This window comes from Cheilinus undulatus, linkage group 22 (assembly GCF_018320785.1).
Source record: "Cheilinus undulatus linkage group 22, ASM1832078v1, whole genome shotgun sequence".
NCBI classification, from domain to species: Eukaryota; Metazoa; Chordata; class Actinopteri; order Labriformes; family Labridae; genus Cheilinus; species Cheilinus undulatus.
This window is the reverse complement of record NC_054886.1, coordinates 35,889,020-36,101,519: the sequence shown is the minus strand read 5'-3', so window position 1 is coordinate 36,101,519 and position 212,500 is coordinate 35,889,020. Positions and strand designations below refer to the sequence as shown.

The window sequence follows — 212,500 nt, the reverse complement described above, 5'->3', positions numbered from 1 at the left end:
CCATCGGGACATGTTCAACCAAGGTGTGTCCTCTAATTAGCATCACAGGTGTCTACAAACTTGTAATCAGTCAGTTGGCCTATTTAACGGGTGACAAGTAGTCACTGTGCTGTTTTGTGACATGGTGTGTACCACACTAAACATGGACCAGAGGAAGCGATGGAGAGAGTTGTCTCAGGAGATTAGAAAGAAAATGATAGACAAGCATGTTAAAGGTAAAGGCTATAAGACCATCTCCAAGCAGCTTGATGTTCCTGGGACTACAGTTCAGTGTTTCCGCTAGACTTTTTTGTCCCCGGTCAAAATGACCGACAGTCCTCAAGAATTCCGGCCATTTAGAACAACTACGGGACATTTGCTTTAACATTATGTTGCTGCATTAACAGCAGCAAAACGCATAAATCTGATATTCTGTGATACATTGATACACAAGTCTGCGCTAAACGGGAGAGAGGACACATTTTTATTTCCAGACCTGATCCAAAACCGAGACAGTAGAAACCAAGCCGACAGTAAACCTGACTAATTATTATCCCGTTATTAAAAACTGGTAGACACAAGATTAGACACTAAAAATGGCTGCACAAAGACTTTCTCTTATTTTTCTTTGTGTAAGTGGTTTAAAGTATCAAAATGAAGGCTGCGCGCTTTTCCTTACACACGCAGTCAGTCACACAATATACACCCACGTTAAACTCATAAACAACAGTTAGCGTCACATTAGCACCGTTAGCCTGTTAGCTCATTGGCCACTAAGTTTTTTGTAGCTTACATCAGAAAAATACCATCCTCTACCAACAACAACAACGAGGCATCCAAACACTCAACAACAGTGCTCTCTTAACTGGACACTGCGTTACAACTCTACATTTCAAATGAAAAATGAGTCTTACCGTCAGCTGCTAATATCAGTCCCCATGATGATATCACTGTAACCTCCAATAAAGCAGTAAATCCAACCATTCTGGTTTATTTGGACTAGTCCTGAAAAGACAAAAGCTCCACAGCAGATAGTCCAGTCCTTCTCTCATTGACGGCTTATCCAAGACTACTTCTGCTAATTAGCCGGCGTAGGCCTCTCTCTCTCTGCTGCTGCATCGGTGTTTCAGAGGCTCAGTTGTACCGTTCCCTTTGATTCAGCCTCTTCATTACTCACAGTGATGACTAACTACAAATCCCCCCATACCGCTGATGATATTAAGCCTTTGGTTAACCAGGAAAACCTCACTGAGATTAAAATTCTGCTTTATGCGAAGCTCTGGTCAAACTTTCCCTGCATAGTCTCCAGTACTACTGAGCATGCGCAGAGAGATAGATTTGCTTTGATGTCATTGTGCATACATAATTAGCTATGTGCTTGCCGTCTGAGGAGATAAACAACCCCAGCACCACAGGACAGTAGATGTAGTTAGATTAGGCAACTTTTAGTTTATATTAACGCATTCTCGCAACATATCTCCTAGGTTACACAAAATATAATATGCAACTATTCATTGTTTACATATCTGGTCATTTGCATGTTTTCTGCCGGACATTTTGACCAGTTATATTTTTATCTGTCGGACTTCCGCCCTTTTTACCGGCCAATGACCGGCAATTACCAAGCTAATGGAAACTCAGCTACAGTTGACCATATTATTCAGAAATGTAAGATCCACGGGACTGTAGCCAACCTCCCTGGACGTGGCCGCAGGAGGAAAACTGATGACAAATGGAAGAGACGGATAATACAAATGGTAACAAAAGAGCCCAGAACAACCTCCAAAGACATTAAAGGTGAACTCCAAGGTCAAGGTTCATCAGTGTCAGATCGCACCATCTGTCATTGTTTGAGCCAAAGTGGATGTCATGGAGACGACCAAGGAGGACACCACTGTTGAAAACAAATCATAAAAAAGCCAGACTGGAATTTGCCAAACTGCATGTTGACAAGCCACAAAGCTTCTGGGAGAATGTCCTATGGACAGACCAGACAAAACTGGAACTTTTTGGACAGGGAAACATCAGCTCTATGTTCACAGATGCAGAAATGAAGCATACTAAGAAAAGAAGACTGTCCCTACTGTGAAACATGGAGGAGGCTCTGTTATGTTCTGGGGCTGCTTTGCTGCATCTGGCACAGGGTGTCCTGAATCTGTGCAGGGTACAATGAAATCTCAAGACTACCAAGGTATTCTAGAGAGAAATGTGCTGCCCAGTGTCAGAAAGCTTGGTCTCAGTCGCAGGTCATGGGTCTTGCAACAGGATAATGACCCAAAACACACAGCTAAAAACAGCCAAGAATGGCTAAGAGCAAAACACTGGACTATTCTGAAGTGGCCTTCTATGAGCCCTGATCTAAATCCTACTGAACACCTGTGGAAGGAGCTGAAACATGGCGTCTGGAGAAGAAACCCTTCAAACCTGAGACAACTGGAGCAGTTTGCTCATGAGGAGTGGGCCAAAATACCTGCTGAGAGGAGCAGAAGTCTCACTGAGAGTTACAGAAACCGTTTGATTGCAGTGATTGCCTCAAAAGGTTGTGCAACAAGATATTAAGTTAAGGGTACCATCATTTTTGTCCAGGCCTGTTTCATGAGTTTGTTTTTTAAATAATTCTGTTGAACCACAGTTCAAAAGCAATGTCTGATTTTCATTGGTTAATGTGCATTGAATTTTTATTTGTTACTACTTTTGTCAGATTCCAGTTATTTCTGTGACCATTGTGGGTTTTTCTTGCATTAACAGAGGGGTACCAACTATTTTGTCCACGTGTGTATCTGAACCTTCATGTCAGAGCTCTAGTCCACAGTTAGAGATGGCTGATTGATCTCTGATCGTTAGTCATTGATCACATTTACTGTTCAGTCATTCTCCTCTCAGTCAGGTGGACTCTGATGGTCAAACTATCAGACTTTGAGATGGACAAAACACTTATGGACCAGCCAATAGGAAACAGGAAGAGGATGAACCAGCCAATAGGAAACAGGAAGAGGATGAACCAGCCAATAGGAAACAGGAAGAGGATGAACCAGCCAATAGGAAACAGGATGAGGATGGACCAGCCAATAGGAAACAGGAAGAGGATGAACCAGCCAATAGGAAACAGGTAGAGGATGAACCAGCCAATAGGAAACAGGTAGAGGATGGCTCAGCCAATAGGAAACAGGTAGCGGACAGGATCTAACCTCTGACCCTCTGACTCTCAGAACCACTGATCCACCTGACCACTAACCAAAGACCATCATCAAAGACCGGCCCACTGACTGGTCCAGGTTCAGCAGCGTACCAGGAGATGAAGACCAGGTCCTCCTTCTTGCACTCCTTGGTCTCGTACCAGGCATCATAAAGGGCATATCTGCATTCTTCGGGGGGGAAGAGCTTGACGAAGGAGGTGTAAGGGTCTTCCACCTTCCCACCGATGTCTTCCACCAGGATGTGCTTCCCATCATCCACGATGATCTGTGTTTGGTCATCGTTGATACGGAACAGGACCGCCTTCTTCACCTGGTCCTTCCCCTGCTTCCTCACCTTCATGTTGTTGTACAACTGGACGACCTCATCGGCCACTGTCACACCTGATGCCTGCAGACGACACGAAGGGAAAAGTCAGCACATGGCAATGGCATCACACCCATCTCCTGTTGGTTAAATCATTTCAATCAAACCTCTGGGAACATGGCTGTAGATCCACAACCACAGAGGACTGTTCTATTTCTGCATCTATTCATGTTATTAGCCCATACTAATCAGCTTTTATAGTAACAACACTCAGAGAGGCTGAGCCAATCAGAGCTGAGAGAGGAAGGAGGCAGTCTGGTAGTCAGTTTATGTTTGGGACTCACAGCTGGGCCTCACCTATACCTGATGGTACAGCAGCATTAGACTGATGGATGGTTTATCCCCCTCATATTTACAGCCAAAATACCGACTATAAACATCAGCTGAACCTTCATCTGGACTCAGAACATTCCCTCACCAAGGTAGGATCAACTGATACTGATATCATATCTGCAATCAGACGTCCCCAATTTGGACAATGTCTCAGCCCTGTGTGGGCGTGCTTCAGTCATGTGTGGGCGTGTCTCAGCCCTGTGGGCGTGTCTCAGCCCTGTGTGGGTGTGTCTCAGCCATATGTGGGTGTGTCTCAGCCCTGTGTGGGCGTGCTTCAGTCATGTGTGGGCGTGTCTCAGTCATATGTGGGTGTGCCTCAGCCCTGTGGGCGTGTCTCAGCCCTGTGTGGGTGTGTCTCAGCCCTGTGTTGTCATGTCTCAGCCCTGTGTGGGCGTGTTTCAGGCCTGTGTGGGCGTGTCATGTTAATGAGAGATGGTCATCGCAAACATAACGATCCACCCGTAGTTTTAGAGGAATGAGCCGCTGCTCAGACAGGGGTTGTCTGGTCCCAGAGAGTCGGTTCAAGAACGTTACTGCGATTCTCCTGGACTTCATCATGAGCTGAAGAACCCAGGCTGTGCAGAAATGACGATGAATAATATTCTCTATGGTGTTGATGACAAAGGAAACAGAAGAAACAGTCAAACCCTCCTTCGTCCTCGTACTCATCTTCAAATGTCTGCTTCATCAGACCGTCCCTCTGATTTCTATCTAAACTTTAAAATATGTCTGAGGTAGAATAAACCCTCTGGTCTGTTTCTATTTTTACACAGTATATCTTCTCTATTCTCCTCTACATGAACATGGAGGAACCGTAGGAACAGCTGAAGCTTTTCTGTAAAGGCTCTAGAGCTCATGTGTGAAAGAGGAACCATGTTAGGGATGATGTCAGAGGGAGGCGTCCCAGCTTTTCTGTAAAGGCTCTAGAGCTCATGTGTGAAAGAGGAACCATGTTAGGGATGATGTCAGAGGGAGGCGTCCCAGCTTTTCTGTAATCCACTATGTCCACATATCCTTGTTTGTCCCTCAGCAGCTAACCAGTACTAGGTCTACCTTCAACGACTCTGACATCATGGCTAATCTGATCTAGAGGAAACAAAGCCTGAATGACACTGTGGCTGATGAGGGACATTAGGAAGAAGGGGGTGGGCATGTCTAATCACTCCTCCCTCCTGTCAAAAAGAAGTGATGTCATAACAGCATTTTACCTACATTCCAGAGTACATTAGCCTCGGCTGAACTCTAAACTACAAACATCTGAATTATGCTCTAACAGCTGATGAAATGTTCTCAATGGCATTTGCATAATAATGTGGAAGGTGGTGTAAAGTCAGAGTTTGATTTATAGAGTAACTAAAGCCAGAGTTTAATTAATAGAGTAACTAAAGCCAGAGTTTAATTAATAGAGTAACTAAAGCCAGAGTTTAATTTATAGAGTAACTAAAGCCAGAGTTTAATTTATAGAGTAACTAAAGCCAGAGTTTAATTTATAGAGTAACTAAAGCCAGAGTTTGATTTATAGAGTAACAAAAGCCAGAGTTTGATTTAATAGATTAACTAAAGTCAGAGTTTAATTTATAGAGTAACTAAAGCCAGAGTTTAATTTATAGAGTAACTAAAGCCAGAGTTGATTTAATAGAGTAACTAAAGCCAGAGTTTGATTTATAGAGTAACTAAAGCCAGAGTTTAATTAATAGAGTAACTAAAGCCAGAGTTTAATTAATAGAGTAACTAAAGCCAGAGTTTAATTTATAGAGTAACTAAAGCCAGAGTTTAATTTATAGAGTAACTAAAGCCAGAGTTTGATTTATAGAGTAACAAAAGCCAGAGTTTGATTTAATAGATTAACTAAAGTCAGAGTTTAATTTATAGAGTAACTAAAGCCAGAGTTTAATTTATAGAGTAACTAAAGCCAGAGTTTAATTTATAGAGTTACTAAAGCCAGAGTTTAATTTATAGAGTAACAAAAGCCAGAGTTTGATTTATAGAGTAACTAAAGCCAGAGTTGATTTAATAGATTAACTAAAGTCAGAGTTTAATTTATAGAGTAACAAAAGCCAGAGTTTAATTTATAGAGTAACAAAAGCCAGAGTTTAATTTATAGAGTAACTAAAGCCAGAGTTGATTTAATAGAGTAACTAAAGTCAGAGTTTAATTTATAGAGTAACTAAAGCCAGAGTTTAATTTATAGAGTAACTAAAGCCAGAGTTGATTTAATAGAGTAACTAATGTCAGAGTTTTATTTCTACAGTAACTAAAGCCAGAGTTTGATTTATAGAGTAACTAAAGCCAGAGTTTGATTTCTAGAGTAACTAAAGCCAGAGTTTGATTTATAGAGTAACTAAAGCCAGAGTTTGATTTATAGAGTAACTAAAGCCAGAGTTTGATTTCTAGAGTAACTAAAGCTAGAGTTTGATTTCTAGAGTAACTAAAGCCAGAGTTTGATTTCTAGAGTAACTAAAGCCAGAGTTTGATTTCTAGAGTAACTAAAGCCAGAGTTTGATTTCTAGAGTAACTAAAGCCAGAGTTGATTTAATAGAGTAACTAATGTCAGAGTTGTATTTCTACAGTAACTAAAGCCAGAGTTTGATTTCTAGAGTAACTAAAGCCAGAGTTTGATTTATAGAGTAACAATAGCCAGAGTTTGATTTCTAGAGTAACTAAAGCCAGAGTTTGATTTCTAGAGTAACTAAAGCCAGAGTTTGGTTTACAGAGTAACTAAAGCCAGAGTTTGATTTATAGAGTAACTAAAGCCAGAGTTTGATTTATAGAGTAACTAATGTCAGAGTTTGATTTCTAGAGTAACGAAAGCCAGAGTTTGATTTCTAGAGTAACTAAAGCCAGAGTTTGATTTCTAGAGTACCTTTAGTCCTGTCTGTAGTCCTGACTGTAGTCCTGTCTGTAGTCCTGTTTGTAGTCCTGTCTGTAGTCCTGTCTGTAGTCCTGTTTGTAGTCCTGTCTGTAGTCCTGTTTGTAGTCCTGTCTGTAGTCCTGTCTGTAGTCCTGTTTGTAGTCCTGTCTGTAGTCCTGTCTGTAGTCCTGTCTGTAGTCCTGTCTGTGGTCCTGTCTGTGGTCCTGTCTGTAGTCCTGACTGTGGTCCTGTCTGTGGTCCTGTCTGTAGTCCTGTCTGTAGTCCTGTCTGTGGTCCTGTCTGTAGTCCTGACTATAGTCCTGACTATAGTCCTGTTTGTAGTCCTGTCTGTAGTCCTGTCTGTAGTCCTGTTTGTAGTCCTGTCTGTGGTCCTGTCTGTGGTCCTGTCTGTAGTCCTGACTATAGTCCTGACTATAGTCCTGTCTGTAGTCCTGTCTGTAGTCCTGTCTGTAGTCCTGTCTGTAGTCCTGACTATAGTCCTGTTTGTAGTCCTGTCTGTAGTCCTGTCTGTAGTCCTGTTTGTAGTCCTGTCTGTAGTCCTGTTTGTAGTCCTGTCTGTGGTCCTGTCTGTAGTCCTGACTATAGTCCTGACTATAGTCCTGTTTGTAGTCCTGTCTGTAGTCCTGTCTGTAGTCCTGTTTGTAGTCCTGTCTGTGGTCCTGTTTGTAGTCCTGTCTGTGGTCCTGTCTGTAGTCCTGACTATAGTCCTGACTATAGTCCTGTTTGTAGTCCTGTCTGTAGTCCTGTCTGTAGTCCTGTTTGTAGTCCTGTCTGTGGTCCTGTCTGTGGTCCTGTCTGTAGTCCTGACTATAGTCCTGTCTGTAGTCCTGTCTGTAGTCCTGTTTGTAGTCCTGTCTGTAGTCCTGTTTGTTGTCCTGTCTGTGGTCCTGTCTGTCGTCCTGACTATAGTCCTGACTATAGTCCTGTCTGTAGTCCTGTCTGTAGTCCTGTCTGTAGTCCTGTCTGTAGTCCTGACTATAGTCCTGTTTGTAGTCCTGTCTGTAGTCCTGTCTGTAGTCCTGTTTGTAGTCCTGTCTGTAGTCCTGTTTGTAGTCCTGTCTGTGGTCCTGTCTGTAGTCCTGTTTGTAGTCCTGTCTGTGGTCCTGTCTGTAGTCCTGACTATAGTCCTGACTATAGTCCTGTTTGTAGTCCTGTCTGTAGTCCTGACTATAGTCCTGTTTGTAGTCCTGTCTGTAGTCCTGTCTGTAGTCCTGTCTGTAGTCCTGTTTGTAGTCCTGTCTGTGGTCCTGTCTGTAGTCCTGACTATAGTCCTGACTATAGTCCTGTTTGTAGTCCTGTCTGTAGTCCTGTCTGTAGTCCTGTTTGTAGTCCTGTCTGTGGTCCTGTCTATAGTCCTGACTATAGTCCTGTTTGTAGTCCTGTCTGTAGTCCTGTCTGTAGTCCTGTTTGTAGTCCTGTCTGTAGTCCTGTTTGTAGTCCTGTCTGTGGTCCTGTCTGTAGTCCTGTTTGTAGTCCTGTCTGTGGTCCTGTCTGTAGTCCTGACTATAGTCCTGTCTGTAGTCCTGTCTGTAGTCCTGTCTGTAGTCCTGTCTGTAGTCCTGACTATAGTCCTGTTTGTAGTCCTGTCTGTAGTCCTGTCTGTAGTCCTGTTTGTAGTCCTGTCTGTAGTCCTGTTTGTAGTCCTGTCTGTGGTCCTGTCTGTAGTCCTGACTATAGTCCTGACTATAGTCCTGTTTGTAGTCCTGTCTGTAGTCCTGTCTGTAGTCCTGTCTGTAGTCCTGTTTGTAGTCCTGTCTGTGGTCCTGTCTGTAGTCCTGACTATAGTCCTGACTATAGTCCTGTTTGTAGTCCTGTCTGTAGTCCTGTCTGTAGTCCTGTTTGTAGTCCTGTCTGTGGTCCTGTCTATAGTCCTGACTATAGTCCTGTTTGTAGTCCTGTCTGTAGTCCTGTCTGTAGTCCTGTTTGTAGTCCTGTCTGTAGTCCTGTTTGTAGTCCTGTCTGTGGTCCTGTCTGTAGTCCTGTTTGTAGTCCTGTCTGTGGTCCTGTCTGTAGTCCTGACTATAGTCCTGTCTGTAGTCCTGTCTGTAGTCCTGTCTAGGTCCGGCTCAGTAACCAATGGGTTTGTTTCTTCAGTAGGAGGTAACTGAGGACAGATACCAGAGGGATGCCCTTATATGGAGATATTTCAGATTGATCTGTGCTGACTCACCATGGTGTTCTCTGTTCAAACAGGTTTTGGTCGTCAACAACGTCAGGGAGTGGCTAACAGGTTCAGGCGCGTCGAGCAGGTCTGATAGTCCGTCAGTTTATCACCCAGGTCTGTGTGATGAAACAAGAATCATAATCATACTCATGAGTTTAAACCAAACTGAGCAGGGTCAAAACAGTAATCAGTATTGTTTCAAAGTAAAATGTGCAAAATTTCCCGGTAAATGTCTCTCCCTATAGAAAAGTGCCCCGACCACTCCAGGTCCTTGTATAAAGGTGAACCAGGACACACCCATCAGGTAAGCAGCCTGCTCCCAGCCCTAACGTTAACATCCAGACTCATTTCTCACCTTTAAAGTGTTCGTGGAGTTTTCAGACGGCTGCAGTGATAGAAAGTTCTCCTATCAGTCTGAGATCGTCGATCTGTCTGGAGGACCAAAAGTCTGTTCTTCCTGTTTCACAGCAGAGGAAATTCAGCTTCAGATTAAACTTTCTGAGGATGAGTATCAGACTTTCTCAGGTAAAATGCTGTAAATAATACTCTGAATAGTCATTAAGTCAGCGTCTTACCTGGAGCGTCTCTGATAGAGGAAGTGTCTGTCTGATCGATGTGTCACATATAAATATGCTGATGGGCGTGCCATTGTGTTGTTAACCCCTCATATTCCCCGATGCGCTAGGACCAGGGCTATTCAGTGACAAAGTCAACCATTCAACGGGCCAAATCTTAAAATCTTAAAACCAACATGAACATAGCCTGAGGTAGTAGAAATGCTTTTTTCTCCTGAATGAAAATAAAGTTAGACAAAAGTAAGGCAATTTGTGTTTGGTCCATTATTTCTTTGTTGTAACAATGCTTCCTGGTAATAAATCTTACACCGTTAGAAAGCCTGATTATTACCCTTTTAAATGATGCCACATTTGTAAGGATCATGCATTTGTGGGATGAGCAGCAGAGCTGAGTATGTGGGTTGCGCCCATGAAAAATGTGCCAAATCTTCTCTGCCAATGCCTCTTTCATTGACTCTTGTTTGGTGTTTGGTGGATTGGATGGTTGAAGTTTGAACAAACAAGACATACTGGCAATTTAACAATTTATTCATTTAACAAACAGGAGCCTCAGTAGCGTGTGGAAGAACCATACACAGCCACAACAGCCTGGCTCCTCCTCCTCATGCTGGTCACCAGCCTGGCTCCTCCTCCTCATGCTGGTCACCAGCCTGGCTCCTCCTCCTCATGCTGGTCACCAGCCTGGCTCCTCCTCCTCATGCTGGTCACCAGCCTGGTCACACACTGCTGTGGGATGGCATCCCATTCTTCAACCAGCATTTGTCTCCAGTCAGCCAGCGTGGTTGTGTTGGTCACTCTGGCACCAACAGCACGCCCAAGCTGATCCCACAAGTGTTCAGTGGGGTTAAAGGTCAGGACTGCTGGCAGGCCATTCCATCCTCTCCACTCCCATATTCTGGAGGTAGTCTCTGATAAACCCGCTCTGTGGGGGCGAGTGTTGTCATCTTGGAGGATAGAGTTCTGCTGACAGGGTGAGAGAACAGGATTCTTGGTGTGTTGTCTTATTGGGACGCCCGCCTAGCGGCCTGTCTCTGACATTCCCCGTTACATGGACCTTGGCCTTCAGTTTGGAGATGGCACTAGAGCAGTGGTTTTCAAACTTTTTTCACCCAAGACACACCTAAGGTTAAGCCAAAATCTCAAGGCACACCAGATTTAAATGGATACAAAATAGACTTTTAAAATAATGTTTCAGTCAAGGTGGCCTATAAGGGGAGAAAGGGGAGATCGCACTGGGGCCCAGACAACTGGGGGATCATGGAGACGGCAAAAGTGGGCAAAAAATGGGTTAAATGTGGTAAAAAATGTTTTTAAAAGGCAGCAGAAATGAGTTAAATGTGGCAAAAAGTTCAAAAAAGGTAGCAATAACAGGTTGAATGTGGTAAAAAGTTCCAAAAAAGGCAACAAAAATGGGTAAAATGTGGCAAAAGTTTAAAAAAAGGTAGCAATTATGGGTCAAATGTGGCAAAAAGTTCAAAAAAGGTAGCAATAATAGGTTGAATGTGGTAAAAAGTTCCAAAACTGGTAACAAAAATGGGTTAAATGTGGCAAAAACATCCAAAAAAGGTAGGAAAAATGGGTTCAATGTGGTACAAAATTTTTAAAAAGGTAGCAGAACTCCAAACAATGCCACAACTTGGTTTTGCGGCGCACCAGCCCAGCCGACGGCCCTGTCCAGATCAGTCAAATGACAAATGGCACAAGAGGAGATTCCACCTGGATATTTTTACTAAAACCTCCTGTTTTGTCCTGATAACCCTCTAGTGGCATGAAAGTTGAAAGTCGGTTTCAGTCGTTCAGTCTGAAACCAAAGCTCCCCCTACTACAAGGGCGACCACACAGACACCTTCTCCATTCATGAATGGGAGGACACCATGAAGTGTTACTTATCAAGGATGACACATGTCCAGGCTTTCAGGCAAAGCTAGGGGTGTGGTCAAAGTGTCACTTGACTGCCACCCTGAGATGAGCGGCGAGGAAAAGATTGCTGCTGTGTCTGACATCTTCAAGTGAACCTTCAGCCAGCGGACGTATTCAAGCATGCCCAGGAAAGACTTTCACAGCACCGTTCCACCACCAGGTGAGGATGCCATAGATAATTGGATCCGTCTGAACAAGTCTACTGATGCTGCCGATGAGTGCCTTCACAGGCGGGGCAGGCTGGTAGAAAGCCCCCGAGATATAGTTCTGGCTCCGTATACATCAAAAAAAGGGCCCAAGATAGGAGTCACTGCAACAGGGATGGCACTGCCAACCAGGAGGGCACTTTAGCACGTATTTACCAGCCAAGAGGCCCGTTTATCACGTATTTACCAGCCAAGAGGCCCGTTTATCACGTATTTACCAGCCAAGAGGCCCGTTTATCACGTTTAAACCAGCCAAGAGGCCAGTTTATCACGTAATTACCAGCCGAGAGGCCAGTTTATCACGTTTTCACCAGCCAAGAGGCCAGTTTATCACGTTTAAACCAGCCAAGAGGCCAGTTTATCACGTTTAAACCAGCCAAGAGGCCAGTTTATCACGTTTAAACCAGCCAAGAGGCCAGTTTATCACGTTTAAACCTGCCAAGAGGCCAGTTTATCACGTTTAAACCAGCCAAGAGGCCAGTTTATCATGTTTTCACCAGCCAAGAGGCCAGTTTATCATGTTTTCACCAGCCGAGAGGCCAGTTTATCACGTTTAAACCAGCCAAGAGGCCAGTTTATCACGTTTAAACCAGCCAAGAGGCCAGTTTATCACGTTTAAACCAGCCAAGAGGCCAGTTTATCACGTTTTCACCAGCCAAGAGGCCAGTTTATCACGTTTTCACCAGCCAAGAGGCCAGTTTATCACGTTTAAACCAGCCAAGAGGCCAGTTTATCACGTTTAAACCAGCCAAGAGGCCAGTTTATCACCAGCCGAGAGGCCAGTTTATCACGTTTAAACCAGCCAAGAGGCCAGTTTATCACGTTTAAACCAGCCAAGAGGCCAGTTTATCACGTTTAAACCAGCCAAGAGGCCAGTTTATCATGTTTTCACCAGCCAAGAGGCCAGTTTATCATGTTTTCACCAGCCAAGAGGCCAGTTTATCACGTTTAAACCAGCCAAGAGGCCAGTTTATCACGTTTAAACCTGCCAAGAGGCCAGTTTATCACGTTTAAACCAGCCAAGAGGCCAGTTTATCATGTTTTCACCAGCCAAGAGGCCAGTTTATCATGTTTTCACCAGCCGAGAGGCCAGTTTATCACGTTTAAACCAGCCAAGAGGCCAGTTTATCACGTTTTCACCAGCCAAGAGGCCAGTTTATCATGTTTTCACCAGCCGAGAGGCCAGTTTATCACGTTTAAACCAGCCAAGAGGCCAGTTTATCACGTTTAAACCAGCCAAGAGGCCAGTTTATCACGTTTTCACCAGCCAAGAGGCCAGTTTATCACGTTTAAACCAGCCAAGAGGCCAGTTTATCACGTTTTCACCAGCCAAGAGGCCAGTTTATCACGTTTAAACCAGCCAAGAGGCCAGTTTATCACGTTTTCACCAGCCAAGAGGCCAGTTTATCATGTTTTCACCAGCCAAGAGGCCAGTTTATCACGTTTAAACCAGCCAAGAGGCCAGTTTATCACGTTTAAACCAGCCAAGAGGCCAGTTTATCACGTTTTCTCCAGCCAAGAGGCCAGTTTATCACGTTTTCACCAGCCAAGAGGCCACTTTATCACGATTTAACCAGCAAAGAGGCCACTTTATCATGTTTTCACCAGCCAAGAGGCCAGTTTATCACGTTTTCACCAGCCAAGAGGCCAGTTTATCACGTTTAAACCAGCCAAGAGGCCAGTTTATCACGTTTTCACCAGCCAAGAGGCCAGTTTATCATGTTTTCACCAGCCAAGAGGCCAGTTTATCACGTTTAAACCAGCCAAGAGGCCAGTTTATCACGTTTAAACCAGCCAAGAGGCCAGTTTATCACGTTTAAACCAGCCAAGAGGCCAGTTTATCACGTTTTCACCAGCCAAGAGGCCAGTTTATCACGTTTTCACCAGCCAAGAGGCCAGTTTATCACGTTTAAACCAGCCAAGAGGCCAGTTTATCACGTTTTCACCAGCCAAGAGGCCAGTTTATCACGTTTAAACCAGCCAAGAGGCCAGTTTATCACGTTTAAACCAGCCAAGAGGCCAGTTTATCACGTTTAAACCAGCCAAGAGGCCAGTTTATCATGTTTTCACCAGCCAAGAGGCCAGTTTATCATGTTTTCACCAGCCGAGAGGCCAGTTTATCACGTTTAAACCAGCCAAGAGGCCAGTTTATCATGTTTTCACCAGCCGAGAGGCCAGTTTATCACGTTTAAACCAGCCAAGAGGCCAGTTTATCACGTTTAAACCAGCCAAGAGGCCAGTTTATCACGTTTAAACCAGCCAAGAGGCCAGTTTATCACGTTTTCACCAGCCAAGAGGCCAGTTTATCACGTTTTCACCAGCCGAGAGGCCAGTTTATCACGTTTAAACCAGCCAAGAGGCCAGTTTATCACGTTTAAACCAGCCAAGAGGCCAGTTTATCACGTTTTCACCAGCCAAGAGGCCAGTTTATCACGTTTAAACCAGCCAAGAGGCCAGTTTATCACGTTTAAACCAGCCAAGAGGCCAGTTTATCACGTTTTCACCAGCCGAGAGGCCAGTTTATCACGTTTAAACCAGCCGAGAGGCCAGTTTATCACGTTTAAACCAGCCAAGAGGCCAGTTTATCACGTTTTCACCAGCCAAGAGGCCAGTTTATCATGTTTTCACCAGCCAAGAGGCCAGTTTATCACGTTTAAACCAGCCAAGAGGCCAGTTTATCACGCGTTTTCACCAGCCGAGGCCAGTTTATCACGCGTTTAAACCAGCCAAGAGGCCAGTTTATCACGTTTAAACCAGCCAAGAGGCCAGTTTATCACGTTTAAACCAGCCAAGAGGCCAGTTTATCACGTTTTCACCAGCCAAGAGGCCAGTTTATCACGTTTAAACCAGCCAAGAGGCCAGTTTATCACGTTTAAACCAGCCAAGAGGCCAGTTTATCACGTTTAAACCAGCCAAGAGGCCAGTTTATCACGTTTAAACCAGCCAAGAGGCCAGTTTATCACGTTTAAACCAGCCAAGAGGCCAGTTTATCACGTTTAAACCAGCCAAGAGGCCAGTTTATCACGTTTAAACCAGCCAAGAGGCCAGTTTATCACGTTTAAACCAGCCAAGAGGCCAGTTTATCACGTTTTCACCAGCCGAGAGGCCAGTTTATCACGTTTTCACCAGCCAAGAGGCCAGTTTATCACGTTTAAACCAGCCAAGAGGCCAGTTTATCACGTTTAAACCAGCCAAGAGGCCAGTTTATCACGTTTAAACCAGCCAAGAGGCCAGTTTATCACGTTTTCACCAGCCAAGAGGCCAGTTTATCACGTTTAAACCAGCCAAGAGGCCAGTTTATCACGTTTAAACCAGCCAAGAGGCCAGTTTATCACGTTTAAACCAGCCAAGAGGCCAGTTTATCACGTTTAAACCAGCCAAGAGGCCAGTTTATCACGCCACCAGCCGAGAGGCCAGTTTATCACGTTTAAACCAGCCAAGAGGCCAGTTTATCACGTTTAAACCAGCCAAGAGGCCAGTTTATCACGTTTAAACCAGCCAAGAGGCCAGTTTATCACGTTTAAACCTGCCAAGAGGCCAGTTTATCACGTTTAAACCAGCCAAGAGGCCAGTTTATCACGTTTAAACCAGCCAAGAGGCCAGTTTATCACGTTTTCACCAGCCAAGAGGCCAGTTTATCACGTTTAAACCAGCCAAGAGGCCAGTTTATCACGTTTTCACCAGCCGAGAGGCCAGTTTATCACGTTTTCACCAGCCAAGAGGCCAGTTTATCACGTTTAAACCAGCCAAGAGGCCAGTTTATCACGTTTAAACCAGCCAAGAGGCCAGTTTATCACGTTTAAACCAGCCAAGAGGCCAGTTTATCACGTTTTCACCAGCCGAGAGGCCAGTTTATCACGTTTAAACCAGCCAAGAGGCCAGTTTATCACGTTTTCACCAGCCAAGAGGCCAGTTTATCACGTTTAAACCAGCCAAGAGGCCCGTTTATCACGTTTTTACCAGCCAAGAGGCCAGTTTATCACGTTTAAACCAGCCAAGAGGCCAGTTTATCACGTTTAAACCAGCCAAGAGGCCCGTTTATCACGTTTTTACCAGCCAAGAGGCCAGTTTATCACGTTTAAACCAGCCAAGAGGCCAGTTTATCACGTTTAAACCAGCCAAGAGGCCAGTTTATCACGTTTTCACCAGCCAAGAGGCCAGTTTATCACGCGAAACCAGCCAAGAGGCCAGTTTATCACGTTTTCACCAGCCAAGAGGCCAGTTTATCACGTTTAAACCAGCCAAGAGGCCCGTTTATCACGTTTTCACCAGCCAAGAGGCCAGTTTATCACGTTTAAACCAGCCAAGAGGCCCGTTTATCACGTTTTCACCAGCCAAGAGGCCAGTTTATCACGTTTAAACCAGCCAAGAGGCCAGTTTATCACGTTTTCACCAGCCAAGAGGCCAGTTTATCACGTTTTCACCAGCCAAGAGGCCAGTTTATCACGTTTTTACCAGCCAAGAGGCCAGTTTATCACGTTTAAACCAGCCAAGAGGCCAGTTTATCACGTATTTACCAGCCAAGAGGCCAGTTTATCACGTTTAAACCAGCCAAGAGGCCCGTTTATCACGTTTTTACCAGCCAAGAGGCCAGTTTATCACGTTTAAACCAGCCAAGAGGCCCGTTTATCACGTTTTAACCAGCCAAGAGGCCAGTTTATCACGTTTAAACCAGCCAAGAGGCCAGTTTATCACGTTTTCACCAGCCAAGAGGCCAGTTTATCACGTTTAAACCAGCCAAGAGGCCAGTTTATCATGTTTTCACCAGCCGAGAGGCCAGTTTATCACATTTTCACCAGCCAAGAGGCCAGTTTATCACGTATTTACCAGCCGAGAGGCCCGTTTATCACGTTTAAACCAGCCAAGAGGCCAGTTTATCACGTATTTACCAGCCAAGAGGCCCGTTTATCACGTATTTACCAGCCAAGAGGCCCGTTTATCACGTATTTACCAGCCAAGAGGCCCGTTTATCACGTTTAAACCAGCCAAGAGGCCAGTTTATCACGTAATTACCAGCCGAGAGGCCAGTTTATCACGTTTTCACCAGCCAAGAGGCCAGTTTATCACGTTTAAACCAGCCAAGAGGCCAGTTTATCACGTTTAAACCAGCCAAGAGGCCAGTTTATCACGTTTAAACCAGCCAAGAGGCCAGTTTATCACGTTTAAACCAGCCAAGAGGCCAGTTTATCATGTTTTCACCAGCCAAGAGGCCAGTTTATCACGTTTTCACCAGCCCAGAGGCCAGTTTATCACGTTTACACCAGCCAAGAGGCCAGTTTATCACGTTTTCACCAGCCAAGAGGCCAGTTTATCACGTTTAAACCAGCCAAGAGGCCAGTTTATCACGTTTAAACCAGCCAAGAGGCCAGTTTATCACGTTTAAACCAGCCAAGAGGCCAGTTTATCACGTTTAAACCAGCCAAGAGGCCAGTTTATCACGTTTAAACCAGCCAAGAGGCCAGTTTATCACGTTTTCACCAGCCAAGAGGCCAGTTTATCACGTTTAAACCAGCCAAGAGGCCAGTTTATCACGTTTAAACCAGCCAAGAGGCCAGTTTATCATGTTTTCACCAGCCAAGAGGCCAGTTTATCACGTTTTCACCAGCCAAGAGGCCAGTTTATCATGTTTTCACCAGCCGAGAGGCCAGTTTATCACGTTTAAACCAGCCAAGAGGCCAGTTTATCACGTTTAAACCAGCCAAGAGGCCAGTTTATCACGTTTAAACCAGCCAAGAGGCCAGTTTATCACGTTTTCACCAGCCAAGAGGCCAGTTTATCACGTTTTCACCAGCCGAGAGGCCAGTTTATCACGTTTAAACCAGCCAAGAGGCCAGTTTATCACGTTTTAACCAGCCAAGAGGCCAGTTTATCACGTTTAAACCAGCCAAGAGGCCAGTTTATCACGTTTAAACCAGCCAAGAGGCCAGTTTATCACGTTTTCACCAGCCGAGAGGCCAGTTTATCACGTTTAAACCAGCCGAGAGGCCAGTTTATCATGTTTTCACCAGCCAAGAGGCCAGTTTATCATGTTTTCACCAGCCAAGAGGCCAGTTTATCATGTTTTCACCAGCCAAGAGGCCAGTTTATCACGTTTTCACCAGCCAAGAGGCCAGTTTATCACGTTTTCACCAGCCAAGAGGCCAGTTTATCACGTTTAAACCAGCCAAGAGGCCAGTTTATCACGTTTTCACCAGCCAAGAGGCCAGTTTATCACGTTTAAACCAGCCAAGAGGCCAGTTTATCACGTTTAAACCAGCCAAGAGGCCAGTTTATCACGTTTTCACCAGCCGAGAGGCCAGTTTATCAGGTTTACTCCAGCCGAGAGGCCAGTTTATCACGTTTAAACCAGCCAAGAGGCCAGTTTATCACGTTTTCACCAGCCGAGAGGCCAGTTTATCACGTTTAAACCAGCCAAGAGGCCAGTTTATCACGTTTTCACCAGCCGAGAGGCCAGTTTATCACGTTTTCACCAGCCAAGAGGCCAGTTTATCATGTTTTCACCAGCCAAGAGGCCAGTTTATCATGTTTTCACCAGCCAAGAGGCCAGTTTATCACGTTTAAACCAGCCAAGAGGCCAGTTTATCACGTTTTCACCAGCCAAGAGGCCAGTTTATCATGTTTTCACCAGCCAAGAGGCCAGTTTATCATGTTTTCACCAGCCAAGAGGCCAGTTTATCACGTTTAAACCAGCCAAGAGGCCAGTTTATCACGTTTTCACCAGCCGAGAGGCCAGTTTATCACGTTTAAACCAGCCAAGAGGCCAGTTTATCACGTTTTCACCAGCCGAGAGGCCAGTTTATCACGTTTTCACCAGCCAAGAGGCCAGTTTATCATGTTTTCACCAGCCAAGAGGCCAGTTTATCACGTTTTCACCAGCCAAGAGGCCAGTTTATCACGTTTTCACCAGCCAAGAGGCCAGTTTATCACGTTTTCACCAGCCGAGAGGCCAGTTTATCACGTTTAAACCAGCCAAGAGGCCAGTTTATCACGTTTAAACCAGCCAAGAGGCCAGTTTATCACGTTTAAACCAGCCAAGAGGCCAGTTTATCACGTTTTCACCAGCCAAGAGGCCAGTTTATCACGTTTAAACCAGCCAAGAGGCCAGTTTATCACGTTTTCACCAGCCAAGAGGCCAGTTTATCACGTTTAAACCAGCCAAGAGGCCAGTTTATCACGTTTAAACCAGCCAAGAGGCCAGTTTATCACGTTTAAACCAGCCAAGAGGCCAGTTTATCACGTTTTCACCAGCCAAGAGGCCAGTTTATCACGTTTAAACCAGCCAAGAGGCCAGTTTATCACGTTTAAACCAGCCAAGAGGCCAGTTTATCACGTTTAAACCAGCCAAGAGGCCAGTTTATCACGTTTTCACCAGCCAAGAGGCCAGTTTATCACGTTTAAACCAGCCAAGAGGCCAGTTTATCACGTTTAAACCAGCCAAGAGGCCAGTTTATCACGTTTTCACCAGCCAAGAGGCCAGTTTATCACGTTTAAACCAGCCAAGAGGCCAGTTTATCACGTTTAAACCAGCCAAGAGGCCAGTTTATCACGTTTTCACCAGCCAAGAGGCCAGTTTATCACGTTTAAACCAGCCAAGAGGCCAGTTTATCACGTTTAAACCAGCCAAGAGGCCAGTTTATCACGTTTAAACCAGCCAAGAGGCCCGTTTATCACGTTTTTACCAGCCAAGAGGCCAGTTTATCACGTTTAAACCAGCCAAGAGGCCAGTTTATCACGTTTTTACCAGCCAAGAGGCCAGTTTATCACGTTTAAACCAGCCAAGAGGCCAGTTTATCACGTTTTCACCAGCCAAGAGGCCAGTTTATCACGTTTAAACCAGCCAAGAGGCCAGTTTATCACGTTTTCACCAGCCAAGAGGCCAGTTTATCACGTTTAAACCAGCCAAGAGGCCAGTTTATCATGTTTTCACCAGCCGAGAGGCCAGTTTATCACATTTTCACCAGCCAAGAGGCCAGTTTATCACGTTTAAACCAGCCAAGATGCCAGTTTATCATGTTTTCACCAGCCAAGAGGCCAGTTTAAGATGTTTTAACCAGCCAAGGGAGCAGTTAAGTGTGTTTTGACAACCAGGAGGGCACTTTAGTATGCCTTTTGGCTCTTGAGGGCACTTCAGCTCATGTTTTGGTTCCCAAGGGGGCACTTTAGCTCCCAATTTGGCTCTTAAGAGGGCACTTAAGCGTGCATTTTGGCTCCAAAGAGGGCACTTTAGATCACGTTTTGGCTCTCCTGCTCTCCTGGTTAAAAGATGACTTTAAATTAAAAATTGGGAATCTAAAAGATAAAAATGTGACATATAAAGTGCAAATTTTTATCTTTTAGAGCCACGATTTTAAATTTTAAGTCATCTTTTGATCTTTCTAACTCCGTACTTTGGCTTTTTAGTCCAATATTTTGACTTTTAAACTTACGATTTTAATTTTTCATATTTTGATATTTTGAATAATTTTTACTTTTTATATCATATTTTGATCTTTTACACTCCCAATTCTGAATTTAAATAATAGTTTTTACTCCTTAAGTCATCTTTTTGAAGATGATTATTTCAGATTTCAGCCTTTTAACTTATCATTTTCACTGTTTTGATTTTCCAAATGATTTATCATGACCCTGTTAGGCCCTCAGGTTAGACCTGAAACCAGAATCTGGCCCCTGCTGTGACTGAGTTTGACACCCCTGGCTTAAGACATGTCTCATGAAAGATGTAGCGGCAGGAACAGCCCTCACGCACACAAAAAACACACACACAGCTGTTAGACACGTGTTAAACCAGCTCTCTCTAACTTCTACTGACAGGCTAAACACACAAGAAAAGGTCATTCATTCCATCTTCTGTACAGATATTTATATCAACCAAACTGTTGTGAACAGGCGACTCAGTAACAGCACATACATACCTGTGCAGTCAAGCTCTAAACAGACTGCCGAGAGGGCGGAGATGATGCAGTACATCCTCTTACTGCCAGCAGAGGGCAGCGTAACGCTGCTATTACAACACCTGAAAATAAAGACTTAAAAATGCGTGGAAAAAACAAAAGACTCTGGTGAAACTACACCTCAATACACCAACGAAACATACTAAATACACCCCAGTATTCTTATGCATTATATATTTTTATATCTGTTACTCTAGCAGACTTGCTGTTATCATCTGTATTGTATATTTTTATATCTGTTGGACTAGCAGGCTTGCTGTTTACATCTGTATTGTATATTTTTATATCTGTTACTCTAGCAGGCTTGCTGTTATCATCTGTATTGTATATTTTTATATCTGTTGGACTAGCAGGCTTGCTGTTTACATCTGTATTGTATATTTTTATATCTGTTACTCTAGCAGGCTTGCTGTTATCATCTGTATTGTATATTTTTATATCTGTTACACTAGCAGGCTTGCTGTTATCATCTGTATTGTATATTTTTATATCTGTTGGACTAGCAGGCTTGCTGTTATCATCTGTATTGTATATTTTTATATCTGTTACTCTAGCAGGCTTGCTGTTATCATCTGTATTGTATATTTTTATACCTGTTACTCTAGCAGGCTTGCTGTTATCATCTGTATTGTATATTTTTATACCTGTTACTCTAGCAGGCTTGCTGTTATCATCTGTATTGTATATTTTTATATCTGTTGGACTAGCAGGCTTGCTGTTATCATCTGTATTGTATATTTTTATATCTGTTGGACTAGCAGGCTTGCTGTTATCATCTGTATTGTATATTTTTATATCTGTTGGACTAGCAGGCTTGCTGTTATCATCTGTATTGTATATTTTTATATCTGTTACTCTAGCAGGCTTGTTGTTATCATCTGTATTGTATATTTTTATATCTGTTACTCTAGCAGGCTTGCTGTTATCATCTGTATTGTATATTTTTATATCTGTTACACTAGCAGGCTTGTTGTTATCATCTGTATTGTATATTTTTATATCTGTTACTCTAGCAGGCTTGTTGTTATCATCTGTATTGTATATTTTTATATCTGTTACTCTAGCAGGCTTGCTGTTATCATCTGTATTGTATATTTTTATATCTGTTGGACTAGCAGGCTTGCTGTTATCATCTGTATTGTATATTTTTATATCTGTTACTCTAGCAGGCTTGTTGTTATCATCTGTATTGTATATTTTTATATCTGTTACTCTAGCAGGCTTGTTGTTATCGTCTGTATTGTATATTTTGACATCTTGCTGCCCAGGGACCAAAGATGTAAATTAGCTTCATAGCTAACTCTGGCCTAACAGTTTTTGTGTTGCATGGCTCCTGTCAAATAAACTAATAAATTGATAATAATAAAATATATTTAACATTGTAATGTTATTAGTCCAATGAATGGATCAACAGTTTCTGAGCATAAGGGAAATTATCATTTATAACTTTCAGCTAATATAACTTTTCTGATTTCACAAAGCAGTATTTATTACAGGAAATATTCATTTACTTCAGAACAACCACTGTTGACTCAAAATCAATCTATTAATGGAAGAATCTTTTTTGTTATTACTGTGTCTGTACCGGAACCTCAACCCACATCGATGGGTAGAGAAGACTTTTAGCCTCTATTGTTAGCCTCTAGCATTAGCCCCTTTTGTTAGCCTCTTTCGTTAGCCTCTCTTGTTAGCCTCTTTCGTTAACCTCTATCATTTGCCACTATCGTTAGCCTCTTTCGTCAGCCTCTATTGTTAGCCTCTAGCATTAGCCCCTTTTGTTAGCCTCTTTCGTTAGCCCCTCTTGTTAGCCTCTTTCGTTAACCTCTATCATTTGCCACTATCGTTAGCCTCTTTCGTTAGCCTCTATTGTTAGCCTCTAGCATTAGCCCCTTTTGTTAGCCTCTTTCGTTAGCCTCTCTTGTTAGCCTCTTTCGTTAACCTCTATCATTTGCCACTATCGTTAGCCTCTTTCGTTAGCCTCTATTGTTAGCCTCTATCATTATCCTCTATCATTAGCCTCTTCCCTTAGCCTCTGTTGTTTGCCTCTATCATTAGCCCCTTTCGTTAGCCTCTATCGTTAGCGTCTATCATTAGTCACTTTCCTTAGCCTCTTTCAGGAGCGTCTATTGTTAGCCCCTATCATTAGCCCCTTTTGTTAGCCTCTATCGTGAGCCTCTTTCGTTAGCCTCTCTTGTTAGCCTCTATCATTAGCCTCTTTTGTTAATCTCTATCAGTAGCCTCTATTGTTAGCCCCTATCATTAGCCCCTTTGTTAGCCTCTATCGTGAGCCTCTTTCGTTAGCCTCTCTTGTTAGCCTCTTTTGTTAGCCTCTATCATTAGCCTCTTTTGTTAATCTCTATCAGTAGCCTCTATTGTTAGCCCCTATCATTAACCCCTTTTGTTAGCCTCTATCATTAGCCTCTTTTGTCAATCTCTATCAGGAGCGTCTATTGTTAGCCCCTATCATTAGCCCCTTTTGTTAGCCTCTATCGTGAGCCTCTTTCGTTAGCCTCTCTTGTTAGCGTCTATTGTTAGCCCCTATCATTAGCCCCTTTTGTTAGCCTCTATCGTGAGCCTCTTTCGTTAGCCTCTCTTGTTAGCCTCTATTGTTAGCCCCTATCATTAGCCCCTTTTGTTAGCCTCTATCGTGAGCCTCTATCGTGAGCCTCTTTCGTTAGCCTCTCTTGTTAGCCTCTATTGTTAGCCCCTATCATTAACCCCTTTTGTTAGCCTCTATCGTGAGCCTCTTTCGTTAGCCTCTTTTGTTTGCCTCTATCATAAGCCACTATCGTTAGCCTCAATTGTTAGCCTCTTTCGTTAGCCTCTATTGTTAGCCTCTATTGTTAGCCTCTATCATTAACCTCTATCATTAGCCTCTATTTTTAGCCTCTTTCGGTAGCCTCTATTATTAGCCTTTATCTGTTATCTCTATGGTTAGCCTCTATCCTTAGCTCTTCCATTCAAAAATGAAAGACAGAGGCCACTCGTCCCCAAAAATGGCTGAGTTCTTACCCTCAGCACGGACACACGACAGTGTTCAAGTCATTGGTAAACTAAGGATTCTCATAGAAAGTTTCAGAAATAATTATGCAAACTTCCATGACAACACGAAAAACTCTGAGAACCTCTGATGGTGGCAAAATGAGTCAGCACAGATAGGAAGATGAGAGACACCAGACCCAACAATGCCGATGACCTGAAGGCCGCTATCAAAGCAACCTGGGCTTCCACTACACCTTAGCAGTGCAACAGGCTGATGGCCTCCATGCCACGCTGTATTGATGCACTAATTCATGCAAAAGGAGGCCAAACCAAGTATTGATGCATAGAAATGAACATACGTCTCAGAAGCCTTACATTTCTGTTTAAAATATCCTTTTTTAATTGATCTTATGTAATATTCTAATTTTTTGAGTCAATGAATTTGGGATTTTCTTATCTGTAAGCCATAATCATCAACATTTCAAGAAATAAAGGCTGAAATATTTAACTCTATGTGTATCATGTCTATATAATATATAAGTTTCACTTTCAGAAATGAGTGAAAAAAAAAATTATCTTTTTTCATGATGTTCGAAGTTTTTTGAGATGCATCTGTAGACTGATATTTACAGCTGATATAGACTGATATTTACAGCTGATATAGACTGATATTTACAGCTGATATAGACTGATATTTACAGCTGATATAGACTGATATTTACAGCTGATATAGACTGATATTTACAGCTGATATAGACTGATCCAAAGAAATAGGGATAAAAACCAAGTCCTCACTTGATACAGGTCACAACTCATATCAGGTCATGACTAGAGGATAGCCTCCTGTAACTCTGTTGATTTTTAGCAGCTCAGCCTTTCCTGACACTAAAACCTCATTTGTTTTTGCATATTATCCCCTTTGTTTTACTAATTCTGAAGCTCTTCTGTCAAATTTTGATTCTTTTTTTGTAACTTTTACCTGTTGTTGCCGTTTCAAACTCGTCCATGCAGCATAAATAAATATTTTATTGTTGTTTCTCTGACCAGAGCGGTTATTATCAGGTCAAAATCAAAGATGTTGATCACAGTTGAACTTTAACTGGACCATGGTTCTGCTGACCTCGGCGAGCCCCAGAGAGCGCCGTTACCCCCCCTCATGGTCGGCCTTGGTACCCTAACAGAGGGGGGGGCAGTGCAGACCTAACTCTGATCTGCGTACTGATCTGAACCAAAGTGAGCCGGCCTGCCTGGAGGAAACCGGTCCTGGGGCCCTGCTGATGTGTGTGTGAGTGTGGTGCACTGTGATTGGTGGGTTGAAGGAAGAGGCGGGAGGCGTCAGATCTGCCACAAGCTTTTATTGCAAAGTGTGATCTCAGAAACAACGTTCCACTTTAAGGCTCCAGATGTCGTCTGCTCTTGTTCTTGTTGGTGGTGGGGCCGTCTCTCACTGAGAGGGCGGAGCTAATCTGCTTCCTGTTGTGTTTCTTTACAAAATAAAAGTGCATTCTAACTAGGTGGTGTGACGGTTACATTCGAACTGAAAGTAAGGCGACGACCAAACAGCTAGAATGAGGTGAGTCCGACAGGAATGAGGTGGAGGTAAACAAACGTTGGCTGTAGTGTTGAACAAAAAGTGTCTGTTAAACTCCTCTTCCTCTCCTCTTCCTCTTCCTCTCTATGCATAGTCTAACATACATCTGCCTGGTTTGGTAGTGTGCCAGCTGAAGAGAAGTCATGTGGCAACAAAGTGGGAGGTGTTTGCATATCGTTATGTTAAAGAGATCTACTTCATTTGGAAAAAAGAAAGAAGAAGAAAACAAAGAAACAAAGGGACCTAAAGAGGCTAACTCCTTCAGGACGTGGATACAGACAGAGCAAGCTGCTGAGTGAAGCGGCGGTGTTCAGGTGGGGTCGGGTGCTTCGGTCCGGATGGCACAGCAGTTGGCTTGGCACTGCTCGGCTCGCCGCCGTGACATCACAGCGGCTTGCCCTCCAGAGACACCACGTCATTGCCCAGAATCTGCGCCAGCATCCTGCGGTCCTGGAGTTTTTCCAGCTCTGTCACCAGCCACTCGTATTTGACACCTGGGGAGAAAGGGAGGAGAGAGAGGAGAGGTCACGGAGGGGTCAGATACGATGATGGTTGAACACAGAACGCCACGGAGGGACAAAGGGAACGCCACACACACAGTGTTAACGCCACACACACACAGGGAGAATGCCACACACACACACACACAGGGAGAACGCCACACACATACACACCCACACACACACACACACACACAGAACGCCACACGGCTGTGGTAATGGTACAGGTATAACTGGGTGACTCCACTGCTTCCTGGCTATTCTATCTGAATGTTTCAGTAACAGCAGCCTTCATGACCAGACTGGTCCCTTAGATCTGAGAGTTTCTTTGGTTTAAAGTGTTAAAAATGTGCTAAACTAAAATCTATCAACAGAGAAATCCTGTCTAAATGTTTAATCGATGGTTTCAAACAGCGACTGTTCAGACCAGAGCTCTAGAATCAGGTCTGTGACCTGAGGAGCAGAACTGCGGTTCAGGACTCTGGTGGTTGTCCAGGTTTTGTTGCTGCTTGGAAGGTTATGATGGTTTGAACCAATCAAGGACTTCAGTAAGTCTAGCTCCACCCTTTAGACAGTGAGGGTCATTATTCTGGATCCTCTCCAAACTCTGGACAGGGGGAACACCAGAACTGGACCAGACTGTCCAGGACCAGGAGGAGGAACTACAGCTTCAGATAAACCAGAACCACAGGAATGATCCAACAGGTAGACTCACCTTTAAAAATCCTTTCGATGGCGTATTTAGAGCTGGCGTAGAGCATCTTACTCCTTATTGAAGCCTCTTCTGGAGACCTGAAAACAGACAATCACAGACCAATGACTGATCACAGATCAATAACTGATCACAGATCAATAACTGATCACAGACCAATGACTGATCACAGATCAATAACTGATCACAGATCAATAACTGATCACAGACCAATGACTGATCAAAGACCAATGACTGATCACAGACCAATAACTGATCACAGATCAATGACTGATCAAAGATCAATAACTGATCACAGATCAATGACTGATCACAGACCAATGACTGATCACAGATCAATGAATGATCACAGACCAATGACTGATCACAGATCAATAACTGATCACAGACCAATGACTGATCACAGATCAATGACTGATCACAGACCAATGACTGATCACAGACCAATAACTGATCACAGATCAATGACTGATCAAAGACCAATGACTGATCACAGACCAATAACTGATCACAGATCAATGACTGATCAAAGACCAATGACTGATCACAGACCAATAACTGATCACAGATCAATGACTGATCAAAGATCAATAACTGATCACAGATCAATGACTGATCACAGACCAATGACTGATCACAGATCAATGACTGATCACAGACCAATGACTGATCACAGATCAATGACTGATGGACCAGCCAATAGGAAACAGGTAGCGGACAGGATCTAACCTCTGACCCTCTGACTCCCAGAACCACTGATCCACATGACCCCTAACCAAAGACCATCATCAAGGACCGGCCCACTGACTGGTCCAGGTTCAGCAGCGTACCAGAAGATGAAGACCAGGTCCTGCCTCCTGGTCTCCTTGGTCTCGTAGCTGGCGTCATAAAGGGCAAATCTGCAGTCGTCAGGGGGGAAGAGCTTGATGAAGCAGGCGTAAGGGTCGTCCACCGTCTTGCCAATGTCACTCACCAGGATTTGGTTCCCCTCCTCCACCATGATGATCTTGTCTGCGCTCAGATAGAACAGGACCGCCTTCTTCACCCCCAACTTCATGTCCTTGAACACCGCGATGACCTCATCGTCCACTTTCACACCTGATGTCTGCAGACAACACAGAGGGAAAAGTCAGCACATGGCTATGACATCACACCCATCTCTTATTGGTTAAATCATTTCAATCAAACCTCTGGGAACATGGCTGTAGATCCACAAACACAGAGGACTGTTCTATTTCTGCATCTATTCATATTTCTAACTTATATTAGCCCAGACTGAGAGAGTAACAACACTCAGAGAGGCTGAGCCAATCAGAGCTGAGAGAGGAAGGAGGCAGTCTGGTAGGCAGTTTATGTTTGGGACTCACAGCTGGGCCTCACCTATACCTGATGGTACAGCAGCATTAGACTGATGGATGGTTTATCCCGCTCATATTTACAGCCAAAATACCGACTGTAACCTTCAGCTGAACCTTCATCTGCACTCAGGGAATGATCTGTCATGCCCTCATCAAGGTAGACTCAACTGATCCTGATATCATATCTACAATCAGACATCCCTGCTTTGGAAAGTGTCTCAGTCCTATATGGGTGTCTCTCGGCCCTGTGTGGGCTGTGGGAGTAACTAAAGGCAGAGTTTGATTAATAGAGTAACTAAAGCCAGAGGATGATTTATAGAGTAACTAAAGCCAGAGGTTGATTTATAGAATAATTAAAGCCAGAGTTTGATTGATAGAGTAACTTAAGTCAGGGTTTGATTTATAGAGTAACTAAAACCAGAGTTTGATTTATATAGTAACTAAAGCCAGAGTTTGATTTATAGAGTAACTAAAACCAGAGTTTGATTTATAGAGTAACTAAAGTCAGAGTTTGATTTATAGAGTAACTAAAACCAGAGTTTGATTTATAGAGTAACTAAAGTCAGAGTTTGATTTATAGAGTAACTAAAACCAGAGTTTGATTTATAGAGTAACTAAAGTCAGAGTTTGATTTATAGAGTAACTAAAACCAGAGTTTGATTTATAGAGTAACTAAAGTCAGAGTTTGATTTATAGAGTAACTAAAACCAGAGTTTGATTTATAGAGTAACTAAAGTCAGAGTTTGATTTATAGAGTAACTAAAACCAGAGTTTGATTTATATAGTAACTAAAGTCAGGGTTTGATTTATAGAGTAACTAAAACCAGAGTTTAATTAATAGAGTAACTAAAGTCAGAGTTTGATTTATAGAGTAACTAAAACCAGAGTTTGATTTATATAGTAACTAAAGTCAGAGTTTGATTTATAGAGTAACTAAAACCAGAGTTTGATTTATATAGTAACTAAAGTCAGAGTTTGATTTATAGAGTAACTAAAACCAGAGTTTGATTTATAGAGTAACTAAAACCAGAGTTTGATTTATATAGTAACTAAAGTCAGAGTTTGATTTATAGAGTAACTAAAACCAGAGTTTGATTTATAGAGTAACTAAAGTCAGAGTTTGATTTATAGAGTAACTAAAACCAGAGTTTGATTTATAGAGTAACTAAAACCAGAGTTTGATTTATATAGTAACTAAAGTCAGAGTTTGATTTATAGAGTAACTAAAGCCAGAGGATGATTTATAGAGTAACTAAAGTCAGAGGTTGATTTATAGAATAATTAAAGCCAGAGTTTGATTGATAGAGTAACTTAAGTCAGGGTTTGATTTATAGAGTAACTAAAACCAGAGTTTGATTTATATAGTAACTAAAGTCAGAGTTTGATTTATAGAGAAACTAAAACCAGAGTTTGATTTATATAGTAACTAAAGTCAGAGTTTGATTTATAGAGTAACTAAAACCAGAGTTTGATTTATATAGTAACTAAAGTCAGGGTTTGATTTATAGAGTAACTAAAACCAGAGTTTAATTAATAGAGTAACTAAAGTCAGAGTTTGATTTATAGAGTAACTAAAACCAGAGTTTGATTTATAGAGTAACTAAAGTCAGAGTTTGATTTACAGAGTAACTAAAACCAGAGTTTGATTTATAGAGTAACTAAAGTCAGAGTTTGATTTATAGAGTAACTAAAACCAGAGTTTGATTTATATAGTAACTAAAGTCAGAGTTTGATTTATAGAGTAACTAAAACCAGAGTTTGATTTATATAGTAACTAAAGTCAGGGTTTGATTTATAGAGTAACTAAAACCAGAGTTTAATTAATAGAGTAACTAAAGTCAGAGTTTGATTTATAGAGTAACTAAAACCAGAGTTTGATTTATATAGTAACTAAAGTCAGAGTTTGATTTATAGAGTAACTAAAACCAGAGTTTGATTTATAGAGTAACTAAAGCCAGAGTTTGATTTATAGAGTAACTAAAGTCAGAGTTTGATTTATAGAGTAACTAAAGCCAGAGTTTGATTTATAGAGTAACTAAAGTCAGAGTTTGATTTATAGAGTAACTAAAACCAGAGTTTGATTTATAGAGTAACTAAAGCCAGAGTTTGATTTATAGAGTAACTAAAGTCAGAGTTTGATTTATAGAGTAACTAAAGCCAGAGTTTGATTGAAAGACTAACTAAAGCCAGAGGTTGATTTATAGAATAATTAAAGCCAGAGTTTGATTGATAGAGTAACTTAAGTCAGGGTTTGATTTCTAGAGGAACTATAGTCAGAGTTTGATTTATAGAGTAACTATAGCCAGAGTTTGATTGATATAGTAACTTAAGCCAGAGTTTGATTTATAGAGTAACTAAAGCCAGAGTATGATTTATATAGTAACTAAAGTCAGAGTTTGATTTATAGAGTAACTAAAGCCAGAGTTTGATTTATAGAGTAACTAAAGCCAGAGTTTGATTTATAGAGTAACTAAAGTCAGAGTTTGATTTATAGAGTAACTAAAACCAGAGTTTGATTTATAGAGTAACTAAAACCAGAGTTTGATTTATAGAGTAACTAAAGTCAGAGTTTGATTTATAGAGTAACTAAAGCCAGAGTTTGATTTATAGAGTAACTAAAGTCAGAGTTTGATTTATAGAGTAACTAAAACCAGAGTTTGATTTATATAGTAACTAAAGTCAGAGTTTGATTTATAGAGTAACTAAAACCAGAGTTTGATTTATATAGTAACTAAAGTCAGAGTTTGATTTATAGAGTAACTAAAACCAGAGTTTGATTTATAGAGTAACTAAAACCAGAGTTTGATTGAAAGACTAACTAAAGCCAGAGGTTGATTTATAGAATAATTAAAGCCAGAGTTTGATTGATAGAGTAACTTAAGTCAGGGTTTGATTTCTAGAGGAACTAAAGTCAGAGTTTGATTTATAGAGTAACTATAGCCAGAGTTTTATTGATATAGTACCTTAAGCCAGAGTTTGATTTATAGAGTAACTAAAACCAGAGTTTGATTTATATAGTAACTAAAGTCAGAGTTTGATTTATAGAGTAACTAAAACCAGAGTTTGATTTAAAGAGTAACTAAAACCAGAGTTTGATTTATAGAGTAACTAAAGCCAGAGTTTGATTTCAGGAGGAACTAAAGTCAGGGTTTGATTTCTAGAGGAACTAAAGTCAGAGTTTGATTTATAGAGTAACTAAAGCCAGAGTTTGATTTATAGAGTAACTAAAGCCAGAGTTTGATTTATAGAGTAACTAAAGCCAGAGTTTGATTTATAGAGTAACTAAAGCCAGAGGATGATTTCAGGAGGAACTAAAGTCAGGGTTTGATTTCTAGAATGACTAAAGCCAGAGTTTGATTATAGAGTAACTAAAGCCAGAGTTTGATTATAGAGTAATTAAAGGAAGAGTTTCATATATAGAGTAACTAAAGCCAGAGTTTGATTTCTAGAATGACTAAAGCCAGAGTTTGATTAAAGAGTAACTAAAGCCAGAGATTGATTTCAAGAGGAACTAAAGTCAGGGTTTGATTTCTAGAGTAACTAAAGTCAGAGTTTGATTGATAGAGTGACTAAAGCCAGAGTTTGATTATAGAGTAACTAAAGCCAGAGATTGATTTCAAGAGGAACTAAAGTCAGGGTTTGATTTCTAGAGTAACTAAAACCAGAGTTTGATTTATATAGTAACTAAAGTCAGAGTTTGATTTATAGAGTAACTAAAACCAGAGTTTGATTTATAGAGTAACTAAAGCCAGAGTTTGATTTATATAGTAACTAAAGTCAGAGTTTGATTTATAGAGTAACTAAAACCAGAGTTTGATTTATATAGTAACTAAAGTCAGAGTTTGATTTATAGAGTAACTAAAACCAGAGTTTGATTTATAGAGTAACTAAAACCAGAGTTTGATTTATATAGTAACTAAAGTCAGAGTTTGATTTATAGAGTAACTAAAACCAGAGTTTGATTGAAAGACTAACTAAAGCCAGAGGTTGATTTATAGAATAATTAAAGCCAGAGTTTGATTGATAGAGTAACTTAAGTCAGGGTTTGATTTCTAGAGGAACTATAGTCAGAGTTTGATTTATAGAGTAACTATAGCCAGAGTTTGATTGATATAGTAACTTAAGCCAGAGTTTGATTTATAGAGTAACTAAAGCCAGAGGATGATTTATATAGTAACTAAAGTCAGAGTTTGATTGATAGAGTAACTTAAGTCAGGGTTTGATTTATAGAGTAACTAAAACCAGAGTTTGATTTATATAGTAACTAAAGTCAGAGTTTGATTTATAGAGTAACTAAAACCAGAGTTTGATTTATAGAGTAACTAAAACCAGAGTTTGATTTATATAGTAACTAAAGTCAGAGTTTGATTTATAGAGTAACTAAAACCAGAGTTTGATTTATAGAGTAACTAAAGTCAGAGTTTGATTTATAGAGTAACTAAAACCAGAGTTTGATTTATATAGTAACTAAAGTCAGAGTTTGATTTATAGAGTAACTAAAACCAGAGTTTGATTTATATAGTAACTAAAGTCAGAGTTTGATTTATAGAGTAACTAAAACCAGAGTTTGATTTATAGAGTAACTAAAACCAGAGTTTGATTTATATAGTAACTAAAGTCAGAGTTTGATTTATAGAGTAACTAAAACCAGAGTTTGATTTATATAGTAACTAAAGTCAGAGTTTGATTTATAGAGTAACTAAAACCAGAGTTTGATTTATAGAGTAACTAAAACCAGAGTTTGATTTATATAGTAACTAAAGTCAGAGTTTGATTTATAGAGTAACTAAAACCAGAGTTTGATTGAAAGACTAACTAAAGCCAGAGGTTGATATATAGAATAATTAAAGCCAGAGTTTGATTGATAGAGTAACTTAAGTCAGGGTTTGATTTCTAGAGGAACTATAGTCAGAGTTTGATTTATAGAGTAACTATAGCCAGAGTTTGATTGATATAGTAACTTAAGCCAGAGTTTGATTTATAGAGTAACTAAAGCCAGAGGATGATTTATATAGTAACTAAAGTCAGAGTTTGATTGATAGAGTAACTTAAGTCAGGGTTTGATTTATAGAGTAACTAAAACCAGAGTTTGATTTATATAGTAACTAAAGTCAGAGTTTGATTTATAGAGTAACTAAAACCAGAGTTTGATTTATAGAGTAACTAAAACCAGAGTTTGATTTATATAGTAACTAAAGTCAGAGTTTGATTTATAGAGTAACTAAAACCAGAGTTTGATTTATAGAGTAACTAAAGTCAGAGTTTGATTTATAGAGTAACTAAAACCAGAGTTTGATTTATATAGTAACTAAAGTCAGAGTTTGATTTATAGAGTAACTAAAACCAGAGTTTGATTTATATAGTAACTAAAGTCAGAGTTTGATTTATAGAGTAACTAAAACCAGAGTTTGATTTATAGAGTAACTAAAACCAGAGTTTGATTGAAAGACTAACTAAAGCCAGAGGTTGATTTATAGAATAATTAAAGCCAGAGTTTGATTGATAGAGTAACTTAAGTCAGGGTTTGATTTCTAGAGGAACTAAAGTCAGAGTTTGATTTATAGAGTAACTATAGCCAGAGTTTTATTGATATAGTAAAGCCAGAGTTTGATTTATAGAGTAACTAAAGTCAGAGTTTGATTTATAGAGTAACTAAAGTCAGAGTTTGATTTATAGAGTAACTAAAACCAGAGTTTGATTTAAAGAGTAACTAAAACCAGAGTTTGATTTATAGAGTAACTAAAGCCAGAGTTTGATTTCAGGAGGAACTAAAGTCAGGGTTTGATTTCTAGAGGAACTAAAGTCAGAGTTTGATTTATAGAGTAACTAAAGCCAGAGTTTGATTTATAGAGTAACTAAAGCCAGAGTTTGATTTATAGAGTAACTAAAGCCAGAGTTTGATTTATAGAGTAACTAAAGCCAGAGGATGATTTCAGGAGGAACTAAAGTCAGGGTTTGATTTCTAGAATGACTAAAGCCAGAGTTTGATTATAGAGTAACTAAAGCCAGAGTTTGATTATAGAGTAATTAAAGGAAGAGTTTCATATATAGAGTAACTAAAGCCAGAGTTTGATTTCTAGAATGACTAAAGCCAGAGTTTGATTAAAGAGTAACTAAAGCCAGAGATTGATTTCAAGAGGAACTAAAGTCAGGGTTTGATTTCTAGAGTAACTAAAGTCAGAGTTTGATTGATAGAGTGACTAAAGCCAGAGTTTGATTATAGAGTAACTAAAGCCAGAGATTGATTTCAAGAGGAACTAAAGTCAGGGTTTGATTTCTAGAGTAACTAAAGTCAGAGTTTGATTTATAGAGTAACTAAAGCCAGAGTTTGATTTATAGAGTAACTAAAGTCAGAGTTTGATTTATAGAGTAACTAAAAGCAGAGTTTGATTGATAGAGTAACTAAAGCCAGAGTTTGATTTCAGGAGGAACTAAAGTCAGGGTTTGATTTCTAGAATGACTAAAGCCAGAGTTTGATTTATAAGGTAACTAAAACCAGAGTTTGATTTATAGAGTAACTAAAGTCAGAGTTTGATTTATAGAGTAACTAAAACCAGAGTTTGATTTATAGAGTAACTTAAGCCAGAGTCTGATTTATAGAGTAACTAAAGCCAGAGTTTGATTTATAGAGTAACTTAAGCCAGAGTCTGATTTATAGAGTAACTAAAGCCAGAGTTTGACTTATAGAGTAACTAAGGCTAGAATTTGCTTGATAGAGTAACTAAAGCCAGAGTTTGATTTCAAGAGGAACTAAAGTCAGAGTTTGATTTATAGAGTAACTAAAGCCAGAGTTTGATTTATAAGGTAACTAAAACCAGAGTTTGATTTATAGAGTAACTAAAGTCAGAGTTTGATTTATAGAGTAACTAAAGCCAGAGTTTGATTTATAGAGTAACTAAAGCCAGAGTTTGATTTATAGAGTAACTAAAGTCAGAGTTTGATTTATAGAGTAACTAAAGTCAGAGTTTGATTGATAGAGTAACTAAAGCCAGAGTTTGATTTACAGAGTAACTAAAGTCAGAGTTTGATTTATAGAGTAACTAAAGCCAGAGTTTGATTTATAGAGTAACTAAAGCCAGAGTTTGATTTATAGAGTAACTCAAACCAGAGTTTGATTCATATAGTAAATAAAGCCAAGGTTTGATTCATAGAGTAACTAAAGCCAGAGTTTGAATTATACAATAACTAAAGCCAGAGTTTGATTTCTAGAGTAACTAAAGTCAGAGTTTGAGTGATAGAGTAACTAAAACCAGAGTTTGATTTATAGAGTAACTAAAGCCAGAGTTTGATTTCTAGAGTAACTAAAGCCAGAGTTTGCATGATATAGTAACTAAAGCCAGAGTTTGATTTCAAGAGGAACTAAAGTCAGAGTTTGATTTATAGAGTAACTAAAGCCAGAGTTTGATTTATAGAGTAACTAAAGCCAGAGTTTGATTGATAGAGTAACTAAAGCCAGAGTTTGATTTATAGAGTAACTAAAGCCAGAGTTTGATTTATAGAGTAACTAAAGCCAGAGTTTGATTTATAGAGTAACTAAAGCCAGAGTTTGATTGATAGAGTAACTAAAGCCAGAGTTTGATTTATAGAGTAACTAAAGCCAGAGTTTGATTTATAGAGTAACTAAAGCCAGAGTTTGATTGATAGAGTAACTAAAGTCAGAGTTTGATTTATAGAGTAACTAAAGTCAGAGTTTGATTGATAGAGTAACTAAAGCCAGAGTTTGATTTATAGAGTAACTAAAGCCAGAGTTTGATTTATAGAGTAACTAAAGCCAGAGTTTGATTGATAGAGTAACTAAAGTCAGAGTTTGATTGATAGAGTAACTAAAGTCAGAGTTTGATTTATAGAGTAACTAAAGCCAGAGTTTGATTGATAGAGTAACTAAAGCCAGAGTTTGATTGATAGAGTAACTAAAGCCAGAGTTTGATTTATAGAGTAACTAAAGCCAGAGTTTGATTTATAGAGTAACTAAAGCCAGAGTTTGATTGATAGAGTAACTAAAGTCAGAGTTTGATTGATAGAGTAACTAAAGTCAGAGTTTGATTCATAGAGTAACTAAAGCCAGAGTTTGATTCATAGAGTAACTAAAGTCAGAGTTTGATTCATAGAATAACTGAACTCAGAGTTTTATTTAAACCTTTTAGGAGACGAGAAACAAGAGAAAAATGAAAAATGTCATTTTGGTAATAATGTTTGTTTCTTCAGTAGGAGGTAACTGAGGACAGATACCAGAGGGATGCCCTTATATGGAGATATTTCAGATTGATCTGAGTGACTCACCATGGTGTTTTCTGTTCGAACAGGTTTTGGTCGTCAACAACGTCAGGGAGTGGCTAACAGGTTCAGCTGCGTCGAGCAGGTATGATGGTCCGTCAGTTGATCACCCAGGTCTGTGTGATGAAACAAGAATCATAATCATACTCATGAGTTTAAACCAAACTGAGCAGGGTCAAAGAATGGATCGGTGTTGTTTCAAAGTAAAATGTGCAAAATTTCCCGGTAAATATCTGTCCCTATAGAAGAGTTCATCGGCCACTCCGGCTCCTACACTGTAAAAACTGGAGTGTTAATTTGTCAGTTGATTTAACTCCCTAAGTGTAATTGTAACTCCACCCTGAGTTCAGTGGTCTTCAGTGTTGGAGTTGTTTGACAGTGCTGAGCCCATCAACAGTGCAGAGAGTCAATTGATGTAAGCTCCGCCTACTTTCATTTCAAAATTTGAATAATTTTCCCATGATGCCCTCATGCAGAGTGTTCATATGTGTTTTAGATGTGTTGAATTGTGTTTGGATCTGACTAGATGATGCCTGTTGGACAGTAATCATTGCTTGGAGTCCTTTGTTCATGTTTCTGGTGGATTGTTCACCATTTTTACGTTTTTAAACTTTCCACCATGAGTGAAATTGTTTCCTGAGTAAGTGACTTCCTGCCTGTGGCAGCAGTGTAGTGTATGTGAATTGAGGTTTACATGGAAGACATGTTTAATCGCCCTTATTTAATTCCACTTAAGGTCTGGTGGTTGGGAAGGGTTCTGATTGGACAGGGGGTGGACGTGATGTATTTACGTCTACTGGGAGAAAACAAACTCCTCCTGCTTCTGTCCATCTTTTCATTATATCCATACCTTCTAAGGCTCTTATTAAATAAATAGTCTCGGCTCGAGTCCGACACTTGCTTCGGGCGGACATCCTGGAAAATGTGCCGGCTAGCGCCGAATATGTGCGTCATCGCGACAGACAAGGGAACGAGTGTGTGCAGAATGAACGGAATTAATTTAAAGTGGAATGAACCTGTACGAGGAATTATTCAATTCGGATTTAAAATCAGAATAAACCAGCCACTTACTTTGGATTTAAGTTTAATTCGGAATGGTCATTTTCATTCGGGATTGGGTGTTTACAAGGTGATTTTAAAGAGGATTTGATTTTTATTCTGAATTAAAGGGGGATTAAAGCTCTCATGTAAACGTAGCCAATATTACAATCATGCCAAACTAATATCAACTCATTTTATTTACATACAGGTTCATTTTATCAACAAGAAGAGAAATTGTGGTCTTGTTCCCTTTAGTTTAAACGGGACATGGTTTATAAATCCTGTGGCGTATTTAACACCAGGTCTTGTCAAAGGTCTGGTAAAAATTCCCCTCACAACGATAAAAACAATCCTTTCTAACTGAACAGTCCGTCTTTCTCTCGCTTTCTCCTCTCTGGACTCTGTGCACTGACCCCAGGTCAGCTGAAACAGGGCTCGGATCAGCTTTTGTGAACAGGTTGCTGTTTTAAAGCTACGAACAGTCATGTTGAATGTATATTTAGAATGAATATTCCAGTCTTGTAAATTCATCATCAGTGGATTCTAAAAATGTTAAAATCATACGTTAAAAGTCAGCACATTTTTGCCTGACCTGTTTAGATTATCTGCAGGTAAATCCTCCTTCTAAAGTAGCTAATTAACCCTTTAGTGTGCAAACATGCAGCACTCATTAAATGGTACCTGCATCTAATATTGGATCATTTCTCTTTATAAATATTACAGCAGCCAATATATCAGTCGTTGGTCGTAGTGATATTGCTAAAAAAAACTTGTGCGGCCCCCAGGACATCTTATTGGAACCTAATGAGTTATAATACTCCTAATAGTCAGAATAGTCATAAAGTCAGCGTCTTACCTGGAGCGTCTCTGATGGAGGAAGTGTCTCTCTGATCGATGAGTCACATATAAATGTGTTCTCCTCTGACAGGCGTGTCATTGTGTTTTTAACCCCTCATATTCCCTGATGCACTTAGACCAGGGCAATTCTATGACAAATTCAACCATTCAACGGGCCAAATCTTAAAATCAAGAAATGTAGGGACTTCTGCTGAGGCACGAGGCAAGATGGCTGCACAGCACTGAGCTCTGACCCAAACACCTCTCTATCTTAGTCTTTAAGGCTCACGGACAATCCTAATAGAGATTTAAATCAAAGAAAAATGTGTTTGAAGTAACTATGGCTGCAAGAAAAGATACAAACTCGACCATGTATCGGCATTTTACTCCAAGAAGAAACCAGGCTAACGAGCCAGCTGGGAGTTAGCTATGCTAATCAAACAAACAATGGCTACAGGGATGGAGACTACAAGACTCTACAATGAGCTGGTTTGTTCATGCAGGTTGTTGACAAGAATTTAAATGAAAAGGCTCCGTTAAAGCAGCAGAGAAGCAAAGAATACAATACAGGTTAGCTCAAAAACTAAATTCACAAGAGATATGTGTATCTCTTCACAAAGCAGCATTTAAATTTTTCTTTTTTTTTTTGTTTTCCTTTTCTGTTTAAAATGATGCTGGAAGGCAGGTCTTTTTTTTGTTCACTTTAAAGAGGTTCATACTCAGCGTTAGAGCTGACATCACAGTTACATTATGTTCAGTTGAATTTGATAGTTTTCCTCAAAACAGTGCAAAATTAATGCATGACATTCCCTTGGGAGATAGAGTTGCTTGTTTTGTATGCAAGAGATTAAGGGTTTCATCCTTTTGGTCTTTATTACTTTATTTTTTATTTATTATTATTATTTTTATTATTTTTATTATATATTTAATATTTATAATATATTATTATTATAATATTTTATTTCTTATTTATTTTTTTTATTATTTATTATTTTTTATTATATATATTATATATTATATATAATTCTTATATTATTTTATTATTTTTATTATAATTATTATTTATTTATTTTCATTGTGTATTATTATTATTATATTATTTATCATTATTATTATTATATATTATATATTATATATTATTATTATATTATTTTTATTATTTTTATTTTATTTTATTTTTATTATATTATTTATTCTTTTATATTGTATTATTATTGTATTGTATTATTATTTTATTATTATTTATTATTATTATGATTATTATTGTTGTTATTATATTTAATATATTATTATCATATTATTTTATTTTTATTATTTTTTAAATTTATTACTTTATTATTATTTTTATTTTTATTTATTATTTATTTATTATTCATTTATTTATTATTATTCATTTCTTAATGCAAATACGCTATATGTCTGTTGTTGTTGTTTTTCTCATACTCCCCACAGGGATTGTCTGTGAACCCGTTATTTTTCTATTTTTCTTGTTGACATGGAGGGGGAGAGTGAGGTGTTCAGTGTTAGACATTGCCAAGTGACACTCACAGATGTTACTAAGTAAGTCGGGGGGGGGGGGGGGGGGTAACTCAGGGCTCCACCACTGACTTTAATCAACAGAGGGAGGAAAATCACATCAGCACAGATAAAGCTGAAAGTTTTACTGTTGTTTCCTTTAATGTTAGAGGACTTCATTCTCCATATAAGCGTTCAAAAGTTCTTGACTTCCTAAAAAGAAAGAAAATAGATCCTGCACTGTCGCAGGAAACGCATCTAAAACCAAATGATGCAAAACCGCTACTATAAACCTTTTGTGGCATCAGGTGATGGGACTCGCACGAAAGGTGTTGTGATTTTAATGAGACGTTAATTTATCATTTGAAAAAATCGACTCTGATAATACAGGACGTCTGGCTTTTTGCTGTACATCAACACAAGGCAACAAAGTAGCATTTGTTAGTCTTTATGCCCCTACTGTATTTGATGAGGACGTTTTTTTCCTCAGTCACATCAGTTACTGAAGTTAAATGACTACAGTTTATATGCTAGCTCAGACATGAATGCTGATCTTGATAAATTCAGCTCAACCCTATCAAGTTGTCAAGAATCTGCCTCAGTCTTTTCATTAAAGATTTAAATTTCACTGGTACATGGAGAGTACATAATCCACCTGCCAAGGACTATACTTTCTTCTCCTCAAGACATCAAACCTTCTCTGGCATAGATTACTTCCTTCTATCTCACAATTCAGTGCCGTTGGTAAACTCAATAGAAATCTTGGCCAGGCATCTGTCCGACCACAATCCAATCATTTCTGCTTTCCACTACAGGAGCATTAAGAACCGAGCTACAAGGTGGAAGGTTAACACTTCACTATTGAAGAGTGATGAACTTCTAAAACAGCCGAGACCAAAACTGACTGAATTTATCAGCCTGAACAGAAACAGCGTTTCAGATACAACAGTGGTTTGGGCTTCTATCAAAGGCTTTATTAGAAATAATGCTGTTTGGTTTAGTTCTTACCAACATAAAAAACGCCATCAAGCCATCCTGACTTTAGAAAGAGAATGCCATAATTTGGAGAAGGATCTTAGAAAGTCTACTCATTCAACAGAAAACCATCTTTGAACAGAACAAGCTGGATTAGTAGGGCAGAATACATGATCCATGTAACCAAAGGTAAATATTATGCAGAAGGCAGCAGGTCAAGTCTTGGTTTGGCGTTGGCTCTGAAGCAACAGGAGGCTGAGAGATCCTACCAGCTATTAAACGCAGTAAACTGGAGTGGTGTCTTCAACAGAAGAAATTAACCACACTTTTAAACTTCTTTGAACACTCGTAGACAAATTGCACGGCTCCCTCTGATGATGGGCCCTCCTACTCTTACTGTAGAGGAAACTAAGGATTCAGATGCAGCTTTTACAATGGATGAGTTATTAAAAGCTGTCAAAGCTACAAATAAAGGACGTACTCCAGGTATAGGTGGCTCTACTTAGCAATGTGGGATACTCTGGGACCGGTTTGGTTAGAAACATTACATTTTACTATTGAAAGAGGTAGTTTCCACAGAGATGTAAACACAGCCCTGATCACGCTAATACCAAAACCAGACATCAGCCAATCTCACTGATCAATGCGGACCTCAAGATATTTCCCAAGGTCTTGTCCAATAGACTTGGGGCAGTGATTGAGAGAATAACAGGCTTTCTTAAGGGTCGTCTAGCCTCAGACAATATTCCACGACTTTTACATATAAGCTACTTAACGCAACACAAAAAACCCTACCTGTGGCCTGTTATTTGTAGATGCTGAAAAAGCATCTGACCGTCTTGAATGGCCCTATCTGTGGAGAGTATTAAGAGAATTCAAGTTTGGAGATAAATTCATCATTATGATTAAAATACTGCGTGCTAATCCGACAGCTAGGGTTTGTGTGGGAGGAGGCCTCTCTGAACTGTTTAATATAAAGAGGGGCCCACGGCAAAGGGACCCTTCGTCTCTTTTGGTTTTTAATTCATCCATTGAACTTCTTGCTCAACTTATTGGGAAATGTCCTGAAATTTACCCTATATATCACTCTGTGCTGATGACACGTTGATCTTCATGGCTGATGTTCAGCAAACTCTCCCTGCTGTCTGAGCAATTCAGGCACCTGTCTGGATATAAGGTTAACACGTCAAAATCAACTCTGGTGCCACTCAGTGTGGACCAAAGTAAAGCTGTACTCCCTCCCCAGATTACAGTTACAAAGGAGGTGCTCTACTTAGGTATCATCGTTAATAAATCCCTGTCTGCCATCACTAAAACACATCACAATCTAATACTGAGGAAGACAGAAGCTGATATAAACACATGGAGAAATCGACCAGCGTCAGTCCCAAACTGGATAGCAGTAATTATAATGAACGTACTACCACATACGATCCCTGTCGCTCCACCAGTAGGATACTGGGAGAAGCTCGACTCCTTACTAAGGAATCATGTTTGGAGTGGTAAACGAGCCGATATAAAGCGGTCAGCTCCTCCAGTTAAAAAGACAGACGGAGGTTGGTCTTGTCCTAATTTTAAACTTTATCGCTGGGCTTATGTCTTGAGAAGTGTTAGCTATTGGTTTGATGAAGATAAAGTGTCTCCATGGAAACGTAGAGAACAAGATTTAACAGCACCAATGAGACTAAAGCACTTTCCTCTCTTTGGTAAATGGGTCAAAAAGAGTGGTTGATATTATGGTCCAGTCCTAGCTGGTATAGCTCATCTCCATTATGGAATAATAATCACCTGTTACCAGAGGGAAAACCATTCAGAAACATAAACTGGGAGGATAGAGGTATTGTAACTCTTAAAGACATGAGTGGAGCAAAAAGAGCTGGTCAGTAGGTTTAGAACTGAAAACATTCCCTTTTTATCACCTCAGAGTAAGGCTAGCTTGTAAAGCTAACAAGGTTCCCTGGGGATCAAATTTAACAGAACACCAAAATCCAAAATACTCGGAGTAATAGTGACATATATCTACGATAAATCAAACTCCCAGAAATGTATTCCTGCGCCAGGAATGAAGGCTTGGGATAGGGATGTCTGAAATGGGACACAATCTAGAGAATATTTGGAGAGATGTCAATCGTGCCTCAAAAAACCCAAATCACCAGTACATACATCTGAAATTCAGTCACAGAGCATCAATAACTCCAAGAATCAGACACCAGACAGGTCTGGCACCTGACCCACCTGTTCATTTTGTCACCCAGGAACAACGGGTTCTTTTACACATACTGTACGGGACGTCCAGGTGTGTTTGATTTTTGGAAAAATGCTATTCACACCATCTCATTACTATCTGGAGCACAGTTCACCTTTGACCCCCACGTCCATCTTTTAAATGATGATTCTCAACCGACGCTTACGGACGATGCACACAAAATCTGGCCGGCCGGCCTTATGGCGACCAAGATTATAGCCCAGCGGTGGAAACGTCCTCATGATTTCTCTAAAACTCACTGGCTTCAGAGCTTTTTGGACATTTCTTATCTGGAGTCAACAGCAAGAGTCAGTGGTGCTTAGCAGAGCAGCACCCTCAGATGGACCGGCTGATATCTAACTTAAAGCATGTACTATCTGAGTAACTATATTTGGACTGTGCAGTGGTTGATGTCCTGTTGACTGGTGGTGTTGGGAAGAGGTGGGGGGCGGGGGTTGGTCTAAAACTGTTAAAAATACTGTTGTATAAATGTTCATGTAGTTCAATTTGTTCTTATTACATCAATAAAAAATAAACTGCAAAAAAAAAAAAAAAAAATCAAGAAATGTAGCCGGCCCAGACCTGGTCAGCGCCCAGTAAGCAGCTGCTAATGTCAAATTTGGAACCTATGCAGACCAATTTGATGAAAAACATGCACTTTTTATTCATAGCCTCCCTGTTTAATTTGGCAACATGACAAAAACACACAAAAAAGTGCATGAAAACAACAACAGAGCTAGATGTGAACACAACCCGAGGTAGTAGAAATGCTTTTTTCACTGAATAAAAATAAAGGAAATAAACTTAAAACAAAAAGTAAGGCAATTTGTGTTTGGTAGATTATTTCTTTGTTGTAACAACGCTTCCTGGTAATAAATGTTCTACCGTAGTAAAGCCTGTTTATTACACTTTAAATGACGCCACATCTGTAAGGATTGGCTAATGCCAAACAGCTGATTCTGCCGCTGACTCTTGTTTGGTGTTTGGATTGGATGATTGAAGTTTGAAGAAACAAGACATTTTGGCAATTTAACAATTTATTCATTTAACAAACAGGAAGAACCATACACAGCCACAACAGCCTGGCTCCTCCTCCTCATGCTGGTCACCAGCCTGGCTCCTCCTCCTCATGCTGGTCACCAGCCTGGCTCCTCCTCCTCATGCTGGTCACCAGCCTGGCTCCTCCTCCTCATGCTGGTCACCAGCCTGGCTCCTCCTCCTCATGCTGGTCACCAGCCTGGCTCCTCCTCCTCATGCTGGTCACCAGCCTGGCTCCTCCTCCTCATGCTGGTCACCAGCCTGGCTCCTCCTCCTCATGCTGGTCACCAGCCTGGCTCCTCCTCCTCATGCTGGTCACCAGCCTGGCTCCTCCTCCTCATGCTGGTCACCAGCCTGGTCACACACTGCTGTGGGATGGCATCCCATTCTTCAACCAGCATTTGTCTCCAGTCAGCCAGCGTGGTTGTGTTGGTCACTCTGGCACCAACAGCACACCCAAGCTGATCCCACAAGTGTTCAGTGGGGTTAAAGGTCAGGACTGCTGGCAGGCCATTCCATCCTCTCCACTCCCATATTCTGGAGGTAGTCTCTGATAAACCCGCTCTGTGGGGGCGAGTGTTGTCATCTTGGAGGATAGAGTTCTGCTGACAGGGTGAGAGAACAGGATTCTTGGTGTGTTGTCTTATTGGGACGCCCGCCTAGCGGCCTGTCTCTGACATTCCCCGTTACATGGACCTTGGCCTTCAGTTTGGAGATGGCACTAGAGCAGTGGTTTTCAAACTTTTTTCACCCAAGACACACCTAAGGTTAAGCCAAAATCTCAAGGCACACCAGATTTAAATGGATACAAAATAGACTTTTAAATAATGTTTCAGTCAAGGTGGCCTATAAGGGGAGAAAGGGGAGAGCGTACTGGGGCCCAGACAACTGGGGGATCATGGAGATGGCAGAAGTGGGCAAAAAATGGCTAAACAAAGTCAGAAATGGGTGAAAATTGGTTAAAAAAAAAAAAATGGCCAACCAATGGGTTAAAATTGGCCAAAACTTGTTGAAAGTGGAAAAAATCGTGGCAAAAATGGGTTATAATTGGCCTAAAAGGATTAACTGTGTAAGAAGGTGGTAAAAATGGGATAAAAATGATAAGAAAAAAGGGCAAAAGTGGCAAAAAGGGTTGAAGTTACTACAAGGTAGTGAAAAGGGGTTAAAAGTGATGGGAGAAAATGGCAAAAAATGGCCAAACAATAGCAAAATTGTGCGAAAAGTGGCACCAAAACATTTTTGCTACCAAAGAAGGTAGCAAAAATGGGTCAAATGTGGTAAAAAAGCTTCAGAAAAGGTAGCAAAAATTCTTGTGTTAGGAAAAATACGACCATCCTGTAATCAAACTGGCATTTAAAGGATTAAAATCCTCAAAATTATTCAGTATTTGATTGTTTTGATCAAAACTGAAGTTGATCAAAAGATTTGACCAAAAAAGCAGAAAAAAATATGAATGTTGACTATTTTTATTGTCGTTTTCGAAGTGGCCGTTTTTGTCCTTAATGGCTTTAAAGGGTAGTTAACTTGTGTCACAGTTCTCCTGACCTATTAGAGCAATTGAAATTTGAACTCATAAATTTGCCTAGAAAGAAACTTTATTACAAAAATAGACCATATGCACTAACACAGCCAACATGGTGAGCAGAGAAAGAGGAAAGATTTACCCAAATGGACAAAAATGTCCCTAGAGATGCCTGAGGGTTAACTGAAACGTACGTGCAGATTAGGGATGCACCAATCACGAATGTCGTCAGCAGTGGAGATGGATTGAGTTGTTGCTGACTGGTTTTTTCATGCTGACAGAGTAGATTGCTGTTTACTTCTAGTTTTGAACTGAACCTTGGGAAACATTTTAGATAAAGCAGGGCTTAGGAACGGTCCCTTTCTAAGTTAATTGATCACAACAGTGTTATGTCCATTCATGACTCCTCTGTTGGGCTTCCTGTCGTCCTGAGAGTTCAGAAGCATGTCCTTCTTGGTGTGAGAGAGCAGGTGAGCTTTAAGCTCATGCTGCTGTGCAAAGTTCTCCCCGCAGTGGCAGTAGTACGGTTTCGGTTCATGACGGCTCTGGTGGTTCTTCAGATCATCCAGAGACGTAAAAACCGCCTCACATTTCCCATCGTAACACCTGTATGTTTTCTGTTTGGTGTGTGTGACCAGGTGAGAGACCAGTTGGCTGGATGACTTAAAGGATTTTCCACACTTGTCACAGCTGTAGGGCCTCTCCCCTGTGTGAGAACGCCGATGGATTTTAAGGTATGATCGACTGATGAAGGATTTACCACAGTGGTCACAGCTGTACGGTCTCTCCCCTGTGTGGGTGCGAAGATGGCACTGTAGGTTCTGTTGCAGTGCAAAGGCTTTATTACAGTGGTCACAGGTGTACGGTTTCTCCCCAGTGTGGCTACGGTGATGGAGTGTAAGACTAACAGGAGATGAAAACGTTCTGCTACAGAACTCACAGCTGTACGGTTTCTCTCCGGTGTGGCTACGTATGTGAACTTGAAGGTGACAGCGGTAAGTGAAGGTTCTCTCACACATGCTGCAGCTGTATGGTTTCTCCCCTGTGTGAGAGTGCATGTGCACTTTCAAGGAAGAAATATGCGCGAACGTTGCCCCGCACTGATCACATCTGTACGGTCTCTCCCCTGTGTGGACCCGCATGTGAGTTTTGAGAGATCCTGATGTCGTGAAAGCCGCCCCGCACTGATCGCAGCTGTACGGTTTCTCTCCAGTGTGGATTCGTTGGTGGATTTGTAGGCCGCTGCGACTGGTGAAATATTTCCCACACTGATCGCAGCTGTGTTGTCTGTTTCCAGTGTGAGCTTTCTGACGACCCTTAGAAGACAGGACGAGGTCCTTTCCTCCTTCTGGCTGCTGCGAAAACATGCAAAGAGAGACAGTGTCAGGCTGGTTTCACATCAGGGACCTGGGCCCAGGTTAGACTTAACTAGACTCTAAAAAAAAGCACCAGCCTGGCTCATGTTAGGTCACAAAATCTCAAAAAGTAAGGAGTAAAAATATTTAGATAATTTCACATTTTCATTTTAGCACCTCACAATTAGGACTCAAACGTAGGATTCTGACTTTCACTTCATACTTTGAGCATTTCAACCCATGATTTGGACTTCTCGTATGCTATTTTGAGCTTTGAGCATTCTGTGAATAAACTGGCATTTATAGGGTTAAAATTATGAAAATTAATTCACATTTACTACACATGACTAGGACTGGAGTTAAGGACCTAAATTTTAAACAATAAGTTTTTATTTCATGTTTAATATGTTTAGATATATCCAATGTCCTAAAAGGGCTTTAAGAGGGAAAGTGTGATTTTTTAGATATTTTTGTAATTAAACAAAACTTAATAGTACGTCAAAATCAGTGTTGCTGCTAATCACTGACATATCCCAGACTGATAATCCCTGCACAAAAACATCTGTGATGCATTTATCAAAATGAAAATAATTCATTATTTGTGTAACAAAAGTGTCATTGTGTAAATAAACTGGCATTTATAGGGTTAAAATTATGAAAATTAATTCACATTTGATATACCCGACGAGGACTGGAGTGAAGGGCCAAAAAGTAAAAAATAAGTTTATTCATTTATATATATATATATATATATATATATATATATATATATATATATATAGGAGTGACAAGAAGTGAGTTACAGGTGGCAAAAATGGTCCAGAAGTGGCAAAAAAGTGATGGGAATTGGCTAATATGGTCAAAAAGCAGCAAAATGTGTAAATATGGGTGGGAATGGGGAGGAAAATGTGGAAAAATTGGTGAAAAAGTGACAAAAACAGCTTAAGTAGCATTAAAGTAAATTAAAGATGGCTAAATTGGTCAAAAAGCAGCAAATATGTGTGAAAAAGGGGCAAAATGAGGAGGAAGAGGTGGAAAAATGGTCAAAAGTAGCAAAAATGGTTGATATTTGACAAAAAATGAGTGAAAGGTGAAAAAATTGTCCAAAAGTGTCAAAAAATGGGTGGAAATCTGCTAAAATGGTCAAAAAGCAGCAGAAATGTGTGAAAAGGGGCAAAAATGGGGAGGAAAATGTGGGAAAATGGTCAGAAAGTAGCAAAAATGAGAAGTGACAAATTTGGTTGAAAATTGACTAAAAATGGGCAAAAAGCAGAAAAGAATGGCAAAAATGGGCAAACAATAGGAAACAAGTGGAATTTGGTGGCAAAGGAAACTAAAAGGGGCAAAAAATGGGCAGGAAAATGTGGAAAAATGGTCAGGGAGTAGCAAAAATGGGTGAGAAGTGACAAAAAATGGTCCAAAAGTGGCAAAAAATGGGTGGAAATTGACTGAAATGGGCAAAAATCAGCAGAAATGTGTGAAATGGGGCAAAAGTGGGGAGGAAAGGGTGGTAGATGGTCAGAAAGTGGCAAAAATGGGTGACAAGTGACAAAAAATGAGTGAACGGTGAAAAAATTGTCCAAAAGTGGCAAAAAATGGGTGGAAATCTGCTACAATGGTCAAAAAGCAGCAGAAATGTGTTAAAAGGGGCAAAAATGGGGAGGAAAATGTGGAAAAATGGTCAGGGAGTAGCAAAAATGGGTGAGAAGTGACAAAAAATGGTCCAAAAGTGGCAAAAAATGGGTGGAAATTGACTGAAATGGGCAAAAATCAGCAGAAATGTGTGAAATGGGGCAAAAGTGGGGAGGAAAGGGTGGTAGATGGTCAGAAAGTGGCAAACATGGGTGACAAGTGACAAAAAAAGAGTGAACGGTGAAAAAATTGTCCAAAAGTGGCAAAAAATGGGTGGAAATCTGCTACAATGGTCAAAAAGCAGCAGAAATGTGTTAAAAGGGGCAAAAATGGGGAGGAAAATGTGGAAAAATGGTCAGAAAGTAGCAAAAATGGGTGAGAAGTGACAAATTTGGTTGAAAACTGACTAAAAATGGGCAAAAAGCAGAAATGATTAGAAATGGCAAAAATTGGCAAACAAGAGGAAACAAGTGGTATTTAGTGGCAAAAGGAAGCTAAAAAGGGAAAAAAATGGGCTAAAAGTGGCATCATCCATTTTTCAGAAATCCACCTGGAAGCCATCATTAGTAAATAAATGTTGAACACATATTTATCAGCATTCTTGATAAAAACTGTCGCTTTCTGTGGAAACTTCTGGAAACAACGCAGCATTGAAAACAACCACAGAAATCTCCTGCTTAAATATCTCAGTCGCCCCCTGGTGGCTGGCTGAGGTATGGGGACTGTTCTCACTGTTGAGCCTAAAAACTGAAATAAAATTCAAATATTTGCACTAAAATATGATAATGAGACCATTTTAAAGATTCTTTAGTTTATTTGATGACTGAGAGAGAAAAACAGGAACTGTAAACACAAAGACAGATGTTAATTCAAAGACTAATATTTGGTTGACATTTTAAATTTGTTCTCTTGATGTGAACGTTTTTCTTCTCAAATGTTTATTTTTGTTTGATTCTAAAAAATGTTTTGTTTGAAACGTTTCGACACAAATCTCATCCTATACTTTCTTCATGTAGAACAAAGGGTTAAAGAGGCGTTTAATCTCACAGACATGCGCATTTGTCTGGAAGTCACCAGGTTACACGGCTACCAGTTGAACTAAAACACCTAGCTTAATGGATGCTGAGTTCAGTTAGCCTGGGTTATCCCGGGTTAAATTAAGCCAGGTTCAAACATCAGGATTAAATCTAACTCTGATTATCTTCCTGATGGGGGCTCTTTGTTCGTCCTGAGATCTCCCGCCTTAAAACGGCGTACCGCGCATGCGCCAGACTGAGCGCCACAGCCAGGCGGCGTCCTCTTAGAGATAAAGTAACAAAGATGGCGGCCAGTAGTGAACGTGACTGGTCCTGGTTTATGTTCGTGGAGGAATGAAGAAGCCTCGCAGACTCACCTGAACATCCGGGTTATTTTCTGTCAGTCCTCCCTGTCCCTCCATCACCACCGCTCGGTCCTCAGCCCCTCAAACACACTGGACCTCTGAGCACACACCTCTACCTTCCCGCGGCTAAGCCCCGCCCACAGCCAGTACGTCAGCAGTGCTGCGTTTAGGGGAAAATGGAACAAAAGGAGTCAAACATGATTTATTACCAACGGAGGGTAAAAAAATAAGGTTTTAATAACAAAAGTCTCCTTTAAGGTAAGATAAGAGGGCCGTTCAACGACTGGAGGACGATTGACAAACTTCAGAAAAGTCACTTTTTAACATTTACTACCTTTTAGAGCCATTAAGGACCAAAACCTCCACTTTCATTAATAAATAAAATACTATACATTCAAATTTTTTTCTGCTTTTTTTCATAAATCTCTTCAACAACTTCAGCTGAGCTCAAAACTACCAAACATTCAATCATTTTGAGGATTTTAACCCTTTAAATGCCAGTTTGATTACTTAAAGATCTAAAAATGTGGTTTGAATGGGAGTCAATGGGACGTTTCTGTGACTCTAAAGGGTCGTAAATGTTAAATCAGATGCTACACTAAACTAAAAATGCATCAAAGCCGGTATTTTGGCTAATGATTGATAAACCCAGGACTGATTTAAAAAAAACACCCCCACCCCCCAACATTAGTTATCTGGAAAATAATGACTGTTTGTGTGTGGTTTTTATATTTTTAAAATGTGAACATCCAGTAATCAAACTGGCATTTAAAGGGTTAAAATCCTCAAAATGCTTGAATGTTTGGTAGTTTTGAGCAGGTCTGAAGTTGTTAAAGAGATTTATGAAAAAAAAAGTATAAAAAATACTGATGTATGCTGATGTAATGACAGTTTTTGGTACGTGTACATTTTTGCCTCGAAGGTGTCCAGAGGGTAGTAAATGTGAGGAGGGCACAAAGGGTTAATAATGTCTAAATGGTTTAGTCCAGCTCTGAGAAAGAACAGTCAATGTAATTTAAGCAGAGAGAAAATGTGGCTCATCAACGATGGCTCAGAAATACGGTAAAATGGGCAGCTAGTTAAAATCCTAAATCCTTAGCTACACCCCTGGACCCTGGTGTGGGTCTTTACTTAAAGGGCCACACAGGGGCCAGTGATCATCCCGACCATCCCCCTGGTCGTTCAAGACCTGATGTCTGTATGTAGATGGACTATGGTTCAGGTAGACCCTGATGTCTGTATGTGGATGGACTATGGTTCAGGTAGACCCTGATGTCTGTATGTAGATGGACTATGGTTCAGGTAGACCCTGATGTCTGTATGTGGATGGACTATGGTTCAGGTAGACCCTGATGTCTGTATGTGGATGGACTATGGTTCAGGTAGACCCTGATGTCTGTATGTGGATGGACTATGGTTCAGGTAGACCCTGATGTCTGTATGTAGATGGACTATGGTTCAGGTAGACCCTGATGTCTGTATGTAGATGGACTATGGTTCAGGTAGACCCTGATGTCTGTATGTGGATGGACTATGGTTCAGGTAGACCCTGATGTCTGTATGTGGATGGACTATGGTTCAGGTAGACCCTGATGTCTGTATGTGGATGGACTATGGTTCAGGTAGACCCTGATGTCTGTATGTAGATGGACTATGGTTCAGGTAGACCCTGATGTCTGTATGTAGATGGACTATGGTTCAGGTAGACCCTATCCTGATAGAGAACCCTCTAAAACCCTATCCTGATAGAGAACCCTCTAAAACCCTGTCCTGATAGAGAACCCTCTAAAACCCTGTCCTGATAGAGAACCCTCTAAAACCCTGCCCTGATAGAGAACCCTCTAAAACCCTGCCCTGATAGAGAACCCTCTAAAACCCTGTCCTGATAGAGAACCCTCTAAAAACCTGTCCTGATAGAGAACCCTCTAAAACCCTATCCTGATAGAGAACCCTCTAAAACCCTGTCCTGATAGAGAACCCTCTAAAACCCTGTCCTGATAGAGAACCCTCTAAAACCCTGTCCTGATAGAGAACCCTCTAAAACCCTGTCCTGATAGAGAACCCTCTAAAACCCTGTCCTGATAGAGAACCCTCTAAAACCCTGTCCTGATAGAGAACCCTCTAAAACCCTGTCCTGATAGAGAACCCTCTAAAAACCTGTCCTGATAGAGAACCCTCTAAAACCCTGTCCTGATAGAGAACCCTCTAAAACCCTATCCTGATAGAGAACCCTCTAAAAACCTGTCCTGATAGAGAACCCTCTAAAACCCTGTCCTGATAGAGAACCCTCTAAAAACCTGTCCTGATAGAGAACCCTCTAAAACCCTATCCTGATAGAGAACCCTCTAAAACCCTGTCCTGATAGAGAACCCTCTAAAACCCTGTCCTGATAGAGAACCCTCTAAAACCCTGTCCTGATAGAGAACCCTCTAAAACCCTGTCCTGATAGAGAACCCTCTAAAAACCTGTCCTGATAGAGAACCCTCTAAAACCCTGTCCTGATAGAGAACCCTCTAAAACCCTGTCCTGATAGAGAACCCTCTAAAAACCTGTTCTGATAGAGAACCCTCTAAAACCCTGTTCTGATAGAGAACCCTCTAAAAACCTGTCCTGATAGAGAACCCTCTAAAACCCTGTCCTGATAGAGAACCCTCTAAAAACCTGTCCTGATAGAGAACCCTCTAAAACCCTATCCTGATAGAGAACCCTCTAAAAACCTGTCCTGATAGAGAACCCTCTAAAAACCTGTCCTGATAGAGAACCCTCTAAAACCCTGTCCTGATAGAGAACCCTCTAAAAACCTGTCCTGATAGAGAACCCTCTAAAAACCTGTCCTGATAGAGAACCCTCTAAAACCCGGTCCTGATAGAGAACCCTCTAAAACCCTGTCCTGATAGAGAACCCTCTAAAAACCTGTCCTGATAGAGAACCCTCTAAAACCCGGTCCTGATAGAGAACCCTCTAAAACCCTGTCCTGATAGAGAACCCTCTAAAACCCGGTCCTGATAGAGAACCCTCTAAAAACCTGTCCTGATAGAGAACCCTCTAAAACCCGGTCCTGATAGAGAACCCTGTCATGGAGGTCCAGATTTAAAAACCCACTGATAGAAACCTTTTAAACTTTTATTGGCTCATTGGTAAAAGTTTCTTCAGCATAAACAGAATCAAAGATTCCTCCTGGCATTAAGGTGACAGCGCTCTGATAAAAGAAACTCTACTACTGGTCTTAAATCAAACATCTACAACATCAGGGGACAGAGGGCTCAACAGAACAACACTACATAGACAATGACCAAGTCTCCACTAAACAGGAAGTGGTGCTAGCAGCTATGAGTGTTTAGATCAGGGGTGTCAGACTCAGTCCCAGCAGGGGCCGGGCTCTGGATTCAGGACTAACCTGAGGGTCTAATAGGGTCAACATTTAGCCGTGAACTGTCAACCTTATTTTCACCAGAATGATCTATGGAGGCAAAAACCTGCACTGATGATAAATGATTCAGCGATTAAAAGGTTAAAAACTCAAAATCTGACGTAGAAATTCAAACGTAGAAGTTTGAAAGGTAAAAACACGACATTTAAAGTAAAAATATATGACAAAATATCAGAACTGAAATAAAATTCAAAATCATGATTGTAAACAGCCAAAATAGGAGGTCAACATCCAAATCATAAGTTTCAAATGCCAAAAACATGAGATAAAACTCAAAATCGTGATTTTTAACATTTAAATATATGAGGTAAACATCAAAATCATAGGTTTCAAATGTCAAAATATAAAAATAAAATTAATAATCATGATTTTTAACAGTCAAAATATGAGGTAAACATCAAAATCATGAGTTTCAAATGTCAAAATATAAAAATAAAATGAATAATCATGATTTTTAACAGTCAAAATATGAGGTAAACATCAAAATCATGAGTTTCAAATATCAAAATATAAAAATAAAATGAATAATCATGATTTTTAACAGTCAAAATATGAGGTCAACATTGAAATCATGAGTTTCAAATGTCAAAATATAAAAATAAAATGAATAATCATGATTTTTAACAGTCAAAATATGAGGTTAACATTGAAATCATGAGTTTCAAATGTCAAAATATAAAATAAAATGAATAATCATGATTTTTAACAGTCAAAATATGAGGTTAACATTGAAATCATGAGTTTCAAATGTCAAAATATAAAGTAAAATTAATAATCATAATGTTTTTTTTAATTTATGTGTGACTAAACCAGCTATAGAATAGTTTATAAAATTCTTAATAAGATTTTTAATTTACTTTATATTTTGATATTTGAAACTCATGATTTCAATGTTGACCTCATATTTTGACTGTTAAAAATCATGATTATCAATTTTAATTTTATATTTTTACATTTAAAACTCATGATTTCAATGTTTACCTCATATTTTGACTGTTAAAAATCATGATTATTAATTTTATTTTTATATTTTGACATTTTAAACACATCATTTTGACGTTTACCTCATGTTTTGACTGTTAAAAATCCTGATTTTTAATTTTAATTTTATATTTCACATTTAAAACTCATGATTCCAATGTTTACCTCAGATTTTGACTATGAAGTAAAATTTAAAATTTAATAAAGAATTTTAAAAACTGTCCTACAGCTGGTTCAGTCACACATGAATGTTTCCAGCTCTGTGTGAGAGAGCGTGAGTCGTCCGCTCATGTTGTGCCATTAAAAGTTTCCTTCTTCTTCTATGGCTGAATATGATCTCTCCACAGTGTGGCTGTGCTTGTACTGTGGAAGGACAGCAGGTGAGGAAATGAAGCGTTAAACAGTTATATATAACTAACATTTCTACAGCTGTGTCTCACTATGACTGCTCTGGTGCTTCTCCAGATCACCCTGACAGCTGAGAACAGCTTCACAGCCAGACTGCTTACACTGGTGTGTTTCCTGCTTGGGGTGTGAGAGCTGGTGAGCTTTCAGCTTGTTTGTCTGCTGCCTGGTATGTGTCAGCATGTGAGAGTTTAGAGAAGATGGAGACCTAAAGGATTTACCACACTGGTCACAGCAGTAGGGCGTCTCCCCTGTGTGAATATATCGGTGGATTTTTAGCCGTTTTTTCTCCCTGAAAGCTTTCTGACAGTAGTCACAACTGTATGGTTTCTCTCCAGTGTGCAAACGTTCATGATGTTTTAGGGCCTCCTGACTTGTGAAACCTTTGCTACAGCTGCCACAGATGTACGGTTTCTCCCCTGTGTGAGTAAAGTGATGGGTCTTCTGTTGAAAAGCATACGTAAACACTTTGTCACAGAACTCACAGCTGTATGGTTTCTCTCCAGTGTGGCTACGTATGTGTAATCTAAGGGCACTGTAACTGCTGAAAGCGCTCTCACACATGCTGCAGCTGTATGGTTTCTCCCCTGTGTGAGTGCGCAGGTGTGTTTTGAAGGTTGCCAGCTGCTTGTATGATGCGTTGCACTGGTCACATCTGTACGGTCTCTCTCCAGTGTGGACTTGCATGTGGACTTTGAGAACACTTGATGTCCTGAAAGCCGCCCCGCACTGATCGCAGCTGTACGGTTTCTCTCCAGTGTGGATTCGGTGGTGGATTTGTAGGCCGCTAAGACTTCTGAAGGCGTTCCCGCACTGATCGCAGCTGTACAGTTTCTCTCCAGTGTGGGTTCGGTGGTGGATTTGTAGGCCGCTGTGACTGGTGAAAGATTTCCTGCACTGATCACAGCTGTGTGGTTTCTTTCTAGTAAGAACTTTCTGATGACCATGTGAAGACACTGATGCTGGGGAGGATTCCTCACAAACACCACCATCAAGTTCCCCTCCTCCTCCTGATAGCTGCAAAGACAGACAAAGACAGACTCATTAAATTGAGACCCAAGTCTGGATCCCAGTATTTGAAACCCCCCAAATTAGTCTCATTTGATGCCTGAGGTCTTGAAGCAGCGGTCTTAAGCAGGGGTTCTCAATGTTGGGGTTTCGAGTCACTGAGAGGGGGACTCCAGGTGCTTTAAAAAACTAAGAACATTTTTGAATCACACTGTAGACACTTTTCACCAATTTTGCCTAATTATAACCCATTTTTATCACTTGTTCACCGCAATTTTAACACATTTTTGCAACTTAAAACTCATTTTTGTCCATTAACCCTTTCCACCAATTTTTTTCTGCATATTTTTGCAACTTCTAAACCAAATCTACTCTCTATTGTTGGCATATTATTGCCACTATTAACCCCTTTTACTCCTCTTAAAACCACATTTCACAATTTTACATGCCCATTTTTGCCAGTTTCTGCCTCAGCTATCCCTTTTTTTTGCCAGTTTATATCAATTTTCATCCCATTTCACCAAATTTCCACCTATTTTTGCCACTTTAACGCCATTTCAGCCACTTTTGAAATCCATTTTAACACTTAATATGCACATTTTTGCCATTTCAACCCATTTTTGCCTTTTATTTTGGTTATTTTTTGCCACTTCTATGTATTTTTTTGGCATTTCTAACCCATTTCTGCTACTTTTAAAATCTAATTTCACCACCTTTTGCCATTATTAACCCATTTTTAGTTATTTTAACATATTTTAATTCTGTTTTAACAAGAGGATTTACATTTTTAAGAGGGCTACTTACTACACAAATGAATTAAAATGCGTTCTTTGATCAGAGTGGTTATTATTGAGGTTAAATACAAAATACCACAGCTTAGCTTTACAATAGACCAGGATTTTGCTGGCCCCCAGTCTGGCTGGGTTCCAGAGAGGTCTCCCTTTTCCCCCCTCATGGACGGCCTTGTCTCCACATGACTATCCTAGCATGTTCATGGCTGTTCAGCCACCTTCAGGTCCAGTGGAGGTCCCCGGTCTCTGGGACCTTTATTCTGGGGGTCTGAAAAGGTTGAGAACCCCTGGTTTAATGTATGATTCATGTGAACTCCAGCCCGGTTCAGGGGAACACAACCATGCTCCAGTTCTGGGAACTCATTAGTCAGTCCAGCTATAAAAGCGACCTCCCTCCTTCTACAACCATCCCACGAGTGCAGAATGCTGCTTTTTACCCATTTTTACCCATTCCTGCTATCATCCTTTCTCCAGGGCCAAACTGAGACAAAAATTCTGGCATATTTCAGACTATTTAGAAGATTAACCCTTTGTGCCCTCCTCACATTTACTACCCTCTGGACACCTTCGAGGCGAGAACGTACACATGCAAAAAAACTGCCATTAAATCAGCATACATCAAAAATTTTATACCTTTTTTTCATAAATATCTTTAACAACTTCAGACCTGCTCAAATCTACCAAACATTCAATCATTTTCAAGATTTTAACCCTTTAAATGCCAGTTTGATTATTTGAAGTATTTTATTTCATTTTTATTCAAGTGAATTATTTTCCATATAATAAATAGTAGAAAGATGGGGCTTTGGTGCTGATGAGAGTCTTGGATGGGTCAAAGATTATCAACTAAACTGATGTGATTGCATTAATATTTTTTAGGTAATGTCAGAAATACTCTCTGGACACCTTTGAGGCAAAAATGCCCCCATTGACTTCCATTAAAACCAGGTTTTTTAATCTCACTGTCACTGCAGTATAAAATCATGCATTCTTTAATGTCAGCATTTCAATGTGAAGAAGTCTAGAGAGATTTGACATTTTTACCGTATTCCACCAGATTCAACCATTTACTCATTATAGGACCATGCACCACATTCTTCTATTTCTGCCTGTTATCTTATGGAGAGTTTTGTGTGAGTTTAAAGGGTTAAAATTCTGAGAATTACTGAATGTTTGGTAGTTTTGAGCAGGTCTGAAGTTGTTGAAGAGATTTATGATCAAAAAAATAGATAAAAATGTTGATGTATGCTGATTTAATGGTGTTTCTTGTACGTGTACATTTTTGGCCTCAAAGGTGTCCAGAGGGTAGAAAATTCACTGAGAGAGTCTGAATGACATTTAAGAGTTAAACATGTTGGATTTCAAACATTTAACTAGAAAGAAAAGTTCCTGTAAAATTCATGAAACAAGCTGGAAAACTGAGAAAATGATCAGAAATTTAAAAAAAAAGTGGAGAAAAATGGCCAAAAATGGCCGAAGAGGTCATAAAGGGTTAAACACACCTCTCAGTTCCTGAAATTTGAGTGTTCTGGCTATTATTAAAGATTTCAGGCTTTAAGTCACAGGTGTCAAACTCATGGCCCGGGGGCCAAATCCGGCCCATGGAACAGTTAAATCCAGTCCCAAAGATGACCTGATATTTCTGTTCCAACTGTCCATCAGTCTGAGGTCTGCAGATTTACTCAAGTATAATAATGTGAACTTATCCTGATGATTTAAGATTTCCTTGTTAAGTCACATTTTTTTACTTTATCACCACTTTTTGCCCATTTTCTTATTTTCTTTTTTTACCACTTTTTGCCCATTTTCTCTTTTTTTTACCACTTTTTGCCCATTGTTTACTTTTTTTAACCTTTTTACCCCTTTTTTACTTTGTTTATTTACTGCTATTTCCCTTTTTTTTACTTTGTTATTTTACACTTTTTGCCCATTTTCTTATTTTCTTTTTTACCACTTTTTGCCCATTTTCTCTTTTTTTTACCACTTTTTGCCCATTGTTTACTTTTTTTTAACCTTTTTACCCCTTTTTTACTTTGTTTATTTACTGCTTTTTGTCCTTTTTTGGGGCCATTTTTTACTTTGTTTTCTCCATTTTTTTTCTCAGCCCTTTTTGCCCATTTCGTCTGTCATCCTTTCTCCGGGGCCAAACTGAGACCAAAATTCTTCTGTGGGATATTTCAGACTACTTCAGTAGAAGGTCAAACACACATCTCAGTGAACGTATCCTGATGATTTCAGATTTCCTTGTGAAGTCAGAAAATCTGAAACAGTAAGGAGTAAAAACATTTAGATAAGAAGTCAGGAATGTGGGAAAAGAAATTTATTTCTGTTTTAATTTCACATTTTCATTTTAGCATCTCACAGTCAGGACTCAAACTGGAGATTTAACTTTTAATTTCATACTTTGAGCATTTCCACTCATAACTTTGACTTCTTATGTCATATTTGAGCTTTAAGATTCATAATTCTAATTTTTCAGTGATATTTTGACCTTTTTAACCAGTTATTTTGTTTTTTATCTCATATTTCCAAACTTCATAATCCCAGTTTGACCTCTTAGACTCATGATTTAAAAATCTGAATCATATTTTGACTTTAAGCTCATGATTTTGACTTTCTTATGAATATTTTTGCCTTTAAAAACACATTTTCTATTTCAGTTTCATGTTTTGACCTGTTTGAACTAAAACATTTACTTTTCTCAGATTTAAACCTTTTAACTTCTTAAATGTCAGAATCATTTATCACCGTTTTTCTGTTCATGTTTTATTTCTGGTGAAATGAGGCTGACAGGTTCTGGTTTTAAAGGTGACCCTGTTAGACCCTCAGGTTAGACCTGAATCCAGAATCTGGACCCTGCTGTGACTGAGTCTGACCCCCCTGATCTAGACTAAAAACGGAAAGCAGAGAAAAAGAGTCTGCTGACTGACTCTGAGCTCTCCACTGCCCCCTGCTGGTCTGATTCACGTTAAACTCCATTAAAAACCTTTAGAATCTCGATTCCAGACTTTAGACGGACTCCGGTCAGACCATGACCCCGTGACCTCTGTTATCAGGAGCATTACATCCTCAGAGCTCCGTGGAGAGTTCCTCTGTGTCAGTCTGAAGGTCTCAGGAGTTTTATCCGGACATAAACAGTAAAAACAGCTCGCAGCGTCTCTGTGAGCTGAAAGGGTCAAAGACTGAGAGGGATCAGTCCCAGACTAAGGTTAAAACCTGAAGACTCACCGGGACTTCCGGGTTCTCCTCCGTTCTCCCTCCGTGCTGCTCCATGCTCCTCTCTGCTCCAGACCAGAACCACCGCTGAACCGGACTGCTTTTAAACCAGCACACGTTACCGGAGTGACGTAGGTCACTGTGGGCGGGGCGGACTACATTTCACAGCTGATGGACTACAACACGTGAGTCTAACTTCCGGTGTCTGTGTGTGACTGACTGGCTGTAGTCCAGTTCTACAGAGTCCTGCTACTGTTGGCCTCTGATGTTGAAACCGTGCTATCTTTAACCCGTTTCACCGCCGTCCGTCCATTGCTGACACTCTAGCCCAGACTGACTCCCTTTTTGAAATCTCAGGCCACTTCTGTTCCTTTTTCACTCCTTTTTGCTACTTTTTTTGCCCAAACCCACTATTTTATTTTATTTTATTTTATTTTATTTTATTTTATTTTATTTTATTATTTTTTTTTTATTTTATTTTATTTTATTTTATTTTATTTTATTTTTTTATTTTTTTTTATTTTATTTTATTTTATTTATTTTTTTTTGCATGTTTTTTTAAATCATGCTTTCCCCTTTAGGTGGCTTTTTAACCGTTTTTACATCATCTTTTGGCCAGTGTTTAAAAAACAAACTTAACTTCCCTTTAGTGTTAATTTCTTCGACTAAAAAAACTATAAAAATGTTCGTCAACAGACTTTTTTCCATGACAAAAACTAGAAAAGCACTCAGACCTCCATCAGCTCTGTCTCCCAGTAGTGAGGAATCCTTTAAAACATTCCTGGATCCAGACGCTGATCCGGATCACTCCCAGCTTTCCGTTGAGTCAATGGCTACAGACCTCCAAACCTCATGTGGCCTTCAGATTAGCTCAAGAACAGTGGTAGAGAGCTTCATGGATGGGTTTCCATGGCAACAGCTGCATCCAAGCCGTACATCACCAAGGTCAAAGCAAAGCGTGGATGCAGTGGTGTAAAGCACGCCGCCACTGGACTCTAGAGCAGTGGAGACGCTGGAGTGACCAATCACACGTCTCCATCTGGCGATCTGATGGACCAGTCTGGGTTTGGTGGTTGCCAGGTTGTTTAAATTTTTTCTTTTTTTTTTTTTTACCACTTTTTGCCCATTTTTACTTTTTTTTTTTAAAACTACTTTTTGCCTGTTTTTTTTAACTCTGTGGTTTTGGAGTGAATGGAGTGAGAGGGTGTGAGTCTGAAGGTGTGACCTGGTGTAAAAACACTTGGAGTAGTCCGATGACTGGAACAGCGCTGTACAGGATCAAGTCCTCTCATTCATCAAACAGACTGATGTGTTTATCAGATCTGTTGTGATCCTGACTTTTTTGGACTTTTATTTTTCACTTGCATTAAATTATAAAAGCTTGATTGTTGTTTTTATTTACATTTTAAACAGCGTCCTGACTTTTTTGGACTTTTATTTTTCACTTGCATTAAATTATAAAAGCTTGATTGTTGTTTTTATTTACCTTTTAAACAGCGTCCTGACTTTTTTGGACTTTTATTTTTCACGGGTATTAAATTATAAAAGCTTGATTGTTGTTTTTATTTACCTTTTAAACAGCGTCCTGACTTTTTTGGACTTTTATTTTTCACTTGCATTAAATTATAAAAGCTTGATTGTTGTTTTTATTTACCTTTTAAACAGCGTCCTGACTTTTTTGGACTTTTATTTTTCACGGGTATTAAATTATAAAAGCTTGATTGTTGTTTTTATTTACCTTTTAAACAGCGTCCTGACTTTTTTGGACTTTTATTTTTCACGGGTATTAAATTATAAAAGCTTGATTGTTGTTTTTATTTACCTTTTAAACAGCGTCCTGACTTTTTTGGGCTTTTATTTTTCACGGGTATTAAATTATAAAAGCTTGATTGTTGTTTTTATTTACCTTTTAAACAGCGTCCTGACTTTTTTGGACTTTTATTTTTCACGTGTATTAAATTATAAAAGCTTGATTGTTGTTTTTATTTACATTTTAAACAGCGTCCTGACTTTTTTGGACTTTTATTTTTCACGGGTATTAAATTATAAAAGCTTGATTGTTGTTTTTATTTACATTTTAAACAGCGTCCTGACTTTTTTGGACTTTTATTTTTCACGGGTATTAAATTATAAAAGCTTGATTGTTGTTTTTATTTACATTTTAAACAGCGTCCTGACTTTTTTGGACTTTTATTTTTCACGGGTATTAAATTATAAAAGCTTGATTGTTGTTTTTCTTTACATTTTAAACAGCGTCCTGACTTTTTTGGGCTTTTATTTTTCACTTGCATTAAATTATAAAAGCTTGATTGTTGTTTTTATTTACATTTTAAACAGCGTCCTGACTTTTTTGGGCTTTTATTTTTCACGGGTATTAAATTATAAAAGCTTGATTGTTGTTTTTATTTACATTTTAAACAGCGTCCTGACTTTTTTGGGCTTTTATTTTTCACGTGTATTAAATTATAAAAGCTTGATTGTTGTTTTTATTTACATTTTAAACAGCGTCCTGACTTTTTTGGGCTTTTATTTTTCATGGGTATTAAATTATAAAAGCTTGATTGTTGTTTTTATTTACCTTTTAAACAGCGTCCTGACTTTTTTGGACTTTTATTTTTCACTTGCATTAAATTATAAAAGCTTGATTGTTGTTTTTATTTACCTTTTAAACAGCGTCCTGACTTTTTTGGACTTTTATTTTTCACTTGCATTAAATTATAAAAGCTTGATTGTTGTTTTTATTTACCTTTTAAACAGCGTCCTGACTTTTTTGGGCTTTTATTTTTCACGGGTATTAAATTATAAAAGCTTGATTGTTGTTTTTCTTTACATTTTAAACAGCGTCCTGACTTTTTTGGGCTTTTATTTTTCACGGGTATTAAATTATAAAAGCTTGATTGTTGTTTTTATTTACATTTTAAACAGCGTCCTGACTTTTTTGGACTTTTATTTTTCACTTGCATTAAATTATAAAAGCTTGATTGTTGTTTTTATTTACATTTTAAACAGCGTCCTGACTTTTTTGGACTTTTATTTTTCACTTGCATTAAATTATAAAAGCTTGATTGTTGTTTTTATTTACATTTTAAACAGCGTCCTGACTTTTTTGGGCTTTTATTTTTCACGGGTATTAAATTATAAAAGCTTGATTGTTGTTTTTATTTACATTTTAAACAGCGTCCTGACTTTTTTGGGCTTTTATTTTTCACTTGCATTAAATTATAAAAGCTTGATTGTTGTTTTTATTTACCTTTTAAACAGCGTCCTGACTTTTTTGGGCTTTTATTTTTCACGGGTATTAAATTATAAAAGCTTGATTGTTGTTTTTATTTACCTTTTAAACAGCGTCCTGACTTTTTTGGACTTTTATTTTTCACGGGTATTAAATTATAAAAGCTTGATTGTTGTTTTTATTTACATTTTAAACAGCGTCCTGACTTTTTTGGACTTTTATTTTTCACGTGTATTAAATTATAAAAGCTTGATTGTTGTTTTTATTTACCATTTTAAACAGCGTCCTGACTTTTTGGGCTTTTATTTTTCACGGGTATTAAATTATAAAAGCTTGATTGTTGTTTTTATTTACATTTTAAACAGCGTCCTGACTTTTTTGGGCTTTTATTTTTCACGGGTATTAAATTATAAAAGCTTGATTGTTGTTTTTATTTACATTTTAAACAGCGTCCTGACTTTTTTGGGCTTTTATTTTTCACGGGTATTAAATTATAAAAGCTTGATTGTTGTTTTTCTTTACATTTTAAACAGCGTCCTGACTTTTTTGGGCTTTTATTTTTCACGGGTATTAAATTATAAAAGCTTGATTGTTGTTTTTATTTACATTTTAAACAGCGTCCTGACTTTTTTGGGCTTTTATTTTTCACGGGTATTAAATTATAAAAGCTTGTTGTTTTTATTTACATTTTAAACAGCGTCCTGACTTTTTTGGGCTTTTATTTTTCACGGGTATTAAATTATAAAAGCTTGATTGTTGTTTTTATTTACATTTTAAACAGCGTCCTGACTTTTTTGGGCTTTTATTTTTCATGGGTATTAAATTATAAAAGCTTGATTGTTGTTTTTATTTACCTTTTAAACAGCGTCCTGACTTTTTTGGACTTTTATTTTTCACTTGCATTAAATTATAAAAGCTTGATTGTTGTTTTTATTTACCTTTTAAACAGCGTCCTGACTTTTTTGGACTTTTATTTTTCATTTGCATTAAATTATAAAAGCTTGATTGTTGTTTTTATTTACCTTTTAAACAGCGTCCTGACTTTTTTGGACTTTTATTTTTCACGGGTATTAAATTATAAAAGCTTGATTGTTGTTTTTCTTTACATTTTAAACAGCGTCCTGACTTTTTTGGGCTTTTATTTTTCACGGGTATTAAATTATAAAAGCTTGATTGTTGTTTTTATTTACCTTTTAAACAGCGTCCTGACTTTTTTGGACTTTTATTTTTCACGTGTATTAAATTATAAAAGCTTGATTGTTGTTTTTATTTACATTTTAAACAGCGTCCTGACTTTTTTGGACTTTTATTTTTCACGGGTATTAAATTATAAAAGCTTGATTGTTGTTTTTATTTACATTTTAAACAGCGTCCTGACTTTTTTGGACTTTTATTTTTCACGGGTATTAAATTATAAAAGCTTGATTGTTGTTTTTATTTACCTTTTAAACAGCGTCCTGACTTTTTTAGGCTTTTATTTTTCACTTGCATTAAATTATAAAAGCTTGATTGTTGTTTTTATTTACCTTTTAAACAGCGTCCTGACTTTTTTGGACTTTTATTTTTCACGGGTATTAAATTATAAAAGCTTGATTGTTGTTTTTATTTACCTTTTAAACAGCGTCCTGACTTTTTTGGACTTTTATTTTTCACGGGTATTAAATTATAAAAGCTTGATTGTTGTTTTTATTTACATTTTAAACAGCGTCCTGACTTTTTTGGACTTTTATTTTTCACGTGTATTAAATTATAAAAGCTTGATTGTTGTTTTTATTTACATTTTAAACAGCGTCCTGACTTTTTTGGACTTTTATTTTTCACGGGTATTAAATTATAAAAGCTTGATTGTTGTTTTTATTTACATTTTAAACAGCGTCCTGACTTTTTTGGACTTTTATTTTTCACGTGTATTAAATTATAAAAGCTTGATTGTTGTTTTTATTTACATTTTAAACAGCGTCCTGACTTTTTTGGACTTTTATTTTTCACGGGTATTAAATTATAAAAGCTTGATTGTTGTTTATTTGTGCATCCCCCTTATTCAAAGGTGGTCCAGCCAAGCTGTCATCCCTCTCCTGACCACCAGGGTTCGCCTCGCTCTCTTGTTCCGCTACAAACTCTGACCGGAAGTGGAGCCAGCGGAGGTCTCGTTGTTTCCGGTGATCTCGGGCTGTCGGCGGGACGGTGGAGCTTTAGCGTTAGCAGAGGAGCTAGCGTGTTTATTAGCGGCGTATCTTCAGGTAAATCTCTTTAAAACGCATCTTTACTGTTTATTCCTCACGTTCAGGACGGCAGACAGGGATTGATGCTGATATTTGACTCTCTAGAGCAGACAGGTACAGGGGGGTTAGCTCTGGATGCTAACTAGCCTGTTAGCCGCTGTTAGCTTCAGATAGCTCTGTTGTGTATAAATGCTAGCATTAGCATTAGCATTAGCTTCAGTTGAACTTAAATGTTTGTTTTCTCCCGGAAAAACAAACTTTTGTGAATATTTCTGAGTTTTAAAGTCAGACAGCGTTATTACCGGATAATATTATAAAAGCTAAAGCTAACGGCTCTGTTAGCAGATAATTATTAACCTCAGATGTTTTCAGCTTTCTTTAGCTTAACTTTAGCTTCATTTAGACTTTATTCATGAAAAATCCACAAACACAAGGATAAAACTGTAGATTTATTTATTCATGAAAAATCCACAAACACAAGGATAAAACTGTAGATTTATTTATTTATGAAAAATCCACAAACACAAGGATAAAACTGTAGATTTATTTATTCATGAAAAATCCACAAACACAAGGATAAAACTGTAGATTTATTTATTTATGAAAAATCCACAAACACAAGGATAAAACTGTAGATTTATTTATTTATGAAAAATCCACAAACACAAGGATAAAACTGTAGATTTATTTATTTATGAAAAATCCACAAACACAAGGATAAAACTGTAGATTTATTTATTCATGAAAAATCCACAAACACAAGGATAAAACTGTAGATTTATTTATTCATGAAAAATCCACAAACACAATGATAAAACTGTAGATTTATTTATTCATGAAAAATCCACAAACACAAGGATAAAACTGTAGATTTATTTATTTATGAAAAATCCACAAACACAATGATAAAACTGTAGATTTATTTATTTATGAAAAATCCACAAACACAAGGATAAAACTGTAGATTTATTTATTTATGAAAAATCCACAAACACAAGGATAAAACTGTAGATTTATTTATTCATGAAAAATCCACAAACACAATGATAAAACTGTAGATTTATTTATTCATGAAAAATCCACAAACACAAGGATAAAACTGTAGATTTATTTATTCATGAAAAATCCACAAACACAATGATAAAACTGTAGATTTATTTATTTATGAAAAATCCACAAACACAAGGATAAAACTGTAGATTTATTTATTTATGAAAAATCCACAAACACAAGGATAAAACTGTAGATTTATTTATTTATGAAAAATCCACAAACACAAGGATAAAACTGTAGATTTATTTATTTATGAAAAATCCACCAACACAAGGATAAAACTGTAGATTTATTTATTTATGAAAAATCCACAAACACAAGGATAAAACTGTAGATTTATTTATTTATGAAAAATCCACAAACACAAGGATAAAACTGTAGATTTATTTATTTATGAAAAATCCACAAACACAAGGATAAAACTGTAGATTTATTTATTCATGAAAAATCCACAAACACAAGGATAAAACTGTAGATTTATTTATTCATGAAAAATCCACAAACACAAGGATAAAACTGTAGATTTATTTATTCATGAAAAATCCACAAACACAATGATAAAACTGTAGATTTATTTATTCATGAAAAATCCACAAACACAAGGATAAAACTGTAGATTTATTTATTCATGAAAAATCCACAAACACAAGGATAAAACTGTAGATTTATTTATTTATGAAAAATCCACAAACACAAGGATAAAACTGTAGATTTATTTATTTATGGAAAATCCACAAACACAAGGATAAAACTGTAGATTTATTTATTCATGAAAATCCACAAACACAAGGATAAAACTGTAGATTTATTTATTTATGAAAAATCCACAAACACAAGGATAAAACTGTAGATTTATTTATTTATGGAAAATCCACAAACACAAGGATAAAACTGTAGATTTATTTATTCATGAAAAATCCACAAACACAAGGATAAAACTGTAGATTTATTTATTTATGAAAAATCCACAAACACAAGGATAAAACTGTAGATTTATTTATTTATGAAAAATCCACAAACACAAGGATAAAACTGTAGATTTATTTATGGAAAATCCACAAACACAAGGATAAAACTGTAGATTTATTTATTTATGAAAAATCCACAAACACAAGGATAAAACTGTAGATTTATTTAAAAAAGGACAACTTAGTTTAACAGTGGCTTTAATTTACAGTTAAATAATCTGATTTTAGTGCCTTTCTCACTAATAAATAGTTTATTTTAGGGACGATATTAGATTTTAGCGGTATCTACAGATTTATTTTAGATACAGATATTTAACCTGAGCTTTTATTTAGAAAACATTTTCAGTTTCCCGGTTATTTGGGTCTGATCGTTTAAAACATCAGGCTGGAATTTTGTAGGAAAAAATCCTTTCTAAAATCCAAACATTCCCATAAAAAGTGGGTTAAAATTATTTTGAATAATCCTCAAATCTTTCAGTGAAGCCTTAAAATAAAGCTTTACATTCTGATAAAAGAAAGTGAGCCTTCAGGATCTGGTTTATGCTCTTAAACCAGGTCTGTGTGACGTCAGGAGACCGGATTTATGACCACATATTAAGTCCACGGTCCGGGACACCCTGTGGATCTCTATCGAGTTCACACATCCCTGATTTAAACAGATACTTAAAAAGTCAAAATGATGGGTTAACAGGTCAAAATCTGAGATAAAAAGTCAAACTTAATTTTTTAAAAGGTCAAAACACAAAATCAGATGTTAGAATAATGCTTTTAGAAGGCAAATATATTAAACAGAAAGTCACAATCATGTTTTTAAGGCAAAAATATGACTTAAAATTGAAGATGGTGCATTCAATAGGTGAAAATATGATATAACGTTCAAAATATTGAATTCAAAAGTTAAAAATATAGGATAAAAATTCAAACTAGTCAATTGAAAATGTTGAAATTTGAAATAAAAGGGAGAATGATAAACTGACAAGCCAACATATGAGATAAAAAGTCAAACTTTTTTGTTCAAAAGGTCAAAACACAAGATCAGATGGTAAAATGATGCTTTTAAAAGGCAAATATATGATAAAGATAGTCACAATCCTGTTTTTAAGGCAAAAATATGACTTAAAATTGAAAATGGTGCATTTAATAGGTCAAAATATGAGATAACGTTTGAAATATTAAATCAAAAGGTCAAAATAATCAATTGAAAATGTCAAAATTTGAAATAAAAAGGAAAATAGTAAACTGACAAAGCCTAAATATGAGATAAAAAGTCAAAATATAAGTTGAAAAGGTCAAAATATGAAATAAAAGTCTAAATAATGCAATTTAAAATTGAAAATATGAAATGAAAACATTTGTCTTTGTATGTTATTATTTGAACTCTTTATTTTTCCACATTTTGATGACTAAAGGAGATTTGATATCAAGGTTAAGTTGACATTTTTATGCAGGATTAAATCTGCACACCTCATATTTAAGGGCCGTTATAATAAGAAGAGGATCTGGTCTTGCGGGCCAGATTTGGCCCCCGGGCCTTGGGTTTAGCACCCCTGATCTAAACCCTCTGTTGTGTGTTTGGCTCCTCCTTTCTGGGGCGGATATGAACGCTTGATGCCTGCATGGGCGGGGCCAGGAAAGCGGGGTCACAGGGGTCAGATAGTTTGACCTTTTGATGACTGAAATGTAAATAAATTTAAACCGTGCTGTACCACACTGAGTGGACCGCTCAGTGGATCCGGCCTTATTCAGTCCTGGGTCTTAGAAAACCCAGAACCAGATCTTTATGCCCCGTGTTTCAATCTCCGTCCCTGACCAGTGATCCAGTCCATCACCGGTGATGGTTAACGCTGAAAGGTTTTTTCTCGTCTTTGTTTTTAGTCCAATGGGAGACAGCGATGACGAATTCGACAGGAGGAGGCGGGACAAGTTCAGGAGGGAGAGGAGTGACATGGAGCGGTCGAGAGAGAGAGAGGAGAGGAGGAGGGACGACTGGCCCGACAGGTTTGAAGACCCCTATAACAGGATTTCTCTGTTTATGTTCTGATCCAGAGTGGTGGTCTGTGGATCAGCTCAGTGTGGACAGGAAGTGGTCTGGGATCTGATCCCACTGGTCTGGTAAAGCTCCCTCTGTGGTGTGATCTGAGCTGCCTACAGAAACAGTGATTCATTCATGTCACTCTGGAACCCATTTCACCGTTTCTGCTGCTGATTCTTTTTTTTTTTTTACTCTTTTTTGCTACTTTAAATTTTCCAACTTCTTTGCTTCTTTAACCCGTTTTTTAAAATATCTTCTACCAATTTTAACCCATTCTTTAAAACACTTTTCCCCTTTTTGACCAATTTTATGCCACTTTTAACCCCTTTTTCCATCGTTTCACCCATTTTTGCCCCCTGTAACTCATCTTTTTTGTCACTTCTCACCCATTCTTGCACTTTTTATCAATTTTTGCAGCTTTGAGCCCATTTTCACCTCTTCTTTTTGCCACTTTTCAACCATTAATGCTGCTTTTTGCCATGAAATGTGATTTCCCTCCCTATTTTTGCCACTCTTTGCAGCTTTGTGTCCATTTTTCCACCTCTGACTCATTGTTTCTGTCATCTCTCACCCATTTTTGCCACTTATATCCTGCTTTTTGCTCCTCCCTTGCCATTTTTTGCTGCTTTTCGCCCATTCAGACTGCCTTTTGCCATTAAATGTGATTTTTCCCCCGATTTTATGACCACTTTAAATCCATTTTGTCCTATACATGCAGCCCTTTTGCCTCTTTAAACCCATTTTTGCTGCTTGTTTACCATTTGAATTTGGATAAGTTTCTGCCTTTATCGCCAGTTCTTATTTCTCCTTTATTTTAGGAAATTTTAAGCCCTTTGCAGCTTTTATGCCCAATTCAGCCACTGACTGTGGTTTAAATCCACTTTTGCCCCTTTTTTCCCTTATTTTCAACCTTGTTGCTGCTTTGAACCCATTTTAGCAGTCTGCTTTGACACTTGCGTTTGACTTTTGTTTGGTGTCTGTTCAGGGACTGGGAGCGTGGCAGAGAGAGGAGGCGGGACTACGACCGCGGCCGCAGAGAGAGATTTTCCCCCCCACGACACATCAGCCCACAGCACAAACGCATGAGGAGAGACTGGTGAGTTTGTTTTATCCACCGGTGTGTCTCATCAGGGCGCTCCTCTCATACTAACGTTTCAAATGTTCCAGGGACGACCACCGGGGGGAGCCGTTCCGCTATGACCTGCCATACGGAGGAGGCGGGGGTCCGTTTCCAGGAGCGGGGCCTCAGGGGTGGCACCCTGACCTCCCCCACCTCCACCCGCACCCCGGAGGTCACCCGCTGCAGGGCAGGTGAGCCAATCAGTGAGTGTGTGTGTGTTGAACGGCGCTCTGAACTCAGACTGGCGTGTGATTGTCTCTGTGTGTGTGCGTGCTGAACGGCGCTCTGAACTCAGATGTGTGATTGTCTCGATGTTTGACAGGTTAGGGATGGTGGACCCAGACCTCCCTCCTCCTGGTCCCCCCGTCATGAGGAGCTTTAAGGTGAGCTTGCTGTGCGTCTTTAGGACGACAGGTGATGTTATGGCGACCTCTGACCTCTGCGTCTGTCTGCAGGAGTTTCTGCTGAGCATGGAGGACAGCGTGGATGAGACAGAGTCCGTCAAACGTTACAACCAGTACAAACTGGACTTCAGGCGGCAGCAGCTGCAGGACTTCTTCCTCCAACACAAAGACCAGGAGTGGTTCCGCTCCAAGTACCACCCTGACGACATCGCCGCCAAGAAGGCGGAGTCTCTGGCTGCACTTAAGACCCGCCTGGGGGTCTTTCTCTTCCTGCTAGACAACAGCTGGCTGGACAACATGTCGCTAGACATGGAGCACGCCCCCGCCATCATCAAACTGCTGGACGCAGGTACAGAGAGAGAAGGAACCACGGCTAGTTTAGCCACATGTTGACCTGAGTGTGTCGCTGCTGAGGAACGCCATGGCAGAGTTTTCTACCGTCTTCTGTCTGGTTTGGTTCCTGGTGTTAAATATGAGCGTCCTGAACAGAGATAGTCTCCTCCCTGATTAAAACCAGCAGACAGAGAGAGAGAGAGGACTGGTGGCTCTGGTCCTGAACAGAGATAGTCTCCTCCCTGATTAAAACCAGCAGACCATTTATGCTGCCTCTTGCCATGAAGTGTGACCCCCCCCCATTTTTTGCCACTTCTAGCCCCTTTTTGCTGCTTTAAGCCCAGTTTCACCACTCCATTTTTTGCTACTCTTTGCCCATTAGACCGTCTTTTGCCACTAAATTTGACTTTTCTTCCATTTTTGCCTCTCTTTGCTGCTTTTTCCTAATTTTTCTACCTTTTTGCTGCTTTTTCCCCTGTTTTAGTCACTTTCACTAATTTTTTTTGCCATTTTCTTGACGCTTTTTTACCATTTTTGCCACCTTTAATCTATTTTTATTGCCACTCTAACCCTTTTTTGCCACTTTGACCATTTAGACTGTGGCTCTTGCAAAGGTATTTTTCAACAGTTTGCCTCTTTGCTTGAGTAAACTGCCTTAAGCTCAGTCCCATGTCGAAGTCTTGCCCTACCTCTGGTTTCCCATGCCTCCTGGCTCCTTGTAGAGGAGTTTAGTGGTTCGGTGCTGGGATCAGACAATCAGGCTCCTGATTCACCATTGGTGGTCCTCCACAGTTTAAATAACAGCCCTAAACGTGGCATAGAGGGGTTAGAGGTGCATGATGGGATGATCTTAGGCTGCGTTCACTCTGCTGGCTTTAACATTAGAGCATTTTGGTTCCTCGTCTGTGCTCTGTATCTCACAGCAGTTTTTCAGACTTCTCTTCTTGTTGGTCTGAGCTGTTGGAGCCGTCTGGCTCACTGTTGTTTCCTGTAGCTTGGTGTTTTGAGTCTTTGTTGTGTTTGAGGCTCAACCTCTCTCCTCTCTGCAGCGGTGATAAAGATGGAGGGAGGGACAGACCTGGACCTGCAGGTCCTGGAGGTTCCGTCGGCCCCTGCGGCGCCCAGCGGGGAGGTGAAGAGTCAGCAGGGAGAGTCCAGCGGAGGAAGCGTGAGCGCACCGGCAGTCTCAGAGTCGACGGCGGGTCAGACGGACGAGGCGAAGGGTGAAGAAACAGGAGAGACGAAAGACTCTGAGAAGGTCAGGACGATTTTATGAACATGATTTCTCCTCTTGTTTCTAAGACGGATGATAAATGTAGAAACCAGAGAATGTTCTAGTGACAACGCTGGACACCCGAAGAGTTCAGAAGCTCTGAGATCAAACTCCTCTGATGTTCTCCGTCTCAGGAACGTGAAGAAGAAGCCAAGCAGAACGGAGACAAGGAGAAAGAGGAGGAAGGAGAGGAGGAGGAGAAGAAGGAGGAGGAAGAAGAGGAGGAAGAGGAGGAGAAGACCACAAAGAAAGTGAGTTTCTCCTCTTTCATTGGTCTAAATGCTGACATTCTGGTGTTAACCACGCCCACTTCCTCTCAGGGCAGGAAAAGGAAACGCAGCGTGTCGGCAGACAGCGGCGAGGGCAGCGCCTCCGACTCAGACTCCTCCCACTCTGACGCAGAGAAGGACGACGAAGAAGAGAAGGAGGAAGAGGAGGAGGACGGGGAGAACGGTAAGAACAGCGAGCGTCATTTCATCAGAGAGAAACGGCGAGGAGACGTTGTCACGCTTTTGTGTTTGTGCGTCAGAGCGGCGGAAGAGAAAGGAGCAAGGGAAGGAGAGAGAGAAGGAGGCTCCAGCCAGGCCCCGCCCCCTCCACCTGACCACGTCGTTGTTCATCAGGAGCATCCCCCCGGAGGTGTCGAAGGAGGAGATCACTGCGGTAAGAGCAGACACACCTGGACTCTGACACACCTGGACTCTGACACGGGTTTGTTCTAACGCCATGGGTCTGTTCAGTTGTGTCGCAGGTACCCCGGCTTCCTGCGGGTGGCGCTGTCTGACCCTCAGCCAGAGAGGAGGTGAGAACTTTTACAGTACAGCCCCTTTAGACCAGGGCTTCTCAACTGGTGTGGCAAGGCAAACTAGTTTTCTTTGGGGGTCAGAGTGTGGGTGTCAGGGTGTGGGTCAGAGTGTGGGTGTCAGGTTGTGTGTGTCAGGGTCTGGGGGTCAGGGTGTGGGTCAGAGTGTGGGTGTCAGGTTGTGTGTGTCAGGTTGTGTGGGTCAGGGTGTGGGGGTCAGGGTGTGTGGGTCAGAGTGTGGGTGTCAGGTTGTGTGGGTCAGGGTCTGGGGGTCAGGGTGTGGGTCAGAGTGTGGGTGTCAGGTTGTGTGTGTCAGGTTGTGTGTGTCAGGTTGTGTGTGTCAGGTTGTGTGGGTCAGGTTGTGTGGGTCAGGGTGTGGGGGTCAGGGTGTGGGGGTCAGGTTGTGTGGGTCAGGGTCTGGGGGTCAGGGTGTGGGGGTCAGGTTGTGTGTGTCAGGTTGTGTGTGTCAGGTTGTGTGGGTCAGGTTGTGTGGGTCAGCGTGTGGGAGTCAGAGTGTGGGGGTCAGAGTGTGGCCCCTCCCCAGGTGGGACTTATTGATGATGTCAGTGTCTGAGTGTTGGGTCAGTAGCATTGTTGCTAGCATCCTGGCTAACAGTTAGCTCATTTGGCTAGCTATTATTGAGTTGAAATTCATGTTGCAATGATTAATTCATGCTTCTTTTAACCAAATTAACCGTTTTTCTCCATTCTGCCACTGATTTTGACAACTTAAACCATTTTTGCTGCTTATATGCAATGTTGCAGCTTTTTTAAATACTTTTGACCCATTTTTGCAACATTTTTTTGCCAGTTTTTGCCTACTTTTGCTGTAATTTGGACATTTTTTGCCACTTTTTTCATCACTTTTAACCCCTTTTTTCCCCCATTTAGCAACTTTAACCCTTTGGGTGACTTTTCTGCCACTTGTAACCGATTTTACCGCTATTTTGACACTATTTTGACACTTTCAACCCATTTTTTCCACCATTCTGCCAATTTCCGCTCGCTTTGCCTTTGTTTGGCCACTTGTTTGCCCATTATTTAAATCCCCTTTAAACCCATTTTACCACCTTTTTACAACATTTAACCCTTTTTGCTCACTTGTAACCCATTGTTTGGTTCATTATGTCAATTCTTACCCAGTTTTGACTTTGTCTTGCCACTTTTTCCCAATTTTGCCATGTTTTTTTCATCACTTTTAACCTCTTTTTCCCCCATTTAGCAACTTTAACCCTTCGGGACACTTTTCTGCCACTTGTAACCTATTTTGCCATCTTATTGACACGTTCAACCCATTTTTTTCCACCCTTTTTGCCAATTTTTGTTGACTTTGCCTTGTTTGGCCACTTTTTGCCAATTTTGCCCCTTTTTTTTAATCCCCTTTAAACCCATTTTACCACCTTTTTACAACATTTAACCCATTTTTGGCCACTTGTAACCCATTTTTTTGGTTCCTTATGTCAATTCTTACCCATTTTTGACGTTGTCTTGCCACTTTTTTCCAACTTTGCCATGTTTTTTCATCACTTTCAACCACTTTTTCCACCTTTCAGACATCTCTTGTCCACTTTTGTCACCCACAGTTGGCTGGGTCCCAGGAACCTCTCCCTTATGGGCCACCTTGTCTGTTATATTAGTCTATTTTGTATTGATATAAATATGGTGTGAAAATATCAGCTCAGACTTATTCTGTTGGTGTTTCAGGTTCTTCAGGCGCTGCTGGGTGACCTTTGACCGCAGTGTGAACATAAAGGAGACGTGCTGGAACCTGCAGAACATCAGGGTATCAAACTCGGTTCCTCAGATTCAAACTGAGACATTCTTTTAAATGAAGAAATAAATAAATCTCCTGTGGTGTCTCTCTGACAGCTCAGGGACTGCGAGCTCGCCCCGGTGGTCAACAGAGATCTGTGTCGGCGCGTTCGGGCCGTTAACGGTCTGACTCACCACAAACCGGTGGTCAGGAACGACATCAGACTATCGGCCCGACTCATCCACAGTCTGGACCAGAAGGGGGCGCTGTGGGCCGGAGAGGTACGCTGAGCTCCCGTCATGGCTGTAGTCATGGTGAAAATAAAGGTAGTGACCATGCGTCTGTGTTGGACCTGCAGATGGAGACCAACCCGGTCCTGAAGAACATCACGGACTACTTGATCGAGGAGGTGAGCGCCGAGGAGGAGGAGCTGACGGGAGCCTCGGGGACCGCAGACGAGGGGGCGGACGGAAAAGACCCCGCCTCCTCTGAGGTGACGGTGGAGACAGACGATAAGCTGCTGGAGGTGGGCGGAGCTCTGCTTGAGTGTGCTGGTTCCTGTCTGTGTGGTAATTGACTAAGGTGTGTGGTTTTCTGTGCAGGTCCTGGACCGGCTGCTGCTCTACCTGCGTCTGGTCCACTCTGTAGATTATTATAACTTCTGTGAGTACCCTGCCGAGGACGAGATGCCTCATCGCTGCGGCCTGATCCACGTACGAGGACCCCTACCTGTGGGCAAGATCACTGCAGCTGAAGGTACGGAGGCGGGTTCTCTTTTAAAGCTGGGGGACATTTACAACAGGGGTGTCAAACTCAAGGCCCGGGGGCCAAATCCAGCCCGTGGTACAGTTAAAACTGGCCCTCAAGTATCCTATTCTTATTATAACTGGCCCTAAAATATGAGGCCTGCAGATTTAAACTTAACCTTGATGATATCACATGTCCTTAAGTCATATTAGACTTTTATTTCACATTTTCACCATTTAAAATGTTTTATTTTCACTTTTTAATCTCATATTTTGATCTTTTCAGTTTATAATTTTGACTAATAATCTCATATTTGAAACTTTTCATTTATAATTTTCACTTTTTGTCTCATATTTTAAACTTTCCATTTATAATTTTCACTTTTTGTCTCAAATTTTGACCTTTTCATCTATAATTTTGACTATTAATCTCATATTTTAAACTTTCCATTTATAATTTTCACTTTTTGCCTCATTTTTTGACCTTTTCATTTATTATTTTTACTTTTTGTCTCATATTTTAAACTTTCCATTTATAATTTTCACTTTTTGTCTCATATTTTAAACTCCCCATTTATAATTTTCACTTTTTGTCTCATATTTTGAACTTTCCATTTATAATTTTCACTTTTTGTCTCATATTTTGAACTTTCCATTTATAATTTTCACTTTTTGTCTCATATTTTAAACTCTCCATTTATAATTTTCACTTTTTGTCTCATATTTTGACCTTTTCAATTTATATTTTGACTTTTAATATCATATTTTAAACTTTCTCTATTTTATTTTCACTTTTTGTCTCAAATTTTTCCCTTTTGACTTTAAATCTCACATTTTAAACTATCAATTTATTATTTTCACTTTTTGTCTCATATTTTGACCTTTTCATTTATTATTTTCACTTTTTGTCTTATATTTTGACCTTTTCAAGCTATAGTTTTGACTATTAGTCTCATATTTTAAACTTTCAATTTACAATTTCACTTTTTGTCTCAAATTTTTACCTCTTCAACTTATAATTTTGACTTTTATTATCATATTTAAAGTTCTGAATTTATTCTTTGCACTTTTATCTTATATTTTGACCTTTTCAATTTATATTTTGACTTTAAATCTCATATTTTACACTTTGAATTTATAATTTTCACTTTTTGTCTCATATTTTGAACTTTTTAATTTATAATTTTGACTTTTATTATCATATTTAAAGTTTTGAATTTATTTATTTTTTTAGTTTTGTCTCATATTTTGATCTTTTAGGTGCACCATTTTCAATATTAGGTCATACTATTGCCTTATAACATGATTGTGACTTTCTTTTTTATATATTTGCCTTTTAAAATCATTATTTTAACATCTAACTTTGTGTTTTGACATTTTGAACTCATAAGTTTGACTTTTTCTCTCATATTTTGCGCCTTTATAAAAACATTTTGACTTTTTAAATCCCAGAATCCTTCATCATCATTGCTAACTTTTTCCCTGTAAAGTATTAGTGGTGAAAATGAGGTTGACGGGTAAATGTGGACCCTGTTAGGCCCTCAGGTCAGTGAGTTTGACCCCCCTGTTTAATGACAGGGGCGGACACATGGAGCGGAGAGGTGATGTCATGTACATGCCAGGCCAGCAGATGGCGGTGTGGCTTTATGAATAAACATGGATGCTGATGAAGAGCTGTTTTTAATAAAAACAGTCTCAGTCATGACGTCAGGCTGTTTGCTCACATAGTCGTATAAAAGCCTGCAGTTATTTTTGTAGTAAGCTGCTCTGAATACCAGACTTAACACTGACGTGCTGCTGTGCTGTGATTGGACAGTGAGCGAACATCAGAGGATGTGTGAGGAGCGCCTGGCTCCGCTGCTCTCCCTCTCAGAGACTCTGAGCGACGAAGACGCCGCCAGGCTGGGAAAGAAGGAGCCGGAGCAGGAGGTGAGAGAGACGCTGGTCTTTTAATCGTGGCTCTGATTTAAACTCTGGATCTAAACCTGCGTCCTCTCTCTGCAGGTGGAGAAGTTCCTGTCGGCCAACACTCAGGAGCTCAGTAAAGACAAGTGGCTCTGTCCTCTGAGCGGGAAGAAGTTCAAGGTGAGTCCTGGTATCAGGATCAGGAATGATGCATGCTGGGTTTAACTGTAGGAGAGGAACAAACCCAGAAACAGCTGCTCCACCTCTGACAGCTGGACAGGTGAATACCTGAGGGGGGAAATCAGGTGCTGGTGTGATGTCGTTCTAGTTCTCTAGGTCAGGGGTTCTCAACCTTTTCAGGCCGCGACCCCCAAAATACCAGAGACCAGGGACCCCCAAAATACCAGAGACCAGGGACCCCCAAAATAAAGGTGTCAGAGACCAGGGACCCCCAAAATAAAGGTGCCAGAGACCAGGGACCCCCAAAATGGAGGTACCAGAGACCAGGGACCCCCAAAATAAAGGTGTCAGAGACCAGGGACCCAAAATAAAGGTGTCAGAGACCAGGGACCCCCAAAATAAAGGTGCCAGAGACCAGGGACCCCCAAAATAAAGGTGTCAGAGACCAGGGACCCCCAAAATAGAGGTACCAGAGACCAGGGACCCCCAAAATAAAGGTGTCAGAGACCAGGGACCCAAAATAAAGGTGTCAGAGACCAGGGACCCCCAAAATACCAGAGACCAGGGACCCCCAAAATAAAGGTGTCAGATACTGTCAAAAATTGGCTTATGAAATTGTGAAAGTGGCAAATAGTGGTTAATGGTGGCTAAAATGTGTCAACAGAGCCAACAATAGACAGAGAGTGGCAAGATTTGGTTTAGAAGTGACAAAACCATGCAGAAAAAATTGATGGAAAGGGTTTAAACCGACCAAAAATGGGTTTTAAGTTGTGAAAATGGGTAAAAATTGACAAAATGGGTGAAAAGTGATAAAAAATGGGTAAAAGTTAGAAAATTGGTGTTAAAAAGTGACAAAAATGGGTTAAAAATTGATAAAGTAGTTTGGATAGAGTGATTAAAAATGGTATAAATTTTAAAATTGTGCGAAGAAGTAAATTTGTTAAAATGTATGAAATGGTGTGAAAAGTGATAGAAACTGGTTAAAATGTATAAAATTGGTGTGAAAAGTGATAAAAACGGGTTAAAATGTATAAAATTGGTGTGAAAAGTGATAAAAACGGGTTAAAATGTATAAAATTGGTGTGAAAAGTGATGAAAATGGGTTAAAATGGATAAAATTGGTGTGAAAAGTGATTAAAAAGGGTTTAAATGTATAAAATTGGTGTGAAAAGTGATAAAAAAGGGTTAAAATGGATAAAATTGGTGTGAAAAGTGATTAAAAAGGGTTTAAATGTATAAAATTGGTGTGAAAAGTGATAAAAACGGGTTAAAATGTATAAAATTGGTGTGAAAAGTGATAAAAACGGGCTAAAATTAGGCAAAGTTGGTGTAAAGTGGCAACAGTTTCATTCAAAAATGTTCTTAGTTTTTAAGGAATCTGGAGACCCCCTCTCAGTGTCTCGCGACCCCCAATGGGATCCCGACCCCAGGGTCGAGAACCCCTGCTCTAGTTAACCAGTGATATGGTTTCTCTTTTATCATGAGGCTTCACGCCGTAGGAAAGTTTGTTAAAACTTTCATACCTACCTGTCCGTGTGTGTTTTTACAAAGTGGTTGCCATGGTAACACTCTCCATCGCTCCCCCAGGCCCCGGAGTTCGTCCGCAAACACATCCTGAACAAACACGGCGAGAAGGTGGCTGCCGTCAGACAGGAAGTGACCTTCTTCAACAACTACCTGCTGGACGCCAAGAGGCCCGCTCTACCCGAGAACAAGCCCCTCCCACCACCAGCACAAGGTGGCTGACATGTCTGCAGCTGAAAAGCCTCATGGGAAATGTAGGAGAGCGGTGAAAACTGACCTGGTCTTTCTGTTTCAGCTGCTCCTCAGAGTCTGCCTGGATTTCCCGGTCAGTCGCCACAGCAGCAAAGCCTTCTGGGATATCCACCTGGAGTCAGACCGCCGATGCCTGGCTTCCCCGGTAAAACATTTACACATTAAAGCTCCAACATGACCACAGGACAGACCGACCCTCAAACATGGACTCAGTGAGAAGCTCCTCCAAACCTTTGTTTGTGTTTTGCAGGCGTAGGACCGCCCTACCTCCCCAACCAGTTCGGGGCGGGGCGGGGCAACTTTGACAACTTCAGAGGTCCCATGGGAGGAGGAGGGTTTCCAGGGAAACAGAGGAACAGGTAGAGAGAGTGGAGTCATGGTGGAGTATGATTTATAAACGTGTAGTGATTGGATGTAACTCTCTCTCCCTCTCTTTGTGCAGGGGCGTGCGAGGGGACCCCCGCTCCATCATCGAGTACAGAGACCTGGACGCCCCCGACGACCTCGACTTCTTTTAAACCCAGACCGTGAAACCACAGGATGTTTTTTTAGACCTTTTTTATTCCTACATGTCCCATGATTCCTTTGATTGCCCCCATGTTTGTTTTTGTCTTTTTTTGTTGTTTTTTTAGCGTTAGGTGTTTGTGTCCGCCAGCAGGACCAACGTTTCTGTCATTAGTACAAATGATCTGAATCAAATTTCCAATAAAGACACAGACACTGAAGACCAGCGCTGTGGTGGTGACGGATTATTTACAGCAGAAGTGTGAGGTGGCCTCCCCTGGGGGGCGCCGCAGAGCTTCAGGGGAGGCGTGGAACCATAAACCAGAAAGAAAAGTGATTTTCTTTGCTAACCTCTGCTGGTCATGGAGCAAAATGAATAGACTAATAGTTATTTTAAGGCAGTGATACTCAACGTGTGATTATTAGTGGCTCTATGATGTCTTCATTTTAGATATTATTCTCCCAGAAAACCTTAAAAAAGGGAAACTTTTATTCCCCTGTATACCATTTTTTGATCATTTTCATCCATTTAAGCATCCTTTTGTCATCAAATACCACTTTTTTCTTACTTTTTGACCATTTTTGCCCTTTTTCACTGTGTTTTTAGACATTTTTCATCCATTTAATCATCATTTTTTCACTAAATAACACTTTTTTACTACCTTTTGCCCATTTTTGCCATTCTTGACTGCTTTTTTTACTCATTTTTTTACCTTGTTTTTGCCACTCTCCACCTCTTACACTGTGGCTCTCTCAGAGGTATTTTTCAACAGTTTGACTCTTTGGTTGAGGAACGCTGCTTTAAGGATTATCAGAGCAGAATAATCAGGTAGTATTGGTAATAAATTCATGACTGAAACCAAATAGCTGATTACCTGGTAAAGACAGATGTTTAAAAACAGTTGCAGACCAAAATATCAAAGATGTTAAAAATATTTAAAATTAGACATAAATGTTTGAAAATATGTTGTTTTTTTAAATGTGAATCTTTATGTGGGTGGGAGTCCACCAAATGAATAATTTTCTCTCAGGGGAGGCTCACTCTCACACGCTTTGAACACCCCTGATTTACAGGAATTAGAAGCTACCGTCCTGTCCTGTCCTTCTACCCGTTTATGAACAGACTCAGAGTCAGAGTGAAGTATGGTTGCAGCTGTTTGTTAAAGGTATCTGTATTTTAACTACCTCATAGGTGCTTCTTGAGATGACCTCCAGCTGAGAAAGCTTTCCCACACTGGTCACAGCTAAATAGTTTTTCCCCAGTGTGGGGGCAGCCTTGTCAAACGAAGGCCTTTCTCATCCGTATGGTTTCTCTCTGGTGTGGGTCTGCCTGTGAAGGTCCTTGTGATTTAAACATCATGAACTTTGAGCGCATGCTGGTTAGTTAAGACTTTCCCACAGTACTGGCAAGAAAAGGTTAATTATGAGGTCATTACTCAGCTGACAGAAAATGCTCCTCACATCTGTACGTTCTCCTCCGTTATGGGTCTGTTCCTGAATCCTACCTTCTAATCAGGTTTCTCTCCAGAGTAAAAATGCTGATGAGTTTGCAGCTGGGAACTGTGAGCAAATGTTTTCTTCAGGAGTCACACTGGTATGGTTTCCCTTTAGTGTGAACGAGCTGATGGAGTTTAGGTAAAGATTCATTCTGTCTTTTGTTTATACTGTACTGTAACAATTTCTTTTAGTTAGACAGGAGCATTTGTTAACCTGCTTTACATGTTTCAGCTACTTCCTGTAGCTTTCCTCAGAGGTGTCACGAGGAAGGCTGAAACATGTAAAGCAGTTAAACAAACGCTCCTGTCTGACTAAAAGAAACTGTTACAGTACTGATGGAGTTTACAAGAACTGAACAGTTTCTCTCTGGTGTGACTGCGTAGTTGGATTCTTAGAGCACCATTTATGGTCACAGCTGTGTGGTTTCTTCCCTGTGTGGATCTGAGGATGGATTCTTAAAGAAAACTTTCAGTTAATATTTTCCCACATTGACCAAAGCTGTGATGTTTTTCTCAGGTGTGAATCTGTCCATGGGCCTCTAATTGTCTTTTTTAAACAAAGGTTTTTCCACACCATCACAGCCGTACGGTTTCTCTACAGTGTGAACCTGGCGATGGGCCTCGAGCTGTCCTTTTTGAACTAAAGTATTTTCACACTGATAATAGCCGTATGGTTTCTCTCAGTGAGCTTCTAAATTTCCTTTTTGAACAATCGTCTCCCACACTGATCCCAGCTGTACGGTTTCTCTCAGTGAGCTTCTAAGTTTCCTTTTTGAACAATCGTCTTCCCACACTGATCCCAGCTGTACGGTTTCTCTCCAGTGTAAATCCGATGATGGATCCTTAGATGGTCTTGTGGACTGAATCTCTTCCCACACTGATCCCAGCTGAATGGTTTCTCTCTAGTATGAACTCTTCTATGCCTCCTTAATGCTGATGAAGAAGGGAACTCTTCCATACTATGCCGACAGCAATGACTCTTTCTAGGCGTGTTTTTCTTTATCTAGAACAACAAGAAGCAGGAAGAATAATAAAAAGAAAATGAGTCGTCATGAGGTTGCATTCCTGTGGAGTAGAAACTACCAGAATTTTGAATTTCAATCCAGTAGGAGCTCAAACAAAATTATACCGATACCACTGCAACCAAAAGGACCTTCTGGACCCCCAAACTGGTGAATTTTGTTAATATTTATAAATACAACCGATACAAAACACTGATCACTGAAAAATAAAAGCATTCACGGATCAGGAGAAAGAAGAACTTTCATCCAGGACCTCCTGGATGAGCCGTCCATACGCTCATAGAGTCATGGTAGGCCAGCCACCTTTGGGAAGGTCCCTCACTGTTCACAGTTTTCCCCATTTGTGGGTAATGTCTATGTAACCCTTTCCAGACTGATAGATGTAATCATGGTAACTAAAAACAGATGCTGTTAAAGAGTAAACATTATGAACCTGGCTTGATCTGAAGTAAAGAGAGTAAATAAAGTCCAACCTGGTGTGGAGGAGTCATCCTTCTTCTCAGACAGCTGCGCTGAAGTCAGACCAATGTCTGGTCTCAACACTGAGCTGAGGACAGAGACAAACAAACACATTTCTAAACAAATTCCCTTAAATTCATGTGAAAATTTCTCAGAAAATTTTCCAAACAAATTCCCCAGAAGTTTTCATAAATATTTCCAAACAAATTTTTAAACGAATTCCCTTAATTTCATGTGAAAATGTCAAAGAAAATTTCCAAACTAGTTCACAAAAGTTTTCATAAATATTTCCAAATTTCCAAATTCCTGAAAATTTAAGGCAGATTCTCCATCTTCATTTCCAGTAATTTTCTCCATGGACATTCATACTGGTGTTTATGTCGGGTTTAGTTGTTTGTGAGCCTTGCCGGTCAAGATTAGCCAGATCTGATGAGTATGACAGATCTGAGAGGTCTTTTATTTTGAAGGTCCTCTTCTATAGGTGAGGGGGGCTTGGCTGTTACTTCAGGAGAAAGGTCTCACAGGCTGGATGAGCCATGTGACCCCCTGAAATACAACATGAATGTTAATCCTTCAGGTGTCAGTCCTCTGTGTGTTTTGTGCCCCTGCTGGAGAAAATGACATTCTGTTTAGTTTGTCAGAATAAAACTGACTAAATAGATGTGTTCTCCACAGAGAACACATCGCTAGCACAACCTGAAGGATGAAGGCAAAAAGAAGAAGAGGAGAGGAGAGCCAGTCTGAACCACAGTTAGATTATGAGTTAGAATATCACAGAACATTCTGGTAAGCTCAGTTATTCTTCAGCCCTCAGGTCAGCCCCCCTGCACCTACGCAGGTATAATTCCAGATAATCCAATCAGAGCTGTCCGTGTCTGTGCTGCTGACTCAGGAGGACCGCCACATTCCCTGCTAATCCCTCCTCCTCCTCACTCTTCATCCTCTCCTCCTATCCTCAGAGCTGACATACAATCATGCTGCAGGGAGTTTCTGTTTCAGTATCTGGGAAGATAGTCTGTCCCAAAGTCTGTGGCTGATTTAACCCCACATCAATGCAGCAAACTTTATTCTTGACGTCAGGCGTCCGTACCAGAGAGGGAGAAATTAGTAAAGGTCTGGGGGCAACCAGCTCTGTACCGCTCTGAACTTCCCAACAGCAGGAAAACATGTGACAGTATTCCAGAATCCCAGCAGTGAGGATAAGAAGGTAGACACTGAAGTAACTCTGAACTCTGAACTCTGCTAGGCTAGGTTAGGTTAGGTTAGGTTAGGTTAGGTTAGGTAGTTTAGTTTAGTTTAGTTTAAGTTAGGTTAGGTTAGTTTAGTTTAGTTTAGTTTAGTTTAGTTTAGTTTAGTTTAGTTTAGTTTAGTTTAGTTTAGGTTAGGTTAGGTTAGGTTAGGTTAGGTAGTTTAGTTTAGTTTAGTTTAAGTTAGTTTAGTTTAGTTTAGTTTAGTTTAGTTTAGTTTAGTTTAGGTTAGGTTAGGTTAGGTAGTTTAGTTTAGTTTAGTTTAGTTTAAGTTAGGTTAGTTTAGTTTAGTTTAGTTTAGTTTAGTTTAGTTTAGTTTAGTTTAGGTTAGGTTAGGTTAGGTTAGGATAGGTTAGTTAGGTTAAGTTAGGCTAGGTTAGGTTAGGTTAGGTTAGGTTAGGTAGTTTAGTTTAGTTTAGTTTAGTTTAGTTTAGTTTAGTTTAGTTTAGGTTAGGTTAGGTTAGGTTAGGTTAGGTTAGGTTAGGTAAGGTTAGGTTAGGTTAGGATAGGTTAGTTAGGTTAAGTTAGGCTAGGTTAGGTTAGGTAGGTTAGTTTAGTTTAGTTTAGGTGAAATTAGGTTAGGTAGGTTAGGTTAGTTTAGTTTAGGTTAGGTTTGGTTAGGTTAGATAGGTTAGTTTAGGTTAGGTTAGGTTAGGTTAGGATAGGTTAGTTAGGTTAAGTTAGGCTAGGTTAGGTTAGGTTAGGTTAGGTTAGGTAGTTTAGTTTAGTTTAGTTTAGTTTAGTTTAGTTTAGTTTAGTTTAGTTTAAGTTAGGTTAGTTTAGTTTAGTTTAGTTTAAGTTAGGTTAGTTTAGTTTAGTTTAGTTTAGTTTAGTTTAGGTTAGGTTAGGTTAGGTTAGGTTAGGTTAGGTTAGTTAGGTTAAGTTAGGCTAGGTTAGGTTAGGTAGGTTAGTTTAGTTTAGTTTAGGTGAAATTAGGTTAGGTAGGTTAGGTTAGTTTAGTTTAGGTTAGGTTTGGTTAGGTTAGATAGGTTAGTTAAGGTAAGGTTAGGTTAGGTTAGCTTAGGTTAGGATAGGTTAGTTAGGTTAAATTAGGCTAGGTTAGGTTAGGTTAGGTAGGTTAGGTTAGGTAGTTTAGTTTAGTTTAGGTAAGGTTAGGTTAGGTTAGGTTATGTAGTTTAGTTTAGTTTAGTTTAGTTTAGGTTAGGTTAGGTAGTTTAGTTTAGTTTAGGTTAGGTTAGGTTAGGTAGTTTAGTTTAGGTTAGGTTAGGTTAGGTTAGGTTAGGTTAGGTAGTTTAGTTTAGTTTAGGTTAGGTTAGGTTAGGTTAGGTTAGGTAGTTTAGTTTAGTTTAGTTTAGTTTAGGTTAGGTTAGGTTAGGTTAGGTAGTTTAGTTTAGTTTAGGTTAGGTTAGGTTAGGTTAGGTTAGGTAGTTTAGTTTAGTTTAGTTTAGTTTAGTTTAGGTTAGGTTAGGTTAGGTTAGGTTAGGTAGTTTAGTTTAGTTTAGGTTAGGTTAGGTTAGGTTAGGTAGTTTAGTTTAGTTTAGTTTAGTTTAGGTTAGGTTAGGTTAGGTTAGGTAGTTTAGTTTAGTTTAGTTTAGTTTAGTTTAGTTTGGGTTGGGTTGGGTTAGGTTAGGTTAGGTTAGGTAGTTTAGTTTAGTTTAGTTTAGTTTAGTTTAGTTTAGTTTAGTTTAGTTTAGTTTAGTTAAGGTTAAGGTTAGGTTAGGTTAGGTTAGGTTAGGTAGGTTAGTTTAGTTTAGTTTAGGTGAAATTAGGTTAGGTAGGTTAGTTTAGTTTAGTTTAGGTTAGGTTTGGTTAGGTTAGATAGGTTAGTTAAGGTAAGGTTAGGTTAGGTTAGCTTAGGTTAGGATAGGTTAGTTAGGTTAAGTTAGGCTAGGTTAGGTTAGGTTAGGTAGGTTAGGTTAGGTTAGGTTAGGTAGGTTAGGTTAGGTTATGTAGTTTAGTTTAGTTTAGTTTAGTTTAGTTTAGTTTAGTTTAGTTTAGTTTAGTTTAGTTTAGTTTAGGTTAGGTTAGGTAGTTTAGTTTAGTTTAGGTTAGGTTAGGTTAGGTAGTTTAGTTTAGGTTAGGTTAGGTTAGGTTAGGTTAGGTAGTTTAGTTTAGTTTAGTTTAGGTTAGGTTAGGTTAGGTTAGGTTAGGTAATTTAGTTTAGTTTAGTTTAGTTTAGTTTAGTTTAGTTTAGTTTAGTTTAGTTTGGGTTGGGTTGGGTTGGGTTAGGTTAGGTTAGGTTAGGTTAGGTTAGGTAGTTTAGTTTAGTTTAGTTTAGTTTAGTTTAGTTTAGTTTAGTTTAGTTAAGGTTAGGTTAGGTTAGGTAGTTTAGTTTAGGTTAGGTTAGGTTAGGTTAGGTTAGGTTAGGTTAGGTAAGGTTAGGTTAGCTTAGGTTAGCTTAGGTTAGGATAGGTTAGTTAGATTAAGTGGGGTTAGGGAGGTTAGTTTAGGTTAGGTTAGGTTAGGTTAGTTTAGGTTAGGTTAGGTTAGGATAGGTTAGTTAGATTAAGTTAGGTTAGGTTAAATTAGGTTAGGTAGGTTAGTTTAGGTTAGGTTAGGTTAAGTGAGCTTATTTTATGTTTTGTTATGTTATGTTAGGTTAGGTAGGTTAGGTTAGGATAGGTTAGTTAGATTAAGTTAGGTTAGGTTAGGTTAAGTTAGGTTAGGTAGGTTAGTTTAGGTTAGGTAGGTTAGGTTAGGTTAGGTAGTTTAGTTTAGTTTAGGTTAGGTTAGGTTAGGTTAGGTTAGGTTAGGATAGGTTAGTTAGATTAAGTTAGGTTAGGTAGGTTAGTTTAGGTTAGGTTAGGTTAAGTGAGCTTATGTTATGTTTTGTTATGTTATGTTAGGTTAGGTTAGTTTAGGTTATGTTATGTTACGTCATGTTAGGTTAAGTGAGGTTATGTTAAGTTAGGTTAGATTAGGTTAGGTTATGTTAGGTTAGGTTAGGTTAGGTTAGGTTAGGTTAGGTTAGGTTAGGATAGGTTAGTTAGATTAAGTTAGGTTAGGTAGGTTAGTTTAGGTTAGGTTAGGTTAAGTGAGCTTATGTTATGTTTTGTTATGTTATGTTAGGTTAGGTTAGGTTAGTTTAGGTTATGTTATGTTACGTCATGTTAGGTTAAGTTAGGTTATGTTAAGTTAGGTTAGATTAGGTTAGGTTATGTTAGGTGTGTTGTTGATGACTGTTGTCAGCCTGTTTCTGCAGGTTTGTTGATGATGACTGGTGTCAGCCTGTTTCTACAGGTGTGTTGATGACTGTTGTCAGCCTGTTTCTACAGGTGTGTTGATGACTGTTGTCAGCCTGTTTCTACAGGTGTGTTGATGACTGTTGTCAGCTTGTTTCTACAGGTGTGTTGTTGATGACTGGTGTCAGCCTGTTTCTACAGGTGTGTTGATGACTGTTGTCAGCTTGTTTCTACAGGTGTGTTGTTGATGACTGTTGTCAGCTTGTTTCTACAGGTGTGTTGATGACTGTTGTCAGCTTGTTTCTACAGGTGTGTTGATGACTGTTGTCAGCCTGTTTCTACAGGTGTGTTGATGACTGGTGTCAGCCTGTTTCTACAGGTGTGTTGATGACTGTTGTCAGCCTGTTTCTACAGGTGTGTTGTTGATGACTGTTGTCAGCTTGTTTCTACAGGTGTATTGTTGATGACTGTTGTCAGCCTGTTTCTACAGGTGTGTTGATGACTGGTGTCAGCCTGTTTCTACAGGTGTGTTGATGACTGTTGTCAGCCTGTTTCTACAGGTGTGTTGTTGATGACTGTTGTCAGCTTGTTTCTACAGGTGTGTTGATGACTGTTGTCAGCCTGTTTCTACAGGTGTGTTGTTGATGACTGTTGTCAGCTTGTTTCTACAGGTGTGTTGTTGATGACTGTTGTCAGCTTGTTTCTACAGGTGTGTTGATGACTGTTGTCAGCCTGTTTCTACAGGTGTGTTGTTGATGACTGTTGTCAGCTTGTTTCTACAGGTGTGTTGTTGATGACTGTTGTCAGCTTGTTTCTACAGGTGTGTTGATGACTGTTGTCAGCCTGTTTCTACAGGTGTGTTGATGACTGTTGTCAGCTTGTTTCTACAGGTGTGTTGATGACTGTTGTCAGCTTGTTTCTACAGGTGTGTTGATGACTGTTGTCAGCCTGTTTCTACAGGTGTGTTGATGACTGTTGTCAGCCTGTTTCTACAGGTGTGTTGATGACTGTTGTCAGCCTGTTTCTACAGGTTTGTTGATGATGACTGGTGTCAGCGTGTTTCTACAGGTGTGTTGATGACTGTTGTCAGCCTGTTTCTACAGGTGTGTTGATGACTGTTGTCAGCCTGTTTCTACAGGTGTGTTGATGACTGTTGTCAGCTTGTTTCTACAGGTGTGTTGTTGATGACTGGTGTCAGCCTGTTTCTACAGGTGTGTTGATGACTGTTGTCAGCCTGTTTCTACAGGTGTGTTGATGACTGTTGTCAGCTTGTTTCTACAGGTGTGTTGTTGATGACTGTTGTCAGCTTGTTTCTACAGGTGTGTTGATGACTGTTGTCAGCTTGTTTCTACAGGTGTGTTGATGACTGTTGTCAGCCTGTTTCTACAGGTGTGTTGATGACTGGTGTCAGCCTGTTTCTACAGGTGTGTTGATGACTGTTGTCAGCCTGTTTCTACAGGTGTGTTGTTGATGACTGTTGTCAGCTTGTTTCTACAGGTGTGTTGTTGATGACTGTTGTCAGCCTGTTTCTACAGGTGTGTTGTTGATGACTGTTGTCAGCTTGTTTCTACAGGTGTGTTGTTGATGACTGTTGTCAGCTTGTTTCTACAGGTGTGTTGATGACTGTTGTCAGCCTGTTTCTACAGGTGTGTTGTTGATGACTGTTGTCAGCTTGTTTCTACAGGTGTGTTGTTGATGACTGTTGTCAGCTTGTTTCTACAGGTGTGATGATGACTGTTGTCAGCCTGTTTCTACAGGTGTGTTGTTGATGACTGTTGTCAGCTTGTTTCTACAGGTGTGTTGATGACTGTTGTCAGCTTGTTTCTACAGGTGTGTTGATGACTGTTGTCAGCCTGTTTCTACAGGTGTGTTGATGACTGTTGTCAGCCTGTTTCTACAGGTGTGTTGATGACTGTTGTCAGCCTGTTTCTACAGGTTTGTTGATGATGACTGGTGTCAGCCTGTTTCTACAGGTGTGTTGATGACTGTTGTCAGCCTGTTTCTACAGGTGTGTTGATGACTGTTGTCAGCCTGTTTCTACAGGTGTGTTGATGACTGTTGTCAGCTTGTTTCTACAGGTGTGTTGTTGATGACTGGTGTCAGCCTGTTTCTACAGGTGTGTTGATGACTGTTGTCAGCCTGTTTCTACAGGTGTGTTGATGACTGTTGTCAGCTTGTTTCTACAGGTGTGTTGTTGATGACTGTTGTCAGCTTGTTTCTACAGGTGTGTTGATGACTGTTGTCAGCTTGTTTCTACAGGTGTGTTGATGACTGTTGTCAGCTTGTTTCTACAGGTGTGTTGATGACTGGTGTCAGCCTGTTTCTACAGGTGTGTTGATGACTGTTGTCAGCCTGTTTCTACAGGTGTGTTGATGACTGTTGTCAGCCTGTTTCTACAGGTGTGTTGATGACTGGTGTCAGCCTGTTTCTACAGGTGTGTTGATGACTGTTGTCAGCCTGTTTCTACAGGTGTGTTGTTGATGACTGTTGTCAGCTTGTTTCTACAGGTGTGTTGATGACTGTTGTCAGCCTGTTTCTACAGGTGTGTTGATGACTGGTGTCAGCCTGTTTCTACAGGTGTGTTGATGACTGTTGTCAGCCTGTTTCTACAGGTGTGTTGTTGATGACTGTTGTCAGCCTGTTTCTACAGGTGTGTTGATGACTGTTGTCAGCCTGTTTCTACAGGTGTGTTGTTGATGACTGTTGTCAGCTTGTTTCTACAGGTGTGTTGATGACTGTTGTCAGCCTGTTTCTACAGGTGTGTTGATGACTGTTGTCAGCTTGTTTCTACAGGTGTGTTGATGACTGTTGTCAGCCTGTTTCTACAGGTGTGTTGATGACTGTTGTCAGCCTGTTTCTACAGGTGTGTTGATGACTGTTGTCAGCCTGTTTCTACAGGTGTGTTGATGACTGGTGTCAGCCTGTTTCTACAGGTGTGTTGATGACTGTTGTCAGCCTGTTTCTACAGGTGTGTTGTTGATGACTGTTGTCAGCTTGTTTCTACAGGTGTATTGTTGATGACTGTTGTCAGCCTGTTTCTACAGGTGTGTTGATGACTGGTGTCAGCCTGTTTCTACAGGTGTGTTGATGACTGTTGTCAGCCTGTTTCTACAGGTGTGTTGTTGATGACTGTTGTCAGCTTGTTTCTACAGGTGTGTTGATGACTGTTGTCAGCCTGTTTCTACAGGTGTGTTGTTGATGACTGTTGTCAGCTTGTTTCTACAGGTGTGTTGTTGATGACTGTTGTCAGCTTGTTTCTACAGGTGTGTTGATGACTGTTGTCAGCCTGTTTCTACAGGTGTGTCTGTGATGACTGCTGTCAGCCTGTTTCTACAGGTGTGTTGATGACTGCTTGTCAGCCTGTTTCATCAGGGCGTGCAGAGGAGACTGGGTTCAGCCTGTTTCTACAGGTGTGTTTCCATCCAGTCCTCTTGTCAGCATGTTTCCAGACTTAACAAGGTGTGTTGATGACTGTTTGTGTACAGGCAGCCTGTTTCTACAGGTGTGTTGATGACTGTTGTCAGCCTGTTTCTACAGGTGTTGTTGATGACTGTTGTCAGCTTGTTTCTACAGGTGCTGTTGATGACTGTTGTCAGCCTGATTTCTACATTATGTGTTGATGACTGGGTTGTCAGTTCTCTGGTTTTTTCTACAGGTGCTGTTGATGACTGTTGTCAGCTTGTTTCTACAGGTGTGTTGATGACTGTTGTCAGCCGAATAAACCCAGGCCTGTTTGTCATTAACATGCATCCAGATGAAGACCAGACCACCTCTGTGTCAGTCTCAGATCAGACATCAGATGGTTCTCAGTACACACTGAGGTGTGAAGGATCAAGGATCAACACCTGTATCTGACAGCTCTACAACAGAACCAGATCCATGTTTTGGTCCTTCTTTTCTCTCCCTTCTTACATCTCCTCTTCTTCTGTGTCTCAAACGTGCTGGCTCTGGAAGGCAGGAGGTTGGAGGTCAGATACTGCCATGGCTAAAGTAGTTCCAGTAGTTCCAGTAGTCACCTCCACCAACTCCAGGTTAACTCTGCCCCAAATTATTCTACAAGACATGGAGGAGGAGCCAGGCCAAGACAGCAACGAGGACGGGTAAGTCCTCACTAAAGAGACTCAGACTGGAGTTTGATTCAGTTAAAAATGGACAAGATCTCACAGGATATTTGTATGATTGATATGAGATCATCATCTAAGGGCCAGATGACCCTAAACCAGACCTAGAGCTTAACCTAACCCAACCTAGCCTTATCTAACCCAGCCTAACCCAACCTAACCATACCTAACCTAACACAACCTTACCTAACCCAACCTAACCTAACCCAACCTTACCTGGCCCAGCCTAACCTAACCCAACCTAACCTAACCCAGCCTAACCTAACCTAGCCTAACCTAACCTAACCTAACCTAACCTAACCTAACCTAACCTAACCCAACCTAACCTAACCCAACCTAACCTAACCCAACCTTACCTGGCCCAGCCTAACCTAACCCAACATAACCTAACCCAGCCTAACCTAACCTAACCTAACCTAACCTAACCCAACCTAACCTAACCCAACCTAACCTAACCCAACCTTACCTGGCCCAGCCTAACCTAACCCAACATAACCTAACCTAGCCTAACCTAACCTAACCTAACCTAACCTAACCTAACCCAGCCTAACCAAACCTAGCCTAACCTAACCCAACCCAACCCAACCTAACCTAACCTAACCTAACCTAACCTAACCTAACCCAACCTTACCTGGCCCAGCCTAACCTAACCCAACCTAACCTAACCCAGCCTAACCTAACCTAACCTAGCCTAACCTAACCTAACCTAACCCAACCTAACCCAGCCTAACCTAACCCAACCCAACCTAACCTAACCTTACCTGGCCCAGCCTAACCCAACCCAACCCTTACCTAACCTAACCCAACCTAACCTAACCTAACCTAACCTAACCCAACCCAACCCAACCCAACCCAACCCAACCCAACCTAACCTAACCTGACCCAACCTTACCTGGCCCAGCCTAACCTAACCCAACCTAACTCAACCTAACCTAACCTAACCTAACCAAACCTAACCTAACCCAACCTTACCTGGCCCAGCCTAACCCAACCCAACCTAACCTAACCCAACCTAACCTAACCCAACCTTACCTGGCCCAGCCTAACCCAACCCAACCTAACCTAACCCAACCTTACCTGGCCCAGCCTAACCCAACCCAACCTAACCTAACCCACCCTTACCTGGCCCAGCCTAACCTAACCAAACCTAACCTAACCTAACCTAACCTAACCTGGCCCAACCTAGCCTAATTAAACCCAACCTAACCCAACCTTACCTGGCTCAACGTAGCCTAATCTAACCCAACCTAACCCAATTTTACCTGGCCCAACCTTGCTTAATCAAACCCCACCTATCCTAACCCAATCTTACCTGGCCCAACCTAGCCTTATCTAACCCAACCAAACCCAACCTTACCTGGCCCAACCTTGCCTAGTCAAACCCAACCCAACCCGACCCGACCCGACCCGACCTAACCTAACCTAACCTAACCTAACCTAACCCAACCTAACCTACTCCAACCTTACTTGGCCCAGCCTAACCTAACCCAGCCTTACCTGGCCCAACCTAGCCTTATCTAACCCAACCTAACCCAACCTTACCTTGCCCAACCTAGCCTAATTAAACCCAACCTTACCTGGCCCAGCCTAACCTAACCTTACCTGGCCCAACCTAGCCTAATTAAACCCAACCTTACCTGGCCCAGCCTAACCTAACCTTACCTGGCCCAACCTCACCTAACCCAACCTAACCTAACCCAACCTTACTTGGCCAAACCTAACCTAACCTAACTTAACCTGGCCAAACCTATCCTAACCCATCCTTACCTGATCCCAGCCTAACCTAACCAAACCTAACCTAACCTAACCTAACCTAACCTGGCCCAACCTAGCCTAATTAAACCCAACCTAACCCAACCTTACCTGGCTCAACGTAGCCTAATCTAACCCTAACCTAACCTAACCTAACCTAACCTAACCTAACCTAACCTAACCCAACCTAACCTACTCCAACCTTACTTGGCCCAGCCTAACCTAACCCAGCCTAACCTAACCCAGCCTAACCTAACCCAACCCAACCCAACCCAACCTAACCTAACCTAACCTAACCCAACCTTACCTGGCCCAGCCTAACCTAACCCAACCTAACCTAACCCAGCCTAACCCAGCCCAGCCTAACCTAACCCATCCTTACCTGGCCCAGCCTAACCTAACCAAACCTAACCTAACCTAACCAAACCTAACCTAACCTAACCTAACCTAACCTATCCTAACCCAGCCTTACCTGGCCCAACCTAGCCTTATCTAACCCAACCTAACCCAACCTTACCTTGCCCAATCTAGCCTAATTAAACCCAACCTTACCTGGCCCAGCCTAATCTAACCTTACCTGGCCCAACCCAACCTAACCCAACCTAACCTACCACAACCAAACCCAACCTAGCCAAACCCGACCTAATCTGGCCCAACCTTAACAAGCCCAACCTTACCTGGCCTAACCAGACCAGACCAGACCTCACCTCACCAGACTGGTCTCTGGGTGATCCACATTCTAGTGAGATTCTTAGCTAGCCAAGGTTGGCTGTATTTAGGGGTCTTGGTCCAGGTTTTTGGCCCCTCAGAGATGTCTGAATCCTGGGGGCGGAGCAATGGTCACTGAGATCTCTAAAGGTTCCCAGAGAAGGGAGGAGGGTCTGGACTGGTCTGTTAACCTCATTAATGATTTAAAGTCAGCACTGACGGTCTACTCGGCCTGTTTTCCTTCCTCTGTTTCAGAGTCCCTCAGAGAGACGAGGCGGGAGTTCTGTTCAACATCAATAACAGCAACAACAACGAAGAAGAGTAAGGCGGAGACACACAGACACAAACGCCATCAACGGTTAACGTGAAGTCAGAGTTGATGTGAATGTGTTAGTGGGACTGAAACCTTTGAAATAAACATTAGTCTCAGTGAAATCCTAGATAAAATGTGTCAGCATTGGACCAACTCTCCTGGACCATGATGTAGGCTCCAGCCCAACATCCTCCTTCACCTCTAGTGGCAGGATGTCCCAACTCTGGACTGGAAGGGTGGGGGGGAACAAAGAGAATCAAAATCATCAACAAGATTTAAAAAACCCAACAACAATGTAATTTTATATTGTATATCGTACTCTTTTTACAGTGCTAGTCTGTTTTATCTGTTTCCTGTCATCCAGGGAGGAGAAGAAGAAAAAGAGGAAAGAAAAGAAAGAAAGAAAAGAGATGAAAGAGTAAGTCTCCTCAGTCACTTTTAGTGAGCTGATAAAACTCCTGAAGTGTACAAACCCGATTCCAAAAAAGTTGGGATGCTGTGTAAAAAATAAAAACAAAAATCAATGAGTGTCAAATCTAATAAAGCCAAATTCATTCACAATAGAACAGAAACAAAAAAATCAGATTTTTAAACTGAAACTGTATCACAAAAAACATGAGCTTATTTTAAGTTTGATGGCAGCAACACAAGCATTTGTGTTTGTTACAGTCTTTATTTTATTTTCGTTGCCTCGGTCCAGTTTAAATGCATTTGATTCATCTGACCACAGAACAGTTTTCCATGTAGCCTCAGTCAATTTGAACCTCCTGAGAGGTTGGAGAGTATTTGTATTTTCTCCCACCTATTTGGGATAAGTAGGGTCTGATAAGTTAAAACATCAGCCTTGTTGTTGAACAGGAATTTCTTGGAAATTTTCCTCTCTAAAAACCCAAACAAATTCCATAAAATTAAAAAAAAATATCAAAAATTTATTGGAAAATCTTAAACACATTTTCCCATGAAAAGTGCCCACATATTTCTTTAGAGAGTCTTTAAATCCTTCAGTGAAACTTCCTCATAAATCCTTAAAATTCCAATAAATATTTCCCCTAAAATTATATGCAAATTACCTAAATATAAAAGTGAATTTCCCCCTGAAATTTTTTTCCAGGAAGAAGAAGCAGGAGAAGAAGGAGAGAAAGGAGAAGAAACAGAAGGAGAAAGAAGAGAAAGAGAAGGAGAAGAAGGCAGCAGAGGAGGTGTACGTTTGGTCTAAAAGGAATCAAATATTCAGGCCTTTGTTTTCATATATAGCCGTTTCATATGATCATTATTTAAATCTGCTCCTCCCACGTGTCCAGGCCTAAGGAGATCACTGTGATCGACCCGGCTGGTAACACCTACTACCATTGGCTGTTCGTCATCACCATCCCTGTCATGTACAACTGGACCCTCATAATAGCCAGGTAACTCCCACACATAGGTGCTCTCTTAGAAGTGTGGGGCGGTAGTGAAGCCTGTTTATTTCCTTTGACATGGTTCCACTTCTGTAAGGACATGCATTTGTTGGAAGAGAAACACTTGACATAGAAAAAGGGAGAGCTTTTACCTTACAAGCCACATAAAAACAGAATGAATCAAGTCAAAACTGTCCTTAATAAACGGCTAGAAATTAGGCAAAAACAATTTAGAGGCTCTAACTCCCATTATACTTAAGAGGCTAAAAGAACCACAAACAGGCCTGAAAACTGTAGGCTCTACCTCCCATACTACTTTGAAATACTAAAGGTACTATAACAGATCTGATAACTGAGGGCTCTACCTCCCATACTACTTTGAAATACTAAAGGTACTATAAAAGATCTGATAACTGAGGGCTCTACCTCCGATACTACTTTGAAATACTAAAGGTACTATAAAAGATCTGATAACTGAGGGCTCTACCTCCCATACTACTTTAGTAGAGTGAAGGTTCTATAACAGATCTGATAACTGAGGGCTCTACCTCCCATACTACTTTAGTAGAGTGAAGGTTCTATAACAGATCTGATAACTGAGGGCTCTACCTCCCACACTACTTTAGTAGAGTGAAGGTACTTTAACAGATCTGATAACTGAGGACTCTACCTCCCATACTACTTTCAAAGACTGGGGGTACTGTAACAGCTCCTATTCTGTTTTTAGAGACTGACAGATCTAATGTCAGACCTGTAGTCTGGTAGTAAAATGTTCTAAGGGGCTGATACAGCACTACAAGCCCTTTATGTGTCCGTGTGTTACAGGGCCTGTTTCGAGGAGCTACAGACAGACTATTTGGTACTCTGGTTCATCGTGGATTTTGTCTCTGACCTCATCTACATTGCTGACATGATCTTCAGAACGAGGACCGGTCTGACAACACACACGTGAAGATTTCACTGAGGCATTAGATCAAAACAATGATCAACGGTTAAAGTTTTCTGTTTGTCTGTACAGGCTACCTGGAGCAGGGCCTGCTGGTGAAGGATGAGCTGAAGCTGCGTGAGCGATACATGCAAAGTTTCCAGTTCAAACTTGACCTGGTTTCCATGATCCCTACAGACATGCTGTACCTGTTCCTGGGCCTCACGTACCCTGAGATCCGGCTCAACAAGCTCCTTCGGTTTAACAGGCAAGGCCGCTCATAAGGGGGGATAAGAGAGAGGGATTCTGGACCCCAGCCAAACTGGGGGCCCATGGAAGTTAAAATCATGGTCTGTAACACAGTTAAACTGTGATAATGATATAAATAAGAACAAATGCTTTTTATTTATTTATGCTGTAGAACAATACAATAGAGGTCCATTCTCTGGGTTTATCAGGGTCCATTCTCTGGGTTTATCAGGGTCCGTTCTCTGGTTTATCAGGGTCCAATCTCTGGGTTCATCAGGGTCCAATCTCTGGGTTTATCAGGGTCCAATCTCTGGGTTTATCAGGGTCCATTCTCTGGGTTTATCAGGGTCCGTTCTTTGGTTTATCAGGGTCCAATCTCTGGGTTTATCAGGGTCCAATCTCTGGGTTCATCAGGGTCCAATCTCTGGGTTTATCAGGATCCAATCTCTGGGTTTATCAGGGTCCAATCTCTGGGTTTATCAGGGTCCATTCTCTGGGTTTATCAGGGTCCATTCTCTGGTTTATCAGGGTCCATTCTCTGGGTTTATCAGGGTCCATTCTCTGGGTTTATCAGGGTCCAATCTCTGGGTTTATCAGGGTCCATTCTCTGGGTTTATCAGGGTCCAATCTCTGGGTTTATCAGGGTCCATTCTCTGGGTTTATCAGGGTCCATTCTCTGGGTTTATCAGGGTCCATTCTCTGGTTTATCAGGGTCCAATCTCTGGGTTTATCAGGGTCCATTCTCTGGGTTTATCAGGGTCCATTCTCTGGGTTTATCAGGGTCCATTCTCTGGGTTTATCAGGGTCCATTCTCTGGGTTTATCAGGGTCCATTCTCTGGTTTATCAGGGTCCATTCTCTGGGTTTATCAGGGTCCATTCTCTGGTTTATCAGGGTCCGTTCTCTGGGTTCATCAGGGTCCAATCTCTGGGTTTATCAGGGTCCAATCTCTGGGTTTATCAGGGTCCAATCTCTGGGTTCATCAGGGTCCAATCTCTGGGTTTATCAGGGTCCAATCTCTGGGTTTATCAGGGTCCAATCTCTGGGTTTATCAGGGTCCGTTCTCTGGGTTTATCAGGGTCCAATCTCTGGGTTCATCAGGGTCCAATCTCTGGGTTTATCAGGGTCCAATCTCTGGGTTTATCAGGGTCCAATCTCTGGGTTTATCAGGGTCCATTCTCTGGGTTTATCAGGGTCCGTTCTCTGGTTTATCAGGGTCCATTCTCTGGGTTTATCAGGGTCCATTCTCTGGTTTATCAGGTCCATTCTCTGGGTTTCTCAGGGTCCATTCTCTGGTTTATCAGGTCCATTCTCTGGGTTTCTCAGGGTCCATTCTCTGGTTTATCAGGTCCATTCTCTGGTTTATCAGGTCCATTCTCTGGGTTTATCAGGTCCATTCTCCGGTTTCTCAGGTCCATTCTCTGGGTTTATCAGGGTCCATTCTCTGGGTTTCTCAGGGTCCATTCTCTGGTTTATCAGGTCCATTCTCTGGGTTTATCAGGGTCCATTCTCTGGTTTATCAGGTCCATTCTCTGGGTTTATCAGGGTCCATTCTCTGGGTTTATCAGGGTCCATTCTCTGGTTTATCAGGGTCCATTCTCTGGGTTTCTCAGGGTCCATTCTCCGGTTTCTCAGGTCCATTCTCTGGTTTATCAGGGTCCATTCTCTGGGTTTATCAGGGTCCATTCTCTGGTTTATCAGGTCCATTCTCCGGTTTCTCAGGTCCATTCTCTGGTTTATCAGGTCCATTCTCTGGTTTATCAGGGTCCATTCTCTGGGTTTATCAGGGTCCATTCTCTGGTTTATCAGGGTCCATTCTCTGGGTTTATCAGGGTCCATTCTCTGGTTTATCAGGTCCATTCTCTGGGTTTAACATGGGTTTATTCCTGGGTTTATCAGGATTCATTCTGAGGAGTCAGATTTGTTTCACATTATTATAATTAGAGATTTTAGAGTTTGGGCCAAGGATAACACCAACGTTCATCGCTGTCTACAGATTTACCAGCATTGAGAAAACAACAGTTTTGACCGTTTCATCCCTAGATTTTCCTGCTTGTGTTTGTTTCAGGATGCAGGAGTTTTTCCAGAGGACTGAGACCAGGACCAACTACCCCAATGCCCTCCGTATCTCCAACCTGGTCATGTACATTGTCATCATCATCCACTGGAACGCCTGCCTCTACTATTCCTTCTCTAAAGCCATCGGTGGGCCTGTGGTTTGATGCTGATGCTGCTCGTTTGAGTAGTTTCTCTATCTGAACCTGTATTTTCCGGTCCCTCCAGGTTTTGGCGCAGACAGGTTCGTTTATCCTGACCCTGCAGATCCAGAGTTTGGTCGTCTGGTGAGGAAGTATGCCTACAGCATGTACTGGTCCACACTGACACTCACCACCATCGGAGAAACTCCACCGCCAGTGGAGAACTCCGAGTACTTCTTTGTGGTCACTGACTTCCTGGTGAGTACGCTGGGAATGAACTTTAACTGGTGCGTTAACATTCTGTCTCACTTGACACTTCTCCTCTGCAGGTGGGCGTGTTGATCTTCGCCACCATCGTTGGTAACGTGGGTTCAATGATCACCAACATGAACGCCGCCAGGGCCGACTTCCAGGCTCGCATTGATGCCATCAAACAGTACATGAGCTTCAGAAAGGTTGGTGTTTTAAAGGTTGAAGGGATGATAGCTTTTTTCTGGATTTCAGCCTAAAAAAGTGGCCAAAAACAATTAGCAAAAAAGCACTGAGAAAGATAAAATGGGTTAAAAGTGGAAAAGAATTGGCATAAATGGGTTTAAAGTGGCAGGAAATTGAACAAAACTGGATTTCAAGTGGCAAACTGGGTTAAATAGGGCAAACATAGTGGAAAAAATGTGTAAAACTTGACAAAATGGGTAAAAAGTGAAAAAATTGGAAAAGTGTGACCAAAATTGCTTGAAGTAGCAAACAAAGGGGGTAAAATGAGGTAAATCGGGATGAAAGAAGCTAAACGTAATGGTCATAACACAGAAATGTTTCCACATGAAAATCAGATTATTATTTTTTTTTAACCAAAGACCTATATGTCATGAATATTTATGCTGCTCACATGCAAAAAATATTTAAGCATTTATTTTGCTACCATTGAAGGCTCATTCCACTGTAAATATCAATGTTTACAGAAAACTAAAAATAGAAGGACATTTAAAAAGAAAGGTTCAGATGAATATCACCATATTAATGTTTAAATGAATGAAAAGGAAAAATGTATATCTGCCCCTCCAGGTGACAAAGGACCTGGAGAAGCGAGTGATCAAGTGGTTTGACTTTCTATGGACCAATAAGAAGGCTGTGGATGAAAGGGAGGTGCTAAAGTACCTGCCTGACAAGCTGAGGGCCGAGATCGCCATCAACGTTCACCTGGACACGCTAAAGAAGGTCGGCACATACGCGGAGATCCTCCGGCTCCAAATACTGATATTAGAGGGAAATATTTACACCAGATATATATGTTTACAGCTGATATAGACTGATATTTACAGCTGATGTAGACTGATATTTACAGCTGATACAGACTGATATTTACAGCTGATACAGACTGATATTTACAGCTGATATAGACTGATATTTACAGCTGATACAGACTGATATTTACAGCTGATACAGACTGATATTTACAGCTGATATAGACTGATATTTACAGCTGATACAGACTGATATTTACAGCTGATACAGACTGATATTTACAGCTGATATAGACTGATATTTACAGCTGATATAGACTGATATTTACAGCTGATACAGACTGATATTTACAGCTGATATAGACTGATATTTACAGCTGATACAGACTGATATTTACAGCTGATACAGACTGATATTTACAGCTGATATAGACTGATATTTACAGCTGATGTAGACTGATATTTACAGCTGATACAGACTGATATTTACAGCTGATACAGACTGATATTTACAGCTGATATAGACTGATATTTACAGCTGATATAGACTGATATTTACAGCTGATATAGACTGATATTTACAGCTGATATAGACTGATATTTACAGCTGATATAGACTGATATTTACAGCTGATGTAGACTGATATTTACAGCTGATATAGACTGATATTTACAGCTGATACAGACTGATATTTACAGCTGATATAGACTGATATTTACAGCTGATATAGACTGATATTTACAGCTGATATAGACTGATATTTACAGCTGATATAGACTGATATTTACAGCTGATGTAGACTGATATTTACAGCTGATATAGACTGATATTTACAGCTGATATAGACTGATATTTACAGCTGATATAGACTGATATTTACAGCTGATATAGACTGATATTTACAGCTGATGTAGACTGATATTTACAGCTGATATAGACTGATATTTACAGCTGATATAGACTGATATTTACAGCTGATATAGACTGATATTTACAGCTGATATAGACTGATATTTACAGCTGATATAGACTGATATTTACAGCTGATATAGACTGATATTTACAGCTGATATAGACTGATATTTACAGCTGATGTAGACTGATATTTACAGCTGATATAGACTGATATTTACAGCTGATATAGACTGATATTTACAGCTGATATAGACTGATATTTACAGCTGATACAGACTGATATTTACAGCTGATATAGACTGATATTTACAGCTGATGTAGACTGATATTTACAGCTGATATAGACTGATATTTACAGCTGATATAGACTGATATTTACAGCTGATGTAGACTGATATTTACAGCTGATATAGACTGATATTTACAGCTGATATAGACTGATATTTACAGCTGATATAGACTGATATTTACAGCTGATATAGACTGATATTTACAGCTGATGTAGACTGATATTTACAGCTGATGTAGACTGATATTTACAGCTGATATAGACTGATATTTACAGCTGATGTAGACTGATATTTACAGCTGATATAGACTGATATTTACAGCTGATATAGACTGATATTTACAGCTGATATAGACTGATATTTACAGCTGATATAGACTGATATTTACAGCTGATACAGACTGATATTTACAGCTGATATAGACTGATATTTACAGCTGATATAGACTGATATTTACAGCTGATATAGACTGATATTTACAGCTGATATAGACTGATATTTACAGCTGATGTAGACTGATATTTACAGCTGATATAGACTGATATTTACAATTGATATAGACTGATATTTACAGCTGATGTAGACTGATATTTACAGCTGATATAGACTGATATTTACAGCTGATATAGACTGATATTTACAGCTGATATAGACTGATATTTACAGCTGATATAGACTGATATTTACAGCTGATGTAGACTGATATTTACAGCTGATATAGACTGATATTTACAGCTGATATAGACTGATATTTACAGCTGATATAGACTAATATTTACAGCTGATATAGACTGATATTTACAGCTGATATAGACTGATATTTACAGCTGATATAGACTGATATTTACAGCTGATGTAGACTGATATTTACAGCTGATATAGACTGATATTTACAGCTGATACAGACTGATATTTACAGCTGATAAAGTCTGTTATCTACTGCTGACCTTCCCCTGATTTCTGCTGGTTTTACCTCCTGCTTCTCCTCGTTCTGGTCCTGTAGGTTCGTATCTTTGCTGACTGCGAGGCCGGCCTGCTGGTGGAGCTGGTGCTGAAGCTGCAGCCTCAGGTGTACAGTCCAGGTGACTACATCTGTAAGAAGGGTGACATCGGCAGAGAGATGTACATCATCAAGGAGGGGAAACTGGCTGTGGTTGCTGACGATGGAATCAAGCAGTTTGTCGTTCTGAGTGATGGGAGTTACTTTGGAGAAATTAGCATCCTGGCTATCAAAGGTAGGCTAAATATAGTGCTGGAAAACATAATAACATGGATCACTACAGTTTACAGCTGTATTCATCTTTTTTCTAACAGGCAGTAAGGCAGGAAACAGGAGGACGGCCAACATCAGGAGCATCGGCTACTCTGACCTCTTCTGTCTCTCCAAAGACGACCTGATGGAGGCGCTAACAGAGTACCCTGATGCTAAAGCTTTGCTGGAGGAGAAAGGGAGGCAGATTCTGATGAAGGACGGTCTTCTGGACCTGGAGGTACAGTCACATGGTGGGAAAACAAATACAAAGGGTTGTTTAGGTTATGGACTATCACAGATATTCCTTTGTGGAGCTGGAAGACTTGTTCTTATTACTGAACTGTCACAAATAATCAAGATCTCTAAAAAGAGCCAAATTTCTCTGAGCGGGCATGGACAGATTTGAATTAAGCTACCAGGCCTGCCGAGAGCCAGAGAACAGACCCTGATAGACCCAGAGACTGACCCCTGATAGACTCAGAGACTGACCCCTGATAGACTCAGAGACTGACCCCTGATAGACTCAGAGACTGACCCCTGATAGACTCAGAGACTGACCCCTGATAGACCCAGAGACTGACCCCTGATAGACCCAGAGACTGACCCCTGATAGACTCAGAGAATGACCCCTGATAGACTCAGAGACTGACCCCTGATAGACCCAGAGACTGACCCCTGATAGACTCAGAGACTGACCCCTGATAGACTCCGAGACTGACCCTGATAGACTCAGAGACTGACCCTGATCGAACCACAGACTGACCCCTGATAGACTCAGAGACTGACCCCTGATAGACCCAGAGACTGACCCCTGATAGACCCAGAGACTGACCCCTGATAGACCCAGAGACTGACCCCTGATAGACTCAGAGAATGACCCCTGATAGACTCAGAGACTGACCCCTGATAGACCCAGAGACTGACCCCTGATAGACCCAGAGACTGACCCCTGATAGACTCAGAGACTGACCCCTGATAGACTCAGAGACTGACCCCTGATAGACTCAGAGAATGACCCCTGAAAACTCAGAGACTGACCCCTGATAGACCCAGAGACTGACCCCTGATAGACCCAGAGACTGACCCCTGATAGACCCAGAGACTGACCCCTGATAGACTCAGAGAATGACCCCTGATAGACTCAGAGACTGACCCCTGATAGACCCAGAGACTGACCCCTGATAGACCCAGAGACTGACCCCTGATAGACCCAGAGACTGACCCCTGATAGACCCAGAGACTGACCCCTGATAGACCCAGAGACTGACCCCTGATAGACCCAGAGACTGACCCCTGATAGACCCAGAGACTGACCCCTGATAGACCCAAAGACTGACCCTGATAGACCCAGAGACTGACCCCTGATAGACCCAGAGAATGGACCCCAGAAAGCTGTCCCATCTCTAGTCCAGATGAAGCTCTACCAGACTCTCTCTGACTGTAGTCAGTTTTTCAGTTTACATTGATCTTTGCCACAACAATCATTCAGGACTCCCATTTGTTTTCTGATTGTCCAGTGGGATATAAATTCATTTTAATGCATTGTATAAACAGGATCAAAGGGGCTGATTTAAGGATTTAAGCTCATTACTGCTCTCTTCCTCTAGGTGGCAGCACAGGGCCCCGACCCCAAAGAGATGGAGGAGAAAGTGGAGCGGATGACCAGCACGCTGGACGCCCTGCAGACCCGTTACGCCCGGCTGCTGGCTGAACACGAGGCCACTCACAGCAAATTAAAACACAGAGTGGTCCGGCTGGAGAAGAAGCTGGTACCGTAGAGTGAAGCTCCGCCCCCCTCTCAGTCCTGAGAGGCCGCCAGCTAAAGAGGAGGAGAGGAAGTAGGAGGGCGGAGGGTGGAAGTTTGACTTTAGAGTGCAGACAGGTTGGAGGACCTTCCTGTTGACAGTCTGAGTTTTAAATGATGACAGTGTTGAGTTCATAAATGTCAGTCTCATTCATGTTTATCTGTAGATCTAGCTCCTCAGTCTGACTTCTGGATGAAAACCATTTTTAGGAATGCACCATTTTAAATTGCTGCTGATAAGTAATCGACCAATATTGGTTATGAATACAAGCAGAAATTGTTACATTTGCTACAACTAATTCTTAACTATTGAGGCAAACATTTGCCAATGCAGATTTCATGCAGATAATATGGTGCATTCCTAAAAAATATTGCTCTTCCAGATTACATTTTATCATTTTCTGGCAATGTGTAAATATTGTAAAAGCTTCCAAGCAAAAAGCAATGACCAGAGATAAATATAGAAATAATGGCGAGCATCCTTTCTGTACAGTCATTAAATGGTTAAATGTCTCAGTTCCACCATCTGATCTGTTGTTTATGATTTATTGTGAATGAAATATGGGTTTATAAGATTTAACAATCACTGACTCCTGTTTTTATTTACATTTTACACAGCCACCAACTTTTATGAGTGATTTCAGTTCAAGAATTTATTTTGTGGATCTCTGAGAGTCGTTTTTATTTTCATTCACTGGGTGAGAGAATGAGTCTGTTTTTGTTTTATTGCCTTATTCAGCCTCATGTCTCATATATATGTGTGCATGTGTGTGTGTGTATATATATATATACGTATATATACAGAACTGTTACAAATACCACTGAAACTTCATGAACACTGATGATTTTGAAAAAAAAAAAAAAAACTCATAAGTAATTTTTTTTAAATGTTCATGAGTACAGAAAAAAAATTCCTGATATTTTATTCGTTATTGTTTGATTCACAGAGATGTATACGCGGACGCCTCATTGACTGTGTCTGCCCGCTGCTGCTATACGTCACCGTGTCCGCCATATTGCCAGAGGAAAGGCCGTTCCATAAACAAACACAACTAGGGATGAAGGTACGACGGAGTATTAGGGCCACACAAAGAGAAAAAAAATTTAAAATACATATTTTTTTTATATTACGACAATAAAGTCATAATATTACAAGGATAAATTCGGAATATTATGAGAAAAAAGTTTTAATACAATGAGAAAAAAGTCGTAATATTATGACAGTAAAGTTGTAATATTACAACAATAAAGTCGTAATATTACGAGAAAAAAAGTCGTAAAATTACGACAGTAAAGTCATAGTATTATGACAATAAAGTCAGAATATTATGAAAAAAACTCGTAATATTACAAGAAAAAAGTTGTAATATTATGAGAAAAAAGTCGTAAAATTACGAGAAAAAGTCATAATATTACTAGAATAAAATATTACAAGAAAGACAGTCTGCCGCGGCGCTGCAGATCTACAACAGAGTATTGTCCTGATTCTGATAATAGTTTGATGCTGATGTGCATAAAGAGGAAGTATTTCCTTATTTGTCAAACCGATACTAAAGTATAGCTTCACAACATGCTCAACATTGATCATTTTAACGGAGGTGGCGCACCGGTAGACTTTCTTTCTTATAATATTTTATTCTCATAATATTACAACTTTTTTCTCATAATATTATGACTGTATTCTCGTAAATCACTATTTTCTTTCTTATAATATTACAACTTTATTCTGATAATATTGCTAATTTTTTTCTTATAATATTATGACTTTATTCTCGTAATATTATGAATTTTTTTCTCATTATATTACAAATATTTTCTCATAATATTAAAACTCTATTCTCGTAATATTACATGTTTTTTCTTGTGATATTATGACTTTATTGTTGTAAAATTACAAGTTTTTTCTCATTTAGACTTTATTCTTTATTAAGATTTTTTTTCTCGTAGTTTTATGACTTTATTCTCGTAATAATACAAATTTTCTCGTAATATTATGACTTTATTATCATAATATTACGACTTTATTGTCGTAATATTATTTTTTTTCTCATAATATTAAGACTTTATTCTCGTAAATTACGATTTTATTTCTCATAATTTTATGACTTTATTCTCGTCATAATACAATTTTTTCTCGTAATGTTACGACTTTATTTTATTATTTTATGATTTTATTCTTGTATCGTCAGAAAAAAATCTTTAATCTTTTTTTCTCTTCGTGTGGCCCTAGTACTCCGTCGTATGAAGGGTTTTGTGATTGTTTGAAATGTTTTTCCTCTTGTCAGCCTCACGCAGCACAGGAGTAAAGCATCGTAACCAGAATACCTCTGGCAAGATGGCGGCGGAGTTGACGTACGGCCCACCGGTCACTGAGGCGTCTACGTAGTAATGTCTAAGGTTTGATTATTCACTGGTCAGATTTTGAATGAAACGTCCAGCTGTTGCTCCTGACACGTAGATCCGCCAGTGCGTGTTAAAGCTCTATGGGATTTGTAGTTCTGTAGACACGGGTAAAGCCATACTGCTGTGCCTGCTCTTCGGTTCCCGCGACGACTGCTTAAACTACTAGTACCGGCATCCCCCGCGCGGCTGTGCGCATGACAAGCAGGCGACGGACTCCACTGCTGCAGACTGCTGAGGTATGGTTTACAAAAAAGAGCTTGAATTACTTTTCTCCTCGTCTTTAGAGGTTTAACTTTAATTCGCAGTAGCTCGGGTTGTTGTTTACATTCTTATGACTCTATTTGACCGGATGTGACGTTTGTTTGTTTTTTGTTTTGCTGCTTATTTTAAAGACAGTAGTTAGCTAGTAGCTAGTTAGCCGGTTAGAACAGTATGAAGTGAACTTGGCCGTTCACTGGAGCCAGCTCGGTTTTAACGGCTGTCTGGATTTTCTAGAAGATTCTGTTTGGTTTTATTTGTCATGTAGCATCGCTACGGATTAATGCAGTGTTTGTGTTTGACGTGTAGCTACTGTAGCAGCATACTGAGCTACAACAGCGAGATAAAGAGCTGTTTAAAAAAGTGTGATTTAACACGCTGTAAAGGCTGTCTTCATTGATAAAACCTTCATTCAACCTTCACTTTTACTCAGAGATCACTGAAGAGCAGCTCTCAGAACCATGGACCTTTACAGAGTCGACTGAAAACAGGGGAATCATCCAGACTCTTGGTTCTCAGCTGGTGGGTCAGCACATGGAAAAGTTCATTTCCCTGTGATTTATTTCAAGAAGCTGAGGCCAAACCTCTCCTCATGGTCCTGCTGGGGGGTCATGAAGCCCAGGATCTCTGTAGCAGCCTTCAGCTGGTCTGGATTGTTGAGTCTGGTGTCTCTCTGTCTACTGAAGCAGAGAAATAACTGAAGAGAAATCAGACTTTTCCACAGCGTTCTAACATTTCCAGACCGTGGATTTTAAGTTTTCAGGTGCTGTTGTCTGTAAACGTTAAGATGGAAACGAAAGGAGGCTGAAGACAGATGAACTGTGAATGTTGAGCTCATGTTGTCTGGACTAACGGCCTGTCTCATCGCTCACTTTTACAGTCTGTGGAAGCGGTTACCATGGAGCCGGCCTGGCGACAGGCGGGCAGGGGGCGTGGCCGGAGTCAGGAGGGTCAGGGTGAGCGATCGCGCCCCCCGCAGAAGGAGAGAGAGAAGCCAGGGGGCGCTGGAGGAGCGTGGGGAGGAGGAAGAGGAGGGAGGATGAAGACTGCAGAAACACCCGAGCCTCCTCAAGGTGAGGACGGACTTATCGTAACCATGGAAACCACACAAAGGTGACGTATTCCTATTTATTTGCCCTCCTCTCTTCCTGTGATTGACAGCAGCGTCTGTCCAGTCAAAGTTTGAGGAGATAAGGAAGTCCAACCAGGCTGCTGCTCAGCGATTGGTGGAGAGCCACTTCAGCTCCTCCTCCGATGAAGACGACGACGATGAAGATGTAGCTGCTGGCCATCAGGACGGGAAGAGAGGGAAGATCCTGGAGTCGACCTTTACAACCTACGCCAACCAGACTGGTGAGCCTGGTGTTACCATGGTAACAGCTAGTAACCTAGTCTCTGCATTGGTCTGGGCTTCTAGGGATGTGCAGATATTTTTAAAAATCATGATTAAAAACATCAAATACAGCAGAATAGGGGCACTCTAAGAGTTAAACAATAAAGGGGACCTGTTATTAAAAAAACTAAGATTACAGAGTTTTATATTTACAAGAAATCAAACTCAGATTTTACAAAGTGAAAATAAAATGAAAAAAAAAACCCAAAACAAAACAAGTTTTTACAGTCGAAACTTTACGAGGAGGCAAACTGAGAACAGTGGATGATAGACTCAGTTTACAGAGAAGTTCAGATGATGGTGATGATGAAGATGATGATGATGATTCTGGGCTCGCTGTAAGTTTCATTTGATTAGATCTTAACTGCTAGGACAAAGAAAACGGCTGTATCTGATCTAAATTTTCCTCCATGAATCCAGCTTTTTTGGACTCCAGAAACACAGAAATTTACAACTTTAAAGTTTAGATTTTTTGATTTTCCCTTAAATTTACAACTTAAAAGTTTATATATTTTGGCACGCCGGTGGTCGAGTGGTTGGGGCGTGCACCATGTGCGCGGGCCACCCGGGTTCAAATCCGGCCCGTGGCACTATTTCCTGCATGTCTCTCCCTGCTCGCTTCCCTGTTTCCAACTCTATCCACTGTCCAATGGAATAAAGGACAAAAGCCAAAAATATATCTTTAAAAAAAAAAAAAATAAAAAGTTATATATTTTTTGATTTTTCCCATAAATTTACAACTTTAAAGTTTAGATTTTTTTATTTTCCCCCTCAAATTTACAACTTTAAATTTAGATTTTTTATTTTTCCCTTAAACTTACAACTTTAAAGTTTAGATTTTTTATTTTTCCCTTAAATTTACAACTTTAAAGTTTAGATTTTTTTATTTTCCCCCTCAAATTTACAACTTCAAATTTAGATTTTTTATTTTTCCGATTAGAAGATTATAAAGATTAGATTTTTTTTCCCTCAATTTACAGCTTTTAAAGTGAAAAGATTGTAATTATTTTTTTGTCTTTAATTATAATGTTTATTCCCGAAAATGTTTGATTTTTTTTCCTCTCAGATGTGCAACGTTTAAAGCCCCTTTCCCCCTAAAATTACAAACTTTAAAGTTTACATTTTTTTTTTCTTTTCAAAATGATAACTTTTATCGTTAAAAATTTGGATTTTTTTCCCCCTAAAATTAAAAACTTTAAAATTTAGAATTTAGTTTTTTTTCTCATCAAATTTATAGCTTTTTAAGTTTGAAGATTTAGAGTTTTTTCTTGAAAATTAACAGATCCTCCTCCTTTGTTAAATTTTTTAAGTGGCCCTAAAACGCCGTTGTAATAATGAATAGTTTGTACATAGATGTTTTGGAAAGTTTAAGTGCCTTTAGGCCTGTGTTGTTGGGATTTTTTGGGGGGCTTAGCTTTTCTTAGACATGAGGAGAGGTTGGGCCTTGAGGAACCACTGGCCCAGAGACAGAGTAGAAAAGAAATAAAGAGGATTTAATACTTTGCTCAACTCTTCCCCCCTCTTCTGGTCTGTGCCTACAGGTGGCGATGTGACCGGTCTGGCGAGGACGGGTCAATACGTCAGTGACCTCTTTCAGTCCGGAGCGCTCACCTGTCTGATCTGTATCGCTTCAGTCAAGAGGACTCAGGAGGTGAGACACCGGTCACGTTCTGGGGTTTTAAACCAAAGCTGTAAACGTTTCTGGGTCTAAATGACGAATGTGGTCAGGACTTTAGATGAACAGGACATCCAAACCTTCCTGGCCCTGTGTGAAAAAGTCAGTCCCCCTTAGCCTAATAACTGGTTGTTCAAGCGTTTAGCACATTTGTCACATTCTGGTGTAAAAATAAGGTGAAGGAAGGTAAATAGTTTTAATGACACCATACATCAGCATCAGCCCACCTCTGTCATCGGTGTTCTCCAATAAAAATGTAAACATTTCACACCACAAATGACCAGCGTTCCCTTCTATTAAAGAAAACAAACATCCATGTCTGCAGGGATTCGTCCTGTAATGTCAGACACGTACAGTGTCAGTATTAAGCCCCGCCCCCTCACCTTCTCTCTCAGGTGTGGAGCTGCTCCAGCTGCTTCTCTCTCTTCCACCTGCCCTGCATTCAGAAATGGGCCAAGGACTCGGCCTTCCTCGTCTCCTCCGTCACCGATGAAGACTTCGGTCAGAAGCAGCATCCCTGGCCTTGGTGAGGAGCGACACACAAAATTTAGATTCATAAATGAAAACGTCAGAGCGGATCCAATCCTGGAATATCAGGAGTCAGACTTTGGCTTGAAGACAAGATAACGGGGATTTAAAGATGTCTGAGCTGCAGGTGTATATGGATGTTCAGAGAGAGATGTTAAAAGACACAAAGATGGCAGAAGTTTTTAATTTATTGTGGTGTTTAGAGGACAAAAAACCCAACATTAATATTTCTTTTTTCCTCTTTAGTCCCAAGTGTCGAGCAGAATATCCGCCCAGTGCTACGCCCAACAGGTACGTTTGATTTACTGCATCAGGAAGCACTCAGGTTTTTCTGTGGGATTACTGCTGTCCTCCAGCAGGGGGCTCCACACAGCCCCAGCAGAGCTGCTGCTGATCTGTGAACATGCTCCACTGGAGCCTCTCTCCATTTAGCTTTAATCGACCAGGAGCAGCTCATTCAGGTACCAGAGAACCCACACGGTAAATCTAGATCCCCAAATATCCAACAGTCCGTCATCAGCTCTGAGAAGAGGACCAGGACTCAGACCCTCCTAATCATTCAGAACTGGTACCCCCCTTTAAACAGACAAGCTCCACCCACTTTGCTTTTATCCCGTGTCCCCTAGCCAATCAAGGCTCAGGTATTTGACCACCTTTTCTGAGGGCAGTGTGCATAAAACGTAGTAACTCTGATGTGTTCAGGTACATGTGCTACTGTGGGAAAGTGCAGGATCCTCCGGCTGACCCCTGGTTGGCTCCTCACTCCTGTGGCTCGGTCTGTCAGAAGGAGCTCAAACCCACCTGTGGACACACCTGCCTGCTGCTCTGTCACCCCGGTAACCACACACACTTTTATTCTGAAGTTTAGAGCCTGCTCCTTTATTTTTTGCATCTCTGATCCTGATGTGTGCTCGGGTTTTTCCAGGTCCCTGCCCTCCGTGTCCAAAGATGGTTTCAGTTTCCTGTCTGTGTGGCAAAGCTAAGCCCCTCCCCCGTCGCTGCAGCAACAAGGTAAACCCTAACCTCGGACTTACACTGGGTCTGTTGTGGTTTGACTGCGTGCCCCGCCCATGATGGAGTGGAGACAGACTGAACACAAACGGGGTCAGCCCGTTTCCGCGTCTCACTCCTGATACGTGGGCTCAGGTGCAGCCCGAGACCCCCAAAATCCAGAGGCCAGAGGCCAGAGTCAAAAATGGGATTAAAGTGTCAAAAATGGTGGGAGAAAATTATACAGATGAAAACTGCTGAAAATGTGACAATATTGGTTTAAAAAAAAAAAAGATGAAAAACTAGAAAATGGGTCATCACACGTCATTGGTTTCCTGATGACCCAGATCACTGTTTGTTCATGTTTCAGCTGGCCTCGCTGTTTGTTCACATTTCAGCTGGCCTCACTGTTCATTCACAGTTCAGTCAGCCTCACTGTTTATCATGGTTCAGTCAGCCTCACTGTTTATTCACAGTTCGGCCAGCCTCACTGTTTATTATGGTTCATCTGGCCTCACTGTATATTTGTGTTTCAGCCGGCCTCTCTTTTTATTTATGTTTCAGCTGGCCTCACTGTTTATTTATGTTTCAGCCGGCCTCTCTGTTTATTTATGTATCAGATGGCCTCACTGTTTATTTATGTTTCAGATGGCCTCACTGTTTATTTATGTATCAGCCGGCCTCTCTGTTTATTTATGTATCAGATGGCCTCACTGTTTATTTATGTTTCAGCCGGCCTCTCTGTTTATTTATGTATCAGCCGGCCTCTCTGTTTATTTATGTTTCAGATGGCCTCACTGTTTATTTATGTTTCAGCCGGCCTCTCTGTTTATTTATGTTTCAGATGGCCTCACTGTTTATTTATGTTTCAGCCGGCCTCACTGTTTATTTGTGTTTCAGCCGGCCTCTCTGTTTATTTATGTTTCAGCTGGCCTCACTGTTTATTTATGTTTCAGCCGGCCTCTCTGTTTATTTATGTATCAGATGGCCTCACTGTTTATTTATGTTTCAGCCGGCCTCACTGTTTCTTTATGTTTCAGCCGGCCTCACTGTTTATATTATTATTAGGGATAGACACTGGAGATAAACTCTCCTCTGACTGCTCAGCAGACTTGGAGATCTCTGAAGGTCTGAAACTTCCAGCAGCCAATCAGACTGCTGAGCTCCACTGAAGCACTTCCTGTTTGTGTTCTGTCTCCAGGCCTGGTCCTGTCAGCAGCAGTGTGGAAGGTTGTTACCCTGTAAGCAGCACACCTGTACCCAGACCTGTCACACAGGTACCTAGAGCCCCTGCACACCTGCTCAGATTCACCTGTAACACTTTAGATGAAGCTATAACTCCTCTGTGTCTGTGTCAGAGTGCTCCCCCTGTCCCAGAGTCAGCGTTCAGAGGTGTGTGTGTGGTCGAGAGCAGGCAGAGAGACCCTGTGCTGCCCCCCGGTGGAACTGTCAGCAGGTACAACCAGCTGTTAAACATCTCTGATTCTGCTGTGAAGATTCTGGTTTTGGTTTTACTGCGTGGTAAACTTCCTCCTCCTCCTCCTCCTCTGTAGATGTGCGGCGCCCCTCTCTGCTGTGGGAATCACGTCTGTGAGGTGTTGTGTCATGATGGAGCTTGTCCTCCGTGCCCTCGCTCCGTCAGCAGATCCTGTCCCTGTGGAAAATCCAGTGAGAATCTTGGCGTGTCTCTGACTTAGAGCTGTCAAACTCTCTGATATTAAGGACAGAAACACATGAAGATCTCTGAATTCTCCTCCGTGTGCTCACACATGAATCCGTCACACCTGACGCTCTCTCTGCTGTTCCCTAAATGTCACCCTGTCCCTAGAGTCGGCTCTGCCCTGCACAGAGGAAGTGATGCCGTGTGGCGACACGTGCGACCGCCGCCTGTCGTGTGGAAAACACACCTGCTCGATGAGGTGCCACCGAGGGAGCTGTGAGACGTGCAGACAGGTGGGTCACACACTAACACACTAACACACACACGCAGAGACACACACTGACGCTGTGTCTGCTGTTCAGGAGGTGGAGAAGGAGTGTCGCTGTGGCAAGTACAGGAAGCTGATGCCCTGCCATAGAGAATACCTGTGTGACTCCAAGTGTCCCAAAACCAGGAGCTGCCAGAGACACCAGTGCAGGAGGAAGGTCAGTGCACAGAGAGCATCATCTTCATCACCTTCTTCATCCTAACAGGCTTTCTCTTAAGCTTAAACTCTTCTTCAAAGTCTGAATAGTCTTAAATATTTTGCTGTTTTCAGTCTGTCAAAGAGACTCTCAGCCCTTTAAGCACAATCCAGATACAGACATCTATTTTTTTAGGACGTCCTGGACGAGGATGTGATATGAGTGTGTTCGGATCTGATGATGTTAAGCCCTCTAAAAAGGCTCACCAGGAAGCACACAAAGTTGTGACTCGTGTTTGTCTTTGTTTTGTGTTTATTAAACTAAATGACCACAGGTCATAACCCTGAAATACAACAAAAAAGATAAAGATTACGATATTGTCTTTGAACAGGCAGTGCTAAACAATGAAAATCCAAGCCTTTAATGCCGTAGATGTTATTACCTTTGACATTATCTCAGTAGTAACAAAGCTGACTCAAAATAATCACATTTGACTACATTACCCAGAATGCTTAGTGTTAAGAGACCATGCGAGAAACGGCTCTCTGCCGTCTGTCACCGGGAGTTGTTACGGACGCAGAGCCTGCGCTCATTTACCACACGTGTTGCTTACAAGATTCATAACACACCAACGTCACACGACGCGACACTCTCCAATGGATTACAGGAACAAAATCACTCTTTACTGGACAACACTACACAACACAACCGGCATTATGCTAACGGCTAACGTCAACAACCCGAAACTTACAAACTGTCCCCGGCTAATAACCCTTAGCTGTGGCTAACACAACACACAGTGATTGACGTTAACGTGTACAAACGCTATACATGTTATAAACAGTGTTAGCAAGCTGAGTTAGCAGTTAGCTACATACCAACGGGCTGTGTGCTCCTGACGATGGTCCGAGTGAAAATAACAGATAACAGCCCACTGCTAAACGTAATGTTTACCTGACGCAGCTGCGCATACGCGTTACATTCACAGAGCCAGAAAAAACAGGAAACATCTGAACACCTATAAAACTAAAAGATGGGCGCGCCGGTTCGCCAGTGGTTAAGGGGCGCACCGTGTACGCGGGCGGCCCGGGTTCAAGTCCGGCCTGTGGCCCTTTACCCCATGTCTCTCCCCGCTCTCTTCCCTGTTTCTGAGTCTATCCACTGTCCTCCTCTATCTGATAAAGGCACGAAAAAGCCCAAAAATAAATCTTAAAAAAACAAACTAAAAGATACCACTTGTTCTCATCTTAACTCAACTTAGATTATTTGGTCCATTAACTCAACAGTTATAACAGAGTGCATGAAACATCAGATGACTAGACGATGGACACTGACTCTCGCAGAAACCAGACCATACAGGTCGTGTTTATCAGGAGAAGAAATAACAACGTCTAATAGGGCTGTCAAGATTAATTGAGTCAGTGCAGGAGTGTCAAACTCAAGGCCTGGGGGCCAAATCTGGCCCACAAGATGATCTCATATTTCCGTTCTAACCGGCCCATCAGTCCGAGGTCTGCAGATCTCCCCAAGAATAAAAATGTGAACTTATCCTGACCAGTGAAGGTCTGATTGAGGTTTTAGAGTACCGTTAGAGCAGGAATGATTTGGACAGTGACACAGGTTTTACCATTTTGCTTCTCTTAACCGTTAGAATGAGTTGAAAATAAAAAATGTAAGGGTTTCACAAAGTTGTTCCATTTACCTTTAAGAATTACAGCGTTTTATTCCTCTGTTAGCAGCAGCTCAGACTAGCAGAATTAAAATACAACCGCAGTTTTTAATGTAAATCCTGAATGTTGGTCTCATAATGAGATCCTGGTGTATTGTTGTGTGCTGCTGTGTGTCTCTGTGGTGTAAATGTCAGAGCTAATCTGAGTTTAATCTGGGCGTTAAAGGTTGACTGACGGGACGGGCTTCAGCTCCCCGTCTGCTCAGACGCCCTGAGCTGATAGCATCATTTCTGTGTTTATCTGTCAGGTTTGAATGTTTTCTGCTGATTTATTGTCACTGCTGAGTTTCTACCCGATAAACATTCAAGGGAAGCAACATGAGAGAAACTAAACAACTGAAACATCCAGAGAAGCTCATGTGTCAGAGGGATTTATCTTAAAGTCTTTAACTGTTTAGTCTCCTCTTGTAAAACCACATTTCCCATGATTCCTTGTGTTTCAGTGTTGCCCAGGTAACTGCCCTCCATGTGATCAGAGCTGTGGTCGGACTCTCGGCTGCCGCAACCACAAGTGTCCCTCTGGCTGTCACCAAGGTAATGCTAACAGAGGCTAACAGAGGACAACAGAGGCTAGCGAGGCTAATGGAGGCTAACAGAAGATAATAGAGGATAACAAAAGCTAATGAGGCTAACAGAGGCTAACGAGGCTAACAGAGGACAACAGAGGCTAGCGAGGCTAACGGAGGCTAACAGGAGATAATAGAGGATAACAAAAGCTAATGAGGCTAACAGAGGCTAACGAGGCTAACAGAGGACAACAGAGGCTAGCGAGGCTAACGGAGGCTAACAGAAGATAATAGAGGATAACAAAAGCTAATGAGGCTAACAGAGGCTAACAGAGGACAACAGAGGCTAGCGAGGCTAACGGAGGCTAACAGAAGATAATAGAGGATAACAAAAGCTAATGAGGCTAACAGAGGCTAACGAGGCTAACAGAGGACAACAGAGGCTAGCGAGGCTAACGGAGGCTAACAGAAGATAATAGAGGATAACAAAAGCTAATGAGGCTAACAGAGGCTAACGAGGCTAACAGAGGCTAACAGAGGACAACAGAGGCTAGCGAGGCTAACGGAGGCTAACAGAAGATAATAGAGGATAACAAAAGCTAATGAGGCTAACAGAGGCTAACAGAGGACAACAGAGGCTAGCGAGGCTAACGGAGGCTAACAGAAGATAATAGAGGATAACAAAAGCTAATGAGGCTAACAGAGGCTAACGAGGCTAACAGAGGCTAACAGAGGACAACAGAGGCTAGCAAGGCTAACGGAGGCTAACAGGAGATAATAGAGGATAACAAAAGCTAATGAGGCTAACAGAGGCTAACGAGGCTAACAGAGGACAACAGAGGCTAGCGAGGCTAACAGAAGCTAACAGAGGACAACAGAGGCTAGCGAGGCTAACAGAGGCAAACAGAAGATAATAGAGGATAACAGAAGCTAACGAGGCTAACAGAGGCTAGCGAGGCTAACAGAGGCTAGCGAGGCTAACAGAGGCTAACGAGGCTAACAGAGGCTAACGAGGCCAAGAGAGGATAACAGAGGCTAACAAGGCTAACGGAGGCTAACAAGGCTAACGGAGGCTAAGGAGGCCAAGAGAGGATAACAGAGGCTAACGAGGCTAACGGAGGCTAACAAGGCTAACGGAGGCTAACGAGGCTAATGGAGGCTAATAGAAGATAATAGAGGATAACAGAAGCTAATGAAGCTTACAGAGGCTAACGAGGCTAACGGAGGCTAACGAGGCCAAGAGAGGATAACAGAGGCTAACGAGGCTAACGGAGGCTAACGAGGCCAAGAGAGGATAACAGAGGCTAACGAGGCTAACAAGGCTAACGGAGGCTAACGGAGGCTAACAAGGCTAATGGAGGCTAATAGAAGATAATAGAGGATAACAGAAGCTAATGAGGCTAACAGAGGCTAACGAGGCTAACAGAGGACAACAGAGGCTAGCGAGGCTAACGGAGGCTAACAGAAGATAATAGAGGATAACAAAAGCTAATGAGGCTAACAGAGGCTAACGAGGCTAACAGAGGCTAACAGAGGACAACAGAGGCTAGCGAGGCTAACGGAGGCTAACAGAAGATAATAGAGGATAACAAAAGCTAATGAGGCTAACAGAGGCTAACAGAGGACAACAGAGGCTAGCGAGGCTAACGGAGGCTAACAGAAGATAATAGAGGATAACAAAAGCTAATGAGGCTAACAGAGGCTAACGAGGCTAACAGAGGACAACAGAGGCTAGCAAGGCTAACGGAGGCTAACAGGAGATAATAGAGGATAACAAAAGCTAATGAGGCTAACAGAGGCTAACGAGGCTAACAGAGGACAACAGAGGCTAGCGAGGCTAACAGAAGCTAACAGAGGACAACAGAGGCTAGCGAGGCTAACAGAGGCAAACAGAAGATAATAGAGGATAACAGAAGCTAACGAGGCTAACAGTGGCTAGCGAGGCTAACAGAGGCTAGCGAGGCTAACAGAGGCTAACGAGGCCAAGAGAGGATAACAGAGGCTAACAAGGCTAACGGAGGCTAACAAGGCTAAAGGAGGCTAAGGAGGCCAAGAGAGGATAACAGAGGCTAACGAGGCTAACGTAGGCTAACAAGGCTAACGGAGGCTAACGAGGCTAATGGAGGCTAATAGAAGATAATAGAGGATAACAGAAGCTAATGAGGCTAACAGAGGCTAACGAGGCTAACGGAGGCTAACGAGGCCAAGAGAGGATAACAGAGGCTAACGAGGCTAACGGAGGCTAACGAGGCTAATGGAGGCTAATAGAAGATAATAGAGGATAACAGAAGCTAATGAGGCTAACAGAGGACAACAGAGGATAACGGAGGCTAACATGTTTTTATGGGAGGGTTACAGCCTTGCTGCTGCAGATTATCATCACTTTAACTCCTGAATAAGTGCAACAGTGGCAGCAGAATGTATGAATCCTTCCGCCCCGTCCAGATGGAATATTCCACAGCTGAAAGAACGGCAGAAAAACAGTCACAGCGGGGAGAACTCAGGCTTTCAGAAGTTGCCCAGCAGCCTGAAGCAAGTTTCAGCTCCCTTTGTTGTGAACATTTGGTCTGATGTGTGTACGCTCCAGCTGCTGCTCTTACCCATAAGGCCTGAGTTCTACTCCAGCATGGAATCTACAGTGTAGCTGAACCCTGACCTTAGCCTTAGCCTTAACTACAGATGATTTAGAAATCCAACAACAATCCGACCTGTTATGATACATGAGCACAAAGAGGCGCAGGGAAGCTGAGGAGTCGACACTGTTCTTTCAGGTTATTTTATTTTTGATGTACAAGACACAACAAGTGTATTTATATTCATATTTAGAGTTTCTAAGTGCCCTTAAAACTACATGACCTCTTTGCTGCCATTCTCTACAGTCGACAACAGCTGCTGTAGTGAGTTCTGTTCAGACATATCGGTTATATGGTGAGGCTAAGGGAAATACCGGCTCTACTCTGCTGTGAGATAAATGAGATAAATCAACCAGTCAGATCTGAAATATCAGTCATCTCCTCATCCACGGCTCTCTATAAAGCTGGCATCACATCCCTCTGTTAGGTGGAGTTTTGGTGAAATACTGCAGAGCGATGCAGACACAGTAACACACAGAGGCCATGATGGCGTAGGCTTGGTGCAGAAGTAGGTCTAATCCTGCTCAGTCCTGTTGAAGAACCTGGGTTTCAAGGCCTCTGTTATAAAACACAAGTCACATCACATCACCGTCGCTCAGATCAGTTGTGATTTGTGGAGGGAGTCTCAGCTGGCGGAGGGTCGGAGGACAAATTCAAGAAAATTCTGACCCGTAACACCTCCTGAAGAGTGAGAGCGCTGACATTTGTTCCTTCTAACCACAGACTGATGAAAATGTGTGGGAATATGCCGACCTCTGCTTCCTGTCAGACATCATTACCATGAATCCTTTCATCAAAGACCGGCTCGTGTTTGCACAATAACTGATAGCTTCTTTTGTTCCCTGATTGGACGATAAAGGATAATTTATGTGTCCGTCTGCGTCCTGATTGGCTGAATAGATTAGACCTAATTTATTTGTTCCGCTGCGTGCTGATTGGCTGCTCTGACCTTTCAGGAATAGAAGGTCGCAGCGCCGGAACCGCATCAGCCGGCAGATAAGAGACGTCACCGAGGCCTCAGTTTAAATACGCGGCTGTTCAACAGAGAGAACTTTAATAGTTAAACTTATCAGTTAGTTTATGAATGGCTTTGTTTCTAATGTAGAGGTTACATGAGATTCAGGCACTTTTCAAACCTTTAAGACCCTGATGGATTTTATGCCCCTGTATGAACCCCGATTGTTGCCGTAGAGATGTGGTGTGTTGCCTGTTTGAGCAGCTCTTAGATTAGAGCAGTGGTGTGGCTCTTTTATGTCTTAAGTTTAAATATTATTCCCCAGAAAACCTTAAAAGAGGGAAACTTTTTCACCCTTTTTTACAATTTTGTTGCCATTTTCACCCATCAAAGCTACATTTTGTCATTAAATACCACATTTTTCCTACTTTTTTACCCATTTTGACAAGTTTTTGCTACTTTTTACCCATTTTTTGCAACTTTTATCCCATTTTTGCCATTTTGTTGCCATTGTCAACCGTTTACTACCATATGCCATTAAATACCACCTTTTTCCTACATTTTTTACCCATTTTGACAAGTTTTTGCAACTTTATACCCATTTTTTGCCATTTTTAGCCCATTTTTGCCCCCTTTAGCCATTTTTGTTGCCATTTTTCACCCATTTAAACTACCTTTTGCCATTAAATACCACTTTTTTCCAACTTTTTTTTACCCATTTTGACAATTTTTTGCAACTTTTTACCCATTTTTGCCATTTTTATCCTATTTTTGCGACTTTTCACCATTTTTTCTCCCAATTTTTACCAATTTAAGCTACCTTTTGTCATTAGATAGCAATTTTTCTCCTAGTTTTTCCCTTTTAGACACTTCTTGTTGCCACTATATCCCATTTTTGCCCCTTTTTACCATTTTGTTGCCATTTTCACCTATTTAAGCTACCTGTTGCCATTAAATACCCTGTTCCCGACATTTTTACCCATTTTGACAATTTTTGCTACTTTTAACCCATTTTTGCCCCTTTTCACCATTTTTTCTCCCAGTTTTCACCCTTTAAAGCCACCTTTTGCTACTAAATACCCCTTGTTTCTTATTCTTTTACCCATTTTGAGAATGTTTTGCAACTTTTTACCCATTTTTTGCTACTTTTATCCCATTTTTCTCCCTTTTCACTATTTTTTCTCCCAATTTTTACCAATGAAAGCTACCTTTTGTCATTAAGTACCACTTGTTTCCTATGTTTCTCCCATTTTTGCCACTCTTGACTGTTTTTTGCCCATTTTTGTCAGTTTTCACTCATTTTTTGGCACATTTGGATCATTTTATGTCACTATAACTCTTTCTTTTTGTCACTTCTCACCCATTCCTGCTACTCTCTGTCCACTTTTCCTCCCCATTCTCATCCATTTTTGTTGTTTTTCACCACTTTTGCCACCTATAAATTGTTGTTATTTTGCTTTAAGCTGTTTTTGCTTCACCTCTTAGATTGTGGCTTTTACACAGGTATTTTTCAACAGTTTGTCTCTTTGGTTAAGCAGGTTGAGTAACACTGGATGAGAGTGTCTGTAGTTCATCAGCCAACACTCTCTCTGCTGGGCCGTCCTCTCAGAGCCTTATCAACACAACAAACCAGCAGACGGTGCAGAGTGTGAGCGTTTATGTCCATCAGGCTCCATCTTGGATTGAAAAGTCCTTTCTGAACCGGTCAACATCTCTGAAGTGTTGATTCTATCAAACACTGAAACAACAGCCTGTACTGTTTGTAATCCTGTGGTATCACACGCTCTGATGGTCTCACCTGTGCTGCAGGTAGCTGCTACCCGTGTCCAGAGTCGGTGGAGGTCAGATGTCCGTGCGGTTCCACGGTGTTGTCAGTACCATGTGGGCGAGAGAGGAGCACCAAACCTCCCCGCTGCAAAGAGCCCTGCAGGTAAAAGCACAACCGCCACACCTGTCCGCCCCCCTCTCTGTCTCTCTCCCTAACGATCCGTCTCCCCCAGGTGTCCCCCGTCCTGCCACCACCCGACCAGAGAGAGCCATAAGTGCCACCCCGGACCGTGTCCCTCCTGCAAACAGACCTGCCTGCTGCAGCTGCCCGGCTGCTCTCACACCTGCCCACAGCCGTGCCACGACCTGGTGCTCGTCAAGTCCCAGCAGGTAGGCTTAAGGGGACGGTGGTTAGCTTAGCATAAAGACCGGAAACAGAGGAACCAGTTAGCGTGGCTCTGTCTGAGGTCAGAGCGCCGTCTGTTATCTCAGAGACGTTTCCTGTTTCTGTCAGAGTAAATCTGATATTATAACAGGATGTTTGGAGGACCTCTGACGCTTCTCTTCAGCTTGTTTTCTCCTCTTTTTAGGTGCAGTTGGCCGGGCCGTGGGAGCAGCCGTCCGGACCAGCGTTTGTGAAGAAAGCTCTGCCGTGTCCGCCGTGTGAGGTTCCCATACCAACGTAAGAAAAACACAAGTTAAAACAAAAATGACTCACAGACTGTTGGACATACACCTCTGTAGAAAGCCTCACCCCTGTGATGACCCCAGAGCTAAAACCAGGCCATGAGGTCAAAGGAGGGTCAGAGACAGGAACATTTCTGCTGCTCTGAAGGTTCTCAAAGAGCTCAGAGACAGGAACATTTCTGCTGCTCTGAAGGTTCTCAAAGAGCTCAGACAGGAACATTTCTGCTGCTCTGAAGGTTCTCAAAGAGCTCAGACAGGAACATTTCTGCTGCTCTGAAGGTTCTCAAAGAGCTCAGACAGGAACATTTCTGCTGCTCTGAAGGTTCTCAAAGAGCTCAGAGACAGGAACATTTCTGCTGCTCTGAAGGTTCTCAAAGAGCTCAGCGGCCAACAGCATCAACGGCCATACACACTTATCATTTCAGTAGCAAGGCACCCTCGCACAAAACGGTGAACATTTTAGGCTTTTCAGCCCGCCGTGAATGGGAAAAGGTAGCGCCACCTGGTGGACAAATATAAAAAATTAAAACAATGAAAGCTAGTGGTCCAAAATGAAATCTTCACCTAAAGCCGGGGTCATCAAGTACTTTAGCACAAGGGCCAGCTTTAGCCATGACAGAGATCCTGGGGGCCAATCCTTCAATAAACAAAACTCAAATCCATATTTTGGCCTGATTAACATTTTTTTGTATTTTCTATCAAATCCCAGAGAATGGGGCCCTCATTTTTGCCACTCTTTAACCTCCTTTTGCAACTTTCCTGTCAATTATTTCCCTTGTGTACCACTCTTGAACCCCTTTTCACTAATTTGCCAGGCTATTTTTGCAACTTTTAACCAATTTTTGATAGTTTTTGCCCCTTTTTGCTTCCTTAACCAACTTTTTGCCATTCTTTAACCCATTTCAACCATTTTTCCTGCATATTTTATCTGCTTTGAGCCACTCTTTTATCCATTTTTGCCACTTTTAACACATTTTTTAACTATTTTTGTAATTTGTAACCATTTTATGACACTTTTTGCCCATTTTTCCCTCTTTTACCAATTTCTGCCACATTTGAACCTGTTTTCACCTCTTTACCTGGTCATTGTTGCAGCACTTCTGCCAACCTTAACCCTAATTTTGAATATCTACCAATTATGACAGTAAATTTTAGTAAAAACAGATCAAATTTTAAGTAATTCTCAAACTACTTAAATATTCATTGTTTGTGGGATGGATTTAACAGCTGCAGACATTTAAAGCCAAAGGATATTCTTAAAACCACAACATCTCTTCTGAATTTCATGATCTTCTGGGGGCCGGACAGGAAGCTTTGGGGGGCCTGATGTGGCCCTCCAGCCACAGGTTGATGATCAGTGACCTAAAGGAATGCATTTGTTTGTGAAGATAAATGGCATAAAATGGCATTTTAATGGTTTTCAATGGGACATTTTTTGTCTTTAGGAACAAATGTGTCAGTTTTTGTGTAGCTGAGCCATTTTAGACAAATTTAAGGAATTGAGACGACACTTCTAACAGACTAGTTTAAGAATGACTGTCCTCTGGCAAATTTGAGCTACATTCATTCAACAGAAAGTCTCTAGGATCTCTTTAGGGTTGACCAGTTTCTGGGGCTGGATGGGAAGCTGAATACTGGAGGTGAAGCAAATATATAAGGTGATCTTACATGTCTTTCTCTGTGTAGGACCGCTATCCTATGCTGGATTGGCCTTTTAAATGTTGGTCTTAGATTCAGCGTTATGCCCACTTCTGCGGGAGCTGCTTCCCCACAGTATCAGACAGTGCTCAGACGTCGGTTACAGAACAATGTGACTGGTGTGAGAGCAGACCAGTCTGATGTGAAAACTCCCTCAGAGCTGTTACACAAATCCAGATCCAGGCTGCCGTGGTCCTGACAGGGATCATTAGGCCTCAGATTACTAAAGTGTTTGGTGTTTGTGCCGGCTCCCTGCAGCTCTGTGACGCAGTTAAACACCGACCATGTGTGTGTGTGTATGTGTGTGTGTGACTGTCCTTTTACAGACCAGTAAAATAAGAGATTTTACTTTTAACAGATGAAGGCGACCAAATATGCCACTTTCTACCAGTTAAAGGTAGAGGACGCCAGTGAAGACAGAAGAAGTGTTTTTGATGGTTTAGAGGTGTTTGGAGTGGATGGAAGATCATCTCAGTTTCAGTGAATCTCTCAGTTTTATGAGTGAGAGTTTAAGGTGCTGAAATGAAAACAAACTTGAGAACATGTGATGTTTAAATGTTGGAGAATAAATGAAACAACACCTGGATAAGTGCATGGTGGAGGTGAGAGGTAGTCTGAGGCTCATATTTAATGTTACAGAACGATATTTGAAAAATAAGAATATTAAATAACAGTGAAGTGAACTGAATGAATGCAAATAGACTGATGGAGGTGACTGTTTTTATCTTTCAGAGCCTGTTTTGGAGAACATGAGGTAAGAACCCTTTCTCTGCTGTCTTAATATTTCCTCTAAAGTCATGTTTGTCTTCTTTTAAATGTTGGGTATGGACATAGTTTGCACTGAAATGTTGAGATTGATCAAAAACAGTTCGCTAATGTCTTATATTACTCAGACAGCTCAGTGGACCGTCAGAAGTCATCTCAGCCTTTTTAATGTTCTCTGCTTTTCTGTCCATTACAAGCTCCTTTTTTTGTGTTACAGTTCATGTTGTAATCTTCACTCTACGTCTAAAAGCAGCTCTTTACCAAACAGGAAGTCAGCTACCCTTAGAGCAGAGGTTTTCAGACTTTTTTTGCCCAAGGCTCACCAAGGGTTAAGCCTAAAGCTCAAGGTGCACCATATTCATATTGTTAAAAGTGATGCAAAAACATGGCAAAACTGGGCAAGAAGTGGTGAAACAGAATAAAAAATGGGCAAAAATTGGCAAAAAGTATCCAAAAGGTGGGTTAACAGTGGCAAAAATGTGTTAAAAGTGTCAATAAGGTATAAAAAATTAGCAAAGGTAGTAAAAATGGCTTAACAGGGATGAAAAAATGTGGCAAAAATGGGAAAAAATGTGTCAGAACAAAGGTGAAAAAAGGAGAAATCTGTGTAATGATTTAATAATTGGTTTAAAGTTGCACAAATGTGGTTATAAGGGATAAAATGTGATGAAAAAATTGTTAAAAAATGGCCCTACTATGGTGAAATTGGTAAAAAAAAAAAAAAAGCCCAGACAATGGGTTAAAAGTGACAAAAACTAGTGAAAATGTCAAAAAGGTTGCAATAATGGCACACCAGTGGCAAGAAGTGAGAAGAATTAGGTTTAAAGTGAAGAAAAAATGGGCAAAAACTGGTTAAAAGTAGCAAAACAGTGGTAAAAACTGATTAAAAGTTACAATCAGTAAAAAGAAGATAAAAGTGATGGAAAAAATGGGCAAAAAATGGGTTAAAAGTAGCAAAACAGTGGTAAAAACTGATTAAAATTTACAAACAATTGGTTAAATGAAGTTAAAAGTGTTGAAAAAATGGACAAAAATGCTGCTGATCCGACACACATGCACTGATATGGATAAATCAAGCCTGGGGAGGCCCATTCTCTGGTGTTTTTTGTTGTTCAGGGACCCAGCCAGATCTGTGAGCAGGCCTGGTCACAGTACTTGCCATAAAGTCGTACTAATAGCGTACGGCTGTACACTAGTGAGCCTCGCCACGCCATTTGAGAACCACTGCCTTAGAGAAATCCAAAATGACACTAAAACGGTTTAAAATTGGAAATAATGGAATTTTAAAATGCGATTAAAAGGGTGCGATTAATGAGGATTAACTACGTAGATATTATTTTGACTGAGAGCCCCCTGGTGGTAGGATTTAAATACTATATAGTGTATAGTATAGTGTATTTAATGAGTCAGTCCTGTTTACAGTCTCTGTTCCACTATCTCTCGTTCTGCTGTCATTTGTAGATTTATGACCTCCACTCCTCTTCCCATCCGTCCACCTCCTCTCCTCTCCTCTCTAGTCTCATATTGCTCTCCCGTCCCAAACATTGTCCGTTATTTGTCCGTCCTTCTCCGTTCTCTCCTGCTCACGCTCCATCCGTCTGCTCCGTCCTTCTCTGTCTCGCTCTCCTTTCATTCCTCGCTGCGTTTCATCTCATTTAGACGCTTTGTATTCCACACACTCACCTACACAGAAGCGCCCAGACTGTCTGTGCTCATCGTCTCCGTGTCTGTTGGCCAGGTGAGCCCCGTGCCGTGTCATCGTCAGGGTCGATTCTCCTGCTCACGACCCTGCGGACGACCCCTGCCCTGTGGGAATCACAACTGCGCCAAGGAGTGTCACCTGGTGACCAGCAGCAGCAAGGTTGTCCACATTTGCTCCTTGTTTTAGATCATTTCATGCCTTTATTTACAGAGAACAGAGGAAAGAGTCTAAGATCAGGGAGTGGGGACTGACATGAGGGGAAGGAGCCACAGCAGTCAACCGTCAGGCTGAAAACAACAGAACCAAGGTGATTTAACAGAGGTTATCTAAGGAATCTTCAAACCCTCTCTCTCTTCAGTGTGAGGTATGTGAAGAGGGCTGCTCTAAGCCCCGCCCCCCCGGCTGCCCCCACCCCTGCCCCCGCCCCTGTCACCCCGGAGACTGCCCCTCCTGCAGCCAGATGATCCGCCAGCGCTGCCACTGCAAGATCAGCATGCTCTACGTGGAGTGCACGTCAGTACTCTCAACGTTTGACTCATGATACAGAGTTTTTAACATCCTTTGACACTGTAGAATAAAAATATAAATATTTATAATAGAACAGTCTACAATCAGGCCAGAGGTCATCTAGGGTCCATCCAGACTCAGAGCAGATTCATGTTAGTATTTATAATGAAGATAATCATGCTATTGATAAAGATTAGAAGAAATGTAACCACTGATTGATTGATTGATTATCCCTGCAGGAAGCTGACGTCAGCAGATGAAGAGACCAAGGTGACGTTGGGCTCCTGTAACAACCAGTGTCCTAAAGAGGTGAGCCCACAGACTAACACATCCATCTATGGAGACCTCTGTGTGGCCCCAGTGCATCATGGGAGTGTTTTTATCAGTGTAGTCAGCTGCCTCTCTTTAGTCTGAGTCTGATAATGTTCTTCACACAGGAAGTCACGCTCTCCTCTAAGCTCTCAGCCTCTGCCAGCTCCGTCACTCCTCCTCTCCTTCCCTCTATCATGCTCTGTGTCAGCACAAGCTTTTATAGCACCGGCAGCGCCGAAAACGTAATTTTCAGAGCCGACCACCTCATTTTTAGAGCCGACCACCTCATTTTTAGAGCTGATAACCTCATTTTTAGAGCTGATAACCTCATTTTTAGAGCTGAAAAACCTCATTTTTAGAGCTGAAAACCTCATTTTTAGAGCTGAAAAACCTCATTTTTAGAGCTGAAAACCTCATTTTTAGAGCTGATAACCTCATTTTTAGAGCTGAAAAACCTCATTTTTAGAGCTGATAACCTCATTTTTAGAGCTGAAAAACCTCATTTTTAGAGCTGAAAACCTCATTTTTAGAGCTGAAAACCTCATTTTTAGAGCTGAAAACCTCATTTTTAGAGCTGAAAACCTCATTTTTAGAGCTGAAAACCTCATTTTTAGAGCTGATAACCTCATTTTTAGAGCTGAAAACCTCATTTTTAGAGCTGAAAACCTCATTTTTAGAGCTGAAAAACCTCATTTTTAGAGCTGATAACCTCATTTTTAGAGCTGAAAACCTCATTTTTAGAGCTGAAAACCTCATTTTTAGAGCTGAAAAACCTCATTTTTAGAGCTGATAACCTCATTTTTAGAGCTGAAAAACCTCATTTTAAGAGCTGCTAACCTCATTTTTAGAGCTGATGACCCCATATTTAGAGCTGATGACCTCATTTTTAGAGCTGATGACCCCATATTTAGAGCTGATGACCCCATGTTTAGAGCTGATGACCCCATTTTTAGAGCTGATGACCCCATATTTAGAGCTGATGACCCCATATTTAGAGCTGATGACCTCATTTTTAGAGCTGATGACCCCATATTTAGAGCTGATGACCCCATATTAAGAGCTGATGACCTCATTTTTAGAGCTGATGACCCCATATTTAGAGCTGATGACCCCATATTAAGAGCTGATGACCCCATTTTTAGAGCTGATGACCCCATATTTAGAGCTGATGACCCCATATTTAGAGCTGATGACCTCATTTTTAGAGCTGATGACCCCATATTTAGAGCTGATGACCCCATATTAAGAGCTGATGACCTCATTTTTAGAGCTGATGACCCCATATTTAGAGCTGATGACCCCATATTAAGAGCTGATGACCTCATTTTTAGAGCTGATGACCCCATATTTAGAGCTGAAAAACCTCATTTTTAGAGCTGATGACCCCATATTTAGAGCTGATGACCTCATTTTTAGAGCTGATGACCTCATTTTTAGAGCTGATGACCTCATTTTTAGAGCTGATGACCCCATATTTAGAGCTGATGACCCCATATTTAGAGCTGAAAGACCTCATTTTTAGAGCTGATGACCCCATATTTAGAGCTGATGACCCCATATTTAGAGCTGATGACCCCATATTTAGAGCTGATGACCCCATATTTAGAGCTGATGACCTCATATTTAGACCTGATGACCCCATATTTAGAGCTGATGACCTCATTTTTAGAGCTGATGACCCCATATTTAGAGCTGATGACCTCATTTTTAGAGCTGATGACCCCATATTTAGAGCTGATGACCCCATATTTAGAGCTGATGACCCCATTTTTAGAGCTGATGACCCCATATTTAGAGCTGATGACCCCATATTTAGAGCTGATGACCCCATATTTAGAGCTGATGACCCCATATTTAGAGCTGATGACCTCATTTTTAGAGCTGATGACCCCATATTTAGAGCTGATGACCCCATATTTAGAGCTGATGACCTCATTTTTAGAGCTGATGACCCCATATTTAGAGCTGATGACCCCATATTTAGAGCTGATGACCCCATATTTAGAGCTGATGACCCCATATTTAGAGCTGATGACCCCATATTTAGAGCTGATGACCTCATTTTTAGAGCTGATGACCCCATATTTAGAGCTGATGACCTCATTTTTAGAGCTGATGACCCCATATTTAGAGCTGATGACCCCATATTTAGAGCTGATGACCTCATTTTTAGAGCTGATGACCCCATATTTAGAGCTGATGACCCCATATTTAGAGCTGATGACCCCATATTTAGAGCTGATGACCCCATATTTAGAGCTGAAGACCCCATATTTAGAGCTGATGATCTCATTTTTAGAGCTGATGACCCCATATTTAGAGCTGATGACCCCATATTTAGAGCTGATGACCCCATATTTAGAGCTGAAGACCCCATATTTAGAGCTGAAGACCCCATATTTAGAGCTGATGATCTCATTTTTAGAGCTGATGACCCCATATTTAGAGCTGATGACCCCATATTTAGAGCTGATGACCCCATATTTAGAGCTGAAGACCCCATATTTAGAGCTGATGACCCCATATTTAGAGCTGAAGACCCCATATTTAGAGCTGATGACCCCATATTTAGAGCTGATGACCCCATATTTAGAGCTGATGACCCCATATTTAGAGCTGATGACCCCATATTTAGAGCTGATGACCCCATATTTAGAGCTGATGACCCCATATTTAGAGCTGAAGACCCCATATTTAGAGCTGATGACCCCATATTTAGAGCTGATGACCCCATATTTAGAGCTGAAGACCCCATATTTAGAGCTGATGACCCCATATTTAGAGCTGAAGACCCCATATTTAGAGCTGATGACCCCATATTTAGAGCTGAAGACCCCATATTTAGAGCTGATGACCCCATATTTAGAGCTGATGACCCCATATTTAGAGCTGAAGACCCCATATTTAGAGCTGAAGACCCCATATTTAGAGCTGATGACCCCATATTTAGAGCTGAAGACCCCATATTTAGAGCTGAAGACCCCATATTTAGAGCTGATGACCCCATATTTAGAGCTGATGACCCCATATTTAGAGCTGATGACCCCATATTTAGAGCTGAAGACCCCATATTTAGAGCTGATGACCCCATATTTAGAGCTGATGACCCCATATTTAGAGCTGATGACCCCATATTTAGAGCTGAAGACCCCATATTTAGAGCTGATGACCCCATATTTAGAGCTGATGACCTCATTTTTAGAGCTGATGACCCCATATTTAGAGCTGATGACCCCATATTTAGAGCTGATGACCCCATATTTAGAGCTGAAGACCCCATATTTAGAGCTGAAGACCCCATATTTAGAGCTGATGACCTCATTTTTAGAGCTGATGACCCCATATTTAGAGCTGATGACCCCATATTTAGAGCTGATGACCCCATATTTAGAGCTGATGACCCCATATTTAGAGCTGATGACCCCATATTTAGAGCTGAAGACCCCATATTTAGAGCTGATGATCTCATTTTTAGAGCTGATGACCCCATATTTAGAGCTGATGACCCCATATTTAGAGCTGATGACCTCATTTTTAGAGCTGATGACCCCATATTTAGAGCTGATGACCCCATATTTAGAGCTGAAGACCCCATATTTAGAGCTGATGACCTCATTTTTAGAGCTGATGACCCCATATTTAGAGCTGATGACCCCATATTTAGAGCTGATGACCCCATATTTAGAGCTGATGACCCCATATTTAGAGCTGATGACCCCATATTTAGAGCTGATGACCTCATTTTTAGAGCTGATGACCCCATATTTAGAGCTGATGACCTCATTTTTAGAGCTGATGACCCCATATTTAGAGCTGATGACCCCATATTTAGAGCTGATGACCCCATATTTAGAGCTGATGACCCCATATTTAGAGCTGATGACCCCATATTTAGAGCTGATGACCCCATATTTAGAGCTGAAGACCCCATATTTAGAGCTGATGACCTCATTTTTAGAGCTGATGACCTCATTTTTAGAGCTGATGACCCCATATTTAGAGCTGATGACCCCATATTTAGAGCTGATGACCCCATATTTAGAGCTGATGACCCCATATTTAGAGCTGATGACCTCATTTTTAGAGCTGATGACCCCATATTTAGAGCTGATGACCCCATATTTAGAGCTGATGACCTCATTTTTAGAGCTGATGACCCCATATTTAGAGCTGATGACCCCATATTTAGAGCTGATGACCCCATATTTAGAGCTGATGACCCCATATTTAGAGCTGATGACCCCATATTTAGAGCTGAAGACCCCATATTTAGAGCTGATGACCACATATTTAGAGCTGATGACCCCATATTTAGAGCTGATGACCCCATATTTAGAGCTGATGACCTCATTTTTAGAGCTGATGACCCCATATTTAGAGCTGATGACCCCATATTTAGAGCTGATGACCCCATATTTAGAGCTGAAGACCCCATATTTAGAGCTGATGATCTCATTTTTAGAGCTGAAGACCCCATATTTAGAGCTGATGACCCCATATTTAGAGCTGATGACCCCATATTTAGAGCTGAAGACCCCATATTTAGAGCTGATGATCTCATTTTTAGAGCTGATGACCCCATATTTAGAGCTGATGACCCCATATTTAGAGCTGATGACCCCATATTTAGAGCTGATGACCTCATTTTTAGAGCTGATGACCCCATATTTAGAGCTGATGACCCCATATTTAGAGCTGATGACCCCATATTTAGAGCTGATGACCCCATATTTAGAGCTGATGACCCCATATTTAGAGCTGAAGACCCCATATTTAGAGCTGATGACCTCATTTTTAGAGCTGATGACCCCATATTTAGAGCTGATGACCCCATATTTAGAGCTGAAGACCCCATATTTAGAGCTGAAGACCCCATATTTAGAGCTGATGACCTCATATTTAGAGCTGATGACCCCATATTTAGAGCTGATGACCCCATATTTAGAGCTGATGACCCCATATTTAGAGCTGATGACCCCATATTTAGAGCTGATGACCCCATATTTAGAGCTGATGACCCCATATTTAGAGCTGATGACCCCATATTTAGAGCTGAAGACCCCATATTTAGAGCTGATGACCCCATATTTAGAGCTGATGACCCCATATTTAGAGCTGAAGACCCCATATTTAGAGCTGATGACCCCATATTTAGAGCTGATGACCCCATATTTAGAGCTGATGACCTCATTTTTAGAGCTGATGACCCCATATTTAGAGCTGATGACCTCATTTTTAGAGCTGATGACCCCATATTTAGAGCTGATGACCCCATATTTAGAGCTGATGACCCCATATTTAGAGCTGAAGACCCCATATTTAGAGCTGATGACCCCATATTTAGAGCTGAAGACCCCATATTTAGAGCTGATGACCCCATATTTAGAGCTGATGACCCCATATTTAGAGCTGATGACCCCATATTTAGAGCTGATGACCCCATATTTAGAGCTGATGATCTCATTTTTAGAGCTGATGACCCCATATTTAGAGCTGATGACCCCATATTTAGAGCTGATGACCCCATATTTAGAGCTGATGACCCCATATTTAGAGCTGATGACCCCATATTTAGAGCTGATGACCTCATTTTTAGAGCTGATGACCCCATATTTAGAGCTGAAGACCCCATATTTAGAGCTGATGACCTCATTTTTAGAGCTGATGACCCCATATTTAGAGCTGATGACCCCATATTTAGAGCTGATGACCCCATATTTAGAGCTGAAGACCCCATATTTAGAGCTGATGACCTCATTTTTAGAGCTGATGACCCCATATTTAGAGCTGATGACCCCATATTTAGAGCTGATGACCCCATATTTAGAGCTGATGACCTCATATTTAGAGCTGATGACCCCATATTTAGAGCTGATGACCCCATATTTAGAGCTGATGACCCCATATTTAGAGCTGATGACCCCATATTTAGAGCTGAAGACCCCATATTTAGAGCTGATGACCTCATTTTTAGAGCTGATGACCCCATATTTAGAGCTGATGACCCCATATTTAGAGCTGAAGACCCCATATTTAGAGCTGATGACCTCATTTTTAGAGCTGATGACCTCATTTTTAGAGCTGATGACCCCATATTTAGAGCTGATGACCTCTCCTCAGAGCTCTCCTCACCAGCCTGCTGATCACTCATACAGACAAAAACTGACTCCAGCTTTCCTGGGTAGAATCCGTGCCGTTGTTCTGGAATAGTTCAGTGTGCTCCGTGTTTCTGTTTCTTAAGGAAATTTCACAGACAGAGGATATAAAGGAGTCCTGACAGGCAGCAGCTGCAGACCTGAAAAATACCACTGTCAGAGGCCGCGCCCCCTCTTGATTTTGATTGGTTAGTGAGGAGAAGTGACATTGAAGAGTGTATCGTGTTTCAGCGGAGAGCTCTTTAAGTGCGATGGTAAACAGCCGACCCTGAGGACGTTTATCAGCCCAGATCCCTGGACCGCATGGTTCTGGATCAACCATGAGGACTGACAGCTGTGGACCCTGATTCACTCCTTCCCTCCTTCCCTCCTTCATTCTCTCCTTCACTCTCTCCATCATTCATCTGTTCCCTTTCTCCTTTTTCTGCCTTCCTTATTTCCTCCTTGACTTTTTCTTCCATCTTTCCTCCCTTTCCTTCCCTCCTTTCCTCCTTTCTTGTCTATGCGTTTCCTTGCCTCCTTCCTTCTTTCCTCCTTTCTTGTCTCCATCCTTCCTGCCTCCTTCCTTATCCCTTCCTTGCTTCCCCCTTTTTCTCTTCTTAACTTGTCTTTCTTCCTTCCTTCCTTCCTTCCTTCCTTCCTTGTCCTTTCTTCCTTCCATCTCTATTTCATTCTCTTCTTCTCTTCTTACCTCATCTTTCTTTCTTCCTGTCCTCCTTCCTTCCTTCCTTTCATCTGTTCTCGTTTCCTTCCCTGTTTCCTTCGTTCTTTCCTTCTCCCTTTTCTTTTCTCTCTCTCTCTTCTTCCTACTTCCCTTCTTTATCTCCTTTTCCATCCTTCCTTCCCTCTCCTTCTTTCCTCCCTTTATTTCTCCTTCCCACTTCTTTCTTTCCATCCTTCCTTCCTTTTCTTCTCTCCTCGCTCCCATCCTTTGCTCCTATTATTTCCTCCCTTTTGTCCCCCTCTTTCCTGTCTCCATCTCTGTCTCCTATCTTCTTCTTTCCTTCCCTTTCCGTCTCTGTCTTCCTTCTTCACACATCCTTCTCTCCTCCTTCTGTCCTCCTTCATCCCTTTCCTTTTCTTCTCTTCTTCCATCTTTCCTCCTCTCTCCTTCCTTATGTACTTGGCTCTCTCCTCCCTCCTTCAATCCTTTTCTCCTTTCCTTTGTCCTCCTTCTCTTTTCCCATCTCCTACATTCTTCCTCTTTTCTTTCCTCCATGTTTTTCTTTGTCTTTCTTATCTCCTAACCTCTCACCTTTCTTCTCTTCTCCCTACTATTCTTCCTTCTTTCTTGCATCCTTCCTTCCTTCCCTCTCTCCTTCTGTGTCCTCTTCAGATGCCTTTTCATCTCCCCTTTCTTCCTCGCTCCCTTTCCTTCTCCCGTCCCTCTCTCCTGTCTTCTTCCTCTCCACCCTTCTTCCCTTCCTTCTCCTCTTTCCTGCCTCCCCCTCCTACCTGGTTCCTTCCCTGGTTCCTCTCCTCTTACCCTCTAATCAATAATCAATACTAACGGGGGTGACAGCAGTAGAAAGCTGATCCGGTCCATGCCTCTCTCTGGTCCTCTCTCCAATAATCCGTTTAGCTCAGTGGCGCCAGACTCGCCCGTCTGTCTCTGAGTGTTTTGCTTTCACCTGGAAGTGATTTAGTGTTTTTATCCTGTCACTTACTGGCACTGACTCTGCTGTCCATGGATGTGAATCAAAGCGCCGCCTGTTCAGAGTTTGTTTGAGGAGTGAATGTTGGTGTTTCTGCTTCTAAAGCCTGCTCACACTCACCACCGCTCTCTGGGTCAGAATAATAAACATGACTACAGCTCTGTTCATGTTTACAGACGTTCCCTGTCAGATCTGAAAACCACGGTTCTAGATCTTTCCACAGCTCCAGGTCTCTGCTGATAAATGTTCTCATATGTTCATGTCGAGGCCAGCCAGAGCTTCAGAGGACTTCTCCAGTGGTTCAAAGAGTCTAAACACGGCGTTTTCAAAAACAATGGCTTCACTGGTAGAAGGTGAACGTGTTTCTGACTGTCAGCGCAGAATTACAGAGTTCTGGATCAGCTGGAGCACAACAGGAGAGCAGGGATGTTAAAGATCAAACTGTACAGATCCACCTCAAGAATCAGCTCTTTGGATCAGCTCATAGGGAGGATGAAGGGAGAGAGCAACATCCTGGTCCATTAGAAAGTTAACCTGTGATAACTATTTAACTTTAACCTGAATAATAACTACTCTTATCAGAGCAATGACACGTGAACGCTGCAGTACAATAGAGACTTTCTCAACATGTAAACGCCTTTTCTTCAAACAGAATGACCTTTTTATTGGTGTTGTTAACAGTGTGGACAAGCAGGCTGATATCAACCATCAGGAAAATAATGTTAGACTACAGAGCTAAGGCATGGTGACGGGAAATAAAGTAGAAGCAACTGGGACTACTTTAACAGAAAATAAATAGCATTAAAACAGGCAAGAATGGGTTAAATTGGGCAAAAGTGGCACAAATGAGCTAAAGCAACAAAAAAAAAGGTTAAAAAGCAGAGGAAAAATCATAGAAAGGTTGTGAAAAAAGGGTCCATTCTCTGGGTTTATCAGGGTCCGTTCTCTGGGTTTATCAGGGTCCGTTCTCTGGGTTTATCAGGGTCAGTTCTCTGGGTTTATCAGGGTCCGTTCTCTGGGTTTATCAGGGTCAGTTCTCTGGGTTTATCAGGGTCCATTGTCTGGGTTTATCAGGGTCCATTCTCTGGGTTTATCAGGGTCCGTTCTCTGGGTTTATCAGGGTCCATTCTCTGGGTCTATCAGGGTCCATTCTCTGGGTTTATCAGGGTCCATTCTCTGGGTCTATCAGGGTCCATTCTCTGGGTTTATCAGGGTCCATTCTCTGGGTCTATCAGGGTCCATTCTCTGGGTCTATCAGGGTCCATTCTCTGGGTCTATCAGGGTCCATTCTCTGGGTTTATCAGGGTCTGTTCTCTGGGTTTATCAGGGTCCATTCTCTGGTTTGTCAGGGTCCGTTCTCTGGGTTTATCAGGGTCCGTTCTCTGGGTTTATCAGGGTCTGTTCTCTGGGTTTATCAGGGTCCGTTCTCTGGGTTTATCAGGGTCCATTCTCTGGTTTGTCAGGGTCCGTTCTCTGGGTTTATCAGGGTCTGTTCTCTGGGTTTATCAGGGTCCATTCTCTGGGTTTATCAGGGTCCATTCTCTGGTTTGTCAGGGTCCGTTCTCTGGGTTTATCAGGGTCCATTCTCTGGGTCTATCAGGGTCCATTCTCTGGGTCTATCAGGGTCCATTGTCTGGGTTTATCAGGGTCCATTCTCTGGGTCTATCAGGGTCCATTCTCTGGGTCTATCAGGGTCCATTCTCTGGGTCTATCAGGGTCCGTTCTCTGGGTTTATCAGGGTCTGTTCTCTGGGTCTATCAGGGTCCATTCTCTGGGTCTATCAGGGTCCGTTCTCTGGGTTTATCAGGGTCTGTTCTCTGGGTTTATCAGGGTCCATTCTCTGGTTTGTCAGGGTCCGTTCTCTGGGTTTATCAGGGTCCGTTCTCTGGGTTTATCAGGGTCTGTTCTCTGGGTTTATCAGGGTCCGTTCTCTGGGTTTATCAGGGTCCATTCTCTGGTTTGTCAGGGTCCGTTCTCTGGGTTTATCAGGGTCTGTTCTCTGGGTTTATCAGGGTCCATTCTCTGGGTTTATCAGGGTCCGTTCTCTGGGTTTATCAGGGTCCGTTCTCTGGGTTTATCAGGGTCCATTCTCTGGGTTTATCAGGGTCCATTCTCTGGGTTTATCAGGGTCAGTTCTCTGGGTTTATCAGGGTCCATTCTCTGGGTTTATCAGGGTCCATTCTCTGGGTTTATCAGGGTCCATTCTCTGGGTCTATCAGGGTCCATTCTCTGGGTCTATCAGGGTCCATTGTCTGGGTTTATCAGGGTCCATTCTCTGGGTTTATCAGGGTCCGTTCTCTGGGTTTATCAGGGTCCGTTCTCTGGGTTTATCAGGGTCCATTCTCTGGGTTTATCAGGGTCCATTCTCTGGGTCTATCAGGGTCAGTTCTCTGGGTTTATCAGGGTCCATTCTCTGGGTTTATCAGGGTCCGTTCTCTGGGTTTATCAGGGTACCTTCTCTGGGTTTATCAGGGTCCGTTCTCTGGGTCTATCAGGGTACGTTCTCTGGGTTTATCAGGGTCCGTTCTCTGGGTTTGTCAGGGTCCGTTCTCTGGGTTTATCAGGGTCTGTTCTCTGGGTTTATCAGGGTCCATTCTCTGGGTTTATCAGGGTCTGTTCTCTGGGTTTATCAGGGTCCATTCTCTGGGTTTATCAGGGTCCATTCTCTGGGTCTATCAGGGTCAGTTCTCTGGGTTTATCAGGGTACGTTCTCTGGGTTTATCAGGGTCCATTCTCTGGGTTTATCAGGGTCCGTTCTCTGGGTTTATCAGGGTCCGTTCTCTGGGTTTATCAGGGTCCGTTCTCTGGGTTTGTCAGGGTCCAGGTTATTCTGATCCAGGAGAGATGAATCAACCCCAGGGTGAGAGAGTGTTTGTTTTCTCTTTGCTGTTTCCATGTTTCCTGTAGAAACAGACTCTGTCCTCTGCTCTGACACATCCACACTGAGGCTTCTTGTGTTTTTTCTGTTTGCAGCTCCTCTGCGGTCATCGCTGTAAGCAGGTGTGTCATCCTGGAGAGTGTGAGGAGAGATGTCAACAGAGGGTGAAGCTCAGGTGCGCCTGCAGGAGGATCAAAAAGGTAAACACAAATTAAAGACAGAGAAACACACCTGTCAGAGTGTTTTCACAAGAGGAACACCTTTCCACCGCTCCACTGTAATAATAATAATAATGACATCATACCTTTATTTGGATGGCTCTGTTAAAAACAAGAGTTTACTCAGAGCTTTGACAGAAGACAACAAACAGTAGATAGACAGTATCAGACATCACAAAGAGGGCTTTATATCATACTATATCCTGTTTTATTCAGTGGTGTGGTATTAAATGTTCTCTCACATGGTCCTGCTTCATATATGAGAATCTGTCCCTGTCTGCAGAGGTGGCTGTGCAAACTCAAGGGCAATGGAGGCTAATTTCATTACGCTGTATTGACTGTACATAGTCCTTTTAATGCATATGATAAATAAAACAATGACCTGGATTAAGATGCCCTTTAACCTCCTGAGACCTGAGCTTTTCTGGGAATACTAACTACAGTTATTTGGACTTATCAGGACCTGATAAGTTTAAAAACCCAGCCTTGTCTTTGAACAGGAATTAATTTTGACCAAAACATAAAGTCCAGTATCAACACAAACCCCCACAATTTCAAAGAAACTGCCTAAAATTTCTTTGAAAAATTCTTAAACACTTTTTTTAAGTTTCCCACAAAAATGACTCCAAATTTTATTTAAAAATTTCAATAAAACTTTATCATATTTCCTGAATTTCAATAAAAATTTCCCCTAAAATCCTGTTTAAATTCCTGGAAATGTTAAACTAATTCTCCAAAATCACAAAGCACATTCCCCAAAGCAGACAAAATATTTTCCCCAAGGTTCCATGAAAAATGAAAGAAAATTCCCCCAAACATGGTCACAAATTCCCTGAAAATTCCAAAGGATACCCCACAACCCCGTTTCCCAATCAAGTTCCCAGAATGAAAAGATAAATTTCCAAAGTTTCCTTCAGCATACCTAACGAAATCTAAAGTATTCTTTAAAAAAATCTAATAGAATTACCCAAAAATCGTAAATGCTTTTGCCAAATTAACAGAAAATGACTTCCCCCAAACATTAACAAAATACTTTCATGCAAAGTCTTCCAAATATAACACAACTTCCAGGAAAATTCTTGAAAATGTCAGAGATACAGTCCTAAAAATATCATAAATAAATGATATACATTTTGACGACGTTGTAGGAAAGCCAGAATGTGACGTCCTCATACGTGTACACAGGGTCTGAGAGGTTAAACAGTTTAAACAGTGGATGGAGTTACTCTACCACAGAGTTTCTAGAGCAGTGATTCTCAACGTGTGGCTCCTTTATGTCTTCATTTTAAATATTATTCCCCCAAAAACCTTCAAAAAGGGAAACTTAATTCCCCCTTTATACCATTGTTTGCCACTTTTCACCCATTTAAGCTGCCTTTTGTCATTAAATACCGCTTTTTTTCCTACTTTTTGCCCATTTTTGCCACTTTCTCCCAATTTTTCCACCTCAAGCCCATTTTAGCTAGCTTTGCCAATACCACTTGTTTCCTTTTTCCCCATTTTTTTATCACTTTTCACCCATTTAAACTGCCTTTTGCCATTAAATCCTACTAGTTTGTCATTTTTTGCCTCATCTTTTTGCCACTTTTTCCCCATTTTTTCCACTTTTAGCCCATTTAAGCTGCCTTTGCCATTAAAGACCACTTGTTTCATTTTTTTCCCCCATTTTTGCCCTTTTTAACCATTTTCTTTTCCACTTTTCACCCATTTAAGCTGCCTTTCGCCATTAAATCCTACTAGTTTATTTTTTTGCCCATTTTTGCCATTTCTTTTTGCCACTTTTTCCCCAGTTTTTGCCACTTTTCGCCCATCTGCTGTTTGCCATTAAATGCTACTAGTTTCTTATTTTTTGCCACTTATTTTAGACACTTTTCACCATTTTTGCCTATTTAAGTTTCCTTTTGCCACTAAATACCACTTGTTTCCTCTTTTTTTGCCCATTTTAATCACTTTTCACTTATCTTTTTGCCTTGTTTTTGCCACTTTTGGACCATCTTTTGCCACCTTTAACTCATTATTTTGTAACTTCTCACCCATTATTGCTACTTTCTGACTCTTTTTCCAGTTTTTTCTCCAAATTTTCTGCCCATTTCCATCCATTTTTGCTGCTTTTTGACCATTTTGCCATCTTTAACTTATTTTTATTGCTACTCCATGCTGTTTTTGCCACTTTTCACACCTTAGTTTGGGCCCTAAAAAAGGTCTTTTTCAACACTTTGGCTGTTTGGTTGAGCGGGGTTGAGTAACGCTGATCGAGGGTTTGTGAATGATCTACATGTGTTTCCATGGCAACAGGAGTTCCCGTGCTCACAGTCTGATCAGAGTGTCCAGTGTGACGACGCCTGCAGAGAGCAGCAGAGGAAAGTCAGCCAGGTAAACACACACTAACACACCTGCACGATTAAAGTGTCACACCTGGACACCAACTCACCTGTCTGTGTTTGTGTAGATGAAGGAGGCGGAGCTTAAAGCGGCTCAGGAGGAGGAGCAGAAGAAGCTGCAGGTGAGTGTAATGCTGTAAAGCTCTGATAACTTTAACGGTGATGTCATTGCCCGGGTCAGACTCCACGCTCTAAACACGCTAAGATCCTGATCCAGCAGGTGGAGGGTTTCAGGAGCCGCGGGATCTAAAATGACCCGTTTCATCTCATGTAGCACGCCATGGGGAACAGCACCTGTGGATCCTGAGCGACAGTGGTTCTGAGTTTGGCTTGATTCCAGCAGAGGGCGCTGTCCTATAGAGCGATAGATGACAGACATGATTGATTTTTCTCTGTTTCTACGGTCATATGTAAACTATAAAAGTCTTCACCCCGCGGATGTTTAACGTTTTTATTGATTTTACAAACCAATAAAAGAGTGAAACATCCTCAGGGGTGACTGCTGGATGATTAAAACCAGCCCGTCTTCATAGATGCTCACTTTAGTCCCTGTTCTGCCGTCTTTATAAACGGTTTCTTCTCTTGCTCTCGTTTTATTCGATGTCAGGAGGAGCTGGAGGCGTTCGAGAAGCGTCAGCAGCGAGGAGGGAGGAGGAGTAAGAAGCGAGGGAGGAGGGAGGAAGTGGACGACGAGCGGGGGAGGATGGGGTGGTGGAAGAGGTGTGCCGCCTTCGTTCTGGTCCCACTGGGCGGAGCTCTGCTGTCGATGGCCACCTACTACCTCCTGACCACGGCGTAAAGATCCTGTAAAGAGGAGGAGGCCGTCTCAGACTCCCTCTGTAGCTCTGCCGTCTGGATTTCTGTCTTTCCTTCTGCTCTGTATTCATCCTCTTAAGTGGACCGGTCTGTCTCTTCACGGTTAGTTTGGTAGTCTCTGCCTTTTAGAGCATGAAGGTGGAGATAGAAAGTCACTTTCACAGTAATAAAAAATACTTTAAAGCTTAAAAAATGCTTTATTGTTCTTTAAAGACCTGGAAATCTTTAGTGTTGAGAGTTATTGTTGAGCTGAAGCTGCAGCTCCATCACGGATTGTCTGTTAAACCCACAGCAGCATCACCTGCTCTCTAAATTCTCTTTCTTTGCTCTGATTTTTATTTGATTTTATTTTAGAATGAAAGTTGCCATGAATTTGATATTTAAGGCCCAGTTTTTCTAAAGTGGTCTAACAGGATTAAATGACCTGATGGAGTTAAATCTGAAATCTGGTTGTTAGAAAGACTTCAAGATTATTGAGTTGGGTTATATCGGGGGATGCAATCCAGAGGTTTTTAACCTTTGATCCGAACATTTAGGATGATCCTGATCCAGCAGGAGCCGACGCGAGAACATCAACATGCTGGTCAAATAAAGCGGCTTCTTTAAAGGCAGCTGGCTTTTAAACAATTTCAATCTAATGTGTCATTTATTTGTTAAAGACAACAGATGTGCAAATTTGTCCTTAAATTCACTGAATTATCATCAGTATCCAACACTGGATCTGTAATTTAGCACAGCATCTTTGAGCGTGTACGGTACAGCGACTGATCTGACTTTTAGAGGCTAAAAATGTCATACATTTGAAATGAAATGAAATATTTTTAAAATATGTTAGACTAAAATGTCTCCTGATTTAAGTTTATTTGAAAGTCCGGGCCCCAAAGCATCCATCAAAGAAAAATGAGGCCCTTAAATATCGGTGATGACCCCTGCTTTAGAGTTCTAGACATGATCATCTGTTGAAGTTTTGTTTTTCACATTTGTCTTTATGAAATAAAAAGCTGCTGAAAAGTTTTCAGTGTTGATTTTTTGACTCTAAACCTTCAGACGAGCATGGTTAAAGAGAAACTGAATCTCTGACATGGAGGGTTAATGTCTGTATAACACGTCTGCAGGAACACACGACTGCTTTCATAAACATGGCTCTGGAAATAAAGTCATCCATCCAGAGTTACAGGACTGGGTTTAATGTTTGAGTCTTTGAAGAAGCAGTGAAGGAAAACCAGTGAAACACCTTATCACATCTCCATGGAGGAAGAATTCCTCTGTTGGAGGGCTCGCAATCACTAGACTGTCTTCTCTAAATGACCTCACTTTATAGACTGTCTTCTCTAAATGTCCTCACTTTATAGACTGACTTCTCTAAATGTTCCCACTTTTTGGACTGTCTTCTCTAAATGTCCTCACTTTATAGACTGTCTTCTCTAAATGTCCTCACTTTACAGACTGTCTTCTCTAAATGTTCCCACTTTATAGACTGTCTTCTCTAAATGTTCCCACTTTATAGACTGTCTTCTCTAAATGTCCTCACTTTATAGACTGACTTCTCTAAATGTTCCCACTTTTTAGACTGTCTTCTCTAACTGTCCTCACTTTATAGACTGTCTTCTCTAAATGTCCTCACTTTATAGACTGTCTTCTCTAAATGTCCTCACTTTATAGACTGACTTCTCTAAATGTTCCCACTTTTTAGACTGTCTGCTCTAAATGTCCTCACTTTATAGACTGTCTTCTCTAAATGTCCTCACTTTATAGACTGTCTTCTCTAAATGTCCTCACTTTATAGACTGTCTTCTCTAAATGTCCTCACTTTATAGACTGTCTTCTCTAAATGTCCTCACTTTATAGACTGACTTCTCTAAATGTTCCCACTTTTTAGACTGTCTGCTCTAAATGTCCTCACTTTATAGACTGTCTTCTCTAAATGTCCTCACTTTATAGACTGTCTTCTCTAAATGTCCTCACTTTATAGACTGTCTTCTCTAAATGTCCTCACTTTATAGACTGTCTTCTCTAAATGTCCTCACTTTTTAGACTGTCTTCTCTATATGTTCCCACTTTTTAGACTGTCTTCTCTAAATGTTCCCACTTTTTGGTCTGTCTTCTCTTAATGTCCTCACTTTATAGACTGTCTTCTCTAAATGTCCTCACTTTTTAGACTGTCTTCTCTAAATGTTCCCCATTTAAAGACTGTCTTCTCTAAATGTCCTCACTTTTTAGACTGTCTTCTCTAAATGTCCTCACTTTATAGACTGTCTTCTCTAAATGTCCCCACTTTTTAGACTGTCTTCTCTAAATGTCCTCACTTTATAGACTGTCTTCTCTAAATGTCCTCACTTTATAGACTGTCTTCTCTAAATGTCCTCACTTTATAGACTGTCTTCTCTAAATGTCCTCACTTTATAGACTGACTTCTCTAAATGTTCCCACTTTTTAGACTGTCTTCTCTATATGTTCCCACTTTTTAGACTGTCTTCTCTAAATGTTCCCACTTTTTGGTCTGTCTTCTCTAAATGTCCTCACTTTATAGACTGTCTTCTCTTAATGTCCTCACTTTTTGGTCTGTCTTCTCTTAATGTCCTCACTTTATAGACTGTCTTCTCTAAATGTCCTCACTTTATAGACTGTCTTCTCTAAATGTTCCCACTTTTTGGACTGTCTTCTCTAAATGTCCTCACTTTATAGACTGTCTTCTCTAAATGTCCTCACTTTATAGACTGTCTTCTCTAAATGTCCTCACTTTTTAGACTGTCTTCTCTAAATGTCCCCACTTTATAGACTGTCTTCTCTAAATGTCCTCACTTTTTAGACTGTCTTCTCTAAATGTTCCCCATTTATAGACTGTCTTCTCTAAATGTTCCCAATTTTTGGACTGTCTTCTCTAAATGTCCTCACTTTATAGACTGTCTTCTCTTAATGTCCTCACTTTATAGACTGTCTTCTCTTAATGTCCTCACTTTTTAGACTGTCTTCTCTAAATGTTCCCACTTTTTGGACTGTCTTCTCTAATTGTCCTCACTTTATAGACTGTCTTCTCTAAATGTCCTCACTTTATAGACTGTCTTCTCTTAATGTTCCCACTTTTTAGACTGTCTTCTCTAAATGTCCTCACTTTATAGACTGTCTTCTCTAAATGTCTTCACTTTTTAGACTGTCTTCTCTAAATGTCCTCACTTTATAGACTGTCTTCTCTAAATGTCCTCACTTTATAGACTGTCTTCTAAATGTCCTCACTTTTAGACTGTCTTCTCTAAATGTTCCTCACTTTTAGACTGTCTTCTAAATGTCCTCACTTTATAGACTGTCTTCTAAATGTCTTCACTTTTTAGACTGTCTTCTCTAAATGTCCTCACTTTATAGACTGTCTTCTCTAAATGTCCTCACTTTATAGACTGTCTTCTCTAAATGTTCCCACTTTATAGACTGTCTTCTCTAAATGTTCCCACTTTTTAGACTGTCTTCTCTAAATGTCCTCACTTTATAGACTGTCTTCTCTAAATGTCCTCACTTTATAGACTGTCTTCTCTAAATGTCCTCACTTTATAGACTGTCTTCTCTTAATGTCCTCACTTTTTAGACTGTCTTCTCTTAATGTCCTCACTTTTTAGACTGTCTTCTCTAAATGTTCCCACTTTTTGGACTGTCTTCTCTAAATGTCCTCACTTTATAGACTGTCTTCTCTAAATGTCTTCACTTTTTAGACTGTCTTCTCTAAATGTTCCCACTTTATAGACTGTCTTCTCTAAATGTCCTCACTTTATAGACTGTCTTCTCTAAATGTCCTCACTTTTTTGACTGTCTTCTCTAAATGTTCCCACTTTATAGACTGTCTTCTCTAAATGTCTTCACTTTATAGACTGTCTTCTCTAACTGTCCTCACTTTATAGACTGTCTTCTCTAAATGTCCTCACTTTATAGACTGCCTTCTCTAAATGTCCTCACTTTATAGACTGTCTTCTCTAAATGTCCTCACTTTATAGACTGTCTTCTCTAAATGTCCTCACTTTTTAGACTGTCTTCTCTAAATGTTCCCACTTTATAGACTGTCTTCTCTAAATGTCCTCACTTTATAGACTGTCTTCTCTAAATGTCCTCACTTTTTAGACTGTCTTCTCTAAATGTTCCCACTTTTTAGACTGTCTTCTCTAAATGTCCCCACATTTTCGACTGTCTTCTCTAAATGTCCTCACTTTATAGACTGTCTTCTCTAAATGTCCTCACTTTATAGACTGTCTTCTCTAAATGTCCTCACTTTATAGACTGTCTTCTCTAAATGTCCTCACTTTATAGACTGACTTCTCTAAATGTTCCCACTTTTTGGACTGTCTTCTCTAAATGTCCTCACTTTATAGACTGTCTTCTCTAAATGTCCTCACTTTACAGACTGTCTTCTCTAAATGTTCCCACTTTATAGACTGTCTTCTCTAAATGTTCCCACTTTATAGACTGTCTTCTCTAAATGTCCTCACTTTATAGACTGACTTCTCTAAATGTTCCCACTTTTTAGACTGTCTTCTCTAACTGTCCTCACTTTATAGACTGTCTTCTCTAAATGTCCTCACTTTATAGACTGTCTTCTCTAAATGTCCTCACTTTATAGACTGACTTCTCTAAATGTTCCCACTTTTTAGACTGTCTGCTCTAAATGTCCTCACTTTATAGACTGTCTTCTCTAAATGTCCTCACTTTATAGACTGTCTTCTCTAAATGTCCTCACTTTATAGACTGTCTTCTCTAAATGTCCTCACTTTATAGACTGTCTTCTCTAAATGTCCTCACTTTATAGACTGTCTTCTCTAAATGTCCTCACTTTTTAGACTGTCTTCTCTATATGTTCCCACTTTTTAGACTGTCTTCTCTAAATGTTCCCACTTTTTGGTCTGTCTTCTCTTAATGTCCTCACTTTATAGACTGTCTTCTCTAAATGTCCTCACTTTTTAGACTGTCTTCTCTAAATGTTCCCCATTTAAAGACTGTCTTCTCTAAATGTCCTCACTTTTTAGACTGTCTTCTCTAAATGTCCTCACTTTATAGACTGTCTTCTCTAAATGTCCCCACTTTTTAGACTGTCTTCTCTAAATGTCCTCACTTTATAGACTGTCTTCTCTAAATGTCCTCACTTTATAGACTGTCTTCTCTAAATGTCCTCACTTTATAGACTGTCTTCTCTAAATGTCCTCACTTTATAGACTGTCTTCTCTAAATGTCCTCACTTTATAGACTGACTTCTCTAAATGTTCCCACTTTTAGACTGTCTTCTATATGTCCTCACTTTATAGACTGTCTTCTCTAAATGTCCTCACTTTATAGACTGTCTTCTAAATGTCCTCACTTTATAGACTGTCTTCTCTTAATGTCCTCACTTTTTGGTCTGTCTTCTCTTAATGTCCTCACTTTATAGACTGTCTTCTCTAAATGTCCTCACTTTATAGACTGTCTTCTCTAAATGTTCCCACTTTTTGGACTGTCTTCTCTAAATGTCCTCACTTTATAGACTGTCTTCTCTAAATGTCCTCACTTTATAGACTGTCTTCTCTAAATGTCCTCACTTTTTAGACTGTCTTCTCTAAATGTCCCCACTTTATAGACTGTCTTCTCTAAATGTCCTCACTTTTTAGACTGTCTTCTCTAAATGTTCCCCATTTATAGACTGTCTTCTCTAAATGTTCCCCACTTTTTAGACTGTCTTCTCTAAATGTCCTCACTTTATAGACTGTCTTCTCTAAATGTCCTCACTTTTTAGACTGTCTTCTCTAAATGTCCTCACTTTATAGACTGACTTCTCTAAATGTTCCCACTTTTTAGACTGTCTTCTCTAAATGTTCCCACTTTATAGACTGTCTTCTCTAAATGTTCCCACTTTTTAGACTGTCTTCTCTAAATGTCCTCACTTTATAGACTGTCGTCTCTAAATGTCCTCACTTTATAGACTGTCTTCTCTAAATGTCCTCACTTTATAGACTGTCTTCTCTAAATGTCCTCACTTTTTAGACTGTCTTCTCTAAATGTTCCCACTTTTAGACTGTCTTCTAAATGTCCTCACTTTATAGACTGTCTTCTCTAAATGTCCTCACTTTATAGACTGTCTTCTCTAAATGTCCTCACTTTATAGACTGTCTTCTAAATGTTCCTCACTTTTGACTGTCTTCTCTAAATGTCCTCACTTTATAGACTGTCTTCTCTAAATGTCCTCACTTTATAGACTGTCTTCTCTTAATGTCCTCACTTTTTAGACTGTCTTCTCTAAATGTCCCCACTTTATAGACTGTCTTCTCTAAATGTCCTCACTTTTTAGACTGTCTTCTCTAAATGTTCCCCATTTATAGACTGTCTTCTCTAAATGTTCCCCACTTTTTAGACTGTCTTCTCTAAATGTCCCCACTTTATAGACTGTCTTCTCTAAATGTCCTCACTTTTTAGACTGTCTTCTCTAAATGTTCCCCATTTATAGACTGTCTTCTCTAAATGTTCCCCACTTTTTAGACTGTCTTCTCTAAATGTCCTCACTTTATAGACTGTCTTCTCTAAATGTCCTCACTTTATAGACTGTCTTCTCTAAATGTCCTCACTTTATAGACTGACTTCTCTAAATGTTCCCACTTTTTAGACTGTCTTATCTAAATGTTCCCACTTTATAGACTGTCTTCTCTAAATGTTCCCACTTTTTAGACTGTCTTCTCTAAATGTCCTCACTTTATAGACTGTCTTCTCTAAATGTCCTCACTTTATAGACTGTCTTCTCTAAATGTCCTCACTTTATAGACTGTCTTCTCTAAATGTCCTCACTTTATAGACTGTCTTCTCTAAATGTTCCCACTTTTTGGACTGTCTTCTCTAAATGTCCTCACTTTATAGACTGTCTTCTCTAAATGTCCTCACTTTATAGACTGTCTTCTCTAAATGTCCTCACTTTATAGACTGTCTTCTCTAAATGTCCTCACTTTATAGACTGTCTTCTCTAAATGTCCTCACTTTATAGACTGTCTTCTCTAAATGTCCTCACTTTATAGACTGTCTTCTCTAATGTCCTCACTTTTAGACTGTCTTCTCTAAATGTCCTCACTTTATAGACTGTCTTCTCTAAATGTCCTCACTTTATAGACTGTCTTCTCTAAATGTCCTCACTTTATAGACTGTCTTCTCTAAATGTTCCCACTTTTTAGACTGTCTTCTCTAAATGTCCTCACTTTATAGACTGTCTTCTCTAAATGTCCTCACTTTATAGACTGTCTTCTCTTAATGTCCTCACTTTTTAGACTGTCTTCTCTAAATGTCCCCACTTTATAGACTGTCTTCTCTAAATGTCCTCACTTTTTAGACTGTCTTCTCTAAATGTTCCCCATTTATAGACTGTCTTCTCTAAATGTTCCCCACTTTTTAGACTGTCTTCTCTAAATGTCCTCACTTTATAGACTGTCTTCTCTAAATGTCCTCACTTTATAGACTGTCTTCTCTAAATGTCCTCACTTTATAGACTGTCTTCTCTAAATGTTCCCAATTTTTGGACTGTCTTCTCTAAATGTCCTCACTTTATAGACTGTCTTCTCTAAATGTCCTCACTTTATAGACTGTCTTCTCTAAATGTTCCCAATTTTTGGACTGTCTTCTCTAAATGTCCTCACTTTATAGACTGTCTTCTCTTAATGTCCTCACTTTATAGACTGTCTTCTCTTAATGTCCTCACTTTTTAGACTGTCTTCTCTAAATGTTCCCACTTTTTGGACTGTCTTCTCTAATTGTCCTCACTTTATAGACTGTCTTCTCTAAATGTCCTCACTTTATAGACTGTCTTCTCTTAATGTTCCCACTTTTTAGACTGTCTTCTCTAAATGTCCTCACTTTATAGACTGTCTTCTCTAAATGTCTTCACTTTTTAGACTGTCTTCTCTAAATGTCCTCACTTTATAGACTGTCTTCTCTAAATGTCTTCACTTTTTAGACTGTCTTCTCTAAATGTCCTCACTTTTTAGACTGTCTTCTCTAAATGTTCCCACTTTTTAGACTGTCTTCTCTAAATGTCCTCACTTTATAGACTGTCTTCTCTAAATGTCTTCACTTTTTAGACTGTCTTCTCTAAATGTCCTCACTTTATAGACTGTCTTCTCTAAATGTCCTCACTTTATAGACTGTCTTCTCTAAATGTTCCCACTTTATAGACTGTCTTCTCTAAATGTTCCCACTTTTTAGACTGTCTTCTCTAAATGTCCTCACTTTATAGACTGTCTTCTCTAAATGTCCTCACTTTATAGACTGTCTTCTCTAAATGTCCTCACTTTATAGACTGTCTTCTCTAAATGTCCTCACTTTATAGACTGTCTTCTCTAAATGTTCCCACTTTTTGGACTGTCTTCTCTAAATGTCCTCACTTTATAGACTGTCTTCTCTAAATGTCCTCACGTTATAGACTGTCTTCTCTTAATGCCCTCACTTTATAGACTGTCTTCTCTAAATGTTCCCACTTTTTGGACTGTCTTCTCTAAATGTCCTCACTTTATAGACTGTCTTCTCTAAATGTCCTCACTTTATAGACTGTCTTCTCTTAATGTCCTCACTTTTTAGACTGTCTTCTCTAAATGTCCCCACTTTATAGACTGTCTTCTCTAAATGTCCTCACTTTTTAGACTGTCTTCTCTAAATGTTCCCCATTTATAGACTGTCTTCTCTAAATGTTCCCCACTTTTTAGACTGTCTTCTCTAAATGTCCTCACTTTATAGACTGTCTTCTCTAAATGTCCTCACTTTATAGACTGTCTTCTCTAAATGTCCTCACTTTATAGACTGTCTTCTCTAAATGTTCCCAATTTTTGGACTGTCTTCTCTAAATGTCCTCACTTTATAGACTGTCTTCTCTAAATGTCCTCACTTTATAGACTGTCTTCTCTAAATGTTCCCAATTTTTGGACTGTCTTCTCTAAATGTCCTCACTTTATAGACTGTCTTCTCTTAATGTCCTCACTTTATAGACTGTCTTCTCTTAATGTCCTCACTTTTTAGACTGTCTTCTCTAAATGTTCCCACTTTTTGGACTGTCTTCTCTAATTGTCCTCACTTTATAGACTGTCTTCTCTAAATGTCCTCACTTTATAGACTGTCTTCTCTTAATGTTCCCACTTTTTAGACTGTCTTCTCTAAATGTCCTCACTTTATAGACTGTCTTCTCTAAATGTCTTCACTTTTTAGACTGTCTTCTCTAAATGTCCTCACTTTTTAGACTGTCTTCTCTAAATGTTCCCACTTTTTAGACTGTCTTCTCTAAATGTCCTCACTTTATAGACTGTCTTCTCTAAATGTCTTCACTTTTTAGACTGTCTTCTCTAAATGTCCTCACTTTATAGACTGTCTTCTCTAAATGTCCTCACTTTATAGACTGTCTTCTCTAAATGTTCCCACTTTATAGACTGTCTTCTCTAAATGTTCCCACTTTTTAGACTGTCTTCTCTAAATGTCCTCACTTTATAGACTGTCTTCTCTAAATGTCCTCACTTTATAGACTGTCTTCTCTAAATGTCCTCACTTTATAGACTGTCTTCTCTAAATGTCCTCACTTTATAGACTGTCTTCTCTAAATGTTCCCACTTTTTGGACTGTCTTCTCTAAATGTCCTCACTTTATAGACTGTCTTCTCTAAATGTCCTCACTTTATAGACTGTCTTCTCTTAATGTCCTCACTTTTTAGACTGTCTTCTCTAAATGTTCCCACTTTTTGGACTGTCTTCTCTAAATGTCCTCACTTTATAGACTGTCTTCTCTAAATGTCCTCACTTTATAGACTGTCTTCTCTAAATGTCCTCACTTTTTTGACTGTCTTCTCTAAATGTTCCCACTTTATAGACTGTCTTCTCTAAATGTCCTCACTTTTTAGACTGTCTTCTCTAAATGTTCCCACTTTTTAGACTGTCTTCTCTAAATGTCCCCACATTTTCGACTGTCTTCTCTAAATGTCCTCACTTTATAGACTGTCTTCTCTAAATGTCCTCACTTTATAGACTGTCTTCTCTAAATGTCCCCACTTGATAGACTGTCTTCTCTAAATGTTCCCACTTTTTAGACTGTCTTCTCTAAATGTCCTCACTTTTTAGACTGTCTTCTCTAAATGTCCTCACTTTTTAGACTGTCTTCTCTAAATGTTCAGGTTCTTTAAGGGTCCTCACTTCACGGACAGGTTCTTTAAGGGTCCTCACTTCACGGACAGGTTCTTTAAGGGTCCTCACTTCACGGACAGGTTCTTTCACGGTCCTCACTTCACGGACAGGTTCTTTAACGGTCCTGTCTTTTATGAGATGGTCTCGGCCAGCTGTGCCCCTCCTGGGTGGTCCTCACTGGACGTCCACTCTTTTGCAGGTCTTTGATATATTTTCTGTGTTTTGGGGCAGTTGTTGCTCAACATCTCCACTTTTTGCGTAACCCTGACACACTTTTCCCGTTTGGACAGTCCTCCACAAGTTTCCCTCTCTGACAGCTGCCTGATTAATGTCCCTACTTTTTTGGCAGTTTTGGCTCAATCTCATGATCATTGATGAAGGCGTGTTCAAACACATGTGTCTCACTTCTTCTTTGGACTGAAAACCCAAACAGGCACGCGGCTCCTGTCCCAGCATGCACTTGACCGTGACTCCAGCTTAATCTCAGGTTAAAGCTGCTCACGTGCGGACAGAGAGAGAGAGAGAGAGAGAGAGAGAGAGGGAGGGAGGTAGAGAGAGGGAGAGAGAGAGGGAGGTAGAGAGAGGGAGAGAGAGAGGGAGGTAGAGAGAGGGAGAGAGAGAGGGAGCGAAGGAGAGATAGGGAGAATGGGAGGGGGCCGGGGGGTGGGGGTAGAGGGAGAGAGAGAGAGAGAGAGAGAGAGAGAGAGAGAGAGAGAATGGCGGAGCTAGGGAGGCGGAGCCAGCGTGTCTCGTGCTCGGTTAGTTACCGGAGCAGCTCGCGACCAGCAGACAGAGGGATGGTCTCGCGCTCATCAGGTCATGTTGTCCGCGCGGCTGGAGACCTGCCGGCGTGTCACCTTCAGCGGCGCGGGGACGGTTCCGGTACCGGTGAGTCCGTCTGGGTTCTCTGTCCTTCAGGGTCTCCTTGTCTCTGTCCTCTTCTTCTTCTTCTTCTCTGCCTCTAATTCTGTCTCCTCTTCTTCTCTGTTTTCTCTCATGTGTGTCTGCCTCCTCTTCATGAAACTCTTCATAAGTTTAGTCTGGTGGTCCAGCTGGTTAACCTGAGACAGAGCTGCGACTAATCGATTAATCGGCATATCGATCTTTGTTTAATCCGTGAATATGAAGCTGTTAAACTTCTGTAGGGGGTCAGTGACTATGACTGAGCTTCTCAGAGACCAGCAGAAACTCTCAGTGATGTTAGATCAGCAGGTTAATCCTTCAGTCAGTCCGGGTTTGGACTTTTAAACGTTTTAAAGGTTCCCTAACATCTGCAGAGGCAGAAATGACTGATGAAGCAGGAGATGCACAATCACTGGAGGAATCCTGACCATGTTTAGTATAGTGAACTTTATAAACCAGAGTCAGAGTTTAAGCTGCCAGTTTTATTTTTTATTTAACATGTCAGGTTAACCTTTACCAGGTTTACTCTGATTAAAGGTTGAATGAGGAAACAAGATGATTTTTGATGCTAAATCAGACTTAAATCTGTCAGCATTCAGGAATCCTCATCTAAAAACACAGTAAAGCACATTTAAACCTCTGCTGAAGCTTCAGATTATTATTTTAACTCAGAGATTAGAAAATGATCCATCATGGAGACTAACAGCTGTCAGAACTAACAGAGACGAGGAGTCTGTAGATGTTACACTGGAAATGTTTTTCAGTCTTTTCTGATCGTTTCCATGCCGACACGACGACTTTCTAAAGTTTAATTCTGACAGAGAAAATTTCAAAAATGTGATGATTTTTAAAATAAAGTCTCACAGTGTTCAAACTTCAGGGAGGAAAAAAAATACTAATTTACGTTTTTTTTTTTGTTTTTTTTTTAATATAAAAAACAATCAACTGTTGCTGATTTTAGTTTCAGATCCAGAGTTCTCCAGAATTCTCTACATTTATTATTTTATCAGGATAATTGAAGAATTCTCTACATTTATTATTTTATCAGGATTAATGAAGAATTCTCTACATTTATTATTTTATCAGGATAATTGAAGAATTCTTTACATTTATTATTTTATCAGAATAAATGAAGAATTCTCTACATTGTTTATTTTATCAGGATTAATGAAGAATTCTCTACATTTATTATTTTATCAGGATTAATGAAGAATTCTCTACATTTATTATTTTATCAGGATTAATGAAGAATTCTCTACATTTATTATTTTATCAGGATAATTGAAGAATTCTTTACATTTATTATTTTATCAGAATAAATGAAGAATTCTCTACATTTATTATTTTATCAGAATTAATGAAGAATTCTCTACATTTATTATTTTATCAGGATTAATGAAGAATTCTCTACATTTATTATTTTATCAGGATTAATGAAGAATTCTCTACATTTATTATTTTATCAGGATTAATGAAGAATTCTCTACATTTATTATTTTATCAGGATAATTGAAGAATTCTCTACATTTATTATTTTATCAGGATTAATGAAGAATTCTACATTTATTATTTTATCAGGATTAATGAAGAATTCTCTACATTTATTATTTTATCAGGATTAATGAAGAATTCTCTACATTTATTATTTTATCAGGATTAATGAAGAATTCTCTACATTTATTATTTAATCAGGATTAATGAAGAATTCTCTACATTTATTATTTAATCAGGATTAATGAAGAATTCTCTACATTTATTATTTTATCAGGATTAATGAAGAATTCTCTACATTTATTATTTTATCAGGATTAATGAAGAATTCTCTACATTTATTATTTTATCAGGATTAATGAAGAATTCTCTACATTTATTATTTTATCAGGATTAATGAAGAATTCTCTACATTTATTATTTTATCAGGATAATTGAAGAATTCTCTACATTTATTATTTTATCAGGATTAATGAAGAATTCTCTACATTTATTATTTTATCAGGATTAATGAAGAATTCTCTACATTTATTATTTTATCAGGATTAATGAAGAATTCTCTACATTTATTATTTTATCAGGATTAATGAAGAATTCTCTACATTTATTATTTAATCAGGATTAATGAAGAATTCTCTACATTTATTATTTAATCAGGATTAATGAAGAATTCTCTACATTTATTATTTTATCAGGATTAATGAAGAATTCTCTACATTTATTATTTTATCAGGATTAATGAAGAATTCTCTACATTTATTATTTTATCAGGATTAATGAAGAATTCTCCACATTTATTATTTTTTCAGGGTGAATGAAGAATGTCGGATAAAACTTAAAGTAGGTTTAAATACAGACGTTACCGTGGCCGTGAGGGAAGAGCTGGAAAAGCACCTGGAAACTCCTGGAAAAGTCTGGAATATAAGCTTGGAAATGACCTTTGATGTTGAGATCAACCCACCAACATCAGAAAATCAAAGACATAAACTCGTCTGCTCATGTTTGAAAGATGCGAGATATGCATAAAAAGGGGCGTGGCTTAATTGACCGAATGCCTGTGTGCATGCAAAAGGCGAGGATGGAATGTTGTATGGACTGTAATGGATAGCATTATCTTTACAGGCAGGATGAAGTTTTGCATAGGCCTGAAGGAATAATACCATCTTTGGAGGCAAGGATGGGATGTTTTATATGCTTCAAGGCATGACATCATCTCTAAAGTCAGGGTCATTAGTAGAGAACATCCTCTTGAGAGGCAAGGATAGAATGTTGTAAAGGTGTTAAGGGATGGGTTGAAATGATTGCATCTTCAAAGGCAAGGATGGAATATTTTATTGGCAGGAGTGCAAAACTGTAAAGGCTTTTAAAGATGGCATCAAAATATGTCTTCACTTTTAAAGCAGGGATGGAATGAGTTACATGCTTCAAGGTGTGGCATCATCTTTACAGGCAAGGATGAAATGTTGCATAGGCTCTTATGGATAGCATTATCTTTACAGGCAAGTATGGGATGATTTATGGGCTTTGACGGACAACTTCATCTTTGGAGACAAGGATGGAATGTTTTATATGCCTCAAAAGATGGCATGAGTTTTAAAGGCAAGGATGGAATTTTTTATAGATGTTAGTAGAGAACATCTTTGAGAGGCAAAGATAGATTGTTGTAAAGGTGTTAAAGGATGGGTTTAAATCATTGCATCTCCAAAGGCAAGGATGGAATGTTTTCTATGTTTCAAAGTATGACATCATCTTTAGAGGCAAGAATGGAATATTGTAAAGGCTTCTAAAGATGGCATCAAAAGAGGTCTTCACCTTTAAAGGCAAGGATGGAGTGTGTTGCATGCTTCAAGGTGTGACATCATCTGTAGAGGCAAGGTTAGAATGTTGCATTGGATTTGATATATGGCATTATATTTAGAGACAAGGATGGAATGATTTATGGGCTTTGATGGATAACACCATTTGGAGACAAGGATGGAATGTTTTATAGCCTTCAAAAGATGGCTTCATCTTTAAAGGCAAGGTGGAATGTTTTGTAGACTTCAGTAGCAAACATCCTCTTCAAAGGCAAGAATGGAATGTTTTATATGGTTTGGAGGATGACATCATCTTCAGAGGCAAGAATGGAATATTCTAAAGGCTTTTAACGATGGCATTAAAAGAGGTCTTCACCTTTAAAGGTAGGGATGGAATGTGTTACATGCTTCAAGGTGTTTTATCATCTTTAGAGGCAAGAATGGAATGGTATATGGGCTTTGATGGATAACATCATCTTTGGAGGCAAGGATAGAATGTTGTTAAGGCATTAAAGGGTGGCTTGAAATTATTGCATCTACAAAGGCACAGATGGAATGTTTTATATGGTTTGGAGGATGACATCATCTTTAGAGACAAGAATGGAACATTCTAAAGGCTTTCAAAGTTGGCATCAAAAGATGTCTTCACCTGTAAATGCAGGGATGGAATGTTTTATATGGTTTCGTTGATAGCATCCACAGTAGAGGGAAGAAAAGAATATTTCATAAATTGTAACAGATAACATCATCTTCAAAGGCAAGGGTGGAATGATTTATAGGCTTCAAGGGATGACATCTTTAAAGGCAAGGAGGAATTTTGTTATGCTTCAACAGCTGACATGATCTTTAAAAGGAAAGGTGGAATGTTTTATAGGCTTTAAGGGATGACATCTTTAAAGGCAAGGATGGAATGTTTAATATGCTTCAAAAGATGACATCTGAAAAGGCAAGGATGGAATGTTTGGTAGGCATCAAATGCTGACTTATCTTACAGTTTAGGATGGAATGCTTTATAGGCTTTAATGGATGACATCATCTTTAATGGCAAGGGTGGAATGTTTTTAAGTTTAAATGGATGACGTCAACTTTAAAGCCAAAAATGGAATGTTCTTGAAGGTTGGGATGTTGGGCGCTTCATCCCTCCATTTTTGCGGAACAGCTGCTCACTAGGATGGTCTTCTTCTTCTTCTTCTTCTTCTTCATCTTCTTCTTCTTCTTCTTCTTCTTTCAGATGCCTGACAAGCTTTCAAACATGGATTTGAACTCAGGACAGAAACAGAGAGCTGATGACATCACATAGGAAATAACCAATAACCCCTGGTGTTGTTAGGAGTTGACGTGTTAGAGGGGGGTGGGTGAGGGGATCAATCAGCTGATCGATCTGTTGAACAAAGACAGAGGAGGAGAGACAGGGTGGTGGAGTGTGGAGTATTTAAAGAGGGGGTTGCTGTGTGGTGTCCAGTGTCCACTCGTCGTCATATCATTTCAAAAATAACTCCAACACGTCCAACGGAAACTCTGAGAGGACACAAACACCCCGTCACCCCTCCCCCACACAGTAAAAATAACCTGGGGGGCCAGGGGGCGGGGCTGAAACTGGACATAGAGGATCAGTGTGGCGTTTCCCGGCCAGTCAGCAGTGCTGTTAGAGAGACCGCCAAACTCTGACCGCAGAATTTGACTTCAGTGAAAGAAGAGTCTTGATTGGCTGGTTTCTGATGATGTAATAACCCTGGTATCACTGTGTCCCATAGACTCCAGCTGGAGGACCTGAGGCCAGGATGAGCAGGGAGGCGTGTCCTAGCAAGCTGGGATCAACCAATCACCTCCGGCTGCTCCTCTACATCCTGATTCCCACCGTGAGCCTGCTGGCCGGTCTGCTGCTGCTGGTCCTGGCCCTCACAGGTACCCGTACATTTTTCTATCACTCATCTGATTGGTTTGAAGGCTCTGAGTTATTCAGATGTAGGGGCGTGGCTAATATGAATACAAGCCAACGTGTATGCAAAGGCAAGGCTGGAATGTTTTTTTGGCTTCAATGGATAACATCTTTAAAGGCAAGGGTGGAATGTTTTATAGGCTACAATGGATAACATAATTTAAAAGCAAGGGTGGAATGTTTGATAGGAATCATAGGATAATAACTTTATGGGCAAGAGTGGAATGTTTTATTGGCTTCAATGGATAACATCTTTAAGGCAAGGGTGGAATGTTTTATAGGCTACAATGTATAACATAATTTAAAGGCAAAAGTGGAATGTTTTATAGGAATCATTGGATGACATCTTTAAAGGCAAAAGTGGAATGTTTTATAGGAATCATTGGATGACATCTTTAAAGGCAAAAGTGGAATGTTTTATAGGAATCATTGGATGACATCTTTAAAGGCAAAAGTGGAATGTTTTATAGGAATCATAGGATGACATCTTTAAAGGCAAAAGTGGAATGTTTTATAGGAATCATAGGATGACATCTTTAAAGGCAAAAGTGGAATGTTTTATAGGAATCATTGGATGACATCTTTAAAGGCAAAAGTGGAATGTTTTATAGGAATCATAGGATGACATCTTTAAAGGCAAAAGTGGAATGTTTTATAGGAATCATTGGATGACATCTTTAAAGGCAAAAGTGGAATGTTTTATTTGCTTCAATGGATAACATCTTTAAAGGCAAGGGTGGAATGTTTTATGGGCTTAACTGTATGACATCTTTAAAGGCAAGGGTGGAATGTTTAATAGGAATCAAATATGACATCTTTAAAGGCAAGGGTGGAATGTTTTATAGGAATCATAGGATGACAACTTTAAAGGCAAGAGTGGAATGTTTTATTGGCTTCAGTGGATAACATCTTTAAAGGCAAGGGTGGAATGTTTTATAGACTAAAATGGATAACATAATTTAAAGGCACGGGTGGAAGGTTTTATAGGAATCAAAGAATGACATTGTTTTTGAAGGCAATGATTGAATGTTTTATATGAATCAACAGGACATTATCTTTGATGGCAAGGGTTGAATGTTTAATAGGCTTCACTGGATAGTATATTTAAAGGCAAGGGTGGAGTGTCTTATTGGAATCAAAGTAGGGCATTATCTTTAAAGGCAAGGGTGGAATGTTTTATGGGCTTTATTGGATGACATCTTTAAAGACAAGGGAAGAATGTTTTATAGGAATCAAATATGAAATCTTTAAAGACAAGGGTGGAATGTTTTATGGGACTCAATATGACATCTTTCAAGGCAAGGGTGGAATGTTTTTTAGAAATCAAAGAAGGACATTATCTTTGAAGGCAAGGGTGGAATGTTTTATAGGAATCAAAGAATGACATTATTTTTAAAGGCAAGGGTGGAATGTTTTATGGGAATCAATATAACATCTTTAAAGGCAAGGGTTGAATGTTTTTTCAGAAATCAAAGGAGGACATTGTCTTTGAAGGCAAGGGTGGAATGTTTGATAGGAATCAAAGGATGACATTATTTTTAAAGGCAAGGATCGAATGTTTTATAGGAATCAAAGGATGAAATTATTTTTAAAGGCAATGATGGAACGTTTTATGGGCTTTGATGACATCATCTTTAAAGGAAAACAGTGGAATGTTGAAGAAGCTGGAGATGTTGGGGTCTTTTCCCTCCATTTCTGAAGAAGCTGGAGATGTTGGGGTCTTTTCCCTCCATTTCTGAAGAAGCTGGAGATGTTGGGGTCTTTTCCCTTCCTTTCTACCATCAGGCCACAGTTCTGACTGTAGTTATAAATTTTGGGAGAGTCGGTGGAACTGATGAGAGTCTCTCCTCTCGTCAGGACTTTTCTAACGAGCTGCAGTAGAGACTGCTGTCAGCCTCCTGCCTGTTTCACAGTGACCTGAAACAGGAAGTGTTGAGCTCTAGAGTGAAATGTTGGAGGATGTCTGAGGTCAAATGTGAGACTCTTGAATGGAGTTTGGTGAGATCCAGGATCATTCATTTTAACAGGATGAAAAAGTGAATTATTGAAACAGAAAACAGAAAGAGCAGAAGTGAAACATGATAGAGGGGAGGAGACAGATAACAGAGGAAGTATGGAAACACAGAGCAAAGGAAAATGGATGGAAAGGTTGTAACGAAGACGGTAAAAGAAGAGATGGAGTCTAAATCCATGCATGTGTAACAGACAGCATGTAGGAGGAGAGATGACACCTTTTAAATTACTCTCATTAATTCAACGTCATCCTCGTGGGTGTGTGACTCTCTGTGCTTGTGTGTCATGCTTCCTCCCGTCGCCATGACAGCGGGGACTCCCTAAGCCAATCAGGAGCAGAGTTAGACCCTCAAACATTCAGACAGCAGGAATTTCAAATATTTACGCAGGTAGTAAAACTCAGCCCCTCCTCTTTATGTCTCTCCTCTTTCACCCTTTCATCCCCACTCTTTCACTCTTTCATCCCCACTCTTTCAGCCTTTCATCCCAACTCTTTCACCCTTTCATCCCCACTCTTTCATCCCCACTCTTTCACTCTTTCATCCCCACTCTTTCACCCTTTCATCCCCACTCTTTCACCCTTTCATCCCCACTCTTTCACTCTTTCATCCCCACTCTTTCACCCTTTCATCCCCACTCTTTCACCCTTTTATCCCCACTCTTTCACTCTTTCATCCCCACTCTTTCACCCTTTCATCCCCACTCTTTCATCCCCACTCTTTCACTCTTTCATCCCCACTCTTTCACCCTTTCATCCCCACTCTTTCACCCTTTCATCCCCACTCTTTCACTCTTTCATCCCCACTCTTTCACTCTTTCATCCCCACTCTTTCACTCTTTCATCCCCACTCTTTCACTCTTTCATCCCCACTCTTTCACCCTTTCATCCCCACTCTTTCATCCTTTCATCCCCACTCTTTCACCCTTTCATCCCCACTCTTTCGCTCTTTCATCCCCACTCTTTCGCTCTTTCATCCCCACTATTTCACCCTTTCATCCCCACTCTTTCACCCTTTCATCCCCACTCTTTCACCCTTTCATCCCCACTCTTTCACTCTTTCATCCCCACTCTTTCACCCTTTCATCCCCACTCTTTCACCCTTTCATCTCCACTCTTTCACTCTTTCATCCCCACTCTTTCACCCTTTCATCCCCACTCTTTCACTCTTTCATCCCCACTCTTTCACTCTTTCATCCCCACTCTTTCACTCTTTCATCCCCACTCTTTCACCCTTTCATCCCCACTCTTTCACTCTTTCATCCCCACTCTTTCACCCTTTCATCCCCACTCTTTCACTCTTTCATCCCCACTCTTTCACCCTTTCATCCCCACTCTTTCACTCTTTCATCCCAACTCTTTCACCCTTTCATCCCCACTCTTTCACTCTTTCATCCCCACTCTTTCACCCTTTCATCCCCACTCTTTCACTCTTTCACCCCCACTCTTTCACCCTTTCATCCCCACTCTTTCACTCTTTCATCCCCACTCTTTCACCCTTTCATCCCCACTCTTTCACTCTTTCATCCCCACTCTTTCATCCCCACTCTTTCACCCTTTCATCCCCACTCTTTCACTCTTTCATCCCCACTCTTTCACTCTTTCATCCCCACTCTTTCATCCCCACTCTTTCACTCTTTCATCCCCACTCTTTCACCCTTTCATCCCCACTCTTTCACTCTTTCATCCCCACTCTTTCACTCTTTCATCCCCACTCTTTCACCCTTTCATCCCCACTCTTTCACTCTTTCATCCCCACTCTTTCACTCTTTCATCCCCACTCTTTCACCCTTTCATCACTGTTTCCTGTCTCTTCATCTCACAATATTTACATTTTCACACAAGCACAGATGATATTTTCATCAGATTTGTGGTTGATTTTAATGTTCTGTGGTGATCATGATCTGATCATGATTACAGTATTTTACTGCTTTTTTATTTGGTGACTGCACCACTAAACATGGGACTGATGTAACAGCAGATCCTGGAGCCTCCATCTGAGGGTTTAGAAGCCACAAGACCAGCTGTGATCAACTGACGGCAACCCCAGCCTCCTCCTTTATAGACTAAAGCTCCACCTCCTCCACCCCAGCCTCCTCCTTTATAGACTAAAGCTCCACCTCCTCCACCCCAGCCTCCTCCTTTATAGACTAAAGCTTCATCTCCTCCACCCCAGCCTCCTCCTTTATAGACTAAAGCTTCATCTCCTCCACCCCAGCCTCCTCCTTTATAGACTAAAGCTTCATCTCCTCCACCCCAGCCTCCTCCTTTATCCTTGTATCTATCCATATGAGGGTTTCTAGCCCTTCCTGGACTCACTAACCCCTGGAGCATCTTTAGAGCAGAGCCTTCACCACCCAGTAAAACTGTAGATCTATTTAACAGTAAAATTACAGAAGGTCTGGGGAATGTTCCTGACTAAATCTCAGTTAATAATGTATTTTCTATTTTCCTATTTTTTATTTAAACTCCAGTATTTTCCCTAACAGACAGGATTTCTTCAATCTCCCACAGAAGTGAAGTCAGAAAGTTTCCTTTGTTTCCTCCGAGTCTGAGCTCTTCTTCTTCTTTTGTTCTGCCTCCTCTCCTCCTCCTCCAGCTGTTTCCTGTTGTCTCATTACACACAGGAACGGCCCATTAAACAGTTAACGGTCCCTACAGTCTGTCAGACGCCTTTGTGTCTCCGTCTGCTCACGTCTTTGTTTCCTGATCACGACTCATGCTCCCTCTGTGTTCAGAATAAAAACCTTCATAAATGATATTTTTATCAAGTCTCTCCATCTGGATGACAGCGGGAGGACGGATTCAGACGACACGAGGAGGAATCCTGTTGATTCTTAGGGAAAACTAACATGATGAGGAAAAGGGTCTAGAGGATTTAAGAAAACCTTAATCCCTAGCCTTTAACCCTTAGAGGGTGTTGTTCTGACTGTTCATTCCAACAACATAAACTTTAGAGCAGTCAACCTTAACATGTGGCTCTTTTTGGCTTCATTTGAATCATTATTCCCCCAGAAAATCTTCAGGAAGGGAAACTTTTTGCCATTTTCACAATTTTTGCTACTTTTAAGCCATTAAGCTACCTTTTGCCATTAAATATTCATTTTTTTCCACTATTTTGCCCATTTTTCCAACGTCTTTTTGACACTTTTACCCCGTTTTTGCCACTTTTTTCCCATTTTTTGCAGCTTTTCGTCCATTTAATCTACCCTTTGCCATTAAATACTACCTGTTTCCTTTTTCCCAATTTTTGCCCACACTTTTTTCACTTTTCCCCCATTTTTGCTCTTTTCACAATTCTTTCGCAACTTTTCCCCTTTTTAGCTACCTTTTGCCATTAGATTTTTTTTTAACTTTTTCCCCCATTTTTCCAACGTCTTATTGCCACTTCTATCCCAATTTTTGCCCCTTTTTACCATTTTTGCCACTTTTTTGCCTATTTAGCTACCTTTTGCCATTAAATATCCATTTTTTTCACTTTTTTTGCCCATTTTTCCAACATCTTTTTGACACTTTAACCCCGTTTTTGCCACTTTTTTCCCATTTTTTGCCTTTTTTTTGCAGCTTTTCGTCCATTTAATCTACCCTTTGCCATTAAATACTACCTGTTTCCTTTTTCCCAATTTTTGCCTACTCTTTTTTTCACTTTTTTCCCCCATTTTTGCCATTTTCACAATTCTTTCGCAACTTTTTGCCCATTAAGCTACCTTTTGCCATTCTTTTTTACTTTTTTTGCCCATTTTTCCAACATCTTGTTGCCACTTATGTCTATTGTTTTTTGCACTTTTTCACCATTGTTGCCACTTTTTGCCCATTTAGCTACCTTTTGCCATTAAATATTCATTTTTTTTACTTTTTTTGCCCATTTTTCCAACTTCTTTTTGCAGCCACTTTTTCCCATTTTTGCCCTTTTTATGCTGCTCTTTGTCCATTTAAGCTACCCTTTGCTATTAAATATCACTTGTTTCCTTTTTCCCACTTTTTTGCCATTGTTTGCCAATTTAAGCTACCTTTTGCATACCACTTTTTTTATGTTTTTGCCCATTTTCGTCACTTTTCATTTATTTTTTTGTCACTTCTCACCCATTCTTTGCTGCTTTTAGACCATTTTTGCCATCTTTGACTTATTGTTATTGCTAACTCAAGCCGTTTTTACCCCTTTTAACCACTTAGATTTTGGCTCTTCAAGGTATTTTTCAACACTTTGGCTCTTTGGTTGAGTAGCAGTGCTTTAGAGGGTACCGTTTTTCAATAGCATTATGAAATTTTAATATCAGAACCTAGAACAGGTCTGAGCAGTAAAAACAAACGTATTTTTGATGTTAGGCTTTGATTCTGGAGTCACTGAAGCTTTTATTAAATACTGAAATAAAGAAACATGATGCATGATAATCAAATCTTTAACTAATTTAAAGTTTCAAGGCTGGGATCATCACCCTCATTTAAATCCAAACTGCATGTAGAATATGAAGAATATTTTTGAATATTTTTGAATATTAAAAACATCAGGGTTTAACACTTAAACTGCATTTAAAGGGTTAAATTCCTAAGAATTAATCAGCATTGAGTTTTTATGATCAGGTCTGATCTTATGAGAAACTGTTTATAAAGAAAAAAGATTTTTTATTCATATTATTTTTGTTGATATTTATAAATGGAGTCCATTTTTGTCCACCTTCTCCTGAGTGTGATAATTTATTAAAATCTTAGAATAAAATCAAATACATTAGCACCAGTTTCTCTTTATTAACATGTTCAAGGCTGTGATAATCCCCTTTAAGGAAATGTTTTGAGCTTGGCTCCGCCCCCTCTCTGGCCTTGGGTTGTGGCATATCGGCACCCGTGGTGAACCCTCGGCGCCCTACAGGCCTGAAACACACGACTGTTTTAGCAGTAAAGCTGACCATAAAGAACGATCTAACATTCCTCTTCTCTCCTCCAGGTATCTTCGGCAGCGGCCTCTTAGTCTCCTCCCCCCTCCCTTCCCCTGAGCCCATCGCCGACAGCGAGCCCAGTTACCACGTCAACAGCACAAGCCCCGCCCCCTTCTACGAGGTGGAAAACGTCACAGATTGGATGAGAAACCGCAGCGGCGGTGACATCACGAACATCCATGAACGCAGCCTGAGCACACCTGCTGCAACCACCAGCGCTCCTCCAGCACCCGCCTTCTCTTCCTCCTCTCAGGCCACGCCCACCAGACCCCACACCGAGCCCCCTGACTGGCTGACGTCGGTGACGTCACTGAGCACCGCCTGGCCAATCAGCAGCACGTCAGCGCCTGATTCAGGTAGCAAATACACAGGGGCAGCCGTGGTTACCATGGTTACCGTGGGACTCCAGTCTGCAAACACCCGGACCACTCCTCATAAAAACGGGTGTAAAATCCAGATTTTCCGTTCTGTTGTTCTCGTCTTTGAACCTGAACCAGCTCAGGCTTCATGCTTCGGTCCAGTTGAGTTTTCCTGTTAATCCCTCTCAGCTCCAGTCATCTACGTACCTGTGTGTCCCTATAAACAAACATAACTCAGCTACAGCTACAGAGTCTGGAGGAAACGTCAGCGTTACCTTTCTACAGACGCCTTAGACGAGCATGGACTCCACATGGCTCAGATGGCGTTCATGGTTGAGTGTTTCTGACTCATTTACCAGGATTTCTAAGTGTTTTAAAGTGAGTCTGTGATATTTGAGCATATTCAGTGACTTAGCAGATTGAACCTCCTTTGGTCTGACTGTAATACAGTGAAGGGGGGGGGGGGTCACAGCGGCCCCCTCAGTCTGTTGGTTGCAGTGAAGCGGCCCTCAGTCTGGCCCCCTGTGCCTCAGAGGAAATAAAGTCACGTTTGTAGTTTGTACCATCTTTAAAAACTACAAACCCCAGCCCGTCTCTCCTCTGGTCTCCTGTCTCTGTTTTTATCCTGTCCTCTGTCAAACGCTGACACCCTTTTAGTCTCCATCAGGTCTGTTAGCTGAAGCTCCAGAGGCTCTTAGAGCTGCCGTCCTCTCCTCTGCTGACCTGCCCGAGCGTCTCTGTCATGATAAATCGCTGCTTCTATTTTAGAATTCTCCTCGTCTCTCTGTTCCTCCACTGTCCTTCTCTCTCTCTCTCTCTCTCGTTGAGGTGAATGTTAACGAGCCTCTCACTGTCCTGTCCTCTGATTGGACGGTCTGTGCAGTTGTATGAAAGTCATCACAACACCGCTACCTCTGCCTGTGCAGACATGGAGAGCGCTCACGCTGTACGAGCGAAATGTGGAGGGAGTCGAGGTCAGATCTGTCTGTAGCTGTCTGATGTAACGCTCTCACATTCAGCATCACCAACAAATGCGAGCTAACTGAAATGCTAACCCAAGCTAGAGATGCACTGATTGTGACGTTTACACACACACACACCATATTTAAAGGAAACAAAATAGACTTTTTAAATAATGTTACAGTCAAGGTGGTCTATAAGAGGAGATAAAGGGGAGAGCTTTCTGGAGCCCAGCCAACTGGGGGATCATGGAGATGGCAAAAGTGGGCAAAAGGTGGCTAAACAAAGTCAGAGATGAGTAAAAATTGTTAAAAAAAAAGTGGCCAACCAAGGGGTTGAAATTGGCCAAAACTTGTTAAAGGTATCAAAATAGAGGAAAAAAATGGGTTAAAGTGGCCTAAAAGGATTAACCGTGTAAGAAGGTGGGAAAAATGGGATAAAAGTGATAAGAAAAAAGGGCAAAAGTGGGGAAAAAAGGTGGCAAATAAATCACAAGTGGCAGAAAAGTGGCAAAAAGGGTTTAGGTCACTACAAGGTGGTGAAAAGGGTTAAAAGTGATGAGAGAAAATGGCAAAAAATGGCCAGACAATAGAAAAATTGTGCGAAAAGTGGCAAAAATGAGTTAAGTGTGGCAAAAAGTTCCAAAAAAGGTAGCAAAAATGGGTTGAATGTGGCTAAAAGTTCTAACAAAGGTAGCAAAAATGGGATAAATGTGGCAAAAAGTTCAAACTAAGGTAGCAAAAATTGGTTTAATGTAGTATAAAGTTCCAAAAAAGGTGGTAAAAAGGGGTTAAATATGGCAAGAAGTTCCAAAAAAGGTAGCAAAAATGGGTTGAATGTGGCTAAAAGTTCTAAACAAGATAGCCTAAATGGGTTAAATGTGGTAAAAAGTTCCAAAAAGGTAGCAAAAATGAGTTATATGTGGGGCGCAGGTGGCAGAATGGATAAGGTGCGCACCCCATGTACGTGGGCGGCCTGGGCTCGAATCCAGCCTGAGGCCCCTCACCACATGTCTCTCCCCACTCTCTTCCCTGTTTGACTCTATCCACTATCCTCTCCTCTATCAAATAAAGGCACAAAATGCCCAAAAATAAAACTTAAAAAAAATGGGTTATATGTGGCAAAAAGTTCTAACAAAGGTAGCAAAAATTGGTTTAATGTGGTAAAAAGTTCCAAAAAAGGTGGTAAAAAAGCGGGTTAAATATGGCAAAAAGTTCCAAAAAAGGTAGCAAAAAAGGGTTGAATGTGGCAAAAAGTTCCAAAAAAAGTAGCAAAAAAGGGTTGAATGTGGCTAAAAGTTCCAAAAAAAGTGGTAAAAAAGGGGTTAAATATGGCAAAAAGTTCCAAAAAAGGTGGCAAAAATGGGTTGAATGTGGCAAAAAGTTCCAAAAAAAGTAGCAAAAATGGGTTAAATGTGGCAAAAAGTTCCAAAAGGGGTAGCCAAAATTGGTTAAATATGGCAAGAAGTTCCAATATAGGTAACAAAAATTTATTAAATGTGGTAAAAAGTTCTAACAAAGGTAGCAAAAATTGATTTAATGTGGTAAAAGTTCTAAAAAAAAGGTGGTAAAAAAGGGGTTAAATGTGGCAAAATGTTCCAAAAAGGTAGCAAAAATGGGTTGAATGTGGCAAAAAGTTCCAAACAAGGTAGCCTAAATGGGCTAAATGTGGTAAAAAGTTCCAAAAAGGTAGCCAAAATTGGTTAAATGTGGCAAAAAGTTCCAGAAAAGGTAGCAAAAATGGGTTATACTTGGCAAAAAGTTCTAACTAAGGTAGCAAAAATTGGTTTAATGTGGTAAAAAGTTCCAAAAAAGGTGGTAAAAAAGCGGGTTAAATATGGCAAAAAGTTCCAAAAAAGGTAGCAAAAAAGGGTTGAATGTGGCAAAAAGTTCCAAAAAAAGTAGCAAAAAAGGGTTGAATGTGGCTAAAAGTTCCAAAAAAAGTGGTAAAAAAGGGGTTAAATATGGCAAAAAGTTCCAAAAAAGGTGGCAAAAATGGGTTGAATGTGGCAAAAAGTTCCAAAAAAAGTAGCAAAAATGGGTTAAATGTGGCAAAAAGTTCCAAAAGGGGTAGCCAAAATTGGTTAAATATGGCAAGAAGTTCCAATATAGGTAACAAAAATTTATTAAATGTGGTAAAAAGTTCTAACAAAGGTAGCAAAAATTGATTTAATGTGGTAAAAGTTCTAAAAAAAAGGTGGTAAAAAAGGGGTTAAATGTGGCAAAATGTTCCAAAAAGGTAGCAAAAATGGGTTGAATGTGGCAAAAAGTTCCAAACAAGGTAGCCTAAATGGGCTAAATGTGGTAAAAAGTTCCAAAAAGGTAGCCAAAATTGGTTAAATGTGGCAAAAAGTTCCAGAAAAGGTAGCAAAAATGGGTTATACTTGGCAAAAAGTTCTAACTAAGGTAGCAAAAATTGGTTTAATGTGGTAAAAAGTTCCAAAAAAGGTGGTATAAAGGGGTTAAATGTTGGCGCGCCGGTAGTCGAGTGGTTAAGGTACTTGCCATATACGTAGGTGACCCGGGTTCGAATCCGGGCCGTGGCTCTATTTCCTGCATGTCTCTCCCTGATCTCTTCCCTGTTTCCTACTCTATCCACTGTCCTATCCAATAAAGGCAAAAAGGCCAAAAAATAAAGGGGTTAAATGTGGCAAAAAGTTCCAAAAAAGGTAGCAAAAATGGGTTAAATGTGGTAAAAAAAGTTCCAAAAAAGGTAGCAAAAATGGGTTAAATGTGGTAAAAAAAGTTCCCAAAAAGGTGCAAAAATGGGTCAAATGTGGTATTAAGTGGCAAATAGCAGTCTGAATAACTTTTTCACCATTTCTACCCAATAATAGCTTGCCATGCTTTGCAGCTCTTAATGAGCTAACTGTTAGCCAGGATGCTATTAGTAATGCTACTGATCCAACACACACACACTGATACCATCAAGTCCCACCTGGGGAGGTCCCAGGTCACTGGGGTTTTCAGGGGTCCAGATCTGTGGGCAGGCCTGGTTACAGTACTCACCATGAAGTTGTAGTAATAACAGATGGTACAGATTATCACGGCACACCTAGACCTGCCTTAAGGGTCGCCATTTGAGAACCACTGGTCTAACCAATATTCTCCACCAGCTGCTAATGCTAGCTCACTAGCTTCCAGTGCTAGCTATCCCACCAGCTAAACAGGTCCCTCAGAGCTCCACACGACTGATGACTTTCATGAGGTTTACTTCGTACGTTTACGTTTCTTTCTTGACTGTGGAGCTGTAAAAACACAAACAGTTCCATTAATATAGCACAAAAAATAAAAAAAGCATTTCTGATCATGAATCAATACAGCATTAGCCTGTTAGCTAGGTGGTGCTAGCTTATCAGCGTGTTAGCATTAGCATATCTGTTAGCTAAATGCCGCTTTAATTGACTTCAACGAAACGTAAAAAAACACGGAGGTAAGTCGACATAAAGATTGTAAATATTGTTCATACTTGCAGACATTGCTCTAGCATGCAGGAAGAAAAGAATCTAATCACAACGGTGCAGTCACGGACCATGGAACCGCCCAATAATGCTACTTCCTGTTTGGACAGGAAGTGAAGGTAAAAATACGCGAGAGAAGAAAGTAATGCCTCTGACAACCACAGGATGGCGCCATTATGTTAAAGACAGCGAAAAGGAACATTAACACTACAGTGTGGGGCAGATCTGTGTCTTTTTAGAAGCAGAGACTTCGTACATCAGCCTTAGCTGCTGATTTTAACCTCTGACAGTTCAAGCTGACACAATCAGGGAAAAAAAGTCCTGAAGGTGGGGAACTGGCTCATGGTTTACCAAACATGCTAGAAAATCCTCAAACCAGTCCGGAGCAGCTGTTTGAGTTATGATCAGGTTTATCGATTAAATTTTGATAATGATTGAACTTTCCCTAACCTGAAACCCCAGATCGACTGCTTCAGATATTCATAGCACGGGGATCTTTCACACTCATCTGGAAAGCTCCAAAAGAAAGTGTTTAGGGAGGGCTGGACTATCCAGACTATTCTAGGAAGCTGATTGGAGGAACATTCAGACTGTCACATTCATGACGGGCCAATCAGAGCAGCAAGACAAAATTATGTATGCATGCGCTACTCTGAGCTGGCAGGCTACCTCTGCCATGGATGATCAATGGTGGAGTTTCTCAGTGAATAAAACATCCCAGCTAACAGCTACATCCAGCTAACAGCTACATCCAGCTAACAGCTACATCCCAGCTAACAGCTACATCCAGCTAATAGCTACATCCAGCTAACAGCTACATCCAGCTAATAGCTACATCCCAGCTAACAGCTACATCCAGCTAATAGCTACATCCCAGCTAACAGCTACATCCCAGCTAACAGCTACATCACCGCTAACAGCTACATCACAGATAACAGCTATATCACCAATAACAGCTACATCCCAGCTAACAGCTACATCCAGCTAATAGCTACATCCCAGCTAACACCTACATCACCGCTAACAGCTACATCACAGATAACAGCTATATCACCAATAACAGCTACATCCTAGCTAACAGCTACATCCCCGATAACAGCTACATCCCAGCTAACAGCTACATCCCAGCTAACAGCTACATCACCGATAACAGCTACATCCCAGTTAACAGCTACATCACCGATAACAGCTACATCCTAGCTAACAACTACATCCCAGCTAACAGCTACATCACCGATAACAGCTACATCCTAGCTAACAGCTACATCCCCGATAACAGCTACATCCCAGCTAACAGCTACATCACCGATAACAGCTACATCACCGATAACAGCTACATCCCAGCTAACAGCTACATCCCAGCTAACAGCTACATCCTAGCTAACACCTACATCACAGATAACAGCTACATCACCAATAACAGCTACATCCCAGCTAACAGCTACATCAACGATAACAGCTACATCCTAGCTAACAGCTTCAGCCCAGCTAACAGCTACATCACCGCTAACAGCTACATCCTAGCTAACAGCTTCATCCCAGCTAACAGCTACATCCCAGCTAACAGCTATATCCTAACTAACAGCTACATCCCAGCTAACAACTACATCCCAGCTAACAGCTACACCCCAGCTAACAATTACATCCTAGCTAACAGCTACATCCCAGCTAACAGCTATATCCTAACTAACAGCTACATCCCAGCTAACAACTACATCCCAGCTAACAGCTACACCCCAGCTAACAGCTACATCCCAGCTTACAGCTACATCCCAGCTAACAGCTACATCCCAGCTAACAGCTACATCCCAGCTAACAGCTACATTCCAGCTACCAGCTACATCTCAGCTAACAATTACATCCTAGCTAACAGCTACATCCCAGGTTACAGCTACATTCCAGCTAACAGCTACATCCCAGCTAACAGCTACCGCTGCAGCAGCCACAGGATAGGCCGGCTAACCCCACCGTAATAATCACAATGCAGAAGCAGACCAGGAGGAGAGCAATAACATCTTCTCTTTCACAAAAAGCCTCAAGTATTTTTTTATATGTGGTCAAGTTTTGGTAAAACTGGCGCCTTACTAGAGCTACAATCGCTAATCAACACATTATAACTGGACCCCGCCCATAGCTAACATCTCGTTCTCCTTAACCTGCGATTTTTTCATTCTTCTTCCACACACTGTAATTTTACCTGAATATTTTTTTCTTAGTTCTTAGCAAACGTGTCTGGCACAGTGAATGGAATAATGAAACTAAACAGCACTGACCTCCTGGCTGTGTGAAAGTTCCATGACGCCCAGACCAGAGGAGAGAGAGGGAGACACCTCCTTCATCTTCCACTCCAATATCTCTCACTGTTTATCAGAGGACAGGACAAAACACTGCAGACTTCGGCAGTGCGAATGTTTTTCAATGAGGTGCATAATGTATTTGTAAAAATTGAGTTGCTCCTGATGTGCATAGACAGAATTCGCCTCCAAATTTTTTGCAATTTTGTGCTGTTTATTGGCATCGCCCTTAATGTGTAAAGGCTTTTATTGTAAAAGGAGGAGCTTATTTCAGAAGAACAACAGTTTAAACGATGATGGAAGTTCTGGCTGCCAGAAGAACAAGTCAGACAAGGCAGATCTCACTCGTATGAATCCCCGGATTCGTTATTGCTAAGGACTAGCTGCAGCCCAGTGCTCCTGCCCTCACCCAGCCTGTGCAGTGAGAGACTCCTCAAACACGTGAATGACAGAATAAACACAGAGAATTACATAAACAACGTTTGACGGTGCAGTGAACTCTGTGACAGTCAGCCTTTTAGCTCTGGTTTAGTTTAAACCCATCTCTATGATTTCAACTCTTTATGTGTGTATGAATTAGATAAAGAAAAGTCCCTCACCTCTGTTGTTTCTCAGCCAGCTCTTTCTCAGCTGAACTGAAAGAAGTGGGCGTGGTTAAAGTATTCTTCTGTCAGAATTTCATCCGTTTTTTTTGCTTCATGAAAATACTATCGATAATAGAAATATCAGAGACTATCATTTTACACCGCAGTATTTAAACTGTCAAATACTGCACATTTAGCCAGCTCTACCTCTGCCTGATCTTTGCTTCTGTTGATGATATTGTACCATACATAAATGTCTGATCCATGCTAACATTCAAATAGCCACTGTTTAAACGCTGGTCCTCCCTCTTCCTCTCCAGGTAGCTGTCAGCCAATCGTGGAGCCTCAGTGTCACATGTTGCCTTACAACCAGACATGGCTGTCCTCTTCTGTCGCCGTGGTGAAGAGCTCAGAGGTCGACATGTTGCTAAGGTAACTGAATCTAAACGCACAGAGACTTTCTAAATATGTAATTAGCCAAGTTAAAAACGTATTCACTGAACACTTCGGATAAAGACCCTGATGTGGACGGACAAAGATGTGTGGTATTGTAGGACGCCATGGTTAAAAACAGGAAATCATATTTGTTTATTCAGTGACAAACTGAAGAATCTTGACCTGAGGAAACTCATTTTCAGACCACGGTCATGCAGGAATCAGACAAGGCTCCAAGCTTTTGTTCTTGTATCTTAACTGCTGTTGTAGTGTTTAAATATCTGCAACACTTAAGTCAAAAATCATCCATAAGGTAAAAATGAAGTTTATTGCACTTCACACTAGTGTACCACATTGTTCCATACCTTAAAGTAATTCTATGACATAATATTGTGCTGTTTAGTATTGTATAAGATCTTCACATAAAGCAACCTTTCCAACCATTGTAATAGTATCATTGTTTCATTCCATTCCTCATTGTATTGTTTCGTATCATATAGCACCATGTTATACCATTCCATGTTGTATTGTAGTTTATCATAGCGTATCACATTGGATGCTGTCGTTTGGTGCTGTTTCATAACATTCCATATGATATATAGTATAGTATCATTTATATAATTCCGTTCCATTATTGTATCGTACACCCTAGTATCATTCATAACATTCCATATTGTATAGTCCACTGCTCCAGTGTGCTCTAAGCATCCTGATAGCTGAAGTTTTTAGATGGTTTAATTTCTTGTAGAGACGACTGATGATGTTTTCTTCCCCTGTCCCAGGTTTTTCAGCTACCTCAGCAGGCTCTCGTGCTACAGACACATCATGCTGTTTGGCTGTTCGCTGGCTCTCCCCGAGTGTATCGCAGCTGATGACACACACAGCAGGTGACCAAGAACACCACACACAGTCAGAATAATCTGACATGTTTCTTTGGGGATTTGGTGAGGATGACTCTGGTCTGTGGGGACGATGGAGTCTTTCTGTTACTGTAGGTATAGCAATATAGATGTACAAATCGACCCTCTTCTTCCTGCTCAGTGACCTACAGCTCAGAGGAAGACATGGGCCTGTGCTGTGAGGATACAGAGAGGAGGACATGGGCCTGTGCTGTGAGGATACAGAGAGGAGGACATGGGCCTGTGCTGTGAGGATACAGAGAGGAGGACATGGGCCTGTGCTGTGAGGATACAGAGAGGAGGACATGGGCCTGTGCTGTGAGGATAGACAGGAGGACATGGGCCTGTGCTGTGAGGATAGACAGGAGGACATGGGCCTGTGCTGTGAGGATACAGAGAGGAGGACATGGGCCTGTGCTGTGAGGATAGACAGGAGGACATGGGCCTGTGCTGTGAGGATACAGAGAGGAGGGCATGGGCCTGTGCTGTGAGGATACAGAGAGGAGGGCATGGGCCTGTGCTGTGAGGATAGACAGGAGGACATGGGCCTGTGCTGTGAGGATACAGAGAGGAGGACATGGGCCTGTGCTGTGAGGATAGACAGGAGGACATGGGCCTGTGCTGTGAGGATACAGAGAGGAGGGCATGGGCCTGTGCTGTGAGGATAGACAGGAGGACATGGGCCTGTGCTGTGAGGATACAGAGAGGAGGACATGGGCCTGTGCTGTGAGGATACAGAGAGGAGGACATGGGCCTGTGCTGTGAGGATGCAGAGAGGAGGACATGGGCCTGTGCTGTGAGGATGCAGAGAGGAGGACATGGGCCTGTGCTGTGAGGATACAGAGAGGAGGGCATGGGCCTGTGCTGTGAGGATACAGAGAGGAGGACATGGGCCTGTGCTGTGAGGATGCAGAGAGGAGGACATGGGCCTGTGCTGTGAGGATACAGAGAGGAGGGCATGGGCCTGTGCTGTGAGGATACAGAGAGGAGGACATGGGCCTGTGCTGTGAGGATACAGAGAGGAGGACATGGGCCTGTGCTGTGAGGATGCAGAGAGGAGGACATGGGCCTGTGCTGTGAGGATACAGAGAGGAGGGCATGGGCCTGTGCTGTGAGGATAGACAGGAGGACATGGGCCTGTGCTGTGAGGATAGACAGGAGGACATGGGCCTGTGCTGTGAGGATGCAGAGAGGAGGACATGGGCCTGTGCTGTGAGGATGCAGAGAGGAGGACATGGGCCGTGTAGAGCTGACAGCTGGACCATGGCTGACATCGACTCTTCATGCCCATGCTGTTGTGATCGTGAGCTCACTGGTCAAATGAAGCAGACTTTGGGGTTCAGTGTACTCAGGTCTCTGATGTGAAACCACACTTGTGGTCTCACTTACAGTCGGAACAGCTGAGGTTCATGTGGAGGAGCAGGTTTCATACGTGAGCCTGTCCAAGAATAACACAGAGAGATTAGAGCAAACACACGTGTTCAGTGTCAGAAGCCTCAACTCTCCCTGACCTCTGCCTCTCCGTCTCTGTTTTACTGCTGCTTCTTAAACCACGGGTGTACTGAAGTGTGTTTTTGCTGTTGTGTATGTGCGTCTCTCTCTGCTCAGGCGGGTCGTGCTGCCCTGTGCGTCGTTCTGCGAGGCGGCGAGGGAAGGCTGTGAGCCCGTCCTGCAGATGTTCAACGCCTCCTGGCCAGACTTCCTGCGCTGCTCACAATTCAGCAACCTCACCTCCTCTCCATCATCATCATTGTCGCCCATGGCAACAGCGGGCCCCGCCCCTCCTTCCTGTTACACACCGAGACAGATCAAAGGGAAACCCTGTGAGTGAAAACGTACACAAATACAGATGCTGATGTTTTAAGGCCAGCTCAGACCACACAGACAGTCGTCTCCTCAGTTACAGTGGTGTGAACTGACGATCAGAGCCTGGTGGCAGACCTTTGGTCTGAACTGGGCTTTAGGATCCTGGTTGGTTCTGGGATGTCTCTAATTTTCTTCTCTCCGATTGGTCGATAGCTGTGTGTGGTGGGAAAGATGACTTCCTGTGTGCGACAGGGATTTGTGTCCCTCAGAAACTGGTGTGCAACGGGTACAACGACTGTGACGATTGGAGCGACGAAACCCAGTGTGGTGAGTCAGACACACACACAAAGATGGCTCTGACCTTCGTTCTTCAGCTGACAGCCACCTGATCCCTATTATTGCCTCCAAGCTCCCACAGCCAATCACAGCTCTTCCTCTGAACACAGGGGTGTATTTAAATATTATGTTCTTCTCACAAATCTCTGCTGGCATCACTGCTAATGCACCACACTGCTGCTGGCTAAGCTTCACCTCCTCCACCCCAGCCTCCTTCTTTATAGACTAAAGCCTCACCTCCTCCACCCCAGCCTCCTCCTTTATAGACTAAAGCTTCACCTCCTCCACCCCAGCCTCCTCCTTTATAGACTAAAGCTACCCCTCCTCCACCCCAGCCTCCCCCAGGGCGAATGAATGAAAACTACTTCCTTTTTCATGGCGAATAGAAAAAAAACAAAACCATGGCCAAGCCTTTTCACATATACTTTTGACCCAAATGAAACATTTTATCCTGTTACATCAGAACTCAGATGGACTGTTTTAACCAATCACAGAGAAGAAAACTTTATTAAATGTCCAAAACTTTAAAACTGAGGGAGAAGTTTTAGGAACAGTTGGTGAGAGAGGTCCACTGTTTACACTGAATGAACAGATTTAATCTTCCACCAGGAGGCAGTAGAGAGTCAGAGCGTCTCTTTAGCATGAAGAAAACTTAACTGCATTTGCTGTACCTGTGTGGGCCAACCCTGTTGCTAGGCAGATTTGGGATGAGTTTTTCCAGTGTGTAGACGTGTTATTTATGAGTTAATTGAATTATTACTCAAACACACTATACTATCATCTGTATAAATAGTAAGTGGAGGTTTCGGCCCGTTGCTGTGGTGATGTTGTTGGGGGTGATTTACAGTGAAAGTTTCAGAATGAGTCGTCGTCATGGTGACATAAAGCGACTATGGCAGAGGCACTGGAATGTAAAGAGAGCGAGAGAGTTTTCCCTTTGTTTGTTTACATCGCTCGCCCTCTCCCTGACCTCTCACTCTCTTTATTAGAAGAGGAAGTTTAACGTCGTAAACGTCCGACATAACGGCTGGAGGGAGACTTATTCTGGGATTTAGACATCAGTTTTAAAAATGGAGACAATGAGACTGAGATAATGTTAATATATGAACTTAAAGGAAGACTAAACTCAATACGAGATTGAGAAACATGGCTAGATGATAAAGATTTAAATAGATCTACCTCCTGGTCATCATAGGCCTTTGTAGGGATGAAAACCCCCCCAAAGCATCATGGGATAGCGCATTCACAACAAACAGAACAATTCAAGTACAAACTTGTGAAAATCGCTGGGTAGAAATGAGAAACTTGATGGTTGATGGGGATCAGAAAAGACCCCAAAAAACATGACCATTTTTGACACCTGTAACTTGTTGTTATTGTACTTCAAGCTGTTTTTGCTTCACCTCTTAGATTGTGGCTCTTGCAAAGGTATTTTTCAACAATTTGGCTCTTTGGCTGAGCGGGGTTGAGTAACACTGCTGTGAACAATATCTCCACCATCTTTAGCACAATCTCACACACCTTCAGCCTTTAGACTCAAGAGGCTACTCTGTCAATGACTGCGTTTACATGGACCTGAGTATCCCGGTTATGAGTCATATCCCGGTTTTTATCATATTCGGGATACTGTGTTTACATGTGCACAGAGAAACCCGTTTATTCATATCCCTTTATACATGAGAGAAAGTAGTATCCCGGTTTCTGATCACTGAATCATAGCTGCGCAGATAGTTGATGTTATTTTACAACACCAGAAAGTTAGAAATTTTAGAAAAATTAGATCACTGTTATTTTGGGTTTAAAACAGTTAAATGCCAGCATTACGCAGCAAAAATGGTACCCACCTCTTTCCAACAACGGGAGAAAACAAAACTAATCTCATTTATAGAACGCTTGCTTATAAAGAATCAGAAAAAAGAGACTGAGAGGATGGTACGGAGTGAAAGGGAGATCTCAAATGAATAAGCTTATTATAACTTCATATTTAAAATTTTTATCACTTATTAGGCGATTATTATTATTATTATTATTTTCATCATCATTATTATTATTATTAATAAACATGCCGAAAGTTTGGCAGAGATGCCAAGAAATAGCGAAGCATCTTGCAGTCGACTGACTTCACTAAATAACTTTCCCGGAAACAACTTCAAAATAAAAGTCTGTGAAAATGGGGGCAGCTCAAAGTGGGTCTTAAAAAGGCTACGCTTTTATTTTGAAAAACACACCGTTCCGAAACATCATCGTTTCTAAATGTCAGGACTGGGAGGAGTTGACAGGCTGTGCAGGTCACTTACCGTGTGCCGTCTTTCCATCTTCAGCTCACAGAGCTCTAACTCATGGAGTAAGCGGTCATTCTCAGTAAACTATGCTCACGTTTCATTCATGGCTGAAAATTTAAACTGTCCAGTTCACATTTTATCTAAATATCAGAGTGTTTTGACTGCCGTCAGATCACAGACTGATCCTCTGCAGACACAGCCGCTAAACTGTCACTCTCTCCGGGCAGAGATCAGCTGATCCTCCACCGTCCAGACAAACACAGTATTTACAGTATCTGAAGTTAAATTAGGTTCAGTCAAAGTTGCGCCTGCTCACTTAAGTCTACAGCAGCCAGAAAACGGGATACTGCGTATACATGGCACAATATCCCGTTTTCTTTTGGAGTTCTCTAGGTAGCAAAACCGGATTTCTCAAAAACGGGATACTGTGTTATCCCGGTTTCTGCAGGTGTGTACATGAACAAAGAGAAAACGGGATACTCCAAAAACCTGACAGAAAACAGGATACTCAAGTCCATGTAAACGCAGTCAATAAGGCAGTGTTCAAGTTTTTTGGTTAACTAAATTCTATATTTTGATCAACGATTTCACATTCTTCACAAATCAGGTATTGCACTCTTCAGGTTTTATGCTATTTTCAGCTATTTTTCCACTATTTTCAGATATTTCATGCAACTTTAAGCTATTTTTATGCTTTTTCAGCTGTTTTCAGGCTACTTTCAGCTATTTTTAAGCTTCTTTCAGCCATATAGGCCACTTTCAGTTATTTTTAAGCTATTTTTCAGCTATTTTCAGGCAACTTTCATTGATTTTTAAGCTGTTTTCAGCAATTTTCAGGCAACTTTCATTTATTTTTAAGCTGTTTTCAGCTATTTTCAGGCTACTTTCAGCTATTTTTAAGCATTTTTCAGCTATTTTCAGGTTACTGTCAGCTACCTTTAAGCTATTTTCAGCTATATAGGCCACTTTCAGTTTTTTTTAAGCTATTTTCAGCTATATAGGCCACTTTCAGCTATTTTAAGCTATTTTCAGCAATTTTCAGGCAACTTTAAGCTATTTTTAAACTATTTTCAGCTATATAGGCTACTCTCATCTTTTAAAAGAATTTTTCAGCTATATGGGCCACTTTCAGCTATTTTTAAGCTATTTTCAGATATTTTCAGGCTACTTTCAGCTATTTTCACCCCTTTTAAGCTACTGAATGCCATTTTCAGCTACTTTTATGCTTTTTTTAAAAGCTATTTTGGGGCTATTTTCAGCTTTTTTAAGGTTACTTTTTGCTTATTTTATTCTTTTTTTTTTAGCTATTGAATACCTTTTTCACCTACCTTTTTGCCATTTTATGCCATTTTATGCTATTTTTAGTTATTTTTGTGCTTGTTGGCTATTTTTCGGTAGTTCTTCCACAATTCAGCTCTCAGCATCCCCACACAATTTCAGCTGAAATTGCCATTTTGATCTAATTGATAAGTATGATGCATGAATAACACAAACTGACCTCCAGCTATTCTGCATTACAGTGACTGTTTTCTACAGCAACATCAGGGTCTTTGACAGAGCAGCATACCTGCAGCAGAATCAACCCCATAGACCTGAGTCCTGCACAGATTTGACACCAGTCACGTACAGCCAAACCTAGTGACAGGAAGCTTAACAGCAGTATAGGATGAGTGCAGTATAGGTGATCTCAATGCTAAAGGCTAAAGAAAAAAACATTTTTGTTTATATATGATATTAAATGCTTCTATTGCTGTCTTTGAAAGGCCGGCCCACAAAGTGCCCCTTGTTCAAATAAATAAATAAATAAATAAATGTGATGTTCTTAAATAAACATCTCTCTCTCTCTCTTCAGTGTGCACAGATGGAGAGTTTCGCTGTAACACTGGTCGGTGTCTGTCGCCCTCTCTGGTGTGCGATGGTTATGATGACTGTGGCGACCTGAGCGACGAGTACAACTGTGGTAAGAGAGCATGCTCACAGACACACCAGGGGGCTGTCAGCCAAACAGCCGACTACTCGCTGAGTCACAGCTAGCTACTGTCTTATAGCCTCTGTGCTGATTCATGAGGGTACTTGTAGTAGTAAGTCACTGGTCAAACTCCCCAACAGCCACTGCTGGACCAGGTGGCACCCCACCTCTGATCAAACACGACCACACTGCTCTAGAAGCTGGATGTATGCGCTTTAATGTGCTATTTCATATCAGGAGCTCAAAGTATGAACATCCGACTGGAGGATGAATAATCCTGTGTGGGAAAATGGGAATGTGCTGGGATTCAGGACTGGGTTTGAATCAGAAATCAGTTCTGACTTAGATCATGGCCCTCAGAGTCAGACTAACTGTATTCAAACTGAGCTTCTCTCAGGTTGACCAGGCTGAGCAGCTCTTTAGTCTACATGAACGTAACCTGCTGTGTGTTTCTGTTTCAGTCTGTAATCTGTCTTGGGAACACCGCTGTGGCGACGGTCGCTGCGTGTCTAAAGACTGGCTGTGTGACGGAGACCACGACTGTCTGGACAAGAGCGACGAACAAAACTGCTGTGAGTATCGGGGATCAGGAATAACGACACTTCACCAAAAATCTGTTTCATCTTAAAGCTCTTTAGAGGGATGTAGGGCCGAAGGAAACAGTCCATCGCATCAACCCTCAGTGTTAGGGTTTCTCTCTGAGGAGGCAGACAGTGCTGTAAACTATCTGTGTGGTTTATAATACAGTCAGAGCTCAGTCATGATCGCAGCATCAACCCTCAGTGTTAGGGTTTCTCTCTGAGGAGGCAGACAGTGCTGTAAACGTTCTGTGTGGTTTATAAAACAGTCAGAGTTCAGCCATGATCGCTGCATCACTGATGTCTGTTTTTGAATCTAAAACATGAATATGTTTTGGGTTTTTATTTTCAGCCTGTAAGAGCCAAGGTCTGCTGGAGTGCAGGAACGGTCAATGTATCCCGTCTGCCTTTCGCTGTGACGGCGAGGATGACTGTAAAGACGGCAGCGATGAAGAGCACTGCAGCAGAGAGCAGAGTGCGTGAGCAGCCTCTGATCCTCTCGTCTGATTCCTGCAGAGTTCAGACCTCTGCATGTGGAGTCTGTTTTATTTTCATGCATTTAAACAGAAGTCATGTTTGCATGTTGACTACATTCCTCTCAGGACAGGTTGAATTGTTTTTGTTTTTTTGTTGTCTGTCCATACTTTTCTAGATCTGTCCAGACTTTTCTAGACTTTTCAAGACTTTTCAGACTTTCCAGACTTTTTCAGGTTTTCAAGACTCTTCAAGATTTTTTCAGACTTTTCCAGACTTCATCAGACTTTTCTAGACTTTTTCAGGCTTTTCAGACTTCAGACTTCCAGACTTTTCCAGTCTCTTCAAACCTTTTTAGATTTTCCAGACTTTTTCAGACTTCTGAGACTTTTCCAGACTTTTCAGACTTTTCCAGGGTTTTCCAGAGTTTTCCAGACTTCATCAGACTTTTCAGAGTTTTCTACACTTTTCCAGACTTTTCTAAACTTTTCCAGACATTCCAGACTTTTTCAGACTTTCCAGAATTTTTCAGACTTCTCAAACTTTTCCAGACTTTTCTAGAATTTTTCAGACTTTTCTAGACTTTTCCTGACTTTTCAGACTGTTCCAGACTTTTCTAGACTTTCAGACTTTTCTAGACTTTTTAGACTTTTCAGACTTTTCCAGACTTTAAGACTTTTCTAGACTTTTTTCAGACTTTTCCCAGACTTTTCTAGACTTTTCCTGACTTTCAGACTTTTCAGAGTTTTCTAGACTTTTTTGACTTTTCAAGACTTTTCAGATATTCCAGAATTTTCCAGACTTTTCTAGTTTTTTTCAGACTTTCCAGACTTTTCAGACTTTTCCACAATTTTTTAAGACTTTTACAGACTTTTCAGACTTTTTCAGACTTCATCAGACATTTCCAGACTTTTTTTAGACTTTTGTAGAGTTTCCAGACTCTTTAGACTTTTTCAGACTTCATCAGACTTTTCCAGACTTTTTCAGATCTTTTCAGACTTTTTCCAGACTTTTCTGACTTTTTCAGACTTTTTTAGACCTTTATAGACTTTTCCTACTTCAGACTTTTTCAGATTTTTTCAGACTTTTTCAGACTTTTCCAGACTTTTTAGATTTCTCCAGACTTTTCAGACTTTTAGACTTTCCAGACTTTTCCAGACTTTCCAGACTTTGGTGTTCTTTTCAGGTCAGAGTGCTGTGAGCTGTGGTGGCTCCATCTCTGAATCCTTACAGATGGTTCTGGCCTTTATTCTTTGTGTTTGTTGTCCAGGTCAGGGTGTGTGCATTCCCGGTCAGCCCAGCTGTATCTCCACTTCCTGTCCGTCGGTGTGTAGCGGAGGCAGCAGCACCTGTGACCCCCGAAACAACAACAACAACTGCAGTGAGTCCCTTAAAACCAGCTCGATCCAGTCCAGCAGAGTTATTTAGGTTTTATTAACAAGGCAGCAGCACAGTGAAGCACTGATCACACAGGAGAATGCATCCACATGTTTATCCTGTTATCTCATGTGTCTGTGGTCAGCTCGCTGTGAGCCAATCAGCTTGGAGCTGTGTATGAACCTGCCCTACAACATGACCAGTTACCCAAACTACCTGGGCCACCTGTCCCAGAGAGAGAGCTCCGTGTCCTGGGAGTCGTCGCTGTTCCCCGCCCTGGTCCAGACCGGCTGCTACCAGTACCTCATGTTCTACGCCTGCACCCTGCTCGTCCCCAAGTGTGACCCCGTGACCCTGCAGAGGGTCCCGCCCTGCAGGTTGGTTACATAGTCAGTCAGTTTGTTATTTAGTTGTCCTCATCAGATGAAATGATTCACTAACAGAGGAGATGATCTAACCCCAGTCGTCGATCTCTGTCCCCCGTCTTCCTGCAGGTCGTTGTGTCGTAACGCTAAGGGGAAGTGTGAGTCGGTGCTCGGCATTGTGGGATTGCAGTGGCCTGAAGACTCTGACTGCAGTCAGTTTCCAGAAGAAGGGGGAAACGCCACCTGCCTGCTGCCAGAGGATGGTGTCGATGGTGAGGATGTTTGGTGTTAGTCTAAATCTAAGAACGGTGCTTCAGTCATGTGGCCATGTGGCTCCATAGGTCAGGTGACCTAGGTCTGCCGGGCTGGTGACAGCTAGCACAGAGGGGGCGTGGCTCTGTGATGCAAAGTGTCACCATCCAGCCTCCTCTGGATGTTGAGGGACTATTTGGACCTAACATCACTGAAGGGAGGGTACAGCCCGGTTTAGTGGACCCTTTACCGAGCACTTTCTTTGGGGTTACAGTATCCTGTGTTTATCTCAGATACGAGATCGTATTTCTGCTCCTTTTTGTTGTTTTTTTTTATGCAGCTTTTCTTTTTTTGTTTTGCAACAGAATGCTCCCCCAGTCACTTCAAGTGTCGCTCAGGACGCTGCGTCCTGGCAACCAAACGCTGCGATGGACACCTGGACTGTGATGACCACAGCGATGAGGACAACTGCAGTGAGACTCTTTCAAAATAAAAGTCCTACACCTAAACATTTCATATCCCAAAGATTAGATGAAGTTCTTGTGTCCAATCAGAACCATGTTTATCTGTGTGCCAGGCTGTTCTGAGCGCGCTCTGTGGGAGTGTCCAGGCAGTAAGGTGTGCATTAAAGCCAATATGATCTGTGATGGATTCCCAGACTGCCCCCTGCTGGTGGACGAGGCTAACTGCTGTGAGTCTAACTCTGTGATCAATAGGAGAACCAGACCGCTGATGTATTATCAGTAGAAATTCTTCATTATTGTCTATTTTACTGATCTTAATGTTTGCATCGTTGACTCTGATGAAGTTGTGTGTTTGTTTGTGTTTCCTCAGCTGTCTGCAGAGATAATGAGCTGTCCTGTAACAACCATCAGTGTGTTCACCGCACTCTGTGGTGTGACGGGAAGAAACACTGTTCAGACAGCTCCGACGAGTGGAACTGTGGTACGAACATCACCAAAAAAGACTCTAAATACAGATGTTATTGTTTTAATGCTGATGTAGTTATGGCTGACTAACTGATCAATAATCTCAATGAGCTCTGAAACTCTCAAAGTTAAAACATTTCCAATCCATTATAAACTTTAGTCCCATTAATACAATCTTATTTTTCTGTGTTACAAACTTCTGTCGCAGCATTTAAAGTAGTTCAGTCACAACTTCTTTCCCAAAATAATTTTTTTTACCATTTGCTACGCACTTTTTTCCCGAAGTGAAATCTTTTTTTCTCATCACTGTCAAACTGCTTTCACAAAATAACTATTCTATTTCCCAACGTTACAAACTTCTTTCCTAACATTAAAAAGTTTTCCTGATCATAACATACTTTTCCCCATCATTACAAACTTTCCTGCAATGTTCTAACTTTTTCCCAACATAAATTTTGCCTAACATTACAAATTTTTCCCAACATTACAAACTTTAATCCCAACATTACATTTTACCAAACATTACAAACGTTTCCCCAACATTACAAACTTTAATCCCAACATTACATTTTACCAAACATTACAAACGTTTCCCCAACATTACAAACTTTAATCCCAACATTACATTTTACCAAACATTACAAACGTTTCCCCAACATTACAAACTTTAATCCCAACATTACATTTTACCAAACATTACAAACGTTTCCCCAACATTACAAACTTTAATCCCAACATTACATTTTACCAAACATTACAAACGTTTCCCCAACATTACAAACTTTTATCCCAACATTACATTTTACCAAACATTACAAACGTTTCCCCAACATTACAAACTTTTATCCCAACATTACATTTTACCAAACATTGCAAAATTTTCCCCAACATTACAAACTTTTATCCCATTACATTTTACCAAACATTGCAAAATTTTCCCCAACATTACAAACTTTTATCCCAACATTACATTTTACCAAACATTGAAAAATTTTCCCCAACATTACAAACTTTTATCCCAACATAACATTTTACCAAACATTGAAAAATTTTCCCCGTTACAAACTTTTATCCCAACATTACATTTTACCAAACATTGAAAAATTTTCCCCAACATTACAAACTTTTATCCCAACATTACATTTTGCCAAACATTGCAAAATTTTCCCCGTTACAAACTTTTATCCCAACATTACATTTTGCCAAACATTGCAAAATTTTCCCCGTTACAAACTTTTATCCCAACATTACATTTTGCCAAACATTGCAAAATTTTCCCCGTTACAAACTTTTATCCCAACATTACATTTTACCAAACATTACAAACGTTTCCGCAACATTACAAACTTTAATCCCAACATTACATTTTACCAAACATTACAAACTTTTCCCCAACGTTACAAACTTTTATCCCAACATTACATTTTACCAAACATTGCAAAATTTTCCCCAACATTATTAACTTTTATCCCAACATTACATTTTACCAAACATTGCAAACTTTAGCCCAACGTTACAAACTTTTATGCCAACATTACATTTTACCAAAGATTGCAAAATTTTCCCCAACATTACAAACTTTTATCCCAACATTACATTTTACCAAAGATTGCAAAATTTTCCCCAACATTAAAAACTTTTATCCCAACATAACATTTTACCAAACATTGCAAAATTTTCCCCGTTACAAACTTTTATCCCAACATTACATTTTACCAAACATTGCAAAATTTTTCCCAACATTACAAACTTTTATCCCAACATTACATTTTACCAAACACTGCAAAATTTTTCCCAACATTACAAACTTTTATCCCAACATTACATTTTACCAAACACTGCAAAATTTTCCCCAACGTTACAAACTTTTATCCCAACATTACATTTTACCAAACATTGCAAAATTTTCCCCGTTACAAACTTTTATCCCAACATTACATTTTACCAAACATTGCAAACTTTAGCCCAACATTACAAACTTTTATCCCAACATTACATTTTCCCAAACATTGCAAACTTTAGCCCAACGTTACATTTTACCAAACATTGCAAACTTTAGCCCAACGTTACAAACTTTTATCCCAACATTACATTTTACCAAACATTGCAAACTTTAGCCCAATGTTACAAACTTTTATCCCAACATTACATTTTACCAAACATTGCAAACTTTAACCCAACATTACAAACTTTTATCCCAAACATTACATTTTACCAAACATTGCAAAATTTTCCCCAACATCACAAACCTTTATCCCAACATTACATTTTACCAAACATTGAAAAATTTTCCCCAACATTACAAACATTTATCCCAACATTATATTTGACCTAACATTGCAAACTTTATCCCAGCGTTACAAACTTTTATGCAACATCACATTTTACCAAATAATACAACATTTACCAAACATAACTTCTTTTCTGGCATTACAAACTTTTTCCCAAACATTGCAAACATTCTCCCAACCTTACAATATTCTTTTCCATCATTACAAAACTTTTATCCCAACATTACATTTTCTCCAGCAGTACAAACATTACCCAGCATTACAAACTTTTATGCCAACATTATATTTACCCTATCAATACAAATTTTACCCCAACATTACAAACTTTTTTTAACATTACGTTTCCTTAGTATTACAAACATTTCCCTAAAATTACTTATCCTCTAAAATTACAAATATTTTTCCAACATTACAGTCTTCTTTCCCATCATGATTCCCATCATCAAACTTTTTCCTTCACATTGCAGACTTTCCCTGTCAACACAAACCTTTCTCAATCATTACATACTTTTTCCCAACCTTACAAACTTTCCCTCATGAAACAAACTTTCATTACACTATTTATAAACTTTTTTTCAACACTACATTCTCTTCCACAGTGTAAACTTTTTCCCAACATTAAAAAATATTCCCAAACTTTATAAATTTTTCCCCAGCATTAAAATCTACAAACTTTTCCCCAACGCAATAAATTTTCCCCAACAGTACCAACATTTTCCCAACATTACATTTTCCCCAATATGACAGACTTTCTTTGCCAACATTACATTTTCTCCACCACTGCAAACTTTTTCCCAACAGTACACACTTCCTTCCCATCATTGTAAAATTTTCCCCAACATTCCAAACTTTTCCTGGTCATTACATTATTTTCCCGAGCAAACAAACTTTAACCCCAACATTACAAATGTTCCACTAATATAACAATCTTTTCCCTGCATTACCTACTTGCAATTTTCCTATTGTGATAAACTTCTTTTTTTTACCAACATTACATTTTCTCCACCACTGCAAACTTTTTCCCAACATTACACACTTCCTTCCCATCATTGTAAAAATTTCCCCAACATTCCAAACTTTTCCCAGCCATTACATTATTTTCCCCAGCAAACAAAGTTAACCACATTACATTTTACTCAACATTACAAACTTTTTTCCCAACATTTCATTTCTCCAACATTATAGACTTTCCCCAAAATGACAAACGTTTTTTCAACATTACATTTTCTCCAACAGTGCAAGTTTTTCCCAACATTAAAAAATATTCCCAAACATTACCAAACTTTTTTTTTTCCAACATTACAATCTTCCTTCCCCTCGTTGTAAAATTTTCCTCAACATTCCAAACTTTTTCCCCGGCAATGCAGACTTTTTCCCTATCATTACAAACTTTTCCTGATCATCACATACTTTCCCAACACAACAAACTTTCACCCCATTACATTTTATCCAACATTACAAACTTTCCCTCAATATTTCAGACCTTACCCTTCATCACACATTACATTTTACCTCAATATGACAAACTTTTTTTTGCCAACATAACATTTTACCCAACATTACAAACTTTTTCCCAAAATACATTTTCTATTTCAACACTTCAAACTTTATTTATGTTACTGATTTCATCTCCAAACATTACAGACTTTTCACAAAGGTCTGAACTTTTTTGTGACATTTTGTCTGGTTCTGTCCATTTATCCCCCCCGTCTCTTTCTCTCTCTCCAGTGTCCCTGGCCGATCGGTCGGGCTCGGTGCTGACAGTGTTCAGGACGGCAGCAGAGTATCAGGTGTGTGCAGACGAGTGGAACCATGATCTGAGTAAACTGACCTGCAGCCAGCTGGGACTAGGGTAAGGTCAGTAACACTCACACAGACACAGCCACACTAGCTTAGATGATGACATAGATGAACTAGAATGTGCTTCTCTCTGCAGAGTTCCCTCCTCTGTTTCCATGGTAGCCGACCAGCCTGGAGTCCCGGGTCGTCGCCGTTGGTTACACGTCCATCCTGAGTGGAACCTGAGGAACGGTTCTGCTCTGCAGGCCCGGCTGGAGAAGAGAAGGTAACAGAACATGCTGTTGACTATGTACTCTGATGGAAGACTTCCCCTCTGAGCTCCTAGACTCTGATTGGCTGTTTACACCCATGACCCTTCTTAAACCATCAGCAGGCCTGCTTGCAGCTGCAGCTGTCCCGTCCAATGTTCATAAATGGTCTCGTTGTATCATGCATCTTTGGTCTTACCTGGCTCTAGAGGATCCTGGGGCTGTAGTTGGAACTGTCCCATGAAATCAGTCTTTCTTTGTGTTCTACAGCCATGCCTGCCATTCCAGGAGGAGAGTTTCTGTTCTCTGCACCAGAGAAGGTAAAACGTTCTGCTTCATCAGAACTTTTTACTGCTATGGACTTACTATGGAGCTTTTTTTTTGGTTTTTAATTTTAGTGACTTTGACAAACCTCTGAATGAGTTAAAAGTTAATAATTTTAATCTAAATTATTTATTTGAGTAACAAATTGAACTCTCTTTATGATTAAAACAACACTATTTATTGAAAAGATAAAAAAATGGCCATTTGAAGTTGCTGCTCAAGTGTTTTTCCCAATACTCTGCTGCTTTATCCATGGTTAGAAATCTGCATCACTGCACAGTCAGCATTCATGTCTTTGTTCTTATTATTACAAACTAATTTATGGATGGATGGATGATGGATGATGGATGGATGGGTGGATGGATGATGGATGATGGATGGATGGATGATGGATGGGTGGATGGATGGATGATGGATGAATGGATGATGGATGGATGATGGATGGGCAGATGGATGGATGATAGATAGATGGATGGATGGGTGGATGGATGATGGATGATGGGTGATGGATGATGGATGATGGATGATGGATGGATGGATGATGGATGATGGATGGATGGGTGGATGGATGATGGATGATGGATGGATGGATGATGGATGGGTGGATGGATGGATGATGGATGAATGGATGATGGATGGATGATGGATGGGCAGATGGATGGATGATAGATAGATGGATGGATGGGTGGATGGATGATGGATGATGAGTGATGGATGGATGATGGATGATGGATGATGGATGGATGGATGATGGATGATGGATGGATGATGGATGGATGGATGGATGGATGGATGGATGGATGGATGGATGATGGATGGATGATGGATGATGGATGATGGATGGATAGATGGATGATGGATGATGGATGGATGGATGATGGATGGATGGATGGATGATGGATGATGGATGGATAGATGGATGATGGATGATGGATGGATGGATGATGGATGATGGATGGATGATGGATGGATGGATGATGGATGGATTAATAGGTGTGTTTCAAAAGTCAGATGTACAGACCTGACCCTCTCAGAGATAAGTCAGAGACCCAAACTTTAAATCCTCCTTTAAATCTGGTATTAAATGTGTTTATTTCTGTTAAATGCTCTACGGGCAGTGACTCACCACAGGTGGCAGCCTCTAGTGGGCCCCAGAGGAACCACAGCCTCTAGTGGGCCCTAGAGGAACTGCAGCCTCTAGTGGGCCCCAGAGGAACCGCAGCCTCTAGTGGGCCCCAGAGGAACTGCAGCCTAATGTACTCTTCCACTCTGACCTCACATATGAACATCTGAGTCTGCTGCAGGTTCAGGACTGATATTTAAACTCTGAGTTCATCCTCACATTGAAACTAAAGTCTCATTCTGTCTCTCAGAATGTGGTCTACGACCAGCCATGAGGCTCCACCCACACAGGAAGAAAAGGATTCTGGGAGGTCGCGTGTCACGAAGGGGGGCGTGGCCATGGCAGTGCTCGCTTCAGAGTGGTCAGAGTGGACACGTGTGTGGCTGCGTCCTGATCGCCCGGCGGTGGGCTCTGACCGTCGCCCACTGCTTTGAGGGGTGAGGACGGGGTCGGGTTCATAAAAACAACCAGAAGGTTACCAGACTTTAACTCTGAGGCTTCCTGTGTCTGCAGGAGGGAGAGCGCCGACCTCTGGAAGGTGGTCCTGGGTCTGAATAACCTCGACCACCCTGGGGTTCACAGTCAGAGCCGCGGGGTGCGCTCCATCATCGTACATCCGCGCTACAACCGGGCCGTGGTGGACTACGACATCAGCGTGGTGCAGCTGGACTCAGAGGTCTGTAGAGTCATGATAAACCAGTTCTTAGTACTCTGCAGACCCCTTCATCTCTCTCCTCCTCTTCTTCAGCTGTCCATCAAACAAAAGCTAGCCAACAAACCAAACGCTTTGTTCAGAAGTTTGCTCATGCTTTCAGGTGGAGGAGACGGCATTCGTCAGACCCGTGTGTCTACCTGAGCTGGGCCAGCTTCCTTCTCCTGACTCCTACTGTTACATCACGGGCTGGGGTCACATGGGCAACAGGAGTGAGTACCGACGCCTGTGCACGTCCACATGAACTTTGTTCAAAGCTAGATAAAACATGGTAAAAGTCTGGCTGCAGAGGTTAGTAGCCTTAACCTCCTAGGATCCTGCATGCACTCATGAGGACGCTACATTCTGGCTTTACTGCTATATGATAATACATTTTACTGTTTCTAGGTGATTATCTGGAATATCCACTGAAGTTTAAGTTATTCACTTGAAATACTGGGAGAATTTCATATGAAATTTTATGGATAATTTTGGGATATTTTTGAGTATTTCTTTGGAAGTTTTTTGCAGTAAAATTTTTATGTATTTACAAAAATGTTGGGATTTTGTTGGATTAATTTTCAGGCATTTTTGTGTAAATTTGGGAAATGAATTACTTATTTTTTTGATTTTTTTTTTCTTCCGAAGTTTCAGGTATCTTCTAGGAGACTTGGGAAATGTGTTTTTTAATTTGGAAAATTTTCAGAAATTTAATTTAATAATTTTTAAGATTTTTTTTTTGTCCTCTTGGAGACACCTGAAATTTGGGAAGTAAATCAATAATTTTTTAGATTTTTTTTTTTTTTTTTTTAAGTTTCAGGTGTCCTCAAAGAGACTTTGGGGAAATGTGTCTTTTTTCATTTGGGACATTTGAAAAACTATTTGATAATTTTTGAGATTTTTTCTTTTTTCTTCCAAAGTTTCAGGTGTCCTCTAGGAGACTTGGGAAATATGTTTTTTTTTTTTTAAATTTATTTATTTTTTTTAATTTGGGGAATTAATTAATAATTTTTGAGATTTTTTGTTTATTTGTTTGTTTGTTTGTTTTAAATTCCAAAGTTTCAGGCGTCCTCTAGGAGACTTTGGGGAAATGTACTTTTTTTTAATTTGAAAAATGAATCAATAATTTTTGAGATTTTTTTTTTTTTTTTTGCTTCCAAGTTGCATCCAAACTTTGGGAGTTTGCGTTGAGTTTTGGGGGATTTTTTTTTTTTCTTTACACTTTATCAGGTGTTGACGTGGGAGTTTTAGGGGATGTTTGTATTAAAATTCAGGCTTTATGATGAAGTTTCACTGAGGTATAGTTGAAGGAACTTTTGGGTACTTTTTGTGGGAAGCTTTAAGGATATGTTTGAGAATTGTTCACAGAACTTTTAGGTAGTTTGTGTAGATACTGGACAACATCAACTCTTGTTCAAAGACAAGGCTGAGCTTTTAAACTCGTCAGCTCCCAACGATCCTAAATAAACGTTGGAAACTAAGAAAACGTCCTAAACAGAAGCTCAGGTTAAACTGACGCTAAAACGTCGTTTACGTGTGTTTTTGTGTTTCTGCGCCCAGTGCCGTTTAAACTCCAGGAGGGCGAGGTCCGCATCATCTCTCTGTCTCAGTGCCAGTCCTACTTCGACATGAAGACCATCACTCCCAGAATGCTTTGTGCCGGTTATGATGCTGGGACCGTTGACTCATGCATGGTAATGTCAGCTGTTAACACAATTTAGCACAGCCCTAAATTTTTAGGAGCTGGTTTTTATAATCGAGCTGTCACAGAGGTACAACACTAGTTCCAAAAAAGTTGGGACACGGTGTAAAATCTAAATAAAACCAGAAGTCAGTGATTGGAGACCTTCCCTGTCATGTCTGACCTTTAACCCTTTGTCCGTCAGGGCGACAGCGGTGGCCCTCTGGTGTGCGAGGAGGACGGCGGGCGCTGGACGCTGTTTGGTCTGACGTCCTGGGGCAGCGTCTGCTTCAGTAAAGTTCTCGGACCCGGGGTGTACAGCAACGTGACGCACTTCACGCCCTGGATCCAACAGCAGATCTACGTCCACACCTACCTGAACGACTGACGCACGCTCACACTTCCTGTCCAGCATTCCAGGAGGAAGTGATGTCATCGTCGGTCTCCCCTTCAGTTCCTCTACATGTGCCTATATCTAAACGGATAGCCTTCAGACGCTAGCTGCTGCGTTAGCAGTGCTATACATTAGCATTACGGATGCTAATTAGTTAGCTGGTAGAGCTGTTGTTGTCAAAGTAAACTTTATTGTTCTTACGATTAACATTCACTAAATTATTACCAGTCGATATTCAGAGACATGGACGGAAGCAAAAAAAGACCAAAAGAGGCAAAACTCACAAACCGGAGCTTCAAATTTCACCTAAACTGAAATCTTCCTGTGAAAATACGGACAAATATTTAACAAAAGAGCATTTATACGAGAATTCAGGGAACGTACGGAAGCCTGGAGAGGACAGTATTTTTTAATTATTCTTTTTTGTGAGTAAATTTTGTTCATCATGTTCACTAATGTTGACTAATTAACTCATTAACCTGGAAAAATGATTTAAACCTGCAGGAAAATCTACAAGTTAAAGAAAAACACAGAAATTCACATTTTAACAATAAACAGATGACGACATGTAAACATTAAACCATCCCAGGAAATCAACGTTTGATCAGATGTTTGTCCACTTTGGGCTTCCGTAGTTCAATCCTCTAATTATTGCAACGACGTGGTCACAACGTTCAGCCACGTAGCGCTGGATTTCTAGAAGCTGCTAGCTTTAACAGACGTGTTAAGCACTCCACTTCCCACAATGCTTCACTCCACTGTGCCTGCAGTAAAAACACCTGTTACCTGTTGTACTGTACATGTGAGCGAGAGAGAGAGAGCGAGAGAGAGAGAGAGTTTTATTTCTGCTTCTTAAACATCGACGACGTATTCTGGCAGCTTTGAAGGGCAGCATTTCTCTCTGAGCTTCATTTCCTCTGCAGACGTTTCTGTTCTTTACTTCCTCTGCAGACGTTTCTGTTCTTTACTTCCTCTGCAGACGTTTCTGTTCTTTACTTCCTCTGCAGACGTTTATGTTCTTTACTTCCTCTGCAGACGTTTCTGTTCTTTACTTCCTCTGCAGACGTTTCTGTTCTTTACTTCCTCTGCAGACGTTTCTGTTCTTTACTTCCTCTGCAGACGTTTCTGTTCTTCATTTCCTCTGCAGACGTTTCTGTTCTTTACTTCCTCTGCAGACGTTTCTGTTCTTTACTTCCTCTGCAGACGTTTCTGTTCTTTACTTCCTCTGCAGACGTTTCTGTTCTTCATTTCCTCTGCAGACGTTTCTGTTCTTTACTTCCTCTGCAGACGTTTCTGTTCTTTACTTCCTCTGTAGACGTTTCTGTTCTTCATTTCCTCTGCAGACGTTTCTGTTCTTTACTTCCTCTGCAGACGTTTCTGTTCTTTACTTCCTCTGTAGACGTTTCTGTTCTTTACTTCCTCTGCAGACGTTTCTGTTCTTTAATTACACTGCAAACGTTTCTGTTCTTCATTTCCTCTGCAGACGTTTCTGTTCTTTACTTCCTCTGCAGACGTTTCTGTTCTTTACTTCCTCTGTAGACGTTTCTGTTCTTTACTTCCTCTGCAGACGTTTCTGTTCTTCATTTCCTCTGCAGACGTTTCTGTTCTTTACTTCCTCTGCAGACGTTTCTGTTCTTTACTTCCTCTGTAGACGTTTCTGTTCTTTACTTCCTCTGTAGACGTTTCTGTTCTTTACTTCCTCTGTAGACGTTTCTGTTCTTCATTTCCTCTGCAGACGTTTCTGTTCTTTACTTCCTCTGTAGACGTTTCTGTTCTTTACTTCCTCTGCAGACGTTTCTGTTCTTTACTTCCTCTGCAGACGTTTCTGTTCTTTACTTCCTCTGCAGACGTTTCTGTTCTTTACTTCCTCTGCAGACGTTTATGTTCTTTACTTCCTCTGCAGACGTTTATGTTCTTTACTTCCTCTGCAGACGTTTCTGTTCTTTACTTCCTCTGCAGACGTTTCTGTTCTTTACTTCCTCTGCAGACGTTTCTGTTCTTTACTTCCTCTGTAGACGTTTATGTTCTTTACTTCCTCTGCAGACGTTTATGTCCTTTACTTCCTCTGCAGACGTTTCTGTTCTTTACTTCCTCTGTAGACGTTTCTGTTCTTTACTTCCTCTGCAGACGTTTATGTCCTTTACTTCCTCTGCAGACGTTTCTGTTCTTTACTTCCTCTGCAGACATTTCTGTCCTTTACTTCCTCTGCAGACGTTTCTGTTCTTTACTTCCTCTGCAGACGTTTCTGTTCTTTACTTCCTCTGCAGACGTTTCTGTTCTTTACTTCCTCTGCAGACGTTTATGTTCTTTACTTCCTCTGCAGACGTTTCTGTTCTTTACTTCCTCTGCAGACGTTTCTGTTCTTTACTTCCTCTGCAGACGTTTCTGTTCTTTATTTCCTTTTGCAGTTACCTGCTACTTTTTTCCTGTTTTCCCACCTTTTTTCAGATTTTGCCCATTTTAGTCACTTCTCACTCATTTTTTGCCCCTTTTGAACCATTTCTTCCACCTGTAACTCATTATTTGCCACTTCTCACCCATTTTGGCATTTTTCCCCAGTGTTTGCCCCTTGTTGCCTATTTTTTGCCATTTCTCACCTTTTTAAGCTTCCTCTTGCAGTTAAATGCCACTTAATTCCCGTTTTCCCTTCTTTTTTTCTGGTTTTTGCCCATTTTTACTACCTTTTTTAAAATTTTTGCCATTTTGTGCCACCTTTACTTATCTTTTTGGTCACTTCCCACCCATTTTTGCCACTTTCTGCCCTTTTTCGCCACTTTTCCCCAGTCTTTGCCGCTTTGTGAACACTTTTGCCACCTTTGACTTATTTTAATTGCCACTTCTCACCTCTTAGATTGTGGCTCAGATGTGTTTTGAACAGTGTTGCTCTGTGGTGAGTGCCGCTGCTTTAGAGCCTCTGTACAGGACAGGCAGGATTGTTGGGTGCTGTGCTGAGTGGGATTGCCCCCTCCTCACTGCTGGTCTGCTTTCACATCAGTAACGTACAGTAATGACACCAACAACCCTCCTCCTACTCCGATGACACGGGTCCGTGCACGTTTGCAGTCTGGGTCTGTTGAAGGTGGCGGTGCTGTTCGGGTCTACTGCATGTGACTCTGCAGACGGGGCGCCCTGAGGGGGGTCTCCGACTGTCGCTGCAAAGACGGAGATTAACCCGACCAGCAGGTCTGTGTTTGTTTTCCGTGAGGACGGAAACTGAAGCCGTTAGAAATGCTGCCCAGCAAACTGCCCCACCAGTAGCTCGCCGTTCCCTCCACGCTGTCGTCTCACTGACATCCAGAACATTCCAGGTGGTTGTCGTTGTTGTTTTGTGTGTTTGCTTTTTTAAGAGTATTTTTCTACAGCTTTTTGTACGTCATGCTAACAACACAGGGCTGTGTGTGTGTGGACGAACATGTAAGAGTGAATGTGTGTTTTTGGTGTCACTTTCTGATTTGTTACCATGACGACAACGACGATGCTGATGATAGAGTGGTATTGTTTTTATATTTGATTTGATGCTCTGTGAACAGACGGTAGCCTCTGGGTTAAATGTGATTTTTTTTTGGTTTGTATCACCTCGTATCCTGAGAATAAAACCGTACACCCTGATCCCTGCGTGACTCACTGACTTCCTGCAGACGAGTCACGGCACACTCAGAGTCTTTCCACTTCCTCTGCTGCAGAAAAAACACCCATGATGCAGATTTTCAGCCAGACTGTTCTAGCTTTATAAGAATAGAATGACCTCTAAAGTGTTTATAGGAACTCTTAGGAGTCATAGAGTCTGATTATGACTGGTGGGCTGGTTTAGGATATAATCAGCTACAAACAGCCGCTAGGTCATGGTTCAGTGGAAGAATCAAAGATAAAAACTGGAACCACTGCTGGGCAGATATAGGCCTACATGATGCTTATGGTTCACCTGGGTCCTGGTGGACTCACCTGCCTGTCAGCTCCACCAGAAGAGGGGTCGTCGTAGCTGCTGTCCTCAGCCTCGACCGCTCAACAGCAACAGACAGGCGGTCCAGGTCGATCTGAACGGCTGGTTTAGCGCTCAGGCTAGTTAGCTGTTAGCATGGTACTGTAGTGGTCTCTAATCACCTCGTTATAACCAGGCAATAGTAGAGTAACTACACGGCAGTTTTACAGTAAAATATCATCTAGTAGTTTATCAGGAATTAGGTGGTAATTACATAGTAGTAGGTTGGAAATGTGGTATTATTAAAGACCTGTTTACCTAATAATGTTTTAATTATCCAGAAAATTCTGGTAATACTGTGGCAAGTCTCTGTTATTATGCAGTATTTTACCAAGTAATATTAGAAAGAAGATGATAGTTTCTCTCTATAAGTGAGTCCTTCCTGAATGCATTCATTCAGACATTTTTTTAAACTTCCTTCATAATTTATAAGGATTTTTTTTTTGTAATTTCTTCATATTAACCCCCCCCGAGGACATGGGGAAAGGATAGGGCTAGGAAGGGTCGACTTTACAGTACATACGAAGCAACAAAGGTGACTGTTCCTGACTAGGTGTAAAACCTGGGGCCCATGACTGAATCAAAAGGTCCTTTTGTGTGATGTTTCGACCTCTTTACCCTGCCTGGATACAAAGCCCTGTCCCGGTGTGGAGTCCTACAGCAGACAGAGGGGTGTGAAGCATTTCTTAGGGCCAGAATCTCAAGGCACACCATATTTAAATGGATACAATATAGACTTTTTAAATGTTACAGTCAAGGTGGCCTATAAGAGGAGAAAGGGGAGAGCTTTCTGGGGCCCAGCCAACTGGGGGATCATGGAGACGGCAACAGTGGACAAAACGTGGCTAGACAAAGTCAGAAATGGGTGAAAAATGGTAAAAAAGTGGCCAACCAATGGGTTGAAATTGGCCAAAACTTGTTAAAAGTGTCAAAACAAAGATAGCAAAAATGGGTTATAATTGGCAAAAAGTTCCAACAAAGATAGCAAAAATGGGTTAAATGTGGTCATAAATAGTGGCAAAAAAGCAGTCAACAGAAGTGGCAAAAATATGTAGAAAAATGATTTAAAAATAGCACGAATTAATAACTTTTACACCAGTTCAACCCAATAATAGCTTGCCATGCTTTTCAGCTCTTAATGAGCTAACTGTTCGCCAGGATGCTAGCACCAATGCTACTGATTAGACACACACACACAGATATCATCAATAAATCCCACCTAGGGAGGTCCCATTCTCTGGGGGTTTTCAGGGGTCCAGATCTGTGGGCAGGCCTGGTTACAGTACTCAGGATAAAGTTGTAGTAATAACGTCTGGTACAGATTATCACGGCACACCTAGACCTGCCTTAAGGCTCACTAGTGCCACACCATTTGAGAACCGCTGCCTTAGGGGGCGTTCCTCAGATGTCAATGTTTAAGTCTCTCCATGTTCCGGGTCTTTCTCCATTCTGACCTCTCGTGTATTGATTGACCTTTCTTTGCAAAGAAATAAAAAACTTTATTTCATTATTCACCAGGAGCAGAGAAAAAACTGCCACATTTCACAGCAACCTATAAAAAACTATCATCTTTATTCTGGAAATTACCTGGTAAAATACCGCCTAATTACCAGAGAACTGCCACGATATTTCAAAAGTTAGGGTTGGGGTTTGGGTTTGGGTTTCCAAAGAGAATTTCACATTTTTATTCCTGTGACCACAGAACAGTTTTCCATGATTCCTCAGTCCATGTTAAATGAGCTTTGGTCCACTAGATCCTGATCACACATGGCTTCTCCTCTAATTCATCTGATTAAAAACATCTAATTCAGAATGAGCTATTATTTCCCTAAAACGGTGAAATGTCTCAGTCTAACATCTGATGTGTTGTTTATGTTCTATTATCTGGGTTTCTGAGGGTCAACGATCACTGACTTCTGTTGTCATTTACCTTTTACTCAGTGTCCCAGCTTTTCTGGAACTGTGGCTGTATGATGGCTGTTGGTCTTTGACAGTACTGTGATTCTCCTCCCAGCAGGCTCGTCTTCAGTCGGAGTCAGAGGAAGCTCTGAGGTTGGAGGACCTTCAGAGTCACTATCTAAACGAGTCATTGCTAGGGAGATTTCCAACTGTTTCCACTCCTGATGTGAGCTCTGACACTAAAATAAAAAGTTCCTCTAATGGTAGCTGTCAGTCATCTCAGTCAGGTGTTAATCAGCTGTTTGTGGAGCACATACGCACTCAGAGACCACACCTGTGATTACCTTAATGATGATGAGCCCTGTTTCTGTCTGCAGACTGACTGTGATCCAGGCTGCTATTATCCCTCTGACAGCGTCTTCTGTTCCCATAATGCCAGGCTTTACTGCCTGTTTGTGCGTGTGTGTGTGAGTGTGTGATGTCTTTAGAGAAGAGTGTGTCATTTTAGCCACGCGATAAACAAAACACAGAGTGTGTTATTAACACTCACATGGTCACACACTCGCTGTGTGTCCTGGTAGGCTTCTGTGACGGGACGGTCAGTCATCTTTGGGTCGTTGTCCAGGAGCATCACCTCCACACTAAAGGTAGGACACTTCATATAACGATATTTCAAACCTTATTAACAGGGGTTAGGGTTAGGGTTAGGGTTAGAGCATCACCTCCACACTAAAGGTAGGACACTTCATATAATGATATTTCAAACCTTATTAACAGGGGTTAGGGTTAGGGTTAGGAGGTTAGGGTTAGGGTTAGGTTAGGGGGTTAGGGTTAGGGTTAGAGCATCACCTCCACACTAAAGGTAGGACACTTCATATAACGATATTTCAAACCTTATTAACAGGGGTTAGGGTTAGGGTTAGGAGGTTAGGGTTAGGGTTAAGTTAGGGGGTTAGGGTTAGGGTTAGAACATCACCTCCACGCTAAAGGTAGGACACTTCATATAATGATATTTCAAACCTTATTAACAGGGGTTAGGGTTAGGGTTAGGCGGTTAGGGTTAGGGTTAGGTTAGGGGGTTAGGGTAGGGAGCACAAGTTTATTTGAGTCAAAGTTCCTCAAAAGCAGAAAATTCCTTTCAAATCCAAGCTCCAGGAGAACCTAGAATAGACTCATTACTATAATGGTGTTTTCTGTATGGAAGCCTAAAGAGGACATGCATCCATGCATTTTATGTTCCTGCTACATTTTGATTTTAGTTTTGCCTGTCTTTAGCAACCAGTGTTAATTTCATTGACTAAAACTATAACTAAATCTATTCGTCGACAGCCTTTTTTTCATGACTAAAACTAGACCAAGACTAACAGAAATAGATCTGTGATGACTAAAACTGACAAAAACTAAGTTTAGTTTTCATCAGGATGACTAAAACTAGACTAAAATGTAACGTAGTTTTCATCAGACATTCTAAATCCATGATATTTCTCCACTGTGGGTAAATCTGTTAAAAAACAATGTATCTGTATCTATTCTGCCTCTCAGCTGTAGAAAGCAGGGACCCCAGGTTAGACAGAGAACACACTACCATGATTTGGTGCCAGATTTAAACGAGAGAATAAATGCTTGGACTAAAAGTAAAGACTAAAATGCAAGGGCTTTTATGGACTAAAACTAGACTAAAACTAAAAAGCATAGAAATGACTTAAACTAGACTAAAACTAAAAAGCATAGAAATGACTAAAACTAGACTAAAACTAAAAAGCATAGAAATGACTAAAACTAGACTAAAACTAAAAAGCATAGAAATGACTAAAACTAGACTAAAACTAAAAAGCATAGAAATGACTAAAACTAGACAAAAACTAAAAAGCATAGAAATGACTTAAACTAGACTAAAACCAAAAAGCATAGAAATGACTAAAACTAGACTGAAACTAAAAAGCATAGAAATGACTAAAACTAGACTAAAACTAAAAAGCATAGAAATGGCTTAAACTAGACTAAAACTAAAAAGCATAGAAATGACTTAAACTAGACTAAAACTAAAAAGCATAGAAATGACTTAAACTAGACTAAAACTAAAAAGCATAGAAATGACTAAAACTAGACTAAAACTAAAAAGCATAGAAATGACTTAAACTAGACTAAAACCAAAAAGCATAGAAATGACTAAAACTAGACTAAAACTAAAAAGCATAGAAATGACTAAAACTTGACTAAAACTAAAAAGCATAGAAATGACTAAAATGTGACTAAAACCAAAAAGCATAGAAATGACTAAAACTAGACTAAAACTAAAAAGCATAGAAATGACTTAAACTAGACTAAAACTAAAAAACATAGAAATGACTAAAACTAGATTAAAACTAAAAAGCATAGAAATGACTAAAACTAGACTAAAACTAAAAAGCATAGAAATGACTTAAACTAGACTAAAACCAAAAAGCATAGAAATGACTAAAACTAGATTAAAACTAAAAAGCATAGAAATGACTAAAACTAGACTAAAACCAAAAAGCATAGAAATGACTAAAACTAGACTAAAACTAAAAAGCATAGAAATGACTAAAACTAGACTAAAACTAAAAAGCATAGAAATGACTAAAACTAGACTAAAACCAAAAAGCATAGAAATGACTAAAACTAGACTAAAACTAAAAAGCATAGAAATGACTAAAACTAGACTAAAACCAAAAAGCATAGAAATGACTAAAACTAGACTAAAACTAAAAAGCATAGAAATGACTAAAACTAGACTAAAACTAAAAAGCATAGAAATGACTAAAACTAGACTTAAACTAAAAAGCATAGAAATGACTAAAACTAGACTAAAACTAAAAAGCATAGAAATGACTAAAATGTGACTTAAACTAAAAAGCATTTCATATAAAGACTAAAACCAAAATTGAAAATAGCTGATAAAATGAACACTGTTAGCAATGGCAGGGTAGATAGTGTTGGAAATCAGAGAGAGAGAGAGAGAGAGAGAGAGAGAGAGTGAGAGATGACATGTGGAAAAGGAGCCAGGTCTAATTTGAACCTGGCCTTTTGAAAGACCAGCTTTCATACATGGGTCCAGACCTGAACACCAGGCCCCCATTCTTCTTCTTTCTTTAGTCTTGATCTTAGCTGGGTTCCTGAGTTTCCTGGGTTCTTCTGATGTTTGGGTTAGATACGTTTGGGTCTGTCACATCTGTTGTTTTCTTCTCTTGTTTTTGTTTTTTTGTTTTTGACAGGGTTTTGTTGCCTTGTGCTCTGGTTTATGTCTTGAAACAACAGAATTTGAATTGTAAGCACCACAAAAGAGAACAAAAAATGCATGGTAAATGTCCTCTCAGGGCTTCCATACTTCTGTGCTTAGGTAGTCGAGCGCTGCCATGTAACCGAGATATGCTGATCTCTAAACAGCAGACAGCCAGCTGATTGGCTACCAAGCATCTGCTTGGCTAACCACAGTCATGCTGCCATATTTAAACTGCTCTAGCCTGCCTACTCTTCACCCTCCTCCACCCCAGCTACACTTCCCCCTCCTCCATCCCAGCTACTCTTCACCCTCCTCCACCCCAGCTACTCTTCAACCTCCTCCACCCCAGCTACTCTTCACCCTCCTCCAGCCCAGCTACTCTTCACCCTCCTCCACCCCAGCTACTCTTCACCCTCCTCCACCCCAGCTACTCTTCACCCTCTTCCACCCCAGCTACTCTTCACCCTCTTCCATCCCAGCTACTCTTCACCCTCCTCCACCCCAGCTACACTTCACCCTCCTCCATCCCCACTACACTTCACCCTCCTCCACCCCAGCTACTCTTCACCCTCCTCAACCCCAGCTAATCTTCACCCTCCTCCATCCCAGCTACTCTTCACCCTCCTCCACCCCAGCTACACTTCACCCTCCTCCATCCCCACTACACTTCACCCTCCTCCACCCCAGCTACTCTTCACCCTCCTCAACCCCAGCTAATCTTCACCCTCCTCCATCCCAGCTACTCTTCACCCTCCTCCACCCCAGCTACTCTTCACCCTCCTCCACCCCAGCTACTCTTTACCCTCCTCCACCCCAGCTACTCTTTACCCTCCTCCACCCTAGCTACTCTTTACCCTCCTGCAGCCCAGCTACTCCCTTTTCTTCGTCTGACTTGATTTTGTCACTCTGTTGTCTTTGATGCCTGCTCTGCTTTGAGTTTTTTTTTCTGCTTTGGCCCTTGCCCTGATGTTTTTATAAGTTCAGACTTGATTTTCTGACAGTTATAGAGTCTACATGTGTTTTTCAGATGATGGATGAAGAATCCACCAAGCGTTACGCCCAAGCAGCCGGAGATGGGCAGAAGCAGAAACAAGCAGAGGTACTGAACATCCATCAAACATGAAAAATTCTCCTGTGGTTATTCTAGAGTCTTACAGGGTAAAAAGAAAAACAACCACTGATCACCATGCAAAAGGCAAGGTTTGATTCACAGTCACCGATGAGATTTACCCCCAGCTCCACATTCCATCCTTGCCTCTGAAGATGATGTGATCAAAGCTGATAAAACATTCCACCCTTACCTTGAAGATGATGTGATCAAAGCTTATAGACCATTCCACCCTTGCCTTTGAAGATGATGTGATCAAAGCTTATAAAACATTCCACCCTTGCCTTGAAGATGATGTGATCAAAGCTGATAAAACATTCCACCTATGCCTTTGAAGATGATGTGATCAAAGCTTATAAAACATTCCACCCTTGCCTTGAAGATGATGTGATCAAAGCTTATAAAACATTCCACCTACGCCTTTGAAAATGATGTGATCAAAGCTTATAGAACATTCCACCTATGCCTTTGAAGATGATGTGATCAAGCCATATAAAACATTCCACCCTTGCCTTTGAAGATGATGTGATCAAAGCTGATAAAACATTCCACCCTTGCCTTGAAGATGATGTGATCAAAGCTTATAGAACATTCCACCCTTGCCTTTGAAGATGATGTGATCAAAGCTTATAGAACATTCCACCCTTGCCTTTGAAAATGATGTGATCAAAGCTTATAGAACATTCCACCTATGCCTTTGAAGATGATGAAATCAAAGCTTATAAAACATTCCACCTATGCCTTAAAGATGATGTGATCAAGCCATATAAAACATTCCACCCTTGCCTTTGAAGATGATGTGATCAAAGCTGATAAAACATTCCACCCTTGCCTTGAAGATGATGTGATCAAAGCTTATAGAACATTCCACCCTTGACTTGGAAGATGATGTGATCAAAGCTTATAGAACATTCCACCCTTTGCTTTGAAGATGATGTGATCAAAGCTTATAGAACATTCCACCCTTGCCTTTGAAAATGATGTGATCAAAGCTTATAGACCATTCCACCTATGCCTTTGAAGATGATGTGATCAAGCCATATAAAACATTCCACCCTTGCCTTTGAAGATGATGTGATCAAAGCTGATAAAACATTCCACCCTTGCCTTGAAGGTGATGTGATCAAAGCTTAAAGAACATTCCACCTATGCCTTTGAAGATGATGTGATTCAAGCTTATAGAACATTCCACCTATGCCTTTGAAGATGATGTGATCAAAGCTTATAGAACATTCCACCCTTGCCTTTGAAGATGATGTGATCAAAGCTTATAGAACATTCCACCCTTGCCTTTGAAGATGATGTGATCAAAGCTTATAGAACATTCCACCCTTGCCTTTGAAGATGATGTGATCAAGCCATATAAAACATTCCACCCTTGCCTTTGAAGATGATGTGATCAAAGCTTATAGAACATTCCACCCTTGCCTTTGAAGATGATGTGATCAAAGCTTATAGAACATTCCACCCTTGCCTTTGAAGATGATGTGATCAAAGCTTATAGAACATTCCACCCTTTGCTTTGAAGATGATGTGATCAAAGCTTATAGAACATTCCACCCTTGCCTTTGAAAATGATGTGATCAAAGCTTATAGAACATTCCACCTATGCCTTTGAAGATGATGTGATCAAGCCATATAAAACATTCCACCCTTGCCTTTGAAGATGATGTGATCAAAGCTGATAAAACATTCCACCCTTGCCTTGAAGGTGATGTGATCAAAGCTAAAAGAACATTTCACCCTTGCCTCTGAAGATGATGTGATCAAAGCTGATAAAACATTCCACCCTTGCCTTAAAGATGATGTGATCAAAGCTTATAAAACATTCCAACCTTGCCTTTGAAGATGATGTGATCAAAGCTTATAGAACATTCCACCCTTGCCTTTGAAGATGATGTGATCAAAGCTTATAAAACATTCCACCGTTGCCTTAAAGATGATGTGATCAAAGCTTATAGAACATTTCACCCTTGCCTTGAAGATGATGTGATCAAAGCTTATAAAACATTTCACCTATGCCTTTGAAGATAATGTGATCAAAGCTATAAAACATTCCACCCTTACCTTAAAGATGATGTGATCAAAGCTTATAGAACATTTCACCTATGCCTTTGAAGATGATGTGATCAAAGCTTATAGAACATTCCACCTATGCCTTTGAAGATGATGTGATCAAAGCTTATAGAACATTCCACCCTTGCCTTTGAAGATGATGTGATCAAAGCTTATAGAACATTCCACCCTTGCCTTGAAGATGATGTGATCAAAGCTTATAGAATATTCCACTCTTGCCTTTAAGATGATGTGATCAAAGCTTATAGAACATTCCACCCTTGCCTTGAAGATGATGTGATCAAAGCTTATAGAATATTCCACTCTTGCCTTTAAGATGATGTGATCAAAGCTTATAGAACATTCCACCCTTGCCTTTGAAGATGATGTCATCAAAGCTTATAAAACATTCCACCCTTGCATTTGAAGATGATGTCATCAAAGCTTATAGAACATTCCAAGTTGCTAAAACAGTCAATCAGATGCCATATTTATGTTTGTTTGTTTGTTTCTTGCATTTAGTGAATTTTTTTGGCATCTGTTGGGATTTGTTGTTTTTGAATCATTAAATATTTTCAATGTTAACCTTCAGGGCCACTGTAGTTTCACTCTCAGTGGTACTATAGCCAGATAAATAAACAGCGTTCTGGGTTAGAGAAGACTTGACCGAGGCCATAAAGTCATTTGGAGAACGTTTACTGAGAAGCACGCTGGCCTTATCTTTATGGCAGCTCTACATTCTGATTGCAGTCTGATTGGCCCCTGCTTTGTGTGTTTTGATGTTTTATTGTGATGATAAAAGAATCATAAACACGCTGCAGGCCACGCAGGAGTGTGTGATGATAAAATGTTAATCTAAAGTTTGATACATAATAAAATGTACAGCAGCCGAACAGATGGCCTATCAGCTGATGGAAACAACGAGTGAAGGTCGACAGGTCATAATGGCCACGTAAGGTTCAACAGATCACTTCTCACAGCTTTTTCCATCATGTGAGTGTGTGAGCTGGCTTAATGATTACTGCCATGAATGATAAATCAAGGCTGGAATGACAGAGAGTGATGGATGGAGGAGAAAAGAGGAAGAAAAGAGCAGAAGTGTGAGGAAAAGAGGGGAGGAATGTGCAAACAAGAGGCATGAGTGTGAAACCGTTTAAAACTCCTCTGGTTCAGCATTCAGTCAGATCAGACATGTATGAGAAGTCTGAGGAGAGCAAAAGGGATGAACATGAGGCCAAATGAGCCTGACCTTTCACCTACAAAGTCTAAAACATTATCAGATCATCCTCTGAGCAGACGTTTGGACAAAGGTTGAAGGAAATCTGCCTAGAGCTTCTTCAGATGAGATATTCACACTAATGTTGGACAGAGGTCTGGGAAAATGGGAATTCTGGACAAACTTTAGGACCTTTGGACTAGTGGTTGGACGACCATAAGGACAGATGGATATTTGGATAGGCATTTTGAGGGACAGATATTCAGATGGACCTTTGGATGTTTGGACAGGTGTCTGGACAGCCAGGTGGGCATTTGGACCTACATGTGGATGTTTGGTAGAGTTTTGCAAGGGCGGACATTTGGCCAGATCTTTGGATGAATGTTTGGGTGGGTATTTGTAATGAGGATGTTTGGACAAAAAAGTGTCATTTGAGGAGAACGAGGCGGTAGCTACAGCTGAGGTTTAGTTCTACTGGAAGCCAACAGTAATGGCTGCCCCGGTGCAGAGATTAGCTCTGATATAGCTACAGAATAGAGTCAGTTTTATCAGAACTGGACCACAATTCTGTAAAACAACCCTGAAAGGTTTCCATGACAGGAAAGAAAACAGAGAAACGTCAAACCATTTCAGTTGCGTCACTAAGGTGTCATGTTGTTCAAACTGAATACGACTGTTTTCTGATCTTCAAAGAATGACCCGTCTGCACTTGTAAGGACTCTCCCTCAGTCCTTATCACATCCAGAACGACTCAACGTCCAACTCGACCCTTCAAGTGTTTTTCTCTGAGAAAGTCTTATCAGTCAAAGCTTCAGAACGCACCTCCCCCACTCCACTCTGACACAGATCCAGGTTTTCACACATTTAACAAATGTAAACATGAAACAGAAGAGGCTTTTAACTCACTGCTCATACAGTTAGAGAATGTCCTTAAAATGGTGAAGGTGGCCATCTTTATCTATGGTGTGGTAATGTCCTAAAAATAGATAACAGTCCAGAACTTACAAATCGTTCCCCTTGGCTGTAGAAAAGTCCTTATTTAGATTTATATAACTATCTAACCCTAAGGGTAACGGTCTGCCCAGACCGTGCTTAAATTCACTAACAAATGGCAAACAGGAAGTCAGAAACAATAAGAACTGGTCAGTACAGTGACAGAGGGGCTATTGGCATGTTGGCCACACATGTGGCCCCTCAGGTATGAACACACCCAGAATCAGGTTCAAATGTCCACAAAATGAGAAAGTCTGTCACACTGCAAAATAATCTTAAGAAATAAGCGGCATCCTTCTAATGCAGAGGCATCCACAAGGAGCAGAGCTGTCCTCACTGTAGGCAGGTAATGTCCCATGATGTCCATATCTGTTAAAAATGTGCACCTGGTGCAGAAATGTCCTCCCAGTGCAGAAATGTCTTCCCAGTCCATGAATGTCCTGTTAGTGCAAAAATGTCCTCTTAGTGTAGAAATGGCCTCTTAGTGTAGAAATGTCCTCCCAGTGCAAGAATGTCCTCTTAGTGCAGAAATGTCTTCTTAGTGCAGAAATGTCCTCCTAGTGCAGGAATGTCCTCCCAGTGCAGGAATGTCCTCCTAGTGCAGGAATGTCCTCTTAGTGAAGAAATATCTTCTTGGTGCAGAAATGTCCTCCTAGTGCAGAAATGTCCTCCCAGTGCAGAAATGTCTTCCCAGTCCATGAATGTCCTGTTAGTGCAAAAATGTCCTCTTAGTGTAGAAATGGCCTCTTAGTGTAGAAATGTCCTCCCAGTGCAAGAATGTCCTCTTAGTGCAGAAATGTCCTCCTAGTGCAGGAATGTCCTCCTAGTGCAGGAATGTCCTCTTAGTGAAGAAATATCTTCTTAGTGCAGAAATGTCCTCCTAGTGCAGGAATGTCCTCCCAGTGCAGGACTGTCCTCCTAGTGCAGGAATGTCCTCCCAGCACAGGAATGTCCTCTTAGTGCAGAAATGTCCTGTTATTGCAGAAATGTCCTGTTATTGCAGAAATGTTCGCTTAGTTCAGAAATGTTCGCTTAGTTCAGAAATGTTCGCTTAGTGCAGAAATATCCTGTTAGTGCAGAAATGTTCTCTTAGTGCAGAAATGTGTCAACAAACTGCAGATATTTCTTGTACTGAATGAAAGTGTTTCAGAAGTGCAGATACTGATTTGCTCAGATCAGTCATACAAACACAGAGACATTTAATAATGCCGAAATAAACAAAGACCTGAACTACGTCCTTCTGATGCAGATGTCTCATCCCAGATTCATCTCTCTGGTTCTAATCTCTCTTATCTCTCTCTCTGTTTCATTGGTCTTTTAATGACTAATTAACACTCTCTCCCTCCTTCTGTGTGTCTGGCTCTCTCTCTCTCTCTCTCTCTGTTGGTGGTGTGCGGTAAAGCGAGGGAGTAAAGTTCAGGGTGGTCAGGAGGAGAGAGAGATCACAGTCCTGCCACGGAGGACAACAGACCAGGAGGAAGATACCGCAGAGGTGAGTGGGCACCCATGACCCTGAACTCTGAGAGAGTGATTATTGATAGGAAAACGTGTGTGTGTGTGTGTGTGTGTGTGTGTGTGTGGGTGTGTGTGTGTGTGTGTGTGTGTGTGCTGGGGGGGGGGGTCTGGTGGGTCTGCATGTTTCCATTACACAGCAAGTATCCTTAAAGACAATGGTATTACTGATATTAACTCTATTTATATAGAAACTTTAGAATACTGATGTTACTGAGAGGCTGAGTCTTCTTACCATCATAACTGACCTGACTGCTGAGGTGGACGACATCTTTGTCTGTAAGTCACTAGAGAGACTCAGTCCCTGATCCTGAGCCTGGAGCTGAGTCTCAGGTACTCACAGGCAGGTCCCAGTCCCAGTTAAATTAAACTGGCATTTAAAGGGTTAAAACCCTGTGAATGTTTGGTAGTTTTGAGTAAGTTTGAAGTTGTTAAAGACATTTAGAATAAAAACATTAATGCATAATTATTCAATAGAAGTATTTTTGTGTGTGTGGAGTCCAGAGGAGGTCAATCTGAGGAGGGCACAGAGGTCAATGCTGTTCTCTAAATACGGTCGCCTCACTAATGCTCTGACTGAAGGCTGTGAAATCCAAGACAGACCCTAGATCCCAGACCACCACGGTCTGCCAGAACAATACACGATAAAACCTTCAAAATAAAATACAGGTGAACTTCCTGTCAGGACAGGGGTCAGGTAGAGGTCAGGAAACCGAAGTTCAAAGTTAAAAACCTGAGCTACACAGCCGAGTTAGAAACATTAGAAAAAGCTAACGGAAGAATCTCGCCCTCCATGAGCACACTAACTCAGCTAACCTAGCTAAAGCTCAGGCTAACAGATCTCTGTTAGCTACCCAGACAATGTAGCTACATAGCTAACAAGGGTACATGTTCTACATAGGTCATGTAGCTAAGTAGCTGAATCTAAAGCTAACAGAGCTATGTAAGCTTAGTAAGCTACCTGGGTACTGTAACTACAAAGTTAACAAGGGCACATTTGCTACGTAAGTCACGTAGCTAAGTAGCTGAATCTTATTCTTAAGAAGCTATGTTAGCTTAGTAAGCTGCCTGGGTACTGAAGCTACAAAGCTAACAAGGGTACATTTGCTACATAGGTCATGTAGCTAAGTAGCTGAATCTAATTCTGAAGAAGCTATGTTAGCTGGGTAAGCTACATGGGTGCTGTAGCTACATAGCTAAAATGGTACATTTGCCCTGTAGGTCATGTAGCTAAGTAGCTGAATCTAAATCTGAAGAAGCTATGTTAGCTGGGTAAGCTACATGGGTGCTGTAGCTACATAGCTAAAATGGTACATTTGCCCTGTAGGTAATGTAGCTAAATAGCTGAATCTAACTCTAACAAAGCTTTGTTAGCTATTTAAGCTACATGGGTAATATAGCTACAAAGCTAATTAAGCTAAAGCAAATGAAGCTACATTAGCTACATGAGATTATGCTACATACAACCAGTTTTAGAAGGAGCTACATGAGCAGCTTTAGCTTCATTTGGTTGTTCTGCTTCGTTGAGTTTCAGGACTAAAGTGTTTTTATTGGCTCACTGATGTTCATCCTCAAACTTTAAACCGTGGTTCTAAGGACTGAAGTTTTAGCTCTGAACTATGTGGACCAATCGGTTTCAGCAAAAATAAATATGTAAATATTGGAAAAATCCCCAAAGTTCACAGTTCTTTAAATAAAACAGTCAAAACGTCATTTCTACACATTTCTGCTACTTTGGGGGGTTTGGCAGGTATTGCTAGAGTCATGTTGTCAACACTGCCAGAGGAAAAACCCAGAAATTCATGAAGAATGAGACGACTGAGAGTTTGGGTCTTCATGCACAGTGGATCTGAGGTTTAAGACTGAGTCAGCATTCTTTAGGAGTGAAGCTGCAGCAGGTCCATGACAAAAGTAAAACATGCAGAGTCCATAAAATCAACCTTTAATAAAGCCTTTAAATCATGGAGGTTTCCCTCACTGACGATGACGCCGAGGTACAAACGTGCAGAATTTAAAACAGCCAACCAAAACCGTCTGAGGGTCTCCTGAGTCTCAGACCAGACCGTCTGAGGGTCTCCCGAGTCTCAGACCAGACCGTCTGAGGGTCTCCCGAGTCTCAGACCAGACCGTCTGAGGGTCTCCCGAGTCTCAGACCAGACCATCTGAGGGTCTCCCGAGTCTTAGACCAGACCGTCTGAGGGTCTCCCGAGTCTCAGACCAGACCATCTGAGGGTCTCCTGAGTCTTAGATCAGACCGTCTGAGGGTCTCCCGAGTCTCAGACCAGACCGTCTGAGGGTCTCCTGAGTCTCAGACCAGACCATCTGAGGGTCTCCTGAGTCTTAGATCAGACCGTCTGAGGGTCTCCCGAGTCTCAGACCAGACCGTCTGAGGGTCTCCCGAGTCTTAGATCAGACCGTCTGAGGGTCTCCCGAGTCTTAGACCAAATGGTCCGCTCCCCTGAAAGACGGACAAACACCCCCTCCCTCTTTCATGGAGGTCTGCAGAGTAAAGAGGCTGAGAGCGGAGGACATTAAGGGCTGAGCGTTGACCTTTGACCGTGGTCTCTGCTCGCTCTGGTTTATGTTCCTGGTGTTGATATCGGACTCATGGACCTGAAACCTTTAGACCATTCAACCCAAGCGGGCAGCAGGTCATCAATATTGATCTTAGAGGGTAGCATTAGAGGGTATCTGCACTGCTTTGATCTGTACAGCACTTTGGTCAACCCCGGTTGTTTTAAACGTGCTTTATAAATAAAGTTTGAGTTGAGTTGATGATTAATGGCTGTGTGGAGATATCCCACAATGCATCACCACATCCAAAATCTAGACAACGATCTGATCCAAACACTGACTTTGGTCCTGGAGGAACCAGGGTTCTCCTGAGTCTATACGGAGCGCTTACAAACTCCTGCAGCCGTTACCTGTTCAGACTTTAAGGTTCTCATTCCAGACAAAGATGGCCGCCTCGTCCTCCTGCTGCTCATCCTGTATCCGTCTGAAGGACCGCTGCCCCCGGCCACAGGGACTCATCAACCTGCTCATCACCAAAGGTACCACATGGGGGCGCCAGACAATTTGGAGACGTATTTGTGTTTTTTTCTGAATTCTACTTTACTTGACATTCTCAAGTATTTTCACGGAAGTTTTGGGAATTTTGTTTTGATTTGGGGGGAATATTCAGTCTAGAAATTTTGGGGACTGTTTTTGTAAAATTTTGAGAACATGCTGTGGGAATGAGCTTTTATTTTCAGGATTTTTGGGGGAAAATTGTTTGGACATTTTCAAGTATTTTCATTGAGGTTTTGGGGTAAATTTCTTTTAAAATTTAGAAACAATTTCATGGAAATTTGGGGAGTTTATTAGGATGTTTGAAGGAATTTGGTTGGAAATTTTCTGGTACGTTCATGGAAGATTAGGAAATGTATTTATAGCTTTGAAATTTTGGGGTATTTTACCAGAGACTTGGGAAATTTATTTACATATTTTTGGGATTTTGGGGAAAAGGTGTGTGTTTGAAATTTTCAGGAATATTCATTGAAATTTCAGGGAATTTGTTTGGATTTTGGGGGAATTTTCAGTGGTGTTTATTGAATTTTGGGGATTGTATTTATGAAATTTGGGGACTTTACTAAGAAATTCTAGGGGAATAGTCCTCGAGATATTAGGGAATCTGCTTGTGCTTTGTGCTTTTTTTGGAAATTTTAGTGGGAATTTGCTAAGAAATCTTCAGATATTTCCTGGAAGTTTTGGGGAAATTTGCGTTGAAATTTTTCGGGGGTTTTCACAGAAATGTGGCAAATTTATTTGTTTATTTTGGGGAATTTGTGGAGCAGGTATCTTTTGAAATTTTTAAGAATTTCATGGAAATTTCAGGGTATTTGAATTTGGGAGATTGTATTTTTCCAAAATTTTGGAAATTTGCTAAGAAATTTTAGGGGAGATTTCTTGAGATTTTGGAGAATTGGCTTGGAATTTTCTGGAATTTACTTTAATTTTGGGTGGAAATTTTCCTGGAAAGTTTGGACTTTATGATAAAGTTTACTGAAATATTTGGAAAATAATTTTTATGGAAAATTTTAAAACTATATTCCAGAATTTTCACATCGTTTTTAGATATTTTTTAATTGAGTGAATTTGTGTGGATTTGGGAAAGGAAAGATCTGAAGGATTCAGGACTTTTAGTGGAGAATTTGTTGATGATGGCCTAAAAAATCCTTGTGGTTCATCACAGTAACGATGATAATGAAAACCAATCCCTCTCTAGGGGACTCTGTTTCTGACCCTCAGCCTCACCGTCTGCTCTGAGGCTGGTTTCTGCAGAATCAGGACCTGCAGGAGGTTGTGGATTTGGTCTGAACTACTTCCTGTTGAAAGGCTGAGCTTTTAGACGTATCAGGTCCTGCTAAGATGCAGTCAGGCTGAAGCTCAGGATTCAGGAGGTTTA

The 212,500-nt window shown here is 40.7% G+C and overlaps 8 protein-coding genes across 13 annotated transcripts in view; 5 read left to right on the top strand and 3 right to left on the bottom strand.

The window, feature by feature from the left end:
* LOC121504498 (cofilin-2-like) overlaps positions 1-9,537 on the bottom strand; it is a 17,315-nt gene extending 7,778 nt beyond the window's left edge. Inside the window, exons 1-4 of the mRNA XM_041779306.1 lie at positions 9,485-9,537; positions 9,265-9,366; positions 8,916-9,025; positions 3,269-3,564 (exon numbers count right to left, since the gene is read on the bottom strand). Of these exons, the coding sequence (XP_041635240.1) occupies positions 3,269-3,564; positions 8,916-8,918 (299 nt within the window). The 5' untranslated portion in view covers positions 8,919-9,025; positions 9,265-9,366; positions 9,485-9,537. The remainder of the gene's footprint in view (positions 1-3,268; positions 3,565-8,915; positions 9,026-9,264; positions 9,367-9,484) is intronic.
* A 15,352-nt stretch (positions 9,538-24,889) lies between these two features.
* LOC121504501 (cofilin-2-like) lies at positions 24,890-36,102 on the bottom strand. The gene is made up of 4 exons (XM_041779310.1): positions 35,985-36,102; positions 27,177-27,451; positions 26,350-26,426; positions 24,890-25,628 (listed from the first exon to the last, which is right to left on the bottom strand). Exons 1-4 carry the CDS (start codon positions 35,985-35,987, stop codon positions 25,519-25,521), a joined length of 465 nt encoding a protein of 154 aa, XP_041635244.1. The 5' UTR covers positions 35,988-36,102; the 3' UTR covers positions 24,890-25,518.
* Positions 36,103-44,583: 8,481 nt separating this feature from the next.
* Positions 44,584-59,476, bottom strand: LOC121504376 (zinc finger protein 431-like). Its single transcript, XM_041779086.1, has 4 exons — positions 59,363-59,476; positions 54,356-55,352; positions 49,532-49,599; positions 44,584-46,503 (listed from the first exon to the last, which is right to left on the bottom strand). The coding sequence occupies exons 1-4, from the start codon at positions 59,405-59,407 to the stop codon at positions 45,520-45,522; spliced, it is 2,094 nt and encodes a 697-aa protein (XP_041635020.1). The 5' UTR covers positions 59,408-59,476; the 3' UTR covers positions 44,584-45,519.
* A 5,211-nt stretch (positions 59,477-64,687) lies between these two features.
* LOC121504489 (serrate RNA effector molecule homolog) lies at positions 64,688-79,879 on the top strand. The gene is made up of 21 exons (XM_041779295.1): positions 64,688-64,822; positions 68,701-68,823; positions 69,843-69,953; positions 70,025-70,168; positions 70,300-70,360; positions 70,433-70,730; positions 71,764-71,972; positions 72,122-72,238; positions 72,308-72,440; positions 72,517-72,650; positions 72,728-72,789; positions 74,494-74,572; positions 74,659-74,823; positions 74,901-75,068; positions 75,145-75,298; positions 77,105-77,217; positions 77,293-77,373; positions 78,961-79,111; positions 79,193-79,294; positions 79,400-79,508; positions 79,592-79,879. Exons 2-21 carry the CDS (start codon positions 68,705-68,707, stop codon positions 79,665-79,667), a joined length of 2,586 nt encoding a protein of 861 aa, XP_041635229.1. The 5' UTR covers positions 64,688-64,822; positions 68,701-68,704; the 3' UTR covers positions 79,668-79,879.
* An 11,122-nt stretch (positions 79,880-91,001) lies between these two features.
* cnga1b (cyclic nucleotide gated channel subunit alpha 1b) lies at positions 91,002-104,177 on the top strand. Its single transcript, XM_041779085.1, has 14 exons — positions 91,002-91,120; positions 93,857-93,922; positions 94,279-94,332; positions 95,026-95,115; positions 95,216-95,320; positions 96,137-96,243; positions 96,330-96,504; positions 98,553-98,689; positions 98,768-98,940; positions 99,012-99,137; positions 99,745-99,897; positions 102,133-102,364; positions 102,444-102,619; positions 103,989-104,177. Exons 1-14 carry the CDS (start codon positions 91,002-91,004, stop codon positions 104,157-104,159), a joined length of 1,884 nt encoding a protein of 627 aa, XP_041635019.1. The 3' UTR covers positions 104,160-104,177.
* Positions 104,178-106,772: 2,595 nt separating this feature from the next.
* Positions 106,773-141,934, top strand: nfxl1 (nuclear transcription factor, X-box binding-like 1). 5 transcript variants are annotated; one of them, XM_041779293.1, is made up of 26 exons: positions 106,794-106,824; positions 107,280-107,609; positions 107,727-107,919; positions 108,008-108,199; positions 109,781-109,890; positions 110,310-110,440; positions 110,689-110,733; positions 111,145-111,278; positions 111,368-111,453; positions 112,634-112,709; positions 112,791-112,888; positions 112,986-113,100; positions 113,261-113,385; positions 113,455-113,577; positions 115,729-115,819; positions 121,189-121,309; positions 121,380-121,536; positions 121,737-121,828; positions 124,264-124,285; positions 126,035-126,157; positions 126,357-126,511; positions 126,745-126,814; positions 137,601-137,705; positions 140,019-140,096; positions 140,173-140,226; positions 140,712-141,934. In XM_041779293.1, exons 3-26 carry the CDS (start codon positions 107,745-107,747, stop codon positions 140,901-140,903), a joined length of 2,670 nt encoding a protein of 889 aa, XP_041635227.1. In that variant the 5' UTR covers positions 106,794-106,824; positions 107,280-107,609; positions 107,727-107,744; the 3' UTR covers positions 140,904-141,934. The 5 variants fall into 5 exon arrangements, with proteins under 5 accessions (XP_041635225.1, XP_041635224.1, XP_041635227.1 ...); XM_041779291.1 differs by lacking the exon at positions 107,280-107,609 and having other exon boundaries at positions 106,773-106,824; positions 108,011-108,199; XM_041779290.1 differs by lacking the exon at positions 107,280-107,609 and having other exon boundaries at positions 106,773-106,824.
* Positions 141,935-151,836: 9,902 nt separating this feature from the next.
* corin (corin, serine peptidase) lies at positions 151,837-193,483 on the top strand. 2 transcript variants are annotated; one of them, XM_041780001.1, is made up of 24 exons: positions 151,837-151,950; positions 157,007-157,157; positions 164,145-164,492; positions 172,114-172,225; positions 173,011-173,115; positions 174,736-174,950; positions 175,147-175,260; positions 179,404-179,511; positions 179,982-180,092; positions 180,451-180,573; positions 181,843-181,953; positions 182,095-182,326; positions 182,444-182,586; positions 182,932-183,039; positions 183,144-183,257; positions 183,401-183,511; positions 187,515-187,638; positions 187,723-187,851; positions 188,105-188,154; positions 189,532-189,718; positions 189,795-189,957; positions 190,097-190,205; positions 191,533-191,666; positions 191,859-193,483. In XM_041780001.1, exons 1-24 carry the CDS (start codon positions 151,882-151,884, stop codon positions 192,039-192,041), a joined length of 3,354 nt encoding a protein of 1,117 aa, XP_041635935.1. In that variant the 5' UTR covers positions 151,837-151,881; the 3' UTR covers positions 192,042-193,483. The 2 variants fall into 2 exon arrangements, with proteins under 2 accessions (XP_041635935.1, XP_041635936.1); XM_041780002.1 differs by lacking the exons at positions 151,837-151,950; positions 157,007-157,157; positions 164,145-164,492 and adding an exon at positions 164,711-164,873.
* Positions 193,484-202,196: 8,713 nt separating this feature from the next.
* LOC121504894 (sodium/hydrogen exchanger 9B2) overlaps positions 202,197-212,500 on the top strand; it is a 20,630-nt gene continuing 10,326 nt past the window's right edge. Inside the window, exons 1-3 of the mRNA XM_041779987.1 lie at positions 202,197-202,268; positions 207,944-208,033; positions 211,013-211,106. Of these exons, the coding sequence (XP_041635921.1) occupies positions 202,197-202,268; positions 207,944-208,033; positions 211,013-211,106 (256 nt within the window). The remainder of the gene's footprint in view (positions 202,269-207,943; positions 208,034-211,012; positions 211,107-212,500) is intronic.

Bases quoted from the DNA above. Each gene is read 5' to 3' on its own strand.
- cnga1b (XM_041779085.1), top strand. From the start codon at position 91,002: ATGGCTAAAGTAGTTCCAGTAGTTCCAGTAGTCACCTCCACCAACTCC. The intron at 91,121-93,856 runs GTAAGTCCTCAC...CCTCTGTTTCAG, and splicing joins CAAGACAGCAACGAGGACGG to AGTCCCTCAGAGAGACGAGG. The intron at 96,505-98,552 runs GCAAGGCCGCTC...TGTTTGTTTCAG, and splicing joins AAGCTCCTTCGGTTTAACAG to GATGCAGGAGTTTTTCCAGA.
- nfxl1 (XM_041779290.1), top strand. From the start codon at position 106,783: ATGACAAGCAGGCGACGGACTCCACTGCTGCAGACTGCTGAG. The intron at 112,710-112,790 runs GTACCTAGAGCC...TGTCTGTGTCAG, and splicing joins TACCCAGACCTGTCACACAG to AGTGCTCCCCCTGTCCCAGA. The intron at 140,227-140,711 runs GTGAGTGTAATG...ATTCGATGTCAG, and splicing joins AGGAGCAGAAGAAGCTGCAG to GAGGAGCTGGAGGCGTTCGA.
- LOC121504501 (XM_041779310.1), bottom strand. The intron at 26,427-27,176 runs GTACGCTGCTGA...GTCTGTTTTCAG, and splicing joins GACCTGGTCTTCATCTTCTG to GTCTCCAGAAGAGGCTTCAA. The intron at 25,629-26,349 runs GTGAGTCTACCT...CTTTCTCCCCAG, and splicing joins CATCGAAAGGATTTTTAAAG to GTGTCAAATACGAGTGGCTG.
- LOC121504489 (XM_041779295.1), top strand. From the start codon at position 68,705: ATGGGAGACAGCGATGACGAATTCGACAGGAGGAGGCGGGACAAGTTC. The intron at 74,824-74,900 runs GTACGCTGAGCT...TTGGACCTGCAG, and splicing joins GGGCGCTGTGGGCCGGAGAG to ATGGAGACCAACCCGGTCCT. The intron at 79,112-79,192 runs GTGGCTGACATG...TTTCTGTTTCAG, and splicing joins CCTCCCACCACCAGCACAAG to CTGCTCCTCAGAGTCTGCCT.
- LOC121504376 (XM_041779086.1), bottom strand. From the start codon at position 59,407: ATGGAGCAGCACGGAGGGAGAACGGAGGAGAACCCGGAAGTCCCG. The intron at 49,600-54,355 runs AGAAATGTTAGT...AGTGTGTTTGAG, and splicing joins TCATAGTGAGACACAGCTGT to GGGCTGAGGACCGAGCGGTG. The intron at 46,504-49,531 runs GTGAGTCTGCGA...TTTTCGCAGCAG, and splicing joins AAAATAACCCGGATGTTCAG to CCAGAAGGAGGAAAGGACCT.
- corin (XM_041780001.1), top strand. From the start codon at position 151,882: ATGTTGTCCGCGCGGCTGGAGACCTGCCGGCGTGTCACCTTCAGCGGC. The intron at 175,261-179,403 runs GTGAGTCAGACA...CTCTCTCTTCAG, and splicing joins GAGCGACGAAACCCAGTGTG to TGTGCACAGATGGAGAGTTT. The intron at 191,667-191,858 runs GTAATGTCAGCT...TTTGTCCGTCAG, and splicing joins GGACCGTTGACTCATGCATG to GGCGACAGCGGTGGCCCTCT.